At 36.6% G+C, this 288,358-nt stretch overlaps 17 protein-coding genes and 1 long non-coding RNA gene across 50 annotated transcripts; 8 read left to right on the top strand and 10 right to left on the bottom strand.

The window, feature by feature from the left end:
* Positions 1-11,450: 11,450 nt before the first annotated feature.
* LOC131021706 (alkane hydroxylase MAH1-like) lies at positions 11,451-13,194 on the bottom strand. Its single transcript, XM_057950987.1, has one exon. The coding sequence runs from the start codon at positions 12,990-12,992 to the stop codon at positions 11,550-11,552; it is 1,443 nt and encodes a 480-aa protein (XP_057806970.1). The 5' UTR covers positions 12,993-13,194; the 3' UTR covers positions 11,451-11,549.
* Positions 13,195-25,001: 11,807 nt separating this feature from the next.
* LOC131021704 (small GTPase LIP1-like) lies at positions 25,002-29,979 on the bottom strand. Of its 4 annotated transcripts, none has more exons than XM_057950984.1 (8): positions 29,442-29,940; positions 29,015-29,080; positions 28,855-28,946; positions 28,629-28,770; positions 28,066-28,379; positions 27,161-27,214; positions 26,949-27,076; positions 25,002-25,362 (listed from the first exon to the last, which is right to left on the bottom strand). In XM_057950984.1, exons 1-8 carry the CDS (start codon positions 29,530-29,532, stop codon positions 25,167-25,169), a joined length of 1,083 nt encoding a protein of 360 aa, XP_057806967.1. In that variant the 5' UTR covers positions 29,533-29,940; the 3' UTR covers positions 25,002-25,166. The 4 variants fall into 4 exon arrangements, with proteins under 4 accessions (XP_057806967.1, XP_057806966.1, XP_057806969.1 ...); XM_057950983.1 differs by having other exon boundaries at positions 25,002-25,359; positions 29,442-29,907; XM_057950986.1 differs by lacking the exon at positions 29,015-29,080 and having other exon boundaries at positions 25,002-25,359; positions 29,442-29,979.
* Positions 29,980-37,019: 7,040 nt separating this feature from the next.
* On the top strand, positions 37,020-38,794 carry LOC131023445 (uncharacterized). The gene is made up of 3 exons (XM_057952986.1): positions 37,020-37,032; positions 38,088-38,236; positions 38,483-38,794. The coding sequence occupies exons 1-3, from the start codon at positions 37,020-37,022 to the stop codon at positions 38,783-38,785; spliced, it is 465 nt and encodes a 154-aa protein (XP_057808969.1). The 3' UTR covers positions 38,786-38,794.
* Positions 38,795-40,324: 1,530 nt separating this feature from the next.
* Positions 40,325-43,403, top strand: LOC131021703 (uncharacterized). Its single transcript, XR_009101039.1, has 3 exons — positions 40,325-40,602; positions 42,453-42,519; positions 43,120-43,403. It is a non-coding gene; the product is annotated as an uncharacterized LOC131021703 (long non-coding RNA).
* Positions 43,404-56,106: 12,703 nt separating this feature from the next.
* Positions 56,107-57,198, bottom strand: LOC131023444 (uncharacterized). Its single transcript, XM_057952985.1, has one exon. The coding sequence runs from the start codon at positions 57,196-57,198 to the stop codon at positions 56,107-56,109; it is 1,092 nt and encodes a 363-aa protein (XP_057808968.1).
* Positions 57,199-64,774: 7,576 nt separating this feature from the next.
* LOC131021702 (probable WRKY transcription factor 51) lies at positions 64,775-68,745 on the bottom strand. The gene is made up of 3 exons (XM_057950982.1): positions 68,399-68,745; positions 68,125-68,271; positions 64,775-65,083 (listed from the first exon to the last, which is right to left on the bottom strand). Exons 1-3 carry the CDS (start codon positions 68,647-68,649, stop codon positions 64,918-64,920), a joined length of 564 nt encoding a protein of 187 aa, XP_057806965.1. The 5' UTR covers positions 68,650-68,745; the 3' UTR covers positions 64,775-64,917.
* Positions 68,746-78,811: 10,066 nt separating this feature from the next.
* LOC131021701 (ras-related protein Rab7-like) lies at positions 78,812-80,130 on the top strand. 2 transcript variants are annotated; one of them, XM_057950980.1, is made up of 6 exons: positions 78,812-79,038; positions 79,115-79,141; positions 79,242-79,341; positions 79,402-79,772; positions 79,845-79,877; positions 79,957-80,130. In XM_057950980.1, the coding sequence occupies exons 1-6, from the start codon at positions 78,986-78,988 to the stop codon at positions 80,021-80,023; spliced, it is 651 nt and encodes a 216-aa protein (XP_057806963.1). In that variant the 5' UTR covers positions 78,812-78,985; the 3' UTR covers positions 80,024-80,130. The 2 variants fall into 2 exon arrangements, with proteins under 2 accessions (XP_057806963.1, XP_057806964.1); XM_057950981.1 differs by lacking the exon at positions 79,115-79,141 and having other exon boundaries at positions 78,826-79,038.
* Positions 80,131-85,602: 5,472 nt separating this feature from the next.
* Positions 85,603-87,732, top strand: LOC131021700 (iron-sulfur assembly protein IscA, chloroplastic). The gene is made up of 3 exons (XM_057950979.1): positions 85,603-86,099; positions 87,119-87,337; positions 87,478-87,732. Exons 1-3 carry the CDS (start codon positions 85,925-85,927, stop codon positions 87,618-87,620), a joined length of 537 nt encoding a protein of 178 aa, XP_057806962.1. The 5' UTR covers positions 85,603-85,924; the 3' UTR covers positions 87,621-87,732.
* Positions 87,733-88,188: 456 nt separating this feature from the next.
* On the bottom strand, positions 88,189-99,998 carry LOC131021699 (RNA cytidine acetyltransferase 1-like). The gene is made up of 26 exons (XM_057950978.1): positions 99,670-99,998; positions 99,416-99,507; positions 98,736-98,907; positions 98,529-98,651; positions 98,150-98,323; positions 97,751-97,861; positions 97,541-97,674; positions 97,343-97,436; positions 97,053-97,151; positions 96,536-96,672; positions 96,344-96,441; positions 95,044-95,164; positions 94,878-94,965; positions 94,388-94,487; positions 94,262-94,314; positions 93,122-93,298; positions 93,004-93,041; positions 91,354-91,447; positions 90,757-90,936; positions 90,529-90,637; positions 90,372-90,441; positions 90,153-90,300; positions 89,555-89,683; positions 88,832-88,957; positions 88,701-88,766; positions 88,189-88,632 (listed from the first exon to the last, which is right to left on the bottom strand). Exons 1-26 carry the CDS (start codon positions 99,772-99,774, stop codon positions 88,393-88,395), a joined length of 3,078 nt encoding a protein of 1,025 aa, XP_057806961.1. The 5' UTR covers positions 99,775-99,998; the 3' UTR covers positions 88,189-88,392.
* A 23,320-nt stretch (positions 99,999-123,318) lies between these two features.
* Positions 123,319-126,032, top strand: LOC131021698 (probable WRKY transcription factor 13). The gene is made up of 3 exons (XM_057950977.1): positions 123,319-123,756; positions 123,844-124,062; positions 125,412-126,032. Exons 1-3 carry the CDS (start codon positions 123,482-123,484, stop codon positions 125,581-125,583), a joined length of 666 nt encoding a protein of 221 aa, XP_057806960.1. The 5' UTR covers positions 123,319-123,481; the 3' UTR covers positions 125,584-126,032.
* A 22,739-nt stretch (positions 126,033-148,771) lies between these two features.
* LOC131023443 (uncharacterized) lies at positions 148,772-152,871 on the top strand. The gene is made up of 2 exons (XM_057952984.1): positions 148,772-152,468; positions 152,510-152,871. Exons 1-2 carry the CDS (start codon positions 148,772-148,774, stop codon positions 152,869-152,871), a joined length of 4,059 nt encoding a protein of 1,352 aa, XP_057808967.1.
* A 926-nt stretch (positions 152,872-153,797) lies between these two features.
* LOC131021697 (systemin receptor SR160-like) lies at positions 153,798-157,568 on the bottom strand. The gene has a single exon (XM_057950975.1). The coding sequence runs from the start codon at positions 157,329-157,331 to the stop codon at positions 153,972-153,974; it is 3,360 nt and encodes a 1,119-aa protein (XP_057806958.1). The 5' UTR covers positions 157,332-157,568; the 3' UTR covers positions 153,798-153,971.
* A 28,822-nt stretch (positions 157,569-186,390) lies between these two features.
* LOC131021696 (uncharacterized) lies at positions 186,391-189,232 on the top strand. The gene is made up of 3 exons (XM_057950974.1): positions 186,391-186,705; positions 187,244-187,324; positions 188,503-189,232. The coding sequence occupies exons 1-3, from the start codon at positions 186,547-186,549 to the stop codon at positions 188,896-188,898; spliced, it is 636 nt and encodes a 211-aa protein (XP_057806957.1). The 5' UTR covers positions 186,391-186,546; the 3' UTR covers positions 188,899-189,232.
* Positions 189,233-193,248: 4,016 nt separating this feature from the next.
* Positions 193,249-197,496, top strand: LOC131021694 (TSL-kinase interacting protein 1). 9 transcript variants are annotated; one of them, XM_057950970.1, is made up of 9 exons: positions 193,285-193,441; positions 193,977-194,110; positions 194,337-194,449; positions 194,543-194,784; positions 194,864-195,104; positions 195,694-196,443; positions 196,837-196,960; positions 197,094-197,107; positions 197,141-197,496. In XM_057950970.1, exons 2-8 carry the CDS (start codon positions 193,987-193,989, stop codon positions 197,096-197,098), a joined length of 1,599 nt encoding a protein of 532 aa, XP_057806953.1. In that variant the 5' UTR covers positions 193,285-193,441; positions 193,977-193,986; the 3' UTR covers positions 197,099-197,107; positions 197,141-197,496. The 9 variants fall into 9 exon arrangements, with proteins under 9 accessions (XP_057806956.1, XP_057806953.1, XP_057806951.1 ...); XM_057950968.1 differs by having other exon boundaries at positions 197,056-197,107; XM_057950973.1 differs by having other exon boundaries at positions 193,249-193,441; positions 197,094-197,496.
* Positions 197,497-200,641: 3,145 nt separating this feature from the next.
* On the bottom strand, positions 200,642-246,385 carry LOC131021689 (crossover junction endonuclease EME1B-like). Of its 3 annotated transcripts, XR_009101038.1 has the most exons (14): positions 246,035-246,377; positions 245,703-245,867; positions 244,946-245,101; positions 244,714-244,817; positions 243,849-243,965; positions 243,582-243,735; positions 243,322-243,431; positions 242,442-242,617; positions 242,008-242,071; positions 241,795-241,913; positions 241,318-241,407; positions 240,495-240,609; positions 201,326-201,556; positions 200,642-201,250 (listed from the first exon to the last, which is right to left on the bottom strand). XR_009101038.1 is itself a non-coding variant. In XM_057950942.1 (13 exons), the coding sequence occupies exons 1-13, from the start codon at positions 246,327-246,329 to the stop codon at positions 240,244-240,246; spliced, it is 1,815 nt and encodes a 604-aa protein (XP_057806925.1). In that variant the 5' UTR covers positions 246,330-246,385; the 3' UTR covers positions 240,066-240,243. The 3 variants fall into 3 exon arrangements, 2 of the variants coding, with proteins under 2 accessions (XP_057806925.1, XP_057806924.1); XM_057950942.1 differs by lacking the exons at positions 200,642-201,250; positions 201,326-201,556 and adding an exon at positions 240,066-240,414 and having other exon boundaries at positions 245,703-245,846; positions 246,035-246,385; XM_057950941.1 differs by lacking the exons at positions 200,642-201,250; positions 201,326-201,556 and adding an exon at positions 240,066-240,414 and having other exon boundaries at positions 246,035-246,383.
* Positions 202,167-207,226, bottom strand: LOC131021688 (pentatricopeptide repeat-containing protein At4g19191, mitochondrial-like). Its single transcript, XM_057950940.1, is given in 4 exon segments — positions 202,167-202,287; positions 202,972-203,521; positions 204,460-204,573; positions 204,699-207,226. A coding segment is annotated over 1 exon segment (1,920 nt). The 5' UTR covers positions 206,931-207,226; the 3' UTR covers positions 202,167-202,287; positions 202,972-203,521; positions 204,460-204,573; positions 204,699-205,010.
* Positions 208,879-214,599, bottom strand: LOC131021692 (uncharacterized). 15 transcript variants are annotated; one of them, XM_057950950.1, is made up of 11 exons: positions 214,114-214,578; positions 212,866-212,950; positions 212,550-212,640; positions 211,410-211,750; positions 211,202-211,304; positions 210,496-210,603; positions 210,234-210,343; positions 209,967-210,074; positions 209,837-209,882; positions 209,589-209,720; positions 208,879-209,226 (listed from the first exon to the last, which is right to left on the bottom strand). In XM_057950950.1, exons 4-11 carry the CDS (start codon positions 211,616-211,618, stop codon positions 209,143-209,145), a joined length of 900 nt encoding a protein of 299 aa, XP_057806933.1. In that variant the 5' UTR covers positions 211,619-211,750; positions 212,550-212,640; positions 212,866-212,950; positions 214,114-214,578; the 3' UTR covers positions 208,879-209,142. The 15 variants fall into 15 exon arrangements, with proteins under 15 accessions (XP_057806933.1, XP_057806936.1, XP_057806942.1 ...); XM_057950953.1 differs by having other exon boundaries at positions 211,410-211,743; XM_057950959.1 differs by having other exon boundaries at positions 211,410-211,729.
* LOC131021691 (RNA pseudouridine synthase 3, mitochondrial) lies at positions 220,908-225,487 on the bottom strand. 5 transcript variants are annotated; one of them, XM_057950945.1, is made up of 10 exons: positions 225,296-225,487; positions 224,087-224,395; positions 223,480-223,539; positions 223,191-223,349; positions 222,781-222,828; positions 222,608-222,688; positions 222,329-222,445; positions 222,078-222,179; positions 221,848-222,006; positions 220,908-221,490 (listed from the first exon to the last, which is right to left on the bottom strand). In XM_057950945.1, exons 2-10 carry the CDS (start codon positions 224,390-224,392, stop codon positions 221,119-221,121), a joined length of 1,404 nt encoding a protein of 467 aa, XP_057806928.1. In that variant the 5' UTR covers positions 224,393-224,395; positions 225,296-225,487; the 3' UTR covers positions 220,908-221,118. The 5 variants fall into 5 exon arrangements, with proteins under 5 accessions (XP_057806928.1, XP_057806927.1, XP_057806929.1 ...); XM_057950944.1 differs by having other exon boundaries at positions 224,087-225,010; positions 225,190-225,486; XM_057950946.1 differs by having other exon boundaries at positions 224,087-225,086; positions 225,296-225,486.
* Positions 246,386-288,358: the final 41,973 nt, after the last annotated feature.

Raw genomic sequence — 288,358 nt, 5'->3', positions numbered from 1 at the left:
TAGTTTTTATTCTTGGATTGTGATTGAGTGACACAATTACACGTTCAAGACGTTTACGGTATTTCGTATTTCAATTCAATTTATTTATGTTTAATCATGTTTATGCTTTTCGTTTATGTTTATGCTTTCTTTTTAATTATGCAATTTAAATTATGCACTTTAGTTTCACGCCTAGATTAGTTGGTTTTTAATTTACAAGTATTTAATTTCTTAAGTTAGGTTTAATTTGAGTTGTTTAAATTCTTGCCTAGGTTAAGTTTAAATTTAAGTCAAGTTTAATTTAAGTTTAAGTTTAAGTTTCAGTTTTTAAAATCAAACTCTTTACTGCTTTCTTTACTGTTTTTCCTGCGATACTACTAAAAGCCCTTAAAGACTTTCCTTGAGAGATGACACTGGGTCAACTTACCATCACTAGGATGTCATTGTTCTATTGCAAGTCAACTTAGAGGTGTTTCAGGTTGAGTCAAGCCTCCTCCCAAATTTTGAGTTATTTATATTATATATATATATATATATATATATATATATATTAAAATTTTATTTTATATATATCTATATATATGTATATAAATAAAAAATACAAGAAAAAATATAATAGATTGTTTAATAACTATAATATCCATGTTAATTGCTTAATATTTTACATTAATTTGTTAAATCTATGTTATTTTTATCCTATTTTTCTTAGTTAATTTTTAATGTTGAATTTAGAGTTAATTCTTAGGTTAAAGTAAAATTACGAACTACTAATAATGAAAATTAGTTCATTTATTTAGAAGATGAAATATTTTTTTTTAAAATGCATAAAAATATATATGTCTTTATATGTTTTTAATGTAATTGATGTTGAATTAATTGAACTGCGAATAACTATTTATTATATTAAGTAACTGTTAAAAAAATGCATGAAAATGGATTGTACAGCTCAAAAAAATTCCTTCGGAGGATCCCGCCCCCGAACACCCGTGCAAATAGTTTCAGACGTCGTAGTTCAATAAATTCACCCCCCCCAATGTCCAATCCTGGATCCACCCCCTGATGGTTGTCGCTGAAGTCATTGTAGTTCCTGTTTATCTTTAAATGAAATATGACCAACACGGTTACGCGCTAGATCGTATGAACATGCGAGCATGTAAGCGCACAAGTGTGCAATATGCTAAATTATGCGTTGTGTGAGCATACATTAGTTAAAATTAAACTATACGCTCTTTCACAGCAAAAAGTAAAATGGTAAGAATATTTTTTTTATATATATATATTATTATAGTAATGAGTTTAGTTTATATTCCTTATCTCAAAATGAATATTCATTTAACCTCTTAAAATTAAAACTAGTTAAACTTTGGGAGAGACTATTTCTACGAAGATATGTACACTTCAATTGCTTACCTTCGAAAAAATGTCAAATGCTGCGTGGTATGCGTACCAAAAAAATTTATGAGCAAGTTTACCAACTTCATCACAGTTTTTTTCGGTCTATTTATTAATTTATTTACGTTTTGTTGTGTTATGGTTGAACTAAACTTAACTAATTTAACCGTGCTAAGCTTGTTAAGTTAAATATAATTTCACCGATGAGTAGTGATTTTCGGACACTGTAGTGTCTGGACACTGCATGAAAAATCGGTTTTTTTAAGGTTTTTTGATTGAGCCGGTTTTTTGCTAATTTATGGTTTTACTAAAATATCATTTCCTTAAATTTCTCAACTACTTTTAATCTTTTCCTAAATATATTTTATTTACATTTTTATTTTCTGTAAATTTCGTTTTTTTTTTGCCATTTTTTTCAAAAAATATTTTTTATTTTTAAATTGTTTTTTTATTTTTTTATCGTTTTTTTATTTTTCTTTTAAAATATTCTTTCCTTAAATTTCTCAACTACTTTTAATCTTTTCCTAAATATATTTTATTTACATTTTTATTTTACCTAAATTTCGTTTTTTTGTCATTTTTTTTTCGAAAAATATATTTTATTTTTAAATTGTTTTTTTTATTTTTTTTATCGTTTTATTATTTTTCTTTTAAAATATTATTTCCTTAAATTTCTCAACTACTTTTAAAATTTATATTTTTTTCGAAATTAATATTTTAGTTGTTTTAAGAGTAAATTTTTATTTTTTTCCAAAATTATGTTTTATTAATTTGTTTCCAGATTTATTATTATTATTATTTATTTTTCGAAATTAAATATTTTAGTTGTTATAAGAGTAAACTATTTTTTTTCCAAAATTATGTTTTATTAATTTGTTTCCAGATATTTTTATTATTATTATTATTTATTTTTGAATTTTTTTTCCGAAATTAATATTTTAGTTGTTTTAAGAGTAAATTATGTTTTATTAATTTGTTTCCAAATATTTAGGGATTCTCTTAAAAATAATCATAGATTTGTTTTCAGATATTTTTATTATTAATAATATTTATTTTTCGAAATTACGTTTTTTTTTGAATTTTTTTTAATTAATATTTTAGTTGTGTTAAGAGTAAATTGTTTTTTTTTCCAAAATTATGTTTTATTAATTTGTTTCCACATATTTAGAGATTATACTAAAATAATCCTAGATTTTCATTCTCCAAAGATTAATCCTATATTTGATTCCAGTAATTTAGATATTCTCCTAAAATAATCCTAGATTTATTTCCACATATAATTTATTTTGCGAATGTTATGTTAATTTTTTTATTTTTACTAATTTAGAGATTCCTTTCAAAATAATTCTAGATTTGTTTTCATTTATATATTTTATTCGAATATTTTTAAAAAAATAACATATTGAAGATGATTTTTTTTAAAAAAAATGAAATACAATAACAAAAAAATAAAATTGGAAGAAGTTTTTTTTTTATAAAAAAACCGAAATAAAAGCAAAAGTTACGAAATTTATGTTAATTATTTTTATTATTACTAATTTTAAAGACTCCCTTCAAAATAATCCTATATTTGTTTTCATTTATATATTGTTTTTGATTTTTTTTAAAAGAACATCTGGAAGATTATTTTTTTTAAAAACGAAAAATAATAAAAAAAGAACATTTGGAAGAAGATTTTTTTTTTAAAAAAAAAAACCGAAATAAAAAGAAAAAGGTGTGTTTGCGGGATTTTAACCTGAGACCTCAATAATATGTGAGTAATACTTTGCCACCTTGTCCGGTAGTGACAAACGCATTAGTTATGCGTTAGAAATAAATTAAAATGAATCATACTATGGGGCATCGATTGAAAAATTAAATAATATATACTTAGATTAAATATATTATAATAATTGGAATAATATTTATAAAGTTTACTTAATTAATTGAAATAAATTAATGAACTTGAAAAAAAGAAATTGTGAATACGTTGGGATATTGGTCGGAAAAGTATATAACATATCATTGAAGATAATGCATTGTAATATAGTATTGATGTCGATTTGATAATAAGATAATGAACTACTATAGTGTAAATAATGATGTCGAAATAATTATACTAAATGAAATAATGTTGAACTAATTGATTGAATGAAATTAGTGAAGTCAATAACTATATGACATATATATGAAGACAATGTATTATATTTTAGTATTAAACGCGATATAATTATAAGAAATAATTATACTCAACGTTCATCAATTTGAATTTATTAATTCAAATAAATTAGTGAAGTTGATAAAAATAAAAATAAAACAATTAATCATACGATGGGATTTTGATCGGAAAAGTATGTAACATATACTTTATTTGATTATATTATAATAAAGTATTGTAATAGATATCACAATAACTAAATAAATCACTATTGTGTGATTAATGAAGTCGAAATAAGTGTATTCAATGAAATAAAATTGAATTATTTAGTGAATTTGAAAAAAAAATGAAATAAATTGAATTGTATAAGATATATATGTAATGAAGGAAATTTTATTAAAAATGAAAGAATATATATGTTGGCCAATTAAATGAAGACATATATAATATTAAATATATTATAAATGAAGGAATACGTATGTGGGCAATATAAATGATGAAAATTATAAAATTAAATATTATATAAATGAAGGAATATTTATATTGTATAAACAATTGAAGTTGTTTTGCCAAAAATAAAATTGCCTATAATACATTATATTTTAAGTAATGTATATTTTGTCAAAACAATTGAATATGTTTTATCCTAAAAAACATAAAATTGCATAAAATATATTATAAATGAATAAATATATTACTCAATGGAATTATGTTGTGTAATTAAAAATTTTACTTAAACAAAATGAATCATACGATGAGACATCGCTCGGGAAACTATATACATATACTTGAAGAAAATGTATCATAATATAGTATTGATGTCAATTTGATAATAAGAAAATGAACTACTATAGTTTAAATAATGATGTCGAAATAATTATACTCAATGAAATAAAGTTGAACTAATTGATTAAACTAAATTAGTTACATTTTTAAAAACAAAATGAATCGTATGATGGGAAATAGATCGAAAAAATAAATAACATATACTTTATTAAAGGTGATGTAATAATAAGAAAATGAACTACTACTGTGTGAGTGACGATAAGAAAATTAAAATAAATGAATCAAACAAATGGATTTTGTTTGGAAAACTATGTACCATATACTTTGTGAAGTCGGAAAAATTATATTCAATGAAATAAAGTTAATAAATTATTTGAAATTAATTAGTGAATTTGGAAATAAAATTAACATATAAAACTATTTAACATATACTTGAGGGAAATACAATGCTTTATTGAAAACAATTAAACGTGATATGTCAATAAGACAATGAACTGCTATACTATAGTTTAACGAAGTCGATATAACTATTTGTTATAAAATTATGAATTATTAATTAATTTAAGTTAAATTTGTGAATATAATATATAAATAAATGAAATAAAGCGAAATGATTCATACAATTGGATTTCGGCCGCGACACTATTTAACATATTTTTGGATGAGAAAGAATGCATTATACGATGGCATTTTGCAATGTATTGAAATTAATTATTGAATTTGGAAAAAATAAAAAAATTTATACGATTGGATTTCGCTTGCAAGACCATTTAACATATACTCCCTCCGTCCCACGAATCTTGACACGTTTTTCTTTTTGGGCTGTCTCACGAATCTTGACACGTTTCCTTTTATTTTATCAATTTTATACTTTATTAATTACACACTTAAAACACTAATCAACAATATAGTTAAATTATATTAACAATTAATATTTTTATAATCAACATAAGAATTAAATTGAATGTATGAAAAAGCTAAAATGAGCTAAAATAAACATAAGTACACGACATTAGAAGGTAAGTTAATTTCCAACCATGACTTATTTTGGCTGCCACCGCCGGGCAAGGTGGCAAAATATCATATACATTAGACGAAGGTTAGAGGTTCGATTCCCCCTTGTCCCTTAGAGGGGGTGATTTTTTTTATGGCAACAAATCGCTAATTTTTTTAAAAAAAATCGAACAAGCATTTTCACAAACACATGGTGTGAAATATATATGATTATTTTTAAGAGAATCCCTAAATATCTGGAAACAAATTAATAAAACATAATTTTGGAAAAAAAAATAATTTACTCTTAAAACAACTAAAATACTAAATTCCCAAAAAAATAAATTTTGAAAAAAATATTTAATTTCGAAAAATAAATAATAATAATAAAAAAAATCTGGAAACAAATTAATAAAACATAATTTTGGAAAAAAATAAAAATTTACTCTTAAAACAACTAAAATATTAATTTCAAAAAAAATATAAATTTTAAAAGTAGTTGAGAAATTTAAGGAAATAATGTTTTTAAAATAAAAATAATAAAACGATAAAAAAATAAAAAAAAATTTAAAAATAAAATATATTTTTTGAAAAAAAAATGGCAAAAAAAAACGAAATTTAGGTAAAATAAAAATGTAAATAAAATATATTTAGGAAAAGATTAAAAGTAGTTGAGAAATTTAAGGAAAGAATATTTTAAAAGAAAAATAAAAAAACAATTTAAAAAAAAATTCGAAAAAAAATGGCAAAAAAAAAATGAAATTTAGGTAAAATAAAAATGTAAATAAAATATATTTAGGAAAAGATTAAAAGTAGTTGAGAAATTTAAGGAAAGAATATTTTAAAAGAAAAATAAAAAACAATTTAAAAATAAAAATAAAATTCGAAAAAAAAATGGCAAAAAAAAATGAAATTTACAGAAAATAAAAATGTAAATAAAATATATTTAGGAAAAGATTAAAAGTAGTTGAGAAATTTAAGGAAATGATATTTTAGTAAAATCATAAATTAGCAAAAACCGACTCAATAAAAAAACCTTAAAAAAACCGGTTTTTCATGCAGTGTCCGGACACTGCAATGTCCGAAAATCTTTATTGTTCACCGATTTGAAATAAACTGATAATTGATTTTAGTTAACAAGAACCTATTTCAAAACACTATATTAATTTTCATTTGCATTTTAAATTGTCCATTTGCTTTATAAGCATAGCTGACCTAATTATACCAAGTTCTTCGTTAAAGAAGATAGAAACCCAATTTATAGTTGTAACTAAGAGGGTATCTAGCTGATCTTATAGGCTGTTTAAAAGCTTATAAGCTCCTTCAAAGTGTTTGGCAAAATAAGCTCCTAAAGGGCTTATAAGTTGTAGAAATAAGCTCCAAGAACTTATAAGCTCCCAAAAAATAAGTTTCTCTACCTCAGCTTATTTTCTCATTATCTTATAAACAACACTCATTTTACAAAATTAACTCAACTATAATTTTTTTGCATCATATATCATTCTAATTTCGTTTTTCTTCGATTTTCTCATTCTAATTTTTTTTCTCTCACTAACTAAAAATTCTCTCTTTAGCTTATAAGCTCAATTACCCAAACACTTTGACAACTTATAAGCTATTAAGAAATTACATCTTACAAGCTTTTAAAACATCTTATAATTAAGCTCCAAGAGCTTATAAGGTCTTTAAAATAAGCTTAGCCAAACACCCTCTAAATCGTCCCATACGTTTTTTTCTTCTTCTTTCTAATTAAGAAGTAAAATTAGAGCTATAAATAACTATTTTGTGATAGATAACTTAACAAACCAAATTCATTTATTTTATCACAAAATTTCCTGTACACCCGGGTGTACGGTACATTCGGGGTATTAGTGTCATTTCAATATAGTGATAGTGTTATTTAGTATTTGTGTCATTTCGAGATAGTGTTATTTAACATGATAGTGTCATTCCAAGATAGTTTTAGTATTAGTATCATTTATACCCGGGTGTACGGTACACCCAGGTGTACATGAGACCACCTCTTATTTTATTTAGAAATATTTATAGTAAATTATTTAATTTTAAGTTGCGGAGTACTTGTTAATTATACATATACATATACATATATTTATATAGAGAAGGGATCAATAGAGAAGCTAAATATTTGAGAGAAGGAGAGAAGGCGAAAGACGGTTTGAATAAGTCAATAGTTTTACTGAATACGCCAACAATTTTACTGAACGGAATAAATGTGGCGTGTTATTTACTGAATGTCTATTCATGTTGTCACTTGATTTATTCAGTAAAGTTATTGACTTATTCAGAACGAAATATATTGACTTCTCCATAGATCCCAACCCTATATATATAGTTATATTGAGAATGCTATCTTTCGTGAGAAATAAGAATGATTTCATAAGCCAGTATATAGTGTTGCATAAGTTGCAGTATAATACTGCATAAATGTTTTATATGGATTCGAATCTTGGAGGGAGCGAAAATTTTATCTAATTAATTGAATTTTGTTATGCAATCATTACAAGCAGTTTATGCAAATTACAAGGATTTTATGCAATAGATATACTTCCTTATGCAATCATTCTCCCCATATATATATAGGGAGAAGTTCAAGAAAGAACCACTAAATAAAAGAACGGAGAACCACTTTCAGCCGTTCGATCATCAAGATTTACGGTGGATGCATCATCTTGTTGGATGAATGCAGATCCTCGGTTTTGGATTTACGGAGAACCACTAAATTTTGGATTTTTCTCTATATTTTCTTATTTTTGTACTGACTTTTTTCCCTGAGCATATAATTTATTGACCTATTTAGTGGGCACTTTTCATATTTTCAAATTTCTAGCGTTCAGATTTATTGTTTTCTTAATTCATAGAGCTTGGATCCAATTTCTACAAGATTGAAGATTCAAGTTTGTCATACTAAATATATTACGAGTTTGATTTAATTTAGTATTTTCAATTGCTTTCTTTTTTAATTTGTTTTTTATTTATTTTATTATGTTTGGCTTTTTTTTTTTTCTTTCTTATTCTAGATTTGCAGAGTTAATTGAATCTATGTGATTGATATAATTGATACCATATTGCAATCATATATAGGATACATGACTTTATCTTTGAATATGAAGCAATTATGTATAGGATACCCAACTAGTTGATGATACTTGTAGTATTTTGGATCGTCAGTGTGTCCAACCTCATCTGGTCGTTTCATCTCTAGCTAGCAATTCAAGAAGCCTTTCTATGAGCAAATAGTCAAATATCCTATATACATCAGAGTTTAAGAAATAATATTTCTTTTGTTGCATCTCCTTCATAGTAAGTCTTCTTTGCCCTATAAATGTCTTGAGGAATTTTCTGCTTATCTATTTTGTTATTATCTTTTGTCAAGAACTCTTTGAGTTCGTCAATTCGAATGAAGCCATTAGAAGATAATTGAATGGTCTTTAGAGGCGTTTTTCCTTCTTTATGGTGCTTCTCAAATGCTTCCGACTCATTATATATTCTCTAATTATTTTCTTCATTACCCACTCGACTTAGTTCTCCCTTATCTCAGATTAGTTTTGTAATTTTAGCATTTTGCTAGTATATGTTTGTTCATATTTTCAAGTAGCTTAGTCATGCTAGAAACTTATTCCTATGGAGTAGAAGCATTTGTTACCATGACGAGAGCTTCAAGAGAGTAGTTTGTGGTTGAGTGGTCTTTGTTCGCATCTTTTTTGTTTATACAACATGGTATTGCTTCATTTCTATTGTAGAAGTTGACTTGCCTAGCATTGTCTTGCGTAATAACACCAATATCATTGGTCTTCATTTATACTTGCTTAAGTTGTCTTTGGTGAACATGAGAGATGAGAGGTATAGAGAGCCCAGTGAGCGTGTCAAAATTTGCAAGCACAAATTTTCAATTTAATGAAATACAAAAATAATTCAAATTCAACATTTGTGGATTGAAATATATTTTGTACGCGGGTTGCAATCTCTATTTAGTCCTTTAAATAATCTCTTAGAATACTTCTTGAATGTTCTTTTAGTTTATTGAAATATTTGGACAGAAGTATGGCTTCTTGATCTCATTTGAACTTGGATTTGAATTTGATAATGTCAATTTGGAGGACTTCTATTTTTTAATCAAACATTGATTTAGATGATTTCAGTGATGAACACATAGTTTTCTTTGTAGAATACTTTGGTTGTTGGAAAGGATTTCCTATAGTAATGAATTTCTTCTCCAATTTTTACAAGCTCTTCAAATCATGTGCATGTGATGTGATTTTAACTTCTCCAATGATCTTTATTTATAAGTGAAAAATGAGTTGGCTTATGAGCTTTGACCTACCATGTTGGGCTTTTAGGGTTGAGGTAATGCGATATTATTGATATCTATCTACATATAATCTTTGATTTGTTGTGTAGATTTGACATGGTTAGGGGTAGGGGTGTCGAACGGTTCGGTTTCGGTTACCCGTACCGAAATTTTCGGTTACCCGAACCGAAATTTCCCCAAAATTAATAACCGAACCCGAACCGTTTTGAATGTTCGGTTAACCAATAACCGAATCGGTTAACCGATTCGGTTATTCGGTTAATCCAAAATAACCGAAAAAGAAAAAAAAAACTGCATTTTTTCAATTTAAATCCTAAAAAATAATATATTCAATTTCAAAAATTAAAAAACTCACAGATCTAATAATGCATTTGCTCGTTCCAGCTGCAATTACAAACATCAAATTCAAATCTCAACCACAAATTCAACATTTCAAAGCTAGAAATTCAATTACAAACAACAATTAATTACGCAAATAAATCATTTATATGCAAAATTGAAAAACAAGTGAGTAAACTTTGAATTTGTATACAGACTGCTCGTTCGGGCTGGAGGTAGCTACTGGAGGCGGAGCGGTGTGGCGAACGGGCGGAGACGGTTGGAGATACCGGTGCCTGAGGCGACGTGGTGAGGCAGACGGGTGGAGACGGCTGGACTGTTGAAGCTGCTGTGTTGTTTGTTGGTGGCGTGCGACGACGAGCATCAAGCAGGTGGCAGCGCGGTCGACGGCGACCCACATCTGAGGGCGGCGGCGGCTTGAATGGTTGCTGTGTGGTGTGCGTGAGTGGGTGATATTGTGTGTTGTGTGTGTGAGTGGTGGCTGCTAGTGTGTTGTGTGCGTAAGTTAGGTTTAGGAAATAGGTTAGAATTAGGAATTAAAAATAGAAATTATAATTAAAATAATTATATATTAAATATATTTTATTTAAATTCGGTTATTCGGTTAACCCGATTCGGTTATCGGGTTAACCGATAACCGAAATTTTTATGAATTCAATAACCGAAAACCGATCCGATAACCGAAAAATCGGTTATCGGATAACCGAACCCGCTTCGGTTCGGTTTGGATATCGGGTTAACCAATACCCGATATCCATTTAGACAGCCCTAGTTAGGGGTGAGCATTCGGTTATATGGTTCGGTTTTTGCTAAAACCAAACCAAACCATATTTTAGTTCGGTTTGAAAAAAAAAACCGAACCGAACCGAATTAACTGAACAAACCGAACCGAATTAACCGAAAATTTTATAATTAAAACCGAACCGAACCGAAAAACCGAATTAATCCGAAGAAAACCGAAATTTTCGAAAAAAAACCGAAAATTTCAAAAAAAAATATTAGAAGTTAGATATTATAAAATTATAATTAAAATATTATATATATATATATTTATATATATATATATATTATAAATATAATTCGGTTTTTCGGTTTTGTTCGGTTTTAAAAAATCCGAACCGAACCGAACCGAAAAACCGAAATTTTATGGAAAAAAAACCCGAACCGAACCGAAAAACCGAAAAAACCGAACCATATTTTAAAATTTCGGTTTGGATCGGTTCGGTTATTCGGTTTCGGATTTTTTGCTCACCCCTAGACATGGTTTGCGCTTTTTGGTTGGTCAGCAAATTCATATAATCAAATATTAATTGTATATCTATTTAATCTTATATTTATATTTAATTTAATTCTGAAATATATAATTTAAGATTTAATCTTGATATTTATATGAGTTGTTTTAATAGATGTAATTATTTATATCTATTTATTTATATTGATTAATTATTTAACTCGTCCGAAAAAAGGAAGAACATTAAAGTTAACAAGTAATAATGAAAAAGAAAATATTTTTTTCCCCAAGCATCAAGAGCTCGAAATATCCTAGAAAAATTAATGAAGCAAGAAGCAGGAATAAACAATTCGAAAAACCCTTCAACGACGAGACAATCTACTTGCAACCTTCACCTTCAACCCATGCCGCATGTACAGTATCACAGAACAGTTGGGTTCTACGCGGTGGCCCTCCGCCACCCGAAACCGGTAATTATAAATCAAGGTGGCTGCCACCGCCTTTATCTGCGCGAGCGCCACCTCCTTCCCCAAGCAACTCCTGGGACCCGCATTGAACGCCAGAAACTTATACGCCGGCGTGTGCCTGATGGAAGCGCCGGCGCCGGAGATCCACCTCTCCGGCCTGAACTCCAAACAGTCATCCCCCCATATCGATTCCATCCTCCCCATCGCATACAATGAAAACATCACCTTCACATCCGGCCCCACCGTATGCCCGCTCGGAAGAATATCCGATTCCAAGGCCTCCTTGTGTTGGAACGGAACTGGCGGATATAACCTCAACGCTTCCAACACCGCGCCATGAATGTACACCATCTTCTTCACCTCATCAACGCCGAAAACCCGCCTCCCGCCGCCCCCCGCCGACCTCACCTCGTCCCTCATCCTTTCTTCCACCTCAGGATGCGTGGAGACCAGCCACATGAGCCACGTCAGCGCAGAGCTCGTGGTGTCTCGCCCCGCAATCATTAGATTCAGCACAGTGTCTCTCAAGAATCTCGAATCTTGATTCATATTCATATAAGACGACAGCAAATCGTCACCTTCATTATTCCTTTTCGAGGCGATGAGATTCCCGATTACGCCGTCGAGGATCTTGCGAGCTCGCATCAGCTTCCTCTCCGATCCGACTCTGATCCACCTCTGAAGTTTCCAAACCCTCTCCGGCAGAACATGCCGCATGAAGATGGACTCTTCGGCGGCATCCATGGCTTCCGCGAAAGGAACGTGAGGGAGATCCGGAGACAGGCATCCGGGGTCGTAGCCGGTGATCAATACACAACTAGTGTCGAACGTGAGCCTCTGGAACAAGTCCTGCAAATCAATCACTCGGTTATCAACCGCTGCGGCCGCATCGAGGAGCGGAAGCAGGGCCGCCTCCGCCTTCTGGTGAGTGACCCTCGCCAGAAAGCGGAGGAAGGTGGGGCCAGCGATGAGGGCCATGGCGGCCCTCCTCTGATCCCTCCAGGAATCGGAATCGGCGGTGAAGATCCCGTCTCCCAGAACGTCGAACATCTCCCTGAATCTCGGGCCTTTTGGAAAGTTCTGGAAGTTTGATGTCATGATGTAGTGCACGTTGGCGGGATGAGCAGTGAGCAGAATGTCCATATTTGCAAACCAGGGCCCGCGGAAATGGAAGGTTCCACGCCTGCAATTTTGGAGGACCTGTGTGCAAATTTCGTGGATGCGGCCCACGTTGAGGAGGAGCGACGGAAGCATTCCGACCAGAGGCCAATTCAAGATGCTTCTGTGAATTCTCCACAAACACACAGATACAATTATCAGGAAAATTTCGAGATACATATTTTCTGATTCAGCAGAAATGGATGCATATAGAAGGAAGGAAGGAGGGAAAGAAAGCTTAGCCAGCTTGAATTATAATGGAAGGTTTTTACTTAATTACGCATCCAAAGACTTCAATGTGGCTCAAGATTTTGAGGTGGACAGTTAAGGATTTTGCTCTTAATTTCCAGAAAATCTGCATGTATTTAGCTTGTCCACATCTCTTGAGTGGGTGGGCCTTGAAAGCTCGGATTTTCCAATATTACAACATTTTGGGTTAATTTTTGTTTTTTAGAAAGAGCAAGATACATACTTGTCAATTTTTGTAGTTTACAAAATAGAAGTTTTAACCTTAAATATCTATATCCTGCTAGCTTTTAAGTTTTTACAAATTTGTACATATTGCTAATTTTTGACAAACTTTTACAACTTGAGCATTTGAAACTCCATTTAATTTGCCGGGTGGATGTTATGCATACCAGAAATGGCTTTGCATGTGCAGTGCATGAATTAAGTTCAATTTTATAAATAACTATTAAAAAGTTCTATGTTTTGATTAATACTAAAATTTAATAATGTAAACTCTGATGATGATCAAAACCAGCTAAAAGAACAACAAGTTGCCAGTTAAAATGCAGTATGCTGAAAGTATCCTTCTCCCTCACCTCTCTTGCTAATGGTCCTCTTCCATCCTCTCGATGCGAAGAGAAGACTACAAGAGCTATTCAAGGGGTACATAAATATCTAGATTTGTGGGACCTTTAGTATGAAATCTCTCACATTCACTGATGATCCTCCCATCAATATTGTTGATCATCAAACGCTTGATTCGAACTTAAGTCAGGGATTAGCAATGGAAGCAGTAAAGATCTCCCCCATCTCTCAGGCCTGCGAACAAAATCACCTTTTTGATTATGTCAAAAAGAGGAATGAGGTGAAGTGGGAAGGACATTTGATTGAAGAACAATCTTGTCCAAAGGAGATCAACTAGAGCATTCAACCGAACCAGTTTGTCATAAATGATAGTGCTCTAGTAATCAGAGGCTCAGAGCAATGCCTCCCCAAAAGCAAGAAGCACAAATTGCATTTGAAGAATAAGCTTTCATGGGGGGAAGAAAATAAGTCAATTGTCAACAATTAAAAGGAGTTGGTATGAAGTGTTGAAGTAACTGATTGGAAGATCTGGTGAAGATACTCAATAGAATAAATATAGAATGAAGTCTCTGTCTACTTTTGTTTTATATCTTTAGTTGTGTATTCTGAAACTCATCAAGAAAATCTTTCTATTGATGCAATACTTCAAACTGACAATCACAAACTCCATTCAAGAAGCTTTGTTCTTCATAGTAAGCTACTGCCAGAACCCTTGGTCTTCAAACTGAATAGAGTTAATAGGCAGGTTGCTGATTCCAACAAGTGGTATCAAATTTTAGCTAGTCAATCAAATTATTTTGGGTTCAAGTTTTGGCATAATCAAAAATGGAAAAATTATTGAAAAATCAAGTTCACTATGTTCAAATTAATATATGGAGTACATTTTATTACCAATCAAGTTCAGTAACAAATTAATTTAGTCTATAGCATGACCTGTTAAAATATTGTTTTATCACCATACGAATTGTTCATGTTAATAAGACAAAATAGATAGTTGATTTGTTTTCATAGATTTAATTGAAAATTTAAAATATATTCAAATGTGATCATAAGATATATATATATATATATATATATATATATATATATATATATATATATATATATATAGGGAAGGGCTAAAATAAGAGCATTTCTTAAGATATAAAATAAGAATTATTTTCAGCCCTTAGATCATCAAGATCTACGGTTGATTCGTAATACTGTTGGATGAATTTATGGTCCTGAGTTCGAATCCCAAAGGTAGCAAAAAATTATTTTTCACAATTCATACCTTTATACAGCGAATTCATACGTGTTCTACATAAAATTCATACATTAAAATTTGCTCTTATTTCTTATTTTAAGATGTGCTCTCACGGTAGCCCACCCCTATATATATATATATATATATATATATATATATATATATATATATATATATATATATATAGTATTAAATATTGATATTCAAAAAATTGGTAAAATTTTCGCTCCCTTCAGGATTTGAATCCAGGTAAAAAATTTCCCTCTCCGATGAATAACAGTCATAGGATACATTAAATCAACACTTAAAAATCAATATAAGATCTCACCACATATATGGGATCTTATTGGAACGCTCCCCGAAATATAGGGGATCTCATTGCACGGAGGTGTAAAGATTGTGTCCATGACATCAAGGAAAAAAAAAGACGATCCACAAATGGGGAGGCCTCATTTTATTCACGAGGATGAGTGGCCTGCTTGGCTTGCCTACTAGGACTCTGATGAAGTCAAAGCCAAATCTGAGACAACAAAAAAGTGTATGATGTCTAAGCCCGCAGGTCTTAGAACTGGACAAGTGAAGCACAAGGAAGGCTCGAGGTCTATTCTTCAGTATGTTGAAGAAGTGGTACATTATAATTGTATTCCTATTATGTTTTTCATTGACATTCACATTAATAAATATGAATATGTGTTATATGTTTAAAAGAGTAAATTGAAAGGAATGGAGCCGACATAATGTCTGTACGAAGCTTATAAGATCCTTCATAAGAACAAAGATGATATTTATACAGACGGGATGCCTAGACGTATTGCGGTACGTAGTCAAGTATTATTTGTTTAAGTATTAATTTTATTGCACTTAGTTCTTAAGTATAAATTGTGATATATACATTATTGTAGGAAAAGGTGCAGGAAATAGTTGCTTCTCAGAGTCAGCCTGTGGATAATGCGTCAGATCCACCAGAGATCGATATGACCAAGGTGTACGTGGAGGTTGTTGGTGAACTCGACAAGAAAAAGAGAATGTTTGGAGTTTGTGGACTTGCAGCCAACTATAGGAGTGAGGAGTTGAGTGGCACATCTCACTTTCAGGGCCACATTGACTTGTGGAGATGGAGCAGCAGTTGAAGGCCCTGAGACAAAAAGATGAGTTCATGGCTCGATTTGAGGCTCAACAGGAGGAGCAGCGATTGAGGAATGAACGTCTGCAGGAGGAGCAGAGATTGAGGGATGAGCGTCATCGAGAGGTGACTGAGGCCATGCAAGCTCAGCTTGTGGCACAACAACGCTTTATGGAGATTATTGCAGCTAGGATTCCACCACAGTCTCCACCTTCTTGATTATCATTGTTGTGTGTTGTATTTTGAGTACTTTGATATTTATATTATGTTTTGAATACTTGGATGATAGTTTTGAAATTATATTAAATGTTATTGATTTTGTGTTTTGTAGTATTGATGTGTTGCTACTATAAGTATGGAAGTCTATAACAGGTTGTCGATAACTATGTATTTTGAAATTACAATTTTTTTTAAAAAAAGAATAATAATAGCGATAAATATATTTCGTCGGTAAAAGTGTCATGGCAAACAGCAACAGAAACGTTTTCGTCGGTATTATCGACAAACATTTCCATCGTTAACTACAAAACGATGCCAACGTCGGTCAAGGTTCGGCGTCGGTCATTCCATCGGTGAAGACGTTGGTAGTGTACCAACAGACGTGTTTTTCGTCGGTAACTAGAATGCTGACCAGTTTGACGACGACCGGTGGCCGGCGTCGGCGTTCCATCGGTGAGTAGGTTTACCGACAGAATTTCAAGGTTTATAGATGCAAAAGCCCGTTGGTATATGATCGATTTGTTGTAGTTAAAGCCAACAAATTTGACTGGATTAGCTCGAAACCCGAAAAATTAGAGTTATTTTAACTCGAATAAATTACAATTTGAATAATATGTAATCATACAGGCTTGATACAAATTCGAGCGATTTGATCTGATTGACATTCCTAATAATAATACTTGAAAGTATCAACATATAATCTGCAAAATAAATATTCTAGTGTTTAATTTCCATTATGTTTTGGTAGTTGTGCTCATCTATCCCTAGAATAAATATTCTAGTGTTTCCATTATGTTTTGAATTCTAAAACTTAGAAAATCATGTAAAATATAAATCTATATAATATACACAAATTCTTTCACACGATACCGGCCACACATATATTCTAATAGGATACTTGTAAATGTCAATTTAATAGAACACTTACAACTATCTTATTAAAGTATGTGAGTGTACTTTAAAAAAAAAAGTATGTGAGTGTACAGACGTCCACATGAAAGACATCCTCGTATATCTATTAATAATGAAAAAACGTTAATTTACAAAATTTGGATTGTCTATATTTTATTATTTTACTAATATTTTAAGAATTCCACTCCTACCTATTAAAATTTTAAACAAGGTTAATTCTTCAAATAATGTTAATAGCGAAAACTAAATTAAATTTATGGACAGTCAAAAATTTAAAAGTAAAATAAAATTTTTGGATTATATATGAAAACTGGTATTAAAATAATTATCATTGATGTATCTTTTTTGAAAAAAAAATTGAACTAATTAACAAAGTCGTTTGAATTTTAACCTTTTACAATATTTTCTCTTAAGATTTTAAAATCTCTTGAGAAGTACGAAAAATATTTAGTTAAGTGCATGATTACACTTTTTTTCTCATGAAGTGATAAATATATATATGTATATATTGAGGTGTAGGATTTTTATTAATAACTCAAATTATATAATACTCCCTCCATTTAGTTATATAATCTTATTTTTCTTCTTCATATGTACTAAATATTTTGGCTGATTTTCCTAAAAAGCGGTGCATTTTAACTTATGTACTAATAATATACCTTTATTTAATTTTTGGGATTAAATGTAACATTAATGAATTGACAAACAATAAATACAGGTATATTTTCCAGTGGCTTTCAACCATTGTGCAAAATTCAACCACTTTCTTAATTGGGAGAATATATACAATTATTTATTATCTAAAATGGTTATAACTCCCTTCATCCCAACGAAAACGATGTGTATTCCTTTTTGAGCTGTCCTAGCAAAAGTGAGGCATTTCTTTTTGTAAAAATAATTAGGGTAATTAAGAGATTAATTACAGTAATTAAAAATTTCTTGATTTTTTTTAACTTTTTCGGTTAGTGGGTAGTTAAACGCACATTTTTTTTTCGGTCGTGAAAACAAATCATCCTCATCTCTCTCTCTCTATATATCTCTCTCTCATATGTTTCCAGTGGAAGTTTCCAGTGATTTCTCGTCGGCCGTCTCCCTCGCCGTCGCAGCGGCCCCGTCGCCCCTCGTCTCTCTCTCTGTTTCTCCACCCTCTCTCTTGTACTCACTAATTTGTGACCCAAAATTCATAATTTTGAAAGATCTCCAGATTATGAAATTTTCCCCTAAATCGAGGGTCTGTAATGGTGGCTGAGGAGGGCAATTTGTGAGAAATGCGACGCTATGGCACTGCGGTGGTGGTAGAAGATTTTGAATTGGGGTGTTTGGTGGTGGTGGAGACAAAGGGGTGTGGGTGGGGATTTGGATTTACAACCATACTTAAACCCCTAAACACTAACTCCTTAAATTTCGTGTCAAAAAGAAACGTCTCGCTTATGTTGGGACGGAGGGAGTATTACCTATTATCATTAATAATTAGTTTTTAATTATTTTATCCTTTAAAAATGTATATTTATTTTTTGTTTTGTATGTTCATCAAATATATGAATTTTGAATAATTGAACACCATACATAATTGAACAATTTTATCTTTATAAGTTATACTTATCTACGCTCATTGTGAAACTCTTTCTCAATATCAATATATTTAATAATTCTTTATTTAAATTCGTATCAAAAAAATTCTTGATATAATTTTAGCAGATTAATTTTTTTTAAGAGGAGAAAAAAAAAACAATGGGGTTTGAACTTTAATCTAACTGAATTTTGCCCAACTTAGTGTCCCCTTAAAACAGGAAGCTAAATTAGTTGAATTACATACAATTAATGCACACCTTTTGTGTTAGTACTTGAAATGAATAACTAAATGATTAGTTTATTAGCGTGTCTCCGATTTGGTTTCTAAAAATTGGAACCCACATTTTTTGCTACTGCAAAAACAAGAAATTAGTTCTTTTTTTAAAAAAATTAGTTCTCAATTAGGAACTAGCTTCCAACCACCTTTTATCACTTTATTGACTCCACTCGATACATCATAAGCACAATTTTTTTTTATTGTTTTACTACTATAGTGGAATTCTCTAAAAAATAATAGTAGTAATTTATTTATTTTTTTTTTGTGAAATATATTATTATTATTTTATTATCAGAGTAGATGTTAGTTGAATTTTTAAAATTGATGTAACAATTTGAAAGCAAGAATTCTAATTATAATATTGACCCCTATCCTTTTCTACCCGACTTTTTCTTGAAATGACCCGTCATCATTAATTCTATATCTACATTTTTTTTATGTGCTCTGAACAACTTCAATGTTAATTTTCACATGCCTCTTTGATTTATATGTTACTCAACTATTGGATATTTTCTCTGATTACAGCAAACAAGCAATCGACAACAAATACGTTTATGGGTTATACTAGAAAGAGATCAGCAGAATGAACTCTATTTATGTTTCCATTCTGTGCTTGTGAATGATAAATTACATCTAATTAATCATACCGATGTAGTAAAATACATTGGAGAACACAATAAATTTAAATTTTACACGGCACTTCAAAATACTTCTATTCCTAATTTTCAAATCCTTCGTTTAATAGCTTCTGAAACAAACTTAAAAAACTTACAATAATTAATAAAGGTATTCTTAAATCTTAAGCATTAATTCTAGCTAAATTCTCAACTATTGTAATTTTTGAATTGACTCTATCATCTTTTAATCCGACTCAATTCTAGTCTTTCGAACTCCAGATGTTGTCGCCGATGAGGTCTAGCTCAAGTGGCAAAATCGAGGCACCCAAATGTTCTACTTTGTGAGAGGTCTTGGGTTCAATCTTGGCTACGTGTTTCGTTTTGATTAAATTAGTGCCACATCAATTGTCATGTTTAATTTTGACTCATGTTAAATTGTGGGAAAATAACAACAATTGTAAAATTTGTGTATTTTTTGATAACTTTTAAAATTGGTAGGAAAAACCAAAATAGGTCCAAAATTTGTGCAGTTAGGAGCCAATAACCCCTAAAGATATAAGTACTTTGCCAATTGTGGTGTAATATCCGATAGTATATTTTATTGTATAATATATAGGTATATATTGACCCAAATATTTTTTAGATCTCTCATTTGTCCAAAGATCTTACACGATCGTCCATATCACCCTCCTCAAATCGCGTCTGATTGGCCAAAACCGATGTATCAGAAACCTTTCGATTCTATGAATTCTAGTGTGTTGTGTTATGATTATGAGTTTTGCATGTTTTCAATTCTTACGGACTTTTGTCATAAAATTCGTTTAAGATGGAAATATGCCTAGCTCTATCACAAGAGTTACGACGAATCTAACGACGTCTACTCCGTCTCAAAATATATGCGACAAATTTACCAACACATATTTCAATTTGACTTGCAATACTATTTTCCCATCATAAAATGAGTCGGTCGGTAAGTTTTGCGACAAAACTTTCATGGTAAGTATATTTTTAATTTATTTATTAGCAATGGAATTAAAGACGGAGTTATTTTGTTTTTTCTTTTATTTTGAATTTATGTACTTAAAATTCTATATTTTCCCAAGAAAATAATATTTTATACATCCACAATAATTTAATATTAATTTCAAGATAAAAGTATAACCGAAGTCAAATATTCAAATATATATCCTTCAAATAAACTATTCAAACATCCTCCAAAATAAACCTAAGTCAAATATTCAAATCCCAAGTCATAAGTATGAAAGTATGCATGCATCATGCATGTCAAGAAGATCATAGCAGTGGATAGGGTGTTTCGGATCTCATCTGCGCAATCATCTATGCTTGCCACTCTGCTCGTTGCATCCGTGCCTCCATTCGAGAGTCAATCATCGCCTGCTAAAACAGTCTCAATCTGAGGACATACTTGTGTATCCATGGGAAATACACCAGTTCCAAACTCTGCATTGCTTTTTGCTTATGGTAATTAACCCAAGTCTTAGTTTTGAGCTGACAGTACTGTCCAAGTAAGAGAGTCATCAATTGGCTTATATATTAACGCTTTGGAAGCTTTTAAGTTGGAAAGATTACTAATATTCTACGGAAAAGCTAATCGCCTTTTTTTGAAATCTTTAAGTTATTACCAGCTTGTTGATTACCCAGTATTAATACAAATCAATTGATGTGGTCAGTAGAGGTGGCAAATGGGTTGGATCTAGGGGTGAGCATTCCGATTTCAAATTGAATTTTTGCCTAATTCGGTCTGATCCAAAAATTCAAAAAATTTCGGATAAAATCCGATCTGAATCAAAAAATCCGAAATGTGAAAAAAAAAAATTGAAAACGAAAAAATTCGAAAAATATGTGGTGAAGGCAGTTCTAACCAACACAGAAAAATATATGTATGTTATTATAATGACCTGAGTATGAGCCACTAATCTTGCTACTATGGCCATCGGACTGACACTGATCTCTTATCTTCCTCTTTCTCTTTCTCGATAGTTTTCCTCTCGTTCTTTTTGTGTGTGGTGTTGCAACGGCAATATTTTCAAATACTTAGTAGCTTTTTTGGGGCAACTTACGAAACATGGAAATGGAGTGATATTTGAAAACAACCCTTACTTCTAACCCAGGCCTTCTTGCTATTTATAGTCAATTATGAGTGAAGGGTATTTTTTAGTGATTTTGACCTCGAGTACGGGAGGGTATTTCTGCCATTTCTTATGCCTTCCTTCCTTTCACCAGAGGATAAGAACGTATTCTTCCCTTTTGAGCATCCTTTATGTCAGTCAACAAGTTGATAGTTTAGCATATATAGCGGCTCCTGCAAAAAGTAAAGGGGACCACCTGCAAGTCGGTTACAACTACCACTTCTTAGGTGCACCATTTTGCAGTCACAAAAGTACTTTTTGTATTCATCTTCAGATCTGCAACTACTCAGGAATCAACTTCTTCTCTTTTTGCTGCCCTTGGTGATTCTCAATTGGAGATAAGGATACTCCGCTCCTCTGATCAAAGGAACTCCTTCTCCTCTGACTAAAGGAGCCTTCTTCTGATGTTAAATATGAATTTTTTTCCTCTGCTTCCTTCCCCATATTCCCTTACTTCCTGATTCTTCTCTGAACGGCTCAGCTCTAAGAGAGGCCATGGTCCTCACTCTGCTATAGGGTCCCAATGGGATTATTACGGATCTTTCTTAGAGGTCACCACCTTTGCCCGTGGACTTAGGTATTCGAGCTTCTTTAAACCTTAAGATCTATGGCCCAAATGCCATCCTCATCAATACGAAATCCATATCAACATAACCAATTAGATAATTATGATCGAATTAAGGTTCTAATTAACAAATCATTAATTATAATAAACCAAGAAAGGCCATCCTCATCAATATGAAATCCATATCAACATAACCAATTAGATAATTATGATCGAAATAAGGTTCTAATTAACAAATCATTAATTATAATAAACCAAGATGAGAATGTAAAGTTAGAATTTAGAAATCTTTAACTATTTAAGAACTAATCTATATATATTTATATATAATATTATAATATTATTTATATTATAAATATAATTTGGATTTTGGATTTTTCAAATTTTAAAACTATTAATCCGATCCGAAAATTTGAAATTTGTTTATAATTCAATCTGATTCGATCCGAAAATCTGAACCAAATTTCAAATTTCGGTTTGGTTGGTTCAAATAGGATATTCAAATTTCGGGTATTTTTCTCACCTCTATGCCACAGGGCTTTGGAATCGTATCGGGTTGAGCCGGTCTGGCCCAAGATTTGATCGGGCTACAAATTAACAAGCCCAGCCAAACCCCTCGGGCCATTAGGCGGTCGGGCCAAACCCGCTCAATAATATTTTTTCTTAAATCCTTTTTTTTCTATTAAATACTGAAAAATAAAATAAATTAAATCAATTAACATCAAATCAAATCATTAATTAACAAATACAGTTATAAATAAAATAAAAATCATACTATTGTAGGTCAAACACAACGATAAGTAAATGAAAATTCAATAATAATTGTTTACTCCCTCTGTCCCACTATTTTGTATCCATATTTCCATTTTAGTCTATCCATATTGAGATAAGCTAGGCTGTGATTAGAGAGAAAGGAGTTGAGATAATATTTCATTTCTTTGTATGAATTCAACTGAGATACATCAAAGGAAGAGCTAGCTAAATATACGTATTTGAGATAAAACCGATCGAAAGCAAGGAAAGAGAGGAGATATAACAACTTTTGTAACTAACTCTAGCTAACTGCTTTCATAACTAAGCTTCTAGCTTCTACTGACGTGGACTGAGCTCACTCTTTAGCTTTATGAATACTCCAATACTCCCCCATGAATCCTAGCTGTGGTTGATAGAGACAAGATTCAACTTATCTTGTAATAGACAAAATCGGGTATCAAATGAAGGCTTAGGGAACAAGTCAACAACCTGATCAGTAGAAGACACATAGCCAACATCAATTGTACCATCTATAACTTTCTCATGAATGTAATTTACATCCACCTCTATATGCTTCGTGCGTGCGTGGAAAACCAGATTTCCAGCCAAAGCTGTTGCACTCACGTTGTCACACCACAATTTATGTGGTGAGGTGAGAGAAATACCAAACTCAGTACACAAAGTAGTGAGCCAGACAAGACCTGTAGTAGCACTTGCCATACCCCTTTTGTAATTTGCAGCTGAGAATCCTCAAAAACCAGCCGGTTGGGCCATGTAGATAGTATCAATTAAATAACTATTTGAGAATACATTGTTGACATCTATTTGTTGAATAGACCAACCTTTTGTAGTTGCCAAAGAAAACATTAAGCGAATAGTAGATGGCTTTATTGAAGAGCTTATAAGCTCCTTAAGATAAGCTTAGCCAAACACCCTTTTGTCTAGTGAATATTTGTATTAGTGAGTTCTAGATCTAAATTTGGCATGCTTTGAGTCCTATTACAAATGTAATATATTTCCTTCGTCCATAAAAAATTTGCCACATTTTTTTTTGATTCACCTATGAAAAATTTGTCACTTCCAATTATAATAGTAGAGTCCACACAACTCCACTCACATTTAATTGTAATCTTTAGTCCACCACATTTTATTAAAACACGTTTCGTCCACAATGTCAATTCTTTCGTGAATGATGAGAGTACTACACTATTGTATTTAAATTTAAAATTTTGAGCAATCATAAACTTTGCTTACGGTCCAAATACTTAATCATATGTATTGCAAATAATGAAAAATAAACGGCAATTAAGTATGGATATTGAATATATATATTCCCTCGGTCCACAAAAAATAGTCATTTTTTGCCATTTTAGGATATCCACAAAAATTATTTCCTTTCTATTTACAAAAATTAGTTCTTTTCTATTTTTAAAAACTAGGGTGTGTTGACCTAGCGATACAAGGTTAATGTTCAAAACCTGAGATCCTGAGTTCGAGTCCTCCGTCGCGCGGTCTTTAAAAATTTCTTTATTTACTTATACTATAATTTATAAAAAAAAAATTATCATTATAAACACTACTCCCTCCGTCCTATTTGTATTGGCCATTTACTTTCGGGCACAAAGACTAAGAAAGCCTTTATTTATGAGTTAAGTAGGTAGAATGCTTTACTTTTGCCCACTTAAGAGTTTATTTTTTGCTATTTTAAGAAAAAGGTCAATACAATTGGAACAACCCAAAATGGCAAAGGGACCAATACAAATGAGACGGAGGGAATACTTTTTAAGTGGGACCATTTCTCCACTTACAATACAATAACTATTTATATTAAAACTCGTGTCCTCCCTTAGTATGACAATTTTTAATGGACAATGGGAGTATACTCACGTATGAATGAGGAATCAATTTGAACCTGCACACTCTACCAAATGTGAGCATAATCTGATCGAAAAAGAACTACAACATAAGATCATGGTCTGTAAAACAGAGTTCATCTGAAAATTTTGCATAAGATAGGAGCATTTTTCCATACATACATATACTATAAACGAGCAGCGAAGCCATATACAGCAGATGGGGATTTACTCAGTTTAACGAGCAACAGGTATCACACATTAATATCCATACGCCTCGATCTTGTACGAGCGATATCCTCGGAATTTGCCAAGGCAAATCTTGGGATGTTGTAACTGTCTGGTTTCGACATAGGCTGCTGAGGATAAAGTGTCGGAGGTGGTGTCAAGTTGTGCTGAGCAGGAAGCGGAGGAAGTCCATCATACTTGTACGGTTGGCCTAGCGTGCTACTAAAGGAACACAACGAATGAGAAGCATGCCAAACAAAAAACTGATGCGGATACTGCATAGAGTTCAACAAAACTATTTGTTTTTTTTCGTCCTCTATTAAGGGGGTGTTCGGATGAGCTTATTTTAGAGAGCATATAAGTTCCAACACCTTATAAGATGTAATGTCTCAAGAGCTTATAAGTAGTCAAAGTGTTTGGATAATTGAACTTAAAAGCTAGAGAAAGAATTGTGAGCTAGAGAGAGAAGATTCTAGTTAGAGAGAAAATTCACGAAATAGCAATTTGGAAATAATAATCATAATAGAGTTATTTTTGTAAAATGAGTGTTGCTCATAAGATGATGAAAAAATAAGTTGGGGTTCAGGAACTTATTACTTGGAGAGCTTATAAACTGTTGGTTCTTATTTTTACTTTCTTGGGGAGCTTATAAGATGTTGGAGCTTATTTTTAGAGCTTATAAACTATTTAGTAGCTTATTTTACCCAAACACTTTTTAAGAGCTCATAAGTTCCTAAACATTTACAAGTAGGGCTGGGAATCGGGTCGGGTTCGGGTACCCTACCCGAAAAAATCGGGTACCCGAACCCGAAAATACCCTAAACCCACTACCCGAACCCGACCCCGAATTTGAAATCGGGTACCCTAATACCCGACTCGGGTACCCGAGTCGGGTATTCGGGTACCCGAAATTACCCGGTGGTCCACAGCTGGGGACCGAAGACCCACAATCCCAGCAAGGGCACCCTGGTCCTCATACACGGCATCGGCGCCAACGCAATGTGGCAGTGGAACGAGTTCGTGTCGCAGCTGTCGGCGCGGTTCAACGTGTACGTTCCCGACCTGGTCTTCTTCGGGGAGTCGTACACATCGCGGCCGGAGCGGAGCGAGGCGTTCCAGGCGGAGTGCGTGTTCCGGGCCATGGAGGCGGCGGGGGTGCGCGGGAGGATGAGCGTGGTGGGGCTGAGCTACGGGGGGTTCGTGGCGTACAGCATGGCGGCGCGGTTCCCGGAGGCGGTGGAGCGGCGACTGTTGGGCGACTGGGCGAGGTCGCGGCTGGGGCGGCTGGAGTGGGGGCGGCGGCGGCAGGAAGGGGTGGGGGAGTTACAGATAATTAGGGCTGGGATTGGGGATTAAGTGGGCTGGGGGTTACATTTCAAAGGAACGGGCCGAACGGGAAGCAGTGGGCTGGGATTGGGAGTAATTTAAAATACATTTAATTAAAAATCGGGTAATTCGGGTATACCCAATACCCGATCGGGTATACCCGATACCCGATTTTTTCACACCCTAAATACCCGACCCCGACCCCGATCCCGATTTTTTCGGGTATAGGGTACCCGATACCCGATTTTTTCGGGTCGGGTATCGGGTACCCGATTACCCGATCCCGAAATTCCCACCCCTATAATTACAAGTTGTTTTAAGGAAATTATAAGCACAGTCGACCACCTTCTAACGTACACGACATGCATGAGTTCGGCATAATATTTATGAAAATCAATACCCAGTCAAACAGAATATTTATGACCGTATACAGCATGCATCGGCTAGGCTAAGCATGCTAATTGTAAAATTTAAGGTGCTACCTTGAATTCTTATACTGCTGGTCTTCGTCGCTGGAAATCTCACCAGGCCCTGAAAAAGTTCGGTTAACTTGGGCAGACCATGGGGTTGAACCAGACAATTCATCCGGGAAGTATCTCCTTCTGATCAACTGTAACAGAAAATATACAACACATTTAAAACAAAAGTGTTGCAGCAGACATAAAATATGAAGTGGGAGGACAAAGTATGTAACCATTCGGAAAAATTTCATCAGGGCTTCCTTGTCATATCTGGCTTCCTTGGCAGACTGCATTGAGGAACCCGAACATGTCACCACATCAATGCTAAACTAGTACGACAGGGACATCCCAGAAAAATTGAAAATTTAAGAGCTCATTTTTACCATACAGGACAGGAACCATTTTAAACACCTTTAAAATCACAACTAAATATCAAAACTATGGCAATATAACCAAATAAATCTATTAATACTTTCCAAGATAATGAAACCCCAAGAATTAGATTAGTGAGAGAGTCCTTGTTTTCTCATTTATTTTCATAAAAATCAATGAAATTTTTTGTTGATTTAAGAAATAGCATAAATTAGAAACTTATATTATCAAACACACTACAAATAGCTTCTACAAATCCAAAAATCGGATTAAGAAGTGCTGGATGCCTAGAAGACATATGTACCCTAATAATTAAACTAGTCTATTTAAACCAATGTCGCCAAGCACCTTCATATAATTTTCAATTTAGCTACCAACTTAATAATAAAACTGAACAGCCCTTTTCTAATTATCAATGTAGCTAGCAACTCAATAACAAAACGTAAACAGTGCAAGATTTTAGATCATATACTAGCCTCAGAAACTAAAAACATGACAATAGCAGAGTAGAGAAAAATGGATACATTTTGAAATGCTTTTGTTGCAAAGTAGATTAAATTTCGATCACTCTGTTGGCAAACAATAGGAATTTCCCCTAGATCTAAAAGGTGGTAAATTTTCCTTTTCCCTTGTGCACAAATTATACCGCTATATGATTTCATGAATAAATGTTGTCATGTGGCAGAATAGTTTATGCACCGTCAAGGGAAACTCATCTACTAAATAAATGATTTGAAATGAATGCAGCTGAAAAAGATCGACATACTGCTAGAAGGCCTCCGCTGCTAGGGAAGCTCTCAGCTAAAGGAAGCTCCTCACTCGATGGAAGCAAGCCCTGCAAGCCCTGCCTCCCAACCCACTGTCGAGCTACATCAACCAGACTACCACTGCTACCCCGTGCACCTTCTTTTGCAGAAATGTCAGCCTTGTTTCCAATAACAATATAGGGAACAGGAAGGCCACCAGGACCGCCTGACGATAAAGGAGCCGAGAATGTGCCAGTTGCTGAAATTTCAGCTGCCCATTTGTTCAAGCTAATCTTTGTCCTTCTTTGAGAAAGATCATGAACAAACACAACACCTAAAAATCAAAGATCATGCGAGAAAAGGACAAAAGGGACTTATAGTCAAGAATCAAACATATGGCAATTCTCACAAACTAAACCTTCATAGGAGTTGCATAACTAATTAGAAGCAAGTAAGCGGAAAACCACTATCATTGTTCGGAAAGATCAGCTGAACAGACAGGCACCATTTACTCCACTAGAAGACAATATGCATTTAAAAATGGATAAAAAAATATATAAGGTGAGAAATGCTGATTATCTACCATTTATTTGAGAATAGAATAGAGATTGGCACTCCTTGTATCTTTCATGTCCTGAAATATCCCAGAGTTCAACAAAAAAATCTCTATCCGAGTCGTCTCTGATATTATTTGATGAGTTCGTAGAACTTCCATAAGTAATATGCTGCATAAGAGAAGAGAAAAACATCGACTTAATCCAGAATGTTCACTATAGATTCATTTCCAAGAATTTAAATGCAAGTATTACCTTGACAGAGACACTACACCCAATTGTTTGAGGAGGTTGAGCAATGGAAGAGCCAGTCATAATCAGATGAACAAGAGAAGTTTTCCCCACGCCTAAAAGAAAGGACATAACAATTAAAATGCATTCTGACAGCATGATCTGAAGCCTGAAACATAATCACCTTCTTGCAATTCGCGATCTCGCATGATCTTGATCACTATTTTAATGCTTTGATCGATCAAAAAATCTGTATGTACTTTCTAATATTGATTAACCATGACTGCATTAAGCTAGCAGTAAGCAATTATACCACCCAGGGCAAGTTTAAACTACAACCTCAATAAAGGAATTCCAACTATTTTTTTTTTTAAGAATTTAAGAAACATGACGAGTCTCTCGTTGCCTTCATTCAGAAATCATAACTTCTCCAACTTCACCTATATGCCATCAAATCTTAACATAAATCTCTCAAACACTCTCAAAATCAAACAAAGAATACAAGCAAAATCAAGAATGCTTCAAAATCCATAACACGCGAAGTCGCTAATAACAGAAGCATGATTAATCACAGATGAGAATCTACGATTTTTGAAACAATATTAATTTACCTGAATCTCCAACAACTAGAACTCTAACCTGCCCGCTAGGAGGACCACCGTTTTCTTCTCTGTTCTCCCTCATCCTCTCCCTCCAAAACATCTCTCTCTCTCTCTAACCCACCAGAATCCTACACTCCAAGAATCGTCACAGTGCTATTCACCAAAACTAGCAATATCTTAAAATTGGTTCTCTACTCAAACTCAATTCCAAAACGCATGTCGGGTACAAACCAAAATCTCAACATCGGCTGCGTAAATGTGACACGAAGCCGGTAAGATCGAAAAGGGGGGCACTGAATAGGGCACTTTCAAGATTTCTTTCAGTTCGAGTGTTCTTGATTCTGAATATTTTTACAAAGAGCGCGACTAATTGCCTGAAATTACTAAATTTTTGGGAGAATATTGGCGAAAATCCTATGTAAAACTGTATTTCCCTATCGGTTTATGGATGATCGAGAGCGCGACTAAGATGTACGAAAGTTCCTTCTTGCGAAAGATGTAGTATCTCATCAACCAAAAAAGAAGAAAAATAAAAACAGAGAAATTTATTCATCAAAAATTCAAAATCAATAAATAATACTCCTTCCGTCCACGAAATAAGTACTCATTTATGGACGGCACCAATTTTCAAAAATACTCCCTCCGTCTCATTAGTAGTGTCCCATTTTCCTTTTTGGGTTGTTCTGTTAGTAGTGTTTCATTCCCTTTATAACACTATTCTCTCTCTCTGTACATAATACTCCCTCCGTCCCACTTCAATTGACACTTTTGAGTTGGGCACGGAGATTAAGAATAAAGGGTTAAGAGTGTAAAGTAGGTAGTGTCCACTTATTTTATGTGAGTAGAGAAAGTAGGGACCACATACTATTTTAGAAAAATGTCAATTGAAGTGGGACAAACAAAAAAGACAAGTGTGCCAATTGAAGTGGGACAGGGGAGTATTTAAATATAATTTTTATCAACCCACTTTATCTACTTTCTACACACTCCTTAATCTCCGTGCCCAAAAGAAATGAAACACTACTAATGGGACGTAAGGAGTATATTAAATGTGGTGTTAGAACATCCACAGTGGGCTTACTTGATAGACTTGATAGCTTACTTGATAGGAGGGGACCATATTGAGTAAAGAGGCCACATTGAGGTTACTTGATAGCTTACTTGATTTCTTTAATTTTGGTTTTTATGCTTTTCATTTAAATTTAATTGCTCAAATTTAAATAACACAATTTAGTTAAAATTGAAATTGCATTGATTTAAACATCCTAAAAATTACCAAAAAAAAAAAAACCTAAAGGCATAATTTAAAATTCTAGTCTAGATAAGTCAACGACGCTTGAGAACTTCTTGGACCATGAAGTGCAATGTCCTTTGTGCATCCGTCATGTGCGTAATATCCGTGCTGAGGAGCTTCATATCGAGCTCCTCCCTCTTAAGCTCGTTCTTCTTAGCGTACTCGGCGGTGATTGATTTCAAGTTCTAGTCGAACCTGTCCAACCTTTCCACGAATTCGGGTGGAGGCTACCAGCTCTGCAATGCCTTCCCCTTCTCCTTCACCGCTCTCATCGCCGCCTTGTTTCCAATTGGCAAGGAAGACGAGATCTCCTCGCCCGACTCCGAGGTGGTGAATTCGCCCGTCTCCGTAGTCTTCGTCCTTTTCGAGGAATGCACGTCTCCCTCGAGGTACATCGACCTGAACTTGTGGTTGTTCCAGAGAATTTTTCACATGTTCCAATAGTTGAACGCGCTCTTAGTTGGGCTCCTACTTTTGAAGAGGATTTGGGCCTTGTCCCGGAGCATGTCGTCTGAATGGCCGGAAGGCCACCGGGTGCGCGTCTCTGTCCAAATTGCCTCCCAGAGCCGCACATCCGTGCTCACTCGGGCCTAGTGCCCTTGAATTTGGCTGTGTTTGAGGTTGGCACCGATGAGGGGGTAGACACTGGCGAGAATCCGTCCCCAATACGCCTCCCCCTTTTGATCGGTCCCACGGATGGCGGCGTTGGTCTCCTTCGTCCAAATTTGGACGATGAGGTCCGTCTCCTCGAGGGTGTAGGTATGACGGATAGTCCTTCCTTCCTTCGGCGCTTGCTTGTCATGCTTGATCTTGTAGGCGATTTCCTTCCTCCGGCCTCTTTTCTTCAGTTTGGAGGAACTATGGGCCATCGGTGACTCCTCGCTGGTTGGAGAGTCCCCACCGGTTGGAGGGTCATCCCCCAAGTTGCATCCCGCTAAATCGGGATGATAATCGGCGGAGAGATCGGGGCACCAATTTGAATCATATATGTTTGGGTTTTGTGGATTCATGGATTTTGATAGAGAGATGAAGAAGATTGAAGATGGTGGAGAGGAGATGGAAGTGGAAAAATAATGAAGATGATGGAAATGGAAGAAGAAGAAAGGGGAATTTAAAGAAGAGAAAAAAAGAAAAAAAAATCACAAACGGTCAAATTGACCGATTTAAAAAAAAAAATATTGAAAACAGCCAAAACCCACCAAATTCAAATTTCAAATTTAATTTTTTCTAATAAGGGCGCGTGTAGAACACGCGCCACTTTTGCTCCGAAATCGCGTATACTCAAACGCACGAGTATCCCTCGAATAGGCATGCCTTGCATCGGCCTACTCGAGTGAGTGCTATCGAGTAGGGCGATGCAGATGCTCTTAGTGGAATAAAAGTCTCACGTTTTGAAAGTATTAATTAAAGAATTGTGTAGGATACACTTGTTAAAAAGGGAAATGAGTACTCATTTTATGGACGAATTAAAAAGGGAAATGAGTACTCATTTTATGGACGGATTAAAAAAGAAATATGAGTACTCATTTCGTGGACGGAGGGAATATTAAAATTACACTAATAAAATAATTATAAAAAGTTGCCGATCAATTATAACTTTGAGGTCGTCAATGGCCTTCAGAATTTATTCCAATGAGATTTATTAACTTCAACACATAAGCCATTCGGTTTGTAATCGTAGCAGCATCTTGGGTGGGAGGCTCTACAAAAGCCTCTAATTAGTGGTCCGTACTTTCAAGTTTCTCATTTACGATGCATTGTCTCTAAAAGAGATTTTAATTTTTTTCATTCTTAATTTATCTTATTTTTACTTTTTAATTATAAAATTTAATATTTTATTTAAATATTGTATTAATTAAAATAAAAATTACAATAATTAAAACCTAGTTTATATCCATCACTTCATGATTTCTTTGAGCATATTGTTGTACAATGTCGATTGTGATTGCAATATATTCGAAGTGTTCGTATTGAGAATTTTATATTCCTAAGGTTAGTCATGATTTTATGTTTAAAATTTCACCAGTATTTTTTTATAAATTTGAGTCTATAAGCTATTATTGAAGCCAAAATTTATTCAATCTGTACGAAGAATAACTATAATAGATATTCACAGCATTGCATATATACAGATTGCAACATTATTGCAATATTATTAATACTTTTTGAAATTACTTAAAAATGTCATTTTTGAAAAAAATGTTCATTTTCTTTATAATATTAAGGACGAGTCGTTCATTACTTTTTTTTTAATAAAACCACCCGAAGGGTGAGGGGTTAGGCAGCCACCCGAAGGATGAGGGGTTAGGCAGACCCCCAACCTGTAAATAAATATTAAAAAGTATCCCATACATAGTGTTGCCCAAAAGTGACAGCACTCAAAAGATATAACACGGAAAAAATGAGAAACATGCTAGAAATAACCAAAGAACTAGCCAAACAAAGGCTCCACCCAAAAGGCAAAGCAAACAACATCAAAACAGAAGCAAGCCAAAACGGACTACCTATCATCATGGAAACGAAATCTGAAGTTAGGATAACCAACTTGGTCCATCCTAATAAGAGCAAGAAAATGCCTAGGAGCAGAGAGACAATCAAAAGTAGATAACACCTAAGCTTGATGCCCTCGACGCGCCATAAAATTAGAAGGCCGATTTCCCTTCCGATGAATATGAGTAATGGACCTGGCGATGAAGAATGAGCCACCGAATCGAGGAAAAAGTATGGCGAATACTGGCATGACCATGATGCCCCGTAGACATGAGCAACACAATCGCTGCAGCATCCAACTCAACCTAGATATGATTAGAAAAAGTGACAGCCAATCTCAGACCCTCTGGCAAGGCAAATAACTCAGCCTCAAAGTTGGAAGAGGCAGTACAAGGAGAGCAAAGAGCAGTAAGGAGAGCCCCTGTGTGATCATAAGCCACTCCGCCACCGGCACCATGCTGTATCTCGGAATCATAAGAACCATCTGTGTTCAGCTTCACCCACGGAAGATCAGGAGGGATCTAGCGCACCATAGTGGAACGAATGGTCTTTCTCACAGGAGAAGCTGAAGGCATGAAAATCAACCAGTGGAGCGCATCCTCGCCAGTGAATGTCAGTGAGAGTCCCTGCCGCAACAACAAGACGGAGATGATGATAAACCTGCCAAATCACGTGAGATACACGGAAAGGAATAGCTCTATGCTTACGGCTATTCTGTTCCGTCCAAAGGAACCACATAATCAAAAATGAAATATGGCGTTTGTCCTTCTTGGGAAAGACGTGCCGCCAGTGACCTAATCTACGTGCAATATTGGTGCTCGTGTGAGAAGGTATGTGCACAAAAGGAAACCAAGAGTCAAAATGAATCCACACAATCCAAGCAGCTTCACTCCACAGGAACACATGCAGACAAGACTCAGATTGAGGAGACACACAACAAAGACACATGGAAGCAAGGGAGATGCCCCGCGATTGGAGACGACAATCAACAGGCAAACGATCAAAAAACAGACACCATAGAAACACAGACATGGTGAGAGTAATACAATCACTCCAAATATTAGCAAACAAAATCTGCGAGGGCAACCATCTCCGGACAAGATCCCAGGCAGAGGAAGTCGAGAACTCACCGTGGCTGGTAAGATCCCAACACATCACATCCTCTGTCCCCATCACAATCGGAATCCGACTCAAAGCATCAATCAAATCAATAGGAATATCATGAAAATCACATAACTCATGCAAGCGAGTATCATCACAAGAAAAATCATGCCAAAAATCACAAGCACGAGGGAAAATATGACCATTTCCGGGATGACTAGCTATATGAACTCAAAAGGCGATCCCTAAACCATATGTCATCCCAGAAGCTAATCCTACCATTCCCAAGGGATCACAAAATATGACCATTAGCAGACTCAGAGATACACATCATGCGACCCAAGTAGGACTCACATGCACAGTATAATGCGAACGCTGAGGGAAACGGTCAGATTAGTACTTAGCCCACATGTATCTAGCCCAAAGCGATTCACAAGCCTGGAAACGCCACCATAACTTAAAGCTGAAGGCATGAACCGAATCAGAGAAGCGCCGAATACCGAGACCCCCCCTCTGCCAAAAGCATGCAAATCTGCTCTCAGCTAATCCAGTGGATTTTTCTCTGCTCCCCCACCGAACCCCAAAAAAATGGGCAATTAGCTGCTCCCAATCCCAGAGCACACTCTGTAAAGTCTCCATCACTTGCAAGATGTGTAGAAGCACAACAATTAGAGTACTCCAAATTAGAGTTAGACGGCGTCCATGAGAGAGATGACGATGAGACCAATCATGTATCCTATCCGTCAGCTTCTTTCTAATACCAAGATAAAAAGAAGTAGGACGGTAACCACAAAAGATCGGAACACCAAGGTAGGTGAAAGGCAAAGTGCCACGGTGAAAACTGCCAATCTCTCTGATATTCTGCTACTACTGCCCATGACTGTCACCAATTAATGTAGAAGTAGCTCTTGCCGCTGTTCACTTTCTGCCTGGAAACAACAGAGTAATGATCAAGGCACTCAACAAGGCGCTGCATAGACTCAGTTTTTGCATGCGTGAAGATGATGATATCATCAGCATAAGAGAGATGGGATATGGGGAAATCTCTGTACGCCTTCCTATACATCATGTATCTCTGTCCAAGAATCAGACGATCCAAGATCCTGGAAAGATAATCCGCAGCCAGAACAAAGAGCGAAGGAGAGAGAGGGTCACCCTGTCTGAGCCCGCGAGTCGACTGAAAAAACCCAGCTGAGGCTCCATTCATGAGGACAGAAAACCAACAACGATTGATACATCTCTCGATAAGACTCAACCAACCCAGAGAAAAGCCCATCTTCTGAAGAACCTAAAGCAAAAACGGCCACTGAACCTGATCATACGCCTTAGTCATATCAAGTTTAAGAGCAACATTTAGGGTAGGGGCACGCTTGTTCAAATCCTGAATCATCTCTTGAGCAAGTAAAATATTATTGCACAACAATATGCCCTTCACGAAACCACTCTGATTTGGAGCCAGCACCAAAGGCAGTAGAGACGCCAAACGAGAGGTCAAGATCTTGGAGATGATCTTGTTGGTAACGTTACTGTTAGAGTAAAGTTTGTACTCTATTATATTGTCATTATGTAGACAAGTAACAGTTTCTGCAGATGTTCTTCCATAAGTTTCTTGGTCAGTCTATTCGAATGTTCTAAGTTGCAGTTGAGACATTGAAGGCCTTCATACATGCGAATTTAGCAGATATCTTTGAGCTATCTTATGTGATATTTTTGGATATATATGGGCACGATTTTACAGATTGAATGAAGCCTTATTGGAGCACAATTACATATAGATCAAGATCATCCAAGCAGAGTCCTCATCAAGCTAGAACTCATGTTTCCTTCTATAACTAGGAAATGATTAACTTGGGCAACAAGAAGGCTTGAAACCTATAAAAGGAGGTCAATTTCGTTCATAATGGCTGGGGAAATTCGTGCTCAACAGCCCTCACGATGTAGTTGAGAATTCTTGTTCCTGCTAGGTGTCCCCCCGGACTTGGTACGGTCTGTAGTACATTAATTGATATAGTACTTTTATTTCTCCTAGCAGAAGAGTGTTTGTCAGTTATACACTTGAGCGTACATTGTAAGAGTCATATACTCTTCTTTATTATTGGTTCTTGTTTCTTAAGGGATTAGGTGCACCTAGGAAGTTAGTCGTTGTCTAGCTTTCAGTTATTCACCGTTGATGGGGTTTTGGGAAGATGTAGAGGCTAAGTAAGATGGTTTCTTACTGTGTAAGTCATTTATACATCTTAACTTCATATAGTGGATAATTTTCCCTGGGCGAGGTCCCCCCAGACGTAGGTTGTTTAACCGAACTGGGTTATCATTCTCTGTATTTCATCTTTCGTATTCACACTCGCTGTTACATCACATCTCACCACATATTTTATGGATTAGTTATTTTTTTCAGTTACAAAGGCTAATAGGACGATAATCAGCCAAAGTCTCCGGATTCGTCTTCTTAGGAAGCAAGACGATGGTAGTGGCAGAAATCCTCTTCCATACGAGTCGTTGATTACTTCATAATATTAATGTTCATTTTTCGATTAGAATTTTTTTAAAATAAATGCATGTGATATTGTCATGTTTAGATAAAACTGAACCGACCATTGTATATTTATAAATATTTAAGATATAGCTTAACCTTGAATGCTAAATTTTGTTTTACTGAATGTATGTGGTTGACTGATTTCATACATAATTAGGTGCGAAAAATGAGTGCCAATGGTGAGTACATTGTTTCCGATTTTATTTTATTTTAGAAGTATGCATGAATGCATCACATTAGTTTATCCAACAGGGTATCTTCAATTCTCTTCTTCTTCTTCTTCTTCTTCTTCTTCTTTTCTTTCTTTGTTTTTTGTTTTTTTTTTTTTTTTTGAGGGGCTTCAATTCTCATACGTACATTATGTCAAAAAAATTCTCATACGTACACGAAATTCTAATCGAATTTCATATTCTCCAAAAAACAGAAACTGTACTCTCAAATAACAACAAAATCTCTAAAGCATGCGTGTTTATTGTAGAATCATTTCATACCTTTTCGAATAATTTTTATCTTCTCCAAGGTTGCCCCCTAAAAAAATTGTAGTAATTAAAATTGTTTCGATTAACCAAAACCGAACTCTGCATTGAATACATACAAAATACCGAACCATCACTATTTTGATTAATCGAAAAATCGATCAATTTTCCAATTAATTTTTGAAATAACCGAATTTAAAATCACAAAAAGCTCTTCAATATATTTTTCAAATTTTATGGGGAAAGGTGGGTGATGAATTATTCTTGGAGTGTGACAACAAATTAGATAGGGTTTGATTAATCGGTTATACTCACTTATACTTATACCTGATCAATCGATATCCAAACCGAAATTCTTAAAATAATGTGCTGGTAACCAAACCAACACCAAAGAATTGCATTCTTAAAATAATGTGCTGATAACCAAACCAACACGAAAGAATTTGAGTGATGCAATTAACTGATTTTTATAAATTCGGTTGGATTTTGGTATTAACCGATTAACCAAGTGTAAACTCTCACCCCTAGAGTAGAGACGTATAGTTGCACTAATGCATGTGCATGTGTAACGACGTAAATTTTATATAGGGTTAAGGTACAGATCCACCCCTAAAGTGGACACCCCTAGAGCGTATCCCTCCCCATTCTCGATCTTGGCCCAAATAAACCCCCAGAGTCCATGAAAATGGTACATTTAAACCCAGGCAAATAACGGAGAAATCACACCGTTTACTTTTTTTTTTATTTTTTTTTTCGAGTTTCGAGTGGGACCCACCATCTCCTGTATGCCATTGAGGCTGGTCTTCAAGGGCTCGGCGCTGATCAATTTGTACGACAGGTTGCATTAAGTTCTGCGGTTGGCATTGGGATCAGTGGAGATCTTCCTCAGTCGACACTGCCCTCTCTGGTACGGCTTCGGCGCGGGGTGCCTCAGATGGCTGTAGCGCCTCGCCTACATCAACACCATCATTTACCTTTTCACCTATCTCCCTCTCATCGCCTACTGCTCGCTCCTTGCTATATGCCTCATCACCGGCAAATTCATCATCCCCACGATTGTTTTGATCTGATCTAGCCTAATTTAATTATGCCTCTTTCAACTTTCAACCAAACCCAACCTAATTTAATTTCAATTATTTTGATCTGATTTCAGTTGTCGAATCTGGCGAGCGTGTTGTTCCTAGGGCTATTCATGTCGATCATCCCTGACGAGCATGATCGAGCTGCGGTGGAGCGACATGAGCATCGAGGCGCTATGGAGAAACGAACAGTTCTGGGTGATCGGGGAAGTGTCAGCGCACCTCTTCGCCGTGTTCCAGGGTTTCCTGAAGATGCTGGCGGGGCTGGACAGCAACTTCACGGTGACGTCGAAAGCGGCGGACGACGGGGAGTTCGCCGATCTGTACATGTTCAAGTGGACGACGGTGCTGACAACAACCATTTCTCGACGTTGTAAATGGTAGGTGGTGGGTCCAGTTCGAAAATTAAAAAAAAAAATCAGTAAACAGCGTGATTCCTTCGTTATCTGCCTGGGTTTAAATGTACCATTTTTATGGACTCTGGGGGGTTTATTTGGGCCAAGATCGAGAATGGAGAGGGATACGCTCTAGGGGTGTCCACTTTAGGGGTGGATCTGTACCTTAACCCTTATATATATATATATATATATATATATATATATATATATATATATATATATATAGGGGAGGGCTACAGTAAAAACATTTCTTAAAATATAAATATAAACGTTTTTTAATGTACGAATTTTATCCAACAGGGTTATGAATTCATCCAACATGGTTACGAATTGTGAAAAATAAATTTTTGCTACCTTTGGGATTCGAACCCAGGACCACGAATTCATCCAAAAGGGTTACGAATCAACCGTAGATCTTGATGATCTAAGGGCTGAAAATCATTTATATTTTATACACTTAAGAGTGTTTTTATTCTAGCCCTCCCATATATATATATATATATATATATATATATATATATGGTCGCATTCTATGGAGACCACTTCTTATATAGAGAATGAAGACCAAATCAAGGCCATTCATCTCAATCCAATCAATGATCCAGATTATTTCCTGATTTGATTTTTCATGTAATTAAATAATGGTTAATTACATTTATTTAATCCAAAAAGGGCAAAAACGTCCACTCAAATCCACGAATTATGGCATCTGGTTGAACAAATCCCGAAAATTAGTCTCTTCCAATTCTGGGACCTGATCCGTCAATGAACATAATAGGTGAACATTAGTATGTTCATTTGTTTTCCTGTGAACATATTGATGAACATTAGTATGTTCATTTGTTTTTCTACGAACATTATCATGTTCATTTATTTTTCAACGAACACAGTACAAATTAAAAAATCGATGAACATTTATTTTTTTCTACAAACACACTACGAACATGTAATACCCGGGCTTTTGATGACGTGTTTAATTACTTGAGTTTGAGTAATTAAGGTTTAGATCCCTTGTTTGATTACTTTGTAAATAGATGAGGAGATATATGAAGTTTTCTTGTTATTTTAAAGACGCTGAGATGTTCTTTTGATGATGTGAGATTTTATATTCGTATTTGAGTTTGAGTATTTGAATAATTCGAGATAATTATTTGAATGAGAACAGTGAACTCGGAAGTGAAATCTGAGTCCGTTAAGACGTTTTTGAAATTTTTGACTTTTTGACGATGAATAGTAAAAATACTGCTATTTCGTCTTTTTGTCGACTTTCAAAATCTTACGTGCACGTCGTCGAGAAATATTCTTAGTTTTTCGATACGAGTCCAATAATGAAAGTTTTTATTTTTGGACGACGAGTGAATAGTAAATCGGGATTTCTCGATAAACGAACCGAGCTCGTTTATCAGAATTTCGAGAACGAGCATGCGTTTTCTATATTTATATAGAGTTACGAGTGTAATGAAAGTGAGTAGGAGTTGAGAGGGCGAGTAACGAAGAGTATGGGTAGTTAGTCGTTAAGACGAGACGAGACGAGACGAAACGAGATATTTAACGACTAAATATCTAACCTACCCTACCCCTAACCACCCCCCAACCGCCCAAACCCCTTTCCCCTCACTTACTTACGGCTGTTAGCAGCCAACACCCCTCACTTTTAATTTTTAATTATCTCACACACACTAAACACACACACACAACTCACGCATATCTCCATTGTTGAGGAGTTGGAGCTTTTGAGCTCTGTTTTGAGCGAGAAGACGAGCCCCGATCATCTTTTCGATCACGTATCTAAGTAGGTAACATCTCTACCTACGTTTTGATGGTTAGATTTTCGAGTTTAGTCGACGTCGAAAAACGTCGATTCTCGACTTTATTTTGAAACGACGTCGGATCGTGGTGAAATTTTAGTATGTTGTTCTTGGGTAGATGTTGAGCATGTTTAATGAAGAGAGTAAGAACGGAACGAACCGTAGCTATGAAACTCATGAGGGCAGCCCCGTTTTTCGTCCGTTAGCTTGTCTTTCGATTTTTGTTTGATCGTTTTGACTTTATATTTGTGCTTAGGGGCATGCTAGGATCGATATATATTAAATTCGTATTTTTCCAAGCACGAAAATTTTATAAGTTTTTAGAGTATGATTATTTAAATTCGTGAAGTTTGGGACGTTGCATAATGAATTATTGCGTATATGTGTTCTACGATATCACATGAGCATGCTAATTGATTTACAATTTATGGATGATAATTGTTGAACGAAATTAAAACTGGAATTCTGTCAAATTTTACAGCAGTTTCAAGCTTATGTTTCGATGAGTTTCATTGCTTGATGGCTCTGAAATTTTAGTATGTTTATCTATGATATGTGTATTTCGTCGCTGCAAAATTTCATGTCTTTTGGATGATGTTTGCTATTTTAAAGATATTTTGAAAAACCCTTGACAGAATCTGTCAACTGTTGGTAGACTTCACAAAAACGTTTATATCTATTAATCCATGAAGGATTTTGCATCACCGTTTTTTTTTAAACGAAACTAGACTTCAATACTTTTCTAAAAACATAAGATTTCGATTTTTATGACCTCTGAAACAGAGCAGTTTATTATTTCAAAAATGCCCTGTTCTGCTGTCATATTTTTCCAACAGTAAAAGTGTATGAGTTTCATTGTTTATTTGGCAGATCATATGAACGTTTTCTCTTGTGAAATTTTAACCAAATCTTCAAGGATACCTTTAGTTTTGGCTGATTAAATTTGATGGAATTTTATTAAGGTTTGACTTGGTTTCTAATGGCCTAAACAAAATTGGCAGAAACTGTCAATCTTTGACAGCCTGCACTAAAAGAGCAATATCTCCAAAAACCTTTAACCTTTTTGGTTAACTACCATTTTTAGATTGAACTACACTTCATGAAGGTTTTGAGATCAATTGGTATGAGAGTTTATGATGATTGAGTTGGTTGTTATGAATTTTTAAAGATGACACAAAAACAGCAAAACTTTCTAGAAAACAATTTGATTATATTTGTTTTGATGGATGATACGATATGACTAAATGGTGTGAGTTGTGAGAGTTATGATTAACGCACATAAATGTTGGTATCTGACACTCGAACAATTGGTGTCGAGTATAAATGATAGTTTACTGATAAAGAGTTTTGATGATTTTGAATTGTTTGGTTTGCGTTGAAAAGATGTCAAGATGTTAAGTTTTGAGTCGAGAGACGAGTTCACGTAGTGAGATTCACGCGATGAAATCTCGTGGCTGACATTTTATATGAATGGGTCATGCCGAAATTTTTAGTGAAATTAGGATTTGAGCATAGTCAATTCTTGTTGACCCGTGACTCAAATACATGCCTAATGGAAAGTTTAACTTTCTAATTGGTTAATTAGACGAGATGAGAGCGAATAGATCTGCTAAGAAAGTGGACTTTTCGATGTGTTAAATATTTCTTTTAATTGAAGTGCTGTTAATTATAACATAAGGATGTTATAATTAATGAGTAATGACGAGAGATAATAATTGTTATATTGATTAACAATCAAGAGAGATAAACATTAGAGATACTAATGTTTCATAAAAGAGATTAGATTATTAATCGAGGTTTCTTTTATAACTTCTCACCAATTCTTCATAACGATGAAGGTCCTTTTGGGAAGTAACGACTTGAGGGAGAGAGTGACGTTACTCATTGATACAGAGACACAACGAGGTGGGCATTACTTTTACTATACGTATATAGAGATCCCCTACGTATCGTAGGCCTCTTATACGAATGAATGCATGAGATGATCTAACTGTTAATTTCAGTTTCATATATATCAAATGAGTTTAAATGTTACATTCAAGCAAGTTATTTCATGACAAAATCTTTGAGTTAAAGTTATTTCAAGTATTGTCTTGCCATAAAATGTTTCAATTTTAGTATGATATCTATCTGCTTTGGCTTTGCCAATGATGCAATCAAATTCGGGTCCTGAGCAGTTGATAGCTATCCTGCCAGGACTAGTGTACACCAGTGACCGTGAGTCATCTAGCGGGTTGGCCGGTCAAGTGACCGTGAGAGGTGGCCACCTCTCCGGCACAAAGTTCCAGATATGATAGATTACAAGAGAACTTAGTCTGCAGACGAACTTTAAGAATCACAAATGAATTTAGTAAGCTTGGGCCTTTTTAGCGAAAAACTCCCTTGCTGTACTGTTTATGATGGCATGACAATTTACAGTTTTGAAGCATGTATTTTTATACCTAGGCATACGTGCCCACTGAGTGCTTTTGTACTCAGCCCTGCATATGTTTTCTAAATGTGCAGGTTGAGCTGATGTGATGATGGTGCTGCAATGAGCGGAGTCTCCAGGGTTGTTAATAAATAGTTAACCTGTCTAGAATATGTCTTCATACATATGTCTAGCTACTTTCCGCTGCAAGATGTTGTTGATGTTATAGTATGTTATGTCATACTTTGAGTCTTAAGAGAATGGTTTCATATGATGTATAACTTGATTAATGATATTAATTAAGTTTTATGTTGTCTTTCATAGACTGTTCAAAAGAGTATTAATGAGTAAATACGACGATTTTTCTTAAGTTGAGTAAGATTTACGGTTTCAAATGACGCCCCTTTCTTCCCCTTATTCTTTAACCCCATCCCTAGTCGTAGATCACTCGGCTTAACTATCCTTAGTTAAGGCGGGCTGTGACAGAGTGGTATCAGAGCGAAGGAAAGCTCTGAATTAGAAGTCTTGAGTTTAGTCTAGAATGAGTCACTAGACTAATAGTTATTAACAACCGTGAGCTCAGCGCACCATCACACCAGGCTCAACGAGGTATGTAAAATTTCAAAGTTTATTTGACGTTAAATTTTGAAGAGCATGATGTTGAGGTTATATGATGAGTTATGATGTTACACTTTGAAGGTGCATAGTTTGAGTTTGAGGATGACAACATGATTAATAATGAGTTATTATGTTGTAAGAGCATATGTTGACGTTACATGATGAATCATGAGAGCGTTTATATCATATGATGTTATATGATTGAGGATGCATAATTATGAGTTATGATGTGATGTATTTGAGATGTTTTGTGATGAGAATTGTTTGAGCTGTTGTGTTAAGTCACGATGATTTAGATGAAGGAATCTAATGTCATTGTTAAGAGAGATTTTTTTTTACTAAGTAGAAGGATGAAATGAGAACTTAGAGCTAAAGCTTGAGAGAATTAGCAATTGCTTTAAGTACTTGTTGGTTTGAGTTATGAGTTTGAGTTATGAGCTTGAGTATAATAGCATGATTAATGATGAGTTATTAGCATGCTGCAATGAGATATTGTACGATATGTTGAGATGTTTTGTGACGCGAGTTTTGCTCACGCAACCTTAATGATACTTGAGGAGGTATCATGAGCCATAGTCTTTGGAGATGGCTTTGAGAGAGAATTGTTGAGTTGTCTTACTGAGTCACGATGATTTAGATTAAGGGATCTAATATAATTGTTTAGAGAGATTCCCTACTGAGTAAAGATGGGACGAGATGAGAATTTAGATGTTTTGAGCTTGAGTTTTAAGAAAACAGTACTACTTAATAGGAGTTTTGCTAAGTTATGTTTTGTTTATTTCTGTTGCTGGAGCCAAGTAGAGTTAGTTCCTAGAGTCACCTTTAAGTTCTCCTTATAGGTTAGCCAGGACTGTTGGCACTGCACGAAAGTGGACTGTTGTGAGATCGAACTCAGGAAAGATCGGATACGAGGACGAGGCGTACAGTATGTGGTACAGAGATACCCTAGCAGATTTTCAAACACATGTTCATAGACTATGAAAGGATGAAAGCCTTATGGTTGTTACTAGACAGGATGGCATCGTGCACCTAGTCCCCGTGCTACCAATCGAGTGGTAGGATTGAGCAAGGAAGAAAACCACTCAATATGATGGGACATGTCGTCTTGAGCATTGGACCCACAGGAGATGGGATTTGTTACAGATACCCAGATTTTCTATGCAGATCTACTGACCGGATGCCTGTTTTCTACCAGGGACTCTAGAAGAGTGTAGTAGATATCGAGTCGATCCTTGAGTATCAGTTACCAAAGATGATAAAATGATAAACGATAATGAGGATGAGAAGTAGCCGAGGAGGGCTAGAGTTGATGAGGATGAGAAGAGAAGTCGATGTAGGCTAGAGCTAAGGATGATCTTAAGAGTATGCGCGGTACACCCTCGTTTTTGATTAGTTGCAATTACATTGCGATGTATATAACTTACTTAGGAGATACTGGTACTTGAGATTTTGACATGATGATAGATAAGCATGCGAATATAGTACCCTACTGATGTTAAATAGATGGATGTTCCTAGTGTGCTAAAGTAGCAACTAGATGAGTTAACTGGTAGCAATTACCGTAGGAGGTCCAGACCGAGACATAGTACTATTAATGGTGTCGGTTTAGAAGGGACATTACGATAGATACTATGGTTTTTGTAGGGTTTAAATAACCCCTTTATGTAAGCCCTCTAAAAAGAGGCATTCTACTGATGGATATATTAGGTTGACCAGAGTGGTCTTTTTGTTAGCATTTCGTGAGTGCTTATTACCTTACAGATGAATGTTAAGGTGACCGTGAGGGTTTCCTTAAAGTTGAGTTAGTAAATTGAACTTGAGTTTCGAGGATGCTTAGAGCGTTGGTCGAGTTGAGTTTTCCTTTTGTGATTTCAAAAATGCCTCAAAGATGTCATCAAGAGTGTGATGTGAAGGATGGGCGGGATAATACTCCGCCACCAACACCGCAACATGAGAGGAGAGTCGAAAAATATTGAATTTTCGAAACAAGAGTCTAGAACATAGGACCCTGAGTTTAAGCTTTTAGCTTGCTGGTGTGAACTTAAGTTTTGTTATGTATAGTATGTTGAGGGTTTAGAAGATACAGAATTTCCAAGTTCGGGATAGTATATCCCGTGTGACTGGGGAGTGATTATGTTGGACCTGGCCAGTCCGCATGATCCAAATCTCAGTAGACGTGTTTTGGGTTTATAAACCCATGTGTTTCAACTTTCGGTTGAAAAGCCAGATGGGTTCTTACTCTAGGTCATTTTGTTCGACCTGATAGTTACTTCATTCTACCCTCTGGTCATTCATTTGAGTCTCTTGAACAATTTATTTTGATGTCATTCTAGGATTGAACCCTTACAACTTTTGAGTTATCCTAGTAGATTCTTTTAATGTATAAGACTAGTGAGAGGCACGTCAGAGGACTTTAACACCTGAACAACTGGTAAACTATACTTGAGAACAATTTAAGACTACTCTTGAGAAGTATGTACCGAGGAGTACAGTAAGCAGCGAGAGGCTGATTATCGAAGTTTGATGCAAGGAAAGAAATCGGTTGTAGAGTATAATTGAGAATTCTGTGAGCTATCACGTTCGCTCATCAGAAGATGGATACTGATGAAGAGATGTATGAGTTTTAAATGCCGGTTTAAGGCAGGACTTTAAGGTAGTATGGGCAAGTTATTGGATGCACCAGTTAGAATCCTGTTTAATACAGGAGCCTCGCATTCTTTAAGTGTTTGAAGCATGTTACCTTCAAACTCGAACCAAAACGAGCTAGTCCCAAGTTGAGAGTAATCACTCCTGTAGGAAGAGCTACTACAGTTTCTCACATGATTTCTAAATTAGAGTTTGAGTTAGGATCACTAAAGATGAAAACAAGAACCTTGCACTTAATGCCTATGTGGAACGTAGACATTATTCTAAGGATGGACTGGTTAGCAGAGAACTTTGCCCCGATTGATTGTAAGAAGAGACAGATAACTTTCCAACCACCTGGGAAGGAACAGACATATTTTCACGGCATTGATAGAAAGAAGAGAGTTCCAATCGTTTCGGCACTTCAGGCGTCGGAATTGGTAAAGAAGAAAGGAGCACAAGCTTACCTAGTTTACTTGAATGATGAAGGAGAATCAAGTAAAAAAAAAAAAAAAAACTTTGAGGATATAGCAGTGGTAAGGGAATATAGAGATGTATTTCCCGAGGTCTTACCAGGATTGCCACCAACAAGATAGTTGGAGTTCACTATCGACCTAGAACCTGGATCAGCACCAGTGTCGAAGGCACCCTATAGAATGGCGCCTAAGGAGCTACAAGAGCTGAAGATTCAGCTACAAGAATTGCTCGAGTTAGGTTTTATTAGACGTAGTGTAACCCCGTGGGGAGCACCAGTCCTTTTTGTCAAAAGAATGATGGCACGTTGAGAATGTGCATAGATTATCGAGAGCTAAATAAATTGACACTCAAGAACAAATATCCTTTGCCGAGGATAGATGACTTGTTTGATCAATTACGAGGAGCGAGTTTTTCTTGAAAGTTGACTTGAGATCATATTACCACCAGTTCAAATTTTGACAGAATGATATACCTAAGACAGCTTTTCAAATGAGGTATGAGCACTATGAGTTCATAGTTATGCCATTCGGTTTGACGAAGGCACCAGTAGTTTTCATGGATCACATGAATTGAGTTTTCATCAATAACTGGATAAATTTGTCCTAGTTTTCATAGATGATATTCTCATCTATTCGAAGAATGAGCAGGAGCTCCAAAACATTTGAAAACGATGTTGGAAACACTAAGAGTTGAAAAGCTTTTTGCCAAATTCACCAAGTGCGAGTTTTGGTTGAACGAAGTAACTTTACTAGGACATATTGTATCATCCGAAGGAATTAAAGTTGACCCTATCAAGGTACAAGCTGTACATGAGTGGACATCACCAACTACGCCTAACGAGATTCGCAACTTTTTAGGCTTAGCAGGATATTATCAGAGGTTTATTGAAGGATTTTCCATGATAGCAAGACCGAGAAAAGAAGCTAAGTACAATTGGAAAGAGGAGTGTAAAGAGAGTTTTTAAAAGCTTAAAGGAAATTGACTACAGCACCAGTGCTGCTAGTCCCGGAAATGGATAAAGAGTATACCATCTACACAGATGCGTCAAAGAATGGGCTAGGATGTGTTTTGATGCAAGAAGGAAGAGTTATAGTCTATGCATCACGACAACTTAGACCCCACGAGATAAATTATCCAACGCATGATTTAGAGCTTGCAGCCGTTGTGCATGCCCTGAAAATTTGGAGACATCATCTCTACGGAGTTAGATGTGAGATTTTCATGAACCACAAAAGTTTGAAATACTTTTTTGAGCATAAGGATATTAACATGAGGCAAAGGAGATGGCTCGAATTAGTAAAGGGTGTTGACTGTGACATTAATTATCACCCTGGCAAGGCCAATGTAGTAGCCGATGCATTTAGCCGAACGGTCTCGTCAAAGTTAGGATGTCTTCTCACGAGAGAGGATGAGCTTATAAAGGACTTTGACAAGATGAGGATAGAGATGATAAAACCACCAGGGACGATAGCGAGTATTGTTGCGACGATGCCTAGTTTGAGGAAAATGGTGATTGAAGCACAAGGAAAGATGAGACAATGAACAAGTTACGAGAAAGGATAAGAGCAGGAGATCTCAAGAGTTACCAAAAAGCATCAGATAATGCTATTTTATTTGAGGGGAGAATATGCATTCCCCGCGATGATGAACTTAAGAATACGATCATGAGTGAGACTCATGACACGCCTTACACCGCCCACCTAGGAGGCACAAAGATGTATTAGGTTGTGAAAAAGAGATTTTGTGGGACAGAATGAAACGAGACATAGCTTCGTTTGTAGAGCGATGCTTAGCTTGTCAGCAAGTGAAAACATTACACCAACGACCCTAAGGGAAGTTAAAACTGTTGGAGATTCCCGAGTGGAAATGAGATCACATAGCGATGGATTTTGTGATAGCTTTACCGAAAAGTCAAAGAAGAAATACAACAATTTGGGTGATTGTAGATCGACTAACAAAATCTGCACATTACATACCGATCCTAATCGCGTATGGACCAGATAAGTTAGCACAATTGTACGTTCGTGAGATTATAAGATTGCTTTGGGTACCGGTGTAGATCACCTCAAAAAAAAAATTTACATCATGTTTTTGGATGAGTTACAGAAAGAGTTGAGTACAAGGATGAATTTTAGCATAGTAGACGATAGAAGATATGATAAGAACTACTATCCTTTATAGAGGAGTACATCGGGAGAATGTGTTGCCACTAATTGAGTTTGCCTATAAGATGTGAGACAAAGTTTCTAGATAGGAGACGAAGTTTTCTTGAAGGTTTCACCCTCAAAGGGGATGAATAGATTTGGAGTTAAAGGACAGCTTAGACCCAGAGTTATAAGTCCTTACGAGATATTGCAAAAGATAGGTCCAATAGCGTACAGGTTGGCTTTGCCACCTAGCTTTGGAAATGTGCATAACGTGTTTCACGTGTCACAATTGAGAGGATATATATTTTCGACCCAAACCATGCGGTTTACTAAGAAGAAATGATCTTAGAACCAGACTTGAGTTATGAAGAGAGACCTCATATGATGCTAAATCATAAAATTCAGCAATTGAGTAATAAGTCGATTGCATTGGATAAGGTCCAATGGAGATATGATAGTTAGAAAGAAGTGGAAAGAGAGCTTGAGGATAAGATGTGAGAGAAGTACTCGAAACATTTACAGGAGTTACAAATTTCGGGACGAAATTTATTTTAAGGGGGAGGGTATGTAATACCCGGGCTTTTGATGACGTGTTTAATTACTTGAGTTTGAGTAATTAAGGTTTAGATCCCTTGTTTGATTACTTTGTAAATAGATGAGGAGATATATGAAGTTTTCTTGTTATTTTAAAGACGTTGAGATGTTCTTTTGATGATGTGAGATTTTATATTCGTATTTGAGTTTGAGTATTTGAATAATTCGAGATAATTATTTGAATGAGAACAGTGAACTCGGAAGTGAAATCTGAGTCCGTTAAGACGTTTTTGAAATTTTTGACTTTTTGACGATGAATAGTAAAAATACTGCTATTTCGTCTTTTTGTCGACTTTCAAAATCTTACGTGCACGTCGTCGAGAAATATTCTTAGTTTTTCGATACGAGTCCAATAATGAAAGTTTTTATTTTTGGACGACGAGTGAATAGTAAATCGGGATTTCTCGATAAACGAACCGAGCTCGTTTATCAGAATTTCGAGAACGAGCATGCGTTTTCTATATTTATATAGAATTACGAGTGTAATGAAAGTGAGTAGGAGTTGAGAGGGCGAGTAACGAAGAGTATGGGTAGTTAGTCGTTAAGACGAGACGAGACGAGACGAAACGAGATATTTAACGACTAAATATCTAACCTACCCTACCCCTAACCACACCCCAACCGCCCAAACCCCTTTCCCCTCACTTACTTACGGCTGTTAGCAGCCAACACCCCTCACTTTTAATTTTTAATTATCTCACACACACTAAACACACACACACAACTCACGCATATCTCCATTGTTGAGGAGTTGGAGCTTTTGAGCTCTGTTTTGAGCGAGAAGACGAGCCCCGATCATCTTTTCGATCACGTATCTAAGTAGGTAACATCTCTACCTACGTTTTGATGGTTAGATTTTCGAGTTTAGTCGACGTCGAAAAACGTCGATTCTCGACTTTATTTTGAAACGACGTCGGATCGTGGTGAAATTTTAGTATGTTGTTCTTGGGTAGATGTTGAGCATGTTTAATGAAGAGAGTAAGAACGGAACGAACCGTAGCTATGAAACTCATGAGGGCAGCCCCGTTTTTCGTCCGTTAGCTTGTCTTTCGATTTTTGTTTGATCGTTTTGACTTTATATTTGTGCTTAGGGGCATGCTAGGATCGATATATATTAAATTCGTATTTTTCCAAGCACGAAAATTTTATAAGTTTTTAGAGTATGATTATTTAAATTCGTGAAGTTTGGGACGTTGCATAATGAATTATTGCGTATATGTGTTCTACGATATCACATGAGCATGCTAATTGATTTACAATTTATGGATGATAATTGTTGAACGAAATTAAAACTGGAATTCTGTCAAATTTTACAGCAGTTTCAAGCTTATGTTTCGATGAGTTTCATTGCTTGATGGCTCTGAAATTTTAGTATGTTTATCTATGATATGTGTATTTCGTCGCTGCAAAATTTCATGTCTTTTGGATGATGTTTGCTATTTTAAAGATATTTTGAAAAACCCTTGACAGAATCTGTCAACTGTTGGTAGACTTCACAAAAACGTTTATATCTATTAATCCATGAAGGATTTTGCATCACCGTTTTTTTTTAAACGAAACTAGACTTCAATACTTTTCTAAAAACATAAGATTTCGATTTTTATGACCTCTGAAACAGAGCAGTTTATTATTTCAAAAATGCCCTGTTCTGCTGTCATATTTTTCCAACAGTAAAAGTGTATGAGTTTCATTGTTTATTTGGCAGATCATATGAACGTTTTCTCTTGTGAAATTTTAACCAAATCTTCAAGGATACCTTTAGTTTTGGCTGATTAAATTTGATGGAATTTTATTAAGGTTTGACTTGGTTTCTAATGGCCTAAACAAAATTGGCAGAAACTGTCAATCTTTGACAGCCTGCACTAAAAGAGCAATATCTCCAAAAACCTTTAACCTTTTTGGTTAACTACCATTTTTAGATTGAACTACACTTCATGAAGGTTTTGAGATCAATTGGTATGAGAGTTTATGATGATTGAGTTGGTTGTTATGAATTTTTAAAGATGACACAAAAACAGCAAAACTTTCTAGAAAACAATTTGATTATATTTGTTTTGATGGATGATACGATATGACTAAATGGTGTGAGTTGTGAGAGTTATGATTAACGCACATAAATGTTGGTATCTGACACTCGAACAATTGGTGTCGAGTATAAATGATAGTTTACTGATAAAGAGTTTTGATGATTTTGAATTGTTTGGTTTGCGTTGAAAAGATGTCAAGATGTTAAGTTTTGAGTCGAGAGACGAGTTCACGTAGTGAGATTCACGCGATGAAATCTCGTGGCTGACATTTTATATGAATGGGTCATGCCGAAATTTTTAGTGAAATTAGGATTTGAGCATAGTCAATTCTTGTTGACCCGTGACTCAAATACATGCCTAATGGAAAGTTTAACTTTCTAATTGGTTAATTAGACGAGATGAGAGCGAATAGATCTGCTAAGAAAGTGGACTTTTCGATGTGTTAAATATTTCTTTTAATTGAAGTGCTGTTAATTATAACATAAGGATGTTATAATTAATGAGTAATGACGAGAGATAATAATTGTTATATTGATTAACAATCAAGAGAGATAAACATTAGAGATACTAATGTTTCATAAAAGAGATTAGATTATTAATCGAGGTTTCTTTTATAACTTCTCACCAATTCTTCATAACGATGAAGGTCCTTTTGGGAAGTAACGACTTGAGGGAGAGAGTGACGTTACTCATTGATACAGAGACACAACGAGGTGGGCATTACTTTTACTATACGTATATAGAGATCCCCTACGTATCGTAGGCCTCTTATACGAATGAATGCATGAGATGATCTAACTGTTAATTTCAGTTTCATATATATCAAATGAGTTTAAATGTTACATTCAAGCAAGTTATTTCATGACAAAATCTTTGAGTTAAAGTTATTTCAAGTATTGTCTTGCCATAAAATGTTTCAATTTTAGTATGATATTGTCACACCCCAATTCTTGAAGGAATAAACTATAATCGGGGTGCGATTAAAATCATAGAAATGAACAAGGGAAGGACCTTGTGAAATTCAAATAATAGGATAAGAAGTCGGGCAACGCCCTTTGAGTGAAGAAAGACATAAATCAACTGATAGTAATCAATTAATAACATTCTAAATCTTAGGATCACAAGTTTGGTTTCATGCTTCTGATAACCAATATTAAATAACATAGTGCTAGAGTTGAGAGTCTAAGCTCGATAAGAAACATAATTCAGAATTTAACATAAAAGTTTTTAAGATAGAGAAACATAAGACAAATAAGAGCTAATGCAACAGCGGAAGACAAAATACGGAGTTGAACCCTAGCCTCAGCTCTGCCCCGTCAGCACCAACCAATCAACCTGAAAACATTTGAAAGTAATTTTGGGCTAAGTACTAATGTACTTAGTGGGCTAGCATTTTTATAAACATTTCATAATCATAAGAGCAGTTTATCCAATTATACTTGACATGACTTAGAAGGTTTTAAATTGAAATAACTTCTAAGCATGTTAAAACATTTTATTATATTGCGCGCAATTGTCACACTCCCTTTCCGTTACTCGCTGTGATCCCGGACCTTTTAGCCACCGACGGATCCATTACTCCTGCTTTACTTGAACTGAGGGCGTAACCCAGTCAAGTTCCCATTTGGGACCCAATGCTCCGGAACACATCCCGTCGAGCACCCTTATAACGCCTCATACATGATTAGTGCCCGATGGAGATCAACCCACCAGGTCAGCTAATAGGTGTACACAATTCTCAAATAACGTGTTAGGTCAAGAGAGAACCTCGATCGATTCATTGTTGCGAGCCTTAAACAGAGCAGAGTGCACAAAATATTTTATCGGATAAACAGTTTTTATTTCATTGAAACATTTAAGCTCAATAGCTAAACCATACATTTGGTAAATAAGCCCACCTGAATAGGCAAAGCCTGTCGTTTATTCTTAACTCTGAATTGGTATAGCAGTGCTAGTCCTCACGATCCACAAAGCCTACAAGAAATCTATAATCTTAATAGGTCTCCCGAATCTAATCTTAAGTCATAGTGAAGTGCTTATCATCCTATGATTCACTTAGCCGGGTTTTCATATTTTAATAATTAAATATTTAAGAAAATAAATTCTTGAGTCAAGGACACCAACAATATCCTTATTCGATTTTTAATAATAAAACCAATTTAATCATAAATGATTCTATGTAAAATGTTTGATGCAAAAATTAATTCATGCTTTAACTCACATAATTTAATAAATATATTTAACATATGCACATAATAAGAAAATACTATTATGCAAACTTTTTCAAAAATAATTAATTTAAACCCAAATTAAAGAATTAAATTGATAAATCAATTAAAGAAGTCTAACAATTAAATGGAAGCCCATGTTTTTGTTTTAAAATTCGCAGCCCAAAAATAAAAAAAAATGGCAGCCCAAGTTTAAATAAAATGAGTCCCAACCATTTAATTAAACACTGGCCCAACTGAAAGAAAAATCGGCCCAACAGCCCAACTCCATCCTAGCCCAAACCTAAGGCCCAACACTCCCTCCCCCCTTTCTTCTTCCCCCAGCCGCACAACACTCACACACACCCTGCAGAATCATTCTCGCTTTCTCTCTAGCGGCGCAACACACACTCACGCATACACAGACGCGGCGCGGCTTCTCCGGCGAAGCAGCGAACCAGCCGCCACCGCTCCTCCCTCTCTTCCACACCCCGGCACGCACAACATCACTCTCCCTCTCTCTCGCTGAATCAGTCCGGCGACTACAGCAGGAAAGCTGCCGCCGACCGCCCCCCTCTCTAAATCGGCGGCCGCAGCAGCTGACAAGATCTACCGCCGCCACCTGACGTCCCTCGAAACAGACCAGCGAACAACAGCAGACGAAGCCCACTGCCGCCGCCGAACGCCCTCTGAAACTTCCTCTCTGTCACTCCCCTCCGTCCGTCCTTGGCTGGGCAGCAGCGGCACCACCGCCGCCAAGCCCAGCCTCCCTCATCTCTCTCCGACGACGACGCAGCTACAGGCTGCGCCTCCGCCTCCGGTCTCGCCTTCTGTCAGACCGCAGAAATGGCCGCTGCTACCACCCATCTACCCCTTCATCCTGCTCAATTCCGGTCGACAGCAACTGCTCTTTGCAGCCACCGTCGCCGCCCAGACTCTACTCGACTCGAGGCAGCGGCCCGACTCAAGCATCGCAGTTTAAAAACAAGGAATAAAAATCAAAGTTTCAAACTCAACTTCTTCTCCTTTTATCTCAAACATGCATCATATATGTATGTATATATGCAGATATATATATAAAGCTTGTATCTTCAGTTATGGGGCTGCTACTCATGCTTGTTGGTTTGTTAAGTTGTAGAAGTAAAACAGCATACATAGATAGGATGCATCGTATTGCCATTTATGCAGAGGGAATAAGTTGGAGTTTAGAAGGCAAAACCTTGATTGAATGAATTCTGCTATATTATGTGGTGATCTTGTTTCTGTTTGAACTTCGTTGCTGGGGTGAGGAATTAGATGAATAAGGGGGATATTTAAGGGAGTAGGATGAACATGTTAAGTTAGGAAGCGTGGGTGAAGGAGTCAAAAATGGTAGGGAGCGTGCAAAAGAGTGGGCGCATGGTTGAGATGGGTGAAGGAGTCAAAATGGAGGTGCTGTACGCGCATGGTTGAGATGGGTGAAGGAGTCAAAATGGGGGTGCTGTACTTGGCAGCTATGGAGGTGGTGGGTTGGGTTTCTTTTTTTTTTTTTTTTTTTTAGGAAAAATGACTTTTGGGCTTAATTATTAACAAGGAAGACTTAATTAAAACTAGGGCCCAAAATAATATTTGTCAAAGCCCAACACATTCAAAAATTAAAGCCTAATATAGACTTAAATTAAATCATGTACAAATAAATACTAATCATATAGAATAATCACATATTCATATAATTCAATTTATGAAATGCACAAAATTTCAAAAGACTAAATTTTTATAAAGGCTTCTGAAAATAAATTTTGTTGGAATTTAAAATATAAATCATTTTTCATTTTTTTTTTCCGGCGTAAATCATCCTAATCTAAGTTTAAAATAAATTCTAAACTTAATATAAATAGGCGGGGTGTTACATTCCTCCCTCCTTATAAAAATTTCGTCCTCGAAATTGCATATCTGGGTCATCTAGTTTGGATACTAGACTTTCATTCCACTCAACTCTTGTGTGGCACTAAATCATATGCGGTCTTAGCTTTTCTAATAGTGTGACATTGTTCTTCGAACTAGAAAATTTTCCTCAAAATCTGGTACCTTATGGAAACTTGTCTCGTCCTTTCCTGAAGATTGAAGAGGGATCTTTCTCTTGTTTAAAAGTATCGTGGCTCTGACTTGAGTAAGTCAACCAATTCGAGGATTGCATCAAATTCTATCATAGGAATAACATGTAAGTATGTCTAAATGTTTCCGCGCCTATATCGAGCTCTGAGTTCGCGGTGACGTCCTTAGTAGCAGTCTTTCATCGTTAGTTGTACTAATTTCTAACGTTGTTACGGACGATTATAGCGTAAATTCTAATTTCTTACAAGCAACATATGAAATGGAAGAATAGGATACTCCAATATTGAATAGAGCTATAATCGACATGTCGAAAACATAATGGTACCTGCCAGGTTTCCGTGATCTCCCGCTGCTTGGTGTTGGTTAATGGCATAGGCCCTAACGTATTGTGGTTGCCCCTGATTTCCTCTAGGACCTTGGTTTTGTCGCTGTTGGTTCCCGGGATTTTGTTGTTGGGGTGCTCCACCTCCCTTCTTTGGGCAATTCGAGACATAATGCCCGGCCTCTCCGCAGTTATAGCAGACGTTCATTCCTTTCAGACATTCTCCCGGATGGAGTTTTTGACATTTTGGGCAAGGAGTTTGAACCATTGCTTGAGGTTGTGGATTCTGATGTTGGTTCCGATTTTGATTCGCCACCCATGGTTTCTTCCCATTTCCAATGTTTCCACCAGTTCCTTCATTCCATTTTCGCTTTCCCTTACTACCATCTTGAGATGGTACAAATCCAGACTGTTCGGGGGATTTTCCTTTTTCCCTTGGCAACAATGACTCAATAGTGAGGGCTCTGCTCAATGTCTGCGCGTATGTGAGACCCCCTTGACTTGCTAGGGAAATCGCTATCTCGTGACGCAGTCCGTTTCTGAACTTCTCTGCGCGTTTCTCATCACTGTCCACCAACGTCGGAGCATATCTTGATAGCTGATTGAAGGCCCTGTCGTACTCAGTCACAGTTCCCGTTTTCTGTCTCAGATTCCAAAACTCATTCTGTTTCTTCTGTCGGTAACATCCCGGTATATACTTCTCATACAATTCAGCCTTGAATTCTTCCCATGTGAAATCCTCCCACTGTTCGTCAATCATTGTCCGCCTCACTGACTCCCAACAAAAGTCAGCTTCGTCCACCAACTGATAAGTTGCGCATGCCACTTTATCCTCATCATCACAACGGATGTAGTTGAAGATCCGTTCTATTGCCCTAACCCATTTCTCGGCATCCGCAGGTTCGCCCAATCCATCAAACGTTGGAGGTTTTTCCTTGCGAAACTTTTCCTCGGCTGTGCGATTTGGTGCTACTTGTGGAATAGGCTCTTCGGGTACAAATCCCCTACCGCGCCCACGGCCACGTCCGCGCCCTCTACCACGTCCTCTTGGTGCACCTTCCATTCTGATTGATGGACGAGAATCAGCAGACGAAGAGACTCATTCGGCATACATACATACATACATATATAGATATACACGAGATATATCGCTTCTATAGTGTAACCATGTGAAAGACTAGTTCTATGTGGAAACTAATCTAAACTTAAGTGGAATAACTTAAGTGAAACCTTAATCTCATGACATTTCTTCTACGTTGTAACATATCTATGTTAAACGTTGCTATCTTATCATTTCTTACTTAAATCGATCAAGCGGAGCTTTCACGACTAACATTTCTAAAGTATCCTTGGGTAGTACTCAAACGGTTTGTAAGAGACTCATCATTTATATCGTACAGGCAGTGGACCTAAAACGATAACATAAAACTTTTCATTCATTTAATCATTTGTTTCTTTTGAAACCTTTAAACATATGGACAATAAATGTCCCTTTCATAAAATTTTTCTTAAACCGGAAAGATTAATGGAATCTAACTCGACCATAAATTCATTGATTCGTTAAGGGCTCGGGTAGTCCCAAACACGACATACATACATACATACATTGGTTATATGAGTTAAAGGCTCAAAATAACAATATGAAAGGGATAAGCAATTCATATAACATCATCCATTGAAAGCGCGCACTTCTTAAAAACTTTGAAAGCATTTAAAATCATTGAAATTTTTAAGTCGTACCTTTTGTTGCGGCAATGTGACGGCGAGCTGAGGGTCAACAAATTTTCTTAGAAGCCTAGAGGTACTATTCTAGACTCGACATTAGAAGCTTACGATTATCAGAGACATGAAAGAAAACTTATGCTCTGATACCATTCTGTCACACCCCAATTCTTGAAGGAATAAACTATAATCGGGGTGCGATTAAAATCATAGAAATGAACAAGGGAAGGACCTTGTGAAATTCAAATAATAGGATAAGAAGTCGGGCAACGCCCTTTGAGTGAAGAAAGACATAAATCAACTGATAGTAATCAATTAATAACATTCTAAATCTTAGGATCACAAGTTTGGTTTCATGCTTCTGATAACCAATATTAAATAACATAGTGCTAGAGTTGAGAGTCTAAGCTCGATAAGAAACATAATTCAGAATTTAACATAAAAGTTTTTAAGATAGAGAAACATAAGACAAATAAGAGCTAATGCAACAGCGGAAGACAAAATACGGAGTTGAACCCTAGCCTCAGCTCTGCCCCGTCAGCACCAACCAATCAACCTGAAAACATTTGAAAGTAATTTTGGGCTAAGTACTAATGTACTTAGTGGGCTAGCATTTTTATAAACATTTCATAATCATAAGAGCAGTTTATCCAATTATACTTGACATGACTTAGAAGGTTTTAAATTGAAATAACTTCTAAGCATGTTAAAACATTTTATTATATTGCGCGCAATTGTCACACTCCCTTTCCGTTACTCGCTGTGATCCCGGACCTTTTAGCCACCGACGGATCCATTACTCCTGCTTTACTTGAACTGAGGGCGTAACCCAGTCAAGTTCCCATTTGGGACCCAATGCTCCGGAACACATCCCGTCGAGCACCCTTATAACGCCTCATACATGATTAGTGCCCGATGGAGATCAACCCACCAGGTCAGCTAATAGGTGTACACAATTCTCAAATAACGTGTTAGGTCAAGAGAGAACCTCGATCGATTCATTGTTGCGAGCCTTAAACAGAGCAGAGTGCACAAAATATTTTATCGGATAAACAGTTTTTATTTCATTGAAACATTTAAGCTCAATAGCTAAACCATACATTTGGTAAATAAGCCCACCTGAATAGGCAAAGCCTGTCGTTTATTCTTAACTCTGAATTGGTATAGCAGTGCTAGTCCTCACGATCCACAAAGCCTACAAGAAATCTATAATCTTAATAGGTCTCCCGAATCTAATCTTAAGTCATAGTGAAGTGCTTATCATCCTATGATTCACTTAGCCGGGTTTTCATATTTTAATAATTAAATATTTAAGAAAATAAATTCTTGAGTCAAGGACACCAACAATATCCTTATTCGATTTTTAATAATAAAACCAATTTAATCATAAATGATTCTATGTAAAATGTTTGATGCAAAAATTAATTCATGCTTTAACTCACATAATTTAATAAATATATTTAACATATGCACATAATAAGAAAATACTATTATGCAAACTTTTTCAAAAATAATTAATTTAAACCCAAATTAAAGAATTAAATTGATAAATCAATTAAAGAAGTCTAACAATTAAATGGAAGCCCATGTTTTTGTTTTAAAATTCGCAGCCCAAAAATAAAAAAAAATGGCAGCCCAAGTTTAAATAAAATGAGTCCCAACCATTTAATTAAACACTGGCCCAACTGAAAGAAAAATCGGCCCAACAGCCCAACTCCATCCTAGCCCAAACCTAAGGCCCAACACTCCCTCCCCCCTTTCTTCTTCCCCCAGCCGCACAACACTCACACACACCCTGCAGAATCATTCTCGCTTTCTCTCTAGCGGCGCAACACACACTCACGCATACACAGACGCGGCGCGGCTTCTCCGGCGAAGCAGCGAACCAGCCGCCACCGCTCCTCCCTCTCTTCCACACCCCGGCACGCACAACATCACTCTCCCTCTCTCTCGCTGAATCAGTCCGGCGACTACAGCAGGAAAGCTGCCGCCGACCGCCCCCCTCTCTAAATCGGCGGCCGCAGCAGCTGACAAGATCTACCGCCGCCACCTGACGTCCCTCGAAACAGACCAGCGAACAACAGCAGACGAAGCCCACTGCCGCCGCCGAACGCCCTCTGAAACTTCCTCTCTGTCACTCCCCTCCGTCCGTCCTTGGCTGGGCAGCAGCGGCACCACCGCCGCCAAGCCCAGCCTCCCTCATCTCTCTCCGACGACGACGCAGCTACAGGCTGCGCCTCCGCCTCCGGTCTCGCCTTCTGTCAGACCGCAGAAATGGCCGCTGCTACCACCCATCTACCCCTTCATCCTGCTCAATTCCGGTCGACAGCAACTGCTCTTTGCAGCCACCGTCGCCGCCCAGACTCTACTCGACTCGAGGCAGCGGCCCGACTCAAGCATCGCAGTTTAAAAACAAGGAATAAAAATCAAAGTTTCAAACTCAACTTCTTCTCCTTTTATCTCAAACATGCATCATATATGTATGTATATATGCAGATATATATATAAAGCTTGTATCTTCAGTTATGGGGCTGCTACTCATGCTTGTTGGTTTGTTAAGTTGTAGAAGTAAAACAGCATACATAGATAGGATGCATCGTATTGCCATTTATGCAGAGGGAATAAGTTGGAGTTTAGAAGGTAAAACCTTGATTGAATGAATTCTGCTATATTATGTGGTGATCTTGTTTCTGTTTGAACTTCGTTGCTGGGGTGAGGAATTAGATGAATAAGGGGGATATTTAAGGGAGTAGGATGAACATGTTAAGTTAGGAAGCGTGGGTGAAGGAGTCAAAAATGGTAGGGAGCGTGCAAAAGAGTGGGCGCATGGTTGAGATGGGTGAAGGAGTCAAAATGGAGGTGCTGTACGCGCATGGTTGAGATGGGTGAAGGAGTCAAAATGGGGGTGCTGTACTTGGCAGCTATGGAGGTGGTGGGTTGGGTTTCTTTTTTTTTTTTTTTTTTTTTTTTTTTAGGAAAAATGACTTTTGGGCTTAATTATTAACAAGGAAGACTTAATTAAAACTAGGGCCCAAAATAATATTTGTCAAAGCCCAACACATTCAAAAATTAAAGCCTAATATAGACTTAAATTAAATCATGTACAAATAAATACTAATCATATAGAATAATCACATATTCATATAATTCAATTTATGAAATGCACAAAATTTCAAAAGACTAAATTTTTATAAAGGCTTCTGTAAATAAATTTTGTTGGAATTTAAAATATAAATCATTTTTCATTTTTTTTTTCCGGCGTAAATCATCCTAATCTAAGTTTAAAATAAATTCTAAACTTAATATAAATAGGCGGGGTGTTACAGATATCTATCTGCTTTGGCTTTGCCAATGATGCAATCGAATTCGGGTCGTGAGCAGTTGATAGCTATCCTGCCAGGACTAGTGTACACCAGTGACCGTGAGTCATCTAGCGGGTTGGCCGGTCAAGTGACCGTGAGAGGTGGCCACCTCTCCGGCACAAAGTTCCAGATATGATAGATTACAAGAGAACTTAGTCTGCAGACGAACTTTAAGAATCACAAATGAATTTAGTAAGCTTGGGCCTTTTAGCGAAAAACTCCCTTGCTGTACTGTTTATGATGGCATGACAATTTACAGTTTTGAAGCATGTATTTTTATACCTAGGCATACGTGCCCACTGAGTGCTTTTGTACTCAGCCCTGCATATGTTTTCTAAATGTGCAGGTTGAGCTGATGTGATGATGGTGCTGCAATGAGCGGAGTCTCCAGGGTTGTTAATAAATAGTTAACCTGTCTAGAATATGTCTTCATACATATGTCTAGCTACTTTCCGCTGCAAGATGTTGTTGATGTTATAGTATGTTATGTCATACTTTGAGTCTTAAGAGAATGGTTTCATATGATGTATAACTTGATTAATGATATTAATTAAGTTTTATGTTGTCTTTCATAGACTGTTCAAAAGAGTATTAATGAGTAAATACGACGATTTTTCTTAAGTTGAGTAAGATTTACGGTTTCAAATGACGCCCCTTTCTTCCCCTTATTCTTTAACCCCATCCCTAGTCGTAGATCACTCGGCTTAACTATCCTTAGTTAAGGCGGGCTGTGACAGAACACACTACAAACATGACAATGAACATTATAATGTTCGTTATATTTTTCTACGAACACAGTACAAAAATATCGATGAACACATGGAAAAAATCGATGAACAAGGGCGATAGGCGGCGTCCTCACCGGAGGAGCAAGGGCGGCGACGGCGATGTAAGATCTGAAAAAGGGAAGCGGCAGCTGGGAGGATTTGCGGTCGTTGCTGCCGCCGATCGAAGTACAGATGGGTGCATGAACTAGCGGAGCAGAGGAGGAGGCGCCCACGACGATTTGGGAGGCGGCGGAGCAACAGGAGGAGAGATGGAGGCGATTGGGGAGGCGGCGGAGCAGCAGCAGGAGAGATGGAGGCGATTGGGAAGGTGGCGGGGAGGAAGGCGGCGGAGCAGTAGCAGGAGAGATGGAGGCGATTGGGAAGGTGGCGGGGAGGGAGGCGGAGGAGCAGTAGGAGAGATGGGGAGGCGGCGGAGCACCAGAGATGGGGAGGCGGCGGAGCAGCAGGGGATTGGGGAGGCGGCGGGGGAGGGGGAGAGTGATTGAGATAGAGAGATAGAGAGAGAGCGTGAATGAGAGAGAGTGAGTGAGATTAGGGTTAAATAGAAAATGACATGCTTAACCTTTTGATTATAAAATAAATGAAAATTAATAAATTTAATCAATTAAATTACCACCATTAGATTAAGTTAGATCAAGGAACCAGATTTGGTCTTCATTCTCTATATAGGGGAGTGGTCTTCATTGAACTCTCCCGTATATATATATATATATAGGGGCGCGCTCCAGTGAGACCCCCTATTTTTCGTGTAACATGAGTACAATGAATAAGACATATAATACTAATGAACAAAACGTATATCTAATGAACAAGATGTATATACTGATGAAAAATAAAATTTAAAAAATTCGTAATGAATAAGACATATATACTGATGAACAGGGCCGTAGATACTGATGAACAATGCAGTATATACTGATGAATAACAAAATTTAAAATATTATGCTCCCTCCAGGATTCGAACCCTGCGAAAAAAAATCACCCTCCAGATACAATATCAGCCATATGATTGATAAAATAAACACACCAGATCGTGCCCTAGATCTCACTAAAATTAGGGGGTCTCATTGGAGCGGCCCCCTATATATATATATATATATATATATATATATATATATAGTGGAAGGATCAAGTGTAAACTCTATCTTACGGTGAAAACAAGATCCTATAAACAGACACATAAAATACGTGAACAAGAGATAGTCAAGTTGTGAACAATTGTAATACATAAAATACATGAACAAAGATGGGTGAATCTTGTATACACGTGAACATTTAATTGTTCACGATTTGACTATCTCTTGTTCAAGTATTTTATGTGTTTGTTCGTATGATCTAATTTTCACCGTAAGAATGAGTTTACACTTGAACCAAACCCTATATATACATACATATATATATATATGGTAGGGTTAACATAGAAACCCCCCTTAAGATGAAAACTAGGAACCAATTTAAAGCCATTGATTTAAATAAAATAGAGGGCTGAGATTAAACTACAAATAACCAATTTCGATTGCATAGATGCACAGTTTCAATTGCATAGATGCACAATTTCGATTTGCTTGAGTTTTTTGCATTGTTAGTTTCCATTGCATAAATTGCATATTTTTTAAATGCACAGTAAAATATAACAGATGCACAATTTCTTTTGTTGACTAAATCCTAACCATTAGATCTAATATTTAAAAGGCCAAGATTAGGTTCCTAGTTCTCCTTTTAACAGAGGTTTTTATTAGAACCTCTTCCTATATATATATATATATATATATATATATATATATATATATATATATATATATATACAGTAACGTAGCCAGGATTTCACCTCAGTTGGGGGCCAATTTATAATAATTTTAATATATTCCCTCAATTAATTCTAAATAAGTGTCATATTGTGAAATTTTAAGAGTAAAAGTAAGCTAAACTTCCAATTTTACTCATGTCATTTTTTCTATACTTCACATTAAAGCATGTAAAATTATACTTTTTCTTGGTGAGTATAATTTTATGTCATATGACACTTATTTGAATACGAAGGGACTATATATATATATATATAAATTAAAATTTATAATAAATTTTTTGAAATATTTATATATGACATCCTAATGACTTACATCTTTAAAGTTATAAATATATAGTAATAACTTTATTCATTTGCCCAACACGTATTATTAATATTCACAAAAAAATATTCAATAATAAGTTATTACAAATAAAATTATCTAACAAAAATAAATAAAATATAATTCACTTGCATGTATAGGGCCTGAGCTAACAATTAACATGAGTTAGAAATATCTAGTTAAATTCTTTTAATAACTAATATTTTATTAATTCACGTAGTAATAAAAATTGAATGTGTGAAAAAGCTAAAGAAATAAGCTATTACATAAAAATATCATAGAGAATCCAACATAAAAAGTAAATTACAAGTATATTTGTAGAGAATTCTACATTTAAACTCAAATTTTATTTTTTTTAGTCCAATACAAAAAAATTACCCTATAAATTTTTTAAAATCAAACTCACATATATTAGATAAAGAAATAGTAAAAAAATAACAACCAAGTTACATCATATAATCCTATGAGAATTTTGTTGTAAAAAATAAAATGAATTTTCATTTAAATATTAAATAAAGAATACATTATATATATATATATACTATTTTTTTGAAAAATTCCAGTGGGGCCCAGTGCCCCCACTGGACCCCCCTAGCTACGTCACTGTATATATATATATATATATGCAAGGACTCAAATAACATCCAAAAAAACCATTAACATACTAATTAAGTATGCGTGGCAACGTAACATATTTGTTCCAATATACATATATAGCAAATTAAGTGAACATATAAACATGAGTAAGCAGTGTTTGGGTGAGTTGAAATTGAAGTAGAAGTCAGATTAATGTAGGAGGAGGGGGTAGAGAGCAATGGAGTGAGCAAGTAGGGGAGGCATGATTGTGCGTTCCTTGATACGTTGTAATCACATAATTTGGATCCAAACAATCCCTTTCTACCCTTTTCTTGACGTTGCATCCTCCACTTGAACACTTGTAATAGTTCCTACAAATCATCACTTGTCAGGGACCAACTCACCATTTTCATTTCCGATCACTAAATCTTTTAATTTATTAATTAAAATATATTACTCATCTTAATTTATAATCTATATGGGTGCACACACAATCTCAAATTCGATCCAATGTATCAAGTCAACTTTATATATGCACTTTAATTATTTTGAGCTTGCTCATAAAAATAGAAAAATTCACCAGTTCGTCGGCTTAATTGGGTAAACAAATATTCATAAAGCACCAACAACTTTTTTTACCGCAGTATTCGTTAATAATGTTCAATTATTCATTGCAGGTATAAGCGAGCCTGTAAAAGGATGTTAAAAGAACACATTTGAAGAAGATTATGGAGTTAATAAAATCGAGCTAAAAGATATATAGTCATTTTTTCATGTATTACAGTACGAAGGCATTTGATTTGAGTGGTATGGCATGATTAATAAAAAAATTCAACCTAATCAAATATTTAAATTGCATGATCCGGTCCATATTGAATAAATACTCTAATCATCCGTTTAGATGACTAATTATAAATCTTACATATCAAACGAGCCCTAATATATAAACAGTGCAATGGAATAATCTGCTTTTTAATTCATTTGGAACATTATAATTTAAAGAAACAACAATATTAACTACAGGTACGAGACAAACTGAAAATAATTGAACTATTAATATATAAAATTATATATTTCATTTCATATATACATGAAAGGCCAAAACTGATTAGATAATTCATGTCAAATTGAGGGCCCTAGATATATGTGTGAGCGCCCTACTGAAACACTCTATATGCATGTGTGATGTGATTTGAAATTATACCCTCTATATTTTCATGTCTCTGCTCTATTTATTTTTATTTAATTTCTTCAATGATCGATATTTATCAATATCCATTTTCCTAAGAAATTGAAAAGTTTAAACTGTATGTTGTATTCTCCTATTTTTATGTATTGGAATATATATGATATTATCATTTGTTAGTTCATTTGATTACTAACACTATCATTTGATTACTAATCAAATAAAAGGATTAATACTGTTTGGTCCCCAATTTTCAGCTCTCTTCATAAAATGTTCATAACTTTTATTTCATCTTAAAATATCCTCAAATTTTAGCGTTTTTTTATAAAATATCCTGCAATCTAAATTTTGATATGGAAAGATGATTCATCACCGGAGTTTAAGGTGAAATTTTATTTTCCGACGATGTTGAAAAAAATTTAAAAATTCGATAATCTCCCTAAATCAGTTGATTTCCTTATCCAAAATCGGCGAATCGTTCATGTCGTTTGCCTTGCTCCATAATTATCGTGAAATTAACAGCGAAAGGTTGAGAATTTTGAGGTAAAATTGATGATGACCTCAGCAACGGATCATTCTCGTGCAAGCCTCAAATTGTTGTTTAAGTGGAATTGTAGAAGATTATGCGAAGATGACTACAGAGATTTGTTTGACAAAATTGAAACTGGAGTCGAGGGTTGTGGGCGGTGGCTATGTTTAATAGATTAATAGGCCGATGGTGTGTGTGCATGTTCGCTAGATTTTTGGAGGAAGAATATTGTGATTTAAGAGGTTGCAAATTTGGGGAAGGAGATGTGTTTCTATGGTGAGTTTTGATCGAGAGTAGATCTCAAGAAGATGATGGTGATCCTTCACTGCAATGGGAGTCGTTTTGTCGGAGTTAGGATGAAGATGATTGTAGATTTGGAAGGTATCATTCATGAGATTATGGAGATTGAGATGAACGAGTGAGAGAATTTTTCATTTTTTCTCACCTAAGCATCAAAACGAAGTGGTTTTATTTCTTAGGTAGGAAAAAAAAAATCCATATCAGACTCCGGCAAGATGAATCATCTTTTTGTCATTGAATTTTATATAACGGAATATATATATTTTTATGGAAAACGCTAAAAGTTGGAGTTTTTTTAAGAAAAACAAAAATTCAAGACATTTGTTAGAAAACGTTGTAAATTGGGGACAGAAAACACTATTAGCCCAAAAATAAATAACAAACCGATTATAAATGAGGACAAGGCTAGCTATAAGATCTACAAAAAAATAGGGTTATAATAGTGTTTTATGTCACAAACTTTCAGCATTTTCCACAAAATGTCCCGAACTTTCATTTTCTCATAAAAAACCCTGAACTTTCAGTTTTTTCCATAAAATGTTCCGCTATACGAAATTCGATGACGGAAAGATGATAAATTTTTTTTTGAATTTTCACCATTTTCCAACAATGGTGGTTCTCAGTATGATTTTCCAACAATAGTGGTCCCCAAAATATTTTTTTTGACGAGATAATTCATCTTTTTGTCATCAAATTTTGTATAGTGGGACATTTTATAGAAAAAATTGAAAGTTGAGGGTTTTTTAGGAGAAAATGAAAGTTCGGGACATTTTGTGGAAAATGCTGAAAGTTCGGGACATAAAACACTATTAACCCAAAAAATATATGTAACGTACATATTCAATAAAATCTACGAATAAGTCAATAAAAATCTACGAACAAATCAGTTATAACACACGAAAAATCTTAATGTGATAAAATTTTGCCCCCTTCAAAATTTGAACTCATAACCAAAAGTTATTTGTATGTTTTATTAACTTATTCATTAATCTCAATTCACATTATTTCTTATTTTAAGGATTATTAATCTCATTTAATTTGATGCAGCCAGTATATGGTCCATTTTTGTGCTCTCAAGTGGGGTTGACATCTATCTATAAACAAAAGTGATGATACAATTAAACTCACATGTATATTGGTATTGTCTATAGATTTCTATCAATTAAACTCACATGCATAATTAGTATTAATTGTCTATAGATTTCTATCAATCTTGCAGTAATTTATGAACAAGTGTGCAGGCCTGCAGCATTGAATGCAATTTCATCAGTAGGTATAAATGCCCAAATTCACCTCTTTCTTTATAATGCAATCATTATAAAAATATCGTGATGAACAGTAATAAAATTAAACATTACAAGAAAAATAAGATCTAAATAGTTAAAATCAAAACATACCTGGGATTGGGGCTGTTCTTGACCATCTTTTTTCCATATTTCCTCCATTTATACCCATCATCCATTACTTCAAGTTGTGTTTTTGTTCTGAAGGCAAACCTACAATCATCTTGTGCCTTATACTTGTTCACTACTCTTCTTGGTTTTCTGAGAAACACGAAAAGTTATAAATCGTTAATTATCAGCATCGATCTATATAACTATATATATAGATATCTTCATAAAAGTCCCCACATAGATCTCATCTATTATCAAGAAAGAACGAAAAACTTACATATTATTGGCAAATGGAACTGAAGTGAAAGATCCATTAGGGCAATCCACAACGCTTTTCTCACAAGAAATATTGTTGTCGTTAGAGCCAAAATCTTCATCGAACATGAGATAATTAGCGATGTTAAAATAGAGAGGATCATTGAGTTGATTTCCAAACAAGGATAGATCATGATCACAATTAAGGCTGGGAGAATTAGGGTTTTGATGAGATTGAGGAGTAGTGTTTATTGTAGATTTTAACTTCAACATATTTTCAGTGTGGAACAAAAAGCAAAAGCCAAAAAAAAAAAAAACAATCTTTGCTGAAAGGGTCACTTTTTTCTTTTTTAATATAGCAAGTCATTATATATATATTAAAAGTTTGTGTTTTTAATTGTCTTTAAATTGAGGGCTCCGCAGCTTCATGGAGGCTTCCGTGGATATAGATCATGAAGGTGTAAGAAGCTACGTGGCGTTAAGACAATGGGTTAGGGTGACGTCGGCTGCTGATGTCATGGAATTTTGATGCCACCAATTAGATCGGGCGCCATACGTCATAATTTGGATGACGGGACGAGCATTATTTTGATGAGGATGAGTTTGTCACCTTGCATTAGATTAATTTTTGCACTTTGCCCCTTCTTTTATTTCTCATAAATCAATTAATGAATTATGGTCAATTTATAAAAAAAGAATAAAATCTAACAAAAACCTGAGGACATCAAAGCTCGATCATTCAAGGAGTCAAGGATTGAGTCTTATTAAAAAAATTCAATATAAAAATTCTTATTTTTGATTAATTAGTTTTTGAATAATATTCTAGTACAAATTGAACTTGATAAGATATAGTATTACAAATCAAATTTAGTATATTCTACCTAGCAGACTGAGGAGCCAGGCCCTAAAGATAAAGGGTAAAACATGGAGGACGAAGATTTTTCTTCTTTTCGAATGACATAAAGCAGTGGCGGAGCCAGGAATTAATTTGGGAGGGGCTACCGCCCCCGAGAAATTTTTTTTGGACATTTCGTATATTTAAAGCATTATTTTATTAAAAGACAAACATAATAGTAATACTAAATAACAACATTTTCATAGATTATATAATTTAAATATATAACAAATTAGTTTCAATACATTACAAATGTTTTTGGGACATTCTGTATTTTTAAGGCATTTTTTATTAAAAGAAGAGCATAATATTAATTATAAAGAACAACGTTTTCATATACTATATAGTTTTAATATATTAAAAATTAATTTCAATACATTACAAACTTTTTTTTTGTCATTCGTACATTTTAGGCATTTTTTATTACTCCCTCCGTCCACTAATTCAAGACCTACTTTCCTTTTTGGTCTGTCCATCAGATCAAGGCCTATCTATTTTTAGTAAGTTTTTATTCATATTTTAATTGGTGGGTCCCAATAATCAATACACTTTTTCTCTACTCAACTAATAAATAATACACTTTGTGGGTCCCTTTCTCCGCTCAATCAATAAATAATACATTTTGTGGGTCCCTTTCCCCACTCAACTAATAAAAATACTCTTTTTCTTAAAATTCGTGTTTTTTCATGTAGGCTTGAATTAGTGGACGGATGGAGTAATAGACAAACATAATAACAATAATAACGAACAATATTTTCACAAATTATATATTTTCAATAAATTACAAGCTAGAATCAATAATAATTAAAGACAAGCATAGTAATAATAGCAAACAATTTTTTTTTGGCATTCCATCCATTTTAGGCATTTTCTATTAAAAGACAAGCATAATAGTGATTATAATTAGGGATGTCAATCGGGCCAGCCCACCGGATTTTCGGGCTAGCCCTATCGGGTTTCGGGTTAGTCGGGTGCGGGCTAATCGGGATGGAGATTTTTTCGGGTTGTAAATCTTCAACCCTAACCCTAAACTTTCGGGTTTCGGGCTAGCCCATCAGGCTAATCAGGTTAAAGGCATAAAAACAAAATTATCATTTGTATTTTATTATTCATAATGATCTAATGTATAATGTATAAAATATACATAGATATTAAAGATATAAATTATATAGCAAAGCATGAAATGCCAAAATATAAGATATTCAAGACTACATAAACAAAATTATAGTATTAAAATGAGATAGTAAAATTTAACATGTATCAATGCACTAGAATCAATCTGGATTATTACTGAATAATTAGTGGATTTGCCATGCACGTCTCATTGATAGAAAAAAAAATGGTATCACTTTAAAATGAGATACTATTAATTAGTTTCTAACTAATGAGATACTAATAATCAATTTCTACAAAAAAAAAATCCGTAATTAATTTCACTTTTTTTAATGAGATTGCACACACACATATATATTATAACTAATTAATTTCACTTTTTTTAATGAAGCCACATATATATATATATATTTAAGCAAATACCATAGATCTAAACATAGCAGAAGTTGAAATTGGATGCATCAGTCACAATTCCGTCAGCCCACCGGGTTTTCGGGCTAGCCCTATCGGGTTCCGGGTTAGTCGGGTGCGGGCTAATCGGGCTAGTGGTTTTTTCGCGGGTTGCGATTTTTCAACCCTAACCCTCTAATTTTGTCGGGTTATTCGGGTCGGCCCACGAGTTTCGGGCTGCATTGACATTCCTAGTTATAATGTATAATATTTTTATAGATTATATAGTTTTAAATAACACAATTATCCTTAAATTAATTATAAATGGAAGAATATAACAAACTAATCAACTTTTGTAAAACAAATTTCTTTTACAATATAAACATATATCTATATATATTAAATATATATATATATAGGGGAAGGCTAAAATAAGAACGATTCTTAAAATATAAATTAGGAACCATTTTCAGCCCTTAGATCATCAAGATCTACGGTTGATTCATCACCTTGTTGGATAAATTCATGGTCCTGAGTTCGAATCTCAAAGGTAGCAAAAAAATATTTTTCGCAATTCATGCCTTTATACAGTTTATTCATGCGTGTTATACATAAAATTCATGCATTTTTGCTGGTTCGTAATTCTTAAAATAAGGGTGGTTTATTGAATAACCGCCCCCTATATATATATATATATATATATATATATATATATATATATAGGGGAGGGCTATAATAAAAACACTCTTAAGTGTATAAAATATAAATGATTTTCAGCCCTTAGATCATCAAGATCTACGGTTGATTCGTAACCCTTTTGGATGAATTCGTGGTCCTGGGTTTGAATCCCAAAGGTAGCAAAAATTTATTTTTCACAATTCGTAACCATGTTGGATGAATTCGTAACCCTATTGGATAAAATTTGTACATTAAAAAACGTTTATATTTATATTTTAAAAAGTGTTTTTACTGTAGCCATCCCCTATATATATATATATATATATATATATATATATATATATATAGGAGAAGGCTAAAATAAGAACGCTTATTAAAATATAAATTAAGAACCATTTTCAGCCCTTAGATCATCAAGATCTACGATTGATTCATCACCTTGTTGGATATATTCATGGTCATGAGTTCGAATCCCAAAGGTAGCAAAAAATTATTTTTTCGATATTCATACTTTTATACAGTTTATTCATGCGTGTTATACATAAAATTCATGCATTTTTACTGGTTCGTAATTCTTAAAATAAGGGTGGTTTATTGAATAACCGCCCCATATATATATATATATATATATATATATATATATATATATATATATATAAACTCAAAATTTGGGAGGGGGCTTCAGCCCCCCTGGCTACGCCCCTGTTTTCGAGACTATGTATCAGCAACCACCCAATCACTAAATCATTTAATTATCTTTAATATTTAGTTAATTTTTCTTTCTTCCACATCATAAATATTCACCTCAATCCAACCACCTCTATTTTTGATGGTTTATCAATGACTACTTCAACCATTCAACCACAGCTATATATAATTATTTTTAATCATAAATAATTATAGTAATATTAAATAGTACTATAAAGTAAAATATTGAAAAAACAATTAAAAACGAAAAAAATACTAAAACTTGAAATCACGACAAATTGTTGGAGCTTGAAATATCAGTAAGATTTGGATAATAATCTTGGGAGAGATTGAAATTTTGAGAGTATGGGGAATTTTTGTAAACTGACTATATACACAGTGTAAGACTTCTAGATTACGGTCTTGTTTCTTTTGCAATTTGGATTTTCCAAGTAAAAGTTCTTGTCTCATACTATTTTCTTATATTCTACACCAGATATGTTTCTTCTTGATTTGGTTCCATTTTACAAATCCAGTAAAACGGAAAGGAATTATCCTAATTTCACTGTGAATGTATCATTTATTTTGACATTCTTAGATATTTATCCATCACCATATTTTCCCAACATATAGCATGCAAGAGATTTTTTATTTTATTTAGGGTGCTTTGTCTTTAGTTGTAAAATTATTATGGAAAAATGAGGAATAAATAAAATTTCATCATTTAAATCATTCCTTTCTTTTCACTCATTTTGTACTGGACCATTACGTATGTGTGATAATATTATCCCTCTTTGTAGTGAAAATGAGGAGTGAGTAAGGGTCAAGTAAGAAATTAGGAAAAAGATTGAAAGGATTTAAAGGGTGAAATTTTATTTATTCCTCATTTTTTCATGATAAATTTACAATCAAAGATAACGCAATCGGATCGTGTTGTTTTAAGGAAAAGCATAGAACAGATTAAAATGAGTGGGGGAAGCCGTTCATCAGGACAGAAATTAGGAAACAAATCAATGATCATCAGTGTGACTAATGTTGTATATTGTTGTGTTGAATAGGGATATTAGGAATTTCGTGGAAATGTGTAGTGCTTATAAAATTTTAGTGCATCCCTTTACCCAAAACACAATAGGGATATTAGGAATTTCGTGGAAATGTGTAGTGATTAAACAAATAATTTTTTTCTTCACAGTCAAGCGTTTATCATAGCTGTAAAGTGGAGAAAATTCTATTACTAATTCCATAGTCCCGGAAACTTCCCCAAAACCGGAGAACCAAAATATATTAACTTACACAATTGTTGTGTGCAAAATTAAAAGAGCATTTTTATCCTTTCTATTATCAATTATATTTACATATTTAGTCAACTTTGAATCATAAATAATTCCAACTATTTGTGTGAGATATAAGATATATAATGTTTATTGATTGAACCCTTGAAGATAAAATTTGTTTGTTGATTAAGTTTCTCTTGGACTAATGCAGGTAATTCCCACCTATTTATATAGCATGCAAAAACATTAAACAAACAGAGCAAACATGAGATATTTTATTACAAGCAGTACTTCATTCTCGTATAAAAATAATCTTTTTTTTTTTCAGCACATCCACAAAAAATAGTTATATTTCATTTATAAATACTACATTCAATACATATTACTTTTAATACATCAACTTATACATATTCTACCACATGATATGACCCACCAATTTTATAATTATTTACATATTCTATCATATATGGCCCATCAATTTTATACTTAAACAATTAATTAATTATTATTAATACTATAAATAATGTGGATCTCCACTTATAATACACACAACCATAATTATTATAACTTGTATTATCCCCTTCTATAACTATTTTTACGTAATGAAAAGAGTGTTTTAATATTTTATACTCCCTCCGTCCCACTATAAGTTGCCTATTTCCATATATGAACCTTCAATTTAAAAAGTGTTGGCTCTATTACTTTTAATCAATTTACATCTTTTCTTTAATTTTCGTGCTGAAAAATTTTGAACCACTTATAGTGGGGACGGAGGGAGTATTATATTTACACTTATTGGATGCTTGAATTGATATCATTAATATGCGTCGATATCATGCATGATATATTGATATTAGAACAATATACAATAGATACAAATCTTAATTAATTATATATTTATATGTAAAGATATCGAAGATAAGTTGCCCTCACGAGCAGGCTTAGTAGATCAGTTGCCTCTCATGAGAACTTGAGGTTGAGATCAAGTTAGCTCCACATCTTCTTTTTTTTTTTTTAATATTTAGTTTTATGCTTATAATTTATGTATTAATTTCATTAGAGGAATGCTATAAGAGCTTTTATTTTCATGACACTTTGGAAATTGTAGTTGCAATCTTCTTTACCTATAATATTCTTACTTATTTATTAAATTATTATCATTAAAGATTAAAATCCCTTTATTTAAAAACTTGCTTTAAAATTAATATATATATGGTTGGATTATAGTAAAATCAGATTTTTTGTATAGTTATTTTATATGCAAGTACACGAGGTTTGTAATTTTTAGTTTTTGCGGAAAATGAGATTTTTTATTTGATCCTAATGCTATATATGATGGAATAAGGCTTATATTAAAGAAAAAAGAAAAAACCTAAAATCCTTGAAAGCACTGAAGAGCAGACTAAGGGTCGAGCCTCGTTAAAACCTATCTATGAAAAATCCAAAGGAAAAAACTCTAGATAAGAAAAAGAGTGATCGTCTAGAGACCAACGCAAGAAAGGAAAAATGGTGGGAGAGCAGAAGGAGAGAAACTTCGGGAGCTCCAGCCTGACCATCGCCCCCAAGTGACTCCGGCTCTCACACACCAGAAAACAAACACAAAAGAACAAAAGAACAACTTCTCACCGAAACAAAAAGAAGGTAGAGATAAAACCCGACGCCAACGAAAAAGAAAACGCCAAGCCGGGCGAACTCACACACATCCAATGCACAAGCAATCCATGTGCAGATATAAGATGCGGTTGAAGAACAAACCGCCGCCAATGGAGCACGCCCCCCTGGGGCCCAACATCCAGCGCACCGAAGTACTGACAAAAGCCGCGGGGGTCACTCCGAGACCATCCCACACCTTAAGCCATATCAACGAAACAATGCAGGAGATCTGCTCAATAAAATGCCGCAGCCAAAGCCATGCCTGAAGCCACGAAACACACCTCCATAAGCCACTCTCGACCAGAAACAAGTCACCCCCCTCCCCCCCAGAAAGCAATCTGGTCCGCCGCAAAAGCATCAGCCGGATGCCACCAATGAGGTTCTAGTGAGTTTGCTTATTTTCGTGAGAGTGAGACTAATGAATAAGTCAGTATATAGTATTGAATAACGATATTAAGAAAAATAGTAAAATTTTGGCTTCCTTCAGGATTCGAACCCATGTAAATTTTTCTCCCCTCCAGGTAAGTATCAATCATATGATACATTAAATCAACACATATAAATCTATCTAAGATCTCACCATATATAAAGGATCTCATTGGATCCATTCCACACACACACACACACACACACACACACATATATATATATATATATAGAGAGAGAGAGTTGCGCTTGTGCTCTCATGGGTTTAGGCTTTCTTTTTCCGTTCTTTTTAATAAAATTTATATTTCAACATAGAAAGAGAGAGAGAGAGAGAGAGAGAGAGAGAGAGAGTTGGGTTCTGATAGTACCGTATCCTTAGGTAGTATGTACCAAATCTGGACCACACATTGTGTACATGTGACGCACTAAGAACACAAAACGTGGCAGAGGACTTCCAAGGTCAAATACATGTATGGTTAAAATGGGAATAAAACTTTCGAATATTAAATATATATATATATATAGGTATATATATATATATATATATATATATTGTGTTTTAGTACACCACATGAACAAAATGTGTGGTCCATAATTGGTATTTCTGATAACGCTCATGTTTCCATGGTTTTTAGTGTTCATATGATGTCAATTTTATAGGGAATTGAGTGTTGGATAGTTGTTTTGTGCTTATATTGCTTTATATTATGAAATTTGTTACTTGCTCGTGCTTTGAAGGAATTTACAGGAATATTGAGTTTGAATTTGACAAAACGGTCTGAAATAGAATTTGTAGATCGTCTCAATACGAGTTCGTGAGCGCAAACAGATTGCAAATCGGAGTTCGGGCGACCAGACGGCAAGCGCCGGGTGAAGAAGGAATTTTGCACGGTGGACGGCGACCATCGAAAACTCGGCGACGGCGGCGACCCAGCCGGCAACCACCGGGAAGGTCGCTGGAAAGGCTACTTGAAAGTTAAAACAAAAAAAAGTACCTAATGCAACATCAATTTTGAGGGAAAAGATTTAAATATTGCTAACTACTAAAGTTTGAAGACTTATTTTTAGAACAAAACTTTGCGGAAGAAAAAATAGAGAAGAAGAATGTATCGATTCTTACTACTTGCTTCGAGTTTCAGCGTGGGTCTCTTTTTTTTAGGGTACTAATTGTGCCTCTATTTATACTAGTTTTTAAAGGAGTTTGATAATTATAAAGATTGTATTTTATATAAATCTCCTAATAAGATTAGGAATAAAAAATGATAAAAGAGTTCTAGTTCTAATAATAATAATAATAATAATAATAATAATGGTGCATATCTATATGTATCATGTAATTATCTAAAAATAATAAATTGTACAAGAAAAATATTAATAATTAAACTTATATAATAAATGTAAATATTTAGGGTGTTACATAAGATAGAGAAGAAAAGCAGAAAAATGAAGAGGATGTGATGAAAAAAGTGAAAAGAAATGAAGAAGATTTTTTTTTTTTTTGGCAGTAGCCGTTTTCTACCGTTGAACATTTAAAATTTGAAATTCAAAATTTTATTATAATTTTTAATTTTTTTTATTCGGTGCGTGAAGATCCGCACGTGTCTTGAAAAGGAAATGAGCCGAGCTCATGTGAACGAGCTGCGACTCGAGCTCTTCATCTCCGCATCGATCGATTCATTGCTTGAACTAATTCTAATCAGACTTATGAGCCGACCGAGTGAATGCTCTTATGTCGAGTTGCCATCTCAATCCTACAAGTTTGTTAATATTTTCAACCACTTTACTTGTGAACTCACAAGAAAGTTCCAGATAACCTTTTCTTTTTCTTACCTTTTGCTTGAGAAAATATTATCTTGATTCTTGATGTTACATGTGTGATCGAGAAATGATATATATATAGGGTAGGGTTAATATAAAAACCCCTCTTAAGATGAAAACTAGGAACCAATTTAAAGTCATTGATTTAAATAAAATAGAGAGTTGAGATTAAACTACAGATGCACAATTTCGATTGCATAGATGCACAGTTTCAATTGCATAGATGCACAATTTCGATTTGTTTGAGTATTTTGCATTGTTGGTTTCAATTGCATAAATTGCATATTTTTTAAGTGCACAGTAAAATATAATAGATGCACAGTTTCTTTTGTTGACTAAATCCTAACCATTAGATCTAATATTTAAAAGGTCAAGATTAGGTTCCTAGTTCTCATTTTAACAGAGGTTTTTATTAAAACATCTTCCTATATATATATAAATATAAAGATGCACTAAAATAAAAATACTTCTTAAAATATAAAATATAAGAATATATATCTATATATATAATTATTTTTTTCAAAATTACTAGAAATAATAAAATAAAAGAAGAGAGAGATATCACGTTAATTTAATTAATTTCTACATTGGAAACATTTCTCCAAGACCGATTTATTAAGGGAAATTTTAAAAATATTTATTTCATTATAGCACAACTACAATAATATATATACAAAAACTGGCTAATATTATTGAAATATCTTTTGATAAACGAACTAATATCACGAACACAAAAATAGTTGTGTTCGTGCATTCGTGTAACATATATAGTTTGAACTATTACACGAATAAGATCTGTTTGTGTAACCATGCAGCAATTTATTTTGACATGTTATGCGATAAATGACCAACATTTGTTCATGTAATCTTGTAACATGCCAAAATGATTGTTACACGATTGCACTAGCAAAATTTGTTCGTTTAATCTTGATAAAGTTCAAAATATTGCTAGAATTAATGGTGAATGAAATTATTATTAGTACTTGGAGATGGTTAAATGCATTATATCCCCAGCATTTTCTATTTCTCGTCTCATGAGTAATTTTTGGATTCTTTTAATTGTTGTCGAAATTGTCCTAAGCTCTCTTTTGGTGGTGTTTGTATGTACTGTGCATCGTTCTATACGGATTTAAGTACTTGTACTTTTTCATAATTTATGTTTATATTTACTTTACCTTTCAAAAAAAAAATGGCGGAGGAATCAACACACGCAAAGGGTGAATTTCATCAAGAGCACCAAAAATGACAATATTTTGTGTATTTTTATAATTCTGACTAAATTTTATCTTTAATATCGCATAATGACTATTTTCTCATAATTAACCCGCGTAATCCACTGTGTATGCATATGCTAGAGAGAAAAAAAATACTATTAATTTACTTGTGCTTACATGTTTTTGAAAATAACACACACATAGTCTTGCAATAACGACCACCAAGAAAGAAGTGGAACACCACATGTGATCATTAAAAAAAATATCAAAGATCTAAGCTGTCACACAACTTTTCTTCGTTGACATTCATCCACATAAACTTCAATTTACAGACATGGTATGCACGATTATTCCATGACCATCTACAAATCTTTATTTATTTATTTTTATTTTCAAACTCATCAACTCAAGGTTTGTAGTTCCTGTCCAAGATTAGCTAGCATAATTAAACATTGTGTGCAATGACTACGCCAAAAAGAAGTTTGCTCAAGATCATCCTCCTTGGAGACAGTGGGTACGTTTTGTCTCATCATTAATATACTCCATATGTTTGGTTTGACGAAACAAGTAATTAATGCGTGATTTTGTAGGGTGGGAAAGACATCTTTGATGAATCAGTATCCTTAATTTGAAGTGATGATATAATTAACTAATATTATTAATTATTCCAAGCAAGGCATGTACATATATGGTTGATTTAACTCATAATATTGGTAGATATGTATACAAGAAATTCAGGGCGCAGTACAAGGCAACGATTGGGGCTGATTTCGTGACCAAGGAGTTGCAGATTGATGACAATCTTGTGACGTTGCAAGTAAGTAAAGTATATATAAATCCTGATTGAATGGGAATTAATTAATTTATTGGATTGTAGATATGGGATACGGCGGGGCAAGAACGGTTTCAGAGCTTGGGCGTGGCGTTCTACAGAGGAGCGGATTGCTGCATTCTTGTGTTCGATGTGAACGTGGTGAAGTCGTTCGAGACTCTTCAGATGTGGCACCAAGACTTTCTCAAACAGCTGGATCCCTCCAATCCGGAGAGCTTCCCCTTCGTGTTGATCGGGAACAAGGTGGATGTTGATGGTGGAAACAGCCGTGTCGTCTCCGAGAAGACGGCCAGAGACTGGTGTGAGGCCAAAGGGAACATACCATATTTTGAGACGTCCGCCAAAGAAGACTACAATGTAGAGGATGCATTCCTCAAAGTAGCCCACATTTCACTCCACACTCATCCAATTAACATGTAATCTCTCTCTCTACCTCATCCCATGCACACATCAACTCATGATGATCATTAACTCTTAATTTCTTTCAGTTGGCCTCTTGATGAAGAGATGCCGTCCCATTGGTGAGCCTCCCATCCATGCAACTCTACATGTTTTTATATATAAAAGCACTGTAAGTCTTACTCCTAATGAATTGTGCAGTGATCTTGAAAGAGTTCCAGAATCAATATCGGGAGTTGATCAGCCTAGAGGAGGATGTGCTTGCTGATTATAATCATTTACTATCTCTTCTTCTATACCTTCATATCTGTTATGGTTGAGAGATATAGATAGGCCAAAACCCATTCGCAATAAAAACTTATGTGTATTATAATATGCTTCTGTTACGTTTCTCGCATCTCAGGTGCATGCACGTTCCTCAATTTACATGTCGTCATATATTTGCATAACATTAAATATGAAAATTAATTAGAGCTTACATTTTTTCAGAATATCCAAACACATCTTCTTAGCTAAGTTACAAACCTATTTTTGAAATAGGTACTGCGAATTATAAAACTATGAAGACTTTTATGAGCAATGTTAGAGTTTAACTCTAATAATTATTTATTCATTTTGAATAAATTCTTGTTTTATCTTCTTTATTAATTAATTTAATAAAAGAATTAATATTTTTATATTTTTAGTAATATATAAAAAAAATAAGGAGAAGAATTAAATTCACCAAAAACTTGGTCAAGATACCTACGGATGTCACAAGAGAAGAGAGAAGAAGAATTAAAGACTTGGTCATCCGGAATGTTGGTTAACTAGCTTAACCAACAAGACTACTTTGGCTCCAAGAAAATCCTAGAAGCCACATCTGTTTTCCACGACTTCAGCCACAATTTTCTTGTCCATCAAGCATATATTGCATCGATAAATAGAGGCAGAGCATTCTGCAATCGACACCAATTCATTCACGAAGAAAAATAAGTGCAGGTGCAAGAAGCTATTGTTCCAACATCTACCTCAACATCTAGTATAAACATAAATTTAATATTCTAGTTTAGATTTATGCAACTAATTTCAATTTTGACTATATAATTTTAATAACTAACATGCATATCTCACTTTCCAAACAAAATCACTCTCCTCCAAATTAAATTCTGGTATTGATTTTATATATCCAACGATATAGTGGGTTATTTACTTAAGTAAAGCCTAATCTATTTAGATTAAAGTTTAATAATTTGAGACTAAACTTGAATAATATGAGTTAAAAATTGGTTAATATTATATTATGGTATAGTAATTAGATATATATATATATATATATATATATATATGTATTAAATTGGATTTTATAACGTATACATCTATATAAAGAAGCCAGAAATTTGAGGGGGGCGGCCTCCATCACCCACTACAAAAAAACGTACGATTACACGGCCGCCGGTGAAAAACGCTACCAACGACGTCGCCGTCGGCAACCTACCGGTCACTAATCGGCTCGTCGGTAACGCTATTACCGACGGCGATCGGCCGCCGCCGGCATTTCCGTCGTTGAACGGCGGAGAGTTGCCGAAAAATTACCGACGGCAAATGCCACCGCTAATTAGCGGCGGCGCCACCGCCGTCGGTAATTTTCACCGGACGGCAGTGGCGCACACGCCGGAGTTGGTCAAGGTATTACCGAGGGCAATATGCCGTCGCTAATTACCGACGGCATTTTGCCCTCAATAATATTTTTAAATTTATTATTTTTATTTTATTTTATTTATTTATTTATTTTATTGTATATTCGCAATTTATTTCCGTATTTATACAGTATTGCATAATTTAGACGAACTTAGTTGTGCTATAAGTCAAGCACGCTTTCAATGGGTTTTCTTTGTTTGTTTTCTTATTTTTTGTTTTTTTGACTTTCGTTTTTCTTTTTCTCAATAAAATTTCAATTCAGCTAAGTCAAGCACGCTTAACCTTGAAGTTCTTTTCGAATGGTCACCAGTACAGAACACTCGTATTATTGATATATATAGCATCTATTAATTCATTTAAAGTCTACTTCAATATACAATATCATATATATTCATAACCTTAGAATATGTCGAGATGATATACAAAAATTGTTGTTAATTACGGATTGGGCTCGTTTCCGTTCTTATTTTTATGTCGGAAAAATATTTATTTATTAATTTATTATTAATTTTCAATATTTTTTTATCAATCTAGTTTATACACCATAAGTATTTTATCAATCTAGTAAGAATCTTGAATTCTTACTAGGAATATTATCTTAGATTAGTGATGAGTGATGAGTGAATCTTGAATTAACATTCTTAAGTTATAATTATAAGATTCTTACTAAGAATCTTGAATTCTTAGTAATAATATTAGATTAGTGATGATTGATGAGTGAATCACAAATCAAATTAACATTCTTACGTTATAATTATAAGATTCTTACTAAGAATCTTGAATTCTTAGTAATAATATTAGATTAGTGATGATTGATGAGTGAATCACTAATCAAATTAACATTCTTAAGTTATTATTATAAGATTCTTACTAAGAATCTTTTTTTTAGTAATAATATTAGATTAGTGATGATTGATAAGTGAATCACTAATCAAATTAACATTCTTAAGTTATAATTATAAGATTCTTACTAAGAATCTTGAATTCTTAGTAATAATCTTAGATTAGTGATGATTGATGAGTGGATCACTAATCAAATTAACACTCTTACGTTATAATTATAAGATTCCTACTAAGAATTTTTAATTCTTACTAATAATATTAGATTAGTGATGATTGATGAGTGATCACTAATCAAATTAACATTCTTAAGTTATAATTATAAGATTCTTACTAAGAATCTTGAATTCTTAGTAATAATATTAGATTAGTGATGAGTGATGAGTAAATCACTAATCAAATTAACATTATTAAGTTATAATTATAAGTTTCTTACTAACAATCTTGAATGCTTAGTAATAATATTAGATTAGTGATGATTGATAAGTGAATCACTAATCAAATTAACATTCTTAAGTTATAATTATAAGATTCTTACTAAGAATCTTGAATTCTTAGTAATAATATTAGATTAGTGAATCACTAATCAAATTAACATTCTTACGTTATAATTATAAGATTCTTACTAAGAATCTTGAATTCTTATTAATAATATTAGATTAGTGATGATTGATGAGTGAATCACTAATCAAATTAACATTCTTACGTTATAGTTATAAGATTCTTACTAAGAATCTTGAATTCTTAGTAATAATATTAGATTAGTGATGATTGATGAGTGAATCACTAATCAAATTAACATTCTTAAGTTATAATTATAAGATTCTTACTAAGAATCTTTAATTCTTAGTAATAATATTAGATTAGTGATGATTGATAAGTGAATCACTAATCAAATTAACATTCTTAAGTTATAATTATAAGATTCTTACTAAGAATCTTGAATTCTTAGTAATAATCTTAGATTAGTGAAGATTGATGAGTGAATCACTAATCAAATTAACACTCTTAAGTTATAATTATAAGTTTCTTACTAAGAATCTTGAGTTCTTAGTAATAATCTTAGATTAGTAATAATCAATGTTTAAATTTTCACTTGTATTTGAATATATATTTAATTTTAATATTTTTGTATTATTATCTTTGACCAACTTATTAGATGAGCGCCAACGCCGTCGGTAATTTCCACTGGACGGCGGCCGGATGTCACCGGCAGTGGTGATTAGCGGCGGCCGGATGCCGTCGGTAAATAGCGACGGCAATTGCCGTCGGTAATAAATAATATATATTTAAATTAATATATAATTAAATTAGAGACGGCGCAACCGCCGCTAATTAGCGGCGGCTGTTTTTGCCGCCGCCGTGCCGTTGGTAATTTTCGACGGCGGCTCCGCCGTCGCTATTTACGCGTTTTTTTGTAGTGAACTGCTATTCCCCTAGCTCTGTCTCTGCCTCCATATTCGTATTAAAATTAAGACAAATTTCATTCTCTTTAATTGCATTAAATACTATAATTTAAAAATATTTAAATTTAAAAATTATATTTAAACAGTTATGTAAACTTTTTTAAAAGAAAAAAAAATGACATCTACTTATTTTTTCACTAACAAATCCAAAAAAATTATACTATATAGATAATAAATATGAGCATATTAGAAAATTTACTCGTAAATAAATTGTCTAGCTAGCTAGAGAAATTAAAGGAGTCAACATGAGCGCAAAGAACATGGTGGTTTGTCACCCCTCGTAGATTGATTCCGCTTCTCCTTTATGTGACTTTAGAGCTTACGTATGTGGCATATTTGGATTGAGTGGGACATGCATTCAGTCTAGATGGCATCAACTGATTCTTAATAAGGTGATATTCTAGTACTTTGAGAACTCTTCGGTTCTGCCAATTGACCTTAAATACTCACACGTTATCCTATAAATATAAAATGCATGCTCCATAACGTATCATCGTTAGTTTAGGTATTTTAAATGTAATCAAAATATTTTTAAAAAATCAATAATTATAGTGTATCTACTTTATACATTTTATGCAAAGATTCTCATATTCTAACGATAAAAATTTTATTTATCCTCACTATATATATATATATATATATATATATATATATATATATAGGGGGTGAGCATCGGTTCGGTTCGGTGCAAAACCGAACCAAAAACTTAAAACCAAAAATCGAACCGAACCGCACCAATTGGGGGTCCGGAACTGAACCGAAACCGAACCGATAAAACCATCGGTTTCGGTTCGGTATGCAATTTTTTTATTTTATTTTTTTCAAAAATACCAATTCAAAATTATAAAATAATGTAAAATACACAAATTTCAAATGTCAAATCCCCACAACATGAACATGATAAATAATTATATATTATAATTGTGAATTAGGGTTTTAGTTTTAGGTTAAAAAATTAGAAAAATAATTATATATTATAAAATATTAATATGTATCGGTTAAACCGAACCAAAAAATGAAAACCGACACCAAACCGAAAATTTTCGATTTTTACTTTTCAAAACCGAACCAATAGAATTGGGACCGAACCGCACCAATCCAGTTCGGTTCGGTTCGATTTTCAGTGTCGGTTCGGTTTCTGCTCACCCCTAGATATATGTTAATTCTTTACCCCATAAGAGCATCTCCAATGCATTGGTGCTTAGTGGGGGTCTTAGATGGTGGTCCCCACCTAAGACACACCCTTCTCCAATGCATTGGGTCTTAGAGTGTTTCTTAAATCCTCATTTCCACAAAATTCACATATTTACACTTTTATTTTTAAATTCCAAATTAATTTCATTAAAATTAAAATTCAACATTACAATAAAAATAAAAATTACATTATTTAAATAATAAATAAATTATATAATTTAAATTTTATTAAAATTTAAAATTTTATTAAAATTAAATATTCAATATTGCATCAATTAAAATAAAATATGGAATTTTAAAATTAAAAATATTGCAATAACTAAACATCTTGTGAAAAAATTAAAATAATTAAAAACCAAAATAAGAAAACAAACAATAAAAATGGTTATTTACTCAACCCACCCATCGCCCCACTATCTCTTTCTACCCCAAATTTTCGAGCAATCTCAAATTTTCGAGCTTCAGATTTAAGCAAATTTCAATTTTTTTTTTTAAATGGGGCGCGTCCTCTAACCATTTCTCCTCTTCGCCCCGAGTCTCCGCTAAGCATCGACTTCGACCCCCCCTGGTTCTCCAACGTGGCGCAGCTGAGGAAGCACCGGGTTGACGCCTCCTTCGCAACGAGCATTGGAGATACTCTAAGTACTTGAAACTAAATGATTGAAATAAGTCATCACCAGTGTCATTTTTGTGTTGAGTGTTCATATTTGTCAATACTTGAGAAGGAAAAAAAAAAAAAAAAAAAAGGACAAAACAAAATACAGTATCTTGTTTTTCCAGTGGTTATTATTCCCCCTATAATATTTTAGAGCCACACACAAATAAAAAATTAGAATCAATTAAATACACTAAAATCAAATTTCCCTCAAAATTCAACAACCTAAACCCGCGTGCCACTAGCTACACACAAGAATTTATTTCTTGGTATTCTTGATTTCCTCATTGTATTTGTCGATTTGTACCTGAAACTATCAATTTTGAGCAGAAATATGGCTTCCTCACAATCTCTGCAATCTCTAACAGTTTCTCGCTTACACAAATCTTCAAGCCCAGTTCGATTTTCTTCCCTCCCTTCTTCTTCCTCCTCTCTCTCCTTTCGGTTTTCCCCTTCATTTCTCAACCGCAAGAGACCCCTTTTGTCAATTAGGTCTGCGTCTGTGGAAGGTACAAACATTTCTTCTTTACGCCCGATGTAATTATGAGTTTGTCCAATTTCTAACCTTTTGCTTTTCCTGCTTTTGGGTTATTGAAGTGATAAGTGGTCTATCGTTCTGCCGATTGAAATTTTACGTATTCCTTGTTCTGATAATCTTGAAATTATCGAGAATGAAAAGCAACTGTTTGCTGGGATGAATTATTGGGCAGCTAAAAATTGATTAAAATCGATCGAAAAGAGTAGTAAGTCTTGTTGTAGTAAGGAGCCTAATTTGGAAAGTTCGATATGTATGCTGTTTTAGCTTTAGTTGGTGTTTTCTGTTTAAATTAGGGATTATGTTAGGTTTTCCTTGGTGTCTGGTTTATTCTTGGATCTTTAATTTAAACCGAATTCTATGCATCAGTACTCATCAGTTATTGTTCTTGAACATATACCTAGAAACTTTTAATTTACTGTAAGATTCTTTTTGTGGAGGATTTGATTATTTGTTACGGTGGTTTGTGGTATTGTGGTGTTGTTTCCTTTGTTTTGCCTTGAATGGCAAGAAGAATCCATTGGCTCGAAGGATTATAGGTTAAAAAATTAACTTTGTGCTTTTGGTGTTGCTGGGTTATATCTGTTGTCAAGTTATGAAGTTCATAATATGTTTTTTTCTGAATCACCTACCAATATTATCTAATGTAGATTAAGTAACAAGCTGAGTATTGTGTTTGAATCTAGAATGAAACTAAGAAGTGTGTCCAAGAAAGTTGATCCCTCATCCAAACTTCATAATCTCGTTTCCTAATAGGAATTTTTATTTTTTTTCCGGTAATTTGTATCTTTTAACCTTTTATTTTTATTAGCATTAGACTATCATGTATGCCTTATATTTTGATTGAGTTTATTGGCTTTTGTTAACCACAATAGAATTTGGTTTCCTTTTATATGAAGAGATAAACTAAAGACTACTATTGACCCTAACTTGATTAAACAATAAACATTAGGAGATTAATTTGAATTTTGATATCCTTTTGGTACGCTCTAGCTCCATCAGCAGCTGGGGGTCTAGCACCTGCTATCGCTTTGACGGACAATGCATTGACGCACTTAAATAAAATGAGATCCGAGCGAAATGAAGATCTTTGCCTTAGGATTGGTGTCAAACAAGGTGGATGCTCTGGTATGTCTTACACTATGGAGTTTGAGAGCAAAGCAAATACCAGACCTGATGATTCGGTCATGGAATATAATGGTTTCAATATAGGTAAAAATCGCATTGCTTCAATATTATAAGGTGCTTGTAGTGATGTAGTTTAGAAAAAAAACGAAAAGATTTTGATGAGTTGTTGACCTGAATATCCTGTTCACTTTACTGAGATTTGGGTGCTATCTGTGACCATGCAGTTTGTGATCCCAAAAGCCTTCTCTTTCTATATGGTATGCAACTAGACTACAGCGATGCACTCATCGGGGGAGGTTTTAACTTCAAGAATCCGAATGCTACTCAAACGTGCGGTTGTGGTAAATCATTTGCTGCGGAGATGTAGTTTTTCTGGTTGCGCGGCAATTGAATGGAATATACAACATGTATACTTCACCATAGCAAAGACATTGTACTTGGAAATCTTCATGTTGGTATCGTATAGTGTTTGATCTAAATGTTGTGCTTGTGGCTGCATTTGTCTGCTTTTTTTTTTTCTCTGAGTTCATGGAAACTCTGCAAACCACACTGAGTAAATCAATTATAACAGGCTTAGACCTATAAAGGCTTTAATGGTTGCATTTGTCTGGTTAGGGTCGCTTTATAGGAAAATTCTTAACAAAAGATCAATCATTTTTCAGCTGTGCCACCTCAAATCTCGCAATCTCAAATATAGAGAAATGGCAGTTTAAGGGATGATAAGCAACCTATTTGTTATTGATGTTTTTAACAGACTTGTTAAGCGAAACAAACAAATCATCTGTTTAATTATCTTAGCCTTTTTCATCATTTTCCTTCAATTTTTAGTGAATTGTTTTGACGTTGCTCCACTCTCTTCGTTTTGTTCCTCAAAAAACACGTCCATATTCTATACAAAAAGAAAAGAACAAAATAAATCAACGCAAGACAACAACGATTCAAAATCAATGTGCATTCAACGTAATTGGGGTAAATTTGCAATCCGAATTAATAACCAACCCAAAATTATACAGATATAAATATAAATAAACTAATTTGAATTTCGTCATTGATAATACAAAATTTTGAAAGGTTTCAATAGAAAACCCCCCACAATAAACAGGGAAAATGAAGAAGAAAAGGAAGGCATAGATACATGGCTATGTCTTCCTCTTCTTGTTTGTTTTGGTTTTGGAGCTGCTATGGTCATGTTTATTTCTCTTGTCTTCGCTGTTGCTTTGCTTGTCCAAGCTTTTCCTATCAGATTTGATGCTAACAAGAGCGCCAGGGGTGAGCTCCCCACGCCCCTTTTGCAAAGCATTCTCGAAATCAGCCTCTTTATCAACGATGGCATACTGTTGAAGTAGATCGGGGTTGAGCCCCTTGTATTTCATCTCCTCCTGCATTTATACACTAATCAATATCCAATTTCTAATTCTGTTATATAAACAAAATACCAATAACCAACCTCAACTTGCTTTGCTGCATTGTTAAGATCATCGTCTACAGATACTGGGTGTGGCTCCATTGTAATCTGAAAACAAATGGTGAGAAAGAAAAGAGAGAAAATGGAGTCTCCCTATATCATACTTCACTTACATCTTTTAGGCGGGAAACAGTTGGAAGAGTATCTTTCACTGCAATACTGCTCAAATATTTGTAAAACTTCTTCATCACTTTCATATATAAAGACAATATCTGCTGCCTTTCCAATTTCATCTCCATCTATACACCAAATGAGGAAAGAACCAAAAATATCAAAACATGTACCGAGATCAGAAACTGTGAAGGTCGAAACATTTCAATGCTCGGAAATTGGTGATATCTGGACTCTAAGTAAAGGAAATTACGATACTAAAACCTACTATATTGTATGTCATTTTTCTTACATATATAACTCTAAATATGTGCTCAGCTTAAACAATTTCCCATTGAAGCATGTTTTAGATGGAATGAGTGCTTTCTGAGTTTTTGAGTGGGCTCACTGTCTCCAATTTACCTCCGAAAATTAGACTTACAATGACATCTCTGTAACTACTAATCATCTTTAACAGTAACAAAACCCAAACATCGTCAACAATGCATGTACTGGGAACCAGAAAGATTACATGGCCACCATTAATTCTAGTTTGCATAATTGCCAACTCATTTCTACGTAGCAGGCTTTCAGATAATGCATGAGCTTTCTGAACTAATCAATTACCATAACCAAATTAGTTCATACGGGCAGAATAAGTGTTGATTTAATTGTTCTAAACATCTTATGGCCAACAATTCTATCAAAAGATGCCAGTGAATGCATTGGAAATAAAAGTTGAGTACCTCAATACGAGGGATATCTTTTCCCTGCAGACCCATGCAGAGCAAAACAGAAGCTTGAGCATATGATAACGTAACCGGAATCTTCTCCAACATATATCCACGGGCAAGATCATCCACAAAATCTTCAGTCTGCCACGAAAAAATGATATTAGTTACACCTTTGTCTATCATCAGCCACAGAATATCATCAAAAAGTAAAAGCATCAAAACCTTGTTCTTTTTTTAACTTCCGAAAATGCCAATAGAGTTTAGATATACTATTCTTCTGCAATTAGCAACAAGAAGCCATATGCTACCCATTTTTTAGAAAAAAAGCCATATGCTACCCATTAAAATACTTCTTATAAAACATGACCTATAACATGACCCAAAGTACCACTGAACAAGGTTTCAAATAGTATTGGCATTGAGAATATCCCAATTTTTTCAAGAATGGCTCTAAACTGAGATTTAAGAGTGATTATATTCAAAAACTTGCTTTGCAGTATTATCCACACAGAACTTATCAAAGACTGTATTTGTAAACAAAAAGAAAAGACCACACCGTTCAGAGTCCAAAGATGAAACAAAAAGATATCATCCATGAGTGAGATTGTACCATCCGGTAATCAACAAGGTTATTTGTATATGCTTCTAGTTGCTCCATAGCATAAGATGATAGTGTTTCACTAATTGAATTCAAATTTCCACCAGGAGAAGGTGATGTAGTATCCACGTCTGCGAATTTGGTTTTTGGGTCCAAAATGCTGCACAAGCCATGAAAAAAAATTACTGAAGAATGCTTTTCAAATAGGACTACAAAACATAACAATTATACCTCATGGCAAGCTTGTACTCCATTTCACGAAATGCACGAGCTAGAAACTTAATAAATTTCTTCCTGAACACTGAGAATGATATGGAACATGTAAGGATCTCAAATTAAATACTCTAATTCTGAATGCAAAGAAATTGTGGTATCAATTTGGACAGACCTTGATAAAAGGGGCTGAAGAAGCCCAATGGATCTGATTTATCAGATTCGATGTCATCACTATGTAATGGCTTCAGAATCATGCACGTATATTCGCCAGTCACAGCATTCTGATTAATGAAATGGTAAACCATTTCATTAGCTAATTTCTCATCACATTTTGAAAAATATAAAAATACAGATGGAACAGGATATCAAAAACATAAATATAGAAAGGCTCCAATCTTACCGCAACTTGGCTAATGTAGAATGGAGCAAAATTATGCTTCCTCCAAAAGCGGAAAAGATCTTGAGTGAGCCCGAAAGAGACTCCTAGGTAATGGAGCTTTTCTGGTCTCCGCTCACGGAGAGGTACAAGCAATGGCGGGAGATCAGTTCTAGGCTTCACATTTTCTTCAAGCAGAGATGCCTGCAGCCATGTTACTTTGGGGGTTACATCAAGATAAAGGTCAGACAAAGACCAATATATCATCAAAAGTTCAAAAAATGTTAGTTGGACAAATTATTTTCCAGGAGGCTCCCCAAAATTTTAAGGGGGGAAAAAGCAGATTTGGTAAGGCATACACCCTTTAGTAGTACTTTCATGTGTTGCTTCCTTTAATTGTGAAGCTGTTGTGCATATGCGCAGCTTCTTTTTCATGTATAGGACATAACATAGATCCAGAGTGAAGATGATAAAACAGTAGACCACAAAACATTAAGTCCCCAGAGCAAATATGACAAAACAATACCAACATATCATGCCATACCATCAGGTTGGCATTCGCATAGTAAAAAGAAATATAACCAGAAGACCAGGAAAGAAAAACTATGGAATAGACCGGACCTTCTCTGCAGCCTCAACAACTTTGATTGGAGAATCTACTGGAAGTTCTTCAGCATCTATTTCAGAGATTCCAGTCAGGTGGCCCTGAAAATACCTATGAGCAAAAAAACTTTATTGGCATTTCTCCAACAGATTATCATTTGTAATAGGAAAAAATCTGTGAAAAAACACCCTTGGTGAGAGGAACTAAAACATCAGTAATTCCATGTCACATATTTACACATTAAAATATGTATAAATATAGTTATTTAAACATTAGTGGCTTATTTGTATATAATGATAAGGAGTTTATTATGTTATAGAGAAGAATAAGTTTGAAACAAGGTTCTCCAATAATAGAAAATCTTGTATATGTGTGTGTATATATATAGGTTAGAGTTAGGCTACACACCCATCTTAAATACTAGGGATGTCAATGCAGCCTGAAACCCGTGGGCCGACCCGAATAACCCGACAAAATTAGAGGGTTAGGGTTGAAAAATCGCAACACGAAAAAACCTCCAGCCCGATTAGCCCGCACCCGACTAACCCGGAACCCGATAGGGCTAGCCCGAAAACCCAATGGGCTGGCCCGGTGGGCTGACGAAATTGTGACTCATGCATCCAGTTACAACTTCTGCTATGTTTAGATCTATGGTATTTGCTTATATATATCTATATATATATATATATATATATATATATATATAGCCTCATTAAAAAAAGTGAAATTAATTACGGATTTTTTGTAGAAATTGATTATTAGTATCTCATTGGTTAGAAATTAATTATTAGTATCTCATTGGTTAGAAATTAATTATTAGTATCTCATCTTAAAGTGATACCATTTTTTTTTCTGTCAATGAGACGTGCATGGTAAATCCACTAATTATTTAATAAATACTATAAACTACGAGTTGTGAATGCATAATGAATTCTAATCTATGTGAAGCCTGATGAATTTTGAAACATTATGAATTCCAAAAAATGGAATTCTCGCCCCCCATGAGATTCAAACTCATGACCACAAATTCGTCGGCAAAGTGATGAATCAACTGTACATCTTCACGATCTAAGAGCTGAAAATGGTCCCTAGTTTAGATTTAAAATGAGTTACTCCCTCCGTCCCGGCTTTTGGTATCCAGTTGAGAACGGCACGGGTTTTAATAAAGTGATTGATGTGTTGTGAGTGGAATAAGGGTCCCACATTTTATATGAGAGTTAAAATAATTAAAGTGGAGTAAGGGCCCCATCTACTTTTACCAAAAATAGAAATGGATACTAAAATGTGGGACGGCCAAAAAATGAAAGTTGGATACTAAAAGCTGGGACGGAGGGAGTATTATTTTTTACCCAATCGTCATCCTTTGAACTTTTCTCTGAAAACAATAGAAACATACTGACAATGATTTCTTCACACAATTTCAAGACCTAACAAGCTTCATACTACTCATGATCATGACAACTTTGAAAACACAAATGTGTTGCATGTCAATTAAGAAATTGGTCTAAAAGTTTTGCCAAAGAGTATTACATGCTCATATACATAAGTAACTTATCTGTCATGCCAAAGAAACTTTTGCCTCTTTAACCTCATTTAGTCAATTTAGAACCGATCATTAAAGACCTAGATGAGAAGAAAGGCAAACATTGAGATGAAAATAAGCTTACCTTGTTAAAAGTTCAACTGCAGTTGAGCCATAGCCAAGCTGCAAATATACAGAACATGTTGTTCAGGGGAGGATGAACACTATCCGTGCATTTAAAGAAATTGGTACTGGAATTTTACCCTCATTGCACTAGGATGTGTGGCAATGCGTACAATTCGAGCACCTGAAAGACTTGGGAAAACCGTGTCACGAAACTGCTCGCAAAATTTCCAAGGAATCTGATCTCCAGATGGCTGGTGGCCATCACTCAAGCTTCTAAGGGCGGATTTACGAGAAATTTGTCCCTCGAAGCAAATCTACGTGGAAGTTGAAAAAATTTACCACCAGTATGAATAGTCATTAGGCCCAATTTTAAATAATTACTCTCTGTCCCATAAGAAAAGTATCACTTTTTTCATTTTCGTCCGTCCCATATGTACCACTTCCATTTTAGGACATGACCCCACATATTATCTACCACACATTATCACTTTTTCTTAAAAAGTAGTGGGTTCATTTTCCACTCAACATATTATCTATCAAACATTTCTTAAAACCCGTGTCGTCCCCCAAGTGATACTCTTTTACCGTAAAATAAACGTATTAAATACGTATTTTAGACGTATTTTAATGTATTTGTATTTTTTAAGTATTAATACGGGTATGGTGCCCTAAAAAACGTATTGGTGCTTCATAGCTTTTACGAGACGGAGGATGTATTATATAGCAATATCAACACTATTACAGATAGCTGTTTTAAATTTAAGAAAATTAAAAAATAAAGAACCAAAAAGAACAAGACAATGAACTACAATGCTACAAATAGACAAAAAAGGTAGCACCTAGTCATTTCCGCTAGCATCTTATTGTTTAAATCTTTAGAGTCCTTGCTCTAGCAAAGACTACAGCCATGAGCCACCTACTTATATTAGGAAATACGTGGTTCTGGACCATCAACTTTATTTGACAACCAATTGAAACTAGGACAGGACACAGGGTCAAAGAGGATCAGATCAGGGGAAAGAAAAAAGTTGTTTGAAGGCATGTATAAAAAAATAGAAAACAGAACATGGGGGGGGGGGGAATAATCAAGAAAAGAAATGGACATACAAGTAAAGACAGAAAAATACCTACAGAACATATGCTAAAATGAAAAGGGATAATAAGTTAACATGAAGTATATCAGAATACAATTTTTTATTTCAGAATAGTTTGGCTATATCACCTAATGGGCAAGAAACGAACTAGCAACATATAAGATCACAGATAGAACGGTATACCTGAATGACACACAAAATATCAGGAAGATGATTTTTTGACTCATCAACAGGACCTGTGAGATGAAGAGTAAATATACCGAAAGTAGTAACAATGGTAACCAAATGAATTGATACAATCATATATACCAAGTAGCACAAATAAGTGATGAGCTGGGGCATCAGCTATCAATTGTAAGTCATTTGGAGAATTCTTGTAGTGAGAAGCAACATAGAGAGCCATCATCCTCTGAACAGAAATAAGTACATCAACCACGATAATTAGAAGACAAGTAAAGCATGTACAACAGAAAATGTATATGTATAGGGTTTGGTTCAAATAGAAACCATTTTTAACAAATAAAATAAGAACCATATTCAGCCCTTTGATTGTGAAAATCCAACAGCCGAAAAGTTTAGATTTCCAATTCATCATTTTTCTGTATGTTATTATCTAACTTTCTGGTCGTGGATTCGAGTCCCACAGGGGGCGTGAATATAATTAATATGAATTCTTCATTTTTCACAACAAATTCACCGTGCCATAAGTAATAGTTAGTATTTTATACTTTGTAGGAGAAGCAAACCTTTTACATATATATATATATATATAGGAATGCTTATATTTGTGTATGCTTACCTGCAAGAATAATTCACTGTCCTTGTGGTAGGAGAACAATGTGTCTCGATTGACATAATACAGATCACATTCACTTGGTGGAGGTAGCCTGATATACAAAGAATTAGCTCAACAGAAACAGGATCCTTTTCCACCTTCACTCAACTGATAACTTATAAAATACAACCTGCTTATACTAGGAATGGAATTTGTTACATCCAGACACAGCAAAGTATGAAGCCAGGATTCAATTGGATCGCCAGAGGCATATCTGATAGCTTCATTTAGTTCAATCTTTTTGAATCGACCTACAAGTGAATTTTATGGACATTAGGGCAATTACTTGCATGAAAACCAAATGAGCATCTACAATCCGAAGAGTCAATAAAAGAACTTAGTGAATATTTTTTCCAACAAAGAAGAAGACCATATTGTTTTTGAGAAAATATATATATATATATATATATATGTGTGTGTGTGTGTGTGTGTGTGTGAAGAAGAAAGATCAAAATTTGGTACTAAATACAGAATCATGATCTCATTTCAACATATTGTCATCTTGTATGCAACTCCACAGTTCAATTCCAACAGACGAAGTGTCAATCTAAAGGAGTTTTTCTGCACTACACATCGACAGTCAGGCTTATGTATTATCCGGAACAGATTGAAATAGTTAAAAATACATCTCTACAAAAACTTTGGGAATTATCAAAATATCTCATAACTGGAATCAATCTGATTTTATTGGCTCCCTGGGAAACTGGTCCTATATCCCGCTATAGCTACTAATGAAGAGATACAAACTAATGAAGAGATACAAAGGTAGAGCAATATTGTCTTCCGGAAAATGGTCCCCTTTCAGAGAAGAATTCACCAGCATAATTATAACAAACTCCAGAAAGTATCAATAATCAGTCACCATAAAATTGCAAATACAACACAGCGTAGAAAAGGATACTAGTCAGGAATAAGAGTAAACTATTATACTAAGACCAAATAACAAAAACAAGACGGGAGAACTTGAGCCCAATAAAAATACTGCTTATTTCTTTTATGAGGTAATGGTTTCTTTTTTCCTATATGATGGAAGATATACAAGACAACAGAACTTCATATTTGAAAATTAAGTGAATTACTCATTCCCTAACACAGGTATCCTGGTTCATGAGTGGAAGTGACCACTCATTTGTACTAACTATTTTCCACCATCTCTGCAGTCTGTTCCAAAGGAAGTCTATGCTCTTAGTTTCAGTCTATGCTTCCACTATAAGATTTCAAAAACAGAGTAACATGCTGTGAAAATCCACTAATGATGATGCAAATAAATAGAGGTAGCAGTACATTTCAACTATAAAAAGAGAACTTAGGCAAAGGAACAAAAAAGTCTGTCACCCAGCCAACAAGTAAAAGTACAAAGAAACAACTGTCACAAATAAGAAATCTAAATACAAGATTGATGCCATGACTGGAAAGAAACGTTGAAGAACCTGAAACAGCAGTATCCACACTTTTGCTTGAAATCTGATCTTGTTCCTCAAGTTGCTGTAGCAGTTTTAAAGATAATGACCTTCCTGTACCTTCGTACCTTAAAAAAATGAGAGAAAACGAAATAAGTAGTTGATTTAACATCATTAGCTTCAGTGAGGAATACAAACTAAATGTAAGCTAACATGTCATACCCATTCACTGTTGATGAGAGGAATACAAGATAAGGACCAAGCAAGGACTTCACAATTGGCAAAGGTATAGCTGCCGCTTCATCAATAACGAGCAATTCTACTTGTGAGAGCTTTTCGTGTTCATGTGGCTGAATGTACTGCAATTTCAATAGGACAAAAATATTTTGCAACATTTCATTGTTTTAAGTAAATGACAACATAAACCAAAAATGAAGCAAACAACATGAAGCCCTTTATTTTCTCGTTCAATTTGAGTAGCATGCGTTACTGGGAACAGCAGTAGTAGGCAGTCTTAAACAAAAAGTCATATGTTTTCAATGCAAACTTAATAAAACTGAGAAAAGTAGTAGTAGGCAATAAACAAAAAGTCACATGTTTTCAATGCAAAGAGCTGCTACTAACTTAATAAAACTGGAAATGAGAGAAATCATATAAGCAGTCCAAACACCAGCTGATACGACTAATACTTTGCTTGTAAAAGTGGCATGAAAGATTCCACCAACACATTTCCACGTACCTGAATAGTCTGTCTGTGATGTTTGTAAAAATTGATTCGCACAGTTGCCTTCTTAAAATCAGGGTTTGTGCTTTTAACAACATCATAATCCATGTGCTCCTATAAAGACAACACACAAGGATGTAAAAACTCAAAAAAAATACATTTATTCCTCACATACACACTCCATTTCATCCATACTAGATAATTAAGTTCAGCAACTACTGTATTACGAAATAAAAAAACTTTCGAACAATCAAAAAATGTGGATCTGCATTTTTCCAATTTATAAACAAGGGTGGGGTGCATACCATGTACTCAAGCATACCAAAGCCCTCGCATACAAATTCAAACAGGGTCGTCAGATTCTCTGGGCTTGGTGCAGTCACAAAAATATTGGAATATCTACAATCACAGTATTTTCAGGATCAACATAGAAAGGTTCAAGAAAATTGGAGCACAAGGAAGGAAGAAGGTTATTAAATATGTGATATTATATAACACAATACCCTGCGGCAATAGCCCCAGCAATTGCCAGACCAAGAGCAGCTGATTTTCCACGACCACGACCAGCAAGCAAAGCTACTGTCCTTCGGAGGTTCTTGTCCAGAATTGCATCAAGGAACGCAACAACAGCTTTCCCCTATTGGGAAGACAAGATTAATATATAATCTAACTGAAGAAATGGTTGTTGATACTGACAACCAAATAACTATTACCTGGTCCATTGTGTAACATTTTCTAATTAGAGGACCAACAGGAGTTTCACCATTCAGTTGTTCCTTCAAACTCTTCAGTTCTCTTTCAGCTTCTGAAAGTCCTTCAGAATCCTTTAATAACCAAATATTAATAGCAAACAATCACATAAAGCTCCAGGGCAACAAATTTCTTATAGCTAGCAATACATTTCAAGCAGATACCCAAAAGGAAGTAAACTCAGGAGGCACTGGCAGAATATGTGACACTGCACCATGCACCATGGAATTGAATGATAATTCTTTATGAGACCTTTTTTGATTTAGAAAATCTACCACAAAAGGTTTTAAAAAAAATAGTACATGGTTGGTAATATTTTATTTTATTAAGCTTAACATAATTTTAAAAAGCAACAAATATACCTCTTGAACCGGCAAAGGTGTGATTGATTTCATATGAGAAGAAATCGGCAAAATGTTTAGTTCATCATCCATGACAATGCAAGATTTACAGGAAGCAAGTGAAAGTAAGAAGCGCTCATTGAAGCGCCCAGTAGCACGAGAATGAGATTCTGTACGGAATCTCTCATGAACATCCTGACATTGATCAAGTTTAGTAAGTAAACTAAAAAATTAAAACTAGAAAGAAAAAGAAAAAAAAAAAAGATTAAACTCTTGTCGGTGAAAAAAGCAATTCTTTTGTTTCTTGACGAGTTCTTTTTGTTCTTATCTAATTCTTTGTTCTCAGAATTATTTCTCCTGTCAACCACTCATAAAACTGAAGTTGAATTTGTGGCAATACCATAACCATGGTGTAAAGACTAGTCAGTGAGGAAAGAGAGCGGAGCAGCAATACTATCAGTCCACCACCTTCAACAGTTTCAATAGTTCTTGCCAGAAGATTTGGCGTCAAAGCTTCAAAGTCCTAGCGTAGAAAGACGGAAAAATTAAAATTTTAACAGCTGATATTTTTGCTAACGATTGACAATGAGGTTTGCTAATAGTGTACCTGTAATATACACATGCCAAAAGTGTTACCAAGAATTCTTTCGGAATCTTTGTATAAGCAATATGTTATTCCAGCAGTTTCAACAAAAAGTGAGAAAGGATCAACCTTCTCTGGATCCAATAAGCCCCTTAGTGCTAGTTTCTTCACTTGCTTTGCCCGCTTCTTTTTGTGACTACATAATAAAGAAACATCTGTATTAATATTCAGATAAACCTTGTGTGACAAGACCATATCATAGGGATTAGGGACAAGGTTAGACAAAACTTCTCAATAATATTGGCAGCATCATGTAGAACCCAGTGAAAAGAGACGTTAAGCAGTATTATATAGTATTATATAAAGTTATACTAGAGATAGCAAAACAACAGTAGTTTACCAGCACATATGTTTACAGTCTAAAATCTCATCCAAGAGCTGCATAAAACGTGCTAGTAAATGATTATTGAGTTAGAATCATCATAAGCTATGAACTCGAACTCAAACTCGGTATTAGAAACTCACTACAGACAGATTCTAAAGGTGAGCCTCCACAATTGGATTCATGCCACCAAGAAAAGGCCTGATTTTTTTCAAAAATTCTTAAAACTCACAAACTTTCCCTCCTCAAAAAACTATCAAGACTAATATGCAACTTCAATCTTTGCCTCCTACCGAAATAATTGAGAAGTATAACTAAAAACCTGCTAAGCTCGAGTTTGTCCTTGTAGCACCATAACACTTTCGGGCGCGACTTCACCACCGATTTGGTCAACATGAAATGCAAATTCACAATCTGTTCTCCGAAAAAAAAAACAAAAATGAAGTTGTAAAATGAGTTCACTCGCAATCGCCACGAATAAGTAGGCAAAATAAAAACAAGCAAGCAAACGCATTCAAGCACAGAGCGAAAAAATAAATGTTCGTCTATACGATTTTGCGTGTTACATATACATACCTGGTCGCGTGACTTATCACCAACAATGACGAACATGGAGCGATGACGGGCTTTGACGCCATTTTCAATTAGGGTCCTAATTCGTTCGTCAACCTTCTTTCTCATTGTTTCCCTTAATTCTCAAGCTCCTCTTTTCTGCGGCGGTGTTGGATGTTTCACGGAATTGACGGCCGGCGGCAGTCGAGAGAGAATTTGGCGGTTGTGGAATCACGATTATTAACTGTTCAAAATTGGTGGGAGATTCTTCTAAAGCAAATTGGTGAGGGATTGAGGGTTTAGTGGCTAGGGTTTAGCGAACCGGGTTCTGCGTGCTCCGTCTTAGAATTTCTATCCCAAATAAACCGCTACTACATCTCGTGCGATTCATACATTTGAAACTACAATTTTATTTTATTTTTGTTCAAATTAAAAATCGTGAATTCAAACTCAAGACTTTTTAGTTTTAATTATTAATCATTTTATCGCTAGATCAATACACGATACTAAAACTAGAATTTTTAACACACAATAATATTATTAATTTTTAAATAATAATAATAAAATAAACATTGTACATAAAATTATATTTAAAAAAATGATAATATTGGTCTTGGTATTCATATGTTTAATATTTGTCTGACTTCAAATGTATCAATTTTTACTAGGAATACGTACTTGTAAAGATTTCCATCATGCTTTAATTTTCTATGAAACATCCCAATAATTTTAAACATTTTGAGCCTTAGTTTTATTTTATATTTTTAGAAATATCATTTTAATAGTATAAATAAGTAAAAAGAAGTAAATAAACATGAAGTATTGAAAAGACTAACCACAACAAAGGGGATTCAGTCTAAAATGCGATGATTCAACATTTAGAGCCAACCTATACATATAGGGGGTGGAATCTTGTAGAATCCACTCCTCTCGGGCCTCATTTGATACGTAAGTTGAGATAAGAATTGATAGGTAAAACTTAGATAAATTAATATGAATTGGGTGAGATTAATAATGTGTTTTAGTGTTTGATAGATCAAGATTAAAATTTAGATACTATGAATTAGTTGTTTGATAAGATAGATTAAAATCTAGACTAAATAATAAAATTACTATTTTATCCTTATATAAAAATAATGAAAAAATTTAAATTAACAGATTTTTTAAAAATCTCAAGTCTTCATCGTCTTCAGCCCCCCCCCCCCCCCCAAGTTTCATACGGCAGACTCATTTCCTCCCCATCAATTCTTCAATCCCCTCCCACTCCAAAATAATTTGTTGCAATCACAAACCAACCTTAAGAAAGACCTCTCCCCTTTTCTTGTTGTAGAACCACCGCCATAGAAGGACAACTCAAAATTATTTCAAAATCAGTAGCGGTGAATCCATATCCTGATCACCCCCATACAGCAAAATCAAATCCCCACCCCAACTATTTTGTCAGATGCCGTTGCCGCCATAGTTTTATTCATCCGTTCCACCGCCAACAAGCACAATTCCACCGTCCACCGCCAACAAGCACAATCTTCATGCAGTGGAACCCTAAATATTCCTTCATGAAATTCGAGAACGATGAATGCTCGCAATAATGGAAAAATACTAGCGCTGGAAAGATCGAAGCAAGTCTTTACCTTGTTCAAGTCTTCAGAGTGAGAGCAGAGGATTGAAATCAGAGAATGGCTTCTTCAAATAATTTTGATTTGTTTTGGAAAAGAGGGTTAAATTTGTAAAACAGAAATTTAATCAAGGTTACTGTAGAAAGTTGGGTTCAGTATCCAGAGGGGTCGGCCGAATGTATTTTCCTAAAAGAACAGTGATTTAAGGGCAGGCTTCGCCTTAATGTCGGGCCCAAGCTATTGTGTATTTGGTCTATCAAACGATTGAATAGCCCAAGATACTTAAGTTATCTTGCCTAATCAAGGCTATCAAACACAGCCTCATAGTATATAGGTCCAAATTTGAATCACACAATGGGGGAGCGCGCCACATGGCAGCAGCCTTCCAAGACCTTCCAAAGCCTTCTAAGGCCAAAAACATGAAGGGATAAAATGGTCATTTCGATTTTTTTTTCTTCCGAAAATCCATTTTTTTCCCGCGGTCGTCATCAAAATTATGTATATAACTGAACACTAATATGCATAAGGTAAACACAAATATGCATGACGTTGGATAGAAATATTCATGAGAAAGTATCAGCATGCAAACCCTCTAGTGTCTCCCACTGTCGAATAATGCTATGCATATTTGTGTGTAATGTTATGCATATTTCTGTTTTTCTTTATGCATATTCTTGTCTAACTATATGCATAGTACTATGCGACACCGTCAGGTAGCTCTCGCGGCTGGTCACTTGACGGGTCACATACTGATACTTTCTCATGCATATTTCTATCCAGCATCATGCATATTTATGTTTAACATTATGCATATTGGTATACAATTATATGCATAATTTTGACGACGGCCGCAAGAAAAAAATAAATTTTCGGATAAAAATAAATAAAAAGAATAAAAAGAAGTAGTGGATAAAAATAAGGGAAATTGACAACTATAATAAACAAAGAAAGGGAGATCGAAGAGACGAAGAATGCATATACCAGTTCGGAGAGTTGGCAAAGCGAATAAGTGGGTTTCTCATCCTCCAGTTGAGCCATCGCTTGCACGTCCTTCAGATAGGCTCGAGCCTCCATCAGTTCCTGGCACTGCCTCCCTTCAATCCTCTCACAGGCTTGAGAGGACAAAAAGAACTTCAACACCAATCGCAACTGAGTCATCCCCATGGGTATGAGATGGTGAAGAAGAGATGACGACAACTTCATTATCATCAGCGCTGTCAGAGACCCCGTGGTCGTTTTCCGTCTTTTAAAAGGTTGTTCATTGCGGGTCGTAGCTTTTCGCTGAGCGAAACGACCATTACATCGCCAAGAAAGAATGAAGAAAATGCGTGAGTATCCAGCCCTGATGTATACATAGACAAAAGAAGATGTTTTCAGTCATATTGATATTAATAATGTCATAAAATGTATGCAATGTACGTGTTGGATCCCGGAGGGTATCTGAACTGGTGTATGGAAGGAGGGAATACACCAGTGGGCTATTTTTGAAATGAAAACTGAAGTTAGTTTCTAAACTGAAATTGAAGTGACTTGTAAAGAAAGATCATTTTAAGAGAGGGTTAAAACTGATATTGATAATGAGTCAGTAGGGTAACTTCAATTTGAGGAACTGTTCAACAAACTGAAGTTCAAGTAGGGTTTCAGTCGTATCAGTTTTAAAAATCAAAGTAGTGTTAGAAATCCTACTGTTGTCCTAAAATTGATCAGTTGGACTGATAACACTGATGCAGAAGCGATTTAAGAAATAGCCTTTAGTGAATCAACTTGTCAGTTTTAGGGTTTATCCTTTAAGTTATCAATTTCAGTATAAGTAGAGTTTGTGCACAAATAGAAACTAAAATACTTGAAAGTAGTAAATAACACAAGGATTTTTACGTGGTTCGGAATAACGATTCCTACGTCCACGATCAGTAGATCACACTAATAATCGATTCAGCTCGTGCTTACGGGTGCACAGCAAACCTTACAACTGAAACACTCATTTCAGTGCCAATAACCGTTGGACTTCTCTTCCTTAGCTTACTAGTGCTAAGTAGACCACACGTCTAGCTTGCGGGTGCTAAACAACCTAGTATTCAGAAAACTGTCTTGAATACTTCTCTCAAACTCCCTTTTCACTCTCGTTGAAAAGGGTTTGTATACCAACAAGGATTACTGAGATCAGGATCTCAATAATCAATTTCTAAGCTAAGAATATGAGTGTATATGCCTAGAAAAGCTAAGAGAATTTTTGTTTATCACTGAAGACTGACAATTACAGCAATAGCATGTTCTTTTCTTCGATTCAAACTTGGATGCAGTGGAATAGCTTGACTCTTGAGTTCGACAGAGTTTCAGCAAAGGATGTGGAATCCTCTACTTTTTAGCAGCATTAGCGGCATCAATGAGTCTCCTGATATTTCCTTGCTCACTTCAGTGGTTGAGAAAATGTCTCTGAATGTTAGCATCATTCTTCAGGTTGGCGAAGATAAGAGACCACTTGGTGAAGATCTCTCTTAGCCTTACCCACCAGACGCTCAGCTCATTTGGCACCCGCTGGTCTTGGTGCACAGATCTTATTCGAGTTAAATGAGACTTCAGGATCCCTGCCTTTGCATAAGAAGCTAGCTCTTGGTATGGCTCCAGTGTAAAAGTAGGAGCAACAGGTTCGCTCATCTTCAGTTTCTTCTTGGACTGGAACTCTTTCTCCTCAGGGCGCTCTCTTTTCTTTAAGGGATCCTGGGAAGATGATCAGTAGACAAGAGTGGCAAGAAGATCAGTATCTCCCGGCATAGAAACTCATTTCATAATTTTTTCCATAGCATTATCAGCAAGAGCATCCGTCGTTGTGGAGATTTGAGGGCTGCTTCTTCTACGGTGCCTTTCTCCCTTTTTGGCATCATCAGAAAGGGCCACTACTTTGTCCCATAGAGATTCAATGTCTCTATTCATTCTGCGAATTTCTGATTGGCTGCCCATGTGCTTCAGTTTTTCCACTACAGTCTCCAGCGATGCCATCTTCGCTTTGAGAGGTTGAACTTTCTCGTTATCATACAACTTGATCATGGTTTGGACGTCAATCTTGGAGAGGGTGTCTTGGCGAAGATTTTTGATGAGATCCATTACATCAATAAACTTGCTCTTGACCTGGGCATCAACAAGTTTTTGTTGGAGTTCCAGTACGCTCAACTCATTCTTCACATTGGCCATTCCTGGGATTGTCTCTAGGAGATGGGCGAGAAATTGTGTCGTCAGTTTCTTGATGTTTTGACTGATGATTTGTCTATAGAGGATGTGGTCTTCATGCATGTCTTTGACATATTTCTCCAGATCATACAGTTTCTTTACTTGCTTCATGGCGAAGATAGTGCTTCCTTCCAGCTGGCGTTTGAGATTCGCAATCTCATTCTGCTGTTTGTCCACACGCTGTTCAAGCTAATCTTGCCTGCTTATTTCAGATCCAGTGATGGAAACAAAAATGGGACCTTGGGGTGTCCCTTTCCGTTTCCTTAATCTCTTAGCAATGTTAGGATCGGAGTCAAAGACAGCTTTAGGATCCCTTTCCAAATGTTCGACATCATCTTCTTCTTCTATTGCTTCTTTGTCTGCTAAAGAAGCAACATTTTCAGCATTTTCTTTATCAACAGCTTCAGCTGTTGGAGCTTGCTTTTCAGCATCTGTCATTTGAGCGTCAGGCTCTGCTTTTTCAATGATCGGAGTAGATGATGAAGCTTCAATATGGAGCTTCCCGCCTTCAGTGTGAGCTTCATGTTCTGGAACAGCAGTTGCTGGCTATTGCTCTTCAGTTTCTGGCTTTTCTACTCCAGTATCTGCCTCATTGGTTGGAGTATGAGGTTTTTCAAGAGCCAGAACTTTAGTTTATGGCTGAGGAACATCAGTGGTCGCCTCTTCAATTTTAATAACCGGCTCAGTAGATCAGTTTCCATGCTGTCTGCATCAGTTTTCGGCCTTGCTGAATCAATGTCAGGCCTTTGATCTTCAGAGGTTGGATGAGGGACGATAAAGGCATCTGTTGCCCTCTGAGCAGTGCTGCCTGCAGTATCCATGGCGGCGTCGGTGTTGGTGATTTTGGTGTGGGAGACCTTGAGGCATCAGATTGGTCGATCTCAGCCTTTTCGTCAGGAGAGCGAGATTGATGAACTGAAGATGAAGTATCTTCAGTTTGTGGTTCCTTGGCCCTGGGCTCTTCAGTTTGTGGCACATCAGCCACTTCTTCGTCAGTGGGACCCAAGGGTATTTCAGTTTCAGTTGTAGCCACTTCAATTGGTTGCTCGTCTTCTTCAGTAACCACTACTTTGGGATCAGTTTCAGCAGTGGCACCAATCTCTTATCCAACAGGAACATTAGTTTCTGGATTTGGAAATATGGCCTCATTAGTCTGCATGATATCTTCTCCCTGATCCTTTACTCTAGAAAAACCAACACGGTCCATGTCAAGAAAACCACGAGACAACAGGTATTCTCGGATAATCATCTCGAGTTCATATATGGCATCCCACATATTGGTGATGCCAAATTTTGTGTATAGCTCCGACTCGTCGGAGTCTAGACCAGACATAGCACCCAAGATATATAGGTCATGGAGCTGTATCCAATGAGCGATTCCAAGGAAGGTGTGGTAGAGGAGGCTTACCATATTAGTGTAAGCTTCAGAAAGATATGTGAGACCTGGAATATACGTCTCGATATAATGATAGGCACGCTCAAGGAGAGATTGCTTCAATTTTTCAAATTCAGTGTGGGGTTCACTAGACACTGAAGATGATGGAATATTGGTGAAGATGATGGAATATTGGGCTCAGAAGCTGAAACATTTGTGAGGATTGTTTCAGTAAAGTATTGATAAATATGATGATGAGGAGAATGATGGTGAGGTTGAGATGGATGAGGGCTATGAAGGGACAAAAAATGCTGAGTTAGTGGTGGAGGAGGAGTAAGGTGAGAAAGAGTCTCACGAGCAAGTCCTGGAGACTCTTGAATTATAGAAGGGATATTAAGAGGAGCTTCTGAAGCAGTGACCGTCATGGGGACGGACACTGTGAATTTGCCGGAACTATGCTTGGATGGAGAAGAGCGCGTTCGGCGAGGAATATCAGCTTGAGCCGGTGGCAGGCCAGACTCAGCTGATGTTGAGGGTGGTGGAACAGATATACAAGAGGAGCTTTCACCCTTCTTGAAGAGGCGGTGGTCATCACTGACTAGCAAAGTTTCCTTCCAATAAACGAGGATATCCTTGGTGGCCTCCAGAATGATGGAGGATACCTTGTTCCCCAGGCGAAGGTGCCTTTAAGTACGAGGTTGAGTCTTCTCATCAGCAAGGAGGCATAGATAGACCTCTTCCTAGTTGTAAGGACCTGGTTGAATAAGGGTGGCCAGCAGGACCTTCTGGGGCTAAGATGCCTGGTCAGGAGACCCATTCAACCCAAATTAACAGCCTTTAATGATTTTAGCCAGAATCTTATGGCAGGGATGGAACGTTACTAATTTGAAGGTGCCATCAACTTTGAAGATGCCATTAGTTTTGTTTTTGATGGCTGGCAGGAGAAGTTGGTTGGCATTCTTATCAGTGATGTTGGTGGGGAGTGATTCGGCGGTTGGAAGATCAAAGATCTCAAGGAAAATCTTCGTGACGTTGAACATGTGGTTCACGGATTCCTTGAGGTCGGAAGAGGTGAACACCCTGACGGTGGCGAAGTAGTCGCTTGAATCGGTATCCAGAGCTAGTGACTCATAAAATTGATTTACCGGAGATTTGAGAAAATATGGCCCCTCTGCAGTCATGAACTTCAACCAACCATGTCTGCTCAGAGCCTCATCCGCCTGAAGCCATCCTTCTTGGTTTTTGAAGCTTTGAATCCAAACCGAGGATTCGTAGCAAACTTCCTTCTGGTCACATGCAGTGGTTTGAACCATCTTCAATGGATGAGATTTGACAGAGAATCTGAAAGAGGATAAGAAGGGTTTTCTCACAGAAATCGCTGTGAAATTCGAAGGGCTAGTTGCAGAGAGAAAACTTTTGAGAAAAATGTCTAAGTATGGAAGACAAATAATCTATATATATATATGTGTGTGTGTGTGTGTGTGGGGGGGGAGGACTAAAATAAAAATACTTCTTAAAGTATAAAATATAAACAATTTTCAGCCCTTAGATCATCAAGATCTACGGTTGATTCGTAACCCTTTTGGATGAATTCGTGGTCCTGTGTTCGAATCCCAAAGGTAGCAAAAAATTATTTTTCACAATTTGTAACCCTGTTGGATGAATTCATATGTGTTCTACATAAAATTCGTAAATTGAAAAACGTTTTTATTTTTATTTTAAGAAGTGTTTTTACGGTAGCCCTTCCCTATATATATATATATATATATATATATATATATATATATATATATATATATATATCACTCAGATAAGTTTTTCAATTAAGAAATGTGAAGGGCTTGGTCGTGGATTTCATATGTGACAGGGGCGGTTCGTTCTACGCCCCTTAAATGTATTGTAATAAATTTGAGATCCGCAATTAATGCCTAGCCTACGTGGACCTAAAAGGTGAGATTAGTAATGATGTGCATACATCAGAGTAGTAAAGCGTAGACAATAAGGAAACTAAATTTTTACATACTGAAATTAAGGCGGGTTCAATGAATCATCCTTTGAATTTGGAAAAGGTATTATATTTTTCAGAAAATGACATTTCTTTCAGTTTTCCAACAAGATATCAGTAGACTATTTTTGAAAATAAAATAAAGGGCTATTTTTAGGGTAAATCAAAAGGTCAGATTTTCGATGGAAAACATGTTTGACTATTTTTACAAATATCAAATCCCGATTTTTAAAATAAGTGTCAATATAAGCTATACTGAAACACATACTGAAATAGAAAAAACTGATGATTAAAATATTCTTCGAGAGAGAATGACTTACTGGTCGATTGAACATTGTATTCAGTCGATACCACGTGAACAACTAAAATGATTTTAGTTTTTCCCTCAACAAGTGCCACTGATCTTTAGTATGTCAATTTCTTTAGTGTACACTGCATCAATATTTGGACTTCAGTTTCCACCACAAATCTTCAGTGTCCAAAAAACGTCTTCAGTTTCTTGTGTTGAACTTAATCAGCATCAATCTTATGGATTCAACAGGCCCAATCTCCCTCATAGGTCGTTGAATCTATCTCTCGGAAGAGCCTTCGTCAGAATATCTGCTCGCTGAATACTTGTATGAATTTTCTCGACGATGACGTTCTTCTTTCCCCACATGATCTCTGATGAACTGATGGCACACTTCCACATGCTTATACCTGGTTTGTAACACTGGAATATGAGAGATAGCTATCGCACTGGAGCTATTGCAGTAGATTGGCACTTCCTTCTCCTCGATGCCATAGTCCTTCAGTTGTTTCACTAACCAAAGTAGTTGTGATCCAGCAGCAATGTATTTAGCTTCAGTTATTGGCATGGCAATTGAAGTATGCTTCTTTGAAAACCATGATATCAGTTTATTGCCCAAAAACTAACAAGTGCAGGAAGTTGACTTTCGATCAATTTTGCAGCTAGCATAATTAGAATCTGAGTATCCAGTAAGTTTCAAACTATCATCAGCTGGATACCAGAGTCCTACATTCGGTGTGCCTTTAAGGTATCAGAGGATTCGCTTTGCTGCATTTATGTGAGCATCGTTTAGATCTGACTGATGCCTAGCATAAACTCCAACAGCAAAAGTTATGTCTAGGCGACTTGTTGTTAGATAAAGTAGAGATCCAATGATCTCTCTGTACTTTGTCGGAGATAATGATTTGCCTTCAGTTCCTGGATCCACCTTCCAGTTTGTATTAATCGGAATCTTCACTATCTTCATGTGTTGAATACCAAACTTGGTAATCAGTTCACTTGTGTACTTAGACTGATTGATTAGTATCCCTTCTTCAGTTTGCTTGACTTGTAATCCAAGGAAGAAATTAATCTCTCTCATCATGGAAATCTGAAATTTGTTCATCATGAGGTCTGCAAAGTTCTTGCACAGCTTCTCGGACCTTGAGCCAAAGATGATATCATCTACATAGATTTGAATAAGTAGAAGATCTTATCCTTCATTTAGTGTGAATAGAGTCCTGTCCACTGAACCCTTTTTGAATCCTTGTTCAAGTAGATATTCTGATAGGGTGTCGTACCATGCTCTCGGAGCTTGCTTCAGTCTATAGAGAGCTTTATTCAGTTTGTTAATTTTATTCGATCCGACAATCTCGAATCCTGGAGGCTGCTTGACGTAAACTTCATCAGTGAGCACTCCATTGAAAAACACACACTTCATGTCCATTTGATGTACTTTGAATCTCGTGTGTGCGGTGTAAGCAAGAAAGAGCCTAATTGTTTCCAGTCTGGCCACTGGAGCAAATGTCTCATGGTAGTCGATGCATTCTTCTTAACGGTAGCCCTTTGCCACAAGTCTGGCTTTGTTTCTGACTACGACCCCTTTCTCATCCTTCTTGTTCTTGAAAATCCACTTCAGCCCAATCACCTTAGCATTATCTGGTCTGTCAACCAGTTTCCAAATTGAATTTCTGTTGAATTCATTTAGTTCTTCTTGCATCGCCGTGATCCATTGATTGCATCTCAGTGCTTCTTGAACGTCCTTTAGTTCAGTTTGTGATAGGAAATGACTGAAATGTTTAGTCTTCTTAATGGTGTTCTGATTAATATTATAGATGACGTTGCACATTAATATTCGGGTCTTCACTCGATCTGATGGTTCTCCAATGATGTTGTCTTTCGAATGATTCTCGAACCATTTCTTGTATTTTCTGAACTCCTCTGGTGATGGTGGTGGTTCGTCGGTGAGGATAGAGATTGGTGCATCAGTTTTTGCTCGTACTGGGGAACACTGAATTGTTGGGGACTGAGGAGCTTGAACTTACCCCTTGGCTGATGCTTACTAGAGGATATTCAGTTTGTCCTTCAGCATTAGGACCAGTATACTAAAACTTTTCAGCTTCAGTATCTTCTTCTTCTTTTGGACTCCAAACTAGTACCTCTCTACTTTCAGTTTCTTTTTCTTCAGTGTTGACTACTCCTTCAGTTTTGGAGCACTCTCCAGTTTCCTGTTGCCTGAGATCATCAAGCGACTCCACAGCTAAAGTTTGAGAGTTAAGCACTCGATAGGTTTTGCTATCTTCGTCAATTCCTGAATATCCAAGGAAAACTCCTTGGTCAGCCTTGCTATCGAAAGTGTTTAACTTCTTCTTATCATTGTTGTAGATGTAACACTTACTGCCACAGGAATGAAAGTAAGAGATAGAAGGCTTCTTATTGTTCCAGATCTCATATGGAGTTTTTTCATGACGTTGAGTGAGAAATGAACGGTTTTGGGTGTAGCAAGCATTGTTGACTGCTTCCACCCAGAACTTTAGTGCATGGCAATTTGGATTCAGCGAGCATTCTTCATGCTACCTCATTGAGAGTTATGTTCTAGCGCTCAGCTACTCCATTCTGTCGAGGAGTTCTTGCTGCAGACGTTTGGTGACGAATTCTTCTTTCTTCACAAAATGCCTTAATCACAACATTTAGGAATTCAGTCCTTCTATCTGATCTAATAGGGATGATGTCAGTCTGCTTTTCAGTACTGAGTCTCTTCATTAGTTTCGGCAGCTCCTTCAGTGTCTTGTTCTACTTAAGCATGAAAACAATCCAAGTATAGCGTGAGTAATCATCAACTACTACAAGAGTATATTTTCTACCATTATAACTTCGAGGAGACACTAGACCGAACAGATCCATGTGGAGCAGTTGCAGTATGCGCTCGGAGGAATGTCCAATGTTTGACTTGAATGAAGCTTTGGTTTGCTTTCCTCGCTGGCATGCTCCACATTCTTACCTTTTCTGGAAGACTATTTGAGGTAGTCCTTCCACAAGCTGATGCTTGGCAAGTTTAATGATGGTTTTGAAGTTAAGGTGGTTTAGTCTCCGATACCAAAGCCAGTTGAGTTCGGCATGGCTCTTACTAATGAGGCAGGTCTCTGGTGGACTATCTTCCCAAGAAACCACAAAAAGGTTTCCTTGTCTGACCCCCTTCAGTACCACCTGCTTCTTGTTGTTCTTCACTGTGAACTCGTCTTTCTTGATCTTCACAGTGAAGCCACTATCGCAAAATTAACTCACAGACAACAGATTATGTTTTAAACCAGAAATATAGCTAACGTTCGAGATACATGTATTACCCATGTTTAGAACACCGTAGCCTTTAGTCTCTCCTAGTGAGTTGTCTCCAGAATGCGAACCAGCTTTTTCCATATAATGGGTTAGATATTCTTTGTATCCAGTCATGTGCTTCGAGCAACCGCTATCCAGGTACCAGATGGTCTTTGGTTCCCGTGCTCCTTCTTTCTTTTTATTGTGTTTCCTAGATTTACCCTGCAAGAAAGAAGAAGTTTCGGTACCCAATTATTGTTTGAGTCCTTGCACATTAGTTGTTCCTTTTGGAACCCCAATCTTTTTAATGCTGCTTTGTTGCGGTTTGGCTTTCTGACAGATGTTGCTCTCTCTTCAGTCTGCAATGGTGCTCTTCTTGGAGAGTTCTTCTTCTTCAACATATCCTTCTTCTGGACTTCTTGTCTTTTGCAAACTAGGGCATCCTCCTTTCAGTACGATAAGTCCTTTGATATACTGAGGTTTGCTTGAACTGATGATGATGTCGTGGTGGATACTGATGAGCTATAGACTGATGTTGTCTATGTTGAAAGGCTATAGACTGAGTTTGTCTAGGTTGAGCCTCCATGCGTCTAGACTGAGACTGAAATGGTCCAGACTGAAACTGTCTCAATTGAGACTGAGTTGGTCTAGACTGAAGGTTGGTTTATCTCTTTGGTTGCTGCTTATGCCTAGATTGATTCTGATTCAATCTCTTATCATTCTTGTTCCCCTTGGTTGGTTGGGAGGGTTTCTAGTCTTCTGAGGTCTGGATTGATAGTAGTTTAGTCTAAATGGACCTTCATCTTTTATTGGCTGAAACTGACCCTTCAGTTTTTGTGAGTGGTGTTGACTGTTGTCCGCCACCTTCTTCTCTTTCCAGTATGAACCCTTTGGGCGTCCATATTCCTTCGAAGGAGGAACATTCCGGTGTGACATCATCTTTCTCTTTCTGTCTTCTTCTGCGGGATCTTCTGACTTGATGGATGCGCAATCGTCGAGTTCTTCAATCTGATCCTCGATCAGGATTTTCTTTCCTTTCTCGGCAGTCGTCGGTTTTTCTCCAACACTATCAATCAGTGTCGTTGAAAGGAAATAGCTCATCAGTGCGGAATTTTTCATGGTGCACTTCACCCATTGATCCATCTTGTTATGTAGTTTTGTAGCTTCGAATGTTGCTTTCTCAAGTTCTGCCACAGACCGCTTTAGATCAGCTTCAGTTTCTTCCAGCAAGAACTGAAGCTTGCTTTTCTCAGACTGAAGAGTCTTGATCTTCTTCTCCAATCCAGTGTTCTCTAAAATCATCTCATCTAGACCAGTCTCATTTGGAAAGTAGATACTGATCTTCTTCTTTTCTGACTGAGCTTTACTGATTTCCTTCTCCAGTCTCTGGTTTTCTTTCACCAAGTTCTCGAAGAGAGACCTTAGGGTTTGATAATCACACATCACTTGATCATACCCGTGCACTTCCATTGATGTGTCTTCAGAGACTGAAGTTCCTCATGTCATCAATAAGGAGGTATCAGTATTAAAGGTTTTAGAGTAAGAGTTTACCTCAGGCCCGTTGATGCCGTTGTCATAGTTGTTGAAGTTGTTGTCAGCTACGTTTTCAACGTCTCGAGCCATCAAGGCTTGACTCTCATCATCTAAGCTGGTGGAGTTGCTCGAAGAAGATTCTGATGAGGAGCTGGAGTCATCTGCGTCTTCGACCATCATGGCCTTCTTCTTCTCAAATTGTATCTCTCTTAGCTCGAAGAGTCTTCCTTTCAAAATAGGAAAGGTCTGGACAGTTTGTCTTGTAGTGTCCCTTTTTTCTGCAGCCAAAGCACTCCATGTCTCTCAAATTTGGAGTTCAGGACTTCTTCTCTTCTGTTTTGTCCTTCGAGTATCTTAGCTGATATTCTTTATCCCTGCCCTTATAGTTCCTCTTCTGGAACTTCTTGAATTTCTTTAGTCTTGACTCTGTTTTGTTGAACCTTTCAGTCATGAGTGTGTATTGGTTCAACAGTTTCTCAGTACTCATATCAGTTTTTCCTTTGACTGCTTCTTGGAGTCTTTGGATTTAGTGTCGCTCCCTTGGAAGCTGATGGAGATTCTTTATCTGAGATTCCAGCTTTAGTGGGATCCTTATTCTGGCGAATGTCGATCTCATTCGCCTTGAGGTCTGAGAACAACTTCTCAGTACTCAGGGTCTTGAAGCTTGTCTTGTTCTGATGAGTGATAGCATACATTTTCCAATCTCCACTTGGTAGGCTTCCAAGAATTTTCAAGTTGATTTTTCATTGATTGTACTTGACCTTTGAGATGGCCTGAACCTCGTTCAGTATCTTGTTGAAACTAACATCCATCTCGTCAATGGATTCTCCTTTCAGCATCTAGAAGCTGTCGAACTTCTGGCAAGCAATCGACATTTTGTTTTCTTTAATTTCTTCTGATCTGACACTCATCCTTTCGAGGATGTCCCACGTCTCCTTGGCAATTGAGCACTTTATGATCTTTATCACATATTTGTCGAGGACGGTGCTTGAGATGATGTTCTTGGCGAGATTATCCAGCTCGTCCTGATTCCTTTTTTTTTGGAGGTAAAATCAGTTTTCTCTTTAATCGTCTCCTCGTCATAAGGATCTTTTCCAGCTTCTACAGGTACCCTCTTGATTCCTTCCTTAATCACAATTGGACCATCTATGATCACCTCCCACATTCTGCAATGTTGTGCGGTAAGGAAGCTTGTAATTCTGAACTTTCAGATTTCATAGTTGTCGATGGAGAATGTTGGCAACGATGATAACCTGTTGAAGTTAGTTTTCATGATAATAACAGTTTATATGTAAATTAAAATACGCAAGTAGCACAGAAGAAACTTAAGAACTTTTTGAAAAAGAATCTAGTTCAGTACAACCAGGTCAAAGCAGCCTGTTCTTGCGAATAACATACTCTGATACCAATTGTTAGGTCCCGGAGGGTATTAGAACTGGTATATGTGGGAAATACATAAGTGGGCTATTTTCGAAATGAAAACTGAAGTCAGTTTCTAAACTGAAACTAAAGTGACTTGTAAAGAAAAATCAGTTTAAAAGAGGGTTAAGACTGATACTGATAATGAGTCAGTAGGGTAACTTTAGTTTGAGGAACTGTTCAACAAACTGAAGTTCAAGTAAGGTTTCAATCGTATCAGTTTTAAAAATCAGAGTAGTGTTAGAAATCCTACTGATTGTCCTAAGACTGATTAGTTGGACTGATAACACTGATGCAGAAGCGATTTAAGAAATAACCTTTAGTGAATTAACTTGTCAGTTTTAGGGTTTATCCTTTAAGTTATCAGTTTCAGTATAAGTAGAGTTTGTGCACAGATAGAAACTGAAATACTTGAAAGCAGTAAATAACACAAGAATTTTTACGTGGTTCGGAATAACGATTCCTACGTCCACGGTCAGTAGATCACACTGACAATCGATTCAGCTCGTGCTTACGGGTGCACGGCAAACCTAGCTCGCGCTTACGGGTGCACAACAAACCTTATAATTGAAACACTCATTTCAGTGCCAACAATCGTTAGACTTCTCTTCCTTAGCTTACTGGTGCTAAGTAGACAACACGTCTAGCTTGCGGGTGCTAAACAACCTAGTATTCAGAAAACTGTCTTTAATACTTCTCTCAAACTCTATTTTCTCTCTCGTTGAAAAGGGTTTGTATACCAACAAGGATTACTGAGAACAGGATCTCAGTAATCAATTTCTAAGCTAAGAATAGAAGTGTATATGCCTAGAAAAGCTAAGAAAATTTTTGTTTATCAATGAAGACTGATAATTCGATTCAAGGATGCAGTGGATTAGCTTGACTCTTGAGTTCAACAGAGTTTCAGCTTTGTGCGTTGAATCGGTGAAGAATAAGGGTTGATCATTGAGCTCTATTTATAGGCAGCATTTGGAGAATAGATCCGTTGGATGAGGTCCTTCTTCATTTCCTGCTGTTGTGACTCAAATTCGAATTCTGGCTTAGGTTCTCAGTCTTCGGTCTCCTTAAGTTGAAAGTAGGTACCGTCATTGCTTTCATAGGAGATGATGTTGCAGAATAAAGCAACATGAAATGGGAAACTCTGCACACTAAATGACTATTATGCATATCTCCGCATTAAATGCAGCTTGTACTAGCAGTCCGCAGCTTACTTTAACGTGGCTATGATTGAACTGAGCGAAACATTCTTAAACTGAAAAATCAGTCCGGATCAGCAATCAGTCCGAGGTTTCTTCTGATATTCTATTTCAGCATCAGTCAATGCTTCAACTGATGTGGCGTACTTCAGTGTTTCCCTAATACTGGTACTTAAGTGAGAGTCCTTCAGTTGAGTCAACAGTCTTGATTCTATTGGTCTTTAGTCTTTAGTACTTCAGTATTCAGATCTTCAGTCTTCAGATCTTCAATCTTCATTCCTCTGAACTTCAGCACTTGGTCTTTGCTTTTTCTCTTCAGTCTAACTAGCAAAATGAACTCTAGCATTTGAGTTCAGGGAAAATCTAGTCTAGCAAAGATAACTAAGTGTTTTAGGATCATCAAAACCAAGGGTAGGATATTTCCATTAATTTCCCAACAGTACGTGATTTGAGTCTATTTACCGTTTTACCCTTTGTAATCTCCTCGTATAAATATTCCAGTTCTACTCATATGGAGGAGAGGTCGAAAAATATATAAAGATAGAGGATTTTTTTGCAAGTATCGTGAGTTCATCTTCGTTCTTTACTGCATATTTGAATTCTTCATTATATGTTACCATTACTCCTTGTATTTTCTTAATTATAATTGGAATTTGTAAATAATGTTCACCAGTTAGTCCAACAACATAATTAACATACTAAAATAAATTGAAAAATCGAGGGAGCCAAATACCCCACCCACCACCACGGCGAAAACGTGGCTACGATCCTGTATGTATATGTATGTGTATGTGTATGTGCAGTGGCGGAGCCAGAGGGCTAAGGGGGCTCCCCTCCCAAATTTTGAGTTTTTTTTTTTCTTTTTTAAATATATATATATATATATATATATATTCCTAATTATAAAAGAATGTTGTTTTACAAAATTGATTTGCTTGTTATATTCCCTCATATACATTTAATTTAAGGTTAATTGTGTTACTTAAAATTATATAATTTATGAAGTATTATTCGTTATTACTATTATTATTGTGCTTGCCTTTTAATAAAAAATGTGCCCAATTTTTTTTTGTAATGTATTGAAACTAGTTTGTAATGTATATTATAGAATCTATGAAAATGTTGTTCTTTAATATTACTATTATGCTTCTCTTTTAATAATAAAAAATGCCTAAAATGTACAGAATGCCTCCAAAAAATTGTAATATATATTGAAATTATATAATTCATGAAAATATTATTCTTTATTTTTACTCTTATATTTGTCTTTTAATAAAAAAAAATGCCTAAAATATACAAAATGCTAAAGAAAAAATAAAAATGGGGCTATTGTCCTCGAACCCCCGTAAAAATTCAGGCTTTCGAACTAAATTTATGACTCCGCCATTATCTCTGTGTGTGTGTGTGTGTTTGAGAGGATGTATATGTCATATGTGTGCGAGAATTTAAAATTGTTGGAGGCATGATGGATATTGGGCACCTATGGAGAGCAGAGACAAAAAGAAATGATGCTTGTTTGCCAACACTACCTATACACCGCCCACTTACATCATGCACACGTATGCCTAACGCTATATATCAAATTTATAATTCATTTCATTTCTATGATTCAAATACTATATTATATGCATTGTTTTTCAAAATTAGTGCTACTGTCCTACTATAATTTCTTTAATTTGTGTTCAAGGAAAAAAAACACGGATCTCGATCTTTTTCCCTTTTTCCGGTTTTAGTTCTTTATTGATTTGAGGTATCATATTCATGTAGTTGGAGTTTAGGCAGGCTCCCTTTGTGAAGTTCAGTAGAGGTAGGGACATATATCACATGCATATGCTTCTGTTTTTTTTTTTTTCCCTTCACTCCATGATTAACTTAAACTTGAAGTTAATTCATGATTAAGAATTTTTTGAAGAAAACATTATTGAGAACTTTGTTCAAGATGTCATAATAAGATAAACCTAATTTTGGGTGTTCAACCAATGAAACTTAAAATCACTAATGAAGATATATATATATATGTGTGTGTGTCATAGGAATGCAATTAAGTGCATATATATAAAAGGAATCTATGATAGCTTATTATTATTGTAAAAAAGTGCATTAACGATTAAACAAGTTTCAGTTCATACATATATATTAATTGAGAAAAAACTCACTCTCACTATTGTGTATGCACTTTTAATAATGTCTACTTCATGTGTTATTAATAACATGAAAAAAAAATCACTAGATAAAATTAAAACTGTATGCTACGAGTTTAATTTAGAAGATGTTACTTCAAATTGAATCCAAACTTAATTTAGCCACTAGTTAATCTGTTTGGCTATCCCCAAATGAGCAACTAGTTTAACATTTTATATTTAATTACATTTATATATACCTATGAGAAAGAGAGAACTTTAATTAATTAGTACCCTTTTAAAGTTTAGATTAATTATGGAACTTGAACTCAAAGTCTTCCGATATGTTGTTGGGTACTACCGCAGAGCTAAAATTACAATTAATTACATTAAGGATGTCTAATTATATAGATAAATGGAAGAAACTAATTAATTTCATTGTTTTTTTTTTTTTTAATTCGGGGAAGGGAAAGCAATGAGGTTTGAACTAATCTAGACCTAATTGTTTATAAACTGAAGTCTGCATCGTTTGGTGTCCCCTTCATATCCATTAGTTTATTTGTTGAAAAAAGGGCGTTGATTCTTTTGGCTATAATTGTTGGAATTTGGAGAAGCAGCACTCTAAAACCTTAATTTTAACATTTTTATGCATTATCGTCATTGATATGCTTGATAGTTACAGTTAGCAACTGAAAATTAATATTGTGGGGATCAAGGGGATACCATAGATCTATTAACCTTAAATTGTTACTCGGTCACATGAACTTTTTGATTGACCCATCTTTATCCATCTCACCAATATCACATTTTAATCAAAACTAGAAAACGCAACACGCGCGCACACACATACTCATATACTAGGATTTGAAAATAAGATTAATTACCAATTAATGTATGACTTTTACTCATTTTGCAATTATGATAAACCTTTTAAAATATTGTAAAAATGTCATTATCTTTTAATTTGTTGTAAAATTAACATTATCAAAATTTTCTGATTACTAGATAGTTGTAAAAAATACACGAACTTTGAAAAAAATTGTAATTTTCACCCGAACTTTTAATTAAGCCAAAAAAATATATGAATTTATATTTTTATTACAATTTTCACCCAAGTTTGACTTTTGGTGAAATTAGAGCTTAGTTGACAGTCGAAATTTCATCTGATGTTGATCTAACTTTTGATGATGAGGAGTATATAGAAGCTCAGAGGTCTAAGAATGCAAAAATTGATATACTTGACTTAATTTCGACTATCAACTAAACTCTAATTTCGCTGAAAGTCAAACTTATGTGAGAATTCCAACAAAAATATAAATTCATATATTTTTTTGGTTTAATTGAAAATTCAGGTGAAATTTACATTTTTTTCATAAATTCACGTATTTTTTACCATAATACCTCAAATTAATGATAATTCGTGTATTAATTGACAATCAACCCAATAACTTATACCTCGATAGAGACATACCAATATAGATAAATATGAAACAAACATTAGATATTCGATCAAGTAGAATCCATCTATAAGATTCGAAGGTGGTGACACTTGTTAAATGAGAGAAAATGAAAATTGCTTCATCAATGGCTAGTGTCCTGCAATCAGATGGAATGATGGCACACAAATGCCCCTTTAGGCCCACCAGCAAATATTTAGAGCACAAAGCAAATAATAGATTAATGTTTGCAATTGAAGAGATCATAACAATATAATAGGGTGGTTTGGAACTTGGGAAAAATGGTGGGTAGAAGTGGGGTTGGAAAGGGATATAAAGGAGAGTGGAAAGGTAACAAGCTTTTTTCTTGCCAAAAGTCAAATAGGCCCCTCCTACCATCAATAATCACAATCATATCTCTACTGCTCATGATGCAAAAGGGTAGAGATTTGCAACCAAGATTCATCATCATTGCCCATTTTGATTATTAATTAATTAGTATATTTTTGTTTTTAGTTTTTCTTGGGGGCAAAAAAGAAACCCTAGCTACAAACTCTTATAAAAGAAAAGAAACCCTAGATTTATTCGCACCTCCCATTTTTTCAAAAAAGAAAGTTACATTCAGAAAGTTAATTTGTAAGATTTTAACTATGGTTACTTGTTTATTTTCTTAGAAAAAATGTACTAGTGTTTGAATAAAGTGAATCAGTAAAGGCTTTCAGAAGTTAGTGGTGCAAATTTAATTATTGATCATGTACCCTCTGAAAATAGTAATTAAACTTTAATAACTTTTAATTGATCAGGGAAAATCTTACATATTTCTTCTCAAAATTAAAGAATATTTATCAATCTTGAAGCACAGTCCAAACAATAAAGATAATAAATATATTTAAAAATTTACACTTGCCATGTAATGATTTGATGATTTCATGCATATACAGAAAAAAGTAAACTTAGGATTTTTTGGAAACCTTACTAGTTAGTGGATATTTAATTAATTAGTAAAAATGAAGGTATGGAGTATAGAGTACTGTTTGCTATTTTGTAGTTAGCTAGTTTGTGTAGGAGAGAGATACTATTGCCATAGGATCCATAAAAAGATCACAAAATGAGTAGATGGTGTGAGTGAGTCATGTGCAGCCCACACTCACAGCTGAAAAAGTTGACAGTCCATTTGCAGAAGCAAACAAAGTTAAAGAATAATGTTAGACAACTCAGCTTCAAAGTTCAAACAATCCTACAAACATTCCTATTGTTTTTGTCTGCGTTTTTTCTTACCTTTTGGAGGGTTTAATTACTGTTAGGCTGCGTCTTCTTTAACAGAAAATCGTGAAAATAATATATTTTTACTTATTTCATTTTTTTATAGTATTTTGTAAGATGAATGCTTTTTTCAAAACAAAAAATCCAGACAGATTATTTTTTCTCTTTTCACTTTAATTCATGATAGTGTATAGTATATTCTGGAATATTAACATAATAATGATTACATTTTTTTTAATATATATTTGACCTTTTTTCACTTCAATTATGGATAATATTAGTATAAGTACAGAGGTTGGAGATGAATAAATTTTTCCCAACATAGAGAGCATGAGATTAAAAAGATTAAGATAACTAAAATATCTATTGTTTGTTATCTCTCATTTTCTTATAAATTTGCAATCAAAGAAAACACGCCTTTAAGATTGACAAAATGCATGATTAAACATTTTTGTTTTTATTACAAGTATATTTTTCAATCTTGTATAACCCTTTAAATCGAATATAAACTACACATGTTATTTCAAGCTGTAAAAATAATTAATGGCTTTATTATAGGATATATATCATGCACCTTACACTTCAATATATCTATTTTCCATTTGATCAAAAATAAGACTATCGATAATATTAATTAAAATCCTGAACAATCTATATTTTGTTAAATTTGTCCTGATGTCATTTCAGTGCTGGAATGTTGGCTCGATCAATCGTCGGATGCCATATGGAATTATGTGAAATTTTACGTGTTACATTACATAATAGACCTAATTCAAGTAGCAAAATTGAGACACACGCTCAAAAACTTTTCTTTGCGAGAGGTTTTGGTTCAATCCCCTGCATGGGTCCCGCTATAATAGACACCTCTTGTAAATTTCAAAAAAACTAAAGCATTACATGAATCCCACACCAATAAAGAAAATTCAAAATAAAAGCAAAATATGAATCTATCAAAGCCTCCTTCTTTCCCAACCCTGTTGTTCAATCTGATCAAATGAATTGACACAGACGCAAATCACCAATGGAAGGAAGAAAATTTTCCAAATTCTCTAATGACTAGCCAGATATAATCATCTAACACTCTTAGTTTCTTACTCAGCTAAAATATTCGATACATGTATTTGTTAAAGATATCGTCTGGATATGAATTCTAGTAGGCTGTATAGGCTTCATAGACATGTTTGAAGCTTTTAACTTTTTAGCATGGGTGAGCACCGGAGAGGTGAGCATTAGTTCACCCAAGGGCAAAAGGGTAATAGTGGATAGTATATTTTGTAAGAGAATGGGTATATTTTGTCTTCTCTTCAGTTAAATCTTAAATGGTTAGATACCGTTTTAATTTTCTGATTCGTCAATGTCCCCTTTGTTTGAGCAATAATAATGTCCCCTTACGAATTTTCCATCTAAAAGCCAATGAGGCCTAACTCAAGTGACAAAGTTGAGACAAATAAGATTCTCTTGTGAGAAATCTTCAGTTCAATCCCGCCTGCGAGCAGTGTAATTTTATTAGTTTTGTGTGGATAATGTTCTCACTTTTGTGTGGGTAGTGAGAGGTCTTGGGTTCAAATTCCTTATGTCGAGCATTAGTGCATTTTGCATTGATGCTTGACCGTTCGACTCGCAAAGGTCAAGTATGTCGATCATTAGTGCATTTTCTAAGAATGCTCGATTGCTCGACTCCCAGTGATCAAGCATTGGTAAATTTACCACTAATGATCGACTCACAGAGACTGAGAGCATTAATTTATTCACTACAAATGTACTAATACTCGACTTGTAGTGGTCGAGCATGCAAACATTAGTGCATTTACCATTAATACTTAACATGCAAGTCAAGCATATCGAGCAAAACTTGAGATTTAAATAAGGGAAATTTTGTCTTTTCAAATTTAAAATGAATAATTTTTCATAATTTTCTTTTTTAGTTAATATTTTATATTTTTCATCTTTGGGAATGATCAGTAAATTAAACATATCGTTAACCCTTAAAATAAATATTAGATTCTAAGTCATCTAGACTCTAGGCCCCATCAATGCAATCATGCAATCAGCTAATTAATTATGAAATTTCTAAGTCATCTACTCTAGCTTGTCTCGAGACAATTTGTAAACTTCAATTTTGAAATTCTTCTTTCCTAGTGCAATTAATATCAGTAGTATGCTATACACAACAAAACAAGTTGGAGCGAAAAAAATCACCTTAATACTTAATTTTGCAGCTAATTTTTTTTTTTTTTTTTGAAAATTTTCAATTATTTTAGTCTATTAAGATTAAAGGCATTTATATATATAGAGAGAGAGAGAGAGAGAGTCAGATGTTAATTGTTATTTTATGTAAATTACTTACCCTAACTTGAATTTCTTGAAATTATTATGAAAAATGGGTCATGAAATTGAACCACGACTTTAAAAGACCTCAAATTTAGAAAACTGTATAATGCAGATGGTTGAGTTCATCTGTGTGCAGCAAAGTCCACGGGACACTATTTATCAGAGTTAAGCCTACCACTTTTCCTCTTTTAAACTTATAACTCAATAAAATAATCAAAGTATATATTTTATGGTTGGAAGTAATTAAGATATATTGTTAAATAAAAATAAATTAATTGGAAAAGAAAACAAATGTGGGAATTAACTTTAGCCCGAAAGTGTCATCTCAGACAGCTTTCATAGGCCTCCTTATTGTAGTGTGTGGGCTCAGACTGTTTAGCTTCAGATAGCAGTATATATTTTTCAATTGAAAGTCTGCCAAGACTAGTGGAAGAGGACCCATTCGTTGGTTGTATTTTTATTTTCGACATGTCATTTTATATACACGTAACAGTACGTGTTAATTTAATCGAAATACAAAAACAAAACTATTTATATTAGAGGCGGGTGGTGGATGGGACATATATGGTATTTTTGGTATTGAGCAGGAAATGTCTCTTTTATTATCCATATATATATATATGTAGCCCAAATCCTTGATGGAAGCCCTTTTGAGACCTAGGTAGACTGGTTTTCACAAAAGAGACAAGCAAATCAAAAGCAGCAACACACAGTAGGAGGTGAGAAGAAGAAATATGTCTTCCCAAGCCATGCTGAATCAGAGCTTGTTTGAAGAGCAAGAAATGATAATCTCATCACAGCTTGGGATTTTCCCTTTCCACACAAACTTGTCATCATCTCTCCCACTATTAGGGTTCAACCAGCCCCTCAAAACCCTCTCTGCAGATTCACCTCTCATAACCCTTTCTGATCACTCTACACTTACCAAGCAAAAGGAAGACTTCACACCTCACTTTTCTGGACTGCCCCACCTTCTTTCTTTGCAAAGATCAGCTGCTTCAAATTACTGGTAAAACACACACACACACACATGTGTTTTTTTATTAATTAACTTCTCCTTTTAATGCATCAATTTTCTTCTTTATTTCTTTTTTAGGGCATGGGGTGAGTTGAGCGACTGCATGAGCATGAAGAGAAGCGGAGGGGAGGATCACTTGGGCGTGTCGGCGATGAAGATGAAGAAGATCAAGGCAAGAAGAAAGGTGAGAGAGCCCAGGTTTTGCTTCAAGACCATGAGCGATGTAGATGTTCTTGATGATGGTTACAAATGGAGAAAATACGGTCAGAAAGTCGTCAAGAACACACAACATCCTAGGTAATTAATTAACTTTTATTTTATTTTTCTTCCTCAAATTGGTTTCTTTGAAATCAAATTGAATTCTGATATCTCAAACATGATTTTTGTCAAACAATATTGTTAATGGGATTGACTATGAGTTGGAAAATGTCAGATCTCATGCATGAGCAATCGAGTGTGCATAATGATGTGTATATTCTTGATTAAAGTCAATCAATGGCAGTAGTTCAATTCGAAAATTGTTCTTCATTATTAATCTCATCATCAATTAAATCTTGTTAATGCTCAACAAGAAAGGCAAAAGGGAACTATAATTGCTGATTTCAAGGATTAATTCTTAGTTACAGCAAAAACAGACTGTGTGCAATAACTGATGCATTATTGCACAACGTTGTTAATTCATCTTAAACTCAATGAGTAGAAAAACCCTAGTTAAGAAAAAGAAAAAGAAGAGCAATAATAATAGTGATAATAATTACAATAATTACGCTCATATCTCCATTCTTGCTACATATTTTGAAATGAGGATCTATCTAGGGAGATACCCTTTTTCATGATTTAGCTTTAGGGTTAAAAAGTAAATCCAACTTTTTATTACCAAATGATTACAATCTAATTTTTTTCCACCTCTTTAATTTCTAGGAGCCATTGCTCTCAATTACCAAAGTGTGCAAACTTTATATGACTATGGCCATCCAAGAGAGCCCACTCTGTCAATAAAAGCTAACTGTTTTGATCATGAATCCAGCAATTGCCAGTTTGCTATTGCAGTACTATTCCCATTGCCATCTCCATTTTAATTCTTCTCATTGTCCTTTTTTTTGCGCCTTTCTCTTTTTCTTCCTTTTTCTTGTACTAGGTAAACCCATGATGTTTTTCCACAGTGGCCTACCACATTTGTGCGTGGTCGATATGTCTTAAGCCGTTGGTATAAATCTTGGGTTGCCAATGAAATGTTGCACCTAATAATACATACAAATAGGAGGCGTTTGGTTTGATGGATGAGATACAAAAGGTTGATAATTAACCCAGAGTGATAATAATCATCCAGTTACATGAAGAGTTATCCATTACGGGTTGAATCATGCTAACCAAACACTTAATTAAGTTAGATTATTTTCATTCAAATAAACCAAACGTCATATAATTAATTGATCCACGCACATATACATACATATATTCTCGTATGAGGTACGTTGTGATATGAAATGATCATCACATGTGTAATTTTGTTTACTCCATTTGAGGATTAAGTAAGTCCTATTTTTTCTAATGCGACAATCAAACGTTTGATTGTTTAAACTAGCTAGTAGTATTAATTTTTCAAGTTTAGATGGTGATTAATTAGTATTGGATGATGCGCGCAGGAGCTACTACAGATGCACACAAGATAATTGTCGTGTGAAGAAACGCGTAGAGCGACTAGCAGACGATCCTAGAATGGTGATAACGACATACGAGGGAAGGCACATTCACTCTCCATCACACGATGAAGACGATTCTCAAGCTTCTGCCCAACTCACTAACTTCTTCTGGTAGACCTACTTTAATTGTGTTTTTACTTAGCTTGCACTATCTATATATATACTTCAGAATAAATAGGGATACAACATTGTAATTTCTTCATATATATTCCTCCTTCTCGTATTGTCTTCCAATCTCGTATTCTCTTCTACAAATAATGTTATACTCACTTTGCCACGAGATCGAGATTGAATTACTATACGAGATGCAGGATATCGCGCCTACCTCTCACTTACACTATATATGTAGCCCTTGTTTTAGTGGGCTAGCCTATAGGGCCACTTCCACTGTTTTGTAGTTACTATCATCTATGTCAACTGCCAAATACTCTTCTAACATGTTTGGTGGACTCACTTGTACTTACGATTGTAAACGAATCGAATATCCTTGTAAACGAATCGAATATCCTGATTTCGTATTTGTATTTCAATATTATTAATTGAATTGAATTAAATATTTTTCCAGTACGAATATCGAATCGAGTACTTTTTTTTTTTCACTTGGTTAGTACGACTTATTTATAAACAGTCATGGTGAGGGGTGGATTGTGGTGGAAGAATGACTTCAATTTGAAGTTTTGATTTTATAAATTGTGAAGTCTTACTTTTTGAACACCAATAATTTTCCATTATATATGTATATTATTTCTCTTTGCATTTTCATTTTTTAAAATTGTCATTTATCAAAATTCGAATCAAATACTAAATCGAACAAATATATTTAATCTGTTTATAACCCTAATAGTATGTACGTACCTTCTTTTGAACTAGTATTTCAAGTCATACAATTGTTTGGTCCCAATGTTGTACTTTATTAAATTTGATTGAGGGATTTTAAAATAAAAATAAATATTTGTAGTTTATTTAGATCGACGATGTAAAGTATACATGATTAAGTCTATACTTACATGAACCCAAGCATTAATTGAACCACTACATGATATTGTGAGTGTTCCTATAGACGGAGAGAAGGTGAGAAACATTAATTAAAAATCTAGTACGGTAAGAGATAAAAATAAAAAATAGAAATAGAAAAGCAATAAGAAAAATGAGAACTACTTAAATTTAATTTGGAGTCCAATTTTGATTTTGGGCCTAATATATCGATCGGTGCCCCTTTACGTAAAAATGAAGTCCAAAAAGCTAGAGAAAAATATAATCTGGGGCGGGTTCGCATATTCAACCCAATTAAAATAATTGTGAACTAGAATCAGAGGCCATGTACAATCATTAAGCAAATTTTATGCACAACTCCATCTTCAAAACCATTACTATCAAATTATTAATTACTAGTATGTGCCCGCTCGTGCGATGCACCATCATCATCGAAATTGAACGATAATTTAAATAAATTTAAATATTAAACATAATATACACACATATATATATATATATATATAAGTAAATACAAACATAAATGATCTCAATAAAAAATTAAATTATCCATAATATAATCTCAATAAAAATATGAATATGAAAACATTTGAATTTTCAATTTTTGAAATAGCAATTAATTGATTCAATTGATAATGTGTATAAATATATAAATTATGAAATATCAAAAGCAAGTATAGATGATAATGAGTATCACTATAGATCATATAATATTCTAAGATATACAAAACTATTTATTTACATATAGTATAACTATAGTTTAATATAGTTTTCGAATACATATTTAAATCATATTTATGCGTCATTTTGTTTAAATACAAAATTTAAAATAAAGTTCCTTTCAACGTATACAATTTTTTATCAATTGGAAAGTGAAAAAATAGAGGGTTTAACGTGAGATATGTGTTGTTCATTTTAAAAAATAAAATGCATACAATTTCAGCAAATTAAAATAAACGTGCCACTACAATTTATTTTTATTCTTTATTTTTAAAGAAAATTGATAATGGTTCTCCAATTAATTATTTTTCAATGAGTCATTTTGAAGTTTAAAATTTTGATTTTTAAGATATATATATATATATATATATATAATATAATTAGTTATTTATTAATATAAATTTGACCTTTAAAATATAATTTTAAGCTAAAAAGTTATAAAATGAACAAATATAAGTTTCTTCATTTTAATTGCATTAAAGTGATATAATAAAAATATAAAAATACTAATATATACTAAAATATAAAGTTTCTTCACACACACACACACACTCCACCCTCTCTCTCTCACACCTCACTCTCTCTCTCTCTCTCTCCACACGTCACCCCCCCCCCCCCCCCCCCCCCCGCCCTAAACCCTAATTGCTGTAGAACCGGCGATGGAGGACGGCGCGGAGGCCAGGTTCTACAGTGCATCCTCCATCAAATCCGGTACCCATCCAGCGCATCCCCCCACCCCCCTCCCCTTCCCTCCCGCCGTCAATTTGGATGTCCTAGGACGCGAAGAGATGGAGGTCTGTGGTGGTGATGACCACGGCTGGTTGTGGAAGGAGTAATGGCGGTGGCGGCGCGCGGTGGTTGAAATTGAGGTGGAATCGGGAAACGACTGGTGGAAATTGAGGTGGAATTGAAGCGGTGGTCGAATTGAGGTGGAATCGGCGGCCGACTGAACGAAGTGACGGCTGTTTCCACCCGAAGAGAGAGAAATCGGGAGGGAGGCCGCCATTTGCGAGAGGGAGAAGGCGGTGCTCTCGCCGTGGACGGTGTGAGGTGTGGGTTCTGTTGTGAGGTGCGGCCAGAGATTCGAGGGAGAGGGTCGGACCGGTGGTGGCTGGCTTCAGTTGCGGCGGCCGTCGGGTTCTGGGGAGGGGGAAGTGGCTGACGGCCGGAGGGAGGGTTTGTGGCTGTGGCTGACGACGAGGGGAGGGGGGAGAGGGGAGGTGACGTGTAGAGAGTGAGAGAGAGTGGGTGTGTGACGTGGCTGCGAAATTGGCATTCCGGCGTCCACGTCAGAGTGCCGGTCGCCGGAATTGAAAAATGTGTCAAAATTGAACAACTTCTTAAATTGGTGTATTAAAATGTAAAATCCTAAGTTTACGTTAAATTTGGATTTTCGACAAAGTTTGTGTATTTAGGTGCAATTTTCCCTAATTATATTGAATACTATTTTAATTCGTTTAGAAAGTTGTGTGATTTGGAGCACAAATTTTAAAAATTAGGCGCTTCATAACATATGCTATAATTATTATTTTTGATGCATGTGTTATAATTATATTAAATACTAAATATTTCTGCATATAGGCAAGATTGAACTCAAGACCTTTCGCAAATGAGAGTCTTTGGGTGTCTCAACTTTGCCACTAGAGCAAGGTCTCACTAGCATTCGTTTAGAAAGTTGACAACCTAAATAAGATACAATGTAACTTACTTTTCTTATTCTTTCATTTCTCGATAGTTTGTTGTCTTGTCGTCGTTTAGCATCTTAGGGAATGCAAAAACGAGAGAAAACATATTTATGAATAATTTTGTCGTCTCACATTAGTTAAAACTAAAACAAAAAAATACAAAATTAAAAATTTGGACTTGTTTTCACTACGTCTACCTATCATAAGATGTATGATAGGAAACTTATACATCTCCTCCAACAAGTAGGCTAGGTTGGAATTCATCCAATGTGCGTAAGTGTGAGCGTGCGTGAGTGGTAGCTAAAAAAATAAAATTGCCGGTACATAGTATATTAATATATAATGCACCTTTATTAAGAATATAAATATCAAATAATAGTGAAAAATATTATTTTGTCATACATTAGATAATTTTTTCTATCCATAAAATAACTTAAAGTTGCTTAAAATAAAACAAAAAAATGAAAATAAAGCAAATAAAATAAAATTAAAATTAAAAAGAAAATAAAAGATAATGTGAAAAAATAAAAGAAGAGAAAAAAAATTGTTTAACACTTATAACTTTTTAATCTTAAATAAATATTTCACATAATATATATCAAATTAAAGATCTTGTCATGAAATTTAATTTGATATATATATATATATATATGTGTGTGTGTGTGTATGTATATTGAATATTTTATCATATTATTAATTAATATAGATTCAATATTTATTATTAATTAATTACACGATTTTTAGAAAAAGAGGCACACGAAAAATAGACAAACTTGATAATAAATAATTCACGTATCAACATATACTACTAAAAATTATTTTTAAATCGTATTTGGGACAAATACAAGTATATAAATTATAGACGAGTTTGGCCACTAATCTATTACTCCTTCCATCCCGTGAATCTAGAGTCAATTCTCTTTGGCACAAAAATTAAGAAAATAGTATTTAGTGTGTTAAGTGTGGTAGGTGAAAAAGTGAAAAGATGAATAAAGGGAATTTTTTTTGCCATATAAGGAAATGACTCAAGATTTGTAGGACAACCGAAAAAGGAAAGTGACTCAAGATTCGTGGGACGGAGGGAGTATTATTTACACTATTTATTAATTTTTACTTTGTAATATTTTACTTTTATTTAGACGAATAACCAATTATTGGTAGTACTTATGTTTATATATTTAAATAGGTTCAAGGTAATGGGTTTGAAATAAGTATTGGTATATAAATTCTAGACCGATCCAAGTGGCTACACCCTAGAACATAATTTTGAATTATCTGTTATATTCGCCCCCTTGATAAACGATTGTAGGTGGGTGAATCAAGGTGATTTATAAATTTTTAACATATAAATTATAACGTAAAGTAATTATCCATTGAAGTTCGAGAATATACAACTTATATATATCATATCCAGAAATATCACCTTCGTATTATTTATTTTGAGAACATAACTATAATTTTAACAAAATTAACATAAAGTAATTTTTCTTTGAATTTCAATAATTCAAAATTTATGAAATAATATCGAACCTTGAGTTCTTCTTCATTTGTTATGAAATTTACGAAAGATAATTCGTGGAACTTGTGGAGAGAAGAGTATTATAACGAGTGCTTTGTTGAGTATAAATATTTACACGAATACAAATAATACCAAGCAACAAAACAACACAACAACTTGATAATCCAGTTCGGTGAACCAACTACATTTGAGGGGCCTCGCCCAGAGAAACAATCTACTATATGGAGAAGTAACAAAAGGACTTACACAGTAAGATTCTCTCCTATTACGCACAGTAATTTTCCAAACCTCCACCCACATTGAAACATTAGTTGTATATAACCACACACACAACTTGGACGTGAGTGCTGACACTCACCACCAACCTCTCAAGAGACAAGAAACAACTAAACAAGAGCCTACAACTCAATAGTATTGACCATACCAACACTCTACTGCTAGAACTTGTATCAGAACTTGTACCAGGAACAATACGTACTATCAGGGGACACCTAGCACTAGTAGGAACGAAAGACACTCGACACTGCTAGAACTCGTATCGGAACTTGTACTATGAACAATACTATTAAGGGACACCTAGCACTAGCAGGAACGAAGGACACTCGACACTGCTAGATTAATTCAATTCAGCACCAACTCCCCCACGTCTTTCTAAATAAAAATGGGTTTTGTTATATAATTTTCAAGCCTTAGTCTTGCAGCCCAAGAATGATAATTTCCTTGTTGAAATAGATCTTTAACTTTTACAAAAACTTACCTTGTAGATAGACTTTCATTGTGATGAGGAGTAATATATGCAGAGCAGATGAATGATCTTTGTCAGAGGAACGGACCTCGCCAGAGAAGTCACTAAGGAACAGAAAGGCGGTTTGCCCATGCACCAGAGCAAAAGAATCGCCCGCATGTGAACGAATTTACCACTATGCCCTCGACCACGCAGGGAGCATGTTTTTAGAGGCGAAATTACTATTTTACCCTTAGCATGTAATCTATAAATACACATGCACTCGTGCTTTGTAACATATGCTCTCACTACTTTTGAATACAACAGCAACTTCACTTGTGTTTTCAAGCAATTCAACTGTTCTCTCTCACTTTTCTCGATCAAACACTAGGTATAATTCATAATTCAATAATAATTCACCGATTAAACCTTCACCCGTTCATTCACCGATTAAACCTTCACCCGTTCATTCACGATTCACCACATTGTTAATTAGATCTTCATATTTTGTATGGTGATCATATTTAAGCTCAATCTACATTAAATATGCATGGCAGTATATTTCGTTGATCTCTTTTTTTTATATGAATAAAGAAATTGTCATAAATAACATGCATGTGAAGACAAAGCATCGCGAACAAAAAACTTTGTCTACATAATTAACAATATACTCTAACAATTTATTTTAAATTAACATAAATGTTTATTTAAATCACTAAGAGGACTTTTCTTTTTTCTCTCTCTAGGAGATTTAACTATCGCACACCAGACACGCCGCCCCTCGGCGCTGCTTCACCCGACGCCTCCACTCGCGGCGAGCCCGTCCGCCACCGCCTGGAACAGCTAGCTCGAGTCGGCGCCTCCCTCCGGCCTCTGGCCCCGCCCCGCCCCGCCCCTGCCTCTGCCCAAAGCCGCCTCAGCTTTCATCTGCTTCGCCGCTCCGATGACCGGATTGTAGCTGCAGTTGTGCCGATCTGAGTACCTGTGCTCGGAGCAGAAGACGTCGGTTCTCCAGCAATCCAGAGCAACCGCTTTCTGCATCCCGATCCGGAGCCGCCACGGATCCGCTTTCTGCATCCCGATCCGGAACAGTGGGTCAACTCTTTTCAGCGAGTATCTCCCGCGCCGTTCCCCAGCCGTTGCTCGCTCGCCGCCACCACTCAGCCCAGGGGGACGACGCTATGTACAGCTGTGAAAACCCTCCCTCTAGCTTTGATGGCCGTTTCCTTCACTGATGGCTTCTTTGTCGCTCGTTTCCGGCGGACTTGTCACCAGCGACAGATCCGGCCTGAACTTGCCTCCGGTGTCGTCTAATTTTCTGCCACATGGGGCTTCGCCGATTACGCCTTTTCCTAGCGCTATGTCCCCTACTGCTGCTGGCCCCCGATTGAACGGAAACCTCGTTTCCGATCGTTCCTCACCGCACGCAGTTAGAGGGGTGGCGGCTTCCTCCACTGACAATCGTCAGGAAACCGATGATGCTGATAAGGATGCGCTAAAGCCTTCTTACTCTGCAATTGTTCGGCCACATGCGGTACGTAAAGCAGATATTTTGGCAACCAAATTTGTTTCTTTGCAATCCGAGAAGATTGGTGACTCTTATAATCTTGATATTCCTTTGGATTTCTATAAGAAACAAGTCAAAAATTTCAGTCATGCTCTCATTGGTAGATTATTGCTCCGTAAGGGAGACAAGCCTATAACGGCCCTTGCCCTTAAAGAAGAACTACAGCAGCTATGGCAAGTTAAGGAAAGTTGGTCTCTCATTCATATGGCCAAAGGGTTTTACACTATTGTTTTCACATGTGCTGAGGATAAGGCATTGGCGAAGCAACGAACTGGATGGGAATTATCCAAAGGCTCTCTCCGAATCAGGGAATGGGTTCGTTTCTTTGACCCTTACAAAGAAATATCTTCTCTATGCCATGTTTGGGTCAGGTTATATTATCTTCCGATTGAGTTATGGCATCCGGAAGTGTTTGCTGCCATTGGTCGTACAATAGGTCTCCCGATACGTTTTGATAGCCCCTCGGCGTATAAAGAAGTTGGGCATTTTGCCCGGATTTTGGTGGAGGTAGACTTGGCTCAACCGCTTCAAGAATCGATGACTCTTGGGTGTGGTACTAATTCTTTCTACATTGAGTTTTATTATGAGCAACTGCCGCTCTATTGCTCTCTTTGTAAGATTACAGGCCACAGTAGGGATAAATGCAATAAATGCAAAGTGACAGAGAAGGACGTTGTTCCGAAGATGAATTATACTGATGCTAATAGGGAGAACAACATCAAAGGGGTTGGGCTTCCTGCTCCTAGATTAAAAGGCAAAAACTGGCAGCCTATTGATCATAATTTTAAGGAAACAGGCCGAGAAACTCTTATGGCTGAACAGCGAAAACCTTTTTCTGCAGAGGAGAATATTTTGAAGGAGCTGGAGGATTTGAATCAAAGAAGAAAAGGGGTGGAGGCGGTCTTCACGAACGCCAATGCTTTTGGCCCTTTAGCGAATGCTGTCTTAAATGAGGATGAAATTTCTTTTAGTACGCAGGAAAGGGAGGTGAATCAGGTGCCGACGGAGCTTTCTGCGGGGAGAAAAGGTGGAAACTCTCGGTCTCCGAGAAAGGAGGGATGTTCGGCAGAGAAGCAGGTGAAGAAGTCAGGGAAGGAGGCGCGACAAGAGCCTCCTGCTGTGGTTGTGAAGAATCTTGATAAGGGAGAGGGTCCGACTCCTGCATGGCAGCCCAAAGTTGATATTCTTAAACCTCTTTCAAGTCCTGATCTTCTAGACGCGGCTACAGTGCCGGTTAAGAAAAATGATCTCCCTCTGGCGGGGGATGCTAATCGATATCAAGCGCTTGATGAGGATGAGGAAGAGGAAGTGGAAGAGACTATCATTGCGGACTCCAATTATGAAGCAGAGGCTTTAAATGAGGAGGAAAATGATGGGTCGCCTCACACGGACAAGGCTAGTGATAAGGAAGGCTCGAATGTAGAGGGAACTTTGGAGTTGTATCCTGGAGCTGTGGTAGAGCAACAACCGGTAGTTGGGGCAGAAGATTCAGCGAGCCAACGGGTTAATTCGCCGATGAAGGAAGTTGATTTTGATAAGACATCCATTCCTTCTCCGGATGACATGGCAAGTCGTATTATTAGGTTAGAGGAGCAAGTTAATCAGGGGATGCAGTTGCTCTCGGAGCAGAAGTGCGGACGTGGTCGTCCAAAGGGCTCGGTAAAGGAACGAGAGCCTGTACATGTAATTCCGGAAGGTTGTATTAAAAGTCGTCTCAGGAATGCGGAAGAAATGGGTCACAAGCCGAGGGAGTTTGTGGTTGACGTCACCAATAGGCCTAGTATGATTGCAATGAATAATGTCGTCCATAGGCGTTGGTCGGATGATTTGGATAATGATCCTGACTTTCCTTTTTGAGTTGTTCTCCTTCGCTTTTTAAGTTTTGTACCCTTAGTCTGCATCTTGTGCTTTCAAGGGATGTTTTTTTCTTTTTTACTTTTTAATAAATCTCAATTTAATAATTTAAATCACTAACATTAATATTGTACCAAAATATCTTAAATTTATTTTCTTACAATAAATCTATGCAGCCACAATGTGACTGCCCACACATTAGTTAAATATGAAACAAATTGATTTATTTAATTTATTTTTAAATAAAAAAGATTTTTTATTATTTTACTTTGTTTTGTCTACATTGTAGTTATTTTCTATATTTTTTGTAATTTTTTATTTTATTTAAAATAAAAAATTATAAAAAATAATTATAATGTGAACGCGATAAAATAATTAAATCAATTTTTTTATTGAAACTTAAATAAAATAAATCAATTTTATTTTATTTAACTAATGTGTGAACAGTCACAATATGACTATTTAGCATCGCCTATTTCTTTTTTTCATTAAGAAAACCACCCATTTCTTTTTTAACTCTCAAAATCTTGACGTACCACACCACTCTTCATCCCTCTCTCTTTGGGGATGAGATCCAGTGTCCCACAATTTTATATATGTCACTGTATCCCATGCTTGTATCTATTATTTTAAAAATATTTTTTAAATTAAAATTTATTATAATACTATGAATTATATTTAATTTTTGTTTCAAAAAATTAAAATTTTTAAAAATTCTATACCATGACTTTGAATTTTATCAACCTATTATTAATTAATAAAAGTGAAAATAAATGATAAAAAATAATTATATACCCTAGATTTATGGAATAAAGCCTAATTAATAATCACAAAATTAAACTAAAGCATACAATGTTAAAATTAAAGAAAAATTGAAGAAAATAAATAGTAAAATTGAAAGTGGGACACAAAGTGATACATAAAATATAGTACACTGAATCTCATTCCTCATTGGTGGATGGAAGCGGCGGCAATACGTGGCCCAATTCTTCCATCAACAATAAAAATATTTTCCACCAAAAAAGTTATAAATTTTGACATAATACTTTGTTATTATAATGAATCAGGTAATTTTGTAATGAATATAGTGCTTATTTTCCTAAATCTATAATGAATCAATGTCAAGTTTTAATTAAAGTTGATGCCTTTCTAAAAATTAAATATTGGATACATATAGTATAATCTAAACATATAATTAAAATAAAAAAATAGAGGAGCATGATAAGAACCATAGCATGTCACACATAATATGATAGGAATCGACACCAGATTCTATAATTAAATTTACCTAGAGTCAAAGAAAATCGTACTTAATAGATAACAAAATAAATGTTTTTTTCTTGGTTGATAAAGAAGAATATTATTGTGCATTAATGCACGGGCAAAGCATTAGTACCTAAAGACTAAAGTGGTAACATAAGAAAAGAAGACTAAATTCATTCATTTATTAAGGATTATAAATTGTGGCTAACGGAGGAGACCACATCGGCTGGCTGGTACACCCTTCCGAAGGTTACCTTGATTTTGTGTGGTAGTTTAATGAGACATTCCTAATTGTTTTTGTCAACAACTAAATAACTAGTGGATTGAAATTTTCTGATGAATTTCAAAATTTGGGACCAACCGCATCGTTTTCCATTTCTTGTACTTCAATAATTTGATCAATTTAATTTAATTTGGTTTGCCCATTAAAAGAATTAATATATACTCCATACATGCAAATGCACATATATTTTAATTTCCTAAATAACGTTGAACTTTTTAATGCGATAACGGGTGTTTATATATATATATGGTCGCATTCTACAAGAAAATGAACTTATATAAGAAATTGAGAAATATGTCAGTAATGCAGTTGAACATACCAATAATTTTATTAAACATTTGGGATTTTTGGGATTTGAAACCTGGATACATTCAACACAATTACCCATATGTTTATCAAAAATCTGGATGCAAAATTTAATCTTAATTATTGACCGTTCGATGGATCAATGGCTGAAATTGTTTATCCTTTCTTTGCAAACATTTATTTTCCTATTGAACTTTCTCATATATATATAGATAGGGAGAAGATCAAATGAGAATGGACAAATGTGGTGAGAATGAAGAATGATTGCATAAGCTAGTATATATATTGCGTATATGTTGCATAAGCGGCTTGTAATTTGCATAAGTTGCTTGTAATGACTGTATAACGAAATTCAATTAATTAGATAAAATTTTTGCTTCCTCCAGGATTCAAACCCAGATAAAAAACTTGTACAGTATTATATTGCAACTTATACAACATTATATACTGACCTATGTAATCATTTTTCATTTATCACGAAAGATAGCATTTTCAATATAACTCATCCCTTTCTATAGATATATGTGTGTGTGTGTGTGGGTGGGTGTGTGGGTGTTCAATTCTTGTGTAATTCCTTTGTAACTTAATTTCGGGTAGTGAAAAGCTTTTCTGGACGAGGCCCCATATGCAGGTGTGTTATCATCGAGTTGGATTATAACAATCTTGTGTCTGTTAATTTATTATTTTATGCGTGTTTGTTGAGTATTGATTATTATGTCATGTGTGACAACTTGAGTACTTATTCACTGATCATCAATTTTTTATATATAAAAGTTGTGCACTGATTTTTCAATATATATGCACTTTTTCTATATTTATATATACATGAAAAAATAAGCAATGTATATTTAATTATAATATTATTGTTTGCTGCAGTGGTCTGTGGTTTTGGTTTGGGGCGTTAGTAGTACCGGTTTCCAGCGACCATGGGTGCTCGGTGCTGGAGTGCGGCGGGTCGGGCCCCGTTGGATTGCTGTTACAAGATTCATGCTGTTTTGCGCTATTTGTATTTTGAATTCAACTTCTTCCGTCATTGATGAGCTGAATTTGGGAGTGCTATCTCCTTTATATTGGGCTAGCTGGAGTCGTCCTAGGTCTTGTCGCGCTCGGCAGGTGCTTGGCGGTGATGCTGGGACTCTCTTCCTTGAGGTAGCGAACGTTGTTGTCGGTTGCGTTCTTGTGGGGTTTTTTGGTTGTGGAGAAATTAGTTTTTCTCTTCCGCCTTACATCAAACAGTTAGAGTGCTTTTTAGTTTATATTTTTTGTTTTGATTTAGCTTTTTCTTCCCTTTGGTTCTGGTTGTACGTTGGGGAGCCAGAATTATTTAGGGGCAATGGTTCGGCCGGAGCTTCTGAAATAATTCTAACTCAGCTTCCTTTCGTCGTACGTTCTAGACGAGTACTCTTTTTCCTCTTTTGATCTAATGAGGCTCGGCCCTTAGCTTGCTCTTTTGTGCATCTAAGGGTTTTAGGTTCTCTTTCATTTTTTAATAAAGTTTAATTTAATAAATTATTGTTATTGTTTTGGGTTAATTGTATATAATATCACGAACTTTGCCCGAAATTCATTTTCCCCACGATCTTTAAAATTTTTATTTTTTATCAAATACTTTGGCATTTGTTCAATTTTCTCACGATTTTTTTTACGATGACCGAAAAAATGACTTAGCAGTGATGTGGATTTAATTTTACACGTAACACTGACGTGAAATATATATAAATTTTAAATTACACATATAATATTAAATAGTAATAAAAAAAAGCTCAAAATTCTTTTAATTCCTTTTTTTTAAGATAAGGTTTGAAAGGTTCCTTAGCTTTCTAGAATTGCACATATTACTTCATAATAAATCTTCTTGTCGAAAGCCTCCAAACCAGTGTCGGTGCTTCGTCGATTGTTGATTGTCGATTGTTGGCACCGGTGCTTCGCTGATTGTTGTTGTCGGTGCTTCGCCGATTGCTGGCGCTGGTGGGCAATACGCTCACGAATCTTGATTGCTAATCAGGCAATACGCTGATTGTTGGCCGGTGCTTTGTTGATTACTGGTGGTGTGACAAAAGGGGAAATTTGGGTGGTTTTAATCAAAGTCGCCGATTCCCGCCATGGCTTACAGGTCAGGCGGCAATTGTTTTTGACCATTCTGTTGAGTCCCAGAAGATCACTGAACATGTGTATAGGGGAGGGGGGGAATACACCTGCAGGCTATTTTTAAAATTCTTTTGTAAATAACTGAAGAAGTATCGGCTGATACTTAGAAGGTTTGACTGATGAGAGCAGTTAAAGAAAACTTCAGCTAACAAGGGGTTGTAGACTAATACTGAAGTAACTTCAGTAAAGTTGATTTTAGTTAAGCTCAGAGCTTTAACTGATATCCAAGTAAGGCTTCAGTCTAGATCTTGTAAACAAAAGAGTGTTATTAATCTTACTAATTATCCGAAGATTTATCAGCTAGATTAATAACACTAGCAGCGAAAAATTAAACTTAGTTCAAATAGCCTTTCGAAAGATTTGTCACTTAACAAAATCCTTAGTTTCTCTTTTCAGTTAAGCGGGTTCAGTTGAAAAAGATATTTGAGCACAGAAAGAATAACTGAAAGCAAGTAAAGAACACAAAGGATTTTTAATGTGGTTCGGAACAAGTTTCTACGTCCACAGCAAGCTGATCAAACTGACAAACACTCTAGGCTTGTGCTTACGGGTGCACAACAAACCTTAGACTGAAAATATAATTTCCAGTACCAACGCACTGGGTTGGATTTCTCGCTCTATCTTAGCACGCTAAGACAAAATACCTTTTCCAGCGGGTGGCTAAGAACTCTGGAGTCAGAACACTGATCTGAACTCCTCTCTACTCAAACTCTCTTTTCGATTAGTTGAAAAAGGTTCGAAATACCAACTAGTTTACAGAGAACATGCTCTCTGTAATCGGGGACTTAGGCTTTGGATAGTACAAAGTTTTGCCTAAGAAACTAAGAGAATTTATGAAATTAGTAAACTAATTTTGGCTTTGAGTATTCTCTTCTTCGATTCAAACTTTGAAGGCAGTGAAAGGCTGAGTTACTATTTCGACAGAGGTTCAGCTTGTGCGTTTGAATTTGTGAAGATTATGGTGTTCTTCGAGCTCTATTTATAGGCGAAGTCTTGAATAAATCCGTTGGCTGAGATGGTGTTCAAGAATTCGTCCGTTGTGAGAGGGATTTAAATTTGGCTGAAACATCAATCTTTGAGGTTCCTAGTTTGGGGAAGAGCGGCATCTTAAGGTACATGAGATAAGGCGCCTCTGAAAAGGTTGCACCAAAAAGGAATGCTCTGCAGAGAAAGGACGATCTTCATATCTCTGTATTTAATGCGATTGTACTTGAAAGTACGTGGCTTCCTTTCAACTTAGAATCTTCAGTCCAAGGAAGAATGTCAACTGATACTTGACTTGAGTATTAGTCCGCTAATTCCACGTGGCCAGCATTAATACTTCAGTCATAACTGATTCTTCAGTGAGACTCTCGTGCAGTCAATACTTCAGCATTTGACTTTGTCTTTTCATAGCTATCTTCAATTGAGGTTTTCAGTCTTCAGTCCTCCGGTCTTCAGTCTTCAAAACTGCAGTCTAACTAGAAAACATGAACTCTAACACTTGAGTTCAAAAAGTTCTAGGTTATTAAAAGAAATTCTAAGAGTTTTGGTATCATCAAAACTAGGGATATGATATTTCATTAAGTTTCCAACGCATTCCATTGCTTGTTTACACCTACAAACAATGAAATTAGAGGGAGAATCAGAAGAGAAGAAAAAAGAAGACATTTTGTAGATTGAAGAAGAAGGAAACAAGAAAGAAGAAGAGGAAAAATGGTGTACAACGTGAGCAGGGAGGAAATTAAAAGAGGAAGAAAAAAACTATTGGGGTTGCGATAATACTAAAATGGGAGGAAGAAAAGGGAAGCTGCGTTTAGTTTAGGAACTAGGGTTTTAAAGTTTAATTCTACAGATTTTATCACCAAACGGATACACAACATTTAATTTACCGGAATGACGTATGCCGGCGAACCACATCAGCGCCACGTCGATTCTGATTTGAGGATAAAAAAAATTATGGGAAAATTGAACAAATGACAAATTATTTGATAAAAAATGAAATTTTAAAAAATCGTGAGAAAAATAAATTTCAAGCAAAGTTCGTGATATTATATACAATTAACCCTATTGCTTTATAATACAATCATATATCATTTGATGTAAATATCATAAACGAAATAAAATCTGTCATTACATAATAATTATATATTAAAATAAAGAATAAAAATATATTGCACATATGTACAAGTATGTGTTAAAAAAAAGTTAAATACGCGATTTTTAAGTGATCAAAAAAATATCTAAATGATAATATTATGCTTATATATGTATGTTAGTGAAGTTGTACACATATATACAAGAACAAGAACAAGTACTGCGAGAAGCTTTTTCAATTTTCTCCATGCAATTATTTGATAAGGATATGGGTCTGCCTACTGAATAGGAAAATTGAGTGGAAGAAAACAAAATTGGAAAAGCTGGTGGAATACAATGAATGTTCACAAGCACAAGTATGAAGGCCCTACAAACCGGAATTATAAAATTCTAGTCCTTGTTCATGTATATAAAGTACAATATACATTAATTTAGTTTTTAAAATTCAGGATTTTATTTTTCATTATTCTCTTTTATTTGGCAATTGATTTCATTAATACATAGTAATGAATGTAAATAATGCACACATTATATATATATAGAGAGGTAAGATCATATTGATCACACTCCTCTCATAGTACATATATAGATCCAAATTTGCACAATATAATGTGGCCACGTGGCTCACTAGGAGCGTGACACGTGACAGATGTCTCTCAAGACCTTCTAAAGTAAAAAACTCATAGGGGTAAAATATATATTCCCTCCGTCCCGCTATTCATGGCAAGTTGCTTTTCGGCACGGAGATTAAGGAGAAACAAATTAGGTGAATAAGGAGTGTGGTCCACATATTGATTAAGGGATTATTAATTATATTTATTTTATAAATTAAAAAACATCTTATTATTTTCTTTATTAATTTAATTTTTAATAACCTATATTGATCAAGGGATTATTAATTATATTTATTTTATGAATTAGTCTTTTTAAAATTATTTTATGTATTAATTTAATTTTTAATAACTTGTATTTTAATTAATCAATTGATTAAACACGTTGAAAAGTTGAAAAGTAATGAATGTGAAACAAGGAGTGAAAATCCGTGTAATTAGGGATAATTAAAGTAGATTTTATTAGGGAGATAAATAGTGACTTAATTAAGTTCAACTATTCTCTTATTATATTCTAAAATAGAAATGAGCCATTTATGATGGGACAATCCAAAATGAAATACGAGCCATGAATAGCAGGACGAAGGGGGTAATAATTTTCGAAAATTAAAAAATATATATATGGCGTCCCTATCGCGTACAGAACCCTATAGTCAGGATAATCGATGTTTACTATCTCAACGTGGCAAAATCGAACCAATTCCCCCTCGCCCCGCCACTTAACGGACGTTAACACCATTAGATTGAATATATTTTTTTTATTTTTAATTAAGGTGGACCCCTATCGATAGGGGGAAATTTGGTAATGGTTGTGGTGGCTGGCCTTAGGCGGCGCTTCCTTCTTCTTTGTCTTCTTCCTTACCGGCGACAGCGACCGTCGTCGGTCGCCGCCTCTTCTCTCTCTGACCTCCTTCGCCGGCGGTGGCACGACCTCGTTGTCCGTCCGGCGGAGGGAGAGAAATGGTTGGCGATGGCCGTCCAGTCCGTCCGACTGTTGTGGCGTCGACAGCGGTGGCACGAACGCAGGGGTGAGGCGGCGCCGTCGTCTGTAAACCGAGCGGCGGTGACTGCCGCGAGCCAGAGAGGGAGAGACGGTCCTGGTGCGGTGGTTGGCCTCACTGGCCACTGTAGTTATCGGAGTCGAGAGAAGGGTTGGAGAGCTGTCATAGTTTGGGGCTAGGGTTTTTAGAGAGGGAAAATGGAGATCCGACAGTAGCTCTCCATTCGTCGGAGGAGCTGGACACGCGTCGGCGTTTATCTCCCGCGAAAAAGGTCAGAGAGAGAAAAGGCAACGACCGACGGCGGTAGCTGTCGCCGATGAATAATAAGAAGAAGGAAGCGCCGCCTGAGGCCAGCCACCACACCCAAGACCAAATTCCCCCCTAAGGGTCCACCTTAATTAAAAAAAATTATTTAATCTAACGGTGTTAACGTCCGTTAAGTAGCGGGGGGGGGGGAAATTGGTTCGATTTTGCCACGTTGAGGTAGTAAACAGCGCTTATCCTGACTATAGGGTCCTATACGCGATAGGGACGCCATCGATAGGGGGAAATTTGGTACTTAACCCTATTTCTTATACCAAAAATTCATTTTCTTTTCTGCGGCTGTCGTCAAAATTATGTATATAAATAAACACAAACCCAAATATACATAACGTTGAAATATACATGGGAAAGCATCAATATGAAAACCCTCTGGTGCCTCTCGTTGATGCTCGTCACTGCCATAGTTATGCATATAGTCGAATAATGGTATGCATATTTGTGTATAACGTTATACATATTTATCTTTTCTTTTATGCATATTCGTGTTCAACTATATGCATGGTACTATGTGACACCGTCAGGTATCTTTCGACGCTGGCACTTGACGGATCATACTTTTCCAAATTGGTCACGTACTGATACTTTTCTATGCATATTTCTATCTAACGTCATGCATATTTGTGTTTACCTTTATGCATATTCGTGTTCAATTATATGCATAATTTTGACGACGACTGCGAGAAAAAAATAAATTTTTGGTAAAATATATATATATATATATATATATATATTTAATTTTCAAAAGTTTTATTCATATTTTACTCCTGTGTGTATTTTGCCTTGAAAGACCTCTATCATACGAGTTGTTAATCTATAATTTGTTAGAATGTTATATTTGATCAAAATAATCTTGTGGCCTTGGACGTGAGACGTGAATATGATATAATATATTTATTATTTTCATAGCGAATTGATCATGTTATAATATATAATATAGTAATATATTTTATATTTTAAATTGAGTTTGTAATATAACCGACCTCTACATATTTCAAAGATTTATCTTTTTATACATGATCTAACATCTACATTTACGATTGTCATTTCGGTTTGCATCAATTACTGGGGTAGGACACCCCTTTCATAGAAAGAAAATTAAATGTTACTCTCTGCATTTTATTAATGATAATTTTATTTTGTTTTTTTATCTGTCTCATTAATAATGATTCATTTAAAAAAAAAAAAACACTCTTTTCTTTCACAAAAAATTATGGATTCCACTACTTTCAAATACTTTTATCCTTTAATAACTCTTTTTCTTAATAAATGTACCTAAAAATAAGGAGACATACTCGATGGAACTAAAAAAAATAATACACAACCATAAATACATGATTTATATACGTAAATAAAAGCAAGCATACATTTTGAAAAATACGCATATACTTGGCGACAATCAATAATGCAACATTTATGGGAGATAAAATATTAATAATAAGTGAAAATTGTAAAACCTCACAAAAAAGGGAAAAATAAAATAAATAAAAGGAAAGAAAATCGAGGATTAGAGATATTTATATTATTCTACATTCGTCCGTAATAAAATAGTCCTAGTAAGTGACAATACGAGTTTTAACAAAAATAATTATTATATTGTGAGTGGAGAAAAAGTCTCACTTAAAAAGTAATATTTATAATGATAATTAATTGTATTTTGAGTGAAAAGTAGGACGCACCATGTTATATATAGTTTTAAAAAGGGTTAATTGCATATAATATCACGAACTCTGTTCGAAATTCATTTTCCCCACGATCTTTAAAATTTTTATTTTTTATCAAATACTTTGTCATTTGTTCAATTTCCCCACAATTTTTCCCCCTCAAATAAGAATTGACATGGCACTAATATGGCTCGCCGGCATACGCCATTCCGGTAAATTAAATGTTGTGTTTCCGTTTGGTGATAAAATCTGTAGAATTAAACATTAAAACCCTAGTTCCTGAACTAAACGCAGCTTCCCTTTTCTTCCTCCCGTTTCAGTATTATCGCACCCCCAATAGTTTTCTTCTTCCTACTTTCCTCCCTCCTTGCATTGTACACCATTTTCCCTCTTCTTCTTTCTCGTTTCCTTCTTCTTCAATCTACAAGATGTCTTCGTTTTCTTCTCTTTTGATTCTCCCACTAATTTCATTTTTTGTATGTGTAAACAAGCAATGGAATGGTCAAAAGAAATTGCCACCTGACTTGTAAGCCATGGCGGGAATCAACGACTTTGATTAAAATCACTCAAATGTCCCCTTCTATCACACCACCAGTAATCGGCAGAGCACCGGCCAGCAATTGGCGTATTGCCCGAGCAGCAATCAAGATTCGTGAGTGTACTACCCACCAGCAATCGGTGAAGCACCGGCACCAACAATCGGCGAAGGACCAACACTGGTGTGAGGCTTTCGACAAAAAGATTAATTATGAAGTAGTATGTGCGATTCTGGAAAGCTATGGAACCTTTCAAACCTCATGTTAATTCCCTTTTGCCTGAAAAAAGAAGGAGTTAAAAGAAATTTGAGTTTTTTTTATTATTATTATTTAATATTATATGTGTAATTTAAAATTCATATATATTCCACGTCAGTGTTTACATGTAAAATTAAATCTAAATTACTGCTAAGTCATTTTTTCGATCATCGTAAAAAAAATCGTAGGAAAATTGAACAAATGTCAAAGTATTTAATCAAAAATGAAATTTTTAATGATCATGTGGAAAATGAATTTCGGGCAAAGTTCATGATATTATATGCAATTAACCTTTTAAAAAATTGAAATAGATAATTTTTTGTGGACATCGAAAATGACAAAAATAGACTATTTTTTGTGGAGAAGTATTAAAAAGCCAAGATTTCAGTTTGAAATCAATTTTAAATTGATTTTAAAATTAGTTAGTGACAATTTTATAATTATAATAAATTGAAAGTTTATTTGTAAATATATATTTTTTCTTTTTATTTTCTTTTTCTTCATGTTCTTAGTTTTTTTTAATTTTAAAATTCCACTAATTATAAAATATTTAATATGCATATCAAATTAATGATCACGATAAAAACTTTAATTTGATTTTTATGTAAATATATTATTAAAAAGGTAAGAGTTAGTATTTATTTAAAGATTAAATCTTTAAAAAATTCTCTCTAATCTCTCATCTTTTTTGAATAAATATATATTTTCAATTCTTTTTTATTTTTATCTTTTAACTTTTTTTTTTACTTTTCATATATCAATTTTTATTACTGTGATTCTTCTTTATTTTTTTTTTAATATTCAGCTCAAATATATTCTAATTAAAATGATTTTTTATTATATTTATAAATAAATTAATTGAATTGATATCAATTTTATATATATAGAAATATAAAAACGTTTCACAGTAATATGCAAATGCTAGTTTTAATGAACAAAGGTCCGGAAAGACTATCAATATCGTTTGACTTGGTCACCAGTCAAAATGTGGATTTTGTTTTTGATTTTTACTAGTAAGTGACCCGTCGAAATTCGACGGGGTCTATTAAAATATAAATTTATGAAATTATTAATGTATTTTTTGGTTCATGAATTTTTCACTAAAATAACGAATTTAATGAAATTGTTTTAAAGTAAAAAATTATAATATTTATTTGAAATTGACTGACCTAATTTAAATATCTTATGAAATTTATATGTAAGCAGAGTTTCAATCCAACTTTGTTGTGGAGCGTTCCTTTTTTGGTTCTGGGCTCGTTTGAGGTTGGCAGTTAGGCGACGGCGTCTCACCGGTCTTCTGCCTTCCGAGTTTTTTGGATTTTGTTCTTCGTTGGGTTAGAGCCGAGATTGTTTGGGTACGATGGTTAGGCCGGAGTTCCGAAAACTCTCTCTTCCGCTCTTTCCCTCTTGCTTTTCGTCTTTTAGACGAGTACTCTTTTTCCTTTTTACGGTTTTTCCCTTTGGGTTTTCCGTAAAAAGGTTTTAATGAGGCTCGGCCCTTAGTTTGCTTTTCTTGTGCTTTCAAGGGTTTTTTTAGGTTTTCTTCTTTTTAATAAATCCCAGTTTAATCCAACTTTGTTGTGATTTTTAAGGGATCTGTAGTCTTTTTCTATAGTAGTTTTTTTATTCCTAATATACAGTAGGTATTAGAGGCAAATTAAAATATAATAAATTTAAATCGTGTCCATTAAAGTATTATTGATTAAGGGTATAGATTAGTTCTACATTCTTATCTTAAGAGTGATTTTTATTTTAACACAATTAAAGTATTATATACGTTGGAACCTGAATTGGTCTGCCTATGAGGTCGAAGATAATTTATTAGGGAATATGAATAGAATTAATAACATCAAAGTCATATATATTAAAAAGTAAATCAAGTACGTTTTTAAATTGAAATTGAAGAGTTAGATATTATGAAGTATAATATGACAATAATCATTACAACCTCAAACTTACAAATATATGTATTTTCTATTTTTCGTGTATGGATATAAATAAAAATTTATTGATCAATGGAATACAAATATAAAGATTTTTATTGATCAATGGAATACTTATATAAATATTTTAGATATTTAATAGTTTTTAGATATATAATGATTTTTAGATATTTAATAGTTTTTGGATATGGAAATTGATTAAAAAATAAAAAATGAAAATGAATGAGAATTGAGGAAAATTAGAATGGAGTGATTGTACGACGCCACGTAGGATAGAATTTATTTTGTTGGAATATTTATATAATGATTTTTTAGATATTTAGTTTTTTCATATATCATGACTTTTATCATAGTCGCCTTTATATAACATCTACTAAGGGAAAGAGATGAAGCTTCTCTCTTCTCTGCGAGTGAAACCCTAGTTCGCCGTTCTCGTTCCCATGGCTTCCGATCATCTGGATAGGTCGGCCCTCAACCTTCCGGTGATCTCTAATAACTTTTCCCGCAACTCTCCACCTAGGAACTCCATCCCGGGGAACCCTAGTCCCAAACCTTCGATGCCTACGTCTTCCCCTTGGCGGTCGGAGGCCGGTACTTCTTCTGTTGTGGTTTCTGCTGCTCCCAGAACTTCTGCACCGATGGAGCAAAGCACTAGGGTTACCGCTATCCCTAACCCTAGTGTTGTGATGGGCCGCGATAATGATGATGGAAACCCTAAGCCAGCGTACGCGGAAGTTGCTGCTCCAAAAGGCAAGAAACCGGATGTCCCCGCGCACCGTTTTCAAGCTTTTTCTCACAAGAAGGAAGGAGATATTGTGACCATATCGATTCCACAGGATTTTTATCAGAAGCAAGTTGCTTCTTTTCAATATGCACTTATTGGACGTATGATTCTGAGGAAAGGAGATAAGCCGAAGCCTATTGCGGAAATCAAAAATGAATTGCAGCTTATTTGGAAAGTGTCAGATTGGCAGTGCATTCCCATGGGGAAAGGGTTTTTCACGATTAAATTTAAATGCATGGAGGATAAGAAGATAGCGAAATCTAAGTCGGTGATTGAGCTGTCGTCTGGTTATGTTAGACTCAGGGAATGGACAAAATTTTTTGATCCTTACAAGGAGTCGTCTTCGTTTGGCACTAATATCCCTTCGTACATAGAAAGGGAAGATGCGGAGCAAAACTCTCCTGTTACTACTACTCTTTCGACCAAAGACAAGGAGGACGCTGGGACGTTTTCTAGCCCCCAATCTAATCGTTTCAATGCTCTAACAGGTCTCCAAGATGAGGAGCAGGGAGTTCGTTCGAGTGAAGGGATAGACCGGGTGGATTTAAGTACTATGTCTGGTCCGAATCTGCTGGCGATGGTTACTATACCGGCGGACACCTCGCAGCCTTTCCAAACTGGAGTACCTCCAGACAATATTGCTGATCCGAGCGCTGGTTCGGAGAAGCGGGATCAGTTGACAAGTGATGAGGACTTGAAAGCCATAGCAGCTGAGCAGGCGTTGAAAATTCAAAGATTGGAGAATTACATTAATGCTCGAGAGGCTAGAGAGGTGGAGGAGGAAACAATAGGGCATGTCAAGAAAGGACGTGGGAGACCCCCAGGTATTGGAAGGGGGAGAGGGGCTCGGCCCCCGATTTCTCAGGTTACAGAAGAAAGTATAAAACATCGTTTGAGGCAGAAGGCCGAACTAGGGTTGGCGCCAACGAGATTTGTGGTGGATGACTCTGGCTCAGCTCCTATAAAGACCATGCACAACGTGACAGCGAGATCGTGGGCAGCTGAAGTTGAAGCGGGCGAGCACCCGTTCTCTGACCCTAGTCTTTAATGAATGTCATGGTTTGGAACATCCGAGGGCTTACGGATGATTCTAAGCTCCTTCTTAAAGAGCATTGCTGCTCTTTTAAGCCTCTTATTTTGGGTTTGCTGGAGCCCAAAACTGATTTTAATAAGGTCCCACATTCATTCTGGAGGTCGCTTCACTTGGCTCCTCTTCACCAAAATTGTCGGCCTTCCATGCGCTCGAACATTTGGATTTTTATGCAGCCTTCTTTAGCTGCTAATGTTGTTTTTTCTTCTCCTCAAGTGGTGATTGTTGATTGCTCTTGGCAGAATATGGATTTCCGTCTGGCCGTCATTCATGGTTCTAACGATCCTGGTGAGCGTCGGATTCTTTGGACTATTCTTCTTCATTTTGCTCAGGGCAACACGGTTTTCATCGGCGATTTTAATGCGGTCAAAGGGTCGCATGAGCGTATTAGTGGAGTGCTTCCGCCTAGAGGGGCTTGCAGAGATTTCTGTCGTTTCATTGAGGATTCGGGTTTCATCGAATCTCCCACGTCTGGTCTTCGTTTTACTTGGTCGGGGCGCAGATTCTTGCCTCATCATGTGGAATCTCGCCTCGATAGGGCCCTTTTATCCACTTCGTTTGCCAACCTCTGGGGCACGATTAACACGCATGCCCTTCCCCGAGCTACTTCGGACCACTCCCCCATTGTCTTACAGTGCCGCTTCGCGGCTCCTCCGACTAAGAGATCTTTTAAGTTCTTCAACATGTGGACGTCTCATCCGAACTTCTTGGAGGCCGTGGCTGACTCTTGGAACATGGGAGTTGATGTGAGATGCCCTATGCTTTCTGTTATGTTGAAACTGAAACGCTTGAAGGGGGTTTTACGCATCTGGAACAAATCAGTGTTTGGGAACGTGGATTCTGCCATTACCCAAACTCAACAAGACTTGGCTGATATTCAGGCGACTATTGCCGATTTGGGCTATAATGATAGCAGATTTGATGCGGAAGTCAGTTGCGAAGCTAAGCTTAATAGATTTTTGTCGCAAAAAAACAGTCTTCTTCAGCAGAAGAGTAGAGTGGCGTGGCTCACGGATGGGGATAAAAACACGAACTTTTTCCACAACATGCTTAAGTTCAGAAAAGATAAGCTTCACATTGGGCATTTGCGGATTGGCAATGATATTGTTTATGACTCGGATGTCATTGAGCAGCACATTATTGATCACTTCTCCTCTTTATTCACTAACACGGCCTCTGATGTGGTGGATTTGGCGGCTTTAGAGGCTAACGTGGATTTGGTTATCACTGAGGAACAAAATAAAGGGCTTGTCGCTTTACCGGATGACACGGAAATTACTGCGGCTGTCTTTAGTTTGGATGGAAATAGCTCTCCTGGACCGGATGGGTTTTCCGGCTTGTTTTTTCAAAATTGCTGGAGTTTGATTAAGAATGATGTGATCAAGGCGGTCAAGAGCTTCTTCCTGTACACGTCCTTACCTGCGGGGTGTAATTCTAACACCTTGATTTTGATTCCGAAAAAAGATCTGGTGGATTCGGTTTCTGATCTCAGGCCCATTGTTCTGGCGAATTTCCTGTTCAAAATCATCTCCAAGGTCCTTGCTTCTAGGCTCAGTACTGTTGCGGCGGCTTCTGTTTCTCCAAATCAGTTTGGCTTTATTTCTGGGAGATCTATTCACGATTGCATTGCGATGGGATCGGAGGGCTTCAATACCATGAATCGTATCAATCGAGGGTCAAATTTTGCCTGTAAAATCGACATTCATAAGGCTTTTGACACCATGCGCTGGGATTTTATCATCGCTGCTCTCCGCGCCATGGGGTACCACGATCAGTTCATTCGTTGGATCGAGGTGATCTTTGAGTCGGCTCGTATCTCTATCCTTTATAATGGGAAACTTAGCGGTTACTTCGCTTGCTCTCGTGGGGTCAGGCAGGGCGACCCTCTTTCCCCTATCCTCTTTGGTATTGCTGAGGATGTTCTTAGCTACATTATCAGGAACTGCGTTGCCTCGCGTCATTTGGTGCCCATGGGTTTTGATAGAATGTCGGATTTCCCGACTCATTTATTCTATGCTGACGATGTGCTTATTTTTTGCCGTGCTTCTGTCAGGAATGCGAAGAAAATTAAACATATCCTGGATTTCTATGGGGAGCTTTCGGGCCAGATTTGCAGCCAAGCGAAGTCTAGAATCTTCTTTGGTCGTGGGGTGTCGTATGCTATGACGCAGGGGATCAACAGGGTCTTGGGTTTCACTCAGGGTTCTCTCCCGACCACGTATTTGGGCGTCCCTCTCTTTGTTGGGAGACCGCGTGCTTCTTACTTCATGAGCATCAAAGATAGGATTGTGCAGAAATTCTCAAAATGGAAAGGCTTACAGTTATCCATGGCGGGTCGTCTCTGTCTTGTCAACTCGGTTATTAGGAGCTCCATTGTTCACTCGATGATGGTCTTTCGTTGGCCAAGATCGTTGCTCCATGATCTGGATAGAAGTTGCCGCAACTTTATTTGGTCGGGCTCCATTGACAAAAAACCGACCTGTGCCGTGAGCTGGGATCGTTGTTGCGCACCCAAGGAGGAAGGAGGCCTCGGAGTTCGGTCCTTTGCGGTGATGAATCGCTGCTACATGATGAAGAGGGCATGGAAGCTGTTAAAGGGAGAGGACTTTGTTTTCCGAATTCTCCGCTCTCGCTATTTGAATAGTTTTGGCTTGGCAAAGGCGTCTGTGGTGGGTTCTTCCTTTTGGTTGAGTGTCAAGCCGGAGGTTGATGAGTTAGTGGAGAATTCTTATGCTCTTGTGGGTAACGGCCAGCACACCCGTTTTTGGACGGACGATTGGCTTGGTTACAAAATTTGTGATAAAATTACCATTCCCTCTTTCATGCATGAGTTTTTGCATCATTCGGTGGCGGATTACTTTAGCGATGGTGTTTGGCACTTCTCGGCGAATTTCGTTGAAAGCTATCCTGAGGTGGTAGTGGATATCATCACCTGTCAGTTCGTGGGGGAGAAAGATGGCCGGTTTTGGAAACCGTCTCTCCGTGGGGATGTGACCGCGGCTTTGGCTTTTGCTCAAATTGGGCATCGTTTCCCTAAGGTTACTTGGGGTTCTTGGATCTGGAATAAGGTTATTCCGGTAAGACGTTCGATTACCTGCTGGCGTATCATTCATGGACGTCTTCCTACGATGGATAAATTGGTGCGGAATGGACTTATTGCGCCGAATCGCTGCAGTTTGTGCATGGCGGATGCGGAGAATCTCGACCATATTTTCTGGAGCTGTCCCAGTGTGACCGCGATTTGGAATGAGTTTCTCACGTGGTTTCAAATGCCACATCTTATGGCTTGTATGGACATCCACTCTTTCTTAGTTCAGACTTGGCATGCTTCTTTCTCTCCTCTTATTCAGAATTTTTGGAAGTTGGGGATTGCTAACATTCTGTGGTGTATTTGGTCGCTACGTAATAAAGCCATTTTTGAAGACCGACCCTTTGAGCAGCGACGCGTCTTAGCTTTTGCAAAGGCGTCCTTCAAAGAAGTGGATGAGGCGTTCTCTAAACTTGGCCATACTTCTAATTTGTGGTCTGATTATTTGATCACTCGCTCCATCGGTGTTTCGATGCGGGCTGCCCCGCCTCCTGACTTTGTTAGCGTCAGCTGGTGGCCTCCTGTGGAAGATTGGATCAAGGTCAATACTGACGGGGCAGCGTCGGGTATAAGTTTTGTGTCGTCAGAGGCTGTTTTCACTTGAAAGGTGGCAAGGGTTACGCTTTTGAGGCGGAGCTCCTTGCCGTTATCACCGCGATCGCCATTGCGCACTCGCGGGGGTGGCACAAACTTTGGTTGGAAGCGGATTCTCTTTACGTGGTGAAGCTTCTGGAAGATCGCTCGTTGGCTGTCCCCTGGCATTTTTATGCGGCTTGGAAAGCCACTTTAGCTCGCCTTCAAGACATAACTCTTCGTGTCTCTCACATTTTCCGTGAAGGAAATGCCGTTGCTGATGCTATGGCTAATTTAACGCAGCCAGAGGGCTGGTGGCCGTTTGGGATTGAAGCTATTCGGAAGCTTGTTGTTGCGGACATGGCAACGCATAGCTTCTCAAGGAAGGTTCGGTGATGCGGGCTGGGTCTGGTGCTGGTTTTTTGATGCGGTCATTGTTGTTTCCGGCTCGTGGGATGGTTGGGGCGGGCTGGACCTGCTGCTGCTGGTCGCGACTGTCTGCTGCGGGCCGCCTGTTGTGGCTCGTCCGGGTCTGGTCTTTGGGCTCGGCTGTGTGTGTTTTGGTTCTTCGGGTTTCTGTCGGGTGGAGCCGGGGTAGCTTGGGGGCGATGGTCCGGCCGGAGCTCTCGAAGCTACTCCTCCCGCTCCCTCGACGTTTTTTGTTTACTTACGAGTACTCTTTTTCCGCTTTGGGGTTTTCCCTACGGGGTTTTTCCTCAAAGCGATTTTAATGAGGCTCGGCCCTTAGTTTGCTTCTCTGTGCTCTCAAGGGTGTTCGTTTGCTTTTCCTTTTCTTTTAATAAAACTCTATTTCATTCATATATCATGACTTTTAGATTTTTAATGATTTTTAGATATAGAAATTGATTAAAATTTAGAAAAAAATAAGAATGAATGAGAATTGAGGAAAATTAGAATGAAGTGATTATAGGATGTCACGTACGGTAGGATTTATTTTGCTTTAATATATATATATATATATATATATATATATATATATATAATATAGATTGAGGAAATAGAATTTATTTTGTTGGAATATTTATATAATGATTTTTTAGATATAGAAATTGATTAAAATTTTAAAAAAATTAAGAATGAATAATTATAGAATGTCACCTAGGATAGAATATGATTTATTTTGCTTTAATATATAGATCATCAATTTATTTATCTTTTTATACTCGCGACATGAGGAAATTGAAGTTGCGATTAATCACTGATTTTTGGGATACGATTTGATTTTCTTCCTCCCACATAAGACATGCATGTAATAATGAATTTTTCAAGAAATTAAATAAGTGAAAAAGCTAACTCAGACGTACCTTAATTAAATTAGGATTGAGATTCTAGTGTAACAACCCATACAAACTCAAACTATATAATTACAAAACAAGATTCTAATTCTTTCGAAGCACTTAGGTACAAATATAAGGGCATATACATACGTTTAATTAAAAAAAAAAAAAAAAAGGGATGGAAATGATGATGAACATTCATCTCATCTCATGCATCTCCATCCCTTCAACTGCTCCAACTTGAATCTCCTTCAACATGGCCATGACTTGAATCATGGTAGGGCGCTTCCACGGGCGATCATCCAAGCAAGCGCAGGCGATTTTGAGGTGCTGCAACAGCTCCATCTCTAAGCCCGGCTGCTGCTTCATCAAGCAAGGATCAAACACATGAGGCCCCGCAGTCTCCTTCACCCACCCCACCAGATTGTTGTTGTCCCCGAAATCGGACGAGTCGGTGGGGCGCCTCCCCGTGAGGAGCTCGAGCAGGACGACGCCATAGCTGTAGACGTCGCCCTTGGTGGAGCATCTGAAGCTGTGGTAGTACTCGGGGGGCACGTACCCGGGCGTCCCCGCGAGCGTGCTCACGCTCAGATGCGTGTCCACTACACTCATCATCCTCGCCATCCCGAAATCGGACACCCGGGCCTCCAAGTTGTGATCCAGGAGCACATTGCTGGACTTCATGTCTCTGTGGATGATGTGCGGGCTGCAGCTGTGGTGGAGGAAGGCCAGCCCTCGGGCCGCCCCAATGGCCACCCTACGCCTCGCGTCCCAGCTCAGCTTCTTCTTGGTGCCGTGCAACGCGCCTTCTAGGCTTCCGTGCCTCATGTAGTCGTACACGAGAAGGCGCTCCTCCCCCACCTTGCAGTAGCCTAAGAGGGGGACCAGGTTGCGGTGCTTGATCCTACCTATGGTCTCCATTTCAGCGATGAATTCCCTATCACCTTGCCCACTCGCATGCTTGAGTTTCTTGATAGCCACCACGGTGCCATCTTTCAACACCGCCTTGTACACGTCTCCGAACCCGCCCGACCCAATCAGGGCGCCGCTGTGGAAGTTGTTGGTGGCCTCAACAAGATCACCGAATGTCAGCTTCTGTAGAGGCTTCTGATCAAAAGTTGAGAGATGAATGCTGAGAGCGCTCATCTTCCACACGGTGGCCGTGCCCCCGGAGGAGCCGGACTGCTGCTCCTCCTCCCTCTTCCGCCTCTTGTTCGTCTCCACAACCACAATTATGACAGCAAATATGCAGAAGAGAGACAAGGCCAGCCCCATGGCCACACTCCCTGCAAGGGATGCTTCTCTCCTCTTAGGTCTCCCCCTGCTTCCCCCACCTGATGCAGAGGAGCTGCAAGGGCTAAGAGGGTATCCACAAAGTCCAGAATTGTTCACAAATCTATAATCTGGGAATGTATCAAGTGGAGCGGATTCTGGGATCTTCCCACTCAGATTGTTGTTGGACAGATCAATATCTCCAAGCCTAAGGCTACTGAACTGTGGGATGCTTCCATTCAAGCTGTTGAACGACAAATCAATAATGGCCACATTCTTGAGGCCTCCAAGCTCGTCCGGGATAGGACCGGAGAGAGCATTATGCCCCAAGTTGAGCACATACAAGTAGAACATGGATCCAACCTCTTTAGGAATGCTACCAACCAAGTGATTGTAGGACAGGTCAAGAAACATCATGGAGCCATTGTGGTTGAAATTGGGCTGAGTGATGCCCCTCCACACGAGACCGCCGCTGCAGGAATGCCTCCTCGACACCCTGCCCAGCCCCTCATCCCTAACGCCTCCAAACTCGAGCAAATTCCCAGCTCCGTGGCAGTGGTCGCTGCCGTTGTTCTTGATGTACACGTACCTCTTCCCCGTGAGCAAGGCCACATCAATGTAGCCAGACTGCTTGAACAGAGCTGGTGGGATAGTCCCATTCAAGAGATTGGTGTTGAGGTCCAACCAAATCAAGCTCTTGCAATCCCCCAACTCCCCCGGGATCATCCCGGACAGGGAGTTGTTCCCAAGCTTCAGAATCGCTAGATTCGACAGACGGCCTAAGGACGCCGGTATCTCACCACTCAACTCATTGTTCGACAGAGATATCCAGTTCAACTTTGTGCAGTTGCTCAGGCTGCCAGGTATTGATCCTCTCAAGTAATTGAAATCAAGAATCAGATTCTCCAAACTCTGCAGCCTCATCAACTCTGCTGGGATTTCGCCGCTTAGTTGATTCAACAACATCATCACATCTCTCAGTTGGGGCAGGGATCCTAAACTAGCTGGGATTGTCCCACTCAAATAGTTGAAACTCAGATCAAGGGAGGCCAGCTTAGAACAGTTGCTTAAGCTCTCAGGTACAACACCGGTGAACAGATTGTTTTGAAGGTACAACACTTTGAAGCTGTTCCTTGGATCTTGGCAAAGCCCTGAAGGAATCAAACCAGATAGACTATTGGAGCTCACATCCAAAGTCTCCAAACCTACCAATCCGGAGAGAGAATCAGGCACCGGGCCCACAAAATTATTGAAAGACATCCTTAAAATCCTCAGGCTGTTCAGTTTCAAGAGTGTTTCCACTGGCAGTTGGCCGGAAAAGTTGTTGACAGATACGTCGAGGAGCTCGAGAAGAGAGCAATCAGCAAGATTTTGCGGCAGTTTGCCGGTGAAATTGTTTAGAGACAAATCCAACTCCAAAAGAGATGAGCAAGAGTCAGAGGAAGTGAGAGGGAAAAAACCATGGAAATGATTCTGTTTAAGGTAGACAAACTGCAAGCTCGCAGTTGGGTGAGGAGCTGCACCTGTGAGCTGGTTGTTGGTGAGATTAAGGAATCTCAGTTTGGAACACGCGGAAAACGAGGTTTCAACTTCGCCATAGAATTTGTTGGAAGATAAGTCTAAATGTTGCAAAGTGGAGCAGTCGCTTAAAACGGGAAATCTGGTGGAGAAATTGTTGGCTTTGAGAGACAAGTGCTGAAGCTGAGGAAACTCGTTCGACAAAAGCCATGAAAGCGTGTTTTGGCCTGAGATTTTGTTGTAAGAAAGATCGAGAAATTGCAGCGATGTTAGCCCTGGGACTGAAACCGCTTCTTCATCAAAAGAGTCCATTAAATTCCCAGAGAGATTGAGAGAAAGCAAAGCGGGGCAGAGTCTGAGCGTTGAAACATCGGAAACGGGCCCTGAAATCGCGTTTTCGGCTAGATCTAACGAGTTCAAGGAAGTGGTGCACGAGAATTTTGGAATTGCGCCGGAGATGTTAGCGTTTTTGAGCACGAGTGACTCGAGATTCTGAAGGGAGAGGAGAAATTTGGCGAGTTTGGAGAAGTCGGCGTGGAGATGATAATTGGAGAGGTCGATTGAGGAAACTCTCGAGTGTTTGCAGGAGACGCCGGTGAAATTGCATGGGGAAATCGTGGGGTGCCAGTTGAGGAGCTGATCGGGGTCGGGGAGTGACTGTTTGAAGGAGAGGAGGCGGCGGGAGTCGGCGGCGAGGCCGTGTGCGGCGGCTAGGAGGATGAGGAAGAAGAGTAGGCGCAGATACAAGGAGAAGGGCTGGTCCTTCATCTTTGAGCAAGACAGGATTTTTATGGCTGCTTCTCTCTCTAGAGTCGTTTATCTACTCCATTATGATAGATTGAGGAGTGTGGATAGATTGTTGAAATATATGTTCAATTATGAGGGAAGTGGACAGGGTGACAAATTTACAGAGCTGGCATGTGAGTGAATGCAGGAGAGTTTCTCTCTCTATACGTAATGTAATGGCTGTTATTACAGAAATGAGTATATAGTGTTCCACGTACGGGTATGGATGGGATGGATCAGTCAGTGTCTCTTCTATTCAAGATTCTGTTGCCCTTTTACTTCACTCTCATTCAACCTTTAAGCACACAACAGACTATTGCACTCTATTTTTCATTTCCCCTTCAAATCTTTACATCCAACTTAATTCTCTAATCTTTTGTCTTTCCATTTCAAATTCAATGTCTCTTCATATTTCAACTCCCTGCATCAATCTGTATTCTCCTAAATGTGGAATAGGAAAAGTTTTAAGGTAGCTTCATATTTGCCTTGTCATGTTTAACAATTGGGTCAAATAATAAGGATAAATACTCGAATTATTATTATTATGGTAAATTAATTTAAATTACTCCCTTCGTCCACAAAGATTATAATTTTATTACTTCTACTTTTGTCTATCCACAAAAATTATACTCCCTCCGTCCCGCCCAAGATGCTACATATTCCTTTTTTGGCCGTCCCAACGAAGATGCTACATTTCTATATTTGGCAAAAATAAGGAATTTTAAACACTTAATTAACACTAATTAAGTACTCCCTCCGTCCACGAAATGAGTACCCATTTGTGGACGGCACGGGTTTTAAGAAATGTATGGAGTGTAGTGTAAATAGTTTAAGGGTCCCACTTTTTGAGTGTATTAATTAAAGAGATGTGTGGGGTACACTTGCCAAAAAGGGAAATGGGTACTCATTTTGTGGACGGACGAAAAAGGAAATATGGGTACTCATTTCGTGGACGGAGGGAGTATTTCTTTATTACATTCTCTCTCCTACTTTATCACTTTATTACATTCTCTTTTTTACTTTATCACTTTATTACCTTCTCTTTCTTACTTTATCACTTTCTCTCTCCTACTTTATCACTTTATTATTAAACACTTAAAACATTAATCTACAACTCCTTAAATCCCGTGCCCAAAGGTAAATGTAGCATCTTGGCCGGGACGGAGGGAGTATTATTTTAATTTTTGAAAATTATGCTTTATATTTTACATCACATTCACACTTAATACTTAAAAAAAAAACTCACCCTTTACATTTTCATTTTGATGGGCCCAACACCACTAAAGGACAAGAATAATCATCCTCTGTGAGATCCCATTTATACTAAAAAATACATCTCCTAATTATTTTATTAAAATTCTTGTCCTCCATTATTTTATTAAAATTATTACCCGGGTCATGGTCGGCCCGGAGGAGGACCGAGCTTTCCTGCCGAACGGCATTAGAGAAATTTTGGAGGTGGCGAAAGAGAACTCGGTAATTGGTGTATTTCATATGTATCGGACGGCTAATAGGGCCGCACATAGTTTAATTAGCGCAATATGCGCACCACGTTGAGCATCTCAAGATTTCCCTATTTGACTTTGGGACATTGTACAGAATGATTTGAAGTAATGAAGTATATGGCTTCCGTCTCAAAAAAAATTCTTGTCCTCTATTCCACTATATAATTTTTATGGACGGAATGAGTATTTGAGATCAAAATTATTTTCATTGTATTTGTCATAAAAACCTAGTTACTAAAGGTGATAAAACAAAACACAACTCAACCAATAAGATACTTATGTACCTATTACTGTTTTTTATTTTTTTTTAAGAAATAGTTATCAAAGATAATTAAACAAGTTTATTGTGTTTCGATAAATACTAAATTGACCTTACCATCAACATACTTTCTGTCACCTGACTTACACTAAATTGACTAATTATCTATGCTGATAAATACTAAAGATTTTCCAAGTAACGCGAATAGCTTAAGCACTACACTAGACAACAATATCAGTTATTTGTCAAACTGATAAGCAACTTATCGTCAGTATATTGGCCAACTGTTATCACTTAGACAAAACACTTACTTGGACAAAATCGACTCACTCATAGTGTGTTGATCTCGTCACCTCAAAGTTAGCTGAACTTAGCGCTAACTGATCTAGTCACATTTGCTTAGCTAGCTGATCAATCTTACCATTAATAAGCAATAAACAACTAAAAGTTTTAATTGGTGTATTATCCCTTCTTCATAAATCAATAATTACTCGCTTGGGACCAACACCTTTGTATTTCTAGTTTTCTAAATAATTTTAAGTTCTCCTATGATAATTTTAATGATTTTTGCAAACTATTAAGGCTGACGTCTCATAAAGAAATCTTACATATAATAGGATTATAGGACTTGTTTATGTGGCAACCAAAAATTTCACCATTCTAATTTTCCTCAATTGTCCTTAGTTCTACACATTATTCATTTTTAGCATATAAGTGTATGTTAAGTACAAATAAATGCATATAATCAAGCAAGCAATCAATCAATCCCCATGTTTCTTTATTCTAGTATTGTATATCTAAATCTACATTTTATTCATTTTTAATATGTAAATATACATTGACTAAAAATAAATGCCTACAAATATATATACATCAATTAATATATACTCAATAAACCTATATATATATATATATATAATAAAATCATTTGTGTGTATATAAAAGCGCGCGCACGCGCACACACATATATATTAAGAATATAGTATGTATACAAAAATACTAAAAAAACTTACCGTAAACCACAATGTATGAGTCAATTATTTGTGAGTAATATTTTATTGTGCTGAAAAATTGGATGGACTATATATATATATATATATATATATATATATATATATATATATATTATAACATGAAATATGGTAGTTAGTTGATTCCCAAAAATATGTTTTATTCAAGTGCTCAAACACTTCCTTTCTAGCTTGCCTCATATCAAATTCGTATCCGATGCGGTTTGCCAAGCTTTCCAGTCTTATGTCGGTATTACGGTTGATCTCGCTAAGGAATTCGTAGACGTCTCCCATCTCATCGCACCCTTTACGCTTCTTGATATTCCCACTGTCAAAACATCCACTTTCTTGGATTGACTAGCACTTTCATCACGAACTCGTTCTCAATTCCATCATCCAACTGCACGTGATATTCATCCTCAGGTGCACTCTTTGCCATGTTCCCACGCCGATACATATCATTGATGACATTTAGCAAGTTCTCGGCATGCTCTCTTGTCGCCCTGCCCTTGCCGAACACAACCTTCCAATCTTCCATCAATGGCCACGACTTGTATCTCATGAGCCGTGCATTCGGGTCACATGACACAAATAAAATCAAAGTGAGCAGCAAGCATAACTGACACGGCTATATCGAATGCCTTTAAACTAAAATTACTAACTACCTTGACTATTTGTTCCCACTGTTCGTTTGTGCAGTCCACCATGTGATCTCCATTGACGTTGAAGTCAACTCCACTTCGTGACAACATAGCGGAAAGACTGTAATAGTTCTTCTTCCACGCGCATATCTTTGAATTGATATGATAAACACCCTTTAGATCTGAGCCCGAAAACACCTTCCTCATAACCTCTTCCAACTTGTTAAGGTACCCTGCACGGAAGCCGTTATCAGACTTCCATCCCTGCGCTACCAACTCTTTCAACGAACTAACAAGTGCCTCTCTTCCTTTTTACATGCGCAACTCCGACAGATTTTGTTCATCTTGTTAACACGTTGACGCCTAATTTCATTGCTTCCTGATGTCACACATTGGAGGACTGGCCAGCATTAGCAGGATCACAAATGGCCAAGTGCAATAATGCAAGAACAACAACCCACACCCACACAAACCATCGTGTCACATAGATCTCCGAAACAATATATGCCAAGTTCGTGTATATTTTCACTGATATGTGAGTTTCAAACACTATCAAGCCAGATAAAATTAAAACAAACATGGTTGACAAACCGAAACATGCACACACGTCAATCCAGTAATCAAATATCATCCAGAAACACGGGGATTCAAATCACAATGACATTATAGTCAATTTAAACACGGCTAATTAGGTTGTAAACAATCTTTCTACAGTAAAATAATGAAACTCTGGTCAAGCAACTGAGCGAATGACGAGAAACACATGAGAATTTAAAATTTAAAAATTCAATTCGACAACCCTAGAAATGATACGTCGAGTACAACGAAAGTGGATCACACCTTGCTGTGCAGTGTTTATCTCGGAACAGGCCTCTGGCAAGTTGGATTGCTAGAGACCCAGAAATCACGAATTGCGTGTGATTGCACCACCGGGGAAAATGTAGAAATACACGAGCTCGACGATTCGAGGGTATTAATCCCCAATTTTCCCTCCCAAATTGTGTATTCGGCGGGAGAGTAAAGGATACAAGTGTCATTCCGTAAAAATAGAGGGGCTATATTGGTCATTTCATCTGATAAGTTTTAAACAATAGCTACCAAACACGTATATACTTGAAACCCGCTTTTTATCGCTTGCTATCAAACATGAGGCTTATGCTACCTAACCCGTGCAACTCCAGCTAGGTTTCATCGAGATTGTCTAAAGTGCAATTACTATACCAACAAATCAAACACAGCCTTAATATATATACTTGTTTTTTTTTTTTATCAATATATATATATACTTCATCCGTCCCTGAAATAAGTTCATCTTTTTCCATTTTGGGACGTCTCTCAAATAAGTTCCTCTTTCTTTCTTTCTTTTTATTTTTGGACAACTACCCACCACTAATAATACTTTATTTATTCTTACTTTTCACTTTTTCACCACTCCCAATACTAATTATAACATATTGTTCTCCACTATCAATACAATTTACCATTTTCCTTAAAACCCGTGCCGTCCCCAAAGAGGAACTTATTTTGGGGACGGAGGGAGTATATAATATATATATATATATATATACTTATACTTGTTTTAATATTGTTGTAAAAAAATATATATCTATATTTTCTTAGAAAAAGAATATATTTTTTTAAAAGTTTAGGAAAAGTATACATTGATTAAGAATGCAATGGTTAGTAAAAGATTGTAACTTCATCGTATTCATAAAAGAAATTTGATATTCCTTCCGTTCCACTAAACATGACTCACTTCTTTTCAATATAAAAATGAAGGAGAACGTATAAATCAGATAAAAGTTATAAGACTCATAATTTTTCAAGAGTTAAATATTACTCTCTTCGTCTCACTATTATTGTTCCATAATTTTTGAACAAGAGAAGTAAAAAAAAAAGTATAAATTAATTAAAAATGATAGGATACACATTTTTTGAAAAGTATTTATTAGCATCTTTTATGGAAATGAGATAATAATAATGGGACAATCCAAACTAGTAAGTGAGATAATAATAATGTAATATATAGAGTATCTGTTATGAAAAATGAGTGATTTTTAGTGTAAGGATTCAAAATAGGAAGTGAACCATACTTAGAGGGTATTTGACTGAGCTTATAAGTTCCTCAAAACAACTTATAAGCTGTTTAGGAGCTTATAAACCCATTCAAAGTGTTTGGCAAAATAAGCTCCTAAACAGCTTATAAGCAAAAAAAATAAGCTCCAAGAGCTTATAAGCTCCCCAAAAAATAAGTTCCTCTACCCCAACTTATTTTTTTATAATCTCATGTGCAACAATCTTTTTACAAATATTTTCAACTATAATTTATTATTTTCATCATATATTATTTAAGTTAATTTTTCTTCGATTTTCTCTCTCTAAAAAAATATTTTCCCTCTCTAGCTTATAAGCTCAATTATCCAAACACTTTGACAACTTATAAGCTCTTAAAAATTACTCCCTCCGTCCCAAACGAAATGTCCTATTTCTTTTCGGCACGGAGATTAAGAAATGTGTATAAAGTAGATAAAGTGGGTTGGTGTAAATTATTTAAATATTAAGTATAGAGAGAGTGTGTATTGCCAAAAAAGGAAACATGACATTTCATTTGGGACAGCCCAAAAAGGAAAACATGACATTTCGTTTGGGACGGATGGAGTACATCTTATAAGCTCTTTAAATATCTTATAAGCTCTTTAAAATAAGCTTAGCCAAATGGAATGTAGAAAACGAGAGAATACTTCATTTATCGGAAAACGAGCACGATTACGTCCAAATAACCAAAAACAACAAAAAAAAAAAAAAAACAAGAAGAAGAAGAATTAGCTGCGTAATCCCACGAGCCTTATTTCAGCAATTTTACACCCTACTTCAATGCAATAATGCTTATGTTGTGGGGCCCTACATATATCTTGTCAAATATCGTACCGTTTCTTATGTTGGAGGGACAAAATTGAATAGTAGTTTCACTTAAAAAAAATGAAAAATCGAATTATGGATCGAAATGGCAGGATGTTTATGTTTTTTGTTAGGGTGAGTTTAATTTGATGAAATAGAGGAGAAAAAGTATGTTTTCACTCATTTTCTATCATTTTCACATGTTTAATATGATGGGAAAAAAATTTCGATCAGAATGAAATATTTTGTTGGGCAGCTTTTTTTATTCATTTTCTCTCAAATGTTGAATAATATTATCCTAAGTTAGGGGTACAAAAATATTTTTCAACATTTTTTATCTTTTCATCTCTAATAAACATGTGATAAAAAAAGGAGATAAACGCACCAATTACGACCAAAGTAAACGCACTTTTAAGTAAAATAAAATAAAATGGTATTCTTCGCTTCCACCTCCTTAAACAAAGAATGCCGTGACTGTACACATGGGTTTTTATTTCAACATCTACGATAATAGGTGCTCGTCATATATATGTAGATTATCTCTTCTTTTTTTCGTATTATTATTTTTGTATTTTGTGGGTTATGCGTAATCTTTTTAATAATGTTTATTTTGAGTAGAACGAGATAATGTAAGAAATTTGCATAATGTATTTCTACTTTATCTTTGGTCTCATAAAACTGATGTTAGGGACAATTTGGTTAGAGAAATTAGGAAAGGAAAAAGAAACAAGGATTTGTGGTTCTCCTAGTCCTAGCGAGTGGTTGGTTCCATATGGTTGCCATCATTAATTGATTCTCTTTCTTTGCTTTTCAATTTTAGATTCTCTTCTCGACAATTTTCATTCCTCATCTCATATTTGAAATTTAAATTTTGCTGTATCTTCTTTTATCACCATCCCTCCGCCACCACCACTATGAACATCCCATCCTCCGTTCACCACCTCCCCTGCCACCCCACCCTCCACCACTCTTTTGTTCGTTCTAAAATATACTCCTTCAATCCCGCTTCATTGAGCTTACTTTCCTTTTTGAGACTTGGCTTAATCTATTTTGAACATTTTTTTTTTATTAATTTAGAGAAACACGTGTACCCATATACACAATTAACACTTGCTCGTAAATAATTATATCGAAAAGAACTAGGCCAAATGAATCGGGATGAAGGGAGTAGTTGTTTACTTTACTAGCATAAAATGTGTGCAATGAATACAATATTCATGAATATCACATTAATAAATTGTTAAGGTTGAATAATTATAATAAATTTCATAATATATAATTATATATATAAAAAAAACTATTCTTTTCAGGGTTAATATTAAATAGAAGATGGATTTTTAATTAATGTAGCGAATAGCGATGGAAGATAAAATCATATAGATTTTTAATGCATATTTAAAGAATTAATATCTTGTTAGAATTTTTGGGATCTAATTTTTCGTTTTTTAGTAGAAAAATGAAGCGAAACCTAACTCGGCTCAGCGAAGTAGGGTGTTATAATTTTTCTTTTTTTAGGATCATTAATTGTTAGAATTTTTGGGATCTAATTTTTCTTTTTCTTTTTCTTTTTTTAGTAGAAAAATGAAAAATGAAGCGAAACTTAACTAGTCTAAATCTAATAGTTGATATATTCATGTAGATTTTTTTATAAAAAAAATTATGATTTAATATATTCTTTTAAATACGTAGTTGTATAAAGGATGAAATCAGATAAATTTTTAATATAAATCTAATGAATCACTACGGTATAAACGCTTCTTAACATATAAAATACGTAATGAGGAGTAAAATATGCACCGGGGTTGTGCACAATAGTCAATAGGGCTGGAATATTATTATTATTATTATTATTATTATTATTATTATTATTATTATTATTATTATTATTATTATTATTATTATTATTATTATTATTATTAAAACTCGGCTCCGCCTTCCAGCTAGGACATATGCCAGCTCTGATGGCTCGATTTCAAGATATAGATTAGTATAGAAGGGGTTTGGGCCTGATTGATGAGGCTAATGGGCTTTAGGGGTCAAATAGGCCCAAATGCTATACTTTAATGCTTATAAACAAGGCCTCCATTGTTAGAATTATCTCTTTTTCACCCTCACCATGTAAAATGTACTCTCTACACGGGATATAGTGAAAACTTGGATGTAGATCATTTATGATCGAACCACGTATATTTTGGTGTCGTTTTCTGCTTTTATCTATTTTATATTATTGGAATTATTTATGAACTCGTCAATACGAATTACCTAAAATGTATGAATTCTGTGTACAACACTGAACACGTATGAATTCGCTGTGTAAATGTATGAATTGCGAAAATTAAATTTTTTGCTACCTATGTGATTTGAACTCGAAACCATGAATTCATCCAACAAGATGATGAATCAACTGTAGATCTTGATGATCTAAGAGTTGAAAATGATTCTTATTTTATATTTTAAGAAGTGTTTTTATTTTAGCTCACACACACACACACACACACACACACACACATATGTATATATATATATATATATATATATATATAAATGGGGCGAAATATCCATTAAGGATTGTGAAAATCAATAGTTGTCACCAACAATATTTCAATAAATATATATCTGAAAACCTAATTCTCCTGTCGCGCAACCATCACTCTGAAGCTGTCAATATCCTCTATTCGCTAAATTCCTAATTCTTCCTCCCCACAACTACCACTTCAAAGCCTTCAATATCCTTTCTCTGCCGAATCCCTAATTCTCCGCCGCGCAGTCACCACTTTGAAGTCGTCAATATCCTCCATCTGTTGAGTTTCTTATTTATCCCACCACACGGTAAAGATATTATGCCGAGTTGCCATTGTTTATATTTTATTTTATTTTATCTCCAACAAGCAGTGAACTATGAATTCTAGGAGTTAAAAGAGTTTCAGATCTACGAGATTTATGAGATGCAAATGCCGATCTAAAAAGCTTTGGAACAAAACAAATTCATACTATATGCTCCAAGATCTGTGGGATCACTCAAAGGAATGAATGGTCCAAGCGTACCTATTCGCACCATCCATTTCTTCCGCTCGTAGATTTGTCGCACATATGCGTGTGTAGCACGAATGGTGCGAAATATTCATTTCGTACCTTTCGGGGATGTTTAGTCGGTGGATACATGCATAGAATAAATATTCATCGGCACAGCCAATAATATTCTTTTAAAATCATCGTATATTTATAGATAGATATTTAAGGTTATTGTTATTAAATTTGTACTTGTATTTGTTGAAAAATAAAAAAGATAAATAAAATATTTGTTTCAAATTTTTGTTATTTCGTGTTATTTTATGTTGATTTGTACCATTTATTCCAACAATTGTCACAACATCACCTAGGATGAATGGTATTTAATGACATGTTCGCACAATTCGTTACAAGGTATGTCGACCACATGATGTGATTTTAAGATTGATACAGAATTATGTGCGTATGTTGGCTTAGCGGTAGGAGTTTAATGCCCAAGACCTGAAGTCCTAGGTTCAAGTCCTCCGTTGCGGGGTCTTTAAAATTTCTTTATTTACTTATGTAATTTATCAAAAAAAGAAGAAGATTGATACAGAATTGTGTGCGTGTGTTGGCCTAGCGGTAGATGGTCAATGTCCAAGGCTTGAGATTCTGAGTTCGAGTCTACCGTTTTGTGGTTTTTAAATTTCTTTATTTGCTTATGTAATTTATAAAAAAAAAAGACTGATATAAAACTATGTGCATGTGTTGGCCTAGCGGCAGGTGGTTAATGCTCAATCGGATCAATCAAGGATTGCGCTAAAGAAGGAAAGAAGATCTCGATGAAGATATGAAGCTGGCGCAGCTAGGGTTAGCCATCCACCGTTTGGCAGTATAAAAGGATGAAGATATGCTGCGTGAAAAGACTCTTGCCCCACTGAACTTTGTTTTACCTAGTTTATTACTCTAATTTCTGCCGAGTTGTGGCATCCAAACAATTTACATTTCCAGTATTTTATCATTTCCATTTTCAATTCGAGTAAGAACAAGATTAAGGCTCGTGGCCTTAGGTACTATTTCTTTTATTTAAGCATTTCCCTTTTGTTACATGTTGTGCTTAATTAATTTTGCATTTATGTTTACTGCTATGTGTGAGTAATCCCTTGGTGAGGTTAAAGGGGTGGAAATAATTGTTGTCAATATGTAAACATTCGTGAGGCATTTGTTCTTTCGGTTGAGTCTCATGGTTCCGGAAGGATCTGTTCGAAACTATGGACAGTAGGGGCCAAACGGTTGATCTCCGTTCGGTAAAACGCTGTCCGTGTCAAGCAAAGGCCAAGGTGTACCAGGGCGTGACAACCGGTATACCCACGATCGAGTAGTTGAGCAGCGTCAACAAAAGGCGTTGTAGATCCGGAAGGTGGGGAAAAGATTGATGGGATACACTGTCATTCCCCAGTCTTGGGCTTCTCTAGAGATTATCCATCATCTGTGACGAGGCATAAAGCCATGGTTATCAAACGAGGAAGGTAACTTCTGCGTCGTAGCATGTCTATGACTGGTCGACTAACAAGCCGGAAATGGTTGTGTCCAGGAGGCATGTGATGTGTCACTCAAAGTGCAGAGTTGGGGACCTCGGGAGAGAAGGTTGGTGAGGGTCATACTTGGTGAGTAACGGGTATGACTACCATCTAAGGAGGAGTGAAGCACTGCCTTGTGACCGGGGATTGTGTGACCTTCGGACCAAGTGACTACAATGGACTCAACCATCCTAAGTGTGAAGTATAGCCCCTTGAAACGCCCCAATGTCTTTGGGCCACGCCTTGAGTTTATACGGATCATGGGCGGATTATCAGTGTGCCTATGACCGAAACAAATATTGACGACAGTTATGACCTAACCGAACAACCTCATCCCTTTGTTATTATTGATCTTTGTTTAGTTTCTTATGCAGAGTATACAGATTGAGACCAGCGACACCTCAGTTTGTCGTCGGATAATAAAGTGGTTCCTCACTCCCTGCGGGATTCGACCCTATATTTGCCACTAAGACTTGATTATGGTTGCGAGACGTAGGAGCGTGTATCATTCGTCTAGGGTGAACACAAGTATTTTGATCGTACCGCACGACGGGTGCGTGTCAGTCTTCAAGATTTCTTCCGTTGGAGAGCTTTTTGAATTTGGGCTGAGACTTCAATCTTCGAGGTTCCTTATTTGGTAAGAACGGCTATGTTGAGGAGCAGGAGATGCGACGTCTCTGATAAAGTAGCCACCAAATAGCAATGACCTCTGTAGAGAAGGATGATCCTGAGATCTCTGCATTTAATGCGGCTGTACTTTTGGAGTACGTGGCTTCCTTTGAACGTTGGAGGTTCAGTCCGAGGAAGAATGTTTAACTGATACTTGACTTTAGTATGAGTCCGCTGAATCCACGTGGCACGCATTAAGTAATCAGTTTCGAACTGATTCTTCAACTGATACTTCAGTTGGCAACTTCAGTCTTCAGTCTTCAGTCTTCAGTCTTCAGTCTTCAGAACAGCAAACTAAACTAGAAAAGAACTCTAACACTTGAGTTCGAACAGTTCTAGTCTATTATAATCAAGGCACATGGATTTTGGTATCATCAAAACAAGGATCATGATATTCTATTAAGTTCCCAACAGTAAATCTCTTTTCCCAACAGTCGGCTGCGATACCTTGGCGTTTCAAAGGGAGATGGAAGAATGCTTTGGCTTATACTATCGATAGCCAAGTTCGGTGCTCTCATATATATCGTGAAGGCAATAGGGTGGCTGATTTTATGGCCTCTAATGTTGTGGATGAAGGTTTCTGGAATCATATATTCCTGATATCGCTCATCTTGTCAATGAGGATGTTACTTCTCGCTTTGTCCAACTGGTGCAGTGAGCTTCATCCTTCGGCCGTCGATCGTTTTCAGAAGCTGCCATGTTTGGCAGCCTCCGCTTTATGTTCGTTTTTCTTGGTTTTCTATTGTTTTCGGCTAGGGAGTGTTGCGGGTGGCATTGGGGCGATGGTCAGGCCGGAGTTCCATTTGCCCCTGTTCTCTTTCTGCGTCGTGGTCTCGTTTATTCTACTGTTAGACGGGCACTCTTTTTTCTACCCATGAATTTTTCCTTTGGATTTTTCCTAAGCAGGTTTTAATGAGGCCCCCCTCAGATTATGTCGTTGTGTATTCTATGGGTTTCTTTTAGGTTTTTATTTTCAATAAAACTTTATTTCAGCATTCAAATTTCTATATAGATTTTTGCTAAAGTCGGACTAACTTGAGTTAATAATTTTTTTTTTCACAAAAAACTTCCAACATTGTAGAATTTGAAAAACCCTAATCGAGTTATTCAAAATTTTAGAAATCAAAGTCAAAACGGAACAGACCAAGAAAATTGAAAAGGTCATAAAAGTTTGAAAAAAAATATGATATAATCCCCAAAAAATAAAATTTATTAACATTATGATCATATTTTAAAAATACAATTAAATACTCCCTCCATCCCATTATTTAAGACACACTTTCCTTTTTGGGCTATCCCAATAATAAAGACACACTTCTAAAAATAGGTAAAATTAGTATATTAATCTAACACCTAATCTTGGTATAAATAACCTAAACCTTAATTTATTCTTTCATTCTCTCCCTCTCTCTCTCTCTCTCTCCACCTCCCGCACCCAACCTCGGCCACCCATATCCGTCGGACGCCGACCACCAGAAAATCCGGTGATAGCAACGGCGCCCCTTCCCACCACCGTCCTGAGCCGCCGAACCACCACCACGCGGCTTCGACCTCTCTCTCTCTCCGATGGCAGCAGTCATCGCACAACCCCCAATATCGGAACCCTGAGCCGCCGAACCACCACCACGCAACCCCCAATTTCATAACCCTCAATTTCTGGGTTCGATTGGAGAGAGAAAGAGAAGGCGGATCTGGAATTTTTGGGTTTGATTTGAGAACCGGCGGATCTAGTTCTAGGTTCGATTTGAGAGAGGAAGAGAGAGGCGTCGCTCGAGATACATGGCGGACCCAGTTCCGACAAAACACCACCGCCCTGTGCAGCCGAACCACCATCACGTGTTGTAGTTGCATTTTTCATCTCCTTTGTCGCGTTTATTCATAGTTTTTTGGGCGTTTTCATTGAGTTCTTGAGAGTCTTTGGTTTGAATTGTTAAATTTGTGTGGAATAGACTACTCGTCCGTGCTCGTGTTGTTTTTACAGGTTTTGGACCCATTTTGTGGAGTTTTGGATGAAGCGTAGTGGAATACGCGAAGTGACGAGTCCATAGGCATGAACGGGGCAAGAATCGGGCATCGGATGAGCAAGAACGGGCGCCGGGAAGTCCGTGTGTCGGAGGACACGCGGCCGTGCGCGAGGACGGGCGCCGGGAAGTCGCGCGGTCCGGGCATGCGGCCGCATGCCACGGCCGCGCGAGGATGCAGAACCCGCTGGAAGACCGCGCGGGCCAGGCGCGCGGCCGCGCGAGGAGACCGCGCGAGCTCGCGCGGCCCAGCCATGCGGCCGCGCGACATGCCCGCGCGAGGAAGACAGGAAGTCTGGGAAGATCACGCGGTCCGGGGGGCGCGGCCCAGCCATGCGGCCGCGCGACCAGCCCGCGCGAGGCGCCGAGTCAGCCCAACTTTTCCGCTTTTTCACCTAAAACGCGATTTTTGGAGTATTTTCGAGCTAGACGACCTAGGGCATATAAATACCATCTTTTAGCTTATCCCAGACACCTTTTATCATATTCTGATTTTTCCTGAGAGCTGTGAGACACGGAGCAAGAGCAAGACTGAAGAACATCGACTTCTCTACGGTTTTTCATAGTTTTATGTTCAATTGTTTTATTGAAGATTTTATTCTAGTTCATATGTCTATGTGTGGCTAGATTCCCTTTTCCCAGGGTTTAGGGAGTAAACATGATTCGAATTTCTACATGTTGATTTAATTAATTGAGATTTATATTCCTTTCTTTGTTCTTGTTTTAATTGCTTGCTTTATTGCTTGATCACCAATTTAGCATTATCATAGGTTTTAATTTGAGATCGGGAGATAAGAATTATAACCTGAACTAAGAACATAGAACACAATTATTCTAATTCTAAAGGGAATTAATAATTGTGAGGGCGTTAATCCTATGAACTTTTAGGAGTTACATGTTAGAAGTGTGATCCAGGGATGGTAGCCTTGCATGTAATCAACGATTTGTATGCCACGGGAGTGGGTATGAATTAACTTTGAGATTGCCTTAGGAATTATCTCATTAATTGAATCATACGTGTTAGTTAGGAGAATCTGTTGAAACCTCTGCCTTGGGAAACTTTCTTTCTTCTGTTACTACGTAATTCTTACAGCTTGATTTCTTTTCAGTATTCCTTTATTTCAATTTAAATTTGTTTTCAAAAATCAAACCTGTACAATTCGGTTTTTCAGATAGAGTAAAGTGATTACGATTAGGCATTGATAACAATTAGTCCCTGTGGATTCGACCTTGTCACTGCTATACTCAATTACACCCGTACACTTGCGGCGTGTTAAATAAAATAGCGAACAAGTTTTTGGCGCCGTTGCCGGGGACTGATTTTTATCAGTACTATTCTGTTAATTGTTTGATACTACTCTGGATTTTTATTTCTGTTATTTATTTAAGTTATTTACTTCGTTCTTGTGGTTCTAACTTGAAACTGGTGGATTGTTTAGGTGGTATATGATTACAAGATCTAAAAGTTTACCTTTAGTAGATTTTGATCCGGAGATTGAAGCTACGTGCCGCCATAACAACAGCCAGACGACCAAAGCCAAGTTGGATCACATGGCTACTGCGGAAGAAGTCCGTGCTTTGAGAGAGCAGTTGCAGGCGGTGTTGGATGCTCAGAAAAATGCTGCTGAGCAGAAACAGCCGCCTATTGATGAGGCATTTACTCCACTGTACCAGTACCAAGAGCCGCCCAGAGTCAATGCAAATAATTTCGAGCTAAGGACTGGGCTGATTACCATGGTACAACAGAACCAATATGGAGGTAGTGCCATAGAGGATCCGAATGTGCATTTGAGACAGTTTCTGGAGTTATGCAGTACCATAAAGATGAACGGCGTAGCAGATGACATCATTCGCCTTCGTCTATTTCCCTTTTCATTGCGGGACAAGGCTAAGTCATGGTACCACACTCTGCAATTGGGTGCCAATCCAGCATGGGAAGAGTTGGCACACCTGTTTCTGCGAAAGTTTCACCCTCCTGGTCTCACTTTGAAGCTGAAGATGGACATCGTTCAGTTTCAGCAATTCGAAGGTGAATCACTAGCAGAAACATGGGAACGATATCAAGAGAAATTGAGGAAGTGCCCGTCCCACGGCTTTGATGAAGGGACTCTAGTCGTCATGTTCTACAATGCTTGCGGAGAGCGCACGAGGATGTTCATGGACACAACAGCTGGAGGCTCCATACTCAAGAAGGGAAGCGCGGACGCGATGGAGATCATAGAAAGTATGGCAGCTACCAGCTACCAATGGCCGTCCGAGAGGGTGCAGCTGAAGAAAGTTGCTGCAGCATCTAGCTCAGATCCCCTGTCGATGATCTCGACTCAGCTGGCAGAGCTGAGTTCACAAATTTCAGCAATATCTATGGGAAAACCTGAACCAGCTGTGGAGGATCCGACAAGCATAGAAGACGCCAACTTCATTCATGGGAGGAACTTCGGGAATTTCCAGCGTGGACAGCAGAGCGGCTACAATAGAGGACAACAATATCAGCAGGGAGGTCGCTCACACCCGAATCTGTCATATGGGAATCCCAATAATGCAATACAACCTCCACCAGGCTTCTCGGTCACCAATGGAGTAATAAATGAAGAGAAGAAGCCGAATCTTGAGGAGTTGCTAATGAAGTTCGTGGCCAAGTCCGACGAGAGGATGGAGAAGTTGGAGTCCAATGCTGCAGCTGTGGGGACCCAGATGAAGATGTTCGAGACCCAATTGGGTCAACTGGCCAATGCTTTTACAAATCTACACCAACAAGGTCAGTTTTCGAGCAATACAACTGTTAATCCCAAGGAGCATTGCAAGGCAATCAATTTGAGGAGTGGGACTACTTATGAGGGACCCAAGATGCCTGAGGAAGAGATCGTGTCGCCGGTTGATGAGAAAGAAGCTGAGGAGGTCACCGTTGAGGTTTCTGGCAAAAAGAAGAATGAAAAGCAGAAGACTACTTCGCCAGCAACAGTGACTTTACCATTCCCTCAGCGACATCAGAAGGAGAAGGTGAAACAGCAGTTCTCCAAGTTTTTGGAGATCTTCAAGAAGTTGCACATCAATCTTCCATTGGTGGAGGCGTTGCAGGAGATGCCACAATATGCAAAATTCTTGAAGGACATCATCTCGAGGAAGAAGCGGTTGGGAGAGTTCGAGACGGTGAACCTCAATGAGGAGTGTAGTGCGATCTTGCAGAAGAAGCTCCCAGCCAAGCTTAAAGATCCAGGCAGCTTCACTATTTCCTGCATCATTGGAGGCCAGCAGTTTGGGAAGGCGCTTTGCGATTTGGGGGCAAGCATTAATCTCATGCCCCTATCTATTTTCCAGCGGTTGGCTATTGGAGAGATGAAGCCGACGTCGATCGCGTTGCAAATGGCAGATAGGTCGGTGACGTATCCACGGGGGATAGTGGAAGACGTGTTGGTGAAGGTCAATGAGTTTATATTCCCAGCTGACTTTGTGGTGTTGGATTTTGAGGAGGACAAGACCATCCCGTTGATCCTAGGGAGACCGTTCTTGGCCACAGGAAGAGCCTTGATAGATGTGGCTAATGGGGAGCTTACTTTGAGAGTGAATGATGAGAGCCACACCTTCTCCATATATCGAGCTTTGAAGTTTTATGATGAGAAAGAAGATATTGACATGGAGGAGTGCAAGCTGTTGAGCCTAGTTGATTCCTGTGACACACCATCTTCATGGAAGGGTCTCGGCGACCCTCTTGAGGCTTGCATCTCTCATTCATTTTTCTCTACTGATTTTGATTTTCCTCTTGATATGCATTTGTTTTCTGATGAGTTATTTGAGTGTTGTAGTGCATTGGAGAGTGTTGCAGAGATTGCACCTAGGAGAGGACGATTTCTGGAGCTGCGCACCGAGGAGGAGAAGAAAAAGATGGAGGAGGAAAAGGGGACCGCCCCAAAGCTTGAGTTGAAGCCGTTGCCGGATCACTTGAGATACGCCTTCCTAGGTGATGGTGAGACGTATCCGGTAGTTGTATCAGCTCATCTTACTTCTTGTGAATTGGATTCTTTGTTGCGTGTGTTGAGAAAGCATAAGTCTGCTATTGGTTGGTCGATCTCTGATTTGAAAGGGATTAGCCCAAGTGTCTGCATGCATAGGATTTTGCTTGATGATGATGCTAGGCCTAGAGCGCAACCTCAAAGGCGCTTAAATCCTATTATGCAAGAAGTCGTTAGGAAAGAAGTGTTGAAATTGCTTGATGCTGGGATTATATATGCTATATCTGATAGTGAGTGGGTCAGTCCTACCCAAGTGGTGTCTAAGAAAGGGGGGATGACTGTTGTGAAGGGTGAGTCTGATGAGATGATTGCTACACGTGTGGTTACTGGTTGGAGAGTCTGCATTGATTATCGCATGTTGAATGCTGCTACTAGGAAAGACCACTTTCCCCTCCCCTTTATTGATCAGATGCTTGATAGATTGGCTGGGTATGAGTTTTACTGTTTTCTTTATGGTTATTCTGGGTACAATCAAATTATGATTGCCCCGGAAGACCAAGACAAGACTGCTTTTACTTGCCCATATGGGATTTTTGCTTATCGTCGCATGTCTTTTGGTTTGTGTAATGCTCCTGCTACTTTCCAAAGATGCATGATGGCTATTTTCCATGATCTGATTGAGAGTGTGATGGAAGTCTTCATGGATGATTTCTCTGTGTTTGGTAGTTCTTTTGATCATTGTCTAGAGAATTTGTCTGTTGTGCTTGCTCGTTGTGAAAAAACTAATTTGGTGCTTAATTGGGAGAAGTGTCATTTTATGGTGCGAGAGGGTATTGTTCTTGGCCACAAAGTTTCAGCTGCAGGTTTGGAGGTTGATCGAGCCAAGATTGTTGCCATAGAGAAGCTCCCGCCACCAACCAATGATAGAGCTGTGCATAGTTTCTTGGGTCATGCCGGATTCTACCGCCGTTTCATCAAGGACTTCTAAAAGGTTGCTAAGCCGTTGAGTCAGCTGTTGGAGAAAGATGTCAAGTTCTGTTTTGATGATGCTTGCACAGCTGCGTTTGAGACTTTGAAGAAAGCCTTGGTCACAGCTCCTGTTTTGATTGCGCCGGATTGGACGCAGCCATTCGAGTTGATGTGTGATGCCAGTGATATTGCCATTGGAGCTGCGTTGGGTCAGAAGAGGGACAAGATTTTTCGTGTCATTTATTATGCCAGCCGGACTTTGGATAAAGCTCAGGCGAACTACACAGTGACCGAGAAGGAGATGCTTGCCGTTGTGTACGCTTTTGATAAGTTCCGTGCATACTTGATCGGGACGAAATCAATTGTATACACCGATCACGCAGCCATCCGCTTCCTCTTTGATAAGAAGGATGCCAAGCCACGACTCATTCGGTGGATCCTGTTGCTGCAAGAGTTCGATATAGAGATTCGGGATCGTCGTGGTTGTGAGAATGTGGTTGCCGATCATCTCTCTCGCCTAGAGAATCCGGTGGAAGGAGAGGAACTTCAAGTTCCAATCAAGGAGACATTCCCGGATGAGCAGATTTTGCAAGTGAGCTCGCCTAGACCATGGTACGCCGACTATGTGAATTTCCTGGTCGTCAAGTATCCTCCACCCAAGGACTTGAGCACTTATAAGAAGAAGAAATTCTATCATGATGTGAAGTTCTACATGTGGGAGAAACCTTTTCTCTACCGACGATGCGCTGACATGGTGATTCGCCGTTGTGTGCCAGAAGAGGAGTGGGGACCGATCCTCACTCAATGTCATTCATCACCGAGTGGAGGCCATTTTGGAGCCAATAGAACCGCCTTCAAGGTCCTACAAAGTGGTTTCTATTGGCCCTCCATCTTTAAGGATGCCCACGCTTTCGTGTCTCGTTGCGATCGTTGCCAACGTATGGGTGGTATTTCTAAGAGGCATGAGATGCCTTTGACTAGCGTGGTGGAAGTTGAGCTATTCGACGTGTGGGGGATCGACTTTATGGGTCCGTTCCCTTCATCCTATGGGAACCAATACATCCTTTTGGCCGTTGAGTATGTGTCGAGATGGGTCGAAGCCATTCCCACCGCCAAGAATGATTCAAAGGTGGTGATGAAATTTCTGCAGAAGTACATCTTGTCGAGATATGGAGCGCCGCGAGCCTTAGTAAGTGATGGGGGATCACATTTCTGCAATCGATGGTTGGAGAGCTTGTTGAAGAGAAATGGAGTAAAGCATCGTGTCACTACGGCGTATCATCCTCAAGCGAATGGACAAACCGAGCTAGCCAACCGAGAGATTAAGCAAGTTCTGGAAAAGACTGTGAATGGAGGTCGCAAAGATTGGGCGATATTGCTAGATGACGCTCTTTGGGCGTATCGCACGGCATACAAAACTCCTTTAGGTATGTCTCCATATCAATTGGTGTTTGGAAAGTCGTGTCACTTGCCGGTGGAATTTGCCCACAAAGCTTTTTGGGCGGTGAAGAAGTTGAATTTGGACTTTCATTCGGCTGGAAAAGAGAGGATGCTTCACTTGAGTGCTTTGGAAGAGTTTCGTGATCAAGCATTTGAAAACTCTAGCATTTATAAGGAGAGGACGAAGAGGTTTCATGACAAGATGATCCTCAAGCGAGAGTTTGCCGCAGGAGATCAAGTCCTTCTATTCAATTCTCGTCTTCGTCTGTTTCCGGGAAAATTGAAGTCGAAGTGGTCGGGACCATTCACCATCTCCCAAGTTTTTCCTAATGGAACGATCGAGTTGAGCAAAGAAGGAGATGAGCCGTTTTGAGTGAATGGGCAGCGAGTGAAGGCTTACTATAGCCCGGATCAAGTCCACACGGTGGACGTCATTGATCTTCATGATTGTTGAGTCATGAAGCGTCGAGCTATCGACGTTAAAATAGCGCTTGTTGGGAGGCAACCCAAAGTTGTGAGTTTTTCTTTAGTTTTAGTACTTTAGTTTCGTTTTGCTTTTGTTCGTTTTCGTTGTTTGCTGCGTTTTTGCAGGTTTAAACCAAAAAAGTTGAAAAAAAAAAAAAAAAAAACGAGTTTTTTTAGGAGTCGGACGCCCAGACCGCGCGGTCCGGGGGCGCGGCCGCGCGAGGAGCCCGCGCGAGGTCGCGCGGTCCAGGCGCGCGCCCGCGCGACGAGCCCGCGCGACAAGTCAGGAAGTTCTGGAGAGGCATGCGGTCCAGGGGCGCGGCCGCGCGAGCTCGCGCGGTCCAGCCATGCGGCCGCGCGACGCGCCCGCGCGACCCGGATCCGACTGCGACCCGCGCTAAAACCCGCCCAGAACCGGTTTCACCCTTATTTCTTCCCCTTTTCACGATTTTCACACACACAACACCTAATTTTCACACATTAACACCCCAATTCATATTTTTCTCTTACGTTCTTCCATTCAATCCATCCAAGTATTCTCAACATGCCACCAAAGGGGAAAGCAACCCGGGCCGCCAAAGGAAAGGGCAAAGCCACTGGCTCGTCATCCAGAACCAATCGTGCAGCGCCGCCGGTTTCGGAGTTCTCACCGGCCCACTTCGGTGTGGAACTCCCTGATGATGCTTCACTGAAGAACTGGGAGAAGCTCATCCACATCCCGGTCAAGCCCACAAAGTACATCTGTCCAACCACTGTGGAGAAGTTGGGCATCCAGGATGATGTTTGGGCTATGGTCGATCGCGCGAGACTTCGACAGGTTTTCACAAGGAACTGGCACACTTATCGGATTCTCACGATCGAGTTCCTGTCAACTTTGAAGATCAAATATGATCGGACCATTCCCACGGAGTGCCAATTCCGCTTGCTTAACAAGGACTACGGGATGACTTGTAACAATTTCAATGACATTCTTGAAAGTCCGCGGAGCGGGATATATGGTGTTGCCGGTTTTCAACCGCAGCAGTTATGGGCTGCCATGGCTGATTTGACTTTTGAGGACACCAAGCATTTCGTCACTGGCCGTGCAAAGGCCAAAGCATTGAGAAACCCGGTCTTCAGATACCTACAGCGGGTGATGGCCTACAATTACTTTGCTCGGGAGAATGTGGGCAACCTACGTTCTGACGAATTGCTTCATTTGAACTGTATGCTCACCGGTGACAAGATTGATTTAGCCCCTCAGTTGCTAGATCAATTTCACAGTCAGCTCACCTCCCCGACCGCCTCCATTGGCATTGGAGGATTTGTCACCGCCCTCGCTCTCGACTTGGAACTTGAGATCACGGAGACCGCAGTTTCTGAAGACATTTTGGTGGATTTGAAAGTGCTAAAAGCAGCGGGACACATCACGGGTGGCCGGAACTTATCCTGGATCTTGAAGCCAAAGCTATACTTTCCATTGCCCAACCCGCACTTGACCACTGTGCTGGATGTGGCAGATCATTCGAACTGGCTGCTGAACACCCCGGAGCACCTCAACCTCATACGCCAGCGCCCACCGGCAACACAGGCAGGACGGTCAGCGGCAAGAGATGAAGCTGCAGAGGAGGAAGCAGCTTATGAAGCAGGGGGCGACGTGCCCCAAGAGTCTGAGGCGGGGACTTCATCCTACTTTCCCCACCATCATGCACCTCCGCCGCCGCCCGCTGGATACGATTTTCCTGCCATGGAGCAGCGGCTATACGGCCACATGGATGCCGGCTTTGCCACGATGCAGCAACACATGTACGGCCACATGGATGCAGGTTTCCAAAACCTGCAAACCAACATGTACGGCCACGTGGACAATCAATTTGCTGCATTCCAGAGGCAGCAACAGGGCTACTTTGATGCCCAATTTGAAGCCGAGCGCGCTGCCCGCCTACGGCAACATGAGGAGTATATGCGCCAACATGCGGCGTATATGAGGTCGATGAATGATTGGCAGCGAGCCTTCCCAGGACCGCCGCAGAATCCTCAGGACCCGCCGGCCCCCTGAGCCCCGGTGAGTTCGACTCCGTGCCCTACACTTCCTTTTCAAACTTATTCTTCCTTGTGGAGAATAAGTTTGGGGGGATGTGGCTGTGTGGGCACTCTATCTTTACTGCTTTGTTTCTTTTTAGTTTGTCTTTTTCGTTTTGAGTCTTGTTTGCTTTGTTGAGAAGTTGTCAGTCTTGTTTTTGTTTGTCGCTCTGTGTTGTTACCTTGGTGAAAAGATGAGATGTGCATGGTTTAGTTGGATGACTGGCCTATGATGATTTCTGTTTTAAAATGGTAAAACTGCATGTGTTTGTGTTGACATTGTTGAGATTGAGCATGATTGATAAATGATAAGCATGGTCTTTAATGTGTTCGCAATCAATGAAATAAGCTGTGAGATTTGAGCCTTGACTGTCACTATTTTCCACAGTCTTATTTCTGTTTCCTGAGTGATTGTTCAAGCATGCTTGTTTCTCGCTAGAACTTGTCTTGGTTTCTCCCTCGAGGTCACATAGTGTGCTTAATAACTGAGAGATGATAGAAGGCCATCTTTGCTAGCCCATATATCCCATACTTGTCCTTTTACTCTATATGATCCTAGCTTCGCCCCTTTGAGCTTTTATTATCCATTTTATTTGGTTTAGCCGTGGGTGGGAACTTGGAGTTTGTTGCTATGGGAATGTTGGTTTGTGGAGGTGTGTGATCATGATTTATGAACTTTGTCTTTGATTGGAAAAATCCTAGTACCCTACAAGTCTAAAAAAAAAAAAAAAAAAAAAAAAAAAAAGAAGAAGAAGAAGAAGAAAAGAAAAGAAAAAGAAAAGAGTGAAAAAAAATTGAAAAAAAATGGATACATAGGATACATAGAAGGTCATATTGTCATGAGAGATAATTGTTGTGTTGTGGTGAATTATATATTGAAAATTTGGTTTTATGAAAGGTGGAGGATAGAATTGAGCAAGAATGCTATAAGGTTGATGATGATATTACTTTGATTTGCATCTTTGAGTCACTTAGCCAAACATATCCTACCTTACCAAAGAGCCCACATTACAACCTTCAATAAAGACCTTTTTGATCTTGGTCATAGGAGCACACATTTAGTGATGGAGAGGTGAGACGATTGACAAGCTTATGGATGAGTGCATGTTTAGCTTGAACTGAGCGTATACACGTCCTTTCTGATTGATACACTTGAGAGTTGAGAGTTCGTATTTTCTTTATCTTTTTGGTGAGGATTGCGAGTCGTTGAAGACTATAATTTGAAGTTTGTCATGAGTGTCATTTCTTGATGATAGGAGACACAAATGCATGCTATTGTTTTTGTTGATAAATCTGAAGCCACAAGGTTATCCACTTTTCTCTGCGCTCTTGTCGATTCATCTGTGGTTCATCTTTGTTTTTGTCCGAGGACGGACAATGGTTTAAGTTTGGGGGGTTGTTAGAACTTGTCTTGGTTTCTCCCTCGAGGTCACATAGTGTGCTTAATAACTGAGAGATGATAGAAGGCCATCTTTGCTAGCCCATATATCCCATACTTGTCCTTTTACTCTATATGATCCTAGCTTCGCCCCTTTGAGCTTTTATTATCCATTTTATTTGGTTTAGCCGTGGGTGGGAACTTGGAGTTTGTTGCTATGGGAATGTTGGTTTGTGGAGGTGTGTGATCATGATTTATGAACTTTGTCTTTGATTGGAAAAATCCTAGTACCCTACAAGTCTAAAAAAAAAAAAAAAAAAAAAAAAAAGAAGAAGAAGAAGAAGAAAAGAAAAGAAAAAGAAAAGAGTGAAAAAAAATTGAAAAAAAATGGATACATAGGATACATAGAAGGTCATATTGTCATGAGAGATAATTGTTGTGTTGTGGTGAATTATATATTGAAAATTTGGTTTTATGAAAGGTGGAGGATAGAATTGAGCAAGAATGCTATAAGGTTGATGATGATATTACTTTGATTTGCATCTTTGAGTCACTTAGCCAAACATATCCTACCTTACCAAAGAGCCCACATTACAACCTTCAATAAAGACCTTTTTGATCTTGGTCATAGGAGCACACATTTAGTGATGGAGAGGTGAGACGATTGACAAGCTTATGGATGAGTGCATGTTTAGCTTGAACTGAGCGTATACACGTCCTTTCTGATTGATACACTTGAGAGTTGAGAGTTCGTATTTTCTTTATCTTTTTGGTGAGGATTGCGAGTCGTTGAAGACTATAATTTGAAGTTTGTCATGAGTGTCATTTCTTGATGATAGGAGACACAAATGCATGCTATTGTTTTTGTTGATAAATCTGAAGCCACAAGGTTATCCACTTTTCTCTGCGCTCTTGTCGATTCATCTGTGGTTCATCTTTGTTTTTGTCCGAGGACGGACAATGGTTTAAGTTTGGGGGGTTGTTCTAGTTGCATTTTTCATCTCCTTTGTCGCGTTTATTCATAGTTTTTTGGGCGTTTTCATTGAGTTCTTGAGAGTCTTTGGTTTGAATTGTTAAATTTGTGTGGAATAGACTACTCGTCCGTGCTCGTGTTGTTTTTACAGGTTTTGGACCCATTTTGTGGAGTTTTGGATGAAGCGTAGTGGAATACGCGAAGTGACGAGTCCATAGGCATGAACGGGGCAAGAATCGGGCATCGGATGAGCAAGAACGGGCGCCGGGAAGTCCGTGTGTCGGAGGACACGCGGCCGTGCGCGAGGACGGGCGCCGGGAAGTCGCGCGGTCCGGGCATGCGGCCGCATGCCACGGCCGCGCGAGGATGCAGAACCCGCTGGAAGACCGCGCGGGCCAGGCGCGCGGCCGCGCGAGGAGACCGCGCGAGCTCGCGCGGCCCAGCCATGCGGCCGCGCGACATGCCCGCGCGAGGAAGACAGGAAGTCTGGGAAGATCACGCGGTCCGGGGGGCGCGGCCGCGCGAGGTGGCCGCGCGAGCTCGCGCGGCCCAGCCATGCGGCCGCGCGACCAGCCCGCGCGAGGCGCCGAGTCAGCCCAACTTTTCCGCTTTTTCACCTAAAACGCGATTTTTGGAGTATTTTCGAGCTAGACGACCTAGGGCATATAAATACCATCTTTTAGCTTATCCCAGACACCTTTTATCATATTCTGATTTTTCCTGAGAGCTGTGAGACACGGAGCAAGAGCAAGACTGAAGAACATCGACTTCTCTACGGTTTTTCATAGTTTTATGTTCAATTGTTTTATTGAAGATTTTATTCTAGTTCATATGTCTATGTGTGGCTAGATTCCCTTTTCCCAGGGTTTAGGGAGTAAACATGATTCGAATTTCTACATGTTGATTTAATTAATTGAGATTTATATTCCTTTCTTTGTTCTTGTTTTAATTGCTTGCTTTATTGCTTGATCACCAATTTAGCATTATCATAGGTTTTAATTTGAGATCGGGAGATAAGAATTATAACCTGAACTAAGAACATAGAACACAATTATTCTAATTCTAAAGGGAATTAATAATTGTGAGGGCGTTAATCCTATGAACTTTTAGGAGTTACATGTTAGAAGTGTGATCCAGGGATGGTAGCCTTGCATGTAATCAACGATTTGTATGCCACGGGAGTGGGTATGAATTAACTTTGAGATTGCCTTAGGAATTATCTCATTAATTGAATCATACGTGTTAGTTAGGAGAATCTGTTGAAACCTCTGCCTTGGGAAACTTTCTTTCTTCTGTTACTACGTAATTCTTACAGCTTGATTTCTTTTCAGTATTCCTTTATTTCAATTTAAATTTGTTTTCAAAAATCAAACCTGTACAATTCGGTTTTTCAGATAGAGTAAAGTGATTACGATTAGGCATTGATAACAATTAGTCCCTATGGATTCGACCTTGTCACTGCTATACTCAATTACACCCGTACACTTGCGGCGTGTTAAATAAAATAGCGAACATCACGCAGCTCCAGCCTCTTTCTCTCTCTGATGGCAGCAGCCATCTCACAACCCCCAATCTTTTCTACTTCTCCCAAAAACCTAGATCCCTAAGTTCCCCTTCAAGATTCATACCCCAGTTTCAGAACCCTCGATTTTCATTTTGGAATGAGAATAGTTTTGTGTCAATTTTTATTTCTTCCAATTTTTGTTTCAACCATTTGCCAATTTTTATTTTGGAATGAGAATAGTTTTGTTTGGAATGAGAATTGTTTGTTCTTTGCCAATTTTTATTTTGCAGTCACAGATTTGGTGCTAATTTTTTTGGATAATTTGCGATTTCTAAGTTTGATTTACTGGGTTCGATTTTTGGTGGCATAACAGAGGGAATGGGCGGTGGCGGTCGGCGGCGGCGATGGTCGGCGGTGGTGGTTGGAGAAGATGAGAGAGAGAGAGAGTGGAGAGTTAAAATAATTTAAAATAAAAATAAATAAAGCCCCCTAATCAACTTTTAAATCAAATACCCACAACACTTTATTCCTTAAACCACCTCACTTTAATCTCTGTGCCCGAATGAAGTGTGTCTTTATTATTGAAACGGATGGAGTATTAAATAAAATTAATATGATAAGTATAATATGATTTCAGTTTTAATCAGTTTTTGAAATACCGAACCGAATCGATCCAAATTATCAAGTTTTTATTTGAAAAAATGAATCTTAGTAAACCAAAAATCTAAAATATCCAAACTGAGGGGGTGTATTAGTTCAAGATTTATGTAGATTTTAAAAGTTAGTGGATTTTAAAAGTCTATAGAATTCTCACGGATTCTTCATGATTTTGAATGAATTCTTGGTCGGATTTTTAATGAATTAACAAGAATTTGGCGTGATATTTTCGGACTTGAAATCCACAAACCCAGCGAGCGCGGGAATTGAACGAACGCTAGACCCACTTCCAGCGGCCGCTGGGGGCTCATGAGCGCTGGATACTCAGCGATTGCTGGGTTCCAGCGAGCGCTGCCAGTTCTGACCCTAGTTCCTTCCCATGGGAATCCATCCAGTCCTCGATCCCTTCACTTTTACTGCAACAACTTCTCCATCCAACCCGACGTTGCTGACCAACACCTTGCATGAAAGAAGCACTGCCCTTGACAGTGAAGCGAATTCCGCCTTGTCTTTGAATGCGGCCCTGCTCAAGTTTGATCAATTACTTAATGTTGAGAGTCACATAAAACTGAGAAAGACTTATACATGTACGTATACCTTCTGTATAGTGGATTGGAAGTATTTGGGGTTTGAGGTGGGCAATGATGAATCATTTAATGGGAGTATGTATACGTGTAAGCATGGAGTGTATAGTGGATTGGAAGTATTTGGGGGTTTGAGGTGGGTAATGATGAAGCATTTAATGGGAGTATGTATACGTGTAAGCATGGAGTCATTGGAGTATGTGGAGTAGGTTGCAATAGCAGATTTCCATTCGGCAACTTGGGCATGCGTCAAGTTTGATAGCGAGCGCTCGCGGTTTCCCAGCAATCGCTGGAATCATTGGCAATGGGCGCTAGGGTCCAGCGGCCGCGGGCGCTGGAACTCAGCGCTCGCTTAAAACTTCATGGATTTCAATTCTCGTGGTTCTTGGCCGGATTTCGTCGTGTGTATTTTTTGGATGAAATCCATGAAAGTCATTCCGGATTTTAAGTCAATGGAATAACGAATACACCTAGATTTGTATGGATTTTAAAAAGTCTGAAACGAATACACCCAGATTTATATGGACTTTTAAAAGTCTTGAACGAATACACCCAGATTTCTGCAGATTTTTAAAAGTCTGAAACGAATACACCCAGACTTTTAAAATCCATAGAAATCCATTAAACTCCAGAACGAATACATCCCTTGAATTTAATATTTGAATTTGATTAATTTGTAATTGAAATATTTTGGTGATTAAAAAAAGAAACAATCCACCCAAATGGCCATAATGAAGAATGAAAATCAAATTTTGTCCACCATTTGAAAAAACACAAATTTTGGCCATTTTTATTGATTTGGACGCTTTTGCCCTTAATGAGGCGGACTGGGTAGGGTCAGACACGCGGGTCGCGTGCCGGGTCGGGTTAGGCACTTATGGCACTATTAGTGCCATAAGTGCCAAGATGGCACTTATGGCACTAATAGTGCCATAAGTGCCATAAGTGCACACTTCCCCCTAGGGTTTAGATATTCCATTTAGGGTTTAGATTATTCATTTGGGGTTTAGATGTTCCATTTAGGGTTTAGATTATCCATTTAGGGTTTAGATGTTCCATTTAGGGTTTAAATGATGTTGTTGTTTCTATATTTGTGCTGATGACCATTTTACTTAGTTTTATTTTGAATTTCGTTGGCACTTATGGCACTAATAGTGCCATAAGTGCCAAAATGACTATTTTATTTGGTTTTATTTTGGATTTTCGATGGCACTTATGGCACTATTAGTGCCATAAGTGCCAAGATGGCACTTATGACACTAATAGTGCCATAAGTGCCTAACCCGACCCGGCACGCGACCCGCGTGTCTGATCCTACCCAGTCCGCCTCATTAAGGGCAAAAGCGTCCAAATCAATAAAAATGGCCAAAATTTGTATTTTTTCAATGTGTGGCCATAAATTGTGTTTTATGCTTCATTTTGGCTACTTCAAAATTTTACTCTTAAAAAAATTGGTGAAAGATGCCAGGTGTGAATCCACGTGGGTCATGAAAAGTTCCACCTCCGTCCACTCCACCCTACCAGCCTTTCTCCAAAAATTGTTTTCTTTCTCATCGTAATTTCACACCACCTACACCGATACTCCATTCTCTCTGTATATCCATCTAGGGTTTGGGTTTTTCTTCCCAATTAAAATTCCCCCAAACTTATGGCCAAGAAGAGGAAATCCGATGCGTCGCGCCTCGATGAGGTCGATCGAGGGATGTACACCACTTTCTGCACCGCGGCCAACTCCCTCTCCCAGCTCTACACGCACGCGATGCACCAGCAGCGCCTCTCCTTCCAAGCCGGTGAACGCCACTCGCTGGTCTCTGCCCTTTTTATTTTTATTTTATTTTTTTCTCAGGATATTGTGCCTGGGTTTCGCTTAATCGCCTTATAATCAATGGTTTTTCGTTGTTGTTGATTATAGCTGTTGTCGGTGGCGGTATAGGTGCTACTCTCTGTCGTCTATTTGCCGATATATTCATGTTATTATATGCAAATAGACAGTAATTATACCGCCTGGCAGAATGCACCGGTTGTGTCATAGATTTTACAGTTGTGGGCGGATGAATCCGTCTGAATTGACTGAGAAATATGGCTGGTGCGCCTCAGATGTATGTGAATTTGATCAAAGGGTTCACCTTTTACTTTTCTTAGGGGTTTGGTGATTTTTCAGCTGTGTCTTTTGGAGTTACACTTGGTCTTTAGGTTTAAACACCAAATAATTAGGTTTAAACTATCAAATATTTAGGTTTATTGATTGATGTAACGTTATTGAGCACTGATAATTATGGGTTCTGTTCTGTGCTTGATATATTTCTTGCAATGCTCATTATTTTCTTGTTCTTTTACCAATGTAGGAAAAGCTTTACAATTGGATTTTAAGACAGCAAGAGCATGGGGTTAGAGTGATGAGCGGCGACATACTCGCATATGTGCAGGTTTATTCTTCAACTCTATAAGTTGCTATAATATGTTCAACACTTGTTAATTAGTTCTAGTGCACTTTATCAATTCTTAGTGCTTATGGAATTGCTATGCTGGATTTTCTTTGTACTCTTCGCACATTGATATGTGGCTTGGGGTTGCTAATCAATATTTCTCTGCATGTTGCTTTTTCTTTGTTTCTATTCTGAATTAGAATTTTGTAGTGTATCGAAATATCAGTTGTATGAGTTGTAAATTGTGTTTGCGGTGTTGAATTCTGGCAGAAAGCTGGATGAATGATCTAAGAATGTGATTATGTCATTATGATATTAGTTTCTTACTCAGCATTGGACCTGGATGGTTTTCATGTGGCTAGTAAAATTTTAGTTCAAAGCCTGTGCGGTTCCTGATTAGTTAACTTCAATTCAAAACATGTGCACATGCAAGTAATTTTTTTTTTCCCTTTTACTTGGTTAATTATTAGTTGGAAGTAATTTAATACACTATGACAAGTATAAATTTTCAGACTTCAAATTGTAATTTGATCTTCTTGTGTTTTGAGTTATGGCTAAGAACCGCATATGTCTTCTCCAGACTATCAAAAGTTTCTCATGATATTTGAGGCTGCTGACTGCTGCTAGGCATTTTCGTCTCTGTTGATGAATATTTTTATTGGTACTCTGAATAAGCACACTTTTTCCAATTGTGGTAGCTTGGTACTGGTCAGCTATATGGTAGAGAGAGTGACTTTGAGAGATACATATTAAGTTGATGTGCGTCTTTACTCAATATGCATTGTTTCTTTGTCATGAATATTTTGTGGTGAGGGGCACAAAACAAATTCAGAGGATGTTGTTTTGGCTGCTACTCAATAGCCTCATGCATTTTCTGTCATAGTTGTCTGGTCCATCATTTTCTTTCACAGATTTGTGGTTGAAATGAGAGCCCTACTTTGGAAATACTATAACTTTTGGCATGAAAGAAGGCACTGACCTGACTGCTATAACGATGAAGTCTCATAGCTGGTAGATAGCTCAGAGTTTGCTTAAGTTGCCATTGAAGCTCATGGAGCTTGGATTCTTTCTTTTTATGTTTTGTGCAGTTTCTGTATTGGTCCAATTTCTAATATGACAAGTTAGAAGCTGGATGGACTAACGTTGTGACACCTTTTTATTATTTTCAACATATGCAGAATGAACTTGATTATGGAACAGAAGAGCCTCCTCCATCCCCAAGGTTACCCCTGCAGCAGCAAACGCAACCGCAGCCTAATAATAATTTAATGCAGTTACCTCAAACAGGACTTCCCATATCTTCTAATGCATTTGGTCCTGCAACTATTGGACAAGGACCTCGCGCGGGCAATTCAGATCAAAGTAAAAATTCTGTGTTTTCAAATGCTCTCTCTAGTCCAGTGCGTCGGACTCTCCAGCACTATCACTTATCACAGGGTGGTTTCTCCTCAAACAATGCCACACGGAGCAATGAGAACAGCACCAATCAAAACAGAGATACCAACCCTCTCAGTTCCAACGACACTTCAATGGATATGCATTCTGATAGTCCAGGCCATGACTCTCCTTACTGAAGTCCAATGTATGTCTTGGAGTCGGAGAATCCCCTCGGGTGATGAGAAAGCGATGAAATTATGGCGGTGGTGGCGGTGGTGGTACTTAATGAAGCAATTGCGAAGGGGGATGTGTAAAAGAAGTGAAATTGAAGTGTGGAAAAGGGTCTTGGAAGTGCATAGGTGCCAGTTGAAAAGGATTAAATAGTTTCAACGGAGACATAGTTTCTCTTCGTGTTTATGTTTGTCTAGTATTGTCCCGATGTCATGATTCTCTGTTTCTTATGGTTTTGGAACATCGAATGTGTCGAAATATCCTATATATAGATATATTCATTTAGTTTTTCTTGTCTCAGAGATTGGGTGCAACAAGTGTGGGGTTGCTGATTTTTAGCTGTTTTTGATACTGGGTTTATAATTCTATACACGATTCATAGATTTGGATTTACATTTGCTATTATAATAATATAATTAATCGACATTGAATTGACGTGCTTGATTTGTTTACGGTTTGCTGGAACTAGGTTTAGTAAGGTTTATCAATTATCAAAACTAGTTTGAACAATATTTCTGAGTTTTATACAATTAAGTTCAATTAAAGAGCAATTTGGACCCAGCAGCAAGTGATAAATGAAGAAGTCGAAATGCTCGAATTTTTTTTTTTTTTTTGAAAAAGGTACTACTATAAATCAAAGATGAGTAGCAGGGTACTTAGCCCAAACAGGAAACATTACATTATCGGCATACAACATCAAAAGGACACATAACTCAAAACAGAATACAATAGAGAACCACCTTCCGCCATCAAGAAAGAATCAATAGACTTTAGAAGGAAAACAATTGCTGGGGTCCAACATCCACTTACAAAAAATGTTTGGGAGTTATAGCTTATCTTCACGTACAAAAAATAATATCGTCATATTTTAGTATTATCAGAGCATTCTTTCTTGAACACTCTCTCATTACTGTCTTTTCAAATCTTCCAATACGCGTATTACCAAATAATGTTACACGTCAATTTTCCTACCTTGTTTCCACCTCTCTTGACTTTGATCGGACTTTGATCAGGTTCAAATTATCCATGAATTTTTTGAACAACTTTTGCAACTGTTAAGTCTGTAACTGTGCGATATTTAGAGCCTTAGACATTACGACACACCCAACAATTTTATTTTATTTTATATATTAATAATTAAACAATTAAATTTAAAGATCATGTCATGGTGGATTTGAATTCAAGACCTTTGGCCTTATACATCAACCATCACATCGCTAGGTCAACACACTCACATCAAATAAATTCTTTTGATTCTTATTATTAAATTGAAATTTTATAAAAAAAAGAAAAATGAAAAACCCGTGAAAGCACAAAGACGCAAACTAGGGGCCCGAGGCTCGAGAAAGAGCTCGTCAAAAGAAAGAAAAAAACAAAAACAGGAAACGCAGGAAGCCTAAAACTTCAGCGTACAGAAACTCAATCTCAAGAATTAATCCATGTTGTTGCAGAAGTCGTCCATCTCCATTTCATCCGACCAACGTCTTTTGGAGATATTATTCATAACACAGATACTAGCACTTCTGCTATTATCGATAACAAACTCCCTCGGCTTATAACCCATTTCCTCCGCATTACGGAGTCGACTCTTTATGCTAAGCATAAATTCTTTTGATTCTAAGCATGAAGTATGTGAAACTTTTATTATTTGGGTGATCGGTGTATAGATACATGAACTTTATTTACTTTTTGGTATTCAACATGAATTTTAAAATCTAATTATAAAAATATGAAATTTAAATTTATTCAAATTTGGATCCATTTTTTATTTTTCTCAAATCAAAACTGTCTTGGAAGGCCTGAATCTTGACGTGGACAAATCGGTGATGAGATACGACGACATTGTTTTTTGTTAGAGAAAAATAACCCAAAACTAAAATTTGAAACTAACCGATAAAAATTTGTCTACAAATTGCACAAATTCAAAAAATCACTCATAAAGCCAATTTTGTCATTAAGATTTGGGGATATCAACCGTAATTCACAAGCCTGAGCATCGAAATCGCACGTCGGCATCGAGGGTGGCGGTTGCTCCGACGATCGGTGCCTGCTCAATGGTCGTGGAACGTGAGTTCACATGCTGGCATGCGGTGGCAAGGAAGATCGATGGTGGTGCAGTTTCTGCAACCACGTTTTCGTGGGGTGGTAATTTTTGCAGGGGCGAGTCGTAGCACGACTGAAATTATTGTCGGGCCTTGTCTAGGCCGGCGACGTCGTCGCTAGGACAATAGAAGGTCGATGTGCGAGGGTATATCTCCCCTTAAACATTAGTTAATATTCTCCTCTTAAACATTAGTTAAAAATGGAAAAGAATAGGGTTTGGGAGAGGAAACCTGCCACTACAGAGAGAATGGGAGATGGAACAGATGTGAGTGAAATGAAAAAAGGGAATTAGATTAGGGTTTTTTTAATTAAGAGATATATCTCCCCTTAAACATTAGTTAATATTCTCCTAATTATTTTAAATTTAAAACTGAGCTTATTCTAGTGGAACGTCTTAAAAAGAAAAAACGAATCTATTAGAGTGGGACAAAAAGAGTATATTATATAGATTTCGAATATGCCAATGGCAATTTTTTTTGGCCATTGAGAGTCGTGAATAACAACATGGAAAAAGGACATTTCATTTTTTTTCTATCTTGTTTTTTCCTGCATTTTCACATAATTACTCAAATTTATGATTAATTTTTGTTTTTAGAGGGGAAATCTGTGAATAATTACAATGTACTATTTGTATTAAAATCGATATTTTCTTTTTCAAAAAATAGGCACTGAACTCGGTATTTTCAAATATTGGATTTTTCAAAGGATTAAAGGCCAAGTTGAAATGAAAAAAAGTTACTTGCATCTTCAAATTTATATGTTGAAATTAAACAAATTTGAAATTTTAATGTTATTTCCATATATTCGGATGCACGAATCACGATGAATTCATCCTAATTAAATCTTACTCCCTCCGTCCCGCTATTCAAGTCCCATTTTCCTTTTTGGGTTGTCCCACCGATAATGTCACGTTTCCTAAAAAGGAAATAATAAGGGGATGCTTAACTCACTAATTGTTCAACTAATAAACCCTTAATTAACAGCCCATTCAAAAACACAATACAATTTTACGCACAAGAAGCATTCAACCCTAGCCCCGCCGCACCCACCCACTCACTGTCACGCCGACCCGCCGCCCCGCCGTGCCGGACCGAACCACCGCCCAGCGCCGGACGGCCCCTTCTCTGCCCAGACGCCCAGACTCGCGCAGTGACTCCGCTCGGTGCCCACTGGCCACTGCCGCTGCCCACTCCGCGCAACCCGCGACCACCCCTCGGCCCTCGCCGCCTCACCACAGCCTCCTCCGCTCGCCTAATCTCAAACCCTAGTCGCTGCTCTCTGCGCCTGAGTCTCCACCGCCGTCGTTTGCTCGTCGCCGGAGGAAGCCTTCTCCTCCACCTTCACCTCAGTCTCGGCTCTCTCTCTCTCTGCGCCTCGACCATCAGAAGCGGCGGCGGAGTGCGAGCGGCGGCGGCTTGAGTGAGAAGATGATCCAGATCTGTTCCTGAAATTTTCACTCTCTGTTCATGAAATTTTCTCCAATTTTGTTTGAGTTCGATCGGTTCGAAATCTATTTGATTTGTTTGAGTTCGATTGGTTCGAAATCTGTAGATTGGAATTGTTGATTGCAGATTTTTGTTCTTGCAAGTTTTTCACATTGGAATTGTAGATTGGAATTGTTGATTGCAGATTTTTGTTCGTGTGGTGTTCTTGCAAGTTTTTCAGATTGGAGTTCAGATTTTTGTTGATTCATAATTGCAGATTTTTGTTCGTGTGATTGTAGATTGGAGTTCGATTGGTGTTCTTGCAAGTTTTTGCAAGTTCGATTGGTGTTCGTGTGGTGTTACTTGCAGATTGCAAGTTTTGCAGATTGGAATTCTGCTTTTGTGTTCTTGCAAGTTTTGCAGATTTTTGTCAACTTATGCCCATTAATTTTTAATTTGGGTTGGTAAAAATTTCATTAAACAAGCATAAAATTAATATAAATAAAATTACAGATTATATGAAAATAAATTAAAAAATTTAAGTCTTTTAATAATAATAAATTAGAAATAATTAGTTATTCCTTAAACACAAACTAAATCATGTGGACCACACTCTTAAATCATCTAATTTGCTTCTCCTTAATCTCCGTGCCGAAAAGAAATGGGACTTGAATAGCGGGACGGAGGGAGTACTTCTGAGGAAATTCATGTTTCTCAGTCTTAACACAAATTGAAAAGGGCAGAAGAAAAAGTGAAAAGCAAATGAGAAATAAAAGCAAAAACATGCTGACATGGCACGAGATGGCATTTGGTTTTCATGTCCAAGGAATCGTATAAAATACTAAATAAAACTCTCGGCTCCTTCCATTAAAATTCAAATTGGGGCACCAAAAATTAACGCAATTATTCCCGCCACCGCCGATTTTCACACAATCCCAGCCAGATCTGCGCCTGCTATTAGCGATCTACATGCCGCGTCAAGGTACTCGCGTAACTCGATCCGTATATTTGCGAATTTTGTAGAAATAATGATCTGTTGTTTTTAGGGCGGACCTATAAACTGCCCTTCGCCGGCATAACAGTTGAGCAAATTATATTTACAGCTACTGCTTCTTCGTGTTACGCGTCTCTAAGTATGTTAATTGCTGGTTTTACAGTCAAATCTGAAAGAGTCGATGTATTAATTAACTATCTGGTTTTGATTTTTTTCCTTATAGTAGCTATTTTTTTGTGGAATTATAATTAACATCATAATCATACTGCCAACTCAACTGTAAGCAACTGGAATAGTATAATTTATTGTTTGGTAGTTGCTTCTGTTTGACAATAGTAGTGGTGTAGCTGTTGCTGCTGCCTCTGCCTCTGCGCGCCCATGATTGTTTCATTTACGAGAATCTGATAATGTATGAACGACTCCGAGATAATTCGGAGCTAATTTTGTGGTGTCTTTGCAGTGACAGATGAGAAAAATTGCATCCTGACTACATTTATTCTCAAACAACTGCTTTCATTTGCAGATACTCTTCCATGAAGTCATATAGACAACAAAAGAGAAAGAGAGGTGATATCAATAGAAACCAGGATGAATGCATGGGTATTAATCTAAAGAAACCTGCAAATGAGACTGGTCGGGGGCCTCTGAGCTCTCTAGGTCAGGCAACTGCATGAACAGCATCTGCTTTACTAACCTTTCATCCTGACTGATTTCTTGCAAATCTACTGGGTGAAAAAACAAAATGTTGTATATATGCTTTCTTACGTTTATGAACATTGTTTCTTAAAAATCTAGATTTATTATAATGGAAGCTTGTGTATTATCTTGTTTAGCCTGTTTTTTAATGGTTAAAGGCTCTCATATTATTTTGTCTCTACTGCAGAAAATATAATGATGCCACATTTGGATCCTCCAATTCAACTGCAGATTCCATCTAGAAAAATTAAGCTGCAGCTTTTCCCAATAAATGGACAAACTCGCCTAGGATTAGAGAAGGTATGAAAATTTTCCTCTTCCCGACTGCCCCACCCCATACAAGAAGTTTAAAAATTGGATGAGAAAATGCATTGCGTTGTTGGTTTATTACAGGATGGTCACAATCCATTTTTAGAGCTAACACTAAGTGCTCGGAAGAGGATATCATCAGTGGTTAGGCATCTGGATGCTAAGTGGAGCTCTTCAACTGCAGTGACAGGTCAACTCATGCTTTTTCCCTATAACACAAAGTTGGAACAGTTGGCATCATGCAGAAGATGGACTTTGAATGATAGTGCCTTCACTGTATGGGATGTGTATGTTGATGTGGGCAGTCCTTCCATTTTCCGCCTAAGGTCTGAAGTCAGTCAATTTTGCTTCTTAGAAAGCTTCACCTGGAGTTTGAATATTCGACTTTGTTGTTTTGATTTTTAGGTATGGTTGGTTGTGCAATCATCAGCCTGAGATATTTGGCGGACTTTGTAATTCTAGTCTTCTAGAGGCTCATACAGGTTTTGAGGACAAGGGCTCGCCCAGAAATTTGGTGATCCCAAATCACCAAGAGGAACAAACAAATGAATCTTGTGAAGTCATTAAAATACAAGGAAATGCTGATGAAACTTTGCGTTCAGATGTGAATCAGCTGAAAGCTTCAGATGCACCTACTGGTTTGGTGGTAATTTTCAGGTCCATCTATTCACATTTTTTTTGTTTGCTGGCATCTATACATTCTGAAAATAGAGCATTTGATAAAAAAAATAAAATAAAATAGGCAACATGTATAATGTTCTCATGAAGATTGATAGAAAATGGAATATGTAGGGATTAGCTCCAATTCTTAGCTGAATTGCTACAGTTCCTTGACCTGGGTAAAATATTGAAGGAAGTTTTATGGAGTTTGAAGTTGCTTATGTAATTGGATGAATGTTAATGAGTTGTAGGAAGTAAATGGAATTTGAATCCTGAATTAGAAATTGTAGGAATAGGATGAAGATTGACAGAGGCCTGCAAGAATTATCTTCTTGATAAATTGCTTGAATATCTTCTATACGGCTGTAATAATAATAAAAAAAATCTTCTATATAGCTGTGCCTCTTAGTATTGTCTCTAGATCATGCTTATGCTTCCACCCTTGCATCTCGAATTGTACTGAATTTGCATTTAGTCATTTATTGAAGTTCTGGCAGAAGGATATTTTCTAGGCTAGTTGATAATCCTTGTACAGAGATTATTAGGTCATCAATGTCTGTATTTGTTATTGTTAGGATGATAAAGTGACGATTGAGGCTGACCTAGTTCACCCAGGTGTACCTTGGGATGACAATATGACCATCTTGAGCATTGGAGGCCTCCTATCTGAAATATCATTGCAGGGTAAAATTAATGAATCGTTTCCCAGCTCTGTAAGCAGATCTCAGGTGCAGCCAATTGCACTAACATCCGACATGAGCATTCGTGATCTGCTCTCTGAAGATTCGTTCTTGGGTAAGATGAGATGTTCAAGCATGAAACTGGAAAATGAATCATCCTTACAACCTCTATTTCTGGGATCCAGTGATGTAAGCATTGGAGGATTATTTTCTGAGGCATCATTACTTGCGAAATTGAAAAAGTCAGATACACAATCAGCCGAAGTGGGGCATGCACCATTCCAATCTCCATGGGATGATAATTTTACTACCTTAAGCATTGGAGGCTTGTTATCTGAGGCATCCTTGCAGGCCAAGACTGGTGGTAAGGTGGAATCAAAAGAGAGCAAAACAAGCTTGGAGCCTCTTGCACCTTCTCGATCCTTAGAAATTGCTGCCCAATTATATGCACCTTCCCAAAGGCCAAAACTATCAATGCATGAGCCAAATTTGTCCATTTTAGATGCTGAAGAGACATGCCATGCTTTTCCCATTCAGAGGCTTCAATCAAACAGAGATGTCACAACTTCAAATGCAAGAGTTGGTTCTGGTGGATGCAGCAATGTTGCAAGCTCAAAACAATCCCAGATAGCAAGGGCTGCTAAGGTTTGTCTGGCACTCATTCCTTGATGAACTTTTATTGTAACTACATTGTTACTTTCACACGTATGTGTAAGTCTAAAGGTACAAAAGCAACTAAATCTGAACATAATCAAATCGTTCAAAATATTGAGACTCTAGATAGCGGTAATGGTTCTCTGGTCTGAGCAATGAAAAATTGTGGCTGGTAATAATTTTCCGGTAACTACTATGAATTGCTGAAATATAGCTCGATCAACTTAGATGCCTTAAAAAACTGGAAGGTTCTCTCAACTTGATAAAAGCTGCATGCTCAAACAAATTAAATTGAGAGATGCAGTAGCTATCTTCTACTCTTTGTATATTTGGAGTTGCATGGTTGATGATATAGTAAAAATACATTATCTTTGTCCATTGTAGACAATCAATGGAACGGTTTTTCCCAAAGATTCTTCTCGTGAAGGATTGGAGACAGATCTTTTGGCTTGTCCTGTAAAAGCCTTTGATGAGGATAGCAGACTGTGGCCTTTCGGGCATCGATCAGGTTGCAATGCTCTCTTTATCAATTGCTTAAACAACTAAAATTTTCTCATGGCTAGAGCCTTCCGACTAACTAATTATGCATTCTTACATGTAAAGCCTACAAACTAACAAAGTATACTTTGTTATGTTGGTAGAATGATCCTTCGATTGGCTATTGGATGCAGCTGGAGCTGGTTGAGATGGTATTAATCTGCGTAAATATGAGGTGTTATTTTCCAAGAAAGCAATCAAGCAGAGAAACTTGCCATGGACTTGAATTGGCGTCACAGAAGCTTCTAATGCAACAACCGTGCATCTTGACTAAATTTACTAGTTTGCTTTTTGATCAATACTCTTGGGCAAGATACGTCTTGGTTGAGGACAGAAGAAACTGGCTCCTCTCTCTCTCTCGCGTTATTTGGAAAATTGTTTACTCGAAGGTACACTGTATATTATTTACGCAATAAGATGAGCTTCTCAGCAGGGCAAGCTGTCAGCGACTCCTTAAAGTTTAAACAATGTCAATATCCAGTCTTCTACTATATCAATTATACTGTACGCTCTGGGATTCAATTTCTTGATATTAACACTAATAAAATTTTATTAGTGTTATCCACGATGACATATACGTCATGAAAGTTAAGTGTGATAGTGATGATGGTCATGTTTGGCGGCATAACATTCAACTGAGGCTGCTGATCACAAAGGTTCAAATCTTGGATATCACTATGTTCCTATGTCGATTCTTTCAGGAAATCTCGAGCAGGAATAGATGTTAACTTTTATACAAGCTTAACTGGTTATTTGAGATAAAGCTCTTACAATCCAGCTCAATGCAACTGAGAGCAGGCTTAACTTAATTTTTCAGTACATTTAATTACATCTGAAAATGTTCTCCTGGACAATAAAACAAGATACTGATTGTTAAAAAGTTTGAGATCAATTTGTTAACTACCAACCATATTCTGGAATCGGTGAGTTTTTCAAGGAAAACCACAATACTCTGTGTGTGTTGGCCAAGCGGTAAGGGGTTAATTTCCAAGGTCAAAGGTCTTGCGTTCGAGTCCCTTGTGACGCGACCTTTAAATTTCTTTATTTAATACTGTTAGTTTATAAAAAAAAATAAAGTACATCTTTGATCTCTATCTTAGTTAGTCGGACAATTCTTTGACTCTTATTGTGCTTTTCCATCTCTAATTCCAGTTCATCAATAAAAAAAATAAAGTACATCTTTGATCTCTATCTTAGTTACTCGGACAATTCTTTGACTCTTATTGTGCTTTTCCATCTCTAATTCCAGTTCATCAATACACGCCATAGATTAGTGGTATGAAATACGTGACATGAGATGAACCAAGAACACATTCATTCATAAATCATATAATTATCACCAAATAAAGCAGTATGTAGAAGGAGGCCAAGAGGGAGAAAAGGATATGTACACAATCCCACTTCATTCTAAGTAGCAAGATTCATGACAAAATATCACAATTCTCAACAATGGAGGAAAGAAAAGATCACCTCCCTCCTCACAAGTCACAACAACTTGAAATTTATATAACATCTTCAAATATGCAGGAGATGGGAGAAATCTCATGAGTCATAATGATTTTCTGTGAATTTGCTCTTGATCCACTTGAAGCTGCTTCTGAGAGATGATTTGAGCCTACCTTCCACAGCATACATGTTGTATCCAGCCACCCTCTTCCTCCTCTTCACCTCCGGGTTGTCGGGCGGCCCGTTGAAGCTGTACGACTTGGCCCGATCTTCGAAGTCGAATCTTGCTTCAGCATATGAATTAGAAGAGTAATAAGGGAATGATTTACTCTTCTCCATGAAATTTTGGGGTGTGGGAGAAAAGCTCAAAAGGGCTAAGGATTTATTATGGGAAGAGGAAGAAAGTGCACATATGATATATGGAGGTAAGGCGAGACAAATGCGTACGTTAGTGCGGGTTGCATGGCCCATGGGATTTCAAGATGAAAGATTTGTGTCAACATTCATGTATGCCATTACTCATCTCTACTACCTCTACCTGTTTTTCTATTTTCATTTTTTTATGTCATCATGCATGATATTAAGATATAGTAGTAAAATGACATAATATTTGGATTTTTATTCACATATAATTGCACACGCTTTAATGGGTGCATGTGCGGTTGATTCAAGCACATTCACCTTCCTACTTTTGAGAGATAACATTTACATTCTCTTGTCAGAAATAGGATCAGGTAGAACTCATCCTTATTTTTATGTATACAACAATATATTTATTAGTGTCCCATTTCCCTTTTTGGGTTGTCCCATTAATAGTGTCTCATTCCCTTTATGGCAATATTCTCTCGCTCTATACCTAATATTTAAATAATTTTCACCAACCCACTTTATCTACTTTCTACACACTCCCTAATCTCCGTGCACAAAAGAAATGTGACACTACTAATGGGACGAGAGTATTAATTTAAGGGGCCGACGTCTGAGTTAACTTGGAGATGAAAGTCTATTTATTATTTAATACCAAGTCAAAATAACCCTAAGTACTAAATATAACCAGGATCAAAATTGATCTGTGAGACAATGTTAGAATATACCAAACAATCCACCAAGAATAAAAGGTGTAATCCTAAATGATGAAAGGGACGACCTTCGTAATCAAATTCCTCCCCAACTTGAAAGTTTTTTAGATGAATAATATATAAGCACTTGATTGTTTACATGGAATGATGATAAAGTAGGAGTTGTGTGATAAGGTTGGTTGGGTGAAGTAAATTAGAAATAGTGGTTTAGTGAGTTGGGGTGGTGGGCCCCAGAAATATTAGGTTAGGAGGAGTTTTGGGCCCAACATGCTTTTAATATAGAGACACCAATAGTGGGAGTGCAAGCCCTCCACTTTTAAAGCACCCCAATGGGGTTGTTTTCTGCCTTAAATTCGTGGCCCTTCTTTTGTCTCCATCTTATCTCAACTCTTTTTTCCCCATGTTTCTTACGTTTTTCGAGCAAGCGACTCCGATATACTACTCTCTCCCTAACATTGATATTATCTTTTTTTTTAATTATTATTCCATTGATCTTGTCTTATTTTTATATTTAGTAATAATTTTACACTATAAACAATATGGTCTCACACCTTTATACATTTTTACTACACTAATTATATTCTCCTTAATAACCGTACGCAAAAAAAATGGGATAAGTCTAATGGGACGGAGGGAGTACTACGGTATCATCTCCTCCTAAAATGGCTACTTATTTGAGAATAATATGAATTTTAAAAAATTAATTTTGTGTGTGTGTTATGAGTGAGTGGTGTGAGATACTTATCAAAAAAAATAAATGAATACTCGGTTTAATGACAAACTAAAAAGAAAATATAAATGCTAAGGGAATATTATTTATGATGTTTATGGCGATAACCGCACACCATATGCAAAATTTGCACAATTAATGGCCATCACATCTCGTGAGGTTTCGTAACCAATTGAAAGATAGCCCCTAATTTTGTAGGCAGAGATATTTTGATTATCAAGGTACTCGCTAAATAATGTAATTTCATTCTTAATTACAAACTCCCATCCGCCGTGGCTACCTAATCGAGTATTCCATTATTTTAGTGCAGTGGAAAAAATTGTACTCGATGCCTAAAACCTGGTCCTACTAGTTCATTACAGTTGGGCACAATTTGTATGATAATGAGTTTCTTAGATACAACCAATATATAAATAAATAACAAAACAAATATTACGCTCGACACTACCAATATTACAACAACTCCAAGCCTGTACATTTTTTATTTTTTTTTCCAACAAAGAGCCACAGTGACGACATACATAAACACACTGTAGAATCGAACTCATGATACTGCTAAGAGTCTTCATATAGGAAGCTAGCCTCGAGCTTTAACATCGTAATGTACAAAATAAGTAGAAACTGCAGAAATGAATAATCCACAATGTCAATTCCTAGGTCACATGGCTCAAGCCCTTCCTCACCACTCAAGCATGCGCAAAGCACTCTCTTTATTCAGACAACATATTAACTACCATGAAAATTGTTGTTGTCATCTGCCAGCCTGTCCTCTGTTTTCTGGTATCTTGTGTCTCCAAAAAATGATAACACACACAGCAGTGTGTGAAGAAACAAGTAGAAGCATGCTTCACTTTGCAAAGGCAAGATGTCCGCTACTACGCTAGCAGCTCACAGGGAGATGTATGCTCTAATCTTAGCATCACTACTTGCAACTTTATGTTTATGTGATGGTCTCATAGATTTGGAGCAGCACAGCTTAGTGAAGAAAAGTTGGCATTGAGTGAATCTGGGAGGCCCACGGATAGTGACTATAGAGTTTATATTCAAATTTCAAAGCACACAATGTATACAAGTTACTGACCTCAACTGTTTCCATTGATGGAGATTAAAGAGATCGGCCACGTTCTCAACATCATCTGTCTTGATGTTTCTGCATTGAGCAATAAGGATTCTGCAGATTCTCTTTAGAACAAACCTTGCCAAGTTATCTATCATCACCGAGTAGCCTTCTGTCATTAAGTCCTTGAGCAGAAATTCCTTCTCATGACTGGTTTTGAAAAGGTAATAAGGTTTGCATAACCAACAAAATTACCTGAAAACAGACACACAAAATTGGGTAAACTGGGTCTGATTTTAGTTGAGATTTATACCAATAAAATGCAGCAAATTTGCCACATCAAGCAAAATACTAGTTGACTACAAAGAGACTGAAACTTAGTTGCAAGTATAAGACTGAAAAGTTGTTTCACAATATGCACCTTGTATCACATGAATTATAAGCTTTGCATATCTGCAAACCCTAAAGTCTCTTAACCTAACTGACTTAGAAAACAAGAATGCGGAGATAGGCTATCAAAACCTGACCACAAGGAAACAGTAGCTAAATTAATATTCTTCCATGTGACATACTGAAAAAAAGCAGCCTCGTTAAGCCACTTCCAAGCAAATGGTGGTGAAAAGGCAGCTTTATGTTACTTTAAAGGATACCATTGTTGTTAAATTTCGACGCCCCAAAACCCATATACTTCCATCAGAGGAAACAATATTGGGGGAAAGATTCTAGCTCTGGAAATCTTCAGTATTAGTAAAAAAGAAGCACAATTTAACATCAAGTCTATATAGAATTTTAGCATCAATAAATATCTTTAAATATAGTGAGATTTTGCATCAAAAGGAGAGAGCATATATTTCTCATGTGCAAGACTTATAGATTTTGTTGGATCCATGTAAACTCTTAAAAGAGATTTCATTGTGGGATATTTCTTCCATATAGCTATAGCAAATCATGCCTGCACCTTAGGGATAGCTACCAGTGCCTTTAGCCTGCATGATGAAATGAACTGTAAATGTCATCCCCTTATCTGATACCTAAACAAAAGTATAAACACAAACGCCTAATGGTGTGACGAGAGAGGTTCCAGAAGAGGCTGATAGCCATAAAAGTTAAACATAACAATAGCGAACCACACATCCATGCTACAAATCAATGAGAGACTTTTGTATTTAGTTTTTTTCTTTTGAGAAGAAACACATATACAACTTATAAGTTATAACCGAGTCCGCTATAATTAGGTAAGTTTCAAGAATTCGAATCTTTTAACTGAAAGATCTCCAACCAAAGTTACAGCAGGTGCAATTTGAAGTTCACTAACCAAGTGTTTAGTAATAAGCAGCTCAACTGAATCTGATACATCGTTACCATTAACCATTACTTATAGCACGTATGCAGTTAAAACATTTCAAGAAAAGTATACCTAGCCCACAAGGCTCAAAGACTAAAAGTACATATTAAAGGTTCTTATATTTACTAAACCTAAAATTTGACCATATAGGCAAACAGCATATTCTTACAAAAGCCAAAGCTGACAACTCTAGATAACTAGCAAGGAGCACATATTCAAATATGATCCTATAACAAGGTCAAACTTTGAAAAAATATGTATTTATGATATTGAACTTCCTGAGGATGACGAATAATTTGCTATTTGGTTTGGATGAAGAACATACCACAAATTCTCCTTAATTAAGCTCTTATCAACACAATCTTTAGGGATAGCAGATCCATTTGCATTAACTGTAAACTGTGTCCGTCTTTTCTGAATTAAAAATCAGAGTATATTAGGTTAAGCATGACTATAATCTACACTAATGATAGTCAATTTCTACATAATGTAATTAGCACTAAAACCATCCTCATTTTGAAATTCATATCGATGCAGACCAGCAGCATGCATAAATATATTTAACTTTTCCAGCAAAAATAAACAATTCTGAGTCAATGCAAATTGGCAATTTGCGCGGCTGCAAGTTAGACCAACCACATGTTCAACTAATTCAGCTTCATCAACACACTGCCTTGAATGTACTTTCGGAAAATGGGTGGCAAATTTCGCCAAGACCTACACATGAAACTTGGTTTATTAGTTCGAAATTCCCATAAGATAAATCATGGCACATCATTCCATTTCTTTTCAAGTATATTGTTTCAGAAACCTCCTCTACAACAGGCCGCTTCCAACCAGAGTTGTTAACAGGGTTCTTGTACTGTGCTTGTTCCCTACACTATGTTACATTCATAACATAAAAAGAAAGCATACAAAACACAAGTTATTAGATATCTTTAAGTGGAGATAGAAGATTAAATTTAAACATGCAGATCATTTAAGGGTATAATAGTAAAAAAAATGTCTAAACCAACAAGACCTTCGCATGTCTTTCTCATTTTCTATCCTTTAGATGACAGTAAAAAGAACAAACAAAACTCATAACCTCAGTAATTATGATATGGTCAGATTCGCGGATGTGTTCTGAATGCATTCACAATGAAATGGCCATGTAGTACAAATATGTTGTGCTTATCTGGTATTAGATAAGTTTATTGATGTAGGCCCAAAGCTTATTTGTGACGTAACATATAGTGTGATGAGGATAACGATGTTGAACACTCTGAATATGATCCATCAGAGACTCATTTACAACAATGTTACACAGCCAAATATTGCAAGATCACCTACTATCTCCCAGGAGAAACTCGAGAAGAAGTTTGGGCAGTCACCGGTATTTGTAGCTTCAACACTATCAGAAGATGGTGGTGTTCTAAAGGAAGTTAGTTCCACATCACTCTTGAAAGAGGCCATTCATGTTATAAGCTGTGGTTATGAAGACAAGACGACGGAATGGGGAAAGGAAGCGAGTGGTTTAGTTTCTTGCTTTTTGTTTACTGTGACATGTTTCCAAACAAACATCTAAATGTTAACGTGCTAAACCTGGTTGGCTGGATTTACGGCTCTGTCACGGAAGATATACTGAAGGGTTTCAAGATGCACTGCCGTGGCTGCACTCAGTCTACTGCACGCCATTCTCCATTTCATAATTTTTGATGAAAAATAGGAGAATTTTGTAATTTTGCAATTATGGCCTTTTATGCATCAAGTTCCCGAAAGGCCAAAGGCTAAACCTAATCACAATATCTTATATTCATGTTCATTGAAATACCTGTTCAGACATAGCAAAGGGAATGGCCACAGTTATGGAGAGAAAACATTTTCTTCTTTCAAGTGAAGAAAAAGGATGGAAAATTGATAACAGCTTCACCACAAGAGACCAGACCTAAAAATTGAACATGCCATCAGTCAACATCTCAGTACAGAGGTATCAAAGTAACCTTAAAGTCAGCCATGCAAAAACATTACAAGGATGAAAGAATGAGCCAAATCTAATAGTCCAAAACAAACCTTATTGGATGATGAGGTAAAAACACAGAGTTGTTATACAAGGTGCACACTGGTAGAAACATCGGTCATGTGCAATAGGAGAGGGCCGAGAGGCACCATGGGATTTCAGCATGCTTAGATCATTAAGATGCTAATATATGTTCCTTCAGTTATTCGGGATTGGTATAAGAATAGGAAGTGAGACCTCATTTATGCCTGAATGCGAAGAGACTTGACTTTCATGCCCAAGACTGGAAGGTTGGATAAAGATAATGCAGGAAGACAAAAGTCGCCATAGCCCACAACAATGAGTTACCACACCCCATAGCTGAATCATGATTGGAATTCCTCGCAAGGAGAAATACCCATATCATCTCTCAACTGCAAAACTAAGTTATCCAACGTCTCAAATATCTTACACCTATTAGGATGGAACTGATCCTGAACTGTAAATGAATAACATTTCCCATCAATATGTACAATACTTTGGCCAGGGGTTTTGGCCACTTGCATGGACTTCATCTCCATGCGCATAGCAGCCACCCCACTCCACTCGTTAGACAATGCATATATATTAGCCATTTCCACATAAGGCGCTGCAGCCTGTGGCTCCAGTCGAAACAGATGACGCGCGGCGTGCTCACCAATCTCTAAGTTGTGATGAATCTTGCAAGCACTAAGCAGAGCACCCCAAATCCCCGCATCTGGTGTGAAAGGCATCTCTTGGATGAAATCCAACGCTTCTTTCAGCTTTCCTCCACGCCCAAAGAGGTCGGCCATGCAAGCATAATGATACAATCCAGGATTCAAGTGGTACTCGTTAGTCATCATGTTAAAAATCTCCCATCCTTTCTCCAACAAACCAGCATGAGTGCAGGCTTGAAGAACAGCAAGGAAAGTCACATGATTTGGTCTCACACCTGACTCCAACATTCGATCAAAATGATCCAATGCCTCTCGAGATCTCCCATTAAGCGCGAATCCAGATATGAGAGCCGTCCAAGAGACTACATTTGTCCCATCTGTGGCAAGAAACACGTTATGAGCGTGTGCCATGCTTCCACATTTCGCTTACATGTCTATCAATGCATTGCACACCATCAAATCCTTCTTTAGCCCCTTTGCAGTGGTGTAACCATCAATCCATCTCCCAACCTCAAGCCCTCCGACTTTACCACACGCTGCTATGAGATGGAAAACCGCGACAGAATCAGGCTTCTCGCCAGCAGCCTCCATCTCATGGAACAGGGATAACACCTCATCCAAATCACCCTTATCTGCATACGCGCCAATCATCACTGTCCATGTAACGCAGGACCTCACATTCATGCAGTCGAATATATACCTCGCGGAATCAATGGCACCGCACTTTGAATACATACAAACAAGGGTGTTAAGCACGGTGATATCCGCATCACACCCGATTTTAACTCCATGAGCATGAACAAGCCTCCCACACAGTGAAGAATCCGACTGCTGAGCCATCGATGATAGCAAATTAAGAATCGTGCTTGCATCAGGCCGAAATCCATCACGAAGCATCCGGATGTAAACCTTAATAGCCTTCAACCACTCTTCAAAATAAGCAAAACCAGCGATCATAGCATTCCACGAAACTACACTCAAACAATCCAAAGCAATGCCAAGAAACACCTTCTCAGCTGAGCACAAGTCGCGGCATTTCGCATAGCCAGCTATCAAAGTGTTGGCAACCAAGACGTCCTTTTCAAGCCCACATTTCATCCCAAAGCAATGAACACCGCCCAACAACATTGAATCCTTCATTCCAGACAGCAAATGAGTCAAGCCCATCAGAGTAACCGCATCCGGCACAACGCGGGCAGCCCTCATTCTATTGAACAGCAAAGAAACTCTATCAAACACACCCGCTCGAGCGAAACCCACAACCAACGCATTCCAAGAAGCTACATCACACACGGGCATTTCATCGAACATTTGCTGCGCGCAACCCAAACGACCACATTTGACGTACATGTCAACTAGTGCAGTATGCACATATACATCCCAACAGTAGGGCGTTTTAACAATGTGGGCATGGATCATCGTTGACAGTTTGAGGTCTGATAGTTTTGCGCATGCTTTTGCAACGAAAGGAAAGGTTAGATTGTCGGGATATAAATAAGATTGATTTTTCATTTGGGTGAAGAGAAGAATCGCCTTCCGAAAATAGCCACTGTAAACTGATTGCCTTATGCAGGAATTCCATGAGGCAACTGAAAATCGGTTGAGCATGTCTCAGATACGCGCCAACAATTCCATTGATTTTTGAATCGGTTCATAACAGAATGATCATCTCTCAACCGCAACGCAGCTCATCCGCAAGCTTCCAGTTTTCTTGATGAATTTCGAAGTATTTGAGGTGTGTAATATCAGTCAGAGGAGATGAGATGCTTGATGTGATTTAAATGAAAATGTTTGTTGTATGGATTGATGCAAATCAATCTACCCACACGCAAACTGGAAATTTTCATAGTTCAAAAATTTTCAACAAGTTTTAACCGCTAACAAATGAAATCTATCTATAATTATTTGTAGTATAAGGTTATGTGACGACATTTGTTTTTTCAATTTCACCTGTCATCAATTGCCCACAAATTTTAAAAATAAATATTAATGATATAGAAAGTAATTAGCATTTATGTATCGTACAATGGTCGGAAAATGTTTTTATATTTCTATATTTATATAAAATTAATACCAACTTAATTATCATATTTATAAATATAATAAAATTAATTAACTTTAATTGAATATATTTGAGATTAATATTAAATAAAAATAAAAAAATAAATAAGAGTTCACAATAATAAAAATTGATATTATGAAAAGATAAAAAAAATAAGTTAAAAATGAATATGAAAATAAAAATAAAAAATAATTAAAAAATAGATTGAGGGACGGAGGGAGTATTTGGAAAATGATTAGGGGTCCATTAGATTTAACAACAGTTAGTTAAATTTTGGAGTTAATTTAAGAATAGGTGACGGTTAATCCAACCAACGTGTATACTAATCCAAGAAATAATGGAGTTAATTAAATTTGACAACAGCTGCGTCAATTTTTAATTTAAATTAAATAAACGGAAACGAACTCAAAAATATTTTTAAAGCATAAAGGAAAAGAATAATTAAAAAATTCTTAAACACAATCCTAAATATGTGGACCACTCTTAAAATATATAATAAGGGGGCAATAGATGCATTTTGGGGAGGGAATTGCAATAAGGGGAGGGGAGGAGGTGACAAAGTGTCGCGGCGGTGGCTGGCAATTACCGGCACCAATCGACAAAGAAAATCTTACACGAGATTAACAAAATTTTACATCCCTAACAATTATATACTTTTGTCCCTAATTTAACTCTTCTAAATACTCGTGCCTAAAAGAAACATTAGAATAGAGGGAGTATTTTTTAGTGGTTTGGATTGGATTATAGTACATTTTTACATATGCCGTGTCTCATTCACGTGAGTTAGGGATGTCAATCGGGCCAGCCCACTCGGTTTCGGGCCAACCCATTCGGTTTCGGGTTATTTTCGGTTCGGGCTAGTCGGTTTTTTTATTTTTCGGGCTAAAATTTTTCGACCCTAACCCTAACCCATTCGGTTTCGGGCTGGCCCGTTCGGGCCCGCAAGTTTTATGATTTTTTTATATGTTTTTTTTATATATAAGATAATCATATTCTTTTAATAAAAATATGTCGTATTTTTAAATCAATACATTTCGCTTTATTTTAGATACAAAAATTGGTATTTTTTTAACATAAATTTACATATTATCTAACTTTAATTTCGTTTTGATAAAAATTGTATATAGATTTAATATAAATAACTGTATTTCTTTGACTTTTATATCATAGATGTTTGTTATTAACCGTTGGAAAAAATCAAAACATATTCTACAAGCATCAAAATGTTATTATTGAATTAAAAAGTAAAGTATTAAAATTTAAAAATCAATTATTAAGAATGTGTTCGGTTAATCGGGCCAACCCACTCGGTTTTCGGGCCAACCCTATCGGGCTCGGGCTATTTTCGGTTCGAGCCATTCGGGCTAAATTTTTTTCGGGCTAAAATTTTTCAGCCCTAACCCGCCTTTTTTATCGGTCTATTCGGGTCGACCCATCGGTTTCGGGCTTTTTTGACATCCCTAACGTGAGTGCATAATGTAATTGCCTTCAAACTTCAAAAGTAGGCAAAGCGCCAAAAAAATACGAATAAAAACGGTTCAGACAATACGTGCTATTAGATTTAAGACAAGCATGGTATGAAACTGCTTCTGCATCGATCAATATATGCAGAATTATAGCCTCTGTATTGTACATGGCTCTCCTCCTCAGTTTTCACTTTTCATAACTCAAAAGCCATTTTCTTCAGTAAGGGTTCCTGAAACAAAGCAATGACAAATTGACATTGCTCAATGCCTCCTACTCCCAGGCTCCCTCTTTTCAGGTTTTCCAAACCCGAATCATGCCATCAACCGAGCCACTAATCATGCAATCGTCTTTCGGATGATAACTCACGCTGGTTACCTGTCGGCCAAATATAAATAATTACCAACTAACAACTTCTCACCACTTTACCTTCTTAAACTAATGACATCCACTGCACACCCACCCCATCCAAAAACAAAGAACTGAAATTAGGAAACTTGTTGAGTGATCCTACGACAAAGTGTGTGCAGCATACCAAAAATTAAATGGCGTATAAACTGAGAATAGTCAAGTAAAAATATTAAAAATTGTATCTATGTGAAATAAATAGAGGGTATAAAAAGAGTCTAGTTGAAATCATCTTCACATTTGACAAATTGTTCACAATCCATGTATTGACTAGTAAACCAAACTTCAAAACAACATATGCTAGAAAAACAAAGTATCTCAAGAAACCTTACCACTGATGAATGAGCTCGGAAACTAGACACCACTTGTGCATCTACAAGATCCCAAAAGTAAATATAACCATCTTCTGAACCACCGGCCACATAAGCGTCTGAGTTTGTTAGGCAGCTGTCCATCTTGAATGACTGATGAAGATACAACAATATTGAGCTACTTTAATCAAGCCGAGGGCCTTCATATACTGTTTGTTGCAAGGTAAAAATCACAACAAGAAAGGTATCATAAAGTTTCAACACAAAACCTTGCAAGTATGGCCTTTATATTCTTGCAATGATTCACCGGTTGATCTGTCACACAGAGGAATCTATTTGAGAAAACAACATTTAAGACCTAAGCATTTAGATAAGTATGACCTCAGCGAAAGCATTTACCTGTCCAAAAGCCTCAAAGTAGAATCAAGACAATTGGCTAATACACAGTTGCCATCATTTGACAGGGAAATACAGTTCACGGGGTGCCCAAGATCATCAGATATTTCTCTGGTTACAGTCATGAATAGATCACTATTTAGATTGAAAACAAATCATAGATCAAATGATCCTGGATAAGCAATGAGTTCCGCATTTGAGGGGCTGGGGAGGAGAAAATGAACATACACCCTCGTAAGAAGTGTTACAACCATTTTGAAAGACACATACCTACCAATTCGCATATCAAATGTTCTAACAGTCCCATCAACACTTCCAGCAATTATCTCAGTCTTTGTTAAGCAAACAGACATGACACTGTCTGCAAAGCTGTCAATAATCTGCAGAGCCATCCCAAAATATCTGTTTGGTCAAAATAAATGACTGCAAAGTAAAACAGAATAGCAGCAAGTTTATGCACAAGGAAAATGCTTAATGCAATGAAATCTGAGGTACCCGGAGTGATCTCTGAAAGAAACAAAAGAAAATCAACCTGAATAGGCTCGGTACTCTGAGATCGACAATCCCAAGCACGCACTGAACGGTCATAGCCAGCTGAGACAACCACTGATGCATACTCGTTGAACTTCACAGCATTCACCTGGTAACAAGGAAGAGAAATGACAAGTAATTGCATTAAAGAAACCATACAATAAGCACAGCATTGTGCAAGCTTAACTCCCCCCCCCCCCCCTCTCTCAAGAAGAAACAAAGGAAATATAAGTAAGGAACTTATCTGAAAGTGTTCCATTAGAAATCACTAAAGGTCATGTTTTCAGGATTTGAGGATAGATTTGAAATCTATAGAAGCAAAGATACATATTTGTAGAATTAAATGAAGAATTTCAAATCCATCACTCAAATTTTACCGTTCTTTTCAAATACACACACATACAGTCTTCTCAACTCCTCCAGCTACTATAGTGAGCAATGGAATTCCCCAAATGATATAATATAACTGTGAATGATCGCAGAAGACAGTAGTTGTGGAGAAACACAAGGATTTGGTGAAGTTTACAATCTCAACATTTCATCAACCGAAACTCCAAAAAAGTAGATTTTACAAAATTTATTTACCTATTAAAAAATGCGATAGAGGACACCTCTACTTGCACATTTCTCCATTTCATTCAAACCCTTAATTCTCAGTCTAATCTCAGAAACCAATTCCACAACCAAAGATGCTAAATTAAACTGACCTCACTATCATGACCGCGAAATTTCCGAATAACACGACCTGTCGCCACATCCCAATAGAACACTTGCCGATCGCCTCCGCACGAACACAGCTTCGAATTATCCCTGTTTCAAAGAAAATTAAAAAAATCAACACATACACAGGGAGAGCGTGTAAGCTAAGTCAAAATCTAATGAAAACGGTAGCATAAACTTCTATAGGTTTCGTACGCTGTGACGTGGACATCGCGGACTTCACGGCCGTGCGATTTGTAGGTCTTGATGTGCAATCCACGGTGGGGATTCCAAAGGCGTATTGTGCGGTCTTTGCCGCAGCTAAGGCAATACTCACCGTTGGAGTTGAAGCGCGCCGCCAGAACCGCCCCTTCGTGCCCCTGGAGCACGTTAGCCTCCGTACATGGTAGACTCTCCGCGCTCATAGTTAGGTTTCCTAGCTTTGGTTTGGTTTACACCTTACACCGAGGTTGAAGGCAGACTGCTATCGTAGGCTGGTGGGGGTGTGTTGCAGAGTCATGGAAAACCAGGCTGGACTTGGTTTTTGGGCCTTTATTCTTGTTAGTCAACAATAACAATAACAATAACAATAATAGATAGTAGTGAATTATTTGTAATTGAGTTAAAAATTTAAAAGTCAATAATTTTTACACTAAAAAAGTATCAATACACTCATAAAAAAAAGTAACTAAAATAAATTCGAGAACATATACTATAATTCTGTCCATGATCCTTAATTTCTTCTATGTTTCTGTTACCAAAATATTTGCCATATTTTACGTTAATTTATTTTCAATGTCTTGATGTTTCACATTTACTCTACTATTTTATTTCTTGAGACAAAATTGAAATATCATAAACTAAAAGCTGAATTTCATATTTAATTGCAAATTGAAATCCTACGAACTCAAATGTTCTCTAAATTAAGATATATTAGTTTAGTTACTTTCTAGGAAACTGCTAATTGACATCAATTCTGAATTAAGAGCATCACTTTTTTTTGAAGCGTAAGAGCATCACTTTTAGGCATTAATAAATGTTTGGTACCTGTACCTTTACAAAACTGCAAGTTCATAGTTACCATGCTTCAAATTTATCAATCAAAAGTTGCGACATGCCATAAATATCACCAAGTTTTTAGCTTAGACCATACAGATGCCCATTTACTGATGCACCTAATTAGTTAATCTCCAACAGAAATATCGATAAATTCAGTAGCTATAACAGCAGAGCCAATAAAGTATTTGAACCCATCCAACTCGGTAACATAAAGAAAAGGGGATATGAAGTGGAAACACCAGAAAATAATCTGTTGACATAACTAAAAAGGAGGGTGAGAGAATTGGGAGAACTTACAGTTGAAGTGAGAATAGGAGTGGGCGACTGCGACACAGCGGCCGGCAAGCAGCGGTTCTGGACCAGGCACCTAGAACTCCTCCTTTTCAATCTGTAAATTAAGAAATATATGAATTATTTAATGAGATGTTTATTATTATAATTCAGAAATATATGAATAAGCTGTGATAATTTTCATCAACAATAACTATTTTGTTTCACGTTTTATATGCATGCTTGTCTGAGTTGTCTCTATACATTTTCAGAATTCCCTTCAACGTGCATAAACTGCAATTGTATTGGTAAAACACACACACAAATGACTGGTTATTATTACCAAACAATTAGTAACCCCAGGAGCCAAGTCATACAATTGTGAAAAGAAACATCCATCTGATGAAGATATGGCTACACCAACATTGCTGCGAAAAATAAATAATTGGAAACATTATATTTTCAATTACATGTGGGACTCGAGCCAAATAATCAAAACAACTACATTCTGTTTCCACTAAATTTTCAAGATCTTTCCTTTCCAAATTGTTTTACGAGATTGTGAGTATCTTTACATAATACAAGCATAAATGATTGGCTGAAAAAATAATTACAGGAAAAATATAATATATGGAAAAAGATCACCTCAGGATGTGAGATGAATCTCAAGAATCAATGATGTTTTTTCCACCCTGTAAGAGTTAGATAGACTACTAAAATCTTAACGGTGCAGCATCATACCCGTGGAATCCTTAGCAACTCAAGGCACATGCGTTCAAGGTGCTAAGAATTACAGTGGAGTACAAACTGGAACTCATTCAAGTGCATAAAGGAGGAGGGAATTTCTCCTTCATGCGATTAATAAGCTTAAATTTTTCTTCCACTGCTGAAAAGATCCATTTTTGTAATGCAGTTGATGAGAGATGAGACCCAAACTTTGTGAAAACTAACTATAACACAGTCATGATTTAGGAAGCGCATTCCGGAGCCAAAAATTTGTTTACGACATTCCCTAATAATTTCTCCAATCACCAAATCGTATCTGATATACTCCCTCCATCCCAATAATGTTGTCCCCTTTCTTTTGGGCACGGAGATTAAGGAGTGTGAAATTAGTGTGGTAAAATAGAAGGTCCCACATGTTCAAGAAAAAGTAAGTATAGCTTAACCCCTTCCCAAACATGTGTCTCTCTCTCTCGGCGGCCGGCGACACCAAACACTAAGCAGAAGCTGCGCGGCCGGCGAGAAACATGAATTCAAGGAACGCAGCAAATTCAGCAAATTCATAGCTTTAACCTCTTCCTAATTCGTGTGTTGAGAAACATGAATTCAACAAAAAATAAATTCAAGAAACGCAACAAATTCAGCAAATTCAGCAGCAGGATTTTTTATTTCCGGCGAGAAACATGAATTCAACAAAAATAAATTCAAGGAGAACTAATCAACACTCTGCAAATTCAGTAAACAAGAAAAAGAAAACCAATTCAAGAAATGCAGCAAATTCAAGAACAGAAAAACAAAATCCCTAATTTATATTCCCTTCTATCCCTCTTCTTTAGTTCCTAAATTCCAGACAAGATTCGCCACTCACCACCACTTCTGAGAAAAATAGAGTAGGAGAGGCGAAGCACCATGAATGGTGGAGGAGAGAAGAGGCGACTTGACGGCGAGAGGCGGCGTGAGAAGAGGGGCAAGAGGCGGAGGGCGCTCTCCGCTGTCACTACAACGAGTCCGACAAGCCCTAATTTCTGGGGGAGCGGATTTACAGAGGGGGAAGGGGGGAGGCGGCGGCGGCGGCGGAACAGATGGGGAAGAGGGAGGCGGCGCCCGCGGAACAGAGGGGAAGCGGATTTACAGATGGGGAAGGTGGGAGGCGGCGCCGGTGGAACAGAGGGGAAGCAGATTTACAGATGGGGAAGGTGGGAGGCGGCGCCGGCGGAACAGAGGGGCAGCGGCGCCGGTGGATTTGCAGAGGGAAATGGTGGAGTGAATTTAGAGAGGGAGAATGGGGGAGATGGTAGGGAGAGAGCAAGAGCGAGTAGATGTGATTTAGTGGGGGAAGTTTAATTAGAATCATGTTCAAGTGAGAGTTAATTAGTCTTAAAATTTACCTAAAAAGGAAATAGCACAAGATTATTGGGACAATCCAAAAAAGAAAGTGGGACAAGATTATTGGGACGGATGGAGTATAAATTAGGGCTTAGTAAGTCACTACCATATCGGAAATATCTATCTATCTATCTATCTATACTAATATTAAAGCAAGGTTTTCAGCTGCCAATTTTTTCCGTCGAGTCACACTTCCTTTAATATACTAAATAATTTGGATCAATTTATCTGTTGGGTAATAGGTTCAGTGCACGTTTGGCTCCAATTTATGGAGCCCAAATTTGAATTTTGAATATGCTAAGGCAGATTTACCATCTATAAATAGCAGCTATAAATATGAATTCTTCACTTCTACATCTCAGCTCCCACATTTCAAATTGCAGTCGATTTACCTGCTATTAGGCGTTGGGTTGGGGAGGTGTCGGCAGAGCTGCTAAAGAGTCGCCGGACGGATGGGCCGAGGCCGGAGGAAGCAGGACAACGAAAACTGATAGGCTGCACAGTGAGGCGGAACACGGCGCAGGCTGTTTCTGTAGATATTTCGAGACGGACGACGACAAACGGAAGAGGCGAGCGGCCGAAAACACAGAGAGAGATTGAAGGAAAGACGAATAAAAAAAGAGATAGTCTTTTTATTATTACTACCGAAAATTTTATTGTTACAATGTTAATTATAAATTTTAATTTCTTCCTTTTTCTTCTCATTTTATAGATAGGGCACATTATTCTCATTTTCATGTAATTATATCTAGGAGAAAATATGCAATATAAATCTTTAACGAAAGATCATGAAATGAACTTTAATTTATTAGTTTTACTATTGCAATATTATTTATAAATTTTAATTTCTTCCTTTTTATTCTCATATTATAGATAGAACACATTATTCTCATTTTCATGTAATTATATCTAGGATAAAATGTCAATATAAATCTTTAGCGAATTATCATGAAATGAACCGGAGTATAATTTACTATATGATATATACCAAAATTGGATTTAAAATGAGCAAATTGCGATAGTTTAAAGTTGTAACGTATTAAATAATTTATATTTTTAAACAATGATATTTTTCTTGAAATTACAAACCGTATTTCATATATTTTTCAATTTCATTTTTTCTTGATTATAATATTTTAACTTTTCAAATTATGCATATTTATCTGTTTTATATTAAAAAAATTATTTATAGGATGTTACACAACTATTATAAAATTATAGTGTAGTATGTATGTATCTTAATTTATTTTAAGAAATTATTGCTCAATAATACTCCTTCCGTCCACGAAAGAATATCCTAGGAGGGAGTGATACAAGTTTTAAAAAAAAGTTGTTAAGTGTGAGAAAAGATTGTTGAGTGTATTGGAAGTGGTGAAAAGATGTTATAATTAGTATTAGAGTTGTGAAAAGTAAAAAGTGATGAGGCTTTTCTCGAACACCTGGTACTCTCTGTTTGGTTTGCAGTTTTGTGTTCGGTTTGATGGGGCTTCTTTGCGCCCCTTTTGTTGGCAGCAGTTTTTGGGGGCGGCGACGTGAGTTGTTGGTGTCTTGGTCACGTCATTGCTGGAGTCGGTTTTTGGTTTTTGTTTTAGCTTTGTCTTTTTAGTTGTCCCCTCCCTTGGGGATTTTTTTTTATTTTCTTGTGTTTTCTTTGTTTGGTTGGTTGAGCTGGGTCGGTTTGGGGACGATGGTTAGGCCGGAGTTCTTGAAACTAACCTTCCCGCTCTTCTTTCCTTTTCTTTTTGCTTTCGTTTAGAAGAGTACTCTTTTTCCCTTCTACGATTTTTTCTATTGGGTTTTCCGTAAAAGGGTTTTAATGAGACTCGGCCCTTAGTCTGCTTCTTTTGTGCTTTCAAGGGTTTCTTAGGTTTTTCTTTTCTTTTTATATATGATCGCATTTTAATATAATTGAATAATGTCAATTACAAACAGTGTCATTTGTATAACTGAATAGTATCATTTACACAATTTGGATCAGGATGCGAGTTTGGATTAGCATGCGGGTCAAGATCTGGGTACGGGTCAACCCGGGTGTACGTACTACACCCGAGTGTGCATGAGATTTTGTGTTTTTTCAATTAACATTTTATTAAAATTAAAGATATTTCTCCTTTGCTTTTGTAATTAAATTTTGTATATATGTAAAATTCTACAAATTTTGATATCGTGTATCGCACATATATGACACTAGTTAGTTAATCCAAATTCGCCACCAATAATTACGGACAGTGGCGGATCCATAATTTAATATTTGGGCGGATCCATAATTTAATATTTGGGGGTGCGTTATACAAACGTAAACTAGCACATTCTGTAACATTTACTTTAAAAATCATAAATCAATTTTTTCTCCTCTAATGACACACTACAAGTACTTTGAACCACCCAAATTCATAGCACTTTCTTGAAGATGTAGTAGTACTTATTTTTTTAGATCTAATTTAGATGAAGAAGGTGTAGTAGTAGCTAATAATTGAATGAAAGAGATTGAGGTAGAGTCGTAGAGATAAACGTGCATGGATATGGGTGGGAGGATGAGAAGATTTTTCTCTAAAATTTTCAGCTAGTTGTTCTACGAATGGGAGATACAGATAGAAAAAATAAAAGAAAATTTTCAATTTTTATATATACTAATTTTCTTTTCATACAAAATTTGAGGTATAGTTGTACTCTCTTTGTTCTATACTAGATCCGCCCCTAATTACGAATTAATAAGCAATATCTTGAATTTGAATCGAAGCAAAACGAAAAGGGAGAAAATAACTTAATAATAAGCGACGATTTCAAATTTTCAATAACAAATTTGAGGTATAGTTGTACCCTCTTTGTTTTATACTAGATGTTTAAGAAGTGTAGGTTCTTATTTTGTAAACTGTACAACATAAAATATTTTATGCTTATATATTATTAAAATAATTAAATTTTAAATATAAAAATTACTTTAAAATAATAATTATTTTTTTTAAAAATAATACTCAATGCACGGCCAAAAAACTATTATCTTATTAAATGAAAAAACTCAGATCTTGTGGATCAATTACTTTCAATTGGATATGCAAGAAGTTCACAAAAAATGTAGATATTCTCTTCGAACAATGTTGACATGGATAAATCAAATGCAAAGTCCTAGTGTATTATTATTATTATTATTATTATGTGGAGCCCCTACATAAGCATGTACTACTACAAGAAACGGAATATAACTCAACACAATACGCAGTGCTATGTGAATTGTGATTATTAGAGTACCCCATCTGCATTATTTATTAAAGGGCGAAGGTGCAGATAAGCCTCTGAACTAGACTAGACTAGACTCCCCAAGAGCCTTTAGCCTCCCATATTCGGTCAAAGCGCGTTAACCTCCCTGAACTCCTCAAAGAAAGGTGCAAATAGGTCCACGAGTTAAACGGCGCATAAACGCCGTCTTTTTTATTTTTTATTTTTTTTTCAAGCGGGCCCGACACTCCACTCACAGCCCCCCCTCTTCTTCTCCGGTAGGGTAGACAGCGCCGGCCGCCGCCGCCCTGACTTCTTTCTCTCTCGCCTATGCTCTCTCCCTCAAGCTGCCACACGACACACACACACACAAACTGGAAACGCACACCACTCATCCCCTTCCTCTGGCAGACGACAGCAGCAGGCGGAGCCAAACGTCGCCACGTGCCCGACTCCGACAGTTGCAGAGAGCCGCAACCCGTCACTCTTTCAACTGTTACCACCGTTCGTATCTCGGACGACCGCGCCGCCTGAACCCCCTTCCCCCTCGCTCCACTCTTCGATCTGGGTATCAATGCCGCCCCACGCGGCGCCGTCTCCTTCCTCGGCGATGGCGGAGATGCTGCCGCCTCCCTCTGCTCACAAAACCCCCACCGCCCCTGCTTCCATTTTCTCCCTGAATCTACCCAACAGAAGTGAAGCCGCCGCCATTAGCAGCAAGCCTCCGCGTCCACCGCCTCCGATGTCCTCTTCTGAAGTTCCGAAGCTATGGAATCCCAGGTGGCGGTTCTGTGGCGGTTGATGGCGAAGGGTTGGAGAAGAGCGAGCAGAAATTTATTTGGATTCTGAGAGATGCAGACAAGGGCGACATCTTCGCCGGAGATCCCGTAAGAGATGACAATGGCGGTGGAGAAGAGAGAGAGAGGAGTGGGACCCACTAGAAATTTAAAAAAAAATTAAAGAAAACGGCGTTCAGGCGCCGTTTAACGGAGGGACTTATTTGCACCCTTCTTTCGGGAGTTCAGGGAGGTCAACGCGCTTTGACCGAGTATGGGGGCTAAAGGCTCTAGGGGGTGTAGTTCAGGGGCTAATCTGCACCTTTGCCCTTTATTAAATAACAACAATAAGTAAATACTCCCTCCGTCCCACTTCAATTGGCACACTTTCTTAAAATAGTATGTGGTCTCTACTTTCTCTACTATACTCACATAAAATAAGTGGACTCTACCTACTTTACACTCTTAACTCTTTATTCTTAATATCCGTGCCTAACTCAAAAGTGCCAATTGAAGTGGAACGGAAGGAATAATTCTAAATACGACGTGTGGTTAAAATTCTATGTTAATCGGAAAAAAAATGTTCCAAAATAATGTCATAGAAGAACTGTGAGCATGCACTTCTTAATCAAATGGTTGCATGACCAAACAAGTCATTTTATGAAATTGACTTGAACCTATTTTACAACCATTATTAAATTTAGATTATATATAAAAAGAAAACAAATTAGAAACCTATAAAAATCCTTGTAAGCACAATGAGACAGACTAATGACCGAGCATTATTAAAACCTCTTTAGAAAAAATCAGGAATGTCAATTGGGCCAATCCATCGGGTTCCGAGTTATTCGGGTGCGGATTAATCGGGTTGAAAAAGAGTCGGGTTAAAAACTTTTAATTCTAACCCTAAATATTCGGGTTTCGGGCTAGCCCATCGGGTTAGTCTTGCTCAAAATTTTATTTTTCAAAAATTAACTAATATATTTCTCTTAACAATATTATATTTGTAATAAATAAATACATGTATAATTTATAAATAAGTAAAATTTCAACATCAACTTGCATAATAAGGATATAAAAATGCAACATTTTGGGCATCGTCATGTATGAGATAGTAGTTGATAGTAATATTTATTTACTGGTTGGGGGTCTACCTAACCCCTCACTCTTAGGTGTTTTATATATATATATATAATAAGTATCATTTTTTAATTTCTATATCTAAATATTTTATGCTAAGTATAGTATTAAAAATACAGAATGAGACTTTATAATATTTTATCATTTTATCAATTTTTATATCTAAATATTTTATGTTAAGTATTCGAATTTCGGGCAAGCTCATCGGGTTAGTCGGGCCAACTCTATCAGGTGTCGGGCTATTCGGTTATGGGCTAGTCATGTTGTAATTTTTATCGGATTGAAAATTTTCAACCTTAAACCCTCTTGAATTGACAGGTTAATCGGGTCAGCCCACGGATTTCAAGCTGAATTGACATCCCTAGAAAAAACTCGATAAGAAGAACCTAAAGAGAAAAAAAAAGAGTAATCGTCTAACCAGAACAAGCCGAGCCCAAAGGCACAAGAAAACCAACAAACCAAACGAATGAATGGATTTTGAGCTTCGGACTAATCATCACCCAAAATTTGCCATTCCAAATTAAACAAACAGGGCAATAATAATAACGAAACGAAACCTGAAGCTTCGAACTAATCATCACCCCAAGTTTTGCCCCATCATTATTAAACCCGGGATGAGCGAGCAAAGACAAAACACAGAATGCTTCACAACCCCAGACCCCAGCGCACCGAAGATCTGTACAAAAAGTTGTGAAGCCATAGAAGAGATAACACGCCAATCAAACCAACACCAGCCAAAAACACCGCACGTTGCAAGCAACCCCAAAACCTATTTTTCAACCATACTACAACAATATAATGGACATGGAAAACAAATAATTATGAGCAAAACATTACCTTCAACTTTTCTAATTCTCTTTAAAAATAATTTTCGAACGGAATGTAGTTTTCAGGTTCTAATGAAACGTAGTTCTCAAAACATTACCTTCAATATAATGTAATTTTTCGAATTCGATGATGCAATAAGTAATAAACACACTTTCTTTTCTAAGGGAACCACTTAAATTTTACTTGAGTTTGTGACTTTTAGGGCTTGAACCCTTACTCTCTTTCATTGAGACTAAAAGAAATTAATAACATCACTCAATCATGTTGCTAACAAGTAACACCATACGCAAACATGTGAGAACAAAATCACAAAATATATTCAAACGGAGTACTAAATTTTGTTATTATCAAATATTGGATCGTGATAGACGAATTTGCATGATTTGGGATAATTACATCGAAAACTATTAATCGAAGACCATAAAACGTCATGCACTTGATGAAAGCCCACAAATTCTAAGTGCATGAGGCTCCAAAACATACACAGAAAATCATCAACAGTTGATATTCCAGTCAAATCGCCGTCGTCATACCAAGTAAGAGGACATGAGGTTCCAACTAATTTTCATGTGGGAAGGCATGGGGGCAATGAAACGGAGGATATCACGTTCCTCGGGATCCACGCCACTTTTTCTTGATTGCCAATTGTGAAGCTCAATAAACTTAGCAATGTTGGGCAGTACCATCTCCCTGCAATGCAAATGCAGACGTGGCACTTTAGATAAGACACTACCTTTGTGGACGTCCAGACCCTCAGGCCTCCGCATTTTGTAAGGTTCTCCCGTCGTGGCCTCGTAGTCCACCCTAGGCAGTTGCTTCCATCTGCTATGAACAAACCAACCGTATTTGTAGTCACCTACAATTGGAGTGCCAAGAGCTTCGGCACAATGAACTCGTAGCTGTAGAAAACAATGGGCCAAATGAGACATAAAAGAAAAACTACAATGTTAGATATGTTCAGAAACTTCAACCAGACATAAAATGCTCTTCCAAAAATAGTGCCCCGATTTACACATGTCAAAGTTGTGAATGGTCAGGATTAGGTTGCTATTGGAGACGGTATGAAATGAAGAATATCTGTATTAGCAAGCCTAGTTCATTCTAACAGTTTGATATGACGGTAAATACCCCTTTGTAGAATGCAAATATGTGCATGTGTGTGTATATGAAGCCATTGCAGATAAAACCATTTGAGTGTTGGACCTATTTCAAATGAAATACCGATATAATCAAACATCAAGAAAAAAATTATGAACCTGATGTTTGCAGTTTGTACGGGGACGCAGTTCAATCCATGAACATCCATTGATAATAGGACCAAGTACACGATATTCAGTAATTGCTTCTTGGGAAGCTTCTAATCCTGAATTATGAGCTAACATGACCCTCGCAGTTTTCCCATCGTTAAGAAGAACCTGAAATCAACAATATCCAATGAGTATGCCAGAACCAGATATCAGGATGCTACAGTAACTTCTGGAGATACCTTTGTCAACGGGGCGCAAATTAAGCCTTCTTTTTGCTTGGGTGAACCGATGACCAATGCCCAATATCTCTGATAGGTGGTATCACAAGCATCATTCCATTCCTTAAAATACCCAAAAGAAGAGGAAATCACAGCTAACCAAAAATCAAAAGTGTTTGATGAGTCAGGTAGCCCTTGCAATGAGATGGTATAAAAAATAACCAGCCACTTGTCTATTACATGATTGGCAATTCCAACAAAGATTTAAGCACCTTAGAAAAGGACATTGTCTTCTTCGTATCACTGAACAACCACTGAAGATAGGAAATGCTTTCCTTAGTTCTTCCCATTAGGAGGAGACCACTACTCTCTCTGTCAAGTCGACATACCTAAATTACAGGTTCAATATGGATCAGAAAATTCAAAGGAATAATAGAGGTATTTATATAGTAGATTAAAAGAAGAAACTGTTAAGCTGATTTGAATGAGGAGATATGAACATATGTCACAAGAGGGTAATAATAAAATCCAATTCATAGTTTGCAGCTCACCAACTTAGGACCCTCATCATAGTTGTATGATAACGATGCAGCAGCCAAGGCGTCCATGCTGTTGTGAATTGTCACAGGCCCCTGTTTAACATAATGCATTAGCAACTCAAAGGGAATAACATAGTATAATAAGCAAAAACAGCATATTTTAAAAGAATGTCAATGATGCTAACCTTTACAGGCAGGTTAGGGGGTTTATTTAACACTAGTATAGCAGAGTCCTGAAATTGAAATAACAAAAAGGATATTATTATGAACATGATCGCGATACGACTTTTACCAACAAGATTGTTAAGAGTAAGTTGGCTTCATGGACCATCTTATATTTATATGAAGTTTGAATCATCTTTTGCTTGAGCAGCAGGATGACATTAGGATCTCTCAGTGATTCTGCTCCCTCCCCATGACCATGAGTTGGTGGGATGGAAAAACAGCAGATCATATCAAAGCATCTGGGTTTATTATATTGCATTGACAGGCTGAACCAAATAAGATACCATAGGTCCATAACAATAGGTTCCTACATCTTTTTGAAAAACAGATAGGAATAACTCGTTCTTATTTACCAAGCAGGCAAGCATACCTTGTACATCACAAGTCTCCGTATGTATTCGATCTCATCAGCATTTGGATTCAGTGTTGCACTTGGTATAACATCAAACCTTTTAGAGACTTTACTTTCAGCAACAGATACTGGGACGTGAACTCTAGCACCCACCTCCATGATGTCATTAGGTCTAATCTGCCCATAACCATTTCAAATACAAAAGAAGTAATTTCAATATTAAGTAGAGTTTACGTATTTAGAATTCATCTTCGAAAAACTCTTTGGGCTTATACGTGCATCTGCTAAAAGTTTAATAAGTAATAACCTTCTTCGTGGACATCACTTGTCCTTCATAGCATCTTGACAGACCTCTTGTACTCTGCACCTGTTAAATCCCATAACACAGTCACCAATTTCAATGTTCTTCACGTATAAAAGGAAATTTTATTTTTTATTACAGTAATAATAGAAAAAGGCCCAAACAAGAAGAGAAGACTAGGATTCACAATATTGCACACGCTTGTCATAACTTTTCTCATTTCAATATCTACACCAACTCTTTGAACTATTCCAAATTGTTTATAGAGTTTATGGATAATTGGGAAAGTGGGAATTGTACATCAAGGACCATGGTAATGGCAATAATTTTGGTCATTCTCGAAGTGGATAATATTACATAGAACACTCGTGCAGGTCCAACACCAATACAAAATAATACTTATTATATTTCTTTTTGAGGAAGACAAAATAATAGTGTATTATATGAATTTCAGATCATCTGAAACAACATTTTTGAATAATATATTTTTATATAGAGAAGAAAACAAGGGGGAAAGTAAGAGCACAATTGAGTAATAATGTCATAAAAGGAAAAACAAAAGACTACACTGAGAAGGAAGCAGCAAAAGGAGACTGAGAGACAAGATACATACTAGGCCTTCATTAAAATGCTTCTGAATGACCAATGGAGGGATTTCATTGAAGTAATATCTGAGCCAGCTTATGGCAGTGACATATGCAGCCGATGTTGAGTTCCTCCCAGGTAAAGGGTGGCCTGGAAATGGGGGCAAAGACAGCAGCTGCCGTGGTTTTGGACCCTCTTTTGGGAGGCCCAAGTGAACTATGTTATTTGATACTCGAATTACAGGGGAGTAAACAGGTGGTGGTGGACGGATCTTTGACTGTTGCTTATGCTTGAATACTGATAAGGCTTCACGGCTTAAGAGCTTCTTCCGCATAATCTGGAGGATAGATGTGTTCTGAACTCGAATGAAATAATTCAACAATTATTTTGAGTTATTCTGAAAATCAATTTATTTTTGTTGGAGGAACATCCATCCTTTATTTTGAAAGACAGATAATAGGTATAATTTGATCTCAGTTTAGATGTTTTTAATTTCAACGAAATTCACATATTTCTGATAAATGTGTTTCTTGCCCTTCACTTTGTAATTCATGGTCTATATATTTTTCTTGATCCATATTTCTCCACTGTGAAACTTTTGTTGTACCTTTCAATGTTAATATATGTGCCACTCTAAAAAAATGAAAAGGCTTTATTACTAAAAGTAAGAAGGGACAACGGGTCCCAAAGTAGAAATAAGAAACAAAAACACTAAAGCAAAAAACTCCATTCTATAACAATGAGTGATACTAGGAAGCTAAGAAGCATGGGGACGGATGCGTAATACGGATACGATACGGTACGGGGACGTAAATACGTCATTTTTCCAAAAATCAAGATACAATACGTCAAAAATACGTTTTAGTTTTTTTTTTTAAATATATTTTATATATATATTATAAATTCATAGTTCACCAAGAATATAAGTAAAACACTACTAATTCATCATCGTCTTTCTCCTCCTCTTCCTCTTCCCCTGTGGGATGTGGTAGAAGAAGATGTAGAACTAGAATTTGTAGTATTCATGGCTGCCAATTCAAATAAACCCACTGCCCAATTCAAAATGCCCACCGCCCAAACCAACGAATTGAAATAAACCCACTGCCCAATTCAAAAAAATACCCACGCCACTGCCAATTCGAAATTAAACTTCAATCCAACAAAACCCAAAGCCAATTTCAGCCAATCTTCATACATACCCACTGCCCAAGCCAAATAAAAGAGATTAGAGCAATACCTTTAGGTGTTAAGGTGGCGCGACTGCTCCAAGCGCACAGGGCGGCGCAACGGCGACGGCGGGGTGGCCCAGGGCGGCGCGACGGCGAGCGGCGGGGTGGCGCAGGGGTGGGTCAGAGAGGAGAAGAGGGGAGAACGTTAATTGTAAGTGTGGGTGGAAGAGTTTAAGAGGTTAGAAGCGTATTTTTAAGAGAAAAATGGAGGCTATGAATAAAATTACCAAAAGAAAAAAGACAAAAAAGAAAAGAAAAGATTTTAATGGGTTGATAAATTGAGCTTGCTTACTTAATTAATTAGGCTAATTTATTTATGTTATGCCTTTATTCCTTTATTCCCTTCTAACCAAGTGAACTGATGGGCTTATTTATATACTTTTTTTTATAAAATGATGGCTCTTAAAAATATAAGAAACTTTGAGAAATTTGAGATAAGAAAAATTTACGTTTATTTTTTATTATGGTGAATAATATAGTTACAAATAATTTAACATTTAGAGTTAAAGAAAAGGAGAATGAAGGTTGTTGGTGGAGAAAGATATACGTAGTGTGAATAAAATAAAGTGTATATAGTTAGAAAAATATTGAGAAAAATAAAAATGTGTAGAGAGATAATTTTTTATTTATTTATCATTTTTTCAAATTTCAAATTTTCCATAAAGAATTGTTAAATCAACTTAATAAAAAAATGCTAAACCAATATATTTTTAATCAACTTAATAAAAAATGCTAAACCAAATTTGGGGTGGAATTAAATCTACCCACATCAATAAAATGTCTTGCAAAACTACCCACTTTGAAAGTCAAAGCCGAAAAGTACACTTGATGGTGATGGGTTGCTTGGTTTTTTGTAAAAGTTCTTACACTTTTCTTACACAAGTACAATTGTGTAAGAAAATGTGTAAGATAGGTAGTTAAAAATGCACAAAACCAGATAAATGTGCAATTATTGTAAGATGATTGACGTATAATGCCCTAAGTTTGAAAATAATGAAGGTAAGTTTGTGTATAATAAAACAGTAATACGGGGATGTAAAAAATTGTACTTTAAGTATATTTGGAAACAAAAAAAAATTCTGAACCTAATGTATACATTATCCGCCAGTAAACAATAGCCGCTCTCAATAGCCGCCTGGTTTTTTATCCTGGCGGCTATTTTTTACTGGCGGATAATATATACATTAGGTTCAGAATTTTTTTTTGTTTCCAAATATACTTAAAGTACAATTTTTTACATCCTCCTATTACTTTTTTATTATACACAAACTTACCTTAATTTTGTATTTTTTTTTTAAAATATATTCTATGAAGTAGAAATACATAATAGGCTTGTATTTAGACAAATTTGGATCATAGTGGTGTAATAAGTCTCGAATTTTTGATTTTATTTTATTTAACATGAATTAATATAGCCTAACACATAAAATAATAGAAAATGTTGGATAAAAAAAATATATAATCATATATTATGAAATACTCCCTCCGTCCACGAAATGAGTACCCATATTTCCTTTTTCGTCCGTCCACGAAATGAGTACCCATTTCCCTTTTTAGCAAGTGTACCCCACACATCTCTTTAATTAATACACTCAAAAAGTGGGACCCTTAAACTATTCACACTACATTCCATACATTTCTTAAAACCCGTGCCGTCCACAAATGGGTACTCATTTCGTGGACGGAGGGAGTAGTAAAATATTATAGAGCCTACCACATACGTATCCGCCAGTAATTCGTATCCTCTAGAATTAGCCGCTTGAAAGAAACCCTAAGCGGCTACTTCTAGCGGATACTTTTTACTGGCGGATAGTAGTACCATGTCATTTATAACTGGTTTTTATATCACAATATATATAAATTTTATTTATTAGAGTTCATATTAATGGTTGTTGTATTTTTTTCAATTTTGAAGAGCTAAAGCTAATTCAATTGTGATTGGACAATTCAACCGGCAACTCTAGTATGGGAATCTATAGGCTTTGCAGAAAATTGTAATTCACGGGTATTGGAATAGAGCGGGCACGGCTTTTGTGGGATTTCTTTGACCACATTGAAGATTTGATATGGTCGAAATCTTGGGTAGGGCCCATTAGGGTAATTTTTTATGTTAAATTAGGGTAGAATTTTTGAGAAGCAGCCGCACCATCATTTGTTCAAGCGGATACTGAATTTTTTCGTGTGAGAGTGAGAAGCAACCGCTGTTTCATTTTTTCAAACGAGGAGTTCATTCGGTCTTTCTTCAAATCCATTCACGCCATGGCTTCTTCTTCAAACTAAGTAAGTATACTACATTTTTAAGTATTATTTGGTATATGTTCGGCCAAGTAAGTTTATTTGTTATTTGTTTTGTATATGTTAGATATATTTATATGTTAAGAATCTATATGTTTTGTATATGTTTCGAATTTTGTATATTTTTAAGTAAGTATATGTTTTGTATGTTTCGAATTTTTATATGTTTTGTATATGGGTGAATTTTTATGTTATAATCATTATGTTAGAATTTATATGTTTTTATGTTAGAATTTATATGTTTCGAATTTTTATATGTTTTGTATAGTATTGAATTTTGATTTAGATATAGTATTTGTTAGATTTATTTATATGTTTCGTATATGTTAGATATAGTGTAGTTGAGTGCTGTTACAAGTTTGAGTATAGTTTCAGTGTTGTTAGAATTTTTATTTAGTTGAAGCATATTTAAATATATTTAATCGTCTATTTAGATCATTAGGTTAATTTTACTGTATTACGCATAAAATAATAACGTTTTTTGGGTTATTCAGAATTTAAAAATTGATAACATACTAATAAAAACATATAGAACCATAATTACCTAATATCCGCCAGTAATTAATTTTTTTAAGAAGTAGCCGCCGGGTTTGAAAAAACCCGGCGGCTACTTCTTAAAAAAATTAATTACTGGCGGATACTTGTTTATTGTTGTTCTATATTGTTTTATTTATGTTTCGAGTAATTTAATAGTTAATTATGCATTATTATTAGTTGATGTTTGTTAATTCATTATGTTTTGTAAATTGAGTTATTTTTTGTATTGAATAGGTCCGTTATTCGAGGCCCGAGCAAATCAATCGTCCAACAGTTGAGATCAGTACGTACAACAATATTAGTTACCTATCGACAGTAGTCTCGAGACTAAACGAAATTGGCGGTTTTGCACTGGAGAATACGTTCAGGCAGGGGTGCTTTGGGATGATGTTGGATTGGCAGCCGGGCCAGAAGTGCAATGCTGCATTGCACCATATTGTCTCTCGTCATCTTAAGATCACGAGAGACGATGAGGATGATGAGATCTCCTTCTACATCAACGGGAGGAACGTTGAGTTTACTCCGAGAGATTTCGCTCTCGTGACAGGATTGTCCTTTGGGGATGATCCTTTTGACCCCGAGGCTGAGCACGATCTGAGCGAGCCTCAGACATTTAGACAATTTTGCCGCTCTCAGCAGGTGTCAGTGCGGGACCTGGCGGATATATATTTCAACACCGTCAATCCAGTGGTTGACCCCGACGGCGGGTTGTACCTCCGTGTGGCCCACTTGTTGGTGCTACACGCATTTGTATTAGGAGTGGACGTGCGACGACCCTTGCAGTCCTGGACTTGGAAGCTGGTGGATGATTTGATGGCCTTTTCCAGATTTCCTTGGGGATCGTGCGCGTATAGGAGCTTGAACTACAGGTTGAAGCACAGCACAATCAAAAAGGATTGTAAAAAGTATCACTTCTACGGTCCTTCTTGGGCCCTATTCATTTGGGGTCTTGAGAAAATTCCCGAATTGGGCCCGTCCATAGCCATATGCAATGCGGGGGTTTACCCTAGATTTCGGAGGTGGACGTTCGTGAAGACCAAGTTCGATGGGTTACAGAGTTTTTTTGAGTCTCCGGTAATAATTTAGTTGTTTATTTGTTAATATTATTTTATTTTATGAATATTAATGTTTAACTACATTTTTTTTGTTTCTAGGATAACGGGATATGGGAGATGATCCCCAATGCGTACGAGGCCACGACATCTTACTGGCTATCGGTGGCAGGCGTCAATGCCGGGATAGGGGTTCGAGTACCAGAGCCGGGAGTCTTTGGTCATAGGCAGCCTCGGGCGCGCTACACTGGTGGGGACCACAACGAGGATGCTCCTCAGCATCAACCTCGGTGTCGCAGTATGAGACAGGATACTGGCAAGCGCCCTAGGGGACAACTAGTGGACACCTCATCGAGCAGCAGCCATCACGATCAGAGCATTGGGGGCGATCACCCCGTTGATTCTGGTCGAAGGTCTCACAGTCACAGAGCCCCGAGGCCTAGGCACGAGGATGCTCCTGCACCATCACAGTGGAGCGAGGAGGATTGGCAGCGCATGCAGCACATGATGCGCGAGAGTGAGGAACGGGTAGCGAGGACCGTGGAGGACAGCCTGTTCAGGAGGATTAAGAATTGGTTCGAGGACAAGTTCGATGCTATGCGTTGCCGATGCTCGCATAGCACTGATGTTCACGTGCCCAGACCTGCTCCACGATCTCACTCTGACAGAAGACGCGAGCCCCAACCCGAGCCCGACTCCGATCCGGCGCAGCCTACATCCTCAAAGGCCCCATCGCATCACCGATCCCCTGCACATGAGTCTCCTGCACGAGAGGTGGGACAGACTACTGGTGATGCCATGCACACCCCGCAGTGGCAGCATGATCCGTTTGGTGGCCCGACTAGTTTTGGGCATGTGCAGACTCCGCACATGGGTACGAGGCAAATGCCCACATTTGAGGCGTCCAGTTCTTATGGTGGGCCACGCTACTCGTGGGCTGAGCCGGGCACGAGTTCAGCATACCATTTTGAGCCGGCCCGTTCTTCGGCTCCGATCCTGACTCAAGATGAGATGCACGAGTATTGGAAGCAGTTTAGTGGGGTATGTTGTCGTTGCATTAAATTTACAAGTCATTTAATTTAAATTATGTCAACATTGTTTAACTTGCGTTGTTTTAAGTGAATTATAGGGAGTTTCTGAGGCAGTTTCTGAGGCAGTAGCTGCTGTTCCCCTCAGTATTTGTGCACCAGAGGTTCCACGCAAAAGTCGCCGAGAACGGAACCCGTCGGCTGCACTTCGATCACCGTACGTGCACAGCGCCGTGCCGAGACCCGTCGACTCACAGTATGTCGACGGGTTTGAGCGTATGATGGAAGCTGGCCGCCGTGGACACTACCAGACGATGACGGTGGCAGAGAGCGAGCACCCTCTCCCGTATAAGTTTTGGACCACTATGTAAAACACGAGGACCGACCTCTCGTCCAATGTTGGTTAATTTATGAATCAGTTGTTATCATGTAAGTCTGGTCACTTATTACTAACATTTAAGTACGTGCAGGCTGTTGATATGTACATGATGACGATGAGATCGAGGTTGATGAGGGGTGATGACTTGATAGACGGTGTTGATGCGAGGACCACTATCATATTGGATACAGAATTATTCGTAAGCATTTAATTAAATATTATGTTGTTATAATCAAATATGCTTTTAATATAATGTTTAATTGCTGCAGAAATATTTCGATGATGAATTCACGGAGTTGCTAAAATCGTGGCGCACTATGTTTCCCTCGAAGGCAGAAGGACGGCTTGCGAAGTCCGACGCAGTTTTTACTTCGTGGGAACCGCATCCCGAGAAGATGTATCTGGTGCATGGGCATGGGATATCTTCGACTCATGGCTCATGGTTCCATGCCACAACGGTACACATATATATCTACAGTATAAATATGTTGGAGTAGTTTATTTTTTATTTCCTCTTCACCAATTGCATTTGCGTGTGCAGCTCATTTTGCCTATATATGTGTGTCGACGTTACATTACATGCCGAGTGGATTTGCTGGGGGGGATTTGCGACATCTTCGATTCGCAGTTGTTCAAGACCCTGCCGCAGCCGCGCTTCGATGTGATCGCCGCCCTATATCCGCTGCAGTGCATGTTGGGTAAGTTGCTTGACGTGTCCCAGTGGTTCGAAAGGACCACGATTGTCCATAACCCGTTGGAAAACCTCTCATGGCGAAGGTTGAAAATCCAATATGCCGACGAGAATGAGCAGTTTCAGCAGCCAGATCAATGCAGCTCCGGTGTTTTTGCGTGCATGTATGTGGAGCGTCTGATATCAGGCTCGCCGAGCCTTGCGTGGGGCAATGGGCACGCCGCTGACTATAGGCGCAAGATAGGCAGTAGCATCTATGAGTTTTGCATCCCCGCATCGAAATAGATTATGTATTTATACATTTAAATGATAATTATGCAAATGACGTTTTGATTAGAGGTTGGAGTATCTGTTTGAGTATGTTTCTATGATTTTCCACTTGCACCCTAGATAAAATTATGAAATAAGATGATTTACTACAGTAGCCGCCAGTAAATCATTATCCGCTATCAGTAGCCGCTTGAAAAAATGTCAGCGGCTAATGACGGCGGGTAATGAATTTCTGGCGGCTACTTGTAAATTTCATCTTATTTGATAGTTTAATGCATAACCAAGCTATCTCTGGGTATTTTATGCTATTAACTAGACTTTTATATAAAACATTGTTCACTTCTCCAAAGTCTCATTCATAATTTCAACTCATAATTGTTAAGACATGTCCATGTTGGTCATTACTAAAAGCGTGTGTTTTCTGCTTCAAATATTTCAAATCAGGCAGCACAACAGCTTCTAAAACATAGAAAACCCGCTAATTGTCTAAGTATCCGCCAGTAAATACATATCCGCGCCCAGTAGCCGCGGATGTTTTTTTTGGGTGGCTACTAGTGCTAAACGCTGAATTACTGGCGGATAATGAGCATTCCATGGTGTTTGCTAGTTCATCGATATTATGCAAATGACATAGCTTCGAAATTTATTCAATCAGTATCCAATACAGAACATCAATTACTGGAATGAAAAAACATCAATATCCATCGAAATTTAATATAAAAAGAAATTAAACTACTGCTCCCAGCCCGTACCCTTGCATGCTCTACGTGTGTGGCCAGGCGAGCCACATAGACCACAGGTTTTGGGTGCTCGTTTTCCCAGACTACTTGATGCATCCGCTGTAGTAGTCCTCTAAGTCGGCCTCTCACCAGCTGAAGGAATTCTAGATTCTCTTGGTCGACCAGCTTGTCGCCGAGAAAGGTTTGGCAAAACAATATCAGTTGCAACTTCAAACGGAATTTCCCAGTGCTCTAAGGGAGGCAAGTGATTTACTGGACCGGAGTATGTTTGAACCAGTGAACTCCGCAGGTAGTAAGCTTCCACTGGTTCTTTCGCCTCACTGCGAAAAGAAAGATTATATTTAGTAGGCATCTAATAACTGTAATTTTATAATAAAATAGATTTAGCATACGTAATGGCTGCGATCGCATGAGAACACGGCATGCCGTCCAGGTCGAATTCATTGCATTCACAGCTCTTCGCTTGAAGGTCAACCATGAAGCGACGATCACCAGCACGAACCCTGTATTTTCTCTCGGAGGTCCTCTTCGCAGTGTAGAGACGACTCTTTGAGATCTCCGCACTTATCTTCTGTGTTGCCTCTGGAGTAAGAAGATCATCGCTCTCTTCCGCAGACGCAAGTCTGTCATTGAACCACTGCTCCAGAACCATCCTGATTGCCTCCAGCATGGAGCATATAGGAAGGCGTCCCTGATCTGAGCGTACAACTTTTGCCTCAGCCCCTTGCTTCATATTCCAGAAGCCAACAGCAAGGACCAATTCTTCTTTACTGTTGTAAAAAGAGTTCTTCCCCAAATCAGCAACTCTGGACAGCTCACTCTCGCGAGCAACGAGCGAAGTCGTGGCGTCCACTGGAATCAACGGAACTATCCAATTAGATAGATCACCGGTCGAGTCCGTCGGATTTCCGTGACGGGTTCTACTTTGTCGGATCCAACCTGCTCGCTCGGTCGCCGTGAACTCTATCAGATCATCGTCTAATAAATCCTCAGAGGCGGCAGAATCTGTGCCCGACTCGTTCGTTGGATCGTATTCTTCGTCTTCTTCATCAGAATCGTCATCAGGTTCTTCGGCTTCGTCTTCAGGTTGTACGGCTTCATCCGTCCGCACCTGGTTGAATCTCCCGCACATTTCATTCAGATTCCATGCGGATTCGTCCAACGGTTGCCCATCCCATGAAAAGTACTGTGTTGGAGGCGCGCTCTCGCGAGCATGATACGACGTCTCATACTGACTAGATTGTGCTTCATCATCTCCGTATCCCGAAGCCTGGCCAAAATCAAAAGTAGGGATGTACGCTTCTTCGACCGGGTCGTTGTTGTGCTCAACGTACACCATGGGATATTCTGCAGTTTCCAACAAGCCTTGCACATCATCGTCGTCACTTATTACGCATTTCGTCTCCCTTCCAAATCGATTGGTCGCCAAATAATACAATTGATAGTTCGGGCTCAACGAATGCGTTGTCAGCACATTGTTGATGCTGTATATCAGGCTCGCAACTGTTTCATTTAAGAGGGGAAGGACCTCCGTAGCCCCGCCAACATAGTGTATACCATCGACGACTCCGTTGTATCTCACATATATGTATCTCACGAATTCCATCTATAAAACCACATAAAGTATAGTATTAAAATACGCTTAAAAAGTTTAAAACATCACAATAAGCTCGAAAAATGAAGTATCCGCCAGAATATTGTTATCCGTCACCAGTAGCCGCTGACCTTGTGGGGTCAGCGGCTAATGAAATTCTGGCGGATACTTTATTTTTTTTGTTCAAAACATTCAATTATATTAGAAACAGGTTTAATATTTCCCTAACATGCTTTTAAAGTTCAGATAATAAAGAAATTCATTAAAATAACGTAAAACATGCTCTCAACGTTAAAAACAACATACGATTAAACATGCAAACTATAATTTATACAAACAATACAGGAGAATCACCTTTTCGGGCTGAAATTCAACACAAATTGTCTGCTCTCGCACAAAACCACTCAAATCTTTAGGGTATGCCTGAATTTCTGAAATTCAAGGTGAGTATTTCAATTTGTGTTTTGGTCATTCACAAATGCAGCCTTATAAGGACTAAACTTGATTCCTTACAAAAAGTTCACGTGAAGTGTAGTGTTCATTCAATACGGCTTCAATCTATTATTGCATGTCACCTCACACATGCATAAAATTAGCATTAATGCCCCACTACAACCAAAATTTTTGCAGAGTCACCTTCTCAGTATGTACTTTTAATATTTTACTAAAAAATTAACAAAAAAAAACAACAAATACAAAAGAGGAATGCGTATGTTATATTTAAACATTCATAACAAGCTGAAAAATTAAAACTTATACATATTTTGAGACAAAATAATATTTTCTGCCTTAAAGACCCAGTATCCGCCAGAAAATCGTACAAAGGACCCAGTAGCCGCCCTACCTTTTTTGTTAGCGGCTACTGATAAAGAAAATAATTTTATGGCGGATACTGTAGTTTTTGGCTATAGAATATTATTTCATTGCCGAATATATGAATTTCCAAATAATTGGTATATAATTTCTTATTATTTTATGTGCAAGTCTATTATTTTATGTGTAGTCAAATCATGCATAAAGTGAGTGTTATTACCCCCACTATAATCCAAATTTTGGCAGATTCACTATCTCTCATATTTCCCATCCATGTGTACTTCTTGTACTGTAAATATTTCACTATCTCTCATATTTCCCCTTGTAAAATTAAATAAAAATCTAAAAATATCGGTGCATATGTAACAATAAAAAATCACGAAGGATAAAAATTCACAATCATGTTAATTATGAACAAATTGTTTTTTTTGAAGCGAATAACACAAGTATCCGCCAGTAATTAGTAGCCGCTGAATAGTAGCCGCCGGTCACAAACTTCAGCGGCTACTGCGGCCGGCTATGAATTACTGGCGGATACGTGGTTTACTGGTTTCAAAAAAAAAATTTGCTTAAGAATTGACATATTCGTGATTTTTTTGGCCTTCGTATTAATGTTTGTAACACACAAACGTCCCCTAATTTATTCAAAATTTGCAAATCTATTTAATCTTATAATGCATGAAAGTGACGTGAGTTCACATTTTCTCACATTTTGTACCAATTTTAACTGTTTTCTTACACAACTCTTACACAATTTCCATCATCATCAACTTTTACACAAAAAACCAAGCAACCCATCACCATCAAACTTGCTTTTCGGTCTTTGACTTTGAAAGTGGGTAGTTTTGCAAGACATTTTATCAATGTGGGTAGATTCCCCTATTAACACTATATTTTTTATTCAAATTAACATGAGAATTCTGATTTCATATTAAACTTAAACTATTACTCCATTCGTCCACGAAAAATAGTTTCATTTAACTTTTTGAATCATCATACCGTATCTCTTCTTCTATATTTAACTATAAATTATATTTTTATTCCATTTTTTAACTAATAATGTACTTTTATTCTGCTTTTTTTGTACTAACATTACCCCTATAAATTGTACATTTATTCTACTCACAACAACTTTATCAAAACATGTGTCCTTTCTCAAACGGGACTCCTTGGCTTGAGAACCATCGGGAGATAGAGGCTCTAGAGGTCCGTAAATTGAAAACGGAAAAAAGGCTTCAATGGGGTTTCTTCTGTGTCGAATTGGTCTTCGGTGTCAGGTATAACGATTAACGATATCCCTCAGAAATTGGGAATCTTCCCAACGATAAGTCATTACAGGGAGGAGCCGGCGAACGAAGACACGAGAGGGCTTAGGATTCGACGGGAACGGTGACGAGTGGAGATGAGAGATGGGTGCAGAGAGAGAGACGAAACTAGAGTTTCAACCCAAGGAAGAAGTTGTGGATCTGTTGAAGAAGAAAAAAATGAAATAATTTTAGAGATAGCCTCGAGTCTAGATTAGTTTAGGTAATTCGGAGGTTAATTAACTTCTTAATTGATCCCTTATTTTTTCAAAAATAGGAAGTGGGTCATTTAAGTTGGGACAACCAAAAAAAAATTACGTGTCATTAATAATGGGACGGAGGGAATATAAAAGTTAGTTTACGTTAAATTGATAAATATATATTTAAAAACATTATAATATTGGTAGTTCATTCAAATATTTATATATTGTAATATAAATATTACGTGCGCGCGCATATATATATATATATATATATATATATATATATATATATATATATATATATATATATATATATATATATATATATTAATTGTTCAATTTTTTCCAAACCATTTGGCCGGTGATCTAATTAAATTATCATAATTTTGTCCGATTTTTAAAAAATATTGATTGTCCTTAATTAATAGTAATATTATACTCTTAATTGTCAATATTTAAAAGTTTGATTTGTAGTAACAATGAGGATTGTACGTTTACTGAAAATGTTGTGTATAAGAAACTTTTCCAAATTTTACGACGTAAGAAATTTAGCATGTTGGTTTATACATTATATGTTGTATAGTTAAGATATTACTCTTTGTTTTTGTAATTAAATTTCGTATATATGTAAATTTTGACAAATTTTGATACCGTGATTCGTACGAGTATAACACTAGTAATTATTTATGTTGGTATTCTTATTCAATAAAATAACTAACTAGATGGATTTTTCAATATGATAATATCGCATTGCACAAATTGTTCATTTATAATTTTACATGAAAATATATAGTATTAAAATTTGATTAGAATAAAAAGTACATATAAAATTACTCTATTCAAGTATTTTCCAAAATCTATTTTAGATATAACTTATAATTTTCGTTATTTCTTATTTAAATTGCAATATATAATAGATTTAACTTGTTTTAGAATTGCAATTATTATTGTTTTTCGTTGGTTATTAATAAACAAATATTCTAATTATATATATAAAAAAACAAATAAATATTCTAACGTTATCATTGATTTAAATTATATATATATGTATATATATATAGGGTTGGGTTCCGGTGGATCCCTATGCTTATAATAGATCCGTAGATCCAAATCTAGACCACACATTTATGACATGTGGCGCATCAAGATGGTGACACGTGGCAAGGCATTTCAAGGCAAAATCTGGAGAGGGGTAAAATTGGAATGTAATTTTCGAAATTCAAAAAAAAAAAAAAATTATATTTTCTCAAAATATGTATATTTTAGATGCATAAAGTTTCATACGAGAATGCATGAACTTTCATATAAAAATGCATAAACTTTCATATAAATATGCATAAGATTTCACCCCACCCCAACCCCACCCCCCACACCCCAGAACCCCACCCCACCCCAGAACCCCACCCCCACCCACCCCCCCACCCCCAAAAAAAAAAAATTTTTTTTTTTTTTTTAAAAACTGATTTTCTGACCACTGACCCACCCCCACCCCCCCACCCACCCACCCCCCCCCACCAAAAAAATTTTTTTTTTTATTTTTTTATTTTCTCAAAAACTGATTTTCTGACCACTGACCCCCCCACCCACCCACCCACCCCCCCCCCCAAAAAAAATTTTTTTTTTTGAAAATCAGTTTTTTAAAAAATAAAAAAATAAAAATTTTTTTGGGGGGGGTGGGGGGGTGGGGGTGGGGGGTGGGTGGGGGTGGGCCAGCAATTAGAAAATCAGTTTTTGAAAAAAAAAAAAAAAAAATTTTTTTGGGGGGGGGTGGGGGTGGGGGGGTGGGTGGGGTGGGGGGGCAGGGGGCAGGGGCAGGGGTGGGGTGGCGAAACTACCAGATTTATTAAAATGAAATGCATTTTTTTGTATAATTTAATGCATTTTTATGTGAAAACTTTATGCATTTTTGTTTGATTTTATATGCATGTGAAACATGCATATTTTTGGGGGGTGGTAATGGGGAGGGTTGGGGGGTGGTGTGGGCTGGATTGGGGGGTGGTATGGGGTGGGGTGGTGAAAATACCAAAACTGGAAAAATTAAATGCATTTTTCTGTTCAAAGTTATGCATTTCATGTGAAAAACTTTATGCATCTTTGTGTGAAACTATATGCATCTAAAATATATCTATTTTGAGAAAATCTAAAAAAAATATATTTTTTTTTAATTATTAAATCCGAAAATTACATTCCAATTTTACCCCTCCAGATTTTGCCTTGGAATCCTTGCCACGTGTCACCATCTTGATGCGCCACATGTCATAAATGTGTGGTCAAGATTTGGATCTAGGGATCTATTATAAGCATTGGGATCTATATGATCCCATTCCTATATATATATATATATATATATATATATATATATATATATAGGGAGAGGTTCAAGAAAGAACCATAAATAAAAGAAGACCGGAGAACCATTTTCAGCCATTCGATCATCAAGATCTACGGTGGATGCATCATCTTGTTGGATGAATGCAGATCCTGGGTTCGAATCCTGAAGGGAGCATTTTTTTTTTAATTTTTTTAGTGCATTAATTTTAACAGCGAATGCATTAATTTTTACAGTGGATGCATTAGATTTGATGGTTCTCCCGTTCTCACAAATAATGTAGTTCTCTCTAGAACCACACCATATATATATATATATATATATATATATATATATATATATATATATATATATATAGGGAGCGGTTATTCAATAAACCACCCTTATTTTAAGAATTACGAACCAGCAAAAATGCATGAATTTTATATATAACACGCATGAATAAACTGTATAAAGGCATGAATTGCGAAAAATAATTTTTTGCTACCTTTGGGATTCGAACTCAGGACCATGAATTTATCCAACAAGGTGATGAATCAACCGTAGATCTTGATGATCTAAGGGCTGAAAATGGTTCCTAATTTATATTTTAAAAAGCGTTCTTATTTTAGCCTTCCCCTATATATATATATATAATTTATTTTACATGAACAAATTCGCAAGCAACCCATTTACAATATTCGTAATAGTGATGCCCAAGCGCCCGAAACCGCCAGTTTCGGGCCTGAACCGTCGGTTCATGGTTCAACGAAAACGTGAACCATAACCTACCCTTGAAGAGATTGAGAAGGGCCGATTCCTGCCCTTGAACCGACGATTCCAAGCCGGGCCAAAAACCATGAGTTCAAGGGCCATACCGGCGATTTTTCTATTTTTTTAAATATTTTTTTATGTATTTGTATATTTTTCTTATTAAATTACATTATTTAATGCATTACGTATAACAAAATTGTTGAAAAAACTATAAACGGAATAAAATTATACTTTAACACCCAAAATTTAATAAAATTTGCATTTTTATTAAATTTAAAGTAAAAAAATTATAATTTACATGTACAAATAAATTATAATTTTCAAGTTACAAAATTGAACAAGTAAACTATAGTTAATAAAAAAATTTACTAGCACTACATTAATAATTAATATCAAATTTGCATGTAAAAAAAATAAAAATAAAATAAAAAAAACCAAAAAATCGCTGATTTTGGACGGTTAATCGGTGATCCAGCTCAGTGGTTAACCACCGGTTTTCGGTTCACACATCTTAGGCCCGTAATCGGACCGTGGTCAATGGTCCGAGCCCAAACCGTCGACTCTGGGTCAATTTAGGGTTGATCTAGGCATCACTAATTCGCGAACTACCTTGTTTAAGCTTGAGCCAAACTTGTTCGCAAGTCTACAAGTCGAACACAAGCACACTAGAGCTCAGCTCATTTACAAAATGAACAATTTTTTTTCAAGTCAAGCTTCAAATAATTTGCAAGTGGTTGGGTTCATTTTCAATCCTACTTGTATCTCCAAGAAATTATAACACATAGCAGTATGTGAAGAAACAAGTAGTTGCAGAACAGGTTGATGAGTAACATGAGTTGGCGGGGATAAGACATGCTTCACTTTGCAAAGGCAAGATGTCTGCTACTACAGTAGCAGCTTTATGTTTATGAGATGGTCTCATAACTTAGTGAAGAAAGTGAATATACACAAGTTGCTGACCTCAACTATTAGAGATTAAAGAAATCAGCCCCGTTCTCAACATCATCTGTCTTGATGTTTCCGCATTGAGCCATAAGGATTCTGTAGATTCTCTTCGAACAAACCTCACCCAGTCGTCTATCATCACCGAGTAAGCCTTCTGTAGTTAAGTCCTTGAGCAGAAATTCCTTCTCATGAACCTGGTAGTTTTCAAAAGATACAAGGTTTGAGATTTTGCATCAAAAGGAGAAAGCACATATTTCTCATGTGCAAGACTCACAGATTTTGTTGGATTCATGTAAACTCTTAAAAGAGATTTCATTGTGGGATATTTCTTCCATATAGCCATAGCGAATCGTGGCTGCACCTTAGGGATAGCTACCAGTGCCTTTAGCCTGCATCATGAAATCATGAAATGAACTGTAAATGTCAACCCCTTATCTGATACGGTACCAAAACAATAGTTTAAAAACAAACGCCGAATGGTAACAAGAGAGGTTCCAAAAGAGGCTGATAGCCATAAAATTTAAACATAACAATAGCAAACGCACACACATGCTACGAGTCTATGTGGGACTTTCCTGTTTAGTTTTTTTTCTTTTGAGTAGATACACATATACAACATACAAGTTATAACTGATTCTGAGTCCGCTATAATTAGGCAAATTTCAAGAATTTGAATCTTTTAATTGAAAAATCTCCAACCAGAGTTACAGCAGGTGCAATTTGAAGTTCAATAACCGAGTGTTTAGTAGTAATAAGCAGCTCAACTGAATCTGATACATCGTTACCCATAACTATTACCAATAGGCTATAGCACGTACATAGTTAAGACATTTCAAGAAAAGTATGCCTAGCCCACAAGGCTCAAAGACTAAAAGTACAGATTAAAGGTTATTATATTTACTAAACCTAAAAGATGACCATTTAGGCAAACAGTTCTTACAAAAGACAAAGCTGACAACTCTATATTACTAACAAGGAGCACGTATTCCAATATGATCCTATAACAAGGTCAAACTTTGAAAAAATATGTATATATGATATTGAACTTCCTGAGGATGACAAATAATTTGTTCATTTGGTTTGGATGAAGTACTTACCACAAATTCTTCTTAATTAAGTTCTTATCAACACAATCTTTAGGGATAGCAGATCCATTTGCATTAACTGAAAACCGCGTCAGTCTTTTCCTGTATTAAAAATCAGAGGATATGAGGTTAAGCATAACTATAATCTACACTGATGATAGTCAATTTCTACCATTAGGTTTATTATTGGATGCTTTGGACTGAACGAATTAAATATTCCAAACTTAAGTAATAAGCCTTCTTGGAGAGTTGATATGATGCTTATCGTATAGAGGGCACACCATATTGAAACAACCAAATGAAGAATTTTATGCGTACCCTTTGGATGTATCAAGAGTATCACAGCATTACAAAGCAAGCATATATTTGTGCACTTAATACACTGCAATTAGCACTAAATCATCCTCATATTGAAATTCATATCGATGCAGACCAGCATGCATACATATATTTTACTTCTCCAGCAAAAAATAAACAATTCCGAGTCACCTAAATTGGCAATTTGCAAGGCTGCAAGTTAGACCAACCACGTGTTCAGCTAATTCAGCTTCATCAACACACTGCCTTGAATGTACTTTAGAAAAATGGGTGGCAAATTTTGCGAAGACCTAGAAAAGAAAATTGGTTTATTCAGTTCGAAATTCCCATAAGATAAATCATGGCACATCATTCATTTCTATCCAAGTATATTGTTTCAGTAACCTCCTCTACAACAGGTCGCTTCCAACCACAGTTGTTAGCAGGGTTCTTGTACTGTGCTTGTTCCCTGCACCAGCAGCACCATTAAAAATAGCTATGTTACATTGAAAACATAAAAACAAAGCATAAAAAACGCAATTTATTAGATATCTTTAAGTGGAGATAGCAGATTGAATTTAAACATGCAGATCATTTAGTGGTATAATAGAAAGAAAATGTCTAAACCAACAAGACATTTCATGTCTTTCTCTTTAGTCTTTCCTTTACCGGGGGAGGGGGGGGACGGGTAGATGACAGTAAAAGAACAAACAAAACTCATAACCTCAGTAATTATGATATGCTCAAATTCTTAAATGTCCTGAATGCATTCACAATAAAATGGCCATGTAGTACAAAAATGCTGTGCATTTTCGGTATTAGATAAGATCACTGCTAACCTTTTATTGATATAAGCCATAAGCTTATTTGTGACGTAACATATAGTGTGATGAGGATAACGATGTTGAACACTCTGAATATGATCCATCAGAGACTCATTTACGACAAGGTTACAGAACTCTTCAGCCTCATATACAACTAGTATATATGAGATCATAATTCTTTCAGGAGCAATCTGCAAATATAATACTTACAAAGTCAATCTTGATTGAAGCTGTTTAAACTCCAAATCTGGTAATAATAATTTGACAGGAGTAATACAGTCTTATATGACAAGATAGAAATTAAGTAGGAGCATGTTGCAGTGATCACCAACAGAATCATAATGCAACACATGTATGAAATATAATTGAGACAATAATAATATGCTGTTCATTTTCCAGATTGTTATTAAAGATTTTAAAACGCAAATGAATAGCACACAAATAGGATATTCAATGAGGCAACATGAGAACTAGAACTAAAGATCAGTAATGTCATTAAAATCATAATTAACATGGAACTACAATTCTACATACAAAAGACATATAAAAACAAGCAAATTGCCTTAACTTTTTAAGCTAGAGTCGCATAAGTTAACATTCACTTGTAATGACATCTTTATGATTTCTTGAGTAATGCTAAAGATATAGATAATGAGGCAGAAAAGGATAGTATCCCATAATCCTTATTCTTGTGGAATCAAGAGCTCAACTTAAATTGGAAGACAAAAAACAAGAAACTAGGGCAAGAGAGACATCAGATAAGAGAGCTGAGGAAATAGAAATAAGAAAAACAATATGCTAGTTAAACTGTGTATCCTTACATTGCACACATAAAAGACTGGTATATGTACATAGATTTCATGGTAATAGAAGAGCTAGTGAAGCAAATAATTACCTGAGAAATTTCATCAGGAACGGCCATATTCCATACAATAGTTCTTTCTACTGGATTTGAAGTTATCCGATATGAGAGCCCCTTTTCAGCAAATCTAGTGAGAAGATGTCCTAAACTAAGAAAGTAACAAACTAGCTTAGGCACCTAGCAAAATTAAGTGACCCAAATTTTTTTTTAAGTTAGAAAAGTAAAAAAAAGAAGCAAAACAAAAAATGTAATCTTTCCAACAGATGGTAATATGAAATAAACAAATATCCCACCTCCAATTGATCCCAGTTCAACGACTTTTTTATCAATCTCAGCAACAATGGATTTGAGAGCATATTTACCCTTTTCCCATTTCTGCAATTCCTTCTCCCGTTTCTTCATCTCAGCTGCCTCAGCCTTTGAAGCAGCTTTAAGCAACTTCTCTTGCTATTTTAAGAAAAATCAAGTAGTGCAGATATTAACCATCTGATAACTTCAAAGAAGAGAGGGAGCCATCTCTTAATAAGCATATTTATATGAGATTGTGTGCAAGGACTTACTTCTTTGAGCCTTTTCTTTTCTTCCATCAGACGATGTCTTTCCTCCTTCGCTGTCCTCTTTAATTTCACCGTTTCATCTCTTTTCTTTTTCTCTTTCAAGAAACATGTGTTGTTAACCTGTTGATTCAAAATCTGAGCCGCAGTGTCTAGTTTACTAGCTTAGTCATCAGGATTGGCACGTGCCTACATTGGATCTTTATTAAAGCCATTCAAAAGGATAAAGACATCCTGAACAGAAGTTTTGAAGCAAAAACATCTTTTGCAACAAGGCATATTAAACATCACCATCACTAACAAAAATATGACTTGCAAACAACACAAGTATGAAGTATAGACTTGAGGCAGAGGCAGGAAAAAACAATATCAATTATCCACAAATAATCTTAGTTGCTTCAGTATGCTGCCAATTTCCATAGATGGCCATAGCATATCAGAGAAACAACAGCAATAGATATAGAAATATGCAAAAGGAAGTTGCAGATGTATTCTCATAATTCTCCCGATTTTATATACTTTTATCTCCAGAAACCACATAAGCGTGCTTTATGCAGGATATGAACAGAAGAAAGTGGAAATTTTGAATCAACAGGTATCGATTAATGCTATCTCCAAGCACCACAATTTTCCCTTTTCAGTTAGAGAGATGAGATATTCGTTAAGAGCATGAAATTGCATTTTAATGTTGTTAAAACCTGCATGATTTGTATTTTAAAGGTGAATAGATGCAAAGGAAAATACATTCTTGCATGCAATCCTCAATCTGTGAGCAAAGCTCATCCATCAAAACATATAAGAGCTCCGGTTCTCAATGAACTAATTTGAATTGCAAGCTAGTGGTGATATCACAAGCATCAGAGTAACCAACCTCAGATATGCCATCTTCTGATGTTCCAGGAGTTGAACAGCCTTCTAAGATGTGCGTTCTAACTGGGTTCTGTGTGGCTTTCCTTTGTAGTTGAAAGGAAGTTGCTGAAAATCAATTATGAGCAATTCAATAGTTTGTTTTTCTTTTCTTTCTTTTTTTTGAAAAAAAAAATTGCTCAAGTAGAGTGCTTTAAATGATATGATAGCATCTAGAATCAGATGGATATCAGTACCACAAGAAAATGAGGAGGACTCGACCAATCTCGGGGGAAATTCTGTCTCATCTGCCAATTTAGCAGCAAAAGTACTTGGATTATCCTTCAAAGCTCCAATTTCGCCAAGATCTTCAGATTCATCATCTGACTCCACACATATCCATCCCTTGATTTCTAAAACAAAACATACATATGACTACAAGAACTGCAAGTTATAGGGCTAAACAGAGCTTGCAAGTACATAATCCATGTTAGACTGCATTTAGTTGTTTAAGAGTTGTAAAAGGGGAAATTTCCCCAATAAAGCAGCCTCTAGAAATATAGTGTTTAATTTTAAAAATGTATCAACATGATTGTAAGTTATTAAACCAAGAGATTATGCATAAGGATTTCAAACTACTGCTTGAGAGAAATTATGAGATAGCGACCAAGCGTAAGCCAAGCATGTACTGCTAACAAACAACAAGCACACGATAGTTCATAATCATTTTATAACAAATGACAAATCATGGAAGGACATAAAATACAAGTTGAAAGGCATATTGTAAGAACTGGAGAACTTCTAGATAAAAAACAATGTTCCAGAGAATCAGAAAGCTCTAGAAATTATGTTATGTGCCTCTAATCCTAGGCATGTAGAGGGCAAATTTTTCGCTCAGGCACATGATTTGAAAGATTGACTCATTGAAGAACATAGATGATAGAGTATATTCTATGATAATATCTTAAACTAACTTGATGGGTAGGCAAGCAAACAGGAACAATTTAAACTCACCACCAGAGTTGTGATTTGTAATAAAAGGACGAGCATCTTCGGCAGTGGAGATTCTTGTGTTGCACTTGCTGATCGCAACCTCAGATTTCAAAAGTTCAGAAATTGGAGTTTCGGCAACTACAAGTTGCTCAGTAGCTAAACCTTCTGCTAGGAAACACGAAGCCACTAAATGCAGAAATCAAAGAATCTTCAAGTTGCTAAACAGAACATTGTCTTTACAAAAATAATAACTCCAATTGAGCCCAACATCCTCTACTCACTGGCTCTCTGGTTGCAGGCAACTCAAAGATGACATTCAACAAACAGAAATACGAGGGCGAGTATGAAATTACCTGAAAAGGAGGATGTCCCTCTAGAACATTTGACGAGGGACGCATCGGAGAATGGCGAAGGAGTGGGAGAGGATTGCCTATTTGACTTAAATGGCGTGTGGTCATCGTCTATGATGAAGACGGTGGAGTTACTAGGGTTTGAAAAGTTGTGGGTTTTCTGTTTCTTCTTAGATTGGGGGAATGGCGGCGGCGTAGTGAGGTCAATGGCTTCGTCTCTGAGACTCCGTCGATAACCGCAGGGTTCGGAGTCGGAGTCGGAGTCGGAGAGAATGTCGACGCGAATTGGCTGCGACATTTCGTCGTCTAAACACAGTGACAAGTTTTAGATTTAATTTGTTTGCGCGGGATCACAATCGGGCTTTCATTGGGCCATGCCTAAATTAGGAGATGCAATTAACATAATTAGCGCGTGACTAGTTGAAATTTGACAAAAAATTATAATTTAATTATTTTATAGTATTATTTTTTTATAATATAATTATTTTTATACAAATTATTTTTTAATTAATTTAACTTGATGTAATATAGTTAACATTATATTAATCTCAACCATATTCTGTTAACTTTTTGCTGTAATAATAAAAATTCTCTTTATATAAATTTTTGTTTGATTAAGTTTTAAAAAAGGTCGATGTGAAAGTGAAAATTTTAGAAAAAATCAAAAAGAACAAATATGTAAATTTGATGAAGGATATGATGGAGGGATTGATGTGCCATATTTATTATCAATTGTGTATAGAAAATATTTATTAATTTTGAACAAATTTTTTACATTTATCGATAAGAATTAATTTAAAACCTCATTTGTCATCTAAGCATCATCTCAGCTGAACTCTAAAAGACCATATCATCATTTAGAGCTCGAAAGACGACATCTGACTTTTGAACGTCGAACTTTTGAGCATCATCTTGTGTGGATTTTTGAACGTTGGACTCTTAATAATTAGTTTATTTAAATTCTGAATTGTGAAATTTAATACAAATTTAATATGATGAGAATATATTTATTTGAAATACTTCTGGTAAATTTATTTTGGTTTTTCAATTACGAGGTTTAAAAGAAAATGAATAATGAAAATAATGAATTACTAATGTGAGAATGAGGATAATGAGGATTGAGATTTTTATTAAGGTTGTAAATTATTACTCCCTCTGTCCCATTATTTATGGGACAACACTGTTGGGCACGGAGATTAAGAAGAGTAGAATTAAGGGAATTAGATGTGTAGTGTTATTTTAATTAAAACACACACACAGTCACACACACTCCCTCTCTGCCTCACCGGTACACGGCGGCGCCGGCAAGCACCGCCTCGTCGGCTCCTCTCCGTCCCCACCCCCTCCCCGTCCTCTCTCTCCCATCCCTCTCTCCATAGCAGAAACCAAACCAAAATTAAAAATTCTTCCCAAAATTGAAGAAATTGCAGAAACCAAATCGAAGAAATCGAAGAAACCAAACAAATTTTTCAGAAATCAAATTGAAGAAACCAAACAAATTTTACAGAAACCAGAACGAAATTAATTCCAAACAAGTTTCAAAATTAAATCCCCAAATCGGAGCCCTATATTCTCAAATCCACGGCCTCCCCTCGAATCCATAAATCGGAACCCTAGAGGAGGGCGGCGCGCTGGAGGAAGGAGAAGATGGACGGTGGACGTGGACGACGTGGAAGGACGACGCGGGATGAAGGAGAAGATGAACGGCGCGCTGGAGGAAGGAGAAGATGAACGGCGCGCCTCTTTTTCTTGTCGGCAGCGCCGCCCTCCTTCGGCGACGCGGGTGCGACCGGGCGGTGGGGGGGCGCGAGGGCAGTGGTGGCGGTGGAGGCGACGGGCGGTGGTGTTTGAAGAGAGAAGGGAAGCAGGCGGCGACTGGTAGGGGGAATGAGAGAGAGAGAAAGAGAGAGAGAGAGAATAGAGTTATGATTTATTTAAGGATAATTAGGGACTATTTTAATGCTTCATCCATCCCTTATTTTTGCCTAAAATAGAAATGTCCCATGTATGTTGGGACAACCAAAATGGAATTTGTCCCATAAATAATGGGACGGAGGGAGTATAGTTTAATATAAATTTAATGTGGAATCCAGAATTTAAGATTCAACTATTCAACCAACAAATTAGCTTAAATCAAGGAGCACAAAACGATCAAGTTGGAGCAACAGATAATCAGAAAGATGATGTTGATATCAAAAGAGAAAAATTGATCATCAGAGATGACATTTAGAGAATCCCTCGGCAACGTAAGCACCAACAGTTGGCATTTCCAGGACAGTGAAACCAACCACTGGTGACAACTGGAAAGATTCAACAAATTGATATCACCACTTAAGGGGGAACTCCAAAGGGAAAGAAGTCAAGTATACAACTCACTGGAATTATCTCAAAATGATCCAGTCAGCATTGCATCATCAGAAAAAAAGGAGCATCAGGAATCATCATGTTGAATATATTCAACAACTGGTATCTTCACTGATTCAATTCAGACTAGTCATCCACAACCATTAGTTGGTTACTCGACATTATGAAGCTGAGAAGACACCATGTAAAAAATAATAATGCTCTTAGAAAATTAACACGGAGCTCACAAGAGAAGAAAAGTTGAATCAAATGAATCAGCTTCACGAGATCATGTTGACAAGGTGAACTCTCCCAAACAACATTAGAAGTTCAGATTCTACATCAAGGGGGAATGTCATCTGGTTCGATGTCAAAATTTATGGGACACCAACTCATCAACAATCACAATTTTTTAGAAAATTCTCTTCACCAACGACTGATCAAGTCAGCATACCACCACTTGGTGTTATGCAACACTTGTTCAAACTATAACCACGAGTATACCAGGCTATGAAGGCCATAACGTGTCATTTTTCCATAATTGATTTTCTATCCAACATAATGTTGTTCTATAAATACATGCATCCATTAAGAATGTAAGATATCCTCGTGGATGCCTACTGAATTTGGACCATATGTGTTGGGAATTTAATGGAATATCCTAATCCTAGTTTTGATGATACCAAAATCAATAGGTTTCACTTGTAATAGACTAGAACTGTTCGAGCTCAAGTGTTAGAGTTTTTTCTCTAGTTTAGCGGGTGTTCTAAAGACTGAAGACTGAAGCCGAAGGACTGAAGACTGAAGTTGCCGACTGATGTGACGATTAAGGCAAAGTCAAATACTGATATTTGACTAACCAGTTCAAGAATCAGTTACGACTTATTAGTTAATGCGAGTCACGTGGATTCAACGGATTGACACTAAAGTCAAGTATCAGTTAAACTTTCTTCCTCGTACTGAAGCTCCAAAGCTTAAAGGAAGCCATGCACTCCAGAAGTACAACTGCATTAAATGCAGATATCTTAGGATCGTCATTTCTCTGCAGAGGCCCTTCCTTTTTGGTGATTACCTTTTCAGAGACGCCTATCTCCTGCTCCTTAGTAGTCGTTCTCACCAAACAAAGGAACCTCGAAGATTGAAGTCTCAGCCCAAGTTCAAATTACTCTCTAACGGAAGAATTCTTGAAGACCATTTCAGCCAACGGATATATTCAAGACGTCTCCTATAAATATAGCTCGAGGATCACTTCAATCTTCACCGATTCAACTACATAAGATGAAACGCTGCTGAATTCGTCACTCAGCATTCAAAGCCATTCCAAAGTTTGAATCGAAGAAGAGAATCACAAAGCAAAAAATCAGTCACTGCTGATTACATACATTCTCTTAGAACCTAGGGAAATATTGTATATCCAAAGCCTAGGTATAACTGATTACAGAGAACCTGTTCTTTGTAATCTAGTTGGCAAGTTTTTGAACCTCTTTTTCAATCAACCGAATTGAGAGTTTGAGTTGTAAGGAGTTCAGACCATGCTCTGTTTCCGAAGAGATCTTAGTGCCCAGTGTGCGCTAAGAGTGAAAAATCCAACCAAGTGTGTTGGTACTGAAGATATGATCTTTAGTTGTCCAGGTTTGCTGTGCACCCGTAAGCACATGCCCAGTGAAGTTGTCAGTCTGATCAACTGACCGTGGATGTAGGAAGTATTTTTCGAACCACGTAAAAATCTCTGTGTTGTTTAGAGCTTTCAGTTTTTACATTCTTACCTGTGTACAAGCATTCTCGATCCAACTGAAAACTGATTAACTGCAAAGAGAAACTTAATTTCTGACAACGTGATTAATCTCACAAGCTATTTCGAAATAAAAGTTTTTCGCTATGTATGTTATCAGTCTAACTGATTAATCTTCGGATAGTCAGTAAGATTCATAACATCTCTCTGTTTAACAAACTCGACTGAAGCTTTACGTGTATCAGTTAAAGTCTTTGACTTAACTGATAACTCTTTACTGAAGAGTATTCAGTTTCAGTCACCAACCTTGTATTGCTAAAACTCTTTTAAACTGAAAAAGGTTGTGTCAGTTTGTGTTTCAAGTTTCATTTTCAACAATAGCCTATAGGTGTATTCCTCCCCCCTCATACACCTATTTGAGACCCTGTCCTCCAGACCTAACAATATGCATAAGGTCTTCCTTGCTTGTTCTCAAAAGCATGGATTTTATTGAACCGCATCACACATTTCTTTTTGTGAAAAAAATTATTCTAAAAGATCGTGTGATTGTGACTTCGAATATGAAACCTTTAATCATGGACATTAGCCATATTATTACTAGTACAACACACGAACACGTATCACATATTTTGGGGATTCATATCAGGCATAAGTCATTGATATGCCATTATCGAATTAGTTTATATATTAATTACAATTCCTATTTAATCTAGATTTTATTATTATTGATATTTATAGTTTACTTGTGTAATTCTTTTAGTTTTCATTGTGTCCGAAAAAAATATACACAAATCTTCTTCTGATGTTATTGACAATGTTGAGAGCAAATGATGATGTTAATATTGTCATATTTGCCAAGAACTTCAACATCATGATGAAGTCTCTCAATAAAACAAAGAACAAATTTTAAAATAGAAGGCCATCGGGAATGTCTGTGGGATCTTCCTCCAACATTATAAATGTTAAGGAATTATAGTAGTCCAACATCAAAGAATATAAATTCAGACAATATTCAATGCAGGGGCTGTCAAGACACGGGTCACTATGCTAATGAGTGTCCTACAGCAGCAAGAAAAAAACAAGCTTGCAGCTACTCTTAGTGATGAGGAATAAGTTCTGTTTTTGCAACTACTGATGCATATGACTAGTCAGAAGCTCTTGAAGAGCTTGATGTTTCAAATATTTCTTCTTCTTTTTTTTTTTCTTTTTTTTAGATAGGAGAAATAAGTATATCAAAAAAATTTAAAAATTGTATGACTTTAGACTCAAACCTGAGACCTTTGACCTTTAAACATTATGTATGACTGTAGACTCAAACATGAGATCTTTGACCTTAAATATTAACCACTCTATCACTAGGTCAACGCTTGTGCACATACCTAAAATTTTGTTAATAAGAACTAAAAAATAATCTATACCATAGATTGGAGATAAATCATAACTCCATATATGATTTCATAGAATCACACAAATTACACATTTTTATCCAATTGACTGCAATTTTTTATATGGGGGATGATATTGTAAAAGTCATTCATTTACCAAAACAAAAATCGACGGTGATTTCGCTGGATTTTAATTTTCAAATATAGGATGAAATAATCTAACTAAATCGAACATGTCACTATAAAAAATTCGCTAATAGATAACATATAAAATTTGTTATCTATTAGAAATTTTATACTAAAAGTCATTAAAAACATTTTGACACAATGAATAAAACCTTAGATTTTAAAGTTAGAGATAACGACTTTAATACTCAGGGGTATTTATTGAATTTATTTTTTTTAAATAACAAACATGGGTCGCATTCGCGCGCCTACCCGCCCCGACCCCAGCTTGCGCCTGACCCGAATTAATGCAAGACCACATTTATAGGGAGTTGAATCATTGGAGAATCTGGAGAGTCTCACAGCTAAAAGATAAAAATTTCAAAACTAATATAATTAATTTGAATTATTAAGATTACACAAATTTTAAGACTAATACTGTTGGAAATTGGTTGTGAGTAACCAATGTTTGATAATTTTTCGAGTACCGAAAACATTTAATTTAGCATAATTAAATGGGACAGGATCGATCTACGTTCCGTGTAGATGATCGTAGTATATTTATTTACTCAAAACCGATTTCCGGTGAGTGAGAAATAATTGTTTAAAGTTGGGTACTTGAAACATTGAGCTGTGGGAAAAGATAAGCATTAAATAAGATTTAATGCTTATCCCACATCGGAATGTGGATAACATTTATTACAGTATAAAAGTTATTACATCACAGGATGTAATAAAACTGTGTGCACAAGTGACGGGTTGCAAAGCCCACACGCGCGCGCCGCCGCCGCCGCCCGCCCGGCCCGGCCCCATCGCCCGACGCCCGGCGCCCGGCCCCGGCCCCGGCCCGTCGCCCGACGCCCGGCCCCGGCCCCCGGCGCCCGGCCCCGGTCCCGGCCCGTCCCGTCCCCGTCACCCGACACGCGGCCGTGGACTTGGATCTTGGCAATTGGTCTTTGGGTGGTCTTTGGGCTGGCCTTTGGGCCTACCCTAGGCCCACATCGACTATTATCTTTTTGGACCAATGAAAACTTGGTTCGAATGGGACGAGGCCCAACTCGGTTGGGCCAGCGCATGCACACGAAGCCCACTAGGGCTTGGCCCGGGAGGACCCTTGGTCTCCCAGGAAGCTTCCCACGTAACTGCTGCTGTCGGAGGAGTCATGGCAGAGCTGTTACATCTGTAACTGCTGTCGGAGGAGTCATGGCAGATTCAAACACAGGGCTGTTACTGCCTGTAACTCCCGACACCATTTGAATACCATCAATGGTATTAATCCCGTAGGCTCCCCCATTGATGTGGACTGTGCCTATATATAGGACAACCTCCATGCATCATTCACCACCTGAAAACAAGCATTACACTCTTACTCTGCTGCACTCTGCATCGTAAAGTTCTGTTCTCGCCTCGTTCCAGTTCGCCGGAGCTCGTTGGTGTGCGGTGCTGCTACCTACGAGACGAAGCCGTTTCATCTTTGGGGACGACACGCCAAACCGAGAGCACTACCGGGGCGTATCTCGTCTTGCGGACAGAGGACCCTCCTCGACTCGGCTGCCTTTCTGGTTTTATTAGATTGTAATTTCAATACAGTTTTTCCCTTGTATTCTCATCTCCTACATTTCTGTGTTACATTGTACTACGCCCGCAAGCTTGTAATCCAACAATCGCAAGACGAGATAAGCTTGCAACGTGGGAGTTTTGAACTTGTAATTGAACTTAACATTTTCGAAACCTAAACACCTTTGCTGGAGATGTCGACCGGTCCTGCGAACTCCACCGAGGCTGCTAATGCCGTTGCCGCTGCCAATGCCGCTGCCGCTGCCTCTGCCGCCGCTGCTGCCGCCGCCTCCGCCGCGGCCGCATCAACCGTGGCACCCGCCACCTCTGCCGCTGCTGCCTCCACCTTTAGTGGTGGACATTTTGGTGGTCCAACACCGCTGCCTTTCATGTTTGGTGCTAACCAAACCACACTTGGAGGAGATAGTTCCGTGCAAGGAACGGTTGGCCAAACTCCGTTTGGGTCAACAATTGGTTCCACTTCGAGTGGTTCCGTGGGGTCCATGTTTGGACAGAACGTTGGGGCCTTCGGGACCAACATGATGGGCTATGGCCATGTGGTGGGGTCGGTGCCAACCCAACCCCCAAGGGCGAACGCAACCGCCGACAAGCCACCAAAGTTTTGTGGCTCCGACTACAAGAGTTGGCGTCAAAAGATGTTCTTTTACCTCACGACGTTGGGGTATGCGGGATACTTGACGGACAACGAGCCGCCCACACCGGCGGAGAACGAGACGAGCTTCACCATTCGTGTAGCCTATGATGCGTGGCATAATGGCGATTTTCTTTGTAAAAATTTCCTTCTAGGTGGTCTAGGGGATAGTTTGTACAAAGTGTATGTTGATGTAAAGACCTCCAAAGTGTTGTGGGAGGCACTAGACAAAAAGTATAAGCTAAATGATGCTAGCACTAAGAATACATGTGTAACTAGGTACATGGAGTACAAGATGGTGGACTCGAGACCCGTCATCGACCAAGTGCAAGAATTCCAACTTATCTTGCACGACGTACTCGCCGAGGGACATGTGGTCTCCGACTCATTCACCGTGGTGGCGGTGATTGACAAGTTGCCCCCAAGTTGGAAGGACTTCAAGACCTACCTCAAACACAAACGAAAGGGGATGACGTTTGAGGACTTGATCGTGAGGCTTCGCATCGAATGCGAGGAAAGGAGGATCGATGGCAAGGGGAAGGGCCAAGTTGAGGCCAAAGCTAACTTGTTGGAGCGTGGTGGCCCATCCAACTCCAACAAACGTGGGCGTCCTAATCCCAAGGACAAAGGCAAAGGCAAAGCTAAAGCTCCTGCCCGCAAGTTCGAAGGGGATTGCTACAACTGTGGCAAACCGGGCCACTTGGCGAAAGACTGTCGCAAGCCCAAGAAGAAGAAGGCGAAGCAAGATGCCAACGTTGTCGAGAAGGACTTCGACGATTGGAACGAGGATGACTTAGCGGCGGTGATCACCGAGGAGGTCAACCTTGTTGAGAACCAAGGTGCTTGGTTCATTGACACGGGCGCAACCTTGCACGTGTGCTCCGACAAGAGGCGCTTCTCTACCTACAAAGCTGTTGAAGGGAGGAAGCTAAGCATGGGTAACCAAGCGTCGTCGGAAGTTGCCGGAATGGGTGATGTCGTGCTCAAGCTATCATCCGGCACGGAGATAACCTTGAAGGATGTGCTGCATGTCCCGGACATCCGCAAGAATCTCGTCTCGGGGTCCATACTAGTTAATAAGGGCTTTAGACTAGTATTTGAGTCCGAGAAAGTTGTTGTAACCAAGTTTGGAAAGTACCTTGGTAGGGGTTTTCTCACCAATGGGCTTTTCAAGCTTAATGTTCAGCCTGTCAAGCGTGTAATTGGCAAAACTATCAATGAAAATGCTACTACTTCCTCTTACTTGGTTGAGTGTTGTGATTTATGGCATTGTAGATTAGGACATGTTAATCTAAATGCGATAAAAAGATTAGTAAACATGGATTTACTAAAAATAAACGAGTTTAACACTCAAAATAAATGTCAAATTTGTGTTGAAGCAAAAATGACGAAGTCTCCATTTCACTCGGTGGAAAGGAGCACTAAACCTTTAGAACTAATCCACACCGACGTGTGTGATCTAAAGTTTGTGCAAACTCGAGGTGGTAAGAAGTACTTTATCACTTTTATCGATGATTGCACAAGGTATTGCTATCTTTATCTTCTAAGAAGTAAAGACGAGGCTATTGAAGCTTTCAAGAACTTCAAAACAGAAGCCGAGAATCAACTTGGTAGTCGAATTAAGATGGTTCGAAGTGATAGAGGAGGAGAATATGTTGCTCCGTTTGAGGAATTATGCAACGCTAGTGGTATAATACATCAAACAACTGCTCCATATTCACCTCAATCTAATGGTGTTGCTGAACGCAAGAATCGAACTCTTAAGGAGATGATGAATGCCATGTTGATTAGTTCTGGATTACCCCAGAACATGTGGGGGGAGGCTGTTCTATCAGCCAACTATATCCTCAATAAAATACCGCTCAAGGGAAGGGACGTCACTCCCTATGAGTTGTGGAAAGGCAGAAAGCCCTCATACAAATACCTTAAAGTGTGGGGGTGTTTAGCCAAGGTACAAGTGCCTCCACCCAAACAAGTCACAATCGGTCCTAAAACAATTGATTGTATCTTTATTGGGTATGCACTAAACAGCAATGCACATCGCTTTTTGGTTCACAAATCAGATATTCCAACAATGACTGTAGGAATGACGATGGAATCAAATAACGCTGTCTACTTTGAGAATATCTTTCCTTGTAAAGACAAGGGAAAAGAAGCAGCTAGTACAAGCAACGATACTAGAGAAGAAGCTACTAGTTCTGAACCTGTTGAGACAGTGCCCGAATCGCGAAAGCGACCAGGCCCTGACCTTGAAGTGTCAGAACCAAGACGTAGTAAACGAGGCAGGATTGCCAAGGACTTTGGTCCAGAATATATCGCCTTCATGCTAGATGAAGAACCTTCATCTATCAAAGTGGCGTTCTCTAGACCAGACGGACTACTCTGGAGGGAAGCAGTCCAGAGTGAAATTGATTCAATCATGCAAAACCACACTTGGGTGTTGGTTGATTTACCCGAAGGTTGTAAACCCTTAGGATGTAAATGGATCCTAAAAAGGAAATATAAAGCTGATGGATCAATAGACAAGTATAAAGCGCACTTAGTCGTTAAAGGATTTAAGCAGCGTGAGGGGTACGATTTTTTCGATACCTATTCACCAGTGACGAGGATTACATCCATTCGAGTGCTCCTCGCGATTGCTGCTCTGCACAATCTTGAGATTCATCAAATGGATGTTAAAACTGCGTTCTTAAACGGTGATCTAGAAGAAGAAGTCTATATGGAACAACCTGAAGGGTTTGTAGTACCTGGACAAGAGAAAAAGGTATGCAAACTAGTAAAGTCTCTTTATGGACTAAAACAAGCGCCGCTGCAATGGCACTTGAAATTTGACAATGTCATGTTGTCAAATGGCTTCAAAATCAACGAATGTGACAAATGTGTCTACATCAAGAACACTAGTAATGGGTACGTTATGGTGTGTCTCTATGTAGATGACATGTTGATTATGGGAAGCAACAATCGTATCATTGTTGATACAAAGAACATGTTAAAAAGGAATTTTGACATGAAAGACATGGGGTTAGCTGACGTGATCCTTGGAATGAAAATTCTCAGGACCACCGATGGAATAACTTTGACACAATCTCATTACATTGAGAAAGTGCTCAAAAGGTTCAATGCGTTTGACAAATCGCCTGTAAAAACCCCATTAGAACTCAACGTTCACATGAAGAAGAACACGGGTGAACCTGTTGCACAGGAAGAATATGCAAGAATCATTGGGTGCCTTATGTATATTACAAATTGCACTCGACCTGATCTTGCATGCCCAGTGAACAAATTGAGTCGCTATACAAGCAATCCAAGTAAAGAACATTAGAAAGCACTTGAGAGAGTTTTGAGATACTTAAAGTATACTCTAAATTTTGGAATACACTACACGAGATACCCCCCGGTACTTGAAGGGTACTGTGATGCTAATTGGATATCCGACGCGAAAGACTCGTTATCAACGAGTGGTTACGTGTTCACTATAGGGGGAGGAGCAATCTCGTGGAGGTCTACAAAACAGACATGTATTGCTAGATCCACCATGGAATCAGAGTTCATCGCTTTAGACAAAGCAGGTGAAGAAGCCGAATGGCTACGAAACTTTTTGGAAGATATTCCATGTTGGTCAAAACCCGTGCCGCCCGTCATGATAAACTGCGACAACCAAGCAGCTATTGGGAGGGCGAAAAGTGGGTTGTACAACGGTAAGTCTCGACACATACGTCGACGACATAATACCGTAAGACATTTGATCGAAAGTGGAGTTATCTCAATTGACTATATAAAGTCAATAGATAATCTGGCCGATCCGCTCACTAAAGCTTTGAATCGAGATCAAATGTATAAATTGCTAGAGGGAATGGGTGTAAAATCCACAAAATAAGGATGATTATAGTGGTAACCCAACCATGATGACTGGAGATCCCAAGAACGTGGTTCAATGGGAAAACTAAGCTATAAGATTCCAAGTAGAACACTCATCTACTTGCATTCCCTAGAGAGCAACTGAGTGTTGAAGCCTGCTTAGTGGTAAGGTTAAGTCATTGACTTTTAATGATTCCTGAACACCTCGGGGAGGTTGAGTATAGCAGGATACTCGGGAAAGAATCACCTATATAAGTGAGATGTGGGGGCCGCATCGACCTAACACTTATGAATCCAAAGAGCTGTCCAAGGCCCGCAAAGGACAAAAACGTGAGAACGAAATGAGGTTGAGGCGTTAGTGTGTTAATACTGTTGTCTCGGTATACACGAAGGAGAAATGGTTCAAAGACATCAAGTTCTACCAATTCACCAGTATATCCGATAGTATTAACTAAGGATGGTTCAAGGCCGCAAACCACCTATTCTAATGCACTAAGGTCTCTTGAGAACAGAGCTTGTGTCTGCATTTGCATTTGGCTATTTCCACTCATGTGGGGGATTGTTGGAAATTGGTTGTGAGTAACCAATGTTTGATAATTTTTCGAGTACCGAAAACATTTAATTTAGCATAATTAAATGGGACAGGATCGATCTACGTTCCGTGTAGATGATCGTAGTATATTTATTTACTCAAAACCGATTTCCGGTGAGTGAGAAATAGTAATTGTTTAAAGTTGGGTACTTTAAACATTGAGCTGTGGGAAAAGATAAGCATTAAATAAGATTTAATGCTTATCCCACATCGGAATGTGGATAACATTTATTACAGTATAAAAGTTATTACATCACAGGATGTAATAAAACTGTGTGCACAAGTGACGGGTTGCAAAGCCCACACGCGCGCGCCGCCGCCGCCGCCCGCCCGGCCCGGCCCCGTCCCCGTCGCCCGACGCCCGGCCCCGGCCCGTCGCCCGGCCCCGGCCCCGGCCCGTCCCGTCCCCGTCACCCGACACGCGGCCGTGGACTTGGATCTTGGCAATTGGTCTTTGGGTGGTCTTTGGGTTGGCCTTTGGGCCTACCCTAGGCCCACATCGACTATTATCTTTTTGGACCAATGAAAACTTGGTTCGAATGGGACGAGGCCCAACTCGGTTGGGCCAGCGCATGCACACGAAGCCCACTAGGGCTTGGCCCGGGAGGACCCTTGGTCTCCCAAGAAGCTTCCCACGTAACTGCTGCTGTCGGAGGAGTCATGGCAGAGCTGTTACATCTGTAACTGCTGTCGGAGGAGTCATGGCAGATTCAAACACAGGGCTGTTACTGCCTGTAACTCCCGACACCATTTGAATACCATCAATGGTATTAATCCCGTAGGCTCCCCCATTGATGTGGACTGTGCCTATATATAGGACAGCCTCCATGCATCATTCACCACCTGAAAACAAGCATTACACTCTTACTCTGCTGCACTCTGCATCGTAAAGTTCTGTTCTCGCCTCGTTCCAGTTCGCCGGAGCTCGTTGGTGTGCGGTGTTGCTACCTACGAGACGAAGCCGTTTCATCTTTGGGGACGACACGCCAAACCGAGAGCACTACCGGGGCGTATCTCGTCTTGCGGACAGAGGACCCTCCTCGACTCGGCTGCCTTTCTGGTTTTATTAGATTGTAATTTCAATACAGTTTTTCCCTTGTATTCTCATCTCCTACATTTCTGTGTTACATTGTACTACGCCCGCAAGCTTGTAATCCAACAAATACTCCCTTCGTCCCAATGAAGTTGAGACATTTCTTTTAGCACATCATTTAAGGAGTCAGTGCTTAATATTTTAAGTGTGTTTTTAATTAAGCTGATAAATGATTATATGTGTAATTAGTTATTTTTAAATAATTTTGAGGTCAAATTTATTTTTTCAATAATCTAATTATTTTTTTAATAATCTAATTATATGTGTAATGATTTTTTAAGAAAAAAATTAACTCAAAAATAAATAACTCCCCCCTCCCTAACATGCTGAACCCGTCACAAAACTCCATCCTCACCAAAACTCTAGCGCTGCCTCACCCCCCACAAATTGGCCCAATGCCGCACCCCCTCCCACCTACGTTGCTTCCCCCGATTTCTTGTCTATCTCACGTATCCTCTATACATTTAAGAAAAGGAAAGCTCAGATAATAGATAACTCTTTTGGGGCATCACACTGCGTATCCTATTAGGCCAATTATTGACTAAAAAGCAAAAAAACTCATAACTATTAGGAAAACAGCAGGGGTGCCCGACAACGGAAAACATACTCCATACATTCAGTTTTCATTCGTCAAAGAAGGTTCCCATTTCTATAATTACAATTTCGTCTTTGAACCCTAGATCCCTAAAAATTGCGGTAGTCTCCCTTAGCGGGGCCTCTGTGCTTCCCTCAATAAACAGCCTCTGCTCGCTTACCTCCCTTAGAGCCGCCACCCTCTCGCCTTCATAAAAAAAAAAAAAAAAAAAAAAAACGCTGCAGTCGTCGACCTTTTATTCCCACCAGAGACAAAGAGAGGGAGAGAGAGTAATGAAGTGAAAAAGTAAAAAGAAAGAGAATAATTAATAGCTTAATTAAGATCTTAATTTCTCTAAAAAAAAATTTCAAAAGAGAAACGATTCAATTTCGTTGGGACGACACGAAAAGAAATACGACTCAACTTCGCTGAGACGGAGGAAGTACTATAATTAATTTGAATCATAGGAGAATCTGGAGAGTCGCATGGCTAGAAGATCGAAATTTTAAAACTAATATAATTAATTTGATTGAATCTATTAAAATTAGGAGGTAGAAGTTTAAAATATATGTAATAAAATTATAAAATTAGCCTTTTTAAACTGTTACGAAAATAATAATCTATAACTAATTATTTAATGTTATCCGTAATCTCAAAAAAATCAAAAGCCAAGATTAATTTTAATTTTCTCTTTATTTAAACCATTTCCAATATTGGCGTCACACCTAAAATTCTGTTAACTGAGATTCGAAAATGATGCATTGTTGGTCATTGATTGGCGAGGAATGATACACATCAACCTCAATATACTTTTCTTGTATTTTGTCACCATTTGGGCACAAAAGAAAGAAAGTCACCCCAATACAAGGAGTAGCAAGGAAAGATTAAAACTGAAACTGCATTTATTCTACGGCCTCCGTTCTTGCAAGAATTTTCTAATTTTTTTTTAAATATTCATAAAAAAAATTACTATTCCCTTTATCCAACAAAAAATATGACATTTTTATTATTTTTAGTATCCATAAAAATTATATCATTTTCTATTTAAGACATGACTTCACCATTTTTTTTTTATATTTTATCCTTACAGAAATCCTTTACTTACAAAAAGAATCATATTTGATTCATATAAAAGTCACCACCCATTTTATTAACGCAAAATCTTATGTGCGGTCAATCGCATACGATGCGAACGATTTGAAAGTTTACATTTCTTCACAATAATGTTTACTTTTATTCATAAGAACTTTTACTTTTAGTTATTTTCACTCATTAATACTTTTATTCTTAACTATTTGGTCTAGTAATTATTCTTACAATGAAATGTAATATTTCTAAATTATTACATTTATTCACGATAATTGTTACTTTTATTCATGAGAATTTGTACTATTACATAAGTATACATCTGTACGAACAAATGTATCTCATGCTTATTAAAAGTAACCCACCGCATGGGATGCGGTCAATTACACAGGAGACCAACCCTTTTATTAAAACATGTGTCCATCAAAAGTGTCATACTTTTGATGAACGGATGGAGTACCTATTTTTGGACTATAATTATAACTCATTTTTATCACCCTCAATGCACTAAACAACCTCTTTTCTACTCTCAATATACTCGATAATATTTTTTTAAAACCCGTATTACTCCTTATTAGGAAGTTCGTTCAAGGATGGATAGAGTATTATTAAAAATCAATATAATTCATAATTTTGATAAATTAAGATTGATTTCAAATCGTTTCAAAAAAAAAAGAGATTGATTTCAAACCAGTTTATGTTTTCTTACACATAAAATAATGATTTAGTTGTAATTATGTTTTTCTTTACATGTAAAATTAAATGATTTATATTACAATAATACCTTGTGCATAATTAACAGAATAGGTGGTCTTGGGTACACTCGGGTGTACCGTACAATCGGGCTATACATTCACTTAAATTTTGACCCGCACCCTGATTTGAACTCATATCCTGACTCAACCCATATAAATAATACTCCTTCTGTCCACCAAAGATATGTCACTTTACTTTCGGCACGGGTTTTAATAAAATGTGAGTGAAGTTGATAGTAGAGTAAGGGTCTCACTTTAAATGTGAGCGAAATGGTGTGGACCCTACTACTAAAAATAGACGTGACATATTTTTTGTGGACGGACAAAAAAGGAATTTGTGGCATATCTTTGGTGGACGGAGGAAGTACTATTTTTGATACGGGTCAACCCGGTTGTACGGTACACCCAGGTGTACCCAAAATTTTGTGTTAACAGAATACCGTTAATTTTATTAGAACTCAACTTTATATATGTATATAATTATATTTACCAAATCTATAATTTTTTTTATCAATTCAAAAACACCCCTCCCCCCTCCCCAATCCCCACCACCACCAAAACCAGAGAATCCTTCGTCGCAAACCCGTCTTCTCCCCCCCTCCCCCCCACACACCACCAGAGAACCCTTCGTCGTCGATCTTCCTTCCCCATAATCATCGTCGCCGGTCTTCCTCTACCAACAATAGTCGTTGGTCTTTCTTTGAGAACCAGCAAAATCAAAATCGAAAAATCGAATACAAGCAAAATATAAAATCGAGACCATTCTTCCTCCGTCGCCGGTCTTCCTCCACCAACAATAGTCGTCAATCTTTATTCGAAAACCAACAAAATCAAAAATCGATTACTAGCAAAATTAAAAAATCAAAAATCGAGACCGGTCTTCCTCCACTAGGGATGGCAACGGGCCGGATCTGGACCGGGTCTGGCCAATACCAGATCCAGATCCGTTTTTATATACTAGATCCAGATCCAGATCCGCGGATCTGAAAAATTTTGGATCCAGATCCAGATCCATGGATCTACTATTTTTAAATTAAATTAAAAAAAATTCACAAAATCAACAACATCTAATTTCCATCATGAAAAATATAACACAAAATACTTTTATCTAATTACTTTTAGTTTTTATTCTTTTGAAGTATAATTTATTTATTATTTTTAATTTAGTTAATATGATTAGTAAACTAAATGTAAAATATAAAATATATATATATATATATATATATAAAATAAAACGGATCCACGGGTCGGATCTGGGCCAGATTCGGATCTAAAATTTCAAGATTCAAATCCAGATCCGTTTTCAAAACTGAGATCCAGATCCGTCGGGTCCAAAAATTTGAGATCCAGACGGATCTGGACCGGGTCCAAGATCCACTGCCATCCCTATCCTCCACCAAATACCAGCAAAATTAAAAATCGAAACCATATCTCTGGGTCTTCCTCCACCAAATGCATAGAGCGAGGGTTGGGCGCCACAGAGATGGGGTGATTTTTATTTATTCTGAATGGGTGTGTTTCGTGAGATACAGAGAAGAAGGGATGGAGAGAGAGAGAGAGAGAGTCAGGCGAAGGGAGGCGGCGCCGACGTCCATGCGCCGGCCTCGCCAGAGTTCAGAGAGAGAGCCGGCGAATTTTCGGAGAGGGAGAGAATTTTTCCCAGCTATGTTTTGAGAATGCAGATAGAGAGAGAGAGAGAGAAATATTATATTTTCAAAGAGGAATAGTGAAAATGGGTTGAAAAAATAAGGGTGTAATTAGTAGCTATAGTTAGAGTATTAATTTTCCTAATTTTTTTCAAAAAGGAAAAGACTCAAGCTGGTTGGGACAGCCCGAAAATGAATACGACTCAAAGCTCGGCGGGACGGAGGGAGTACTACTTTAGAGGGTGTTCAGCCGAACTATTAAGTCATTTAAAATAGCTTATAGGAGCTTATAAAGTGTTTTGGAGCTTAAAAGATATTTTGGAACTTATAATCTTTTACAAAGTATTTGATAAAATAAGCTCTAAAAATAAATTTTATGAGTTGTAAGTTTTTCAAAAAAATATTATCTACCCCAACTTATTTTTTCATAATCTTTATATAATAATATAATTATTTTATAAATATTATTCAACTATATTTTGATATTTTCATCATATATCATTTCAAGTTTATCTGTCTTCGATTTTCTCTCTTTAATAAATATTTTTCTCTCTTTGGCAAAAAACATCTCTCTAACTTATAGTTTAATTATCTAAACACTTTGACAATTTATAAATTCTTAAAAAATTATAACTTATAAACTCTTAAAATATCTTATAAATTATTAAAAATTTTAAAATAAACCTAACCAAACACCTCTAATTAATTCCACTAAGAAAACAAATGAGACATAATTTGACATGGTGGTGGTCACGAGGTTTTCTTCACCGGCCAAGCCAGGGATTGGAGATTTGCGACACATGCATGTGAACACCATGTATGATGTATATATGTCCTATCCTTTCTTTCTTCTTTTTCACGGATATAAATAAATTCAATCATTTCAATATATATGTCTTCAACAAAATTATCCTCATCAGTCATCACTTATTAAATCAACTAAGACTCTGTTCGACGTCATGTGGCGTATACAAGTAACACAATATTCATATTTATCAATATATCTATCTATCTTATAAACGAAATGAATAACAAGTGGCCAATTAAGTTAGGAATATTTTACAGAGAGGTCTAATGAATCATAATTTTAAGAAGTAAAGAATTTTTACAAACCAACGCCAAAGTAATAAGTATATCACTTTAGGTCGTGATTTACAATCATTTTATGCTTAAAATGAATCTAAACATATATTATTTAAAATATAAATTATTTTTAATGCTTAATTAGACCGTGAAAAATTACAAATTCATTATGTTACCAATCTATATACAGAGAAGAGTTCAATGGAAAACACTAAATATTCAAATAACAGAGAACATTAAACGTGTCAGTAATTTCCATTGAACATTAAACATTTGTACAAATAATGTTATTGAACGTTGAACGGATTTATATCAGGGTTCGAATCCCATAAACCCCAAACGTTCAATAAAATTATTTGTACGAACGTTTAACGTTCAACGGGAATTACTGACATGTTCAATGTTCTATGTTCTTTGAATATTTTCCCGTCAAAATCACTTTATTATTTTTAGAAATAATTTTTTTATTCTTAATTTCGTATACTTCAGATTATATGTATATTTTTGTTGTAAATTTTCATATTGCCCCAATCACAGTATTTGTTAATTTTTTTTATCTTTTAAATATTTTATATTTGTTATCATACAGATAAAATGTAAATAAATTGTTCAATAAAAAATTGATCGTGCATGTTCACTAAATGTAAATAAAATATTTAGTAAATGTTGGTATTAGATATGTAACAAATGGTGGTGATAATGATGATTATGCATATATCGTTCTCCTTGGGGATATATTACTTAAATCATCCGATGTTTCAATACAAGACATCATTTCAAACACTTTTTCGTCTCTAACAACATCAACGATATATAATTTTTATTTGAAATTAAGAACGGGCAATAATTATTCCCACTCATATATTGTACAACATAATTTTTTTAATATTAATAAATAATTAAATTTTAAATATACAAAATACATTAAAATAATATTTTATTATTAAAAAAATATTATTTGTCATGCCTCCACTGGAGCCAAACTAATTAAATTAATTTGTGCTCCAATAATTTGATCTTAATACTTTTGGGGGCCGTTTGATTTGCAGTTTAGGATTGATTAGAATTAAAATTATCTTGAGAAATTAGTGTGGATTAGTGTAGATTTATATTATTTCATGGGTGTTTGATATCATAGCTACTTAATCCTATATTATGTTTGATATCCATATGATTATGTTGGATTATATTATCTAATACCAAAACTATCCTCACATAATTTTAAAAATATCATGTGTGTCCACCATTACTTGGGCATTTGCATCGATATGCGTGAGGAAGGGTAGCAGAATTTTTATTCAACTTCTCAGTATTAAATTTATCCAAGGGGGGGGGGGGTGGGCGGATTATTAGTATGGGTTAATCCCACAAAATAGCATGAAGAAGTAGGATTAAGTAGGAGTTGACCATATTAACTGCACATGATATCAAACATCACACTAATCTGTATTAATTTAATTTATCCTACCTATAAACTCATATCAAACAGGCCCCAAAAGTTGTATTTGACATAATTAATCAAGTAAAATATTGAAGCTAATTAACGCAAGACGTTACGTGACATGACATTTGCAATCTTTAGTTGAATAAGACTTTGCAACTTCCGCATATAAAAAAACATATAATATGATTTGGTGTGACAGTAGAAAAATGTTTTTATTTTAGTCATCTTGTATATAATGTTTTTATTTTAGTCATCCATGTATATATAGTTAATCACTTTTCTACTGTCACACCAAATCATATTATATGTCACACCAAAACATATCCCCATAAGCAAGCCGCGGCTATGGCATGCACGTGATGAACCATGTATCCATACCTTCACTTGTTCTCCTCTCTTTAGACATCAAAACCTCTTCAACCTCTTTGCCTCACCATCTTGCATCCCTCCACGTCTTCCCACCACAATCGCATCCTCTCCTCCTTTAAAAATCATGCCACATTGCATTTTCAATTTTATGTGTGTAAAAAAAATTAAAATGATAAAAATCATTTTAAATTTCAAATTATTTTTACATTATCAATTATATTTTAAATTATTAATAGTATTGTTTAAAATCTTAAAACTATCAATGTTGTGTTGAATGTTGATTGTAATTGTACCATTCGTTCATTTTCTTTTGCTTCAAAAAATTTGGTGTGGCTCGCCCTATGCTACGATGTATTTAGTACTCCGTATTATTATTTCTTAACATGCGTTGTATAAAATGACGTCATTATATGTATTACTAATGGAAGTTTTAAAGGGTAAAAAATAAATGAAATGTGCAATTAATATAAAATTAATAGTTCAAAATTTAAAAAATATTTATAATAATTTAAAATATAATTAATAATGTGAAAATAGGTTGAAATTTAAAGTGATATTTACTCAAATGAAGACGGAAAATTAACCTATAGATATAGACCAACCCCGATTTTACAATCAAATTAAAACGGAAAATCTATGTTATTACTGATTTGATTTAGAGGGTGTTTGGCTAAGCTTATTTTAAAAGAGTTTATAAGCTCTTGGAGCTTATAAGATGTAATTTTTAAGAGCTTATAAGTTGTCAAAGTGTTTGGATAATTGAACTTATAAGCTAGAGAGAGAATTTTTTGTTAGAGAGAGAAAATCGAAGAAAAATGAACTTGAATAATATATAATGAAAATAATAAATTATAGTTAAAAAATATTTGTAAAATGATTGTTGCATATGAGATTATAAAAAAATAAGTTGGGATAGAGGAACTTATTTTTTGGGGAGCTTATTTTTAGAACTTATAAGCTGTTTGAGAGCTTATTTTGTCAAACACCTTAGATGAACTTATAAGCTCCTAAACAGCTTATAAGCTCAACCATACCCCCTCTTAGCCATCTTTGCAAAACGTTGTCATTTTAAGAACCTCTAGTTAGCATAATCATGGTTGGCAATTTTATAAAGTAGAATTATCAAAATTCAAAAATAAAATTGAAACGAGCAAATGCAGGTGGCATGAGTTTTAGAGGGGGGATGCAATGTATGATGATGCGAGATGCAAACTTACCCTCCGAATTAAGAATTGCGTTACAAACTTTAGCAATAGTTGATTTGCTTTTTTAATTGTTATAGATGAATCTTGGTGTCGGAATAGTACAACAAAATTGTTTGTAATAAAATAATTTTAGTGATATGAAGAGATATGTCAAAAAATTTATTATATTTTTAAATGTAACAAAGTTTAATTACATCACACGTGTATCTATTTAAATTTTGTTCCATTTAAATGTGTAATAAAATTTGGTGACATCTATCTATATAATAAATTTTGTGACATTTTAACTATCACATAATATATATTTTTGCTCTATGGCTGTGTTTGGGGGTGGGGGGGGGATTGTCACACAAATTAATACACACATATAAATATAATTATATTATTATGTTATTAATTAAATTATATTTTTTTAAAGAACTAACTATAATATAGATTGTAATAAAAATAATTACATATTCATATGTCATAAAAATAACTACACTTTTATATGTCACAAAAATAGTTACACCTTCAAATGTCATTAAACTTAGCTACATATTTTTATTTTTGTGAACACATAATAGCTATCAAACTTAACATGTCACAATTTTATTTAGTGATATTTATAAATGTCACTATTTGTCAAAAATTATGTCATTAATATCTTACCTTCGTTTATGATTGTAAAATAAATTTATACATACACGTAGGGATCTCAATCGAAGTAATTTACCGGATTTTTGGTCAGTTTTATCAAATTATCGAGTTATTCAAATACGGATTAATTAATTAGTTAAAAAAAATTCGAGTTAGAAATTTTCGACTTTAACCCTAAATATTCGAATTTCAGACTAACCAGTCAAGATAGTCGGACTAAAAAATTTATTGAAAAAAATTAACTAATATATTTATGTTGACAATATTATATTTATAAAACAAATAACGAGAAAAATATTCATATAATCAAATGAACACATTATTTTCGAGAGCCAACTCTATTGGGTATCGGGTTTATTTGGTTATGGGTTAGTCGGCCTAGTCTTCCAGTCAGTGACGGAGGGAGGGGGTCCAGTGGGGGCACTGGGTGGGCCCCACTGAAAATTTTAAAATAAATACTATATATATATATATACATATATATATATATATATATATATATATAGGGAAAGGATCAATGAAGAATGCTAAATGTAGAAGGAAACAACGAAGGCTGAATAACTAAATACATTTACTGAATAAATTACGCGAGCGCATGAACGAAAAATGTACGTGTTTATTCAGTAAAATAACTATTTGTGCGGTCGCGTGATTTATTCGGTAAATTTATTGACTTATTCAGAACGAAATATAGTTACTTCTTCATAGATTCCAATATATTTAGTTAACTAAAGTTCTTATTTCCTTTTTTCTTTTGAATAATCATATATTCACAATATTTTCTAATTTAGGTTTGATGCTATTTCATATTGCTTTTATTTGTATGAGAGAATTTGAATTTTGAATTGTCCATAGTGAACGATCATAGTGAAAAGAGTAAAATTCGAGTTTTAAATGTAACTTTTTTTTTACAATCACCTTTCAATTTATTTTTCATTTTTATTTTACTTTTAAAATTATAGTGTGAATTGTTTGTTTTGGTTTCTTTATCAATAATATTTTTTAATTATGACTTGATTTGAATAGATATTAATGTTAATATATTTAAGTAATTAGTCCTAGTTCATATTACTTCCTAGTTCAATAGTTAAATTATAATATCTTCTTACCGGTTCTTGTTGAAAATATTATATACTCCCTTCATCCTTTAAATAATTTTCTATTCATTTTGAAACATTACCGCACAATTAATAATATTTTTTTAGACAATTAATAATACTTTATTTATTCTTACTTTTCAACCTTTCACAATTTCCAATACTAATTATAACACATTTTCACCACTTTAAATACCAATTAATTTAATACTTCTTCTCCATTTTCAATACATTTAACAACTTTTCTTTAAAACTCGTGTCGTCCCTACTAAGAAGTTATTTGAGGGACGGGGGGAGTATATAAATTGTGAAAATCCATAAATTAATTAGGGTTAATTGCCTGTAAATCCATAACGTATACACGGAATTGGTTTTTGAACCTAATTTTATTTTTCTACTTTTAAATACATAACCTTTCGTTTTTGTCTCGAATTTGTTCGGTGATCGATTTTTTCTCACGCTGGCGCCGAAATTGACACTGTGGCAGCCGGAATTGACATTGTGGCAGTCGAAAATTGACACCAAGGCACATGTATGACATGTGGAAAAAAACTTTAAAAAAAATCCATATCATCATCTTCCTCAACCTCCCCAACTCCCAAACCCTACCTTCCCCTCTCCCTCCCCACCCGTCGCCGCCGTCTGCCACCAGGCCGACGCCCGCCGCCCCCTCCCCAAACTTCATCGGCCTTCCCCTCCCCCTCCCCACATCGGCGCCACTAACCAGCCTCCCTCTCTCTAAAATAAATCAGACGAAAAGCTCTCCAAAATCTCGCCAACTTGCTCATCTCTCCAGTTCGCCGTCTTTCCGCCGCCGAAGCCAGAAGTCGTCCTCAATAGGCCACCCTCGTCATTTCTTGACGTTTGGGCACGCGAGGTCTGCGAACAAACCCCGCCACCGACATCTGCTCATCATTTTCTGGCGGATCTTTGGATCGAAATCCTCATCAAATTGCCGGTCAAATCCCTAATTCGCATCACCGCCGCATCCAAATCGTAAAGATCCCTCATCACAAGCCCCAATTTCAACTCCGTACACTTTTCTAATGTAAAAAACCGCTCCCTTCCTCGACTCTCTCTCTCACCTCTCCTTATAGATCGAATCAAGGGGTGAGCCCTAAATCCCCAGATCCCCAATCTAGCACCACTCATTCGATTCTTGGCAAGACAGATGTCGCCGCCCATCACTCTCGATTCCCAGCGAGACAGAGGCACGAGGATGAGGGGTTTATGAATGTTTTGAAATTGCAGGATGTTGAAGAGGGGTTTATGAATCTGCTGCTGCTCGGCGCCATATTTCATTTGCTCAGGTGGCGGCGGCAGAGGGTGGCGAAAGAGGAGGGGGCGGCAGCGGCATAAGGTGGCGGCGGCGACTGTGGGTTGGGGGGGGGAAATTAGGGTTTGGTGGTGGGGGAGGGGGGGTTGGGGAAGATGATGATGTGGGTTTATTTTTTCTTTTTTTTTTAATTTTTTTTTCACATGTCAAAAATATGTTTAGGTGTCAATTTCCGGCTGCCACGATGTTAATTCCGGCACTGGCGTGAGAAAAAATCGATCACCGGATAAATTCGAGACAAAAAACAAAACGTTATGTATTTAAAAGTAGAAAAATAAAATTAGGTGCAAAAATCAATTTCGTGTATACGTTATGGATTTACAGGCAATTACCCTATTAATTATGATAAATTCATTGGGATTTATGGAGATTTGATTGTAGATTTGAAATCTACATTTCAAGCATATTAAATTAAAGGGAATAGCCGAAAAATACAAAGGTTTTTTTTTTTTCTTTCTCATTTTCTGGTTTATATCATCACCTTTTAATTTGACTAATAAATACATCAATTTATAATTTATTTGAAATTGTCCCACGGCGAGGGCCTCTGGCGAAATCAAAACTGATGTTGTATGTACGTGGCAAAATCAAAATTGATGTGTCAATTTCTTAGACGAGACGACATCGTTTCATTAATAATTAAAAATAATTTATATTTAATTAAAAATAATTAAGAATAAAATATAAATTAAAAAACTTAAAATCCTTCCACGTCATCCCACCCCCGACAAACCCATCCCTTCGACCCTTCCCCACCTCTGTCAGATCCTCCTCCTTCTCCCACCCTCACCGCCGTCACTTATCTCACCCCCGCCGACCCTCAATTTTCCCCCACCCAAAGTCGAGCCTTAAATCCCCACCAATGTCGAGCCTATCGGGGATGCAGAGGCCGTGGTCCTCAAAAACGCTGAGAGCGAGGCTGGCGACATCGGAGTACAAAATCGACGATGGCTGCAATCCTTAAATTAATGCATTTGATTGTTCATTTCCAAGTAGTAATGAATAAGAAATTAATACATAAAGTTTAATGTTTGATAAGCATTTTAAATTTTAATGCTTGGGAATGTAAAAATATAAAATATTCCACATCGAAAGAGTAAAGAACTCCAAAGCCATTTATAACACTTGTCTCATTAGAAGGAAATATTCAAGTGTGCACCACTATGTTGCACCCTAGTGGATTTTTTGAGTTAGCCATTTTATGGCCAGCCAATTTGCTACGAGGACACCATCCAAGTACGAGTCCAAGTTCAGGTTTGGGTTCGGTGCCGGACACGTGCACGTCTCACTTGTTGCAATGGGTGCTTTAAGGCGCATTTTGTACTTCGCACGTGCATTGAGGAGCTTAAAGTTTTGCCTAAGTGACTCGTGAATATAGCTTGGTGATGGTCCGATGGCTCAGTAGCGACTCGTGCCCAGACACGGTGCGGTGACGTGGCAGAGGGCGGACACGTGTGGCAGCAATTGCGTATGGGTGGCACATACTCTGACTTAAAGTCAGAAAACGCACCCGTTCGGACCCAACTGTATGCACCTATTTAGGGTTTAACCGCAGGCACTTGTTTGATTCAGCCACCATGAACCACCTCGCACCCTTTCACGAGTAGCCACCTTCTGCATATAAAAAAAAGGCCCCCATGGTCAAAATGATTTATTCAGGATATCGAATCGAAGGTATTTAAGTCTAGCTTCATGTTTGTTATATAGTTTGAGTCTTAAAAAAATGTTCAGTCTTGAATATTGAATAATTCGAAGGAACGTCAAACCTGTTAGTATGCAACACCTTGAGTTCACCAAACCGTTGTTTCTTGGAGACATTTGTCGTCGAACCGCAGAACACATATTGTAGGGAAATTTTGTCTTACAGACATAGTGTGTAACACAAGCCTCGTTTCTTTTTTTATCCTTGCTTGTATTTATTTATTATTGTAATTTTTGTTTTTCAATGTATTTCTATGTATTATTAGTATATATAATAGTTCTTTCACAATTGTCTATATTTTTTTGAGGTTGGGTGGTGAGTGTCAATACTCACGTCCAAGTAGCATGTGGTGCATAGGCTGCTAGATTTCAACGTTGGTGGAATTCTGTTACTTATGATTTTGGCTCGACGCTCATTGTAAGTCCTATGTAATTTAATTAACTTCAAGCAGTGGAATGTTCCCCTAGACAAGGCCCCTTCAACATAAATGTGTTTATACTGACAATCTTGTGTGTTGGTTTATCACTTTATATTTGATTTTTGCATTATTATTTTTGTAATACTACTTATTTTACTACGAATGCATAAAGCATTGAAATAGTAAGATATTCATCTTTTACAATCTAAATCATTAAACACAAAAATTTGGGGGTACAACCGAGTGTACCGTACAATCGGGTTGACCCGTATTCAAAATAATATTATTTATAAGGTTAGGGTCAGGATATACATATTCGGATCAGAGTGTGGGTCAGGGTCTAAGTGAGGGTGCAACTCGATTGTACGGTACACCCGATTGTACCCATGACCACCTCTTCATTAAAACCTTCAATATGTGGATCCTAATGCATCATGGGAACAAACTTTAGGAGTTAGATATATTTAGGAGGATTTGTTTTAATTAATTCTTTATAGTGATTAATTTTAAATTATAAACTAATAAGTTTTAATTTAAAATAATAAATTTTATTAGGGTTTGGTTATGCAGATTGTGATCTTAATTAAAAGTATATATACCTGGATGTACGTAATTTTTTGCCAGAATGTAGTATACCAAGTATATATATTGCCGTACCTTTCAACTATTCATATATACCATATATTTTCCATTCTACGAAAACCAAATATTACTTCGTAAATTAAACCATAAAAATTACAATAGTCTATGGCCTGCTGAAAAATATAACCTAATAAGATTGTACTTCTCGCGACTCGTGTTTGGAGGTGAGCAAAATATCAGAAATTCGAATATTCAATTCGAATCAAATCGAAATTTAAAACTTGGTTTGAATGTTTCGGAGTTCCAGATCGGATCAGATTAAATTTTAAGAAAATTTTGGATTTTTGGATCGGATCGAATTGACACTTTTAAAATTCGAAAAAATTCGAAATTCGAATTATATTTATTATATAAATAATTTTGTAATATAATTATTAATTTTTAAATAGTTAAATATTTCTAAATTCTAACCCTACTCTCATCTTGGTTGATTATAATTAATGATTTAGGATCTTAATTCGATCGTAATTATCTAATTGGTTAGGTTGATATGCATTTCGAATTTATTCGGTTTTCGATTTTTTTTTTCACATTTCGGATTTTTTTGGTTCGGATCAGATTTTATCCGTAGTTTTTCGGATTTTTCAGATTCAGATTTTCAGATAATATGGTTTCAATCAAATTGAATTTTAGGAAAATTTTGAATTTTCGGATCGGATCAAATTAGACAAAAATTCAATCTTAAATTCGAATGCTCACCCCTACTCGTGTTAGTAATACTCTGGATTTTTTTTTAAAGTTTTAGTGTTTTATAAGAAGTAATTAAAAGCTCTTCTAAAAAAATAATTGAAAACATTGGGCTGATAAATTGAACATGAAACCATAAAAAAATTTGATTATTTTGATATTTATTTATTTATTATTATTATTTTATCGGAAAAAAAAAATCAAAGGTCAACTTAGGAGGAAGCGAAGCGCAACAGAATATGTTTGCTGCAAGGGAAGAAGGGGAGGGAGTATCTGGATTCTGGAGAGACAAGAAGGGCCCACCACAAAAGACGAGCACGTGATCTTCTCGTGTCACCCCATTTTATTTGGATTTCCCTTTCGATTTCAAATAAACCAAACATCTTTTCAATACCACCTTTTCATCATGATCGATATTGTAGTTTGTAGATGATTATTAATGCAATTTCTTGATAGATAAAATACATATATAGTTGGGTTAAGGTGCAGATAGACCCCTCAAGTGAAGGCCCTTAGAGCATTTCAGTCCTCTTACTAATTGTGTGTGCAGATTGACCCTCGAACTCAAAAAAATGGTGCAGATCGCCCCCTCTGACTTAACACCGTTTTGGGCCGTTAGTCAGAGGGGGCGATCTGCACCGTTTTTTGGAGTTCATGAGCTAATCTGCACCTTTTCCCTTTTTGGAGTTTGGGGGCTAATCTGCACACACCGTTCATTAAAAAAAATCACATCTCATCTTCTCTGACCAACTTTTCCGGCGTCAATCGCCGTCAGATGAGGAAAATCACGAAATCAAGTTCCCAAGCCCCAAATCAGGAATTCCAAATCGGCGTCATTGCTCCCGAAAATCACATAATTGAAATGGAAACTCGAATTCTCCCTCGAACGTCACCGCCCCCAATTGCAGAATCATCCCCAACGAATCGAACTTCGCCTCGCCGTAGGCGGCGATCGTGACCCCAATCGAGATCGAGATCATGTTGGCCATGGTCTCTGATTTGAAGGCGTCCTTCTTCAACAGCACGCCGATAGTGTAGATGGCGACGGGCATCGTCGGCCTTTTTCACCGGATTTCGCCGGATTTGAGAGAAAGAGACGACTCCTTATCGAGAAAAGCTAGGCGACTCCTCATCGAGAAAAGCCAGGTGGCGGGTTCACCGGATATTGCGGCGACGATTTTCGACGGAATGGGAGAATTAAGGCTCGTCATTGACGCTAAGCGTGTGCAGTCGAGCGAGCTCCAAGGTTTAAAGCCCAAGAGAGAAAGAAAGGGGCGGCGCCCTCCGCCGGCCTCGCCGGAGCTTGAATCAGCGACAACGACGATCAAATTTTGAGCGAGAGAGATAAATTAATTAAAAAGTTAAAAGGTGCAGATTAGCCCCTGAACTCCGAAAAAACGGTGCAGATCGCCCCCTTGACTAACGGCCCATAACGGTGTTAAGTCAGAGGGGCCGATCTGCACCGTTTTTTTGAGTTCGGGGGCCAATTTGCACACACAGTTAGTAAGGGGACTGAAACGCTCTAAGGGCCTCCACTTGAGGGGCCTATCTGCACCTTAACCCTATATAGTTTATGCTTTCAATTTGCATGCCATGCAATAACTTTGTTAAGAATAAAAAAATGCTGTGTAGATACAAAATATGTATATATGGCATGCATATAATAGTTTGTCTTAGTGTTGTGCAATTTTCTCCTTTTTTTTCTCTCTTTTTTCTAAAAGATGATGAATGGTTCCTCACTTTTTTCTCTTCAAGTTGTACAAACTAGATAGACATTTACATGATTTTCTTAAAGATAAATAGGAGATTTTATTTCGAGCACGAACATGAAATGTGAAGAAAACCTTATACTAATATATGGTGTTCGTTCCAAACACGTGGAGAAATAAAATTACTAGCCGATCTAGATGAGGCCATCACACTCCGAGGCAATAATATTACACTTGATAATAATTTGCAATCGGGCACATGGTTTTGGACACTACAAAAAAACGCGTAAATAGCGACGAAAATTATCGACGGCGGCGCCGCCGCCGGCAATTACCGACGGCACGGCGGCGGCAAAAAAGGCGACCCGCCTTTTGATTATTACCAGCGCATTACCGACGGTAAACGGGCCGCCGCTAATTAGCGGCGGTTACGCCGTCGCTAATTTAAATATATATTAATATAAATATATATTATTTATTACCGACGGCAATTGCCGTCGGTATTTACCGGCGGCAACCGGCCGCCGCTAATCACCACCGCCGGTGACATCCGGTGATAGCACCACCGCCGTCCGGCCAAAATTACCGACGACATTTTTCCGCCGCTAATTACCGACGGCATTTGCCGTCGGTAATTAATTTTATTTTTTTATTATTTTTTTTAAATTTTTTTTATTTTCATTTTTTTTTTCATTTATCATCTAATAAATTGATCAAAGATAAAAATACAAAAACATTAAAATCAAATATATATTGAAATACAAGTGAAAATTTAAACATTGATTATTACTAATCTAAGATTATTACTAAGAATTCAAGATTCTTAGTAAGAATCTTATAATTATAACTTAAGAATGTTAATTTGATTAGTGATTCACTCATCAATCATCACTAATCCAAGATTATTACTAAGAATTCAAGATTCTTAGTAAGAATCTTATAATTATAACTTAAGAATGTTAATTTGATTAGTGATTCACTCATCAATCATCACTAATCCAAGATTATTACTAAGAATTCAAGATTCTTAGTAAGAATCTTATAATTATAACTTAAGAATGTTAATTTGATTAGTGATGCACTCATCAATCATCACTAATCCAAGATTATTACTAAGAATTCAAGATTCTTAGTAAGAATCTTATAATTATAACTTAAGAATGTTAATTTGATTAGTGATTCACTCATCAATCATCACTAATCCAAGATTATTACTAAGAATTCAAGATTCTTAGTAAGAATCTTATAATTATAACTTAAGAATGTTAATTTGATTAGTGATTCACTCATCAATCATCACTAATCCAAGATTATTACTAAGTATTCAAGATTCTTAGTAAGAATCTTATAATTATAACTTAAGAATGTTAATTTGATTAGTGATTCACTCATCAATCATCACTAATCCAAGATTATTACTAAGAATTCAAGATTCTTAGTAAGAATCTTATAATTATAACTTAAGAATGTTAATTTGATTAGTGATTCACTCATCAATCATCACTACTCTAATATTATTGCTAAGCATTCAAAATTGTTAGTGAGAAACTTATAATTATAACTTAATAATGTTAATTTGATTAGTGATTCACTCATCAATCAACACTAAGGTTATGAATGGTGTATAAACTAGATTGATAAAAAAAAAATCGAAAATTAATAATAAATTAATTAATAAATATTTTTCCGACATAAAAATAAGAACGGAAACGAGCCCAATCCGTAATTAACAATATTTTTTGTATATCATCTCGACATATTGTAAGGTTATGAATATATATGATATTGTATATTGAAGTAGACTTTAAATGAATTAATAGATACTATATATATCAATAATACGAGTGTTCTGTACTGGTGACCATTCGAAAAGAACTTCAAGGTTAAGCGTGCTTGACTTAGAGCACAACTAAGATGGGTGACCGACTGGGATGTTCGTCTAAATTATGCAATACTGTATAAATACCGAAATAAATTGTGGATATACAATAAAAAAATAAATAAAATAAATAAATAAATAAAATAAAAAAAAATAAATTAAAAAATATTACCGAGGGCAAATGCGTTCGGTAATGCCGTCGGTAATTACCGACGGCATTTTGCCCTCGGTAATACCTTGAACAACTCCGGCGTGTGCACCACCACCGTCCGGTGGAAATTACCGACGGTGATCTCGCCACCGCTAATTACCGACGGCATTTGCCGTCGGTAATTTTCCGGCAACTCTCCGCCGTTCAACGGCGATATTTAACGGCGGAAATGCCGGCGGCTTCGCCGCCGTTAATTGCCGGCGGCGGTCGATCGCCGTCGGTAATGGCGTTACCGATGAGCCGGTTAGCGACGGCGAGTTGCCGCCGGTAACGCCGCCGGTAGCCTTTATCACCGGCGGCCGTGTCTTATTACCGACGGCAAAATGCCGTCGGTAATCGTGCATTTTTTTGTAGTGGGAGTCGATCATATTACGCTTGATAATTGAACATTGTTATACTTAAAATAATTAAGAAGAATCAAGTAAATTATTACATATTTTCTTTGGTTGTTAGATTTAAGATACGTTTGATTATAAAGTGAATTAATATAAAAAACTTTTTTTATTGTAAAGATAAAAAATAATTAATAAGAAAAAAGTTACTCTTACAATTTTACCTTCATTATTATATTAATTTACAATCATTAGCTCCACCCCTAGTCGTGAATTGTTCATATTTTACCTATAATTCACTATCAAAATACTCTCTCCGTCCCACGAAATATGAGTCGTATTTTTTTTTAGCCCGTCTTACGAAACTTATTACATTTTCTTATATGACAAAAGTTTTTCTCTTTAGCCATGTTTGGTTGGACTTTTTTGGAGGTTGAAAAATGATTCAATTAATTTTTTTTAGACGAAAGGGATTCAATTTGAATCCATTACTTGTTGTTTGGTTTGAGTAATGAATTAATCTTTACCTCTACTTGAGGGTAGCACAATCATTCAATTAATTTGTTACTCCTCAAAATAGAGGAGAAACAAAAGAAAGAAATCATTTATTAATGATTCATTTCCATTGTTGAACAAAACACTCTATAAAATAATAGTTATTATTATCATTCATCCCTTTTATTTGATTTCAATATATTTTCAATCCTTTACTTGAACCAAACGAGCACTTATTTACCTTTTTCATTTTTTTCACCTATCCTACTAAACACACTAAATACTATAGTATTTTTTTAAATTCTGTGCCCAAAAGAAATAACTCATGTTTCACGGGAGAGAGAGGGAGTACTTCTTAATCATGAATTAATCATATTTTTTCCTTATAATTTACAACCACAAAACTTCTTAGTTCTGAATTGACCCTATTTTGCCTATATATAATTCACAATCCCAATGCTTTTCAGTCATGAATTACGACTAATTAAATCAAGTGAATTATGGGCAATAAGAAGAAAAATTGGCTTCTTACATGATTTTTGGATATCTTAATGGCCATTTTTTTATTTCTACATAATTAGATACTACCTTGATAGATTAACTCTTAATTAAGTGTACCTGATTTCTAATGCGCGATGACACTATATAAGGAAGCATAAGCGATTGATGGAATGGCTCTAGTTTATGTAACTTTGCATGGTAAATTAAAACTTGGGTGAGATCAAGTGTATGGATAAGACGAGTCGGGGTTGGGGCACAGGTCGGGGCGGGCTGGACGTGTGTCACAAATCGGTTGAAAACATTTAAAGTGATTATTGTTGTGATAAAAAGTACTAGTAATAATCGACATGAAAAAAAAAAGTAATCTTTTTAGGAATACTATACCTTTCTTTATATCAATAATTACCTTTACTGTGTGCGTGTATTGGCCAAGTGGTAAGGGGTTAATACCTAAGGTCAAAGGTCTTGAGTTCGAGTCCCCTGTGGCGTGACCTTTAATTTTCTTTATTTAATACTGTTAAGTTATATATATAAAAAATAATTACCTTTACTTACAATAATAATTACTTAATCAAAATAAGTACACCATTATCGCGCCTTTCGCTCCGCGCTCGCGCCCTCAGCTCCGCGACTACGTCCTCGCTGCTCTGCCAGCCCCATGCACGCTTGCGCCCTCGAGTTGAATCAGGTCAGAACTCATCTCACCCTATGCACTCAGTTTTACAGGAGGTCAGCTCATGAGCTTACATAAACTTCCAAAGAAGTATCATTAGTATCATTTTGCACAGGATCGGGGCTAACCTACGGAAGGCCCGATGTGAAATTTAAAATCAAACTCTTTTTTGTAGCTAAAAATATATCAAAAATATAAAACAAATATATATATATATATATATATATTACTGAGCGATAGATTTTTTTTTTTTAAAATCGAATTACACAATATGCATGTAAAACTAAAACATTCACTTGAAAAGTGCTGCTCTAGCTCCTTGTAAATTTTGAAACAAATTCATTAATAATACTTTCATCATCAATTTCACATGCCACTTAATAAAGGAAAAGGTCCCCAAAGCAATAAAAATGTTAAATTGTAACTAAACAAAATCACTAATAACACTTTCATCATCAATTTCACACGCCACTTAATGAAGGAAAAGGGCCCCAAAGCAATAAAAATGTAAAATTATAACTCTCAAGAATCGAACCAACATCAACAAGATTCCAAATAACTTGAAGAGAGTATCTTTTCACTGAACTAGTTAATGAAGTTATTTATTTTTTAATTATTTAAGTATATATATAAATATATAGACCTATATATAATCGGAGGCCCTCGATTTTTCGGGGCCTTGTGCGATCGCGCACCCCGCACACCCTCAAAACCGCCACTGATTTTGCAGCCCAATCATGGTTGTGCGAGAATTCTAAATTAATTTACAACTTGTCACATGTGGTTTTCCTCGCGCGACTTCAAAAATTAACTCATCCATGCATTCAATCAAGTTGGATTTCAATATATCGATAGTCTCAGAAAAAGAAAAGAAATGATCGTGCAGTGGTGACTGGGATAAGTGTGCACCTTAATTTGGGACAGTTATAAATTAAAGTAGCAAATTAAGAGAGATCAGATTTGTTTATGTAATTAAAAATCTAATATAGCATGTCCTAGCGACTGATTTGTTGCGAACAAAAAAATTAAATTAAAAAATTATAATCTAAACTACTGACAACCACAAGAGTTAGTTGGATCGCCACTGACTTTCTTACACCCCTTCAAAATAGGAAAAATAAAAATAAATCTTCTTCTAGATGTGGTACGTGGTAATTAATGGTAAATGTTAAATAAAGAATTGTACCAAAAATAAAGAAATAAACAAAATGTAATTTCCCTGGAGTGAACTGCCAATAAATTCATCCAGCTTAACAGTTTCTCCAAAAATATCAAACTAATACATAAGCAAACAAATATGTACTCAAGATAACATGCATGAGATTTTTAATCTTTTGATAATAATTAATGGAACACAAATATCTCAATCAAAACCTTGTATCATTCAGTACTACACATGCAATATATATGATTGGTTTTTCATTCATATGTATACGCACACTTCCTTATACTAATAAATTCTAAATTTAATGAAGCAAATACATGCAATATTGCATGAATATTTATAATATATATACACACATAATTACGATTAAAATTGAAAAGATATATGCATGCCTCAAGACAGTGATCGATGGTGTGACTCCCTGGCCCTCTAGTAAGGGCCCTTGTTCTTATCATAGTTTAAGACATAAATTTTTTGCAATGAAATTGACATCTCAATAAGATTTCAGATCTGTTGTTGAAGTCTGTTCATCTATAAATAGGATATCCATCTCTTTTTGAATCGTACATATAATCACTTAACCTTAGATTTCTGTGGTCAAATACTTTTGAGATAATTAATGGCTGTTTTTGCAACCAAGCATCTGCTTCTTGTGGCTTTTTTCTTGCTTTGCTTCATCTCAACCACTACCGATCAAGGTATCTACGTCACACATTTTTCTAATTAATAAAACTTAGGTTAATTTTCATGAATTAATTAATTCTTCCCCTTGTGTAGCAAGAAAGTTACATTCCCCAAATCTTGCAAGTCTAGGAAACGACGACGTTGCAAGAGAAGAAGAGCTGCAAGAGTTGGCTATAATTGATTACACTCCAGCAAGAAAGAAGACTCCCATTCACAACTAGAGTACGTACTTGTTCCAATATTAATTTCATACAACTATACATAATTTGATATATAATTAGCTAGAGCGCTCTAAGCTTTGCTTGTGAGGCTCTCTTCCTATACTGAAGACTACTTAACAAAGAAAGAGAACATATATATATATATATATATATATATATATATATATATATATATATATATATATATATATATATATATATATATATATAGCTAAGCTAGATTGGCATGCATCTAGGGTTTGGAGGTGAAATCAGAATTCCAAAAGATTTGTTTATAATTCAGCTGTATAATGAAGCAGAAAACTTGAGCCTTTCGCTTCAGAAACATTGTAATTAAGTGGATGTACCTATCATTCATGTAAAGCTTCTTAATTATATATACACTATTGTAATATTAATCGATTATGTTTTCTTGTTATATTACCGAATTTTATGTCTTAGTTTAGATATAGCATACAACATTCTTGAACGGTATAAACTAGCTAGAACAAAAGTTCAAGGATTTGTGCGCGCGTGTACGTAATTTGCACAAGTTTTGTCTCTAGATACTGGAAATTGAAATTTCTTCCAATTTATATATAGCTACTAAATTTTTCCGAATGCATGATCTCTCTATATATATGTGACTAGACTAAGAGGGTGTTTGGCTAAGTTTATTTTAAAGAGCTTATAAGCTTGGAACTTATAAGATGTTTCAAGAGCTTATAAGATATATAGTTTTTTTTTTTTTTTGAGGGGTATAAGATATAGTCTCTTAAGAGCTTATAAGTTGTCAAAGTGTTTGGATATTAATTGAGCTTATAAAGCTAGAGAGAGAATTTTTAATTAGAGAGAGAGAAAGTTAAAAAGAAATACAATTATAATGATATATGATGAAAATAAAAAGTCATAGTTGAGTTATTTTTGTATAATAAGTGTTGCTTATAAGATAATGAGAAAATAAGTTAGAGTAGATATAATCATATAAACTTATCTTTTAGGGAACTTATAATTCATAGAACTTATTTTTACAGTTTATAAGCTATTTATAAGCTTATTTTGTCAGACACTTTGAATGAACTTATAAGCTCCTAAGCAGCTTATAAGCTCGGCTTCTAAGTGAAATTGTGCGGATTACAAGGGCATACTTTTTTATTTTCTATTTTAAACTGGAACCCACTTATATCGAGTATTAAAGTACAAACTATTATAATATGATGAATTCATTTATCCATAAGACTCGAATTCATGATCACAAGCAGTGACGGAGGGAGGGGGGGTCCAGTGGGGGCACTGGGCCCCACTGGAAATTTCAAAATAATTACTAATATATATATATAGTAATATTTATATTTTTAGTTAAATATATGTACTTTTAATTCTAAAAAAATCTCTTTTTTCCTTAAAACAATCATAAATTCACAATATTTTTTAATTTAGGTGGATGTTATTTTATATTGTTTGTTATTATTTTTAATTGAAAGAGTAAATTTGAATTTTCAATCATCTATAATGAACGATCATAAAGAAAACAGTAAATTTTGAATTTTAAATGTAACTTTTTTTATAATCACCTTGCAATTTACTTTCCATGTTTATTTTACTTTTTAAATTATGTTATAGATTGTTTGTTTTAGTTTCTTTATTAATAATATTTTTTAATTATAACTTGATTTTATTATGTATTACATATTATAGTTTTCCTTAATAAAATTCCCATTTAATATTAGATATTATAGTTAAGTAATTAATCTTAGTTCATATCAGTTATTAGCTCAAACCATATGCTAGTGAATTAGTTTTCATTTCTTTTTTGTATATATGTTATTCGTATTTACATTATTAATGAGGATTTAGTATTTCTTTAGTTATGCGAAGTAGTGCGTTAGTGAATGAATCCAATTATTACTTTTATTTTCAGATATCAAGTTATTAATTATTATTAATAATCCTAAATTTTGTTATGTAAGTTATTAGAACATATTTTGATTAATCGTAGTACCTCAAATTGAAAGAGATTTTTTTGATTCCATTTATTTTAAATATTACAATGAAGTTTTTATATTATAATTTTAGAATACTAAATGTAAAAAAAATACTATATGTTATAATATAGCAATGCCTAGTTATGAATTTTAAACGATGCATTGTACATAAAATAAATTGATAAAAAATTAAATTTATTTTTAATTTATATATATATATATATATATATTATTTTAAAATTATTACAAATTGGGCCCCCCTGAAATAAAATCCTGGCTACGTCACTGATCACAAGATAAGATATACTCCTATATAACACTCATCTCTCAAACCCAATCTCGTTGATTGTGAAAATCTAACGCTCCAGATGCATTTTACGCAGATCTCATTTTTTTTTAAAACAAAAATCTTGACATATTATCCTAAAACTGGCGGATACCTCATGAATTTATTTGTGCATTTTGTGTTTGATATTACGTGTAAAAATGTGGATATATTCCGACTATATAATGAAATCCTATTAAAATAGGAAGATATTAGGAGTTAGAGGGTTCTTTTAGGAAAATAACTTAGATTAATTTAGAAATTATAATTTTTGGGCTTGCAAAAGAATGATGCTAATTAATAAGTAATGCACCTGCAGGACAATTCTCGGCTCATTTTAAGAGTTTCAAGTTACATGCACGGACTGAGCACGTGACTATGCCTACAACAATCAAAGTAAAGTCCAAAACTCTTAAATTAGCCTGAGAATCGTCCTGCGGGTGCATTACTCATCAATTAGTGTCCTACTTACATTGACTACATAATAAATGATATTCTTTGTATTACGTATTCCATCTAGAAGTTGGTATACAAAATTCCAAAGATATGTATAATATATATTAATTGGACACTTGATTTATAAAAAGTCTTATATTTAAAAATAAATAATAATATTAGGATATCATAAATATATTATACACCATGACTGTCCCTAACAAACAAGCCGTAGAAATATAAAGATGTATATGAAATTAAAATATGAGACAATAAATAAAGAATCTGGTTCGAGAGACCGAGACCCATGATATATTTGAAAATTGAAGTATGTGAAAATAAATAAAGAATCTTATCCGAGAATTATTGTTCGCTAATTTCTTAGCATACCGCAAGTGCACGGGTGCAACTGTGTACAGTAGCAAGCAAGGTCGTATTCCATAGAGACTAATTAATATCAATTCCTATCCTAGATCCTAATCCTCTATCTGGATAATCGAAATTAAGAGTTTTGTTTTTAAAACTAAATAAATAAATAACAGAACAAATAAATCAAGCTGCGAAACAGAGAAACAGATATGAGAAGAATTTCTGATGGCAAAGGTTTCAACAGATTCTCATAACTAAGAAGTTCAATTCAATCATCAAGATGATTCCTAAGGCAATCTCAAAACTAGTCTATACTCACTCTCAATGCATACAAACCGTTGATTACATGCAAGGCTACCGTCTCCGGATCGCACTTCTAACATGCAACTCCTAAAAGCTCCTAGGATTAACGCCCTCACAAATATCAATTCCCTTTAGAATTAAAATAAACGTGTTCTATGTTCTTAGTTCAGGTAATAATTATCATCTCTCGATATCAAATTAAAACCTATGATTATGCTAAATTGGTGATCAAGCAATAAAACAAACAAGAACATAAAACGGAATAACAATCTCGATTGATTGAATCAAACAGTCAGAAATTCAAATCATGTTTACTCCCTAAACCCTGGGAAAAATGGATTCTAGCCACACATAGACATATGAACTAGAATCAAAGTCTCAATAAAATAGGAAAACATTCAACAATAAAAATCATAGTGAAATCGAGAATCTTCAGTTCTTGCTCTGGCTCCGTTCTCCGTCTCTCACAGCTCCAAAAGATAGAGAATATGACAAAAGGTGATAAAAGGTCTCTTCAATATGTTTGTGGGGAGTATTTATATGCCCTAGGTCTTGTAGAACTCAAAATACCCAAAAATAGCAAAAACAGATAAAAATTCGAAAATTGGGCGAAAATTCAGCGTTCGCGCGGCCGCGCCTCCAGCCCGCACGGTCATCCAGAAATTGCTGTCACGTCGCGCGGCCATGGCATGCGACCACATGCCCGGACCGCGCAACCTCCGATGCGTGCGTTCCGTATGCGCCGCGTGTCCTCCGACCCGCGAACTTCCCGATGCTCGTTCTCCCTTGTACGGTGTCCGATTTGACCTCCGTTTGCGCCTATGGACTCGTCTCTTCATGTACTTCTTTTCAATATCATCAAAATTAGCTAATTCTAGTCCAAAACCTGTAAAAATAGCACGAACATAGACGAGTAGTCTATTCTATAAAAATATGCAATTTAAACAATAGACAACTCACCAACTCAAATAAATCACCCAAATGACTAAAGAATAACGCGACATAAGAGTGAAAAAATGCATGTAAATCAATTATGGGCCGTGGTTATCCTTTAAAATCCTTTTATTCTCTTCATAAGTCATAATGTACTTGCTATATCTAGGGGTGGACCGGCATGGTATGCCGAATTTTTTTGGGTATGCCATACCGTATACTATATCGTAAATTATGGTATGCAATTTTTTATACCGTTGTCGTACCAAACTCTTCGGTGTACCAAGAGCGGTATATCGAAAAATTTGGTATGTACTTTTTCATGTCGATGTCGTACCAATAGTGCGGTATTGTACCGAAATTTGATATACCATATTTTACGGTATACCGAAATTATTAGTATATCGTTTCATGTCTAAATTACCAAAAAAAATGGTATACTAATGAAATTCGACCTATTTTTTTTAATCATCAAGAAGTCGAGTTACTTAAAAGATTGGTGTGTGAGTGTCTTTTTTATATATAATAACAATTTTTTAAAAAAATAATGATAGATCATTTACTCTTAATGACTCATTATTAGTGATGAGGAGTAAAATATGCGTAAGGTAAACCGAACAGCACAGTAGTCGTCAGCGCTGGAAACAAAGGCAGGGAAAATAGCCTGCATAGTGTCTTCGGAAGAATGCATGAGAGGCAGGAACTTCGGGGCCGTTTCGAGAGGATTTGAATGCCATAGGTGTCAGGGCTGATATAACCCGAGAGGAGGGAAGCAAGTTAGATGGTCAGATCTGGAATGAAGTACGGAAGGGGCAACACCCAGACTCGGGCAGAGATGACATAGTCAGTAGGAAAGCTTCAGAGCTGGCAGAAGCCCACAACGCTGGGAAAGAATGAAGGCACAATTGACTCACAACGACCTAGAAGATTCTTCTTAACCACCGGGGTCACTATCAGCTGTGTAATTACTAGTTTACCCCTGTCGTAGGCGTCTATAAATAGAAGACATGTTGGTCATTGTAAACACATGCTATTCAAACACTAATACGATAGTTTCTCTCTCGCTTTAGCTGCTCTCGTCTTTTTCTCTCGATTCGGTAACACACTACAGGTGAATCATCCTCCTCATAATTAAAGGGTGAAATTATCAAACTCATCAACTGGCGCCGTCTGTGGGAATCGAACCCACAACCACGTGAAATGTCTGTAGTATGTTATCAATGGTCAATTGTACAAGAGGTCCTTCACTCATCCTTTGTTGAAATGTCTGTCTCCGAAAAAAGTGCAGTTCGCTCTCAAGGAAATTCACCAGGGTTGCTGCGGGAATCACGCCGAGTACAAAGATTTGATGAGAAAGATAGTCAGGGCTGGATTTTACTGGCCTACAATGGTGGAAGACGCTAAACAGTTTGTCAAAAAATGTGAGACTTGTCAGAAATATGCCCCGTGCATCAATGTCCTGGGAGAGATTATGGGAACCATGTATGCCACTTGCCTTTTTGACAAGTGGGGAATTGATATTGTAGGAAAACTCCCTACAGCCCCGAGCAAAAAATGTTTCTTGATAGTGGCCATAGATTACTTTTCTAAATGGGTGGAAGCAGAAGCGGTGACAAAAGTCGACGAGTGCACCATCGAGAGATTTCTATGGCGCAACATTTACTGTAGATATGGGTCACCGAGAGTACTCGTCTCTGACAATGGGAAATAGTTCACGGGAAAACGGATAGAGGATTTTTGTCACAGAATGGACATTGTGCAGCGCTTTGTATCCGTAGCCCACCCACAAGCTAAAGGGCAAGTAGAACTTACTAATCGCATAATATGTGAAGGGCTGAAAAAACGGCTAGAAAATAGTAAGGACAGATGGGCGGAAGAACTAGACGGGGTCTTTTGGGCTCATCGTACAAGTCCGAAAACAGCTACGGGGGAAGCACCATTCACACTTGTATATGGTTCCAACGATGTAATACCAGCTGAAGTACGTCTGGCATCATACATGGTCTTACATTATGACCCCATACAGAATGATGAGCTCCGGCACTTAGACCTGGATTTTATAGAACTG

The sequence above is a fragment of the Salvia miltiorrhiza genome, chromosome 4 (genome assembly GCF_028751815.1).
Source record: "Salvia miltiorrhiza cultivar Shanhuang (shh) chromosome 4, IMPLAD_Smil_shh, whole genome shotgun sequence".
In the NCBI taxonomy this organism is placed as follows: domain Eukaryota; kingdom Viridiplantae; phylum Streptophyta; class Magnoliopsida; order Lamiales; family Lamiaceae; genus Salvia; species Salvia miltiorrhiza.
Note: the sequence above shows the minus strand (reverse complement) of the source record. Positions and strands in the feature narration are given on the sequence as shown.

Bases quoted from the DNA above. Each gene is read 5' to 3' on its own strand.
- LOC131021698 (XM_057950977.1), top strand. From the start codon at position 123,482: ATGTCTTCCCAAGCCATGCTGAATCAGAGCTTGTTTGAAGAGCAAGAA. The intron at 123,757-123,843 runs GTAAAACACACA...TTTCTTTTTTAG, and splicing joins TCAGCTGCTTCAAATTACTG to GGCATGGGGTGAGTTGAGCG. The intron at 124,063-125,411 runs GTAATTAATTAA...TGATGCGCGCAG, and splicing joins AAGAACACACAACATCCTAG to GAGCTACTACAGATGCACAC.
- LOC131021689 (XM_057950941.1), bottom strand. From the start codon at position 246,329: ATGTCGCAGCCAATTCGCGTCGACATTCTCTCCGACTCCGACTCCGAC. The intron at 245,102-245,702 runs GTGAGTTTAAAT...GTTTTGTTTTAG, and splicing joins TACAAATCACAACTCTGGTG to AAATCAAGGGATGGATATGT. The intron at 244,818-244,945 runs GTACTGATATCC...ATTGATTTTCAG, and splicing joins GTCCTCCTCATTTTCTTGTG to CAACTTCCTTTCAACTACAA.
- LOC131021694 (XM_057950968.1), top strand. From the start codon at position 193,987: ATGAAGTCATATAGACAACAAAAGAGAAAGAGAGGTGATATCAATAGA. The intron at 194,785-194,863 runs GTCTGAAGTCAG...TTTGATTTTTAG, and splicing joins CCTTCCATTTTCCGCCTAAG to GTATGGTTGGTTGTGCAATC. The intron at 196,444-196,836 runs GTTTGTCTGGCA...TGTCCATTGTAG, and splicing joins AGATAGCAAGGGCTGCTAAG to ACAATCAATGGAACGGTTTT.
- LOC131021696 (XM_057950974.1), top strand. From the start codon at position 186,547: ATGGCCAAGAAGAGGAAATCCGATGCGTCGCGCCTCGATGAGGTCGAT. The intron at 186,706-187,243 runs GTCTCTGCCCTT...TTACCAATGTAG, and splicing joins CCGGTGAACGCCACTCGCTG to GAAAAGCTTTACAATTGGAT. The intron at 187,325-188,502 runs GTTTATTCTTCA...CAACATATGCAG, and splicing joins ACATACTCGCATATGTGCAG to AATGAACTTGATTATGGAAC.
- LOC131021701 (XM_057950980.1), top strand. From the start codon at position 78,986: ATGACTACGCCAAAAAGAAGTTTGCTCAAGATCATCCTCCTTGGAGAC. The intron at 79,039-79,114 runs GTACGTTTTGTC...GTGATTTTGTAG, and splicing joins ATCCTCCTTGGAGACAGTGG to GGTGGGAAAGACATCTTTGA. The intron at 79,142-79,241 runs GTATCCTTAATT...TAATATTGGTAG, and splicing joins AAGACATCTTTGATGAATCA to ATATGTATACAAGAAATTCA.
- LOC131021699 (XM_057950978.1), bottom strand. From the start codon at position 99,774: ATGAGAAAGAAGGTTGACGAACGAATTAGGACCCTAATTGAAAATGGC. The intron at 94,488-94,877 runs GTAAGCATACAC...ATTTCTGTTCAG, and splicing joins ACAGTGAATTATTCTTGCAG to AGGATGATGGCTCTCTATGT. The intron at 93,299-94,261 runs GTATACCGTTCT...ACTTCCACGTAG, and splicing joins ATATTTTGTGTGTCATTCAG to ATTTGCTTCGAGGGACAAAT.
- LOC131023445 (XM_057952986.1), top strand. The intron at 38,237-38,482 runs GTACGGCTTCGG...ATCTGATTTCAG, and splicing joins AGTCGACACTGCCCTCTCTG to TTGTCGAATCTGGCGAGCGT.
- LOC131023444 (XM_057952985.1), bottom strand. From the start codon at position 57,198: ATGGAAGGTGCACCAAGAGGACGTGGTAGAGGGCGCGGACGTGGCCGT.
- LOC131021697 (XM_057950975.1), bottom strand. From the start codon at position 157,331: ATGAAGGACCAGCCCTTCTCCTTGTATCTGCGCCTACTCTTCTTCCTC.
- LOC131021706 (XM_057950987.1), bottom strand. From the start codon at position 12,992: ATGTATCTCGAAATTTTCCTGATAATTGTATCTGTGTGTTTGTGGAGA.
- LOC131023443 (XM_057952984.1), top strand. From the start codon at position 148,772: ATGAATGTCATGGTTTGGAACATCCGAGGGCTTACGGATGATTCTAAG. The intron at 152,469-152,509 runs GTATAAGTTTTG...TTCACTTGAAAG, and splicing joins TACTGACGGGGCAGCGTCGG to GTGGCAAGGGTTACGCTTTT.
- LOC131021702 (XM_057950982.1), bottom strand. From the start codon at position 68,649: ATGTTGAAGTTAAAATCTACAATAAACACTACTCCTCAATCTCATCAA. The intron at 68,272-68,398 runs GTAAGTTTTTCG...CGTGTTTCTCAG, and splicing joins GTTCCATTTGCCAATAATAT to AAAACCAAGAAGAGTAGTGA. The intron at 65,084-68,124 runs GTATGTTTTGAT...GATGATTTGTAG, and splicing joins AAGAACAGCCCCAATCCCAG to GAACTATTACAAGTGTTCAA.
- LOC131021692 (XM_057950949.1), bottom strand. From the start codon at position 211,618: ATGAGCGCGGAGAGTCTACCATGTACGGAGGCTAACGTGCTCCAGGGG. The intron at 211,305-211,409 runs GTACGAAACCTA...TCTTTGAAACAG, and splicing joins CGCGATGTCCACGTCACAGC to GGATAATTCGAAGCTGTGTT. The intron at 209,721-209,836 runs GTTTTGTGTTGA...TATCTTCATCAG, and splicing joins ATAAAGGCCATACTTGCAAG to TCATTCAAGATGGACAGCTG.
- LOC131021691 (XM_057950945.1), bottom strand. From the start codon at position 224,392: ATGCGGAAGAAGCTCTTAAGCCGTGAAGCCTTATCAGTATTCAAGCAT. The intron at 222,829-223,190 runs GTATGCTTGCCT...TTTCAATTTCAG, and splicing joins GGAGACTTGTGATGTACAAG to GACTCTGCTATACTAGTGTT. The intron at 221,491-221,847 runs GTTCATAATTTT...TGTTTTCTACAG, and splicing joins GTACAAACTGCAAACATCAG to CTACGAGTTCATTGTGCCGA.
- LOC131021700 (XM_057950979.1), top strand. From the start codon at position 85,925: ATGGCTTCCTCACAATCTCTGCAATCTCTAACAGTTTCTCGCTTACAC. The intron at 86,100-87,118 runs GTACAAACATTT...GGTACGCTCTAG, and splicing joins TAGGTCTGCGTCTGTGGAAG to CTCCATCAGCAGCTGGGGGT. The intron at 87,338-87,477 runs GTAAAAATCGCA...GTGACCATGCAG, and splicing joins ATATAATGGTTTCAATATAG to TTTGTGATCCCAAAAGCCTT.
- LOC131021704 (XM_057950984.1), bottom strand. From the start codon at position 29,532: ATGTTTTGGAGGGAGAGGATGAGGGAGAACAGAGAAGAAAACGGTGGT. The intron at 28,947-29,014 runs GTGATTATGTTT...CCTTTCTTTTAG, and splicing joins AGATCGCGAATTGCAAGAAG to GCGTGGGGAAAACTTCTCTT. The intron at 27,215-28,065 runs GTATGTCGATCT...TCCTCAATGCAG, and splicing joins GCAGCGGAGGCCTTCTAGCA to TCTGCCAAGGAAGCCAGATA.